This window comes from Somniosus microcephalus, chromosome 1 (genome assembly GCF_052327205.1).
Source record: "Somniosus microcephalus isolate GS21.2 chromosome 1, FLI_Smic_1.0, whole genome shotgun sequence".
NCBI lineage: Eukaryota > Metazoa > Chordata > Chondrichthyes > Squaliformes > Somniosidae > Somniosus > Somniosus microcephalus.
This window is the reverse complement of record NC_140987.1, coordinates 26,740,800-27,029,157: the sequence shown is the minus strand read 5'-3', so window position 1 is coordinate 27,029,157 and position 288,358 is coordinate 26,740,800. Positions and strand designations below refer to the sequence as shown.

Below are 288,358 nucleotides of genomic sequence, written 5' to 3'. Positions count from 1 at the left end.
CGACGACAGTCGGCCGAGCCTCTCAATCTGGCCAGCTGCAGGGGCAGGAAACGGTGAAAAAAGATTGAAAATGTCCTGCCGTTAAATTCAGCGGGACCTCCGCATTCCCCGTATCTCAGGATTTCCCGGCTTCTAAAAGTTTAAAAGTTGCCCCGTTTCCTCCCTGCCTCCCCGTAAATATCATGGCCACTGTCTTTGGTACAGATGAAAAAAACAAACTGCTCATGGGGATGATCTGAAAGAAATACTGGAAATTCCAACATTTTCAGTTTTTAGTCCTGGTTTCACTGTTGAGAAGCTCAGTTATGTCACTTACCCAGCATTGCCATTGAAATCCCAGTTTGTTCTCGGGGTCGCATGTCACTTCTAATTTGGGCAGGTGCAAAAAAATAATGGCCACAGTGTCGAGAGCAGGTGGCAGAGGATGCTGAGGAGAGAAATGGACAATGCAATCGAGTTTGTGAGAAACAACCCAGAACTCCCCTCCGTGAGAAAGAAGTGAAGGAGAGGGTGAAAAAAAAGACAGGAAAAAAAAAGTAGATAACAGTAAGCTTCCTTGACAACTCAGCGAGCTTATCCAGTGAACAGCTGAGCCATTAAGACCAGGAAGGTATCAGTTTCGATCCCTGGTCTGCTCTGTTAGTTAACTTCAGCAGAAGGGGAGGTAGAAGTGTTACAAATTGGTAGGTTAGAAAGAAAAAAAGAAAGTCTGGCATTTATATAGCGCCTTTCGTGACCACCGGACATCCCAAAGCACTTTGCAGCCAATGAAGTACGTTTTGAAGTGTAGTCACTGTTGTAATGTGGGAAACGTGGCAGCCAATTTGCGAACAGCAAGCTCCCACAAGCAGCAATGTGATAATGACCAGATGATCTGTTTTTAGTGATGTTGATTGAGGGATAAATCGGCCGGGACACCGGGGAGAACTCCCCTGCTCTTCCTCAATATAGTGCCACGGGATCTTTTACGTCCACCTGAGAGGGCAAACGGGGCCTCAGCTTAACGCCTCATCCGACAGTGCAGCACTCCCTCCGTACTGCACTGGAGTGACAGGCTAGATTTTTGTGCTCAAGTCTCTGGAGTGGGACTGTGAACCCACAACCTCCTGACTCAGAGGCGAGGGTAAAACGAACTGACCCACAGGGACGGGGGTGGGATGGCGGGGGGCGGCGGGGGATAAAAACACTCACAATCGCTATCCAGCACTCCCTGCTGAAAACTGTTGTGATCCTGAGGGGCTGGGCTATGGGAAGGTGAAGTTATGGATCCTCCCGACTCTGGAGAACGAGAGGGGCAAGATGATTACGGACGAGGCAGGCCACTCGGTCACCCCTCTCGGCGCACCCTACAGTCATTATTGCATCATCCAATTGTTTCGTCAATGATTCCAAAATTTTCACCTCCACTATCTCCTGGAGTCCATTCCACATGTTGATCGCCCTGTGCGAAGGTTTTCCTGATAGCAGTCCTAAATTTTCCCTTTACTTTTCTGAACCTGTGTTCCCTTATTCTACTCTCACAATTTAAAGTAATATTCTGAATTTGCCATTTCCATACCCTTAACTAGCTTAATCTGTTTAAGTGGTGACAGCCATCGAAAGAACAACATCAAGATGGCAGGAGGAGCAGCAGCCTCGAGCCTGTCAGCAGCTGGATGGGCCGCCCAAATATTCTGATCCTTCTGTGGAGGTACTGCTGGCAGAATTGGGGGCCTGGAGGGACTCTGATGGGCACTAAGGTCCCATAGGAAAGTGGTGCAGGCAGCCTGGAGCAAGGTGCAAACGCAACATTTGGCGACAAGGATGGCTGAAATCTCTCATCCACCACCTCCTCCCTTCCTTGCACTACCCGGTGAGCCCCCGATCCCATGGGTTCGCTGGTTACAGTCCTTTGAAACCTACCTCATTGCTCTTGGACTAGAAACTGTGAGTACGGCTCGGAAAAAGGCACTGTTATCCCATTGCTTGGGAGCGGAGGGCCAGCGTGTTCTTGGGACATTATGCACAGCAGACTCAATTCAAACGTATGATGTGGCTGTGGCTCTGTTAAGCACACACTTCTCTGCCCCACAAAGTGCCCTCCTGCAGCGATTCATTTTTAGACAGCGTCACCAACTTCCTGGCGAGTCGGTGCATCAATACGTGGCTAATTTGAGGGGGTTAGCTAGCTCGTGCAAGTTCGGTGTGCTACAAGACGAGATGGTGCATGATCAACTAATAGAGCACACCAACAATGTGAGAGTGCGTGAAAGACTGTTACTCGAGTCCGACGATCTGTCGTTGTCACAGGCAGTCAACATTGCCTTTCAAGTGGAGTCTGCAGCCGAATGTGCAGCGAAACTAGCACAAACACCCAGTGACGGCACCCTCGGCCCCGACAGCCCTGACACTGTAATGCTCGCGCAACGGCAGCAACGCGCGCTACCGCGGCAACAGTGTGGAAACTGCGGATCTCGTTCACATGCTACCAGAGCACAGAATTACCCCGCGCGCGGCCAAGCCTGTCGCAATTGTGGCAAACCAAATCACTTTGCCAAGGTCTGCCGCTCTGCCCCTGTTGCTACAGATGAACACTCTCAGTCCTCAAGCAGTTGGCCTATAATTCACAACGTGAGCTCTGGGCCAGTAGTGGCTTTCAAGTCATGCACAATTAACCTGAATGATGTGTGCATCCCTCTGTTATTGAATACCGGTGCCAGCGTCTCACTGCTGAATGTGGACACATTCAAACGCTTTTTCAGCTCCCTGCCACTCTCTGCGCCCTCCACTGCCCTTTGCGGGTATGGTAATTCGAAAATTGGACTAGTGGGCTCAGTCAACCTCACTGTACGCTATGGAACAAAAGTTTTGCCAGATTTTTGTTTTCATGTGGCACGCCAAGGAGCTAACCTGATGGGACTGGATCTTTTCACTGACCTGGGTTTTTCTCTCTTGGACACCGGCGGGTCTGCGATTCTGCACGTCGCCTCACCATGGCGCCAAACATGGCCAGCACTCTTCGAGGGTCTGGGCTGCCTGACTGCCTTCACCCACCAGCCCATGGTTGACTCCACCGTTACCCCTGTCATTCAGCCACTGCGCCGCATCCCGCTTGCTCTCCGTGACGGGGTCACAGCTGAACTAAAGCAGCTACTGGAAGCTGGCATCATCGAACCAGTTGATGCCTCCCCATGGGTCTCCAACCTGGTGGTCGCAATGAAAAAGTCAGGTGGTCTACGCGTCTGTGTCGATCTTCGAGCAGTGAATAAGGCCGTAATCCCTAACAAATATCCACTGCCCACGTCAGAGGAACTCACAGCGCAGTTCTATGGTTCCATCCTGTTCTCGAAATTGGACCTTCGACAGGGCTATCTACAGGTTCCCCTCCACCCCAGCAGCAGGGACCTCACTGCTTTTGTGACACATGCTGGCGTCTTTCGGTACACCAGGATGCCATTTGGACTTAGCTCTGCACCCAGCTGCTTCCAAAAGGTGATGTCCTCTGTGCTTGCGGGCATTCCTGGGGTGGCCATCTACCTGGATGACATCGTCGTGCATGGGCCCTCGACCTCCACTCACGACGAACGCCTTCACAGAGTTTTCACGGCTCTAGCAAAACACAAGCTCACACTGAATGGCGAAAAGTGTGTCTTTGCTGTTTCAAAGATCGAATTTGTGGGGTTTCGGTTGTCGGCTGACAGTATATCCCCACTCCCGTCAAATGTGGATGCCATTCACAGCATCCCAGAACCCAGCTCTGCAGCACAGGTTGCCTCCTTCCTTGGCATGACTGGGTACTACCTGAAGTTTTTGACCCAGTACTCAGCCACTGCAGCCCCACTGCGCCAGCTCCTGCGAAAGGATGAGCCCTGGGTGTGGTCACAAGCCTGTACGGAAGCTGCTCGCCTCCTCAAATTGCAGCTCACGTCGCCTCCAGTGTTGGCTCACTTTGACGTCGCCAGCCCCACCCTCGTCACCTGCGACGCGTCCGCTGCAGCTGTGGGGGCGGTGTTATCGCAGAATACAGAATGGAGTGGAGAAACCAATCGCCTTTGCCCCCTGAGCCCTTAGCCCCACCGAACAGAAGTACTCAGTAGGCGAGCGTGAGGCGCTGGCGATGGTCTGGGCATGTGAGCGGTGGCACCTGTACACGTATGGCCGTGCCTTCACCCTGCGAACCGATCACCAGGCTCTCACTGCCCTGCTGTCGACATCCGGCATGGGCCACAGACCACTGCATCTACACCACTGGTCTGACCGCCTCCGCCAATACAATTTCAGTCTCCAGTTCACACCAGGACATGACAATGTTGTTGCAGATCTGCTCTCCCGCACTGTCTCTGCCCCAGCCCCACTCGTCGGGTCTGACCATGTGGAACAGGATATCGTCCAGATGCTGCACACGCCTCTCCAAACCACAGTCTCTCTCCAGGAGCTCAAAGAGGCCTCTGAACAGGATCCGGCCCTCTCCCAGCTGTGCACCTTCATCAGAGATGGCTGGCCTCGCAAGGTGCCTGAGGAACTGTCTGCCTACTCCAGAGTTAAAGAGGAGCTCTCCTGCTGGAATGACTCCTGTGTTGCACGTGGGCTCTGCACTGTGGTCCCAAGTGCCCTTCGTGCGCGTGTTTTATCCATGGCGCACGAGGGCCACTTGGGCATAGTGAAGCTCAAACAACGATGCTGAGACCTAGTGTGGTGGCCGGGTATCGACAGGGAAATCGAGGCCCTGGTCAAGGACTGTGCAGCCTGCCTTGTAAGTGGCAAGACTGGCCACCAAGCTCCTCCACCCCTGCAACCCCTTGCCTGGCCCTCTCAGCCCTGGGAGCACCTGCAGCTGGACGTCTGCGGGGAGATCCATGGTGTCCCCCACCATCAACGGTTCCTAGTGGTGACCTATGACCTGCACTTAAAATGGCCAGAGGTCACTGCCGTGGGCTCCGTCACCTCTCGGGTCATCATTGATATCCTTGAGTCCCTCTTCTCCTGCTGGGGGCATCCAAAGGCCATCACCACAGACAATGGCCCCCAAATGGTCTCTTCAGAACTCTCCTCTTACCTTGAGAGCAAGGGCATCCGTCACATACTACCACCCCAAGTCAAATGGGGGGGTGGAGCGTTTTAACCAGACACTGAAAAATGGCCTCAGAGCACACCTATCCCAGGGGTGAGCGTTTGACAAGGCCCTCCTCCACACACTGCTGCACTACAGAGCCTCCCAGCATTCCACTACAGGGGTCTCACCCGCATCCCTCATGCTAGGCCGTGAGCTCATGCTGCCCCTTGGCAGGCTCCGCCCCTCGCTAGCTCAGAGCCCTGCTCCACCGGCTCAAGCCACAGTCACTAGACAGCAGGAGAAGATGAAACTCCGCTTCGACCAGTCGAAGAGGGCCAAGGCGCCCAACATTTCAGTCTCCGATTGGGTCAGAGTCCGCAGGCCTCACCGCAACAATAAGATGGCGTCATTCTGGTCCTCCCCTCTCCAAATCAGCTGCCAACTTGGACCAGCCACTTTCTGCCTCACTGACGGCTCTCGGTGGCATGCCAGCAGCCTTCGGAAGGTGCCAGCATCCCCTGATGCGGGATTATATGGACCTAATCCCCAAGCCTTACCCACAGAGTGGCGGGATGCACATGTGGCTCAGCCAGCCAACCCTCAAGCAGATATTGTGCCTCAGCCTGCTCCTCACCAGTCCCCACTTCGGCCTGCTCTTCACCAGTCCGCACCTCGGCCTGTTCGTACACATTCTCGTCCTGGCCACCTACAGGACTTTGTCACTACATTTCATGTTTGAAATTCTGTGAGGGGGGAGGAAATGTTATGTCTGACATTGGTGATAGGTACTTGATTGCCTTGGCCTGAGCACATGGAGTTTGATAGTGCTGTTATCATTGTATTGTGTATAGGTATTCGATTGCTTTTGCCTGGAAGTGTGTGTGTGTGGCAGCCATTATAAAAGCAACATGAACTGAACTCTGCTTACGGTCTCTGGATTATCTTTGCAAACGCAACAGTCACTACCCCACGAACTGCCATACAATGCAGGAAGAGGCTCAGTGATCTCACAAGGGTGGCCAAGGTTATGTCAATGCTCTGGTGCCAATACATATCCACCACCACTCAGACAGCTTTGCTCACCGCCTCATCTATCATACTCTTTCTCTCAGCACCCGAGTGCCTTTTTACGTTAACTCTGTTTCTCTCTCCACGGATGCTTCCCTGGCCTGCGGAGTTTTTCAAGCCTTTTTACCAGGCCGCATATTGTGACACCAGGATGGAGATAATTGGCTAATTCCCCCTGTCAATCACACCTGCTGTAAGTGACTGAGATTGAGTTTATGCACATAATTTGTATTATGTAACTCCTTCTTCTTAGGCAGTCCCTCGGAACCGAGGATGACTTGCTTCCACATTAAATATGAGTTCTCAGGTGACTGATGAGTGCAATGCAGGACCTACAGTCTCTGTCACAGGTGGGGCAGATGGTGGTTGAAGGGGCGGGTGGGTGGGGTGCTTGGGTTGACGTGTGCTCCTTGCGCTGCCTGCGCTTGGCTTCTGCTTGCTCCCGGCGAAGAGACTCGAGGTGTTCAGCACCTTCCCGGATGCTTCTCTTCCACTTTGTGCGGTCTTGGGACAGGGATTCCCAGGTGTCGATGGGGATGTTACACTTTTTCAAGGAGGCTTTGAGGGTATCCTTGAAGCGTTTCCTCTGCCCACCTGGGGCTCTCTTGCCGTGCCGGAGCTCCGAGTAGAGCACTTGTTTTGGGAGTCTCGTATTGGGCATGCGGACAATGTGACCCGTCCATTGAGCATGGTCAAAGCTTCGATGCTGGGGATGTTGGCCTGAGCAAGAACACTGACGTTGGCGTGTCTATCCTGCCAATGGATTTGCAGGATCTTGCAGAGGCAGCGTTGGTGGTACCTCTCCAGTGCTTTGAGGTGCCTGCTGTACATGGTCCATGTCTCTGAGGCATACAGCAGGGCGGGTATCACTGCTGCTCTGTAGACCATGAGCTTAGTGCCGGGTTTGAGGTCCTGGTCTTGAAACACTCTCTTCCTCAGGCGACCGAAGGCTGCACTGGCACACATTATGTAACTATCCTTCACTCAACTGCATTTTGCTGGGGAAATTACCCTGCTTTTATCAGGAGACTTTGCTGTAGTTTTGGTCATGAGTTCTGTTTGTGCTAGTTCCTAGACTCTTTAAATAGTGTTCTGGACCGATGGACATTATGTGACATTCTGGACATTTTACATGCAATAGCACCCTCTGGTGGTGGTTATTGTGTTAACAGTTTGTAAGCTGGAAAGGTCATCTGTTCCTTTCTTCCTGTGTGAGGTCATTTGACCTTTGTTCCTTTCTTCCTGTGTGAGGTCATTTGACCTTTGTTCCTTTCTTCCTGTGAGAGGTCATTTGACCTTCTTACCTTTCTTCCTGTTGACCCCAGGAAGCAGTTTTGCCAGGAAGAACCTGACTTGAGTAATGGAGAATTGCTATGAGAGGTTCCATTTACAATCCAGTGTAATCTGACTTCATATGTTAGGCCAAGCACAATATCTGTGAGTATCTTTAGTTCTTAGCATAATAGCAACGTTGTCAGAGTAATATTTTGATAATGCTATGTTTATATAAGGTTAATATTTAATAGTTACAGAAGTTAGTTCAAATGTTAGTTAGTTATACAATTAGTCTATTCTACTGTTGTAAATATGTTTATATCTTATGTAATATCGAATGTATAGTACTCAGTTTATGTACAAAACATACTTTGTCTTTGTTTACAGTTTCACAAATTTGTTCAAGTAAAAGCTTCAAAACAGCAAAAGGCTTCAGAAGAATTATTTTGAATGAGTGTTTAACTTGCTGGATAGCTAGATAGGAGCACGTCTAGCGCGGCCAGTACAGTGAAAAGATAGCAATACGGCTAGCTGCGAAGAGCGGAGCAGGAGGAACCCAGAGTAAGCCTTAACCTCGTAGAGCACATCTACCTCACATCAACATGTCAGAAGATAATAACGAAAATGCTTTGCAGCAAGTAGAAGACCTTAAACAGGCAGACGAAACTGTAGAACGTGACAATCAGTCTATAAGCACCGGTTACTACAGGTCGCAAGTTGGCTCACGGTCATCGGGTGGTTCTAGAGTAAGCATAGCCCTCGCCAAAGCACGGGCTAAACTAGTAGCAGCTCAAGCCAGAGCTGCGCATACGGACAGTGAAATAGAAATAAAAGTAAGTCAGGCCCGTCTCCAAGCTGAATCCCAAGCAGAACAGGCCCGACTCCAAGCTGAATTCCAAGCGGAACAGGCCCGACACCAAGTGAAACGCCAGGCTGAACAGGCCCGTCTCCAAGCCACATTAGAGGCTCTGCAGCAACAAAAAGAGATCGATGCTGCATTAGCCGAGACACAAGTATTCGAGGCAATTTTGGAGGGAGCTGATCCTGAGACAGCTTACAAACCTTTAATTCCCGTTCCGTGGCAGAGTCCATGACAGCGCACCATAGATTACGTGAGCGACCATGCCGACATACAGTTTACAGGAGAAAGGGATGGAGGCCCGCACATCTCTACAGACACAAACACTTCGTATAACATGCCACAAGTTGCCAACCAAGGTCAAAGCAGACGGCGTGCCTCAAGCCGCAGAGTCTCCGCCAGCAGAACGGAAGACACGGTGCAAAGGAATAGGACGCCAAATAGAGAAAGTTAGAGGCAAATCCCCTCTCGGTTCCTTGAGACCCCCAACAGAGCCCCCAGCCAAGGCAACCCTGGCCCAGGTCCCAGCACCCACGACCTCGCCAAATACCTTGCACGCACCCAGCTGGTGACTTCGGGGTTAATCAAGTTTGATGACAGGCCAGAGAATTATCGGGCTTGGAAGTCCTGCTTCCACGATGCCATATCGGGCTTAGACCTGTCGGCAGGAGAAGAGCTCGGCCTCCTAATCAAATGGCTCGGCCCAGAGTCCGCCGGACAGGCCTGCAGGATAAAAGCGGCCAATGTGGGGCAGCTGCCAGAGGGGTTGAAGAAGGCTTGGGTGAGGCTGGAAGAAAGCTACGGCTCGCCCGAAGCCATTGAAAGGGCTCTCTTTGACAGGTTGGCGAACTTTCCGAGGTTGACGAGTAAGGAACCCCAGAAGCTCCGCGACCTTGGAGATCTGCTGTCGGAACTCGAAGCCGCAAAGCAGGATGGCTACCTACCCGGTCTATCGTACTTAGACACTTCCAGAGGGGTAAGTCCCATCATTGAGAAGCTTCCATTTAACCTGCAGGAGAAGTGGATAACGTTTGGATCAAAGTTCAAGCTAAAGCACAACGTGGCATTCCCACCATTCTCGGCGTTCGTTAAATTCATCCGTAAAGAAGCCAAAGCCAGGAACGACCCCAGCTTCAACTTCTTCTCCTCCCAACCAGCACTTGCCAGAAGAGACAAGTTCGACAGACATGGAAAGACACCAATATCTGTCCACAGGATGCAAGTGTCCTCAACTGAGCACACAAAGATTCAGAAGAAACCTGAGGATATGAGCAAACAATGCCCTATCCACAACAAGCCCCATCCTTTAAAGAAGTGCAGAGGCTTCAGGGAGATGTCCCTGGAAGATCGGTAACAATATCTTAAAGAGAACTCTATATGTTTCAGGTGTTGCTCGTCCACGAGCCATCTCGCCAAGAACTGCAAGGTGGATGCAAAATGCACTGAATGTGAAAGTGATCGGCACGTTTCAGCACTACACCCAGGCCCAGCTCCTTGGAAGTCAGAAACGCCTCCTCCCGCATCAGAGCACGGTGGGGAGAGAGAGGGAGCTGCTGGTACGGAGATTACATCCAGGTGCACCGAGGTGTGTGGAGAAGGAGTGAGCGCAAGAGCATGCTCCAAGATATGCCTCGTTAATGTGTACCCTGCAGGATGTCGTCAGGAATCTGAAAAGATGTATGCCATACTAGATGAACAAAGCAATCGTTCTCTAGCAAGATCCGAGTTCTTCAACATCTTCAAGATCAAAGGAAGTCCGTCGCCTTACACGCTGAAGACGTGTGCTGGACTTTCAGAGACAGCCGGCAGGAGGGCCTGCGGTTACGTTGTTGAGTCAGTCGGCGGGAAGATTAGTCTCCCCCTTCCTACACTCATCGAATGTAATCAAGTCCCCGTCAACCATTCTGAGATTCCCACTCCGAATGCAGCTCGTCATCACCGTCATCTGAGACGCATTGCAGATGAGATCCCACCTCTTGACCCAGATGCAAGCATACTTCTGTTGTTGGGAAGAGACATCCTGAGGGTACATAAGATAAGGGAGCAGATCAACGGTCCACATGACGCCCCTTTCGCCCAAAGGCTAGACCTCGGCTGGGTCGTTGTTGGAGATGTGTGCCTCAAGGGTGCTCACAAGCCATCTCAGGTGAGCACACTCAAGACTTCCATCTTGGAGAATGGTCGTCCAAGCTACCTTACCCCATGCAGTAGACAGATCCACGTGGTGTTTGACTCCAGTGCACCATATCAGGGCGTCTCTCTCAACGACGTACTCCTCACAGGGCCTGATCTTAACAACAGCCTCTTGGGAGTGCTCATGAGATTCAGGAAAGAGCCCGTCGCCATCACTGCCGATATCCAGCACATGTTTCATTGCTTCGTGGTGAGAGAAGACCACAGAGACTTCCTCCGCTTCCTGTGGTATCGGGACAATGACCCTAATAGAGACATTGTGGACTACAGAATGCGTGTCCATGTCTTTGGGAATAGCCCATCCCCTGCTGTCGCCATATACGGACTAAGGAGGGCTGCCAAGGAAGAAGACGACGACTTTGGCAGTGATGTGAGAGGGTTCATTGAACGAGAGTTCTACGTCGACGACGCACTGAAGTCATTCCCAACCGAAGCAGAGGCCATCAGTACCTTCGGACGAGCCCAGGAACTACTTGCACTATCCAACCTCAGGCTGCATAAGATAGCCTCTAACAGACCAGCAGTGATGGAGGCATTCCCCCCTGAAGATCGTGCTAAGGACGTCAAGGACCTAGACCTCTTCACTGATGACCTCCCCCTACAGCGTAGCCTAGGGGTGTCGTGGAACATAGCAACAGACACATTCACGTTCCAAGTCCTAGACGCCAAGAAACCCTTCACACGTAGAGGAGTGCTCTCTACAGTCAACAGCCTATACGACCCTCTCGGCTTCTTAGCCCCTGTCACCATACAAGGCAGGCTGCTCCTCAGGGAACTCTCCACACGCGCTGAAGAGTGGGATTCACCTCTCCCTGAAGAGATGGAAGCAGAGTGGGACAGATGGAGAGACTCACTCCAAGACTTACAGGAGATCCGAATACCTCGCTGCTATTCGTCTTTCTCTCCCTTAAATGCCCAATTCAAAGAGCTTTGTGTCTTTGCAGACGCATCCGCTAAGGCCATTGCAAGTGTGGCTTATCTGAAGGTCACCACTCAAGATGGACAAAGCAAAATCGGCTTCGTCTTTGATAGAGGCAAGTTGGCACCCCAGCCAGACCTCACCATACCCAGGTTGGAACTGTGCGTAGCAGAACGCAACCTATGCCCTCACAGCAGTCTACGGAAGCTGCATCCTATCATCGACACCAACGGACCGTCTCCGAGGTGGTTCTTCTTTTGTCGCCAGAGGACTCCAGTGACAAGTAGAGTTCGGACTATGTGGAGTCGTTAATGACCCCAGACGGGGAGTATTCTGGACCAATGGACATTATGTGACATTCTGGACATTTTACATGCAATAGCACCCTCTGGTGGCGGTTATTGTGTTAACAGTTTGTAAGCTGGAAAGGTCATCTGTTCCTTTCTTCCTGTGTGAGGTCATTTGACCTTTGTTCCTTTCTTCCTGTGTGAGGTCATTTGACCTTTGTTCCTTTCTTCCTGTGAGAGGTCATTTGACCTTCTTACCTTTCTTCCTGTTGACCCCAGGAAGCAGTTTTGCCAGGAAGAACCTGACTTGAGTAATGGAGAATTGCTATGAGAGGTTCCATTTATAATCCAGTGTAATCTGACTTCATATGTTAGGCCAAGCACAATATCTGTGAGTATCTTTAGTTCTTAGCATAATAGCAACGTTGTCAGAGTAATATTTTGATAATACTATGTTTATAAAAGGTTAATATTTAATAGTTACAGAAGTTAGTTCAAATGTTAGTTAGTTATACAATTAGTCTATTCTACTGTTGTAAATATGTTTATATCTTATGTAATATCGAATGTATAGTACTCAGTTTATGTACAAAACATACTTTGTCTTTGTTTACAGTTTCACAAATTTGTTCAAGTAAAAGCTTCAAAACAGCAAAAGGCTTCAGAAGAATTATTTTGAATGAGTGTTTAACTTGCTGGATAGCTAGATAGGAGCACGTCTAGCGCGGCCAGTACAAATAGACTCTGTAGACTGTAGTGCATTCCTTAAATAGACTATGTTTGCTGAGTAAATACAATTTGTTTTCTGTAAAATAGACTGTTTCCTCTGAGTCCTGCCATTACTCTCGCTCTGCTTCCAACTCATTGGCTGACACAATGGAGTCAATAACTACTTTTACTCAGGGCAACCTCTCCAAACAGTCAGTCACCTTCTTTACTCAAAACCATTATGTAAACTCACCTTGCCTGCCACAAGGCCAGTCTTCAAGGGCACTTAATTTAAAGGAACAGGGCATTTTCATCTCTCATCAGCATACAATACATTACCTTACAAGGGGGAAGTCTCCAGGACACTCACAGGCCTGTGTTCTCTCCTTCCAAAGGAAAAAAATAGCGTACAATTAGTGCCACAGAAGGACACCGGGGGAGCACCACCATCACTGAAAACTCTGAGTTGGGAGGAAGAAGACGCATGATATCATAGGCAGAGGAAAGGAGAGCTGTTGGCGCTTGTAAGAATGAGGAACTGGGAGTGGAAGAGAGGGCCAATGCCATTGCTCCGTGGAGAAAGGAAGTCTTGCACTTATATCATGCCTATCACAACATCAGGATGTCCCAAAGTATTTTACAGCCAATTAAGTACTTTTGAAGTGTACTCATTATTGTAATGGAGGAAACATGGCAGCCAATTTGCACACAGTAAGCTCCCACAAACAGCAATGTGATAATGACCAGATAATCTGGTTTTTTTCAGTGATGTTGATTGACGGATAGATATTGGCCAGGAGACCAGGGAGAACTCCCCTGCTCTTCTTCGAAATAGTTACATGGGATCTTTTGCAACAAAAAATTAAGAGAGCAGACAGGGCTTCCGTTTAATGCCTCAGCTGAAAGACAGCACCTCCACTGGCTGGAGTCATACCTAGCACAAAGGAAGATGGTTGTGGTGATTGAAGGTCAATCATCACAGCCCCAGGACATCACTGCAGGAATTCCTCAGGGCAGTGTCCTAGGCCCAACCATCTTCAGCTGCTTCATCAATGACCTTCCCTCCAACATAAGGTCAGAAATGGGGATGTTCACTGATGACTGCACAGTGTTCAGTGCCATTCACAACTCCTCAGATAATGAAGCAGCCCATGCCTGCATGCAAAAAGACCTGGACGACGTTCAGGCTTGGGCTGATAAGTGGCAGATAATATTTGCGCCACAGAAGTGCCAAGCAATGACTATCTCCAACAAGTGAGAGTCTAACCACCTTCAACGGCATTGCCATCGCCGAATCCCCTACCATCAACATCCTGGGGGTCACCATTGACCAGAAACTTAACTGGAACAGCCACATAAATACTGTGGCAACAACAGCAGGTCAGAGGCTAGGCATTCTGCGGCGCGTGTCTCACCTCCTGACTCCCCAAAGCCTTTCCACCATCTACAAGGCACAAGTAAGGAGTGTGATGGAATACTCTTCATTTGCCTGGATGAGTGCAGCTCCAACAACACTCAAGAAACTCGACACCATCCAGGACAAAGCAGCCCACTTGATTGGCACCCCATCCACCACCTTAAACATTCACTCCCTCCACCACCGGTGCACCATGGCTGCAGTGTGTACCATCTACAAGATGCACTGCACCAAGGCTTCTTCGGCAGCACCTCCCAAACCTGCATATCGCCATTCCTTCATCGTCGCTGGGTCAAAATCCTGGAACTCCCTCCCTAACAGTGCGAGGGAGTACATTCACCGCATGGACTGCAGCGGTTTAAGAAGGCGACTCATCACCACTTTCTCAAGGGCAATTAAGGATGGGCAATAAATGTTGGCCTTGCCAGTGACGCCAACATCCCAGGAACGAATAAAATTACTAGCCACCCCTGTGCTGAACCTCATGCCACTCAGGGAACACCTCATCAGTTATAATTTAGGAACTAGAGTAAATAAGTTAGCTGGCACAAAGGGTATTAAGAAATAGTTGTAGAAAGGGAGAGTATATTTTGTTGGCAATGCCTGGTTGGATGATGGCGGGGGAAATGTAGACTTCTGTTTTATGAAGAATTTTGGTAGGAGTCTTAGAATGTAAGGGACTGGATGAGGGTGTGGCGGGGCAGAAAACAGACAGGTGTAAAGTGACTTTATTTGGTGAGTCAAGCTTTATTTATTAAAAGTTCTGAGCTTTGATTTGTACTCTCCTCGCTTTGCCAGCTGGAAGCTTGTGCACCATCCTCATGCTGTGGAGTTGCCCAAGTAAGACCTTCTAAGTGTGTAGACCCTGGTGAGTGAGTGTGTACGTGTAGGGATGCCTGACTGTGCCTCCAACCTCGCCTCTTGCATGTGTTCATCATCCTCCTCAATATCAAAATAAAGGTATTCCCACTGAGAAATGCATGTCTAGAGAGCAAAGCAGTCCTTCGAGCAGATCTGAGTAAAGGTAGCAACATAAGTCCTGACAAGTCTCCAAAATACTAAAAAAGATTGCTATGCAGTGTAAACAAACACCAACCTTCAAAAGCACCACACAAAATGGCCTCCACAATGTGGTATCTGCCTCAGGGATACCGTATTTGCAACAACTCTTACCACCACTGATATAGTGCCGGTCATTATTTAGGGTTGATCTGAGGCGGATATGGAGGGGAATAGGGGTGGAGGGTTGAGCCATGCCTCAATGACTCATTTCAATGTGGCGGAGAGCGGGCTTGTGGGAGGCCTTAAAGAGAAATGACGGTTCTTTGGGAGATCTTCAGGTGTTTCTTTTTTCTGATGGATTTGAGGCAATTTACTCCTGATAATCGACTGCATTATTTTGCATGAATGGAAGTAAAGTAAAACTAATGGGCCTGCAGTTGCCGATGTTTGTTTTGTCACCCTTTTGTTGAATACCACATTAGCCTGTTTTGCAATCTACTGGTTACCTCCCCACCACCACCCCACCCCACCCCACCCCCAGTGTCAAGGGACTCCCTCATAATGGTTGTCAGTGCCTCATAAATTTTCTCAACAGTCTCCTTCATCTATCCACTATCATTTATTTGCTTATATAAAGGCGAGGCCTGGGGGGTTCAGGGAGCGAGACGGACAGGCAGAGAAATGAACAGCTACGTCCAGTTGTGTCCCTGACATCGAATTAGACAGCAGAGAAGGCGGCCATTCGGCCACCGTGCCTATGCCATAGAAACATTGAAGATAGGAGCAGGAGTAGGCCACTCGGCCCCTCGAGCCTGTTCCGCCATTTATTGAGATCATGGCTGATCATCCAAATTCAGTACCCTGTCCCTGCTTTCTCCCCATATCCCTTGATCCCTTTAGCCTTAAGAAATATATCTAACTCCTTCTTGAATATATATGCCGTATCTCTAAAAGAGCTACCAATTAGTGCCTCGGACAGGGAAATTGCAATGGCTCTGACGACACTGACCACCAATTCTTCCAGCTTTTGTCTTGTCGACCTTATTCTCAATGGCCGCACTTATTTCTCCACCCGGCTCGGGGTGCTCAAGAACCTATGCAGTGATGTGCTTCTGGGACAGGATTTCCAGAAACAATACAAAAGACTCACTTTCGAGTTTGGAGGGCCAAAGCCGGAGCTTACTATTTCCAAAGTACCGTTTTGTGTGCTTTCGGCGGCTTCGCTCGACGAGCCCTCCTTGTTTGCCAATCTTTCCCCCCGATGTAAGCCCATAGTCACTGAATCACAACGTTTCAGCCAAGATGATCAATCCTTTATTGAGGCAGAAATCTCTCGCCTTCTAGCTGACTGTATCATTGAGCCATGTTCATCTTCCTGGCGGGCTCAAGTCGTCGTTGTTAAAAATCCTCTGAAGCAACACAAGAAATGCCTTTGCATCGATTATTCGCAAACTATTAACCAGTATACCGACCTGGATGCCTACCCACTACCATGCATTGATGACATGGTCAATAACTTTGCCAACTACAAGGTATTTTCAACTTTTGATTTAAAGAGCGCATATCATCAAGTACCGTTAAAGGACTCTGACAAAAAGTATACAGCCTTTGAGGCCAATGGTCGGCTTTATCAGTTTTGTCGCCTTCCATTTGGGGTCACCAATGGGGTGGCCGTCTTTCAAAGGGCAATGGATAGCCTAGTCAAACAGGAGAACTTAACGGACACTTTTCCATATCTGGATAATATCACCATTGCTGGTCATGACCAGAAGGAGCATGCCAACCTCCAGAAATTTTTTGACGTTCTCCGTCGTCGCAACTTAACCTTAAATGAGTCCAAATCTGTGAAATCAGTACCATCAGTCAACATCCTTGGCTACTGGGTGGGCAACGGTGTCATCAAACTGGATCCGGAGTGACTTCTCCGCTTCAGGAGCTCCCTCCCCCTACGAATCTCGGCTCCCTTCGTCGGGCACTCAGCATGTTCGCCTATTATGCGAAATGGATACCTCACTTCTCCGACAAGATCCAGCCCCTGCTTCACGCAAAGTCATTTCCACTGGAGGCAACGGCTATTTCAGCTTTCAACCTCCTCAAACGACAACTGGAAAAAGCCACGCTTCGTTCCATTGATAAAAATCTTCCTTTCATGGTCGAGTGCGATGCATCGGATGTGGCGATCTCTGCTACCTTGAATCAAGGTGGTCGACCCGTTGCATTTCTGTCCAGAACTTTGCAGGGTAGCGAGCTCCATTATCCTCCTGTCGAGAAGGAGGCTACGGCCATCATTGAAGCGTACGTAAATAGTCATTTTCTCGCTCGTCACCATTTCACACTTATAACCAATCAGCGTTCCGTGGCCTTTATGCTGGATAACCGGAAACGCACTAAGATTAAGAATAACAAAATACAACTCTGGAGGATGGAATTGGCCGCCTTTGGATACACCATAGATTATCGACCCGGCAAAGAGAATGTGGCCCCGGATACCCTCACGCGGGCATTCTGCTCTTCTATGTCAACTTCGACTCTGGCGGATTTTCATACTGACTTATGCCATCCTGGCGTTACCCGTATGTTGCACTTTGTGCGATCTAAAAATCTCCCATTTTCTACGGAAGATGTGAAAAGAACTTGCTCCTCCTGTAGAATTTGTGCGGAATTAAAACCGCAATTCTTCCGTCCATCGGATGGCTCGCTCTTACACGCTATGCAGCGACTCAGCATTGACTTTAAAGGGCCATTGCCTTCCTCAACGTGAAACACCTACTTACTGACTATGGCGGATGAATATTCACACTTTCCCTTTGCTTTCCCCTGTCCCAATATGCTTACTTCCACAGTGATCAAATACCTTGATCAAGTCTTTTCCCTTTGCGGTACAGCCAATTTCATCCACTCTGATCGGGGTCCCTCCTTCATGTCAAGCGAACTCAAAAGTTATCTCTCCCAACGGGGAATCGCCACAAGTAAAACGACACTGTACCATCCCATCGGTAACGGACAGGTTGAGAGATACAACGCTATCATTTGGAACGCTGTTCGTCTTGCACTGAGGTCATGCAACCTACCAGACCAGCAGTGGGAAACTATGCTCCCTGATGTGTTGCATTCCATCAGGTCTCTCCTTTCTACATCTACCAATGTCACACCTCACGAGCAATTCTTCAGCTTCCAGCATTGCTCCACCCATGGGACGTCCCTACCATCATAGTTGGCAGCTCCCGGCCCTGTGCTGCTCCGAAGATTCGTCCGATCTTCTAAAAACGATCCCCTCGTCGATGAGGTAGAACTCACGGACGTCAATCCCACGTACGCACACGTGCGGTATCCTGATGGCCGGGAGTCCACCGTTTCGCTCCGGGACCTGGCTCCCTGTCCAGCTGGTTCCACGGACCCAACTGATAGAGGGACCCACGGTGATGATGCCGACACTCTGCTCTCCCCCGAAGATGACGCCCTACCTAGGACATCGAGAGATCTGCCGGCTGCCCCACCAGATCCACTCGGGGAGCTGAGTGCTCCCCGTGGGATGGCCACCCGAGACCAGGACACCGGTCAATCCCCGGCTATCAAACAGGATGAAGCCAGCTCTGCACCTGTGGGGACCCGCACCTGGAGTCATGATCTCCCCAGCCTCCTTCGGGTCGATCAGGGCAACACGGGCCCTGTCGATCCACCAATACAGATCAAGCGGCCCAGGGACCAAGACACGGTCCGGGGAGACGTGCCTTCTAGCCATAAACAAAGATCTAAAAGACTGCGGCTATTCGTGGTCCGCCTAATCCGTTAAGAGGAAGTCGTCGGACTTCCAAATCTTTTAGGCAGGAAGAATGTCATCATCGTAAAGAAACTACTTGTGGTAAACCACTTTTGTCGTCCACTATCGTTACACTATAGTTATCACTGTTATATCGTTACTCTATGGTTATCACTGTTCACACTGTTGTATCACTATACGAGGTCGCCTCTTGTCACGCTGTTATACCTGGGCTGACCACTGCTGACTCCGCCCATGGCTCCACCTACCTGCCCAGGTATAAAGGTGGTCGACTGGCTGGTATTCCTCCTTGTTGGATCCGATCACCCACGAGGGTGGGCTCTGTTATTTAGCCAATAAAAACCTATAGTTACTTTCTTAACTCGTCGCTTTTCATTGGATGAATTGATAGGTATATCACTACTCATGAAATAACACTGGATGGCCAGCTGGTGGCGCCATCCAAGGAGTATAAATACTCGAGCGTGGGCCCAGCTGGCCCAGCTTGCCCAGGGACATTTTGTAAGGCAGGAACTAGTGAAGGACAACTAGACCTCCATGTTCTGAAACAAGTTGATTAAAGCTTTATACTCAAACCAAGTGGGTAGTGAGTTTTATTACGTCAGTCTTCACAAACTGCTCTTGCGCAGATGTTAAGGACAGGGTCGGGTCAACTGTTTGGGGATTTTTATAGACGGTGATGGGTTTCTGTGCGGGTCACACACCTGGCTCACCAAAAGGGAAATAAAAGAAACTTTTACAGAAACTGTTGAGAAAAGGAGATATAAGGAACAAAGAACAAAATTAAACAGAAAGAGGATAACAAAATGAAACTGTGTGTTTAGACTGGAAGAAAAGTCGTAAAGTGCAGAACTAAGCTGATTAAACTAGAAACCAAACCCTTGTGGCTCAGTGGGTGGCATTCGCGCCTCTGAGTCAGACAGTTGTGGGTTCAAGTCCCACTCCAGTGCTGCACTGTCGGAGGTGCCGTCTTTCGAATGATACGTTAAACCGAGGCCCTCTCTGCTCTCCCAACTGGATGTAAAAGATCCCATGGCACTATTCCAGTGTCCTGGCTAATATTTATCCCTCAATCAACATCACTTAAATAAAAGAGATTATCTGGTCATTATCGCATTGCTGTGCAGAAATTGGCTGCCGCATTTCCTACATTGCATCAGTGACTACACTTCAAAAAGTACTTCATTGGCTGTAAAGCGCTTTGGGGCGTCCGGTGGTCGTGAAAGGCGCTATAGAAATGCAAAACTTTTTTTTAAAGATTCAGAAGGAAACGAGCAGCAGTGAACTACTTGCTTTTTCATCAGTTTCATTTCCTGCTTTTTTCTCAGTTCTGACGAAGGGTCTTCGACCTGAAACGTTAACTCTGTTCCTCTCTCCATGGATGTTGCCTGGCCTGCTGAGTTTTTCCAGCGTTTTCTGTTGTTATTTCGGATTTCCAGCATCCGCAGTATTTTGCTATCGTACTTATATTTCCACTTTGACGCAATGCACTAGATTCTGTCTCTCACTGTTCTCTTTCCAACTTTCTGATCATTCACATATCCAAGCCATCTGATCACGGGTCAGTAGCAGCAGCCACACAAGGTCGAAGATCCCCTGCCGACAAGTCCTTGTTGCCCACCCCAGATATTTCAGACCGGTTTTGTTTTAAAGTTGTGTGATGACATTTTTTATGCATCAACAACTTGCATTTATATAGCGCCTTTAACGGAGTAAAACAAGGTGCTTCACAGGAGCAGTTTCAAACAAAATTTGACATTGCGCCACATATTAGGGCGGGTGGTCAAAAGGTTGGTCAAAGAGGTAGATTTTAAGGAGTGATTTACAAACGGACCAAATCACCGTGAATTAACCTTGAAATAAAAAAAAATACATAACTATAGACAAACTCGTGATCGACATACGTTTCACATGTTAACACGCTCATAGAAAGACCTAGGAAAAAAGGACATTTTTCTTTCTGTGTGAAGAACAAAAAATTATTTTGTATCACTGCAACACCCATAACTAGGTGAGGGAAGTCACGAGGGAAGTCCAACATAACAAGCTTGTTGGCAGGAAAACCATCTTGGGAACGATGTCTATGCTGATTATCTCTTTGGGCAGTCTAGACTATGTGGAGGGTGCTTTTATCAGAAGAATAGGGAAGGCTTTACAATGTAAGTACGTAAGAACACAAAGAATGAGAAAAAACTTTCGCTTCATGGCCGTTCTTTTTGAGACTGCCAAGTTAGTATCAAATTATGGGCAGTCTTATGCTGTGGGCCCTTAAAGGGGCTGCTGGGAGATTGTTCAAACGAATCCCATGTAGACAAAAATCAAAAATTGACCGGTAGCATTGAAAAGGTTGACACTGTAGGAATGGCTAGATTCCTAACTAAAGGACTGAGGTCAAGTCAGTCTATCAAACAAACAATGTTTAATATTAATCAACAGCGTTTAAAACGAAAACACAAGAGAACTACATTACAGGTCTGTACTCTTTGCTGGTTCCACGAGGACTGGCTAGGGTGGCTCCCCAGCCTGATGACATGACGTCATCACGTTTTCCCGCCGCTGGAGGATCACGTGATCAACGTGATGACGTCATCGCATTTGGTCTCATTCTTAAAGGGACCGCGCTATGTACATGCAATGATATGAACAAAAATATAGATTCATTCTGTAGCTAATAATTTGTTAAAGATACATTAGATCAGAGTCCCCCTGGTGGCTCCGCCACATGCGCCCCCCCAGAATTGTCTTTAACAGTAAAAGTCAATTGACTAGGAGGTCTGACAAGCCTGTCAGAGTGACTCCTGTATTCTTGGAGTGGACGTTGTTGAACAGCGGGCGGGCTGGCGGATGGAAGCCTTCGGTCTGGTGTGGATGCAGCGGGAGGTCGACCATGTCGTGGTGGCTGTGCAGTCTCTACTGGCTGGTCGATGTCCAGGTGTGCCGGTTTGAGACGGTCAATGGATATGTGGTCGGGTTTACCACCGATGTCTGCAGAGAAACTCTTGTCGCCTGTCTCCAGTATGCGAAAAGGGCCTGTGTAAGGGGCTTTGAGCGGATCCCTATGGGCATCATGATGAATGAATACAAATTCAGCATTCTTTAGCTCCGCTGGTACTTGTGAAGATGGAAGGCCGTGATGCGAAGTTGGGATAGGCGCAAAAGCCCTGGCTGTTTCCCGGTGGCTGCTGAGTTGTTCGGCTGCGGACCACGGTTCAGTTGGAAGCGGCAGGAAATCTCCCGGTACGCGGAGTGGCTGGCCGTACACGAGCTCCGTGGCAGACGATTGCAGGTCCTCTTTGGGTGCCGTGCGGAGACCCAACATGACCCACGGAAGCTTATCCACCCATCCGGCGCCTTGGAGGCTGGCCCTCAGCGATGCCTATAACGATCTGTGGAAACGTTCGCACAAACCGTTTGCTTGCGGGTGATAGGCCATGGTGCGGTGAAGCTTGGTGCCGAGACGCTGGGCCACAGCGTTCCAGAGCTCGGAGGAGAACTGTGGACCGCGGTCTGAAGGAATGTCCGCCGGAACGCCGAAACGTGCGACCCACGAGGAGAGGAATGCACTGGCGACATCAGCGGACGTAGTAGATGCCAGAGGAACTGCCTCTGGCCATCTAGCAGTACGATCGACCATGGTGAGGATGTGTGTGAACCCCTGCGACGGTGGAAGCGGCCCGACGAGGTCCACGTTGACATGGTCGAATCGACATTCTGGTACTGCGAACGTGGCCAATGGGGCCTTAACGTGACGTTGCACCTTAGACGTTTGACAGACGACGCAGGTGTTAGCCCAGTCGCGGATATCCTTACGCATTCCTCTCCAGACGAACTTAGCCGACATTAATTTTTGAGATGCCTTCACGCCAGGATGCGAAAGCCCATGTATGGCGTCGAAAACTTTGCGGCGCCAGGCGACTGGAACGATCGGGCAGGGATCTCCCATGGAGACATCGTAGAGTAATGAGGTGCCTGCAGTGTGGAATTGCACATCGGTTGGTTGTAGGCTAGAGGTGTCGGTGCGATACGCCTGTGTTTCAGGGTCGGATGCCTGATCGGTAGCCATGACGGCATAATCGATGCCCAGCTGGACCGCCCGTACGGTCGCGCGAGAAAGGCAATCAGCTACCAAGTTGTCCTTGCCAGCTACGTGTTGAACGTCTGTCGTGAATTCTGAAATGAAAGTTAGCTGTCGCTGCTGTCGAGCTGACCATGGTTCGGCGGTCTTGGCCATGGCGAAGGTCAGTGGTTTGTGATCTACAAACGCAGTAAAGGGATGTCCTTCTAACAAAAAACGGAAATGGCCAGCAACTCCCGGTCGAAAGTGCTGTATTTGCGTTCGTTGCGCCGGAGTTGGCGGCTGAAAAATGCCAGTGGTTGCCACGTCCCGTTGACCCACTGTTCCTGCACATAGTCGGAAGCGTCGGTGATAAGGGCGATGGTGGCACCTGGCAGAGGGTGCGCCAACATAGTTGCATTGGCTAGAGCGGTTTTTGTGTTGTCGAAAGCGTTGTCCATTTCGACCGTCCAGGCTATTGTATCCTTTCCGGCCTTGCCTTTGAGGGCCTCGTAGAGGGGCTGCATGAGTCGTGCTGCCTTGGGCACAAAGCGGTGGTAGAAATTCACCATACCCAGGAATTCTTGAAGAGCCTTGGTGGACTGCGGCCTTGGGAATGCCGTAATTGCTTCGGCCTTTGACTGCAGCGGAATTGCGCCCTCCGAAGTAATGCGGTGGCCCAAGAAGTCAATCTGTTGTAGGCCGAACTGACACTTGGCCGGGTTGATTATGAGGCCATGTTGGCTGAGGCGCCGAAAGAGGGTGCGGAGATGGCAGACGTGTTCCTCTTTGGTAGAGCTAGCTATCAGGATGTCGTCAAGGTAGACAAATAAAAAGGGAAGATCCCACAGGACCGAGTCCATTAGTCGTTGAAAAGTCTGTGCGGCGTTCTTGAGCCCAAATGGCATCCGTAGAAACTCGAACAGTCCAAAGGGAGTGATGACAGCCGTTTTCTGGATGTCCTGCGGGTGTACTGGAACTTGGTGGTAGCCACGGACGAGGTCAACCTTGGAGAAGATTGAGTTTCCCGACAAATGGGCGGAGAAATCCTGTATATGCGGGATCAGGTACTGATGGGGAGTAGTGGCGTCATTAAGGCGTCGGTAGTCCCCGCATGGCCGCCATCCACCGCCGGGCTTCGGGACGATGTGGAGAGGCGAGGACCAGGGACTATTCGACTGGTGAATAATCCCCAGCCGTTCCATCGTGGCAAACTCAGCCTTTGCAGCCGCGAGCTTGCCGGATTCCAGGCACCGAGCTCGTGCGTAAACCGGAGAGCCAGTCGTAGTAATGTGGTGTTCGACACCATGCTTAGTGGCCGAGGAGGAGAAAGTGGGCTTGGTCAGTTCCGGCAATTCACCTAATAGGCGAGTGAACTCATCCGGCGAGGACAACGCGCAGGAGACAGTGTGCGACGTTGCGGAACTGCGGAAGCAAGGGATGGAGTGGAAGGTGACTGCGTTGACCAATCGACGATTTCTTACATCCACCAAGAAGCTGTTGCCGCATAAGAAATCCACGCCGAGGATGGCTTACGAAACCTTGGCTGTAATAAATTCCCACTGAAACCGTTGCCCGCCGAAGCACACCTGGGCCCGCCGTTTGCCAAAGGAACGAATGGCCCCGCCATTAGCTGCCACGAGGGAGAGGCTGTGCATCCCAGACTGAATATCGAGTGCTGAGGCAGGAAGGATGCTGCACTGCGCCCCGGTGTCGCATAAAAAGCGCCGGCCTGAGAGGGAATCTGTAATGCAGAGGAGCTTCCCGGAATTTCCAATCGCCATCGCGGCTGCGGAACGTCCCTCAGACTCGGTCCTCCTTTTCTGGAGTTGCTGCTGGTGTTGATGTCGGTTTTCTTTTAGGCGCGAAACTGCAGGGAGGGCGGCAGCCTCTGGCTTTCGCGCCGAAACGGGCATTGTAAAAACACAAGCCGGGGGATGGAGGCGTCGGGGCGGCATTCGCGGAGGAGGGGTACCTCGTGGCGGCGCAGGATTGCTGCGTGACTGCATAAATCGTATCTGCTTCTGCAGCCAGTGCTGCACAATCTGTGGCTTCCGATCTGGCGAGGGCAGCCTGAACCTGCTCGGGTAGTTGACTCAGGAATAACTCCCGAAAGAGGAAATATTGTGGTTCGGAGCCAAGGAGCGTGAGCATCTGGCTCATTAACTCAGATGGCTTGGAATCGCCAAGCCCGGGCAAAGCGAGTAGCCGGCGGGCACGCTCCGCCTTCGTGAGCCCAAAGGCCTGTATTAACCGCGCTTTAAGAGTATTATACTTGCTGTCAACCGGGGGTTTTTCGAGCAGGCTGATGATCCGTGAGGCCGTGGAGCTGTCGAGTGCAGAGACCACGTAAAGGTAACAGGTCTGATCCGCAACTATGTTTCGGAGATCGAATTGTGCTTCTGCTTGGACGAACCAGGAGGCCGCCTGTTGTTCCCAAAACTGTGGGAGCTTCAAAGCCACGGAGTTCGCTTCCATGTTTCGTCGCGCTTCGCTTCTTCCGCGAAAATTGTTCACAAAAATTCGGGGTCACCACTGTAGGAATGGCTAGTTTCCTAACTAAAGGACTGAGGTCGAGTCAGTCTATCAAACAAACGATGTTTAATACTAATCAACAGAGTTTAAAACGAAAACACAGGAGAACTACATTACAGGTCTGTAGTCTTTGCTGGCTCCACGAGGACTGGCTAGGGTGGCTCCCCAGCCTGATGACATGACGTCATCACGTTTTCCCGCCGCTGGAGGATCACGTGATCAACGTGATGACGTCATCGCATTTGGTCTCATTCTTAAAGGGACCGCGCTATGTACATGCAATGATATGAACAAAAATATAGATTCATTCTGTAGCTAATAATTTGTTAAAGATACATTAGATCAGAGTCCCCCTGGTGGCTCCGCCACATGCGCCCCCCCAGAATTGTCTTTAACAGTAAAAGTCAATTGACTAGGAGGTCTGACAAGCCTGTCAGAGTGACTCCTGTATTCTTGGAGTGGACGTTGTTGAACAGCGGGCGGGCTGGCGGATGGAAGCCTTCGGTCTGGTGTGGATGCAGCGGGAGGTCGACCATGTCGTGGTGGCTGTGCAGTCTCTACTGGCTGGTCGATGTCCAGGTGTGCCGGTTTGAGACGGTCAATGGATATGTGGTCGGGTTTACCACCGATGTCTGCAGAGAAACTCTTGTCGCCTGTCTCCAGTATGCGAAAAGGGCCTGTGTAAGGGGCTTTGAGCGGATCCCTATGGGCATCATGATGAATGAATACAAATTCAGCATTCTTTAGCTCCGCTGGTACTTGTGAAGATGGAAGGCCGTGATGCGAAGTTGGGATAGGCGCAAAAGCCCTGGCTGTTTCCCGGTGGCTGCTGAGTTGTTCGGCTGCGGACCACGGTTCAGTTGGAAGCGGCAGGAAATCTCCCGGTACGCGGAGTGGCTGGCCGTACACGAGCTCCGTGGCAGACGATTGCAGGTCCTCTTTGGGTGCCGTGCGGAGACCCAACATGACCCACGGAAGCTTATCCACCCATCCGGCGCCTTGGAGGCTGGCCCTCAGCGATGCCTATAACGATCTGTGGAAACGTTCGCACAAACCGTTTGCTTGCGGGTGATAGGCCATGGTGCGGTGAAGCTTGGTGCCGAGACGCTGGGCCACAGCGTTCCAGAGCTCGGAGGAGAACTGTGGACCGCGGTCTGAAGGAATGTCCGCCGGAACGCCGAAACGTGCGACCCACGAGGAGAGGAATGCACTGGCGACATCAGCGGACGTAGTAGATGCCAGAGGAACTGCCTCTGGCCATCTAGCAGTACGATCGACCATGGTGAGGATGTGTGTGAACCCCTGCGACGGTGGAAGCGGCCCGACGAGGTCCACGTTGACATGGTCGAATCGACATTCTGGTACTGCGAACGTGGCCAATGGGGCCTTAACGTGACGTTGCACCTTAGACGTTTGACAGACGACGCAGGTGTTAGCCCAGTCGCGGATATCCTTACGCATTCCTCTCCAGACGAACTTAGCCGACATTAATTTTTGAGATGCCTTCACGCCAGGATGCGAAAGCCCATGTATGGCGTCGAAAACTTTGCGGCGCCAGGCGACTGGAACGATCGGGCAGGGATCTCCCATGGAGACATCGTAGAGTAATGAGGTGCCTGCAGTGTGGAATTGCACATCGGTTGGTTGTAGGCTAGAGGTGTCGGTGCGATACGCCTGTGTTTCAGGGTCGGATGCCTGATCGGTAGCCATGACGGCATAATCGATGCCCAGCTGGACCGCCCGTACGGTCGCGCGAGAAAGGCAATCAGCTACCAAGTTGTCCTTGCCAGCTACGTGTTGAACGTCTGTCGTGAATTCTGAAATGAAAGTTAGCTGTCGCTGCTGTCGAGCTGACCATGGTTCGGCGGTCTTGGCCATGGCGAAGGTCAGTGGTTTGTGATCTACAAACGCAGTAAAGGGATGTCCTTCTAACAAAAAACGGAAATGGCCAGCAACTCCCGGTCGAAAGTGCTGTATTTGCGTTCGTTGCGCCGGAGTTGGCGGCTGAAAAATGCCAGTGGTTGCCACGTCCCGTTGACCCACTGTTCCTGCACATAGTCGGAAGCGTCGGTGATAAGGGCGATGGTGGCACCTGGCAGAGGGTGCGCCAACATAGTTGCATTGGCTAGAGCGGTTTTTGTGTTGTCGAAAGCGTTGTCCATTTCGACCGTCCAGGCTATTGTATCCTTTCCGGCCTTGCCTTTGAGGGCCTCGTAGAGGGGCTGCATGAGTCGTGCTGCCTTGGGCACAAAGCGGTGGTAGAAATTCACCATACCCAGGAATTCTTGAAGAGCCTTGGTGGACTGCGGCCTTGGGAATGCCGTAATTGCTTCGGCCTTTGACTGCAGCGGAATTGCGCCCTCCGAAGTAATGCGGTGGCCCAAGAAGTCAATCTGTTGTAGGCCGAACTGACACTTGGCCGGGTTGATTATGAGGCCATGTTGGCTGAGGCGCCGAAAGAGGGTGCGGAGATGGCAGACGTGTTCCTCTTTGGTAGAGCTAGCTATCAGGATGTCGTCAAGGTAGACAAATAAAAAGGGAAGATCCCACAGGACCGAGTCCATTAGTCGTTGAAAAGTCTGTGCGGCGTTCTTGAGCCCAAATGGCATCCGTAGAAACTCGAACAGTCCAAAGGGAGTGATGACAGCCGTTTTCTGGATGTCCTGCGGGTGTACTGGAACTTGGTGGTAGCCACGGACGAGGTCAACCTTGGAGAAGATTGAGTTTCCCGACAAATGGGCGGAGAAATCCTGTATATGCGGGATCAGGTACTGATGGGGAGTAGTGGCGTCATTAAGGCGTCGGTAGTCCCCGCATGGCCGCCATCCACCGCCGGGCTTCGGGACGATGTGGAGAGGCGAGGACCAGGGACTATTCGACCGGTGAATAATCCCCAGCCGTTCCATCGTGGCAAACTCAGCCTTTGCAGCCGCGAGCTTGCCGGATTCCAGGCACCGAGCTCGTGCGTAAACCGGAGAGCCAGTCGTAGTAATGTGGTGTTCGACACCATGCTTAGTGGCCGAGGAGGAGAAAGTGGGCTTGGTCAGTTCCGGCAATTCACCTAATAGGCGAGTGAACTCATCCGGCGAGGACAACGCGCAGGAGACAGTGTGCGACGTTGCGGAACTGCGGAAGCAAGGGATGGAGTGGAAGGTGACTGCGTTGACCAATCGACGATTTCTTACATCCACCAAGAAGCTGTTGCCGCATAAGAAATCCACGCCGAGGATGGCTTACGAAACCTTGGCTGTAATAAATTCCCACTGAAACCGTTGCCCGCCGAAGCACACCTGGGCCCGCCGTTTGCCAAAGGAACGAATGGCCCCGCCATTAGCTGCCACGAGGGAGAGGCTGTGCATCCCAGACTGAATATCGAGTGCTGAGGCAGGAAGGATGCTGCACTGCGCCCCGGTGTCGCATAAAAAGCGCCGGCCTGAGAGGGAATCTGTAATGCAGAGGAGCTTCCCGGAATTTCCAATCGCCATCGCGGCTGCGGAACGTCCCTCAGACTCGGTCCTCCTTTTCTGGAGTTGCTGCTGGTGTTGATGTCGGTTTTCTTTTAGGCGCGAAACTGCAGGGAGGGCGGCAGCCTCTGGCTTTCGCGCCGAAACGGGCATTGTAAAAACACAAGCCGGGGGATGGAGGCGTCGGGGCGGCATTCGCGGAGGAGGGGTACCTCGTGGCGGCGCAGGATTGCTGCGTGACTGCATAAATCGTATCTGCTTCTGCAGCCAGTGCTGCACAATCTGTGGCTTCCGATCTGGCGAGGGCAGCCTGAACCTGCTCGGGTAGTTGACTCAGGAATAACTCCCGAAAGAGGAAATATTGTGGTTCGGAGCCAAGGAGCGTGAGCATCTGGCTCATTAACTCAGATGGCTTGGAATCGCCAAGCCCGGGCAAAGCGAGTAGCCGGCGGGCACGCTCCGCCTTCGTGAGCCCAAAGGCCTGTATTAACCGCGCTTTAAGAGTATTATACTTGCTGTCAACCGGGGGTTTTTCGAGCAGGCTGATGATCCGTGAGGCCGTGGAGCTGTCGAGTGCAGAGACCACGTAAAGGTAACAGGTCTGATCCGCAACTATGTTTCGGAGATCGAATTGTGCTTCTGCTTGGACGAACCAGGAGGCCGCCTGTTGTTCCCAAAACTGTGGGAGCTTCAAAGCCACGGAGTTCGCTTCCATGTTTCGTCGCGCTTCGCTTCTTCCGCGAAAATTGTTCACAAAAATTCGGGGTCACCACTGTAGGAATGGCTAGTTTCCTAACTAAAGGACTGAGGTCGAGTCAGTCTATCAAACAAACGATGTTTAATACTAATCAACAGAGTTTAAAACGAAAACACAGGAGAACTACATTACAGGTCTGTAGTCTTTGCTGGCTCCACGAGGACTGGCTAGGGTGGCTCCCCAGCCTGATGACATGACGTCATCACGTTTTCCCGCCGCTGGAGGATCACGTGATCAACGTGATGACGTCATCGCATTTGGTCTCATTCTTAAAGGGACCGCGCTATGTACATGCAATGATATGAACAAAAATATAGATTCATTCTGTAGCTAATAATTTGTTAAAGATACATTAGATCAGAGTCCCCCTGGTGGCTCCGCCACATGCGCCCCCCCAGAATTGTCTTTAACAGTAAAAGTCAATTGACTAGGAGGTCTGACAAGCCTGTCAGAGTGACTCCTGTATTCTTGGAGTGGACGTTGTTGAACAGCGGGCGGGCTGGCGGATGGAAGCCTTCGGTCTGGTGTGGATGCAGCGGGAGGTCGACCATGTCGTGGTGGCTGTGCAGTCTCTACTGGCTGGTCGATGTCCAGGTGTGCCGGTTTGAGACGGTCAATGGATATGTGGTCGGGTTTACCACCGATGTCTGCAGAGAAACTCTTGTCGCCTGTCTCCAGTATGCGAAAAGGGCCTGTGTAAGGGGCTTTGAGCGGATCCCTATGGGCATCATGATGAATGAATACAAATTCAGCATTCTTTAGCTCCGCTGGTACTTGTGAAGATGGAAGGCCGTGATGCGAAGTTGGGATAGGCGCAAAAGCCCTGGCTGTTTCCCGGTGGCTGCTGAGTTGTTCGGCTGCGGACCACGGTTCAGTTGGAAGCGGCAGGAAATCTCCCGGTACGCGGAGTGGCTGGCCGTACACGAGCTCCGTGGCAGACGATTGCAGGTCCTCTTTGGGTGCCGTGCGGAGACCCAACATGACCCACGGAAGCTTATCCACCCATCCGGCGCCTTGGAGGCTGGCCCTCAGCGATGCCTATAACGATCTGTGGAAACGTTCGCACAAACCGTTTGCTTGCGGGTGATAGGCCATGGTGCGGTGAAGCTTGGTGCCGAGACGCTGGGCCACAGCGTTCCAGAGCTCGGAGGAGAACTGTGGACCGCGGTCTGAAGGAATGTCCGCCGGAACGCCGAAACGTGCGACCCACGAGGAGAGGAATGCACTGGCGACATCAGCGGACGTAGTAGATGCCAGAGGAACTGCCTCTGGCCATCTAGCAGTACGATCGACCATGGTGAGGATGTGTGTGAACCCCTGCGACGGTGGAAGCGGCCCGACGAGGTCCACGTTGACATGGTCGAATCGACATTCTGGTACTGCGAACGTGGCCAATGGGGCCTTAACGTGACGTTGCACCTTAGACGTTTGACAGACGACGCAGGTGTTAGCCCAGTCGCGGATATCCTTACGCATTCCTCTCCAGACGAACTTAGCCGACATTAATTTTTGAGATGCCTTCACGCCAGGATGCGAAAGCCCATGTATGGCGTCGAAAACTTTGCGGCGCCAGGCGACTGGAACGATCGGGCAGGGATCTCCCATGGAGACATCGTAGAGTAATGAGGTGCCTGCAGTGTGGAATTGCACATCGGTTGGTTGTAGGCTAGAGGTGTCGGTGCGATACGCCTGTGTTTCAGGGTCGGATGCCTGATCGGTAGCCATGACGGCATAATCGATGCCCAGCTGGACCGCCCGTACGGTCGCGCGAGAAAGGCAATCAGCTACCAAGTTGTCCTTGCCAGCTACGTGTTGAACGTCTGTCGTGAATTCTGAAATGAAAGTTAGCTGTCGCTGCTGTCGAGCTGACCATGGTTCGGCGGTCTTGGCCATGGCGAAGGTCAGTGGTTTGTGATCTACAAACGCAGTAAAGGGATGTCCTTCTAACAAAAAACGGAAATGGCCAGCAACTCCCGGTCGAAAGTGCTGTATTTGCGTTCGTTGCGCCGGAGTTGGCGGCTGAAAAATGCCAGTGGTTGCCACGTCCCGTTGACCCACTGTTCCTGCACATAGTCGGAAGCGTCGGTGATAAGGGCGATGGTGGCACCTGGCAGAGGGTGCGCCAACATAGTTGCATTGGCTAGAGCGGTTTTTGTGTTGTCGAAAGCGTTGTCCATTTCGACCGTCCAGGCTATTGTATCCTTTCCGGCCTTGCCTTTGAGGGCCTCGTAGAGGGGCTGCATGAGTCGTGCTGCCTTGGGCACAAAGCGGTGGTAGAAATTCACCATACCCAGGAATTCTTGAAGAGCCTTGGTGGACTGCGGCCTTGGGAATGCCGTAATTGCTTCGGCCTTTGACTGCAGCGGAATTGCGCCCTCCGAAGTAATGCGGTGGCCCAAGAAGTCAATCTGTTGTAGGCCGAACTGACACTTGGCCGGGTTGATTATGAGGCCATGTTGGCTGAGGCGCCGAAAGAGGGTGCGGAGATGGCAGACGTGTTCCTCTTTGGTAGAGCTAGCTATCAGGATGTCGTCAAGGTAGACAAATAAAAAGGGAAGATCCCACAGGACCGAGTCCATTAGTCGTTGAAAAGTCTGTGCGGCGTTCTTGAGCCCAAATGGCATCCGTAGAAACTCGAACAGTCCAAAGGGAGTGATGACAGCCGTTTTCTGGATGTCCTGCGGGTGTACTGGAACTTGGTGGTAGCCACGGACGAGGTCAACCTTGGAGAAGATTGAGTTTCCCGACAAATGGGCGGAGAAATCCTGTATATGCGGGATCAGGTACTGATGGGGAGTAGTGGCGTCATTAAGGCGTCGGTAGTCCCCGCATGGCCGCCATCCACCGCCGGGCTTCGGGACGATGTGGAGAGGCGAGGACCAGGGACTATTCGACCGGTGAATAATCCCCAGCCGTTCCATCGTGGCAAACTCAGCCTTTGCAGCCGCGAGCTTGCCGGATTCCAGGCACCGAGCTCGTGCGTAAACCGGAGAGCCAGTCGTAGTAATGTGGTGTTCGACACCATGCTTAGTGGCCGAGGAGGAGAAAGTGGGCTTGGTCAGTTCCGGCAATTCACCTAATAGGCGAGTGAACTCATCCGGCGAGGACAACGCGCAGGAGACAGTGTGCGACGTTGCGGAACTGCGGAAGCAAGGGATGGAGTGGAAGGTGACTGCGTTGACCAATCGACGATTTCTTACATCCACCAAGAAGCTGTTGCCGCATAAGAAATCCACGCCGAGGATGGCTTACGAAACCTTGGCTGTAATAAATTCCCACTGAAACCGTTGCCCGCCGAAGCACACCTGGGCCCGCCGTTTGCCAAAGGAACGAATGGCCCCGCCATTAGCTGCCACGAGGGAGAGGCTGTGCATCCCAGACTGAATATCGAGTGCTGAGGCAGGAAGGATGCTGCACTGCGCCCCGGTGTCGCATAAAAAGCGCCGGCCTGAGAGGGAATCTGTAATGCAGAGGAGCTTCCCGGAATTTCCAATCGCCATCGCGGCTGCGGAACGTCCCTCAGACTCGGTCCTCCTTTTCTGGAGTTGCTGCTGGTGTTGATGTCGGTTTTCTTTTAGGCGCGAAACTGCAGGGAGGGCGGCAGCCTCTGGCTTTCGCGCCGAAACGGGCATTGTAAAAACACAAGCCGGGGGATGGAGGCGTCGGGGCGGCATTCGCGGAGGAGGGGTACCTCGTGGCGGCGCAGGATTGCTGCGTGACTGCATAAATCGTATCTGCTTCTGCAGCCAGTGCTGCACAATCTGTGGCTTCCGATCTGGCGAGGGCAGCCTGAACCTGCTCGGGTAGTTGACTCAGGAATAACTCCCGAAAGAGGAAATATTGTGGTTCGGAGCCAAGGAGCGTGAGCATCTGGCTCATTAACTCAGATGGCTTGGAATCGCCAAGCCCGGGCAAAGCGAGTAGCCGGCGGGCACGCTCCGCCTTCGTGAGCCCAAAGGCCTGTATTAACCGCGCTTTAAGAGTATTATACTTGCTGTCAACCGGGGGTTTTTCGAGCAGGCTGATGATCCGTGAGGCCGTGGAGCTGTCGAGTGCAGAGACCACGTAAAGGTAACAGGTCTGATCCGCAACTATGTTTCGGAGATCGAATTGTGCTTCTGCTTGGACGAACCAGGAGGCCGCCTGTTGTTCCCAAAACTGTGGGAGCTTCAAAGCCACGGAGTTCGCTTCCATGTTTCGTCGCGCTTCGCTTCTTCCGCGAAAATTGTTCACAAAAATTCGGGGTCACCACTGTAGGAATGGCTAGTTTCCTAACTAAAGGACTGAGGTCGAGTCAGTCTATCAAACAAACGATGTTTAATACTAATCAACAGAGTTTAAAACGAAAACACAGGAGAACTACATTACAGGTCTGTAGTCTTTGCTGGCTCCACGAGGACTGGCTAGGGCGGCTCCCCAGCCTGACGTCATGACGTCATGACGTTTTCCCGCCACTGGAGGATCACGTGATCAACGTGATGACGTCATCGCGTTTGGTCTCATTCTTAAAGGGACCACGCTATGTACATGCAATGATATGAACAAAGATACAGATTCATTCTGTAGCTAATAATTTGTTAAAGATAATTATGTACATTAGATCAGAGTCCCCCTGGTGGCTCTGCCACAACACGACCTCCTGTTGCAAGGAGGAAAAGTCTAAAACATACAAAAGGGCAGGCTGCAGCGATGGTCAGTTTGGAAATACTTTGAGCGCTGAAGACTGAAAAGTTGTTTTCTTTCATTGTCAAAAAAATATTGGTCCGTATTTTGCAACCCCTACGGGTGCCTACGAGGTGCATACACGCCCGTAGGGACCGCGCAAGTGCTGAAAACCAGCACTTGCGACCTGTCAAGAATTTTCTTGAACTTCCGCCCGCTGAATGACTGTCAAATTCTTATGTCTGGTAAAAGCAGGCATAAGGCCTGCTTTTACCAGCTTAAGAGTTTAAAAAAATAGAAAAATGAAATTTGATAACTCATTTATAAATTAAAAATACTCTTCAAAAAGGTACATTTATTTTTAGCCCCGTAAAAACATTTAATTCTTTTTTTCAAAAAATTAAATTTTTGTTTAAAATATTTAATTAAATGTCATTTTAATTAATTTTATATATGTAATGATTTTTAAAAATTTATTTATAATGTTTTAGTGTGTTTTTAAATGTGCGTACAGCACTGTCAAAAGTATGAAGGAGGATTCCCTTTCTCCCATTGTTTTGCCTGGCCCACGTGATGTCAGAGGCGCTTGTGAACCGCGTGCGTTCCTGGGACACGTGGGCCTCTGTGCATTTCGAAGAGGGGAGGCCCAGGATCGCAAGCCTCGGGATCTACGGAACCAGCAGGTAAGTTCGTACATTTATTCCGATCGGAGGCATCCGCCCGCAGAAAGTCTCCGATCGGAAATTCAGGGCCAATGTCAAACAGCTGCTGCAACCACGCTTGAAGAAAACACATCATTAAGGCAACAGCCTGACATATCCCAGAAAGTTTCTTTGAGGAAAATAGAGAAGATTTTTAAAGGTGCAATTTAGCAGCCTATTTATATTACTGGCCCGGAATTTGCGGTCAGCGGTGAAGCAAAGGTGTTCACCACTGGCCCCGAAGAAAGCTGCCCGCAAAGATCTCGCGATCTCTGTGGCGAGAAGTTTGCCTTTTTCGACGTGTAAGTGCAGTGGGGGGGGGGGGGCAATCCCGAGTGTAATGCTGCAGTGATGGCAACAAGCTGTCTGAGCAGCCAATCACAATGCGGCATTCTTACAGACTGGGAACCAGGAAATGAAGAAGCTGCTTCTATTCGGACTTTTAAAAGATGTTACAGAGAGCAAAACAAAGATTGGGGCTCTCACAGGGGAAAAAGGTAAACTTGAAATAAATATGAACAAACTTTTAAAATATGTAATTAAAAAAAAAAGTTTTTTGAAAATTGTAATTTTTATCATCATGGAGAAATTTGACACGCCACAAAATTAAAATTCGCTTTTCAGGGCCGTAACGCTGCCAGTATTGGAGCGGTGAATGTCTGACCGCAACTTCAGGATTTCCGCGTTTAGATGTGCCTGCGCAACATCCTGACGCTGCGGTCAGTTTCAAAGGGGTAATAACAGCGAATGCTGTTAGTTTGCCGTTATTACCCACTGCAAATTCCAGGCCAATATGTGCAGCTTTCTTTGGGGAACATAGAAACATAGAAGATAGGAGCAGGAGTAGGCCATTCGGCCCCTCGAGCCTGCTCCGCCATTCAATGAGATCATAGCTGATCATCCAAATTCAGTACCCTGTCCCTGCCTTCTCCCCATATCCCTTGATCCCTTTAACCTTAAGAAATATATCCAACTCCTTCTTGAATATATTTAATGAATTGGCCTCTACTGCCTTCTGTGGTAGAGAATTGCACAGGTTCACCACTCTCTGGGTGAAGAAATTCCTCCTCATCTCTGTCCTAAATGGCTTACCCCTTATCTTTAGACTGTGACCCCTGGTTCTGGACTCCCCGGCCAGCGGGAACATCCTTCCTGCATCTAGTCTGTCTAGTCCTGTTAGAATTTTATAAGCTTCAAACATTAAATAAACACAACTATAACTGTGACTGTCAGAAACTATCAGTTCATCTTAAATGTTTTCTGTCTCAAATTTGTCTGCAACCAACAATGATTGATTGGCTCTGAGAGCCTCTAATCCCACCCTCCAACTGATCTGATTGGTTGTTACTTTCTTCTGAACTACTGACGAGTTAAAAAAACATTTATTTATTTTTTATTCATTGATGGGATGTGGTGTCGCTGGCTGGCTAGGCCTGCATTTAGTGCCCATCCCTAATTGCCCTTGAGAAGATGGTGGTGAGCCGCCTTCTTGAACCACTGCAGTCCATATGGTGTAGGTACACCCACAATGCTGTTAGGAAGGGAGTTCCAGGATTTTGGCCTCTTAATGTCTCTTCACTTCTCTTTTGTTCTCTCCCAGCCTGGCCTCTTAACCTATTTCATTTCCTGTGCTTTTCCAGTCTTGACAAAGGGTTTGACCCGAAACGTTGACTCTATTTTCTCTCCACAGATGTTGCCTGGCCTGCTGAGTTTTTCCAGCATTTTCTGGAGTTAAAACATGGGTTTGAAACGCTGATGTCAGCTTAAAACACTGACTGTTGGCGTGTAAGCGGTAGGACCCTTACAGCTGGCAGACTTTCATTCATTCGTCTGGGCTCAACTCAAAATCCAGTCGAAAGCATGCCAGTAAACCTGCTCTGCCAGGAAAGCATTATCATAACATAAAATACAGCACTAATTTAAAACCACGCAGTTAAAATCGACATCATTTCAGCCAGCTTCCAAGCATTTATTTATTGACAACTCTGAGTGAGAGATTAACAGGTCCTTCCACAACCACTTCCCTTCTCCCAGACAGAACTGGTTGCACAATTTCACTGGGATCTGCTGAATACACAAGAGAAACGACCTAAAACGTGACATTCATCGTCCACCTTTTCTTTTTACTTGTGTTGCCAAGCTAGGCCTCTGTAAATGTTCATCCCCCTTGGCTTGGCTTTGGAGTTTGCCTAGCAGCGGGTCTTCCAACTTAAGGAAAAACTCTTTATGAGGGCACAGTACTGTGTGAGGCGTAGTCAAAATTAGCTGCAGGGTTCCAAGCCAACCTCAGAAGCTTTGGGTTGTCACAAATCCTTTCTCACAAACACTTGTATCCACAAAGGGTGGTAGAAGTTTGGAACTCTCTTCCGCAAATGGTGCAATTGATGCTAGATCGATTGTTAATTTTAAATCGAAAATTGATAGCTTTCCGTTAACTAAAGGTATTAAAGGATATGGGCCAAAGGTGGGTATATGGAGTTAGATCGCAGATCAGCCATGATCTCATTGAATGGCCTATTCCTGTTCCTATGAGCATAAAAATCTAGGCTGACACTCCAGTGCAGTACTGAGGCAATGTTGCACTGTCAGAGGTGCCGTCTTTCAGATGAGACGTTAAACTGAGGCCCCATCTGCCCTCCCAGGTGAATGTAAAAGATCCCATGGCACCATTTTGAAGAAGAGCAGGGGAGTTCTCCCCGGTGTCCTCACCAATATTTATCCCTCAATCAACATCACAAAAACAGATTATTTGGTCATTATCACATTGCTGTTTGTGGGAGCTTGCTGTGTGCAAATTGGCTGCCGTGGTTTCTACATTACAACAGTGAATTCAGATCAGAAACTACTTCATTGGCTGTAAAGCGCTTTGGGACGTCCTGAGGTTGTGAAAATGCTATATAAATGCAAGTCTGTCTTTTTTATCTTTGATACTCTTGCCTAACAAAAATCTCAATCTCAGTTTTTACTCTTTTAATTGCCCCAGTGTCACCAACCCATTAAAAAAAAATTAAAAAGGAACTGGGGTTGTTCTCCTTGAAGCAGAGAAGGCTACAAGGAGATTTGATGGAGGTGTTTAAAATCATGAAGGGTTTAGATAGAGTTAATAAAAGGAAACTGTTTCCAATGGCAGAAGGGTCGAGAACGAGAGGGCACAGATTTACGCCGATTGGCAAAAGAACCAGAGGCGACATGAGGAAATAGTTTTTTGCGCAACAAGTGGTTAGGATCTGGAATGCACTACCTGATAGGGTGGTTTCAATATGAGCCTTCAAAAAGGAATTGGATAATATAGTAATCTGGGATGTTATGATTAAGGTTATCCACCAGGTGGTGCTGTAGCCAATGCTGCTGCTAAGGTCAGAGGTTTGCTTCCTGTTAAGGTCAGAGGTTTGCCTCCTGTCAAGGTCAGCAAAGGTGCAATGCCTGGATGCAAGCCTGCCTGGTTGTTTCGCAGTCGTTTAATAAAGTACTCGTATTAATACTAATACCTTGCCTCTTCGAGTCCTTGTCTCACTACATGGATTTATCACATTTGGCGACGAAGATAACTAAAGGACCCTGAATAAAGAAGAAAAGTCTGCCAGGACATTTAAACAACAAAATTAAGAGCTACGGTTAGCTACCAGCTGGAAGAGAGCATGGCTGCCACGGTAGGAACGGTTTCCGCTTTTGATAGCCAAGCACAAACCTGGGAGGAATACTGTGAAGTGTTGGGTTATTTTTTCGAAGCAAATGAAATAAATGATGCCGGAAAAAGGAAAGCCATTCTGTTTAGTTCAGTGGGAAGCCAAACCTACAGTTTGTGAAGAATCTGCTCTGTCCTGAAAAGCCTGGAGACAAATCATTTGTTGAATTAGTGGCCTTGCTAAAAGACCATTTCAACCCTAAGCCTAGTAAGATTGTACAGCGGTTCAAGTTTAATTCAAGGAACAGGAAAGAGGAAGAGAGTGTAATGGACTATGTAGCGGTGTTGCGTAAATTAGCACAAGATTGCAATTATGGGAACAACCTGAAGGAAATGCTGAGAGATAGGTTAGTTTGCGGAATAATGGACGACCGAATGCAGCGCAGATTATTATCCGAGACTGGGCTTACTTATGAAAAAGCATTGGAACTTGCTCAAGCCATAGAGACAGCGAACCGAGATGTAAAAGAAATACAGGGTTCAGACAGGGCTAATGCTATGCAAGTTGCAGGTCAGGTTGTTGTGCACAAGTTGAACATGCATCAGAAACCACAACGTGAGCATGTGAAGGCATGTTATAGATGCAAGGGCGATCACCTGGCGAGTGAATGCCGGTTTCTGGAGGAAAAGTGCTACAAGTGTGGGAAACAAGGACACATAAAACGAGCTTGCAGGGCGAAATCACCTGTGGAGGAATCCAAACCAAAAGGGGGAGGACAGCAAAACCAAGGGAGAGAAGTGAAAAAACATGGAGCACACCACATCAGCGGGGAAGCTGAGGAAGAAGAGGATATGTTCATAATGTATAGCATGTTAGAGAACATTCCAAAAGTGGCTCCTATCACATTGCAACTGACAGTAAATTACTCTAAGGTGAACTTTGAAGTGGATACAGGGTGCGGCGTGACCATAATGAACAAGGCAGAGTACTCAAAATTGTGGAACCGTGCAAAAGTTCCAGAGTTAAAGCCTTGCTCCCTGCATCTTTAAACATATACAAGTGAACGAGTAGCGACATTAGGTACAGCTAATGTAACTGCAACACAGGGACACAGTGGAACAGCTACCTGTAGTTATAGGGTCGGGTATTCAATTAGAGGGTGAGAAGGTTGGATCTCAAACAAGCGTGCTAAGCTTGAATAAAGGAGACTATGAAGGTATGAGAGCGGAATTGAGTCGAGCGGATTGGGAAAATAGATTAAAGGGTAAGACGATAAATGATCAGTGGTGTACATTTAAGGAGTTATTTTACAACTTCCAAAAAATATATATTCCACTGAGAAGAAAAGGGTGTAAAAGAAAAGACAGCCATCCGTGGCTAAGTAAAGAAATTAAGGCTAGTATTCGACTAAAAACAAGGGCATATAAGGTAGCCAAATCTAGTGGGAGGATAGAGGATTGGGAAAACTTTAAAAGACAGCAAAAAATAACAAAAAGATTGATTAAGAAAGGGAAGATAGATTATGAAAGTAAATTAGCAAAAATATAAAAACAGATAGTAAGAGTTTTTATAGTTATATAAAAAGAAAAAGGGTGGCTAAAGTAAATGTTGGTCCCTTAGAGGATGAGACCGGGAAATTAATGGTGGGAAATATGGAGATGGCAAAAACACTGAATGAATATTTTACATCAGTCTTTACAGTAGAAGACACTAAGAATATCCCAACACTGGACAAGCAGGGGGCTAAAGGGGGGGAGGAGCTAAACACGATCAAAATCATTAAGGAAGTGGTACTCGGTAAAATAATGGGACTCAAGGCGGATAAATCACCTGGACCCGATGGCTTACACCCTAGGGTCTTGAGGGAAGTGGCGGTAGGGATTGTGGATGCATTGGTAATAATTTTCCAAAACTCCCTGGACTCGGCAAAGGTCCCGGCAGACTGGAAAACTGCTAATGTAACACCCTTATTTAAAAAGGGCAGTAGACAGAAGGCTGGAAACTATAGACCGGCTAGCCTAACATCTGTGGTAGGTAAAATTTTGGAGTCCATTATTAAGGAGACAGTAACAGGACATTTGGATAATCATAATTTAATAGGACAAAGTCAGCATGGTTTTATGAAGGGGAAGTCATGTTTGACAAATTTCCTGGAGTTCTTTGAGGAAGTAACATATAGGGTGGATAAAGGGGAACCAGTGGACATAGTGTATTTAGACTTCCAAAAGGCATTTGACAAGGTGCCACACAAAAGATTATTGCTTAAGATAAAAAATCACGGGATTGGGGGTCATATTCTGGCATGGATAGAGGATTGGTTATCTAACAGAAGGCAGAGAGTTGGGATAAACGGTTCATTCTCAGACTGGCAATCAGTAACTAGTGGTGTTCCGCAGGGGTCAGTGCTGGGTCCCCAACTCTTTACAATCTATATTAACGATTTGGAGGAGGGGACTGAGTGTAACATATCAAAGTTTGCAGATGATACTAAGATGGGAGGGAAAATAGTGAGTGAGGAGGACATAAAAAACCTGCAAGGGGACATCGACAGGCTAAGTAAGTGGGCAGAGATTTGGCAGATGGAATACAATACTGGAAAGTGTGAGGTTATGCACTTTGGCAGGAAAAATCGTAGAGCAAGTTATTATCTTAATGGCAAGAAACTGGAAAGTACTGAAGTACAAAGGGATCTGGGGGTCCTGGTGCACGAAACTCAAAAGGTTAGTATGCAGGTGCAGCAAGTGATTAAGAAGGCCAATGGAATGTTGGCTTTCATTGCTAGGGGGATAGAATATAAAAATAGGGAGGTATTGCTTCAGTTGTACAAGGTATTGGTGAGACCGCACCTGGAATACTGCGTACAGTTTTGGTGTCCATACTTAAGAAAGGACATACTTGCTCTCGAGTCAGTACAAAGAAGGTTCACTCGGTTAATCCCGGGGATGAGGGGATGGACATATGAGGAGAGGTTGAGTAGATTGGGACTCTACTCATTGGAGTTCAGAAGAATGAGAGGCGATCTTATTGAAACATATAAGATTGTGAAGGGGTTGGATCGGGTGGATGCGGGGAAGATGTTCCCGATGATGGGTGAAACTAGAACTAGGGGGCATAGTCTTAGAATAAGGGGCTGCTCTTTCAAAACTGAGATGAGGAGGAACTACTTCACTCAGAGGGTGGTAGGTCCATGGAATATGCTGCCCCAAAAAGCTGTAGAAGCTACATCATTACATAAATTTAAAACAGAAATAGACAGTTTCCTAGAAGTAAAGGGAATTAAGGGTTACGGGGAGCGGGCAGGAATTTGGACATGAGTCTAGGTTCGGATCGGTCATGGCCCTGTGGGTAGCGGAGCGGGCCCAGGGGCCGTGTAGCCTGATCCTGCTCCTATTTCGTGTGTCTAATTCTGTTAGATTCAGGAGATGGTTCTGTGATAGTGGATTGGCGGTTAGGATCAGATCAGCCATTATCTTATTGAATGGCGGAGCAGGCTCGAGGGGCCGATTGGCCTACTCCTGCTCCTATTTCTTATGTTCTTATGTACCGGACCAAACCTGTTAGGTCGGGGCTGGATAAAAGAACTTAAATTAGACTGGGGAGCAGTACATCAAATAGATGCGGGCAAACAGTTGACTTTGCAAGAAGTGTTGAGTGAACATGAGAATGTGTTCAAGGAGGAACTTGGCACATTTAATGGCCCCCCAGCTAAGATTTATGTAGATAAGGAGGCACCGCCAAGGTTTTTTAAACAACGACCTGTGCCTTATGCCATGAAGCCAAAGATAGAGGCTGAGCTTGACCGTCTACTGAGAGAGAACATACTGGAGCCAGTGAAATGTTCGGAATGGGCAGCTCCCATAGTACCTGTTTTAAAACCGGACAATTCGGTAAGACGCTGTGGAGACTATAAATTGACAGTCAATCGGGTGTCCAAACTAGAGCAGTATCCGATTCCCAAAACAGAGGATCTCTTTGCAAACCTGGCTGGAGGAAAGAAATTCACAAAGTTGGATAAAGAGTCATGCCTACTTGCAGATTACACTGGATGATGAATCAAAGAAGTATGTCACCATAAATACACACAAGGGCTTGTTTACATATAACCGCTTACCGTTTGGTGTCTCATCTAGTCCAGCTATCTTCCAGAGGACAATCGAAGGTGTACTGTAAGGGATTCCACATGTTTCCATCTATCTGGATGACATTCTGGTGACGGGAAGAACCGACCAGGAGCATCTGAGCACTCTGAGAGAGGTACTACAGAGATTGGAGAGGGCAGGGTTCCGACTCAAGAGGAGTAAGTGCACTTTCCTGGGGAATGAGGCAGTGTTCCTGGGACACAGAGTGGATGCCACCGGGCTCCATCCACTCAAGGAGAAGGTACAAGCACTGCAGGACGCCCCTACTCCTACAAATGTGGCTGAGTTAAAAGCTTACCTGGGACTGCTGAACTATTATAACAGGTTTTTACCAAACTTGTCAACTGTGTTAGCACCTCTTCACAAACTACTGCGCAAGGAGACACAGTGGCAGTGGGAAGAGGAGCAGGGGGTTTCATTTGAACAGTCCAAGAAACTGATGCTGTCGTCAGATGTGCTGGTTCACTACAATGCAGAGAAAGACATCATTCTCTCTTGTGATGCTTCACCTTACGGGGTGGGGGCAGTTCTTTCACACTGCATGGAAGATGGAACTGAAAGACCAATAGGGTTTATGTCCCGAACTCTAACACCAGCAGAAAAAAACTATTCCCAGTTAGACAAAGAGGGGTTAGCAGTAATGTTTGGGTTACAGAGGTTCCACAAGTACATATATGGCAGGAAGTTCACCATATGCACCGATCATAAACCTCTTCTCTCTCTTTTCAATGAAATGAAAGCAGTTCCACAGATGGTGTCACCCCGGATCCAGAGGTGGGCAGTGACGTTGAGGGCATATAAGTATGTCATCGTCTACAAGGCGGGCAAGTACCATGGGAACGCAGATGCCTTGAGCCGTCTTCCACTGCCAGGCACACCTATCCGTGCAGCTCCAGAGGACAGAGTTGATGTTGGAGGACACTGACACAGCACTTGTGACTGCAGAGCAAGTAAGAACATGGACAGGTAAAGATCCAGTACTGGCTAGAGTTCAAGAATATGTGGTGAGGGGATGGCCACAGCATCCGGAAGGGGCTGACTTCACACCCTACAGTGTCAGGAAAACAGAGCTGAGTGTGCAGGATGGTTGCATGTTGTGGGGAGCACGAGTGATTATTCCACAGCCAGCACGACAGTCTATCCTAGAGCAACTACATCAGTGTCATCCTGGGGTCTCGCGTATGAAAGCCTTGGCTAGGAGTTACTTGTGGTGGCCAAAGCTAGATGAGGAGATAGAAAATCTAGTCAAGACATGCAGCACTTGTCAGGAACACCGGAAGTCACCAGCAGCGGCTCCTCTCCACCCCTGGGAGTGGCCGGATAAACCATGGAGAAGATTCCACTTAGATTATGTGGTTCCATTCATGGGGAAGATGTTCCTCATAATCATTGATGCACATTCCAAATGGATGGATGTTTATCCTGTAAATTCTGCTTCCGCCACTACTACTATAAACTGCCTGCGTCGGAGCTTCAGTAATCAAGGGCTACCGGAGATCGTGGTGAGTGACAATGCCACTTGTTTTGTGAGTACAGAGACAAAAGAGTTCTTGAGAAAAAATGGCACAGTGCAGGTGACCTCGGCTCCACATCATCCGTCCTCGAATGGACTTGCGGAGAGAGCCGTACAAACATTTAAGGAGATGATGAAAAAAAAGTGCAGAAGGGTGTTTAGCAGCCAAAGTGTCACGAGTTCTGTTCAGCTACAGAATAACACCTCAATCCACCACAGGACTCTCTCCTGCTGAGATGTTATTAGGTCGTAGGCTACGCTCCACTCTTGACCTTGTCCACCCAGACCTAAAAAGGAAAATGGAAAACAGACAAAACAAACAAAAAGAGAACCATGACAAAAGAACAAAGAGCCGAAGTTTTGGAGAAGGAGATGCAGTCCTTACCAGGAATTTCAGTTATGGACCAAAGTGGATTCCTGTCTTCATCGACTCAATGACAGGTCCAGTATCATACAAGGTCATGTTGGGAGATGGTAGGGTAGTACGCAGACATGTAGATCAGATACTTCCCAGACAAGGGGAAATTGAAATGAAGGTTCCAGATGCAATAACTGAAGACAGGGTTGCCCCCAGTTATCCAAGTGCATCTGTGGTGCCACCACCAGGGACGGAGACAATTCCACAGGAACCTATTCGTCAAGAGGAAACCATCGTTGCAGAGTCATATACTCTGAGCACTGCTCAGGAGCAGCTGGTGGCTTCACCACAAACAATCAGGGACTTTACTGTTAGACGTTCACAAAGGACTCGCAAGCCACTAGAGAGATTGATACTGAACTGTTAGATTTGTCAAGTATGGAACATGATGAATGGAGACTCCTTATGTGACCCTCAGGAATGGTTGTTTGTTAAGAAATTCATACTGAAATCTTAAGGGAGGAGGGATATAGTAATCTGGGATGTTATGATTAAGGTTATCCACCAGGTGGTGCTGTAGCCAATGCTGCTGCTAAGGTCAGAGGTTTGCTTCCTGTTAAGATCAGAGGTTTGCTTCCTGTCAAGGTCAGCAAAGGTGCAATGCCTGGATGCAAGCCTGCCTGGTTGTTTCGCAGTCGTTTAATAAAGTACTCTTATTAATCCTAATACCTCGCCTCTTCGAGTCCTTGTCTCACTACATGGATTTATCACAGATAAATACTTGAAGGTGAAGAAATTGTAGGGATGTGGGGAAAGAGAAGGGAGTGGGACTAACTGGATTGCTCTTTGGCGCAGACTCGATGGGCCGAATGGCCTCCTTCTGTGCTATCCTATTCTATGATTCTATGAATTAAATCTAACAACAACTTGTATTTATATAGCGCCTATAACGTAGTAAAACGGTGACACCAAGCCACATAAGGAGAGATTAGGGCAGATGACCAAAAGCTTGATCAAAGAGGTAGGTTTTAAGGAGTGTCTTAACAGAGGAAAGCAAGGTAGTGAGGCGGAGAGGTTTAGGCAGGGAATTCCCGGGATTAGGGCCTAGGCAACAGAAGGCATGGTCACCAATGGTTGAGCGATTATAATCTGGGATGCTCAAGAGGGCAGAAGGGAACACAGATATCTCGGGGGGGGAGGGGGGGCGGTGCGGGTTGTGGGGCTGGAGGAGATTACAGAGATAGGGAGGGGCGTGGCCATGCAGGGATTTGAAAACAAGGATGAGAATTTTGAAATCGCGGCGTTGCTTAACCGGGAGCCAATGTAGGTCAGCAAGCACAGGGGGTGATGGGTGAACGAGACTTGGATGCGAGTCAGGACGCGGGCAGCCGAGTTTTGGGATGACCTCAAGTTTACGTCGGGTAGAACGTGGGAGGCCAGCCAGGAGGGCGTTGGAATAGTCAAGTCCAGAGGTAACAAAGGCCGAGGCAGGGGGGCGGGAGACGGAGACAATGGGCGATGTTACGGAGGTTGGAAATGGGCGATGCCGAGTGATGCCGCGGCTATGTGGGTGGGAAGCACATTTCGGGGTCAGATAGGACGCCAAGGTTGCCAACAGTGCAACAATAGAGGGGGGCAACAGCTAATAAACCAAATCAGAAACAAACAAAAAAGGTAAACTTAACAAACTAAAATAATAATACTGCAGCCAGTGTGCTGTGCAATGCAGTGCAGTGAGCAGGATCCTCCATGTTGGCCCTGGGCCCGCGCCCGTTACTAGCGGCGGTTACCAGGGAGAGAGGCACAACCAAACTCGCTGACAGGGTGGGTGGGCGGGAGCTGATTGACGGGCCCGCTGGCCAATCGCGACGCGGCTTCGGCGCGCCCCGGCCAATCGGAGGCCGCATCCGCTAGCAGGTTGGGTTGCGGTGGGTGAGCTTGCTGAGAGAGTTGAATTCTCATTAGCAGCAGTTGAATGGTGAGTGAATGTGTGTGATGATGGGGGAGAAGGTTTTCGCTGGTTGAGGCTGCTTGACAGCCCCTCAATTTGTTGTCAGTTGCTTTTACAGCCTTTTTTAATTTTTAAAAAATATTTAGCAAAACCCAGTGCTTTGGCTTGTTGCATTTGGTGATGCTGACAGATAGGCCGCACCTAGCAGCAGGGCACAGAAACAAACCATCACCATAGCTCGTATGTATCAATGTGTGTGTGTTATTTATTAATGCCTGTGCTTTGGGAGCTGATTTCAGCCGTTTGCATGCAATGTATTCGATCCTGCACCAATTGTCTTTTGTGCATTTAATGCAATTTATATGTCACAAGATATTTTGGTTGAAATAGCTTTAAAAAAAAATTGCTTTCTACAAGGCAGGGAATGTGGTAGGAGAAAGTCTCTTGGCAATACTTTATTGGGAGAGTGTATATATTTTTTTGGTTCGTGTCGAATTAAAAAGAATAGCAATCATCGTGGCTCCAAGAGCCTCCACAATCGAGCATATACAGGGCTTATTCCTTTATTCATACACTTGTTCATAGTTGAGGTGGGTGAGTCTCTTTATAGACTAAGATTAAACAAAGAACTGAAAGAATAAGATGTATCAGAAAAGCTGAAAAAAAACTTGTTTCATTATCCCAGGGTGTTTATTTGTATTAATGGTAATTGTATATCCCTTGAATGTGCTTGTTAAGAGTTGGAATTGACCAGAATACATGGAATCTTAGAATAGTATAGTGTAGAAGGAGGCCATTCGCCCCACCGAGTCTGCGCTGGCTCTTCCGAAGAGCTATCCAGTTAGTCCCACTCCCCCGCTCTTTCCCCATATCTCTGCAATTTTTTCTCCTTCCAGTATTTATCCAATTAATTCCCTTTTGAAGGCTGCTATTGAATCTGTATCCACCACCCTATCAGGCAGTGCATTCCAAATCCTAACCACTCGTTGTGTAAAAAAAAAGTTTTTCCTCATGTTGCCTCTGGTTCTCTTGCCAATCAGCTTAAATCTGTGCCTTTACAGCCATTGGAAACAGTTTCTCTTTATTTACTATTATCTAAATCCTTCATGATTTGAAACACCTCTCCTCAGCCTTCTCTGCTCTAAAGAGAACAATCCCAGCTTCTCCAGTCTATCCACATAACTGTAATCCCTCATCCCTGGAACCATTCTAGTAAATCTCTTCTGTACTCTCCAAACCCTTCATGTCCTTCCTAAAGTTTGGTGCCCAAAATTGGACACAACACTCCAGCTGGGGCTGAACTAGTGTTTTATTTAGGTTTAGCATAACTTCCTGGCTTTTGTACTCTCTGCCTCTATTTATAAAGCCCAGGATCCTGTATGCTTTATTAGCTGCTTTGTTAACATGAAAAAGCACACGCAGACAAACTTTGTTCAGTGTTATTAAGTAAGACTGCTTTAATTTGTGTTTGCTAGCTGGTGTGCATTTATTAAGGGTGGAATTAAAAAAAAACTTACAAGGAAATGAGTACATAGCGTCCTTTTATATATTTGAAAATGATTAACAGAATAATGTAGAACATGGATTTTCAAATCCACAAGGTCATCTGATTTCTGTCTGGCTACAGGCATACTGCAGGCTGCAATTGCATATTTTGAGAATTTTTAAAATTTTCTACAATGTTGACTTAGTATGCATCAACATAAATAACCCACTATGAACAGTTTCTGCACAGAGTATTGTATTCCTTTGGGTTGATGATACTGTCTTTTGGAAGGTAATACGGTGTGTCACTATTTTCTGAGGGCCCCCAGGAATGTCTCCGTATTTGCACGGGGGAGGGGGGTCTTTGCACAGAAAAGTGTGACATGCACTGGTGGAAAAGTATGGCGAAACACAGAAGATAGGAGCAGGAGCAGGCCATTCGGCCCCTTGAGCCTGCTCCGCCATTTAATGAGATCATGGCTGATCATCCAAGTTCAGTACCCTGTCCCTACCTTCTCCCCATATCCCTTGATCCCCTTAGCCTTAAGAAATATATCTAACTCCTTGAATATATTTAATTAATGAATTGGCCTCAACTGCCTTCTGTGGTAGAGAATTCCACAGGTTCACCACTCTCTGGGTGAAGAAATTCCTCCTCATCTCTGTCCTAAATGGCTTACCCCTTATCCTTAGACTGTGACCCCTGGTTCTGGACTCCCCCGACCATCGGGAACAGCCTTCCTGCATCTAGTCTGTCTAGGTACTTGATGAATTCTGAACTGATTTCAAACTTTCAAGTTCAAACTGTTTTTTTTGTCTTTTAATACTCCTATGAAGCGCCTTGGGACGTTTTGCTACGTTCAAGGTGCTATATGAATACAAGTTGTTTTATGTACACATCAGATGACAGGCATCATATTGCTGTGAGAAATGTAGGGATAGTGCTTGCCACTGTACAGCTGCAGATAGCCTCGTGGCAGAGCTTTTTAAATATGCATTATACTTTGTAGTCGGGACAGGTAATTAGCTCATTTTCAGATTGTAGTCGTCAGTTACCATATTTATTCATGTCCCTTGTGAGGATCAAGCTTCACTTCGAAGACGATACCAATTGGACCACTTCATTTTGGAATGAGATTTAATAATGTGTGTTTTGTCTTGTCAGTTCGCTGTTTGATTGCTAGATCGGAGACATAATCTTGGGTAGGAGAGGATCTCACTTTGCATCCGGTCACAAGGGATATTTACTGTTTTGTCAGCTTGCGTTACCATCTTGGTGGAAATCACAGAGGGGGCCTTTGCCCATCTGCCTGTCCTCTCGGCTGCAGGAATGGTCCTATTATTAATGCTTTTCTGGAGAGGAGAAATTAGATTAAATGGAGTAAATGTTGATGTAAAACAATTACGATGTGAACAGATGCTTCTTGTAGTAAAGACATAGATGCTCAGCTTTAGGTTGAGATTTAAATGTTGAGTTCTGGATCATTTTGGTAGTGAAGTGCATTTTCTGTCAGGTGAACATCAACAAGAAGGTTTCTCCCCCCTCCCCTCCTTGCCCCCCCCCCCCCATAAAGGTGTGGTATGGTGATTTTACTGTATCTTGGGGATTGTGCATCAGGAGTGAGCTGTGGATCGATTTTTAACTTGGCGACACATTTACTTAGCGCAGCAGCCTTAATTTTTCTGATTCAGTTATGTTTGCGAATGGATTGCTGGGGAATGTTTTGCGTTTTGTTTACACAGCGTGAGCATGAGGATCTTTTACATCGAGCACTATGGATAAATACATCAAGGTGAACAAAATTGGAGAAGGATCGTTTGGAAAAGCTATTCTCGTGAACTCAAAAGAAGATGGCAGACAGTATGTTATCAAAGAAATCAGCATCTCCAGGGTGAGTAAATCTTAATGTGGTCTGGATTATTACCTGAGCCACGAGCGAATTTGGCCAGGACAATTAAAATTAGAGAGTTAAATGCGTGGCTCAAAGACTGGTGTGGGAGAAATGGGTTTTGCTTCCTGGGACACTGGCACCAGTACTGGGGCAGGAGGGAGCTGTTCCGTTGGGACGGGCTTCACTTGGCCAGTGCTGGGGCTAGAGTCCTGGCGGATCATATAACTAGGGCTGTAGAGAGGGCTTTAAACTAACTAGTGGGGGGGAGGTTCCTAGAGAGCAAATAATAAAAATGACAACAGAGAAGGTCATAGACTTAGGTAGCAGTGGGGAAATTAAAAACCAGAGCGTGTCAGGAAGGGGCAGAAGGTATGGAGTAAAAGGTAAAGTAATAAAAAGGGCAAAAGCAGGAACTAAGTGTCACAAAACATATTTGAAAGTTCTCTATCTGAATGCACGTAGCATTCGTAACAAAATAGATGAGTTAATGGCACAAATAACTACATATGGGTATGATCTTGTGGCCATTACAGAAACATGGCTGCAGGGTGACAATGCCTGGGAATTAAACATACCAGGTTATTTAACGATCAGGAAGGACAGGCAGGAAGGAAGGGGAGGTGGGGTGGCTATGTTAATAAAGGAAGGAATCACTGTAATACAGAGAAATGATATTGGGTCAAGAGATCAGGATAATGAAACAGTTTGGGTGGAGGTAAGGAATAATAAGGGGGAAAAAACACTAGTGGGTGTAGTCTATAGGCCTCCGAACAGTTGCAACTCTGTTGGACGGAGTATCAATCAGGAAATAGTTGAGGCTTGTAACAAGGGAACATCTATAATTATGGGGGATTTTAACTATCATATTAATTGGACAAATCAAATTGGGCAGGGCTGCCTTGAGGATGAGTTCATTGAGTGTATTAGGGATGGGTTTCTTGAGCAGTATGTTACTGAACCGACCAGGGGGCAAGCAACCTTAGATCTGGTCCTGTGTAACGAGACAGGATTAATTAAAAATGTCCTAGTAAAGGATCCCCTTGGAATGAGTGACCATAACATGGTTGAATTCCATATTCAATTAGAGGGTGAGAAGGTTGGATCTCAAACAAGCGTGCTAAGCTTGAATAAAGGAGACTATGAAGGTATGAGAGCGGAATTGAGTAGAGTGGATTGGGAAAATAGATTAAAGGGTAAGACGATACATGATCAGTGGTGCACATTTAAGGAGTTATTTTACAACTTCCAAAAAAAAAATATTCCACTGAGAAGAAAAGGGTGTAAAAGAAAAGACAGCCATCCGTGGCTAAGTAAAGAAATTAAGGATAGTATTCGACTAAAAACAAGGGCATATAAGGTAGCCAAATCTAGTGGGAGGATAGAGGATTGGGAAAACTTTAAAAGACAGCAAAAAATAACAAAAAGATTGATTAAGAAAGGGAAGATAGATTATGAAAGTAAATTAGCAAAAAATATAAAAACAGATAGTAAGAGTTTTTATCATTATATAAAAAGAAAAAGGGTGGCTAAAGTAAATGTTGGTCCCTTAGAGGATGAGACTGGGAAATTAATGGTGGGAAATATGGAGATGGCAAAAGCACTGAATGAATATTTTGTATCAGTCTTTACAGCAGAGGACACTAAGAATATCCCAACACTGGACAAACGGGGCTATAGGGGGGGAGGAGCTAAACACGATCAAAATCACTAAGGAAGTGGTACTCGGTAAAATAATGGGACTCAAGGCGGATAAATCACCTGGACCTGATGGCTTACATCCTAGGGTCTTGAGGGAAGTGACGGTAGGGATTGTGGATGCATTGGTAATAATTTTCCAAAACTCCCTGGACTCAGCAAAGGTCCCGGCAGACTGGAAAACTGCTAATGTAACACCCTTATTTAAAAATAATAGCCTAACATCTGTGGTAGGTAAAATTTTGGAGTCCATTATTAAGGAGACAGTAACAGGACATTTGGATAATCATAATTTAATAGGCCAAAGTCAGCATGGTTTTGTGAAGGGGAAGTCATGTTTGACAAATTTGCTGGAGTTCTTTGAGGAAGTAACATATAGGGTGGATAAAGGGGAACCAGTGGACGTAGTGTATTTAGACTTCCAAAAGGCATTTGACAAGGTGCCACACAAAAGATTATTGCTTAAGATAAAAAATCACGGGATTGGGGGTAATATTCTGGCATGGATAGAGGATTGGCTATCTAACAGAAGGCAGAGAGTTGGGATAAATGGTTCATTCTCAGACTGGCAATCAGTAACTAGTGGTGTTCCGCAGGGGGCAGTGCTGGGTCCCCAACTCTTTACAATCTATATTAACGATTTGGAGGAGGGGACCGAGTGTAACATATCAAAGTTTGCAGATGATACTAAGATGGGAGGGAAAGTAGTGAGTGAGGAGGACATAAAAAACCTGCAAGGGGACATCGACAGGCTAAGTAGGTGGGCAGAGATTTGGCAGATGGAATACAATACTGGAAAGTGTGAGGCTATGCACTTTGGCAGGAAAAATCGTAGAGCAAGTTATTATCTTAATGGCAAGAAACTGGAAAGTACTGAAGTACAAAGGGATCTGGGGGTCCTGGTGCACGAAACTCAAAAGGTTAGTATGCAGGTGCAGCAAGTGATTAAGAAGGCCAATGGAATGTTGGCTTTCATTGCTAGGGGGATAGAATATAAAAATAGGGAGGTATTGCTTCAGTTGTACAAGGTATTGGTGAGACCGCACCTGGAATACTGCATACAGTTTTGGTGTCCATACTTAAGAAAAGACATACTTGCTCTCGAGTCAGTACAAAGAAGGTTCACTCGGTTAATCCCGGGGATGAGGGGATGGACATATGAGGAGAGGTTGAGTAGATTGGGACTCTACTCATTGGCGTTCAGAAGAATGAGAGGCGATCTTATTGAAACATATAAGATTGTGAAGGGGTTGGATCGGGTGGATGCGGGGAGGATGTTCCCGATGATGGGTGAAACTAGAACTAGGGGGCATAGTCTTAGAATAAGGGGCTGCTCTTTCAAAACTGAGATGAGGAGGAACTACTTCACTCAGAGGGTGGTAGGTCCATGGAATATGCTGCCCCAAAAAGCTGTAGAAGCTACATCATTACATAAATTTAAAACAGAAATAGACAGTTTCCTAGAAGTAAAGGGAATTAAGGGTTACGGGGAGCGGGCAGGAATTTGGACATGAGTCTAGGTTCGGATCGGACATGGCCCTGTGGGGAGCGGAGCGGGCCCAGGGGCCGTGTAGCCTGATCCTGCTCCTATTTCGTCTGTCTAATTCTGTTAGATTCAGGAGATGGTTCTGTGATAGTAGATTGGCGGTTAGGATCAGATCAGCCATGATCTTATTGAATGGCGGAGCAGGCTCGAGGGGCCGATTGGCCTACTCCTGCTCCTATTTCTTATGTTCGTATGTCTCCAGATGTAACTGAAGTAAGACGTGCCAGAATGATACTTCTTCAAAGACTTTTCCTGTTTCCTTTTTGTTTTGCTCTAAGATGTCTAATAAGGAGAGGGAAGAATCGAGGAGAGAAGTTGCTGTGTTGGGAAATATGAAACATCCAAACATTGTACAGTACAAGGAATCATTTGAAGGTGAGAAGTAAGCTTAAGCACATTGGGTGAACCTAAGGCTGAATTATGGACTCAGGACTGTGTGTGCGTTTTGGGTGGGAGGTGGGGGAGAGAGAGTGTGGAAGGATCGTGAGTCTGTATTTCAGATCCAGATTTCTGTACTGTAACTTCAAGTATTGGGAGCTGTGTACTTGCTCCAACTTGGAATTGTTGAAACAATAGGGGTAATTCTCCAGTGAGGAAGACTCTCGCTGTAGGACAACCTGATGCTGCTGATGGATGTTCAAAATGGGAAGCTGTTCTCTTTCATTGCGTTAACTTAACTGGACCAGCCACACAAATACTGTGGCAACAAGAGCAGGTCATCCACCACCTTAAACATTCACTCCCTCCACCACCGGCGCACCGTGGCTGCAGTGTGTACCATCTACAAGATGAACTGCAGCAACTCGCCAAGGCTTCTTCGGCAACACCTCCCAAACCCGCGACCTCTTACACCTAGAAGGACAAGGGCAGCAGGCACATGGGAACACCACCACCTCCAAGTTCCCCTCCACATCACACACCATCCTGACTTAGAAGTATATCGGCCGATCCTTCATCGTCACTGGGTCAAAATCCTGGAACTCCCTCCCTAACAGCACTGTGGGAGCACCTTCACCACAGGGACTGCAGCGGTTCAAGAAGACAGCTCACCACCACCTTCTCAAAGGCAATTAGGAACGGGCAATAAATGCTGGTCTTGCCAGCGACGCCCACATCCCACAAACGAATAAAAAAAAATTCTTACTTTGAGGAGCACAGAAAGTGAAATACTGTATATGTTAAAATAATAGCATATTAAGCAGCAGTTTTATCGAAGCATCATAGAAATTTACGGCTCAGAAGCCCATCGTGTCTGTGTCGGCCAGAAAAGAGCTCTCCGGCCTAATCCCACTTTCCAGCTCTTGGTCTGTAGCCCTGCAGGTTACAGCACTTCAAGTGCATATCCAAGTACTTTTTAAATGCGATGAGGGTTCCTGCCTCTACCGCCCTTTCAGGCAGTGAGTCCCAGACCCCCTCCACCCTCTGGGTGAAAAAAGTTCCCCTCAATTCCCCTCCAATCCTTCCACCAATTACTTTAAATCTATGCCTCCTGGTTATTGACCTCTCTGCTAAGGGAAATAGGTCCTTCCCATTCAATCTACCTGGGCCCCTCATAATTTTATACCGCTGAATTAAATCTCCCCTCGGCCTCCTCTGTTCCAAAGGACAAGTTTGTAGTTACAATAAAATCATGTACGTGTCACATCTGTATATAAATGACAGCCCTATTTTTATGATGCCCTTTTTCAGTTAAATAAAATTATTTGTGACACTTGCATGAAATAGACACCCAACCTGCGTGAAGGCTTGGCTTTTACACCAGGTCCCAGAGTGCTGCAAAATTCTGATGCTTGTGGCGTAATTGTGTCTGCATTTTGATTGGTGAATGTTTCCCATGCTGAAGAAAATCAGGCCAATAGACACTATACTTGATTAAATATACATTTGCTTTTGAAGTTGAAGGTATGGAGCATGTTGAATTTTGCTTTATGCTCCAGAGGCCCATTATGTGTGGGAATGGGCAGCACTGAATGCTAATTTCAGGCACCAATAAATGGAACAATGTAGTCCTTTTGCTCTGTTCTGAAAATGTGGATGCTGATTGGGATGGGGAATTACTTCTTCCTGCCTTAACTTTTAAAGCATCTCTTTCCCGATTTGGACAGCTTTGCTTGATAATACCATTGTGGGAGCAGCATCACCCCAAGGGCTGCAGCAGTTCAAGGAGAGAAGGCCCACCGCCACCTTATAGAAACATAGAACAATAGGAGCAGGAGCAGGCCATTTGGCCCTTCGAGCCTGCTCCGCCATTCAATGTAATCATGGCTGATCCTCTATCTCAATACCATACTCCCGCTCTCTCCCCATACCCCTTGATGCCATTTATGTCTAGAAATCGATCTACCTGTATCTCCTTCTTCCATATATTCAGTGACTTGGTCTCCACAGCCTCTGTGGTGGAGAATTCCACAGGTTCACCACCCTCTGAGTGAAGAAATTTCTCCTCATATCAGTCCTAAATGTCCTACCCTGTATCCTGAGACTGTGACCCCTCGTTCTAGACCCCCCAGGCAGGGGAATCATCCTCCCTGCATCCAGTCTGTCGAGCCCTGTCAGAATTTTATACGTTTCAATGAGATCCCCCCCCTCATTCTTCTAAACTCAGAGCAACTAAGCATGGGCATTTAATGTGGCCTTGCCAGCATTGCCCACATCCCCAGAACAAATACAACAAAAAAGAGCGTCGCTCGTGGTTCTATGGACATGGCTGCATAGCTGTAGTGTATGTACTTTGCAGAAGGAACTATATTCTGCAGCCCCTGTATACTGCAGTACCAGTAGTGACCATCCCTGTATATAAGCCTGTGTAGTAACATTTGCATAGTAGTTCCAGGTTGCCTCCATTCAGTAAAGACCTGTTATAACCAACTCCTGCAGTCCGTGTCTCAATTATACACGGACATAATACTGGCGACGAGCAGATACGAACTTACCTACAGTCTGCACCACCTCATGGGGATCCATCCCTGAAGCGAAGTTATCAGAGGTCGAGGCCAGAAGGAAGAAAGAAACAGAAGAAATGGGCGTCGACCGTGGGCATCCGCCTCTGAGTCAGCGGAGTTGAAGATTTGCAGGAGATGCTGTCGAGAGCGGGGCTTGGTTATCATGTCGATGGTGCTTCAGCTAATCGGGCTGGTGGCAGGTAGTACACTGATCCTTCCTGGGCTGCGGCGGTCTAGAGCTCGAGCGGGTGGCTTTGCAACGGGGCCGAGCAGCGTTGTCGGGAAGAGGAGAGAGAGAGGGTGGAGCACCTAGGGCGCGGCCGGTGCTACGAAGCCGGGCAGCGTACAGACCCGAGAAGAGGGAGGCAAGTGTCCCGCAGGGTTGTTCCGACGACGGGGAAATAATAAAAATTAAACGCGCAGAAAGCCTTGAGGAGCTGCAGTTGCCACGGGAACCGCGGAGAGCGGCGTTGGCAGCAGCGCAGGGGGAAGTGCGCGAAGACCATAGGGCGTCGCCATCAAGGCATAAAACGCCAGCAACAGCGCTAGCAACAGCGGAGAAGACAGAAAGCGCAGGAGGCGCCATCTTAATCCAGCGGGGAAGAAGGCAAAGCGCGGGAGGCGCCATTTTGTTAAATCGGGGAAGAAGGCAAAGCGCGGGAGGCGCCATCTTAGATTTCCAAGATGCCGAAGACTGGCAATATCACTGCCTTCGATAATGCAATAGAAGACTGGACCACGTATGTGGAAAGAGTCGAGGTATATTGCGAGGCAAACGAAGTAGCCGATGAGAAAAAGGCATCGGTACTGCTAAACATAATGGGCGCAAGAACGTACGGCCTATTGCGGGACCTGATTACTCCAACCAAACCGAAGGCGAAGAGTTTTAACGAAATTGTTGCTATCCAACAGGAACACCTAAATCCTACATAGCAGAAAGATTTAAATTCCACGGGAGAAATCAGCATAAAGATGAGAGCAATGCTGATTACCTTACGGAACTACGCAAGCTATCAAAGCACTGCCAGTTCGGAGCAGGACTGGCAGATACCTTACGGGACAAATTTGTCTGTGGACTCCTGAGTGAAGGAACCCAGAAGAGGTTACTCTCAGAAAGAGCTGACGCTAGATAAGACTTTCAGCGTGGCAGTATCGTACGAAGCAGCAGCAAGGGGAGCTGCGGAAATACAGCAAAAGCCACAGGAATACGGCACCCACGAAATGACACGGGGATTTGCAAAATGTTATCGCTGCGGCAGAACAACCCATGACCAGAAGGACTGCTGGTCCAAGGACAAAATATGCAGGCAATGCAGAAAGATGGGACACATTGCACAAGTTTGCAGGTCTGGGAAGAAGACCAACGACAACAAAAAGGCTACTAAGGAACCGTACAGGAAAGTACAAAAGATGACGGACAGTAGTTCCGAAGACCAGATGAGCGATAGTGAATCCGGGAACAAGAGACTAAGCTGTCTCAAACTTCAACGTAATCGCAAAAGAGGATCACCGAACCATTTGGGTCACCCTCACGATAGCAGGGTCCCAAGTCAAAATGGAATTGGATACAGGATCAGCTCTAACCGTCATGAATCGACGAGACTACGAGCGGCTATTCTCACACATACCCTTGAAAGAGACATCCATTGTCTTGAAGACGTATACGGGGCAAAAAGTATACCCCAGAGGAAAAATAAGGGTGCCTGTCGAATACAACGGCAAGGAAATACAGAAATTGTATCTGTACATACTGCAAGATGGTGGACCACCGTTATTGGGACGTGAATGGATCAGAAAGATAAGTTTAGACTGGCACTCCATTCAGGCACTGACGGTGGCTGGTAAAAAGGATGACGACGTCACTCCTGGGCGATTGTCAACAATCTTAGCTAACGCCAAAGAGGTATTTCAACAAGAACTGGGAACTCTTAAAGGCGTAACCGCCTCGATCAAAATAGAAGAGAATGCAATTCCCAAGTTTTTCAAAGCAAGACCGGTACCATATGCAATTCGCCCAGCTGTCGAGGCAGAGCTGGAGAATCTGGAGAATGCAGGTGTGTTATCTAAGGTAGACTGGAGCGAGTGGGCAACACCCATCGTTCCTGTCGTGAAGAAAACGTTAAACAATAAGTCTGAGGAGCCAAGGAAGGTTCGCATCTGTGGGGACTTCAAGATGACGGTGAACCCAGTCCTTCACACAGTACAATATCCTCTTCCAAGGATAGAAGATATCTTCGCCTCACTATCTGGAGGGAAGTGTTTTACAAAAATTGACCTAGCACAAGCATATTTGCAGATGGAGGTTGAAGAATCTTCTAGGAAGTATCTCACGATAAACACTCACAAAGGTCTTTACCAGTATCATCGACTGGTATTCGGAGTAGCATCAGCTCCGGCGATATGGCAAAGAGCGATGGAACAAGTCCTGCAAGGGATTCCGGGGACTCGGTGTTATGACATCCTAGTGACAGGTGAAGATGACAGTGAACACCTTGCCAACCTAGAGCAGGTGCTCACTAGACTACGTGAACATGGGCTACGGGCCAATCGCCCCAAGTGCGAGTTTTTGAAGAAACAGATATCGTATTGTGGCCATGTGATTGATGAAGAGGGGTTGCATAAGTCCCCTGACAAAATTGAAGCGGTAGTTAAGGCTCCAGCGCCTGAAAATGTGTCGCAACTGAGGTCATTCCTCGGATTGGTGAATTGCTACCATAAGTTTTTGCCGAATTTGTCCACAATTCTGCACCCACTGAACGCCCTACTACAAACGGGCGTAGCATGGAAATGGAGCGATGAATGTAAACGGGCCTTTCAGAAGAGTAAGGACCTAATCACTTCAAGAGAAGTATTGGCTCACTACAACCCATCACTACCGATAAGACTGGCGTGTGATGCGTCTTCCTACGGCATTGGGGCGGTACTGTCACATAAATTCCTTGATGGTTCAGAGAGGCCGATAGCTTTTGCGTCACGCTTGTTAACTTCAGCCGAGCGTAACTACGCCCAGATTGACAGAGGCCCTCAGCCTGGTGTGGGGGGTGAAGAAGTTCAATCAGTACCTGCACGGTCAGAAATTTACTCTACTTACTGATCATCAACCTCTTGTCTCCATTTTCAACCCTCAGAAGGGCGTACCGATAATGACAGCACAACGGCTACGGAGGCGGTCCCTTTTCCTAGGGGCACACCAATATGACATCGAGTACAAAGGAACTAAACAGCATGGGAATGCTGATGGATTGTCGCGCCTACCGTTGCCGACGGTGGAAGAAGAACTTGCAGTGGATCCAGTGGAGATATTCCACTCGACCATAGTCGAATGTCTCCCTGTGATGAATGCAGACATAGAAAAGGAAACACGAAATGACCCGACACACTCCTGGGTCTATGATTTAACGGTGAAGGGGTGGCCAGCACATGGCGAACCATTGCTGCCAGCATTCTCGCCGAGAAGAGAACAGCTGTCAGTGTGCAGAGGAACCTTGATGTGTGGATCCAGAGTAGTAATTCCACCCAAATTGAAGGATAGAGTGCTCAATTAACTTCATGAGGGTCATCTGGGAGGGGTAAAAATGAAGAACTTAGCCAGAGCGTTTGTGTGGTGGCCGGGAATCGATAGAGAAATCGAAGAGATGACCAAGAGCTGTACAGGATGCCAGAAGGTCCAAAACGCCCCACCACAAGCCCCTCTACATCCATGGGAGTGGCCCTCATCTCCATGGCAAAGGGTGCACATTGATTTTGCTGGTCCCTTTATGGACTCGATGTTTTTAATTGCGGTGGATGCACATTCAAAGTGGCCAGAGGTAATAAAAATGTCCTCAACCACCACAGAAAAAACGATCACAGTCTTACGAACCATATTCGCCAGGAATGGGCTGCCACAGTTTGTGTCTGAAGAGTTCCGGAGGTTCTTAAAGAACAATGGTGTTAAGCATTGCACATCCGCCCCATATCATCCAGCCACTAATGGATTGGCTGAGAGGTTCGTTCAAACATTCAAGAAGGCTATCAAGGCAATGTGTAATGAAGACATACCCCTACAACACAAGGTGGATAACTTCTTGTTTGCCTACCGGAATGCGACACATGCGGTTACCAACCAAACTCCAGCCATGATGTTCTTCAATCGAAGACTACGATGCCGCTTGGATTTGGTTAAGCCAAACATCAGAAGAGATGTGGAGAACAGGCAGTTTCAGAATATGAATGAAAGGTCAACCAGTTTTGGCCCGGGACTACCGCACAGAGAAATGGCAGCCAGGAACGATCTGCACACGGCAAGGACCTCTAATGTATACCGTGGACGTTGGAGAGAGCATTGTAAGACGCCATGCTGACCAGATTCTAGAGTCACTGGAAAACGTCAAATCTACACCACGATCCTATACACCTGGTAATGAAACCGAAGTACCAATTGCATCTACCTCAGAATCGGTGATATTGGAAGCAGACAAACCAAACAGCGACATTGATCCCGACTCAACTTTGCCAGAAGAACCTGATACCCCAAAGAGGCGTTATCCAGACAGAATCAGGAAGCCTCCTCAAAGACTGAACTTATAATTGCTTAACTTCAACTAATGTATCTAGCAACTGCAATTGTAAATATGTTATTTCATTGTTAATCGAATGTTGTGTACTGTTTAGCTAAAAGGGGAGGAATTGTAGTGTATGTACTTTGCAGAAGGAACTATATTCTGCAGCCCCTGTATACTGCAGTACCAGTAGCGACCACCCCTGTATATAAGCCTGTGTAGTAACATTTGCATAGTAGTTCCAGGTTGCCTCCATTCGGTAAAGACCTGTTATAACCAACTCCTGCAGTCCGTGTCTCAATTATACACGGACATAATAATAGCAAACTTTTTTCGGTGTGTGTGTGTATAAGTCGTCATTAAAGGTCGTCATTAGTTATAGTATATTCGTGCAGGTTAAAATCAGGAAGTAGAGTAGCCTAGATTAAATAAGAAAAAAAAGAAAGACTTGTATTTCTATCACGCCTTTCACAACCACCGGCCGTCCCAAAGCGCTTTACAGCCAATGAAGTACTTTTTGAAGTGTAGTCACTGTTGTAATGTGGGAAATGCGGCACAGTAAACTCCCACAAACAGCAATGTGATAATGAGCAGATAATTTGTTTCCAGTGATGTTGATTGAGAGATCAATCAAGATGGTGGCCGTGACGGTCCGGTGCTGAGATCGCTCTCCCTGTTTCGGGCGGCCAGCTCTCGCCGCTCGCTCCCGCAACCGGAGCGAGGTGCTCGGCGAGTCGGGCAGAGGCAGCGCAGCGCGGTGAGCAGCAGCAGCAGCCAAGCTGACCCGCTGGAGCACATCGGCCGGCAGCTCCTCGGTGGGAAGGAATTCCGACTGGGAGGAGGGGAGCCGAGCATGGCGGCCAGAGGCCGACCCGTGAAGAGAGAGAAGTAGGCCCCGGGCCGTGGAGCCGGCGACGGTGAAGAGGAGGCCGCATTGGAGCATTCACATCCCGACGATGTGTTCAGCGAGTCGGGCAGACGAGCGCAGCAGCAGACTCACGACACGCTGCAGCACGTCGGCTGGCAGCTCCATTTCAGGTAACTCGCAGTCCGGATGGGAGGAGGGGAGCCGGGCATGGTGGCCAGAGCGGGAGAAGCAGGCCACCACACGTGGAGCCGGCGACGGTGAGCAGGCGGCCGCGGTGAAGAGGAGGACGGAGCGGCTGAGGGACATCGTGCTCCCACTGCCACGGGAAGCCATTGTATTGACTCTGAACGCGGCGCTGTATGTATAGCTGACGCGTCCCTACGGGGAACAAGCATTCCATTGTACTTGTTACATATGGCAAATAAATCTAATCTGAATCTAAATCTAATCTGAATCTGGATAAGTATCGGCCAGGATACCGGGGAGAACTCCCCTGCTCTTCTTCGAAATAGTGCCATGGGATCGTTTATGTCCACCTGCGAGAGCCTCAGTTTAACCGAAAGATAGTATGATTTCTTGCCATTGCTCGTGGGCTTTTTTATGATACAGTAAAGCAAATATTGGCCCAGAAGTTCAGGTCTCCACGGGTGAGTACGCACGGCGTACTCACCCGTAGGCCTGATGGAAGTGCCGGTTTCCTGCAGGCACTGCGCATGCGCGGGAAACCGGCACTTCCGTTCCTCTGAACGAAGAGGTTCAGAGGTCGAACGCGTGCACGGGGGAGGCTGCGCGTGCGCATCAAACTTGCGTTTTTTTTACAGGTTTCTCCGGGAACGTCAGCCTGCAGAAGTTAGAAATGTAAAAAGCAGGCGTAAGGCCTGCTTTTTACAAGGTAAGTGGTGAATTAATTAAAATTAAAACATTTTTTCCACAGGTTTATTATTTTTAGTACTTTAAAGCAAGGTAAGTTTATTTTTAGCCCCATTAGAATATAAAATTATTTTTTTCAAAAATTTAAATTATTGTTTAAAATAGTTATTTCATGTAATTTATAGTTTATTTAAAAAATGTGATTAAAAAAAAAATGTATTTGAATGTTTAGTGCTATTTTGGGGCCGTAGTATTTATAAGTCTTGACAGCACTTCCTGTCAGACTTACGAATGGAGCATTCCCTGCTCCGATTGGCTCCCCACAGCCCACATGATCCCAGGGGACGCATCGAACTAACTGCGCCCCGGGATACGCAAGCACTGCGCGCCGGCAGCTGGACCAGGCCCCGGATCGGAATTCCACGGGGACCTACAGCTCAACGGCCGGCGCGCAAGATAAGTGCAGATCGGGGGCTTGCACCCGCGGGAAGCCCCCGACCCGAATTTCTGGGCCATTGTAAATCAATGTCTTAAGTATTGGCTCATTTAAAATTTAAGTCTTGATAAGTTGCATATGTATTTATTTAACAGAAAGCGGCTGCCTTTACATAGTCATGGATTACTGTGAAGGTGGAGATCTTTTCAAACGAATTAATGCGCAGAAAGGAATCTTATTCCACGAGGACCAGGTAAAAACTATAAGTTTTTCAAATAATATTTAGTTGTGTTGCTGGGCAGTTTAGCTGGGCAGCACGGTGGCATAGTGGTTAGCACTGTTGCCTCACAGCGCCAGGGACCCGGGTTCGAATCCGGCCTCGGGTGACTGTCTGTGTGGAGTTTGCACATTCTCCCCGTGTTTGCGTGGGTTTCCTCCGGGTGCTCCGGTTTCCTCCCACAGTCCAAAGATGTGCGGGTTAGGTTGATTGGCTATGGTAAATTGACCCTTAGTGTTAGGGGGATTAAATACGTGGGGTTACGGGGATAGGGTAGGATATGTGTTGGTGTAGGGGTTACGGGGATCGGGTGGGATATGAGTCGGTGCAGGCTCGATGGGCCGAAATGGCCTCTATCTGCACTGTGGGGTTTCTGTGATCTGTGTTGACATGGCAATTGTGAAATGCTTCTTAATCCAACTGTGCTGTTGCGAAGCTGTTCTGAGGCTGTCTTTTCATCTGTGCGTCACTGTTTTCACGAGGCATACTTAGCCTATTGCTCCCAATACATTTTAAGAAGAAAACTACACTTCAGCTAATAGGTTTAAATGTTCTGCAATAATCTTATTCATCATCTCAATTTGCACCACTGCTATAGCCTCTCTAGTGACAGACATGGATCCACCAGTACCTCACCCTAGTGTTTTGTACTCTGTCCTCTCCAGACTCGACCCACGTTTGGCAGGAGAAAAAATATATATAATTGTAGTGCTGGTGTTTCTTACAGTTGAAGTGGAGATAGTATGAAAGTTCCACATTCCCATCATAATGCTTGGGCGAAATTCTAGTAATAACACTGCTAAACCAGCAGTAATTTGTTACACTACGTCCAGATGGTAACAAAGCTTCATAATTGGCTTCTTCTCGTTTGTGCACTTCCTTTCAGAAATGTTGATTTTCACATTCGTTTTTCTATACTACGATTACTCCCAGCTGACTTTGCCTTAAAAGCCATCTTCAATCCTTTACCTTCAAATGTAAAAGGATCAGATCTGGATTTGTGACTTCCTCTGATGACTCCCAAATGAAATGGCGGTAGAAAAGACAGCAGCGGAGGTGGAGACTTGAAAACTAATAATGGACTGCAAGTTAACAATAGGAATACCAAATGAGAAGAAATATTGCTCTTTAGTTGCCATAATGAGCAAACCTAATAGATAGTAGGCTGTCTTCCATCAGAATAGATCTATTCACCGAGTACAGGACAGTACTGGAATCATAAAGACATTAGTCTGGGTTCCCCACTGAAGATGACACAGACTAGGTGAAATATGTGTTCCCGCACACCCCTCCCTCCACCCCATCCCTGCGATTAGATAACAAAGGGTCATGTTCAATCCATGTGTAGGGTTTGAATCCCAAGGCTGTTTGGCTCGTAACTTGGCAGAAAGAGCAGTGGAGGGGACTAATTCGATAGCTCTTTCAAAGTGCTAGCACGGTCATGATGGATCGAATGGCCTCCTTCTGTGGTATGATTCTATGAAAGCTGTCATGTGATGAGTCTAACTAGACTGCTATTAAACATTTTGGCTGGTTGCCATGAGAAGTCCCTTGTGTGAATTTGTTTATTTTAGTTTCTTGTCTACCTTCTCTCTCTCTCTCTCTCTCTCCCCCTCTCAAAGGTGTTGACTTTTTGTTGGGATTCCGTTCCCTGAGCATCAGGTGGCTTCTGGTATCTTGCACAAATAGCCATTATTTAAGCATGAGCCTTGACGGTCAATGTCGACCGGCTAATCCAACACTGGGGGCATCAGCAACGAGCCAGATCGTGTCCTCTTCCAATGCAAGTGCACTTCCAGCAGGGATCCCTGGATAGTGATAAGGAGCTGGAATCTGGGCAGCTGTCCGCCTATAGCCCCAGGGTACTGAGGCCAATTATAGTGCCTCAGTCGTCTATAATTCTGACCTTGGTGCGTTATCTTCCTTGATCTCTCAGCAGCATTCAACGTGGCTCACTACAATCCTCTCCTCTGCTGTCCAGCCCAATGGGACGATCCGTTGTTCCACTGCTATCGATTTGAATACAACGAGATCATCTCCGGCAATGGCTTCCGTCACCTTCAACTTCTCACCAGGATCTGACTGGAGCCCTCTTCTCATCGACATGATGCCCCTTCATGACATCACCTGCAGACATAGGGTTAACTTCCCCATCTATGCTCATGGCACCCTCGACCCCATCACTTCAACCTAACTTTTGGTCACCCTTTCCTAATCTCTCCTTTCCAGACCTACCTCTGTTGTCCATATGCCTACCTGCGAAGCACTTGTGTTCAAAGCACAATATAAATGGAAGTTGTTGCCTTTGCTGCTACCTCTGCTCAGCACAGACTGACAATCGAATCTGGGTCCTTATGGTTTTATGGCTCCGCTGTGCACTAGATAAACTGTCTGAGCTACCAGGGGGAATGTCAACATGGTGAGTCTGCTGATTCTGAAGCTAAAAACATGGGCCTAGAAATTCAGTTTTGCCAGTTTTGGGGCGCTAACGTTAGCGCCCGCCCGACTTTAGCGCCCGCCCCAAAGTTGCGCCCCCTTTGCCGAAATTCAGTTGCTTCGCCCTAAGAGGTTGCTGGAGCGCTAAAAGAGGCGCTACACGACTATCTTTAGGCGCTAAGCCGGCGGTGCAGAGGGATAGCGCCGAGGCGGGGCGCAGCGCGGGTGCGGACATTTTTTGATTGACAGCAGACCCCGTGGCGCCGGCCAGCTCTTAAAGGGGGAAGGGACGATTTGGTCTGCTGCCACGCCCTGCACACTGCAGCTTTCAAACTAGGCCTCAACACTGCTGCTGAGCCCAAGGAGCCATGGCAACGCATGAGAAGGCCCGTGAGCGTGCCCTGCGCTTCTCAGAGCGTGATCTGGATATCATGCTGACCGCATTGGAGAAGAGGCGCAGGATCTTGTTCCCAGACACTGGCAGGAATCCCACCCACCGCGTCTACACCAAAGCCTGGAGGGAGATCGCCACCAGGGTGTCGTCCTACGGCGATGCCCCCAGGGACAAGGTGCAATGTCGGAAGAAATACAATGACCTGACCAGGATTGTCAGGGTGAGTACCCTTTCCACTCTCCTCCTCATTCTTGCATGTACACCTGACATGATGGGCAAAGGGACCTGAAAGGCCTAATGGGCAGCCCTCAGCCAGCAGCTTTGGGACAGTCATGAGCATCAATTGCACATTCTGCACTTTACACACTGGCCAAGCTATTCCACCATGAGAGGCAGTGCACACTAGATCAGGGCTACACTCTGGCCAAGCTATTCCACCATGGGAGGCAGTGCACACTACGTCACGGCTACACACCGTACTTAGAGCCCGTCCTTTCTCTTGCAGGCTAAACTTGCAAATAATCGCAAGTGCCGCGACATCACCGGGGGAGGCCGCGCCAAGTTCCAGACGCTCACTCCCCTGGAGGAGCGCGTGAGTGGCCTCATGGGAGGCTACGTGATTGTGCCCAGAGCGTGCGGAGAAGCCGACCCTCCGCTGCCCGGCAATGGTAAGGACCTCGCCTTTTGGCCCTCTCTCGTCGCACTTGCGCATCCGAGCTACCTCCTTTGCCACTGTGCCACCAATGCGCTGAATGCCACCAGTCATGACTCCCTCGCTGACGCCCTCTCCTCACTCTGAAGCTACTCTTGTGCCTTCCTGCTTTCAGCTGGTGACGAAGAGCTCCCTGAAGCTGCCAGTGCCAGCCCCTCCGAACAGGAGGAGGAGGAGGAAGAGCAACCCGGACCATCAGGGGAGGACTCTGGTCCTGCAGCAGAGGGCGAAGTGTTGGACACGTCTTCCCTGGACGAGAGCCTGGAGCAACTTTCGGAGGGGAGTGCAGCTGCTGGGACCAGTGGCGTCCAGCCACCCAGGAGGGCTGCGGGTGGGCCGCGGCCTTCCCCCAAGGGGGGAAGGATCGGAGGGGAGTGCAGTTGCTGCGGACATTCGGCGCCAGCAACGTGCCAAGGGTCGCCTAGCTCGGACCCCTGCTCCCCAGCGGGAGAGTCCCGCCTCCAGTCCGGCCACCTTCACCTCGGAGGAGGTGCGCCAGCTGGACCAAATGGCCGAGGATTCGGACCGCCGCCACACAGAGCTCATGCAGGTGGTGGGACGGATGCCTGAGGCCATCGAGTCGCTGGCGACCAGTGTGCGGGAGTTTGGGGCATCAAATGCCGAGAGTGGCCGGATGATGATGGAGGTAGTGGAACGGATGCCTCCGGCGATGGAGTCGCTGGCTGATGCCGTCAAGTCAGTGGCGGATGTGATGTGGGCGCAGACCAGGGCAACAGGGGCACTCACTGCTGCCACACGCGCTGCCTCAGCCAGGCATCGCCAGGACACCCGCTGCGCTGCAGCAGCACAGCGATCCGCCCTTCGGCTGATTGGTGCGGATCGTGCAGTGCGTGCCCGGGCGAGTGCCAGCGTGCGACATCACCAGCCAGCGCCTCCAATACGCCAGCTTGCCCACATTGCGCCATCCGTCGCCGCCACTCCCCCAGTGGAGCGTCAACGGCAAGCGGCTGGAGCTGATGGTGGGCATGCACGTGCGCCAATCAACAGCCGGCCCCTCGAGGCCCAAAGCCCGTGTAGGCCGCCCCCCAAGGCCATCTGGCGGAAGGACATCTGACCCTCGGGCGCCTTCCCCCAGCCTCGCAGCAGCCACTGGGCAGAGCTTGCGGAGGAGCAGCAGGCCGGGCAGGGGCGCCAAAAGGCTGGACAAGGTCTCGCCCTCGCGGGCCACTAAGTAGAGGGTGTGGCCAGCTTTCATTTTATATGGCGGTGGACATCTTTATTTTGCCCATGGTTGTTTTGTTTATGGGTATGTTTTTTGCGTTGAGGCCTGGTTTGTTCAAATGTGGAGTTACTCCTCCCCAGGTTGTGGGAGTGAGTCGTTTGTTGCACTTTTTGTGGGGGCCGTTGATTGTTTTTGGGATTCATGTGGGAAGGGGTTTCATTTTTGTCAAATATAAATTTATCTTTATTCAGACAGTGTCCATGGTTGTTCTTGTTAGTCTTTGTTGCCTTCGCCGGCTGAGGGCTTGCGGAGCGGCTGCATTCATCTTGCTTCATGGCCACAAGGCATTCCCTGACAGGGGGCTTAGAAGTTACGTTCAATAAGCTGGCGACGGACGGCCCTTGGACCTTGTCGCTCCCTCCTGGGAACGTACTCCTCCTCCGCCTCCTCCTCCTCCTGCTCCTCCTCCTGAGGTGGTGGTCCAACGTCAGGTGGCAGTGCCTGAATCCTGCGGAGAGCCAGGTTGTGTAGCATGCAGCAAACTACGACAAATTGGGAGACCCGGTGCGGCGAATACTGCAGAGATCCGCCGGAACGATCAAGGCAGCGGAACTGCTGCTTGAGGACCCCAATAGTTTGCTCGATGATGTTTCTGCTCCTTTGATGGCTCTCGTTGTATGCCTCTTCAGCAGCGGTCCTGGGCGCGCGGAGCGGGGTCATGAGCCAGGTACACAAAGGATAGCCTTTGTCCCCGAGTAGCCATCCTCTTGGGGGAGGCTGTGCCTCAAACATGTCATGCACAGTACGCTGCCGCAGGATAAAGGCATCGTGGCAGCTGCCTGGAAAGCAGGCATTGACAGCCAGGATGCGCTGCTTGTGGTCACACACCAGCTGCACATTGAGAGAATGGTAGCCCTTCCGGTTGCGATACTGCTCGCCATGCTCCAGAGGTGCCCGCAAAGCCACATGCGTACAGTCAATGGCGCCCTGCACCAAGGGGAAGGCCGCGAGTCTAACAAATCCCACTGCACGCTGATGCTGGCTCTCCAGGGCCATGGGGAAGGAGATGAATTGGCGTCTCCTTCTGAAAAGGGCATCGGTCACCTGGCGGATGCAGCGATGCACGCCGAACTGGGATATGTTAGCTATGTCCCCAACAGCGGATTGGAAGGAGCCGGTGGCATAGAAGTTCAATGCCACCGTCACCTTCACTTCCACCGACAGAGACGTCCTGCACCTGAGCTTTGGACGCAGATCTCTGCGAAGCAGGTGGCAGATCTCTGCAACCACCTCCTTTCGGAATCTCAGCCTTCTTACACATCGCGCGCCACTCATGGTGAGGTAGGAGCGCTGCTGGCGGTATACCCTGACTGGGTAAGGCCTATGTTGCCGACGCCTGTTGCCCCCTCTGCCTCTAGCCAGGGCTGCCCCTCTGACCCCGCGTCTGCGAGCCCTACGCACATGGCGCTGAAACTCCGCGTTGGCACCCCATGCAACCCCCATCAAATGCTGGCAAACAGTCAAATTTCCAACAGGGCACTTGCAGCGCTTTGGCCTGAGTCCAAAAATACCTGAGCTATTGCTGCACGAAACCAGTTAGCTCTCCTCCTCCTTGTTGTGTGTCCAGAAATCCGTTGCACAAGAGTGTTTGCTGCAAAATGGCTGCCCTTTATACTGCAGGGTACGTGCCCTTTAATTTGCGCTCCCCGGGGCCCGCGCCGGCTGTGTTGCGTTCCATTTTACAAACGCTCTGGCCGCCAGCCGCACAATGGGGCGGTCCGACTGAAGTTTGGAATCGGGGCGCGCAAAGGGCGTTGCACGAGGATGTGACGTCATTTTCTGCGCGCGCAGCCGGGCGGGCGCTAAACTTTGCGCCGGCGCTAAGGGTCAACTTAATTTGGGGCGAGGCGCAAACTGCGCTGCGCCCGGGCGCTACACGCATAGCGCCCGAAATTCACTTCTCTTGAGGCGCTAACTGCTGGCGCAACCAACTGAATTTCTAGGCCATTGTCTCTTCCCTGCTGGAAGAGACTCTGGAGCAATATCTGGGGGGGGAAAAAAATATTCTGTAACCATTCCAGATCACTTTTTGGGGCGGGGTGGGCGATTAGTGAAGTTTCAGAAAGCGGGTGGGGACTAAACTTGGGGATCCTCCAGACTGTAATCTGGTCAAATTTAAACACAAATTGTTTGTTCTGGAGGACCCTAGTAAATTGTGCATGCTTTCTGCTTAAAATAAACTGCGTGTGTTCAGTGACTCTCACTGTTGGCGCTGTATTGCAAGATTTAGTTAAAACGGTCTTATGAATAAGAACTAATCATGTTGTCACTCTTAAGTGGTAAGCTCTGCAACAATGTATAAATAAACAATAGGTCTGCTTATTGCTATAATCTGGGTGAGAATAAGTGACCTTGGTGTTGTCTGGCATAGCTTTTACTTGTATAACAATATTGCTTTATAATCCTTTGTGTTGGTAGATCCTGGATTGGTTTGTGCAGATCTGCTTGGCCCTGAAACATGTACATGATAGGAAGATTCTCCACAGGGATATAAAGTCACAGGTAAGCTTGTTTATCAGTTGAGTTAAGGAAGTATTTTCCGAAACATGACAGAAGACTCGCTATATCATAACTCTAAATGAATTGTGCATTTTTGTTAGTGTATTGGGAGGAAGAAATTCCAGCAGCATCTGCTGTTGAATAAATCTAGGAAGCTGTCGCAAGTGTGTCAAGGTCTTATAATGTCAATGGATTGAACAACGCTGCAACGGCTCGATTTAAAAATTCTCATCCTTGTTTTCAAATCCCTCCATGGCTTCCCCCCCCCCCCCCCCCCCCTCCCTATCTCTGTAACCTCCTCCAGCCCTACAACCCTCCAAGACATCAGCGCTCCTCCAATTCTGGCCTCTTGAGCATCCCCGATTTTAATCACCCCACCATTGGCGGCCGTGCCTTCAGCTGCCTCGGCCCTAAGCTCTGGAATTCCCTCTCTGTCTCTCCTCCTTTAAGACTCTCCTTAAAACCTACCTCTTTGACCTCTCCTAATATCTCCTTATGTGGCTCGGGGTCAAATTTGGTTTGATAATCGCCCCTGTGAGGCGCCTTGGGACGTTTTACCACGTTAAGGGTGCTATATAAATGCAAGTTGTTGTTGTAAAGCCATTTAACTGTTCAATTTAGAATGTTTTTTAAACATACATTGATGCTAAAAGAGGCCCTTTTGAACTCTTGCAATGAACGTATTTATGTATACATATATACTTGTGCACAGTGCAACTGCACGTTCTTTGTCATATCCATGGGGATTACTTAATTTGGGCTCCAATTGAGAAGAGGTGTCTTTGAACTCCAGTATTTTTGGCCTCTGCTAGTTTCTCGATTTGGCCTTCCTTTTAAATGTGAGCCTCCTTGCTAATTTCTCTCTCTCTCTTAACATAAAATTGAAGAAAACGGTTCAAGATGATGCACTGGAAGGCAGGGGGAAAGAAAGAACTTGCATTTATATACAGGAAACTTTCTGATATCCGGCACTGACGGGACCGAGCTGGTGCCGTACCATCAAAAGTGCCGGACATACCAGCGTTAATGTTGAGAGATACGGAACTGAAAAGCTCCGTGTGAATCAACAAACCCTCAGCTTCAAAACAGTCGGCTGCAGCTGCAAGCGTCTCTAGCTGAAGCTGTTGCTATAGCTACAGACCTTGCAGTGCCTGACTGGGGGAAAAAAAAAGCAACAAGAACTAAAAAAACATATTGAAAACGGCTCCTGATTTTTGCCGTTAGATCGAGTATTCCGGACATATAACCTCCGGATAAACCAAAGTTTCCCGTAGTGCCTTTCATGTTCTCAGGATGTCCCAAAGTACTCCACAGCCAATAAATTACTTTCTAAGCATAATTACCGATTTTTATACAGAAGAGAGAATCGCATTTGTCCAGCGCCTTTCACGACTTCAGGATATCTTCGAGCGCTTTACAGCCAATGAGGTACTTTTGAAGAGTAGTCACTGTTGTAATGTAGGGAACCATAACCGCTAATTTTCACAAAGCAAGGCCCCACAAAGAACAATGAAATCAATGACCAAGTAATTTGTTTTGGTCGTGTTGGTTGAGGGATAAAGGTTAGCCAGGAACTCTGGGAGTGCCACGGGATCTTTTATGTCCGCCAAAGCTGGCAGGAACTCGGTTTAACATCTCATCCGAGAGATGTCTCCTCCGACTGCATTTCCTCAGTACTGCACTCAAGTTTCAGCATAGAGCCCTGGTGTCAGACTTGAACCCAGGACCGAGGCAAGAGTGCTGCTACATTAAAGAAAGAAAAGCACTGAATGAATACAGATTTGAGTTTGCTCAACAAGAGCCTCGTCAGTGCTGGGAATGGAACTCTCACGCATGGGGTATCCAGTGTTGCATCAAGCATTCCGAGGCCAGGTATGGTGCTAAATATACAGCTATAAGCTGAAGCAGTCTATAATGTTTTTTTTCCCCCAACTTCAGAAGGATAGCCCACTCTGCCTCCGGTTGGGAAGAGTTAAATTCTAGTTATTGCCAAAACCATTTTGTAAAATATTTACAAATAATATTTTGTTTCTCCAAGTCTCTGTGATGGATGCTGTGCCCTACAATGTTTATTTGACACAGCTGGAGTATGTGGTTTTCACCCATTTTTGTAATTGTCTGCTAAAATCACTAGTTTTGGACAATTTTCTCTTGTCCTGGTGGTTTCTCTCCTGAAACCATGGGGGTAGTTTTCAACTCTTGTCCCTCGGGCGGTAAGCCGGTGTAGAGGATTACGCCTGTTGTAGAACCCACCCGATTTCCATTCCATTGAAATCGCTGGAATGAAAATTGGGCAGGTTCTTTAAAGGGCGGGTGATTCGTTCAGCCAGGCTTACCGGCCAGACTGCAGAGTTGAAAAAGAAACCCCAGTATTGCAAGAATCTGATATCTAAGCGCAATAGTGAAGGCAGCTTTAAAGTAGGCGAGTGCGTGGTGAGTGTTGATCGGGAATGTTGGGAGGAGCGAGTCCTTGGCATATTTGGAGTTTAGAAACAGAAGATGGAAGTTCACTAACAATAAAACTGCACTGGTTTCTAATGAAAACCATTCTAATTTCATGCACCTTCATGACCCCAGATGTTTGCTTGAAAATATAAATGGAAGCATATTTTGAGTAACAACTACCTCTCTAACCCATGTTCCTTTTCTAACCCAGAATATCTTTCTAACCAAAGATGGGACAGTTCAGCTGGGAGATTTTGGAATAGCTAGAGTACTTAACAGGTAGAGTTAAAACTTCTTGAACAGAAATTTAATTCACATGTATTGCCTCTTTTGATCTTTGCAGTTTTTGTGACGGTGTTAAATTGCCTTTTCCTACATCCAAAAAAAAGCAAAGTCTTTTTCTGTTTAATTTACATGGGCATTACTTGAAATGTGCGACATTTACAGGAAACTCTCTTTTATCCAGCATCGACGGGCCCGGCGTGGTGCCGGTTGATCTAAAAGTCCGGATTACAGAGAGGTATACTTACCAAGGTACGAGAGCCCCGTACACGGTCATAGGTGCAGGAGACCCGGTTACACGGCACTTGTGCAGGAGTCCCGGTTACACGGCCACAGATCCAGGAACCCCAGTTACACGGCCACTAATATACTGAACCTACTCCTGAATTTTGCCGGTTAAGAGAGATTTTTTTAGGTGCCGGTTAGAAGAGAGTTTCCTGTACTTGTATGTTTAAATTGATAATGAGCTACTTTCAACAAGTGCCTTATTACATGTTTCAGAATCGGTTCAAAGTGCTTCACTTAACGATGAGTTAACTATTAGAGCACAGTGACTTGTCATAACACAAGAAATAGGAGCTGGAGTCGGCCATTTGGCCCTTCGAGGCTGCTCTGCCATTCAACAAGATCATGGCTGATCTTCTACCTCAACTCCACCTTCCCGCACTATCCCCATATCCCTTAATTCCCTTCGTTCCCAAAAATCTATCGATCTCTGTCTTGAATATACTCAACGACTGAGCCTCCATAGCTCTCCGGGGTAGAGAATTCCAAAGATTCACAACCCTTTGAGTAAAGAAATTTCTCCTCATCTCAGTCCTAAATGGCCTACCCCCTATTCTGTGACTGTGACTCTGTGTTCTAGATTCCTCAGCCAGGGGAAACATTTTCCCAGCATTAACTCTGTCAAGCCCCTTAAGAATGTTATGTTTCAATTCGATCACCTCTCATATTTCTAAACTCTAGTGAATATAGGCCGAGTCTACTCAATCTCTCCTCATAGGGCAATCCCCTCATCCCAGAAACCAGTCTAGTGAACCTTCGCTGCACTCCCTCTAAGGCAAGTATGTCTTTCCTTGGGTAAGGAGACCAGAACTGTACACAGTACTCCAGGTGTGGCCTCACAAATGCCCTGTATAATTGTGGTAAGACTTCTTTACTCTTATACTCTAATCCCTTTGTAACAAAAACTAACATGCCATTTGCTTTCCTAATTGCTTGCTGTACATGCATGTTAACTTTCTGTGATTCAAGTACAAGGACACCCTGGTCCCTCTGAGTGCAAATATTTCCCAGTCTCTCGCCATTCAAAAAATATTCTTTTTTTGCTACCAAAGTGGATAACTTCACACTTCCCCACATTGTATTCCATTTGCCATGTTCTTGCCCACTCTGTCAACCTGCCTAAGAGAAGATCTCTCTGCAGCCTCTTTGCATCTTCCTCACAGCTTACTTTCCCACCTAACTTTGTATCATCAGCAAACTTGGCTACGTTACACTCAGTCCCATCATTGAAGTCATTAATATAGATTGTAAATAGCTGAGGCCCAAGCACTGATCCTTGTGGTACCCTGCTAGTTACAGCCTGCCAACCTGAAAAAGTCCCATTTATTCCTACTCTGTTTTCTGTCCATTAACCAATCCATGCTTAATGTATTACCCCCAATACCATGAGTCCTAATTTTGTGTAATAACCTCTTGTTTGGCACCTTATCGAAATGCTTTTTGAAAATGCAAATACACTACATCCACTGGTTCCATTTTATCATCTTACTAGTTACAGCTTCAAAAAACTCGAACAGATTGTCAAACACAGTTTACCTTTCATAAAACCATGTTGACTCTGCCTAATCATATTATGATTTTCTAAGTGCCCTGTTACCACGTCCCTAAAAATAGATTCTAGTATTTTGCTTATTACTGATGTCAGGCTAACTGGCCTATAGTTCCCCGTTTTTTCTCTTCCTCCTTTCTTAAATAGTGGGGTTATGTTTGCTACCGTCCTATCCTTGGGGACTGCTCTAGAATCTAGGGGATTGTGGAAGATTAATGCCAGTACACCCACTATCTCTGCAGCTCCCTCTTTTAAAACCCTAGAATGCAGGCCATCAGGTCCAGGGGATTTGTCACCACTTAGTCCCATTAATTTCTCCAGTACTATGTCTTTACTGAAACTGATTTCTTTGAGTTCCTCATTCACGCTAGACCCTTGATTTCCCATTATTTCAGGAATAAATGTGTCTTCTACCATGAAGACAGTTACAAAGTATTTGTTAATCTCTCTCTATTTCCTTATTGCCCATTATAATTTCTCCTGTCTCTGCCTCTAATGGGTCCACGTTTACTTTCACTAATCTCTTCCTATTTACATACAGACAGGATAGGAACAGAGCTTCTTGGAATAGTGCTATAGAATCTGTCAAGTTCATCTGAACCATTGGAACTCCTTCCCTAACAGCACTGTGGGAGTTGTAGTGTCCGTGTGTAGATAGACACTGAAGACAGGAGTTGGTTCATAGGTATTTACTAAGCAAGTCTGGGGGGGGGGGTTCTAAAGGATATACACAATACACAGGCTTATATAGCCCAAGTGGCAATTACCGGCATTACGCACACCTGGGGCTCTTAAAGGCACATACACCACAATTGCTCTTAAAGGCACATACACCACACTTCCTCCCCTTCTAGCTAACTAGTACATCATATTTTAAGTAATTATTAATTACATGTTATATGCAAAATAATATACATTGCTGTATTAATTAATTATAAGTTAGTCTCTCAGGAGGCTTTCTGAATCGGTCCGGATAACGCCTCGGGGGTGTAGTAGTTTCTGGTGGTGTAGTAGGTTCTTCTGGCAAGGCTGATTTGGCTTGAAGGCCAGTGTCGGGTTCATCGGGTTCCAGTATCACCGGATCGGAGGTAGATATGGGTATCTCTACTTCATCGTTAGATGTATAGCGTGGTGGTGTAGGTTGTCCCTTTTCGGATGACTTGATGATTTGGTCAGCATGGCGCCTTATTATGCTTTCTCCGATGTCCACGGTATACATCAGTGGTCCTAGTCGTGTGCAGATAGTTCCAGGCTGCCATTTCTCGGTACGGTAGTCCCGGGCCAAAACCGGTTGGCCTATCTGGAAGGCCCTAGTTGGCCTTTCATTCATGCCCTGAAACTGCCGGTTCTCCACGTCCCTTCGGATGTTGGGCTTGACCAAATCCAGCCGGCATCTTAGGTTTCTATTGTAGAACATCATGGCGGGAGTTTGGTTTGTAACCATATGTGTTGCATTCCTATATGCAAATAAGAAGTTATCCACCTTGTGCTGAAGTTTTATGTCTTCATTACCCATGGCCTTGATGGCCTTCTTAAAGGTCTGGACAACCTTTCAGCCAATCCATTGGTGGCGGGATGGTATGGGGCGGACGTGTAGTGCTTTACCCCATTGTTCTTTAAGAACTTTCTGAATTCTTCGGACACAAATTGCGGTCCATTATCAGAACATATCTGTTCCGGCAGCCCATTCCTGGCAAATATGGTCCTTAATACTGTGATGGTTTTTTCCGTGGTGGTGGAGGACATCTTTATTACCTCCGGCCACTTGGAGTGTGCATCAACTGCGATTAAGAACATTGAGTCCATAAATGGACCAGCAAAGTCGATGTGCACCCTTTGCCAGGGAGATGAGGGCCACTCCCATGGTTGTAGAGGGGCCTGTGGCGGAGCATTTTGGACCTTCTGGCATCCTAGGCAGCTCTTGGTCATGTCTTCGATGTCTCCATCGATACCTGGCCACCATACAAACGCCCTAGCTAGGTTCTTCATTTTCACTCCACCCAGATGCCCCTCGTGAAGCTCCTTTAGCACTTTATCCTGGAGTTTGGGTGGAATCACCACTCTGGATCCACACATCAAGGTTCCTCGGCACACTGACAGCTGTTCTCTTCTTTGCGAGAATGCTGGCAACAGTGGTTCGCCATGTGCTGGCCATCCCTTCATTGTTAAATCGTAGACCCGTGAGAGAGTAGGGTCATTTCTGGTCTCCCTTTCAATGGCAGAATTTGTCACCGGTAGACATTCCACTATGGTAGAGTGGAATATCTCTACTGGGTCTACTGTAGGTGCCTCTTCTATCGTTGGCAACGGCAGGCGCGATAAACCGTCAGCATTCCCATGCTGTTTTGACCCTTTGTATTCAATGTTGTATTGGTGTGCCCCTAGAAAAAGGGACCACCTCTGTAGTCTTTGTGCCGTCATAATGGGGACACCTTTCTTAGGGTTGAATATGGAGATGAGGGGTTGATGGTCAGTCAGCAAGGTAAATTTTTGTCCGTGTAGGTAATGGTTGAATTTCTTCACTCCCCATACCAGGCTGAGTGCTTCCCTGTCTATCTGGGAATAGTTACGCTCAGCTGAGTTCAATGAGCGTGACGCAAAAGCTATCGGCCGTTCCGAGCCATCAGGGAATCTATGGGACAATACCGCTCCTATGCCGTAAGGGGATGCATCGCACGCCAGTCTGATTGGTAGTGATGGGTTGTAATGAGCCAAAACTTTCTCGGATGTGATTAAGTCTTTACATTTATGGAAGGCACGTTTACAGTCTTCGTTCCATTTCCAAATCACTCCTGTCTGTAGAAGATCATTAAGAGGGTGTAGAATAGTTGATAAGTTCGGTAAAAATTTATGATAGTAATTTATTAATCCCAGGAATGACCTCAATTGTGAAACATTTTCAGGTGCTGGGGCTTTTATAACTGCTTCAATTTTTTCAGGTGACTTATGCAACCCTTCCTTATTAATTATGCGGCCACAATATGATATCTGATTTTGGAAAAAATCGCACTTGGGGCGATTTGCTCGTAGGCCCCGTTCTTTCAGCCTAGTGAGCACCTGCTCCAAATTGGCAAGGTGCTCGTTGTCGTTTTCTCCTGTTATAAGGATGTCGTCTAGGTAACACTGAGTCCCCGGAATCCCTTGCAGGACTTGCTCCATAGCTCTTTGCCAGATAGCCGGAGCTGATGCTACTCCAAAAACCAGTCGATTGTACTGGTACAGGCCTTTGTGTGTGTTTATTGTGAGATACCTTTTAGAGGTCTCCTCAACCTCCATCTGTAGATATGCCTGTGCCAAGTCAATTTTTGTGAAACGTTTTCCTCCGGATAGTGAGGCGAAAATATCTTCTATCCTCGGAAGAGGATACTGTACCGTGTGAAGGACCGGGTTTACAGTCACCTTAAAGTCCCCACAGATGCGAATTTTTCTCTGTTCCTCAGAGTTATTTTTCAATGCTTTTTTCATGACTGGAACGATGGGTGTTGCCCATTCGCTCCAATCTATTTTGGATAATACACCTGCCTTTTCCAAATTCTCCAGCTCTGCCTCGACTGCCGGACGTATTGCGTATGGCACCGGTCTTGCCTTAAAAATTTTTGGAATTGCTGCATCTTCCACTTTTACTGAGGCGGTGATGCCTTTCAAGGTTCCTAGTTTCTCTTGAAACACTTCTTTGGCGTTGGCCAAGATGTCTTTTAATCGTTCAGGTATGATGTCATCATTGTTTTTTTCCTTACTGGTCACCGTCAGTGCCTGAATGGAGTGCCAGTCTAAACGTATCTTCCTTATCCATTCACGTCCCAACAACGGTGGACCACCATCTTGTAGAATGTATAAATACAACTTTTGTATTTCTTTGCCGTTGTATACCACAGGCACCTTTATTTTTCCTTTGGGGTATACTTTCTGCCCCGTATATGTTTTTAAGATAATGGATGTGTCTTTTAGAGGTATATGCGAAAATAGCCTCTCGTAATCTCGTCGATTTATTACGGTTAGAGCTGATCCTGTATCTAGCTCCATTTTAACTGGGGACCCTGCTATTATGAGGGTAACCCAAATGGTCTGGTAATCTTCATTGGCAATTACATTATGTAATTTGAGAGAGCTTAGTCTCTTGTTCCCGGAGTCGCTATCGCTCTTCTGGTCTTTGGAGCTACTGTCCGTCATCATTTGTACCTTTCTGTGCTTTTCCTTATTGATTCTTTTCCCATTAGTGGATTTTTTATTTTCAGATCGGCATACACGTGGAATGTGTCCCATCTTTCCGCATCGCCTGCATGGTTTTTCTTTGAACCAGCAATCCCTCTGGTCATGGTTGGATCTGCCGCAGCGATAACATCTCTCGAAACCCCGTGTCATTTCATGGGTGCCGCAGTCCTGTGGCCTTTGCTGTATCTTTGCCGCTCCTATTGCACTGAAAGCCTTGTCCAGTGTTAAATCATTTCCAGAAGATACCTTTTTTTGTGTTTCTACACTTAGGGGATCGCAGATGAATTTGTCTTGCAGCGAATCTGCCAGTCCTGCCTCGAATTGGCAGTGTAGGGTATCAACAATCTCCTCAAAATTCTTGTCCATCGGTTCGGCTGGAGTGATTAAGTTGCGTAACAGCTTGTATGTTTCTGCGCCCATTAGATCCAGAAGCACTGAAGCTTTTTTTTCATCTTCTATTCCATTTGCGGTGCAAAACACCTCCACTCTTTCTACATATGTGGTCCAATCCTCTATCTTGTTATCAAAAACATCAATATTGCCAAAGTTAGGCTCTGTTTTGTTATCAAAAGCATCAATATTGCCAGACTTAGGCATTTCAAAAAAGATATGGCGCTTCCTGCGCTTTTTTTTTTCTCTCTGTAGCAACGATATGGCGCTTCCTGCGCTTTCCCGCCGCTGCTACCGATAACAACACTGTTTTACTGTGGTTTCCGTTTATTCACTGTTGGAGACTCGTTCCCGACGGAGGTCTAACCGCTGACCTGCTTGCCGCGCCGGCCGTCTCCCGAGTGCACCCTCCCAGTCCGTTATTGCTTGCCTCCGATTTCGCTGCCTGTCTCAGCTGTAGAGCCCGCCCAGGAAGGATTAGCGCAGTACCTGCCACCAGCTTGGCCAGCTGGTGAAACCACAGTTTCTATTACTTCCTTGAGTCTTCTGGACGCTGGAGGAATCGATGTCCTTGAGGTGCTGCCGAACTGCAGGTAAGTCCGTTTCCACTTCGTCCCCACTGTAGTGTCCGTGTGTCGATAAAGACACTGAAGACAGGAGTTGGTTCATAGGTATTTACTAAGCAAGTCTGGGGGGGGGGGGGGGTTCTAAAGGATATACACAATACACAGGCTTATATAGCCCAAGTGGCAATTACTGGCATTACGCACACCTGGGGCTCTTAAAGGCACATACACCACAGGAGTACCTTCACCACACGGACTGCAGCTCACCACCACCTTCTCAAGGGCAATTGGGGATGGGCAATAAATGCTGGCCTTGCCAGTGACGCCCACATCCCATAAACGAATTTAAAAAAAATACCTACAGAAACATTTACAATCTTTTTATGTCGCTTGCTAATTTACTCTCTTTTTCTCTTTCCTTATCAATTTCTTGGTCCTCCTTTGCTGAATTCTAAAATCCTCCCAATCCTCAGGCTTACTATTTTTGGTGTGGAGATGCCGGTGTTGGACTGGGGTGGACAAATGTAAGAAGTCACACAACACCAGGTTATAGTCCAACAGTTTTATTTGAAATCACAAGCTTTCGGAGCGCTGCTCCTTCGTCAGGTGAAGTGGAGAGATGCATAAAGACACAGCTTATTTAGTCAGAGAATAATGCCAGATGATTACAGGTAATCTTTTTAACTGCCATTTATCACACCTCGGCAGAGAGATAATCACAGCAGTCAAAGATGTGAATGGTGTCCAAACAGGTTAGTCAGGAAAACATTACATCAAAGAACAATGAGGTGGGGTCACAAGGGGTGAAATGTTGCAGATGCTGGGGTCTGTATGAAAAACAAAAAACAGACAAAAAAACATTTTTTTTGCTGGAAATCACAGCAGGTCCGGCCGCATCTGTGTAGAGAGAACAAGCCAACGACGACTCGAGTCTGGGTGACCCTACGTCGGGTGGGGTTACATGTAGCATGACATGAACCCAGGATCCCGGTTGAGGCCGTCCTCATGAGTGCGGAACTTGGCTATCAGTTTCTGCTCGACGATTTTGCGTTGTCGTGTGTCTCGAAGGCCGCCTTGGAGAATGCTTACCCGAAGATCGGAGGCTGAATGTCCTTGACTGATGAAGTGTTCCCCGACTGGGAATACTAATACTATCTTTAACTTCTCTTGCGAGCCACGGTTGGACCACTTTTCCTGTGGGGTTTTTGTCCCTTAAAGGAATGTATATTTGTTGTAAATTATGTATTAATTTTCTTAATGCTAGCCATTGCTTGTCTACTGTCATGTAGGCAGACAGGGCACCCATTTGTTGTGTCGGCAAATGTGGCAGCCATTTTGTGCGTCGCAAGATCCCAAAAGTTACAATGAGTGAATGGCCAGTTAATGTGATTTTGGTTGAAGGAGGAATGTTAGACAGGAACAGAGCTCCTTCTTGTTCTTGGAATAGTGCTGTAGAATCTGTCAAGTCCATCTGAACCATTGGACAGGCAAACGACCTAGGTTTAATGTCCAAAGAATGGTATATTCAACAATGCAGCATTGCAGAGTCCGCCTACGTGCTGTGGTACTTTTGCTAATTGAATGCCAAATTGGAAAAAGCTAATTTTCCAAAGAGATTTGCTTTACATTTTTAAATATGAACAATTTTAATAACACAAGACCGCCAGGATGCGGAAAGGTCGATTGGCCCGTCCAACGTTCCGAACCTACCATCCAACTGAGTTTCGAACGCCCCTATTGTCTTTGACTCTACCTAGTAGCTGTTCTAAAAGTTTATTACCCTTTCAGGGAAGATATCTGTTTCAAATTTACTTACTAATGAAATTTATATCCGGTCCTAATGCCCTATCTTGTTTCTAAGCAACGTTCGAGCTTCATCTCAACAATGCAATTTAGTTTTGGTGGCAGAAGCAGTTGAAGGAATGCTTTGTGTAGCTTATGAGGTTTTGCGAGGTAAGATGAGACATTGTAGGGCCAGAGTTTGTGTGTGTTCTGGAAAAAATGTTGGGTGAGAACACCCAAATAAGTGGCAGAAGTCAGAAAAATGATCGAATAATGTCTGTGTTTAGCATCAGTTGCTACCTATTTTTTGGTGGTTAATGAAAGCCTGTAGAACGTTGTGTGGTGAAATTGTGCTGTGTTAAATTAGCATGTTAGTACATGCTATGAAAATGCTTTGCCTGCAATGGTAATGTTATGTTTATTTTTAAATGGGATAATGCTGCTCCTAAAATAGCAGAGAAGGGAACTTCATACAGACATATATTAAATTTCTGACAGTGTTAATTTTCTTTTTTTCTCCTTACTAGTACTGTAGAGCTGGCACGGACCTGCATAGGTACACCATACTACCTGTCCCCAGAAATATGCGAAAATAAGCCATACAACAACAAAAGGTACGCCTGAATATTTAACCTGCTTTGCCATTTGCTAGGAAATAGGATAACGTAACAATAAGTCAACCATTCTCTTGTGCATTTGTTTGACTGGAGAGGAATAATTATTGACTAACTCCTTGTAATTCATGTGTCTAGTGATATTTGGGCTTTGGGCTGTGTCCTGTATGAGATGTGCACCCTCAAACACGCAGTAAGTACTTTTCTACATATTCTTTTTAGTCTTTCTGTCTGTGGTACTGAGATTTGAATCCAACCCAAGGATGAAGGATGAAACTCTGTTCTCATTCTCTGATGGATTTTAGGTTTGTAAGTGGAATAGGTTGGCTGCTTTTCAACTTTGATGTGAGTGAGTGCAAGTCAGCAGCATTGACCTGCTCATTATTTTAATTAAACTGCCAGAGAGACTGCAGAGTTGATTGATGTGAGAAGTAGGCAACTTGAAAAGACTGATCCCCAACTGTTGAGGCATGTTATCGTGCAAGAGTAGAAGGTGCTTTTTTTTATTCCTTTGAGATCAGGGCGTCGCTGGCAATGCCAACATTTATTGCCCATCGCTAGTTGCCCTTGAGAATGTGGTGGTGAACTGCCTTCTTGGACCGCTGCAGTCCATGTGGTGATGGTACTCTCACAGTGCTGTTAGGTATGGAGTTCCAGGATTTTGACCCAGCGACGATGAAGGATCGGCGATATACTTCTAAGTCAGGATGGTGTGTGACTTGGAGGGGAACTTGGAGGTGCTGGTGTTCCTATGCGCTTGCTGCCCTTATCCTTCTAGGTGGAAGAGGTTGCGGGTTTGGGAGGTGCTGCCGAAGAAGCCTTGGCGAGTTGCTGCAGTGCATCTTGTAGATGGTACACACTGCAGCCACGGTATGCCGGTGGTGGAGGGAGTGAATGTTTAAGGTGGTGGATGGGGTGCCAATCAAGCGGGCTGCTTTGTCCTGGATGGTGTCGAGCTTCTTGAGTGTTGTTGGAGCTGCACTCATCCAGGCAAGTGGAGAGTATTCCATCACATGCCTTACTTGTGCTTTGTAGATGGTGGAAAGGCTTTGGGGAGTCAGGAGGTGAGAGACTCGCCGCAGAATACCTAGTCTCTGACCTGCCCTTGTTGCCACAGTATTTATGTGGCTGATCCAGTAAAGTTTCTGGTTAATTGTGACTCCCAGGATGCTGATAGTGGGGGATTCGGTGATAGTAATGCCATTGAATGTGGTTAGACTCTTGCTTGTTGGAGATAGTCATTGCCTGGCACTTCTGTGGTGCGAATGTTACCTGCCACTTATCAGCCCAAGCCTGAACGTCGTCCAGGTCTTGTTGCATGCGGGCATGGACTGCTTTATTATCTGTGGAGTTGCGAATGGCGCTGAACACTATGCAGTCATCAGCGAACATCCTCATTTCTGACCTTATGTTGGAGGGAAGGTCATTGATGAAGCAGCTGAAGATAGTTGGGCCTAGGACACTGCCCTGAGGAACTCCTGCAGTGATGTCCTGGGGCTGTGATGATTGACCTTCAATCACCACAACCATCTTCCTTTGTGCTAGGTATGACTCCAGCCAGTGGAGTGTTTTCCCCCTGATTCCCATTGACTTCAGTTTTACTCGGACTCCTTGATGCCAGACTCGGTCAAATGCTGTCTTGATGTCAAGGGCAGTCACTCTCACTTCCCCTGTGGAATTCAGCTCCTTTGTCCATGTTTGGACCAAGGCTGTAATGAGGTCGGGAGCCGAGTGGTCTTGGCGGAACCCAAACTGGGCATCAGTGCGCAGGTGATTGGTGAGTAAGTGCCGCTTGATAGCACTGTCGATGACACCTTCCATCACTTTGCTGATGATTGAGAGTAGACTGATGGGGTGGTAATTGGCCGGGTTGGATTTGTCCTGCTTTTTGTGGACAAGACATACCTGGGCAGTTTTCCACATTGTCGGATAGATGCCAGTGTTGTAGCTGTACTGGAACAGCTTGGCTAGAGGCGCGGCTAGTTCTGGAGCACAAGTCTGCAGCACAATAGCCGGGATGTTGTCGGGGCCCATAGCCTTGGCTGTACCCAGTGCACTCTGCCGTTTCTTGATATCACGTGGAGTGAATCGAATTGGCTGAAGAATGGCTTCTGTGATGGTGGAGTAGGCCGATATGGATCATCCACTTGGCACTTCTGGCTGAAGTTGGTTGCAAACGCTTCAGCCTTGTCTTTTGCAGTCACGTGCTGGGCTCCACCATCCCTGAGGATGGGGATATTCTTGGAGCCTCCTCCTCCCGTTAGTTGTTTAATGGTCCACCACCATTCACGACTGGTTGTGGCAGGACTGCAGAGCTTTGATCTGATCTGTTGATTGTGGGATCGCTTAGCCCTGTTTATAGCATGCTGCTTCTGCTTTTTAGCAATCATGTAGTCCTCTGTTGCAGCTTCCCCAGGTTGGCACCTCATTTTTAGGTATGCCTGGTGCTGCTCCTGGCATGCTCTTCTACACTCGTTGCTGAACCAGGGTTGGTCCCCTGGCTTGGTGGTAATGGCAGAGTGAGGGATATGCCAGGCCATGAGATTACAGATTGTGGTGGAATACAGTTCTGCTGTTGCTGATGGCCCACAGCGCCTAATGGATGCCCAGTTTTGAGCTGCTAGATCTGTTCTGAATCTATCTCATTTGGCACGGCGGTAGTGCCTGTGGTAAACCACTGTTTGTATTCCACTGTGTACATGCCTGGACATGCCTCGGCTGACTCCTCCCACAAGTCCTAGTATAAAGGTGACTGCTCCCCAGCCCTTTGTATTCTGGACCGGTCGACCACTCGAGGCAGACCTTCATTCTTTTGTTAATAAAAGCCTTTAGTTACTCTCTTAACTCTCAGTCTTTTATGAGTAATTGATAGCGCATCAATTTTATTAACAAAATTTTTATAATGGAGAAGATCCTCACACCAGCATGCCTGGACTTAGATCATCGGGAGGCGGACTCATCCACCAAGTTTACTCACTGGCTTAAGTGTTTCGAAAAATTCCTGACTGCCTCCGCAGCAATCAAATCGGACGAGGACAAACTGGATGTCCTGACCTCCAAAGTGAACCACCGAGTGTACTCGGTCATCCAAGACGCGACCTCGTACGCGGACGCTATCAAGCTCCTCAAGGACCAGTACACGCGCCCAGTGAACGAAGTGTACGCCAGGCACCTTCTGGGGAGTCGTAAACAACAACCTGGGGAATCGACCGTGGAATACCTTCAGGCACTGTCTGTGCTTGGCCGGGCCTGTGGTTGTAAGGATGTAAAGGCCGCCGTGTACACAGAGGAACTTATCCGGGACGCTTTTGTAGCGGGCCACAGATCCAATTACACCCGACAGCGACTGTTGGAGCAGAGTGACCTCGATCTCAACAAGGCCTCTGAACTCGCACTATCATTGGATGCAGCCTACCGGGGCATGGATGCCTACTCCTCTGCACCGTGGACGCCGCGGGGAATGACAGCCTGGGACACGGTAGGACCGCCTCATAGCGCCGTGCCACCCCAGCCACACCCCAGCAACGGCCCAACTACCGCAGCAGTGCCCCAAGGCCAGAAATGCTACTTCTGTGGCCAGGCAAAACACCCCAGAGCGCGCTGCCCGGCGAAAAACGCGATCTGCTCGGGCTGCGGGAAGAAGGAACACTACGCTAGCGTCTGCAGGGCCAAAGCCACCCCGAACCCCAGCAGCGCCGCGTGCGGGCCGCCATCTTGGGCCTCCCCGGCCATGTGCGAACCACCAGTACAGCAGCCATTTTGGACGCCTCCAGCCACATGGGGATCATGGACGCCGCCATCTTGGACGACAGCCGGAACGCAGCAGGCCCCCAACACCGCCTCATCTGATACCCGCAGCGACACACCGACCCCTACGCTGGCATCCGTTACACTGGACCAAGCGAGACCGCACCAGCTGGCCAGTTCCACAATGGACATTAAGGTAAATGGCCATGATACAATCTGCCTTTTTGACTCTGGGAGCACGGAGAGCTTCATCCACCCCGACACGGTGCGGCGTTGCTCTTTCCCAGTCCTGCCTGCGCACCAGCGGATTTCTATGGCCTCCGAGTCCCAGTCGGCGGACATCGGCGGCTACTGCGTGGTGACACTCGTAGTAGACGGGACTGTGTACGATCATTTTAAACTTCTGGTCCTGCCTGACCTCTGCGCTGCCGTCCTGCTGGGGTTAGATTTTCAGTGCCACCTTAAAAGTGTTACGATGGTGTACGGTGGACCCCTACCCCCACTCACAGTCCGCAGCCAGCAGCTTCCAAATTGCCCGCCGCGCACCAGGTGCAACCTCTCCACACTCAGAGTCACCCCCCCACCACTGTTTGCTAACCTCACCCCCGACTGTAAGCCCATCGCCACAAAGAGCAGGCGATACAGTGCCGGGGACAGGGTTTTCATTAAAACCGAAGTGGAGCGGCTCCTGAAGGAAGGGATTATTGAGGGCAGCACCAGCCCCTGGCGAGCCCAGGTCGTGGTCGTTAAGACCGGCGAGAAGCAGCGCCTGGTCATCGACTACAGCCAGACAATAAATCGCTACACCCTGCTGGACGCCTACCCACTCCCCCGCATAGCTGATATGGTCAACCAGATCGCGCAGTACCGCGTCTTCTCGACCATTGACCTGAAATCAGCGTACCACCAGCTCCCTATCCGCCCTGAGGACCGCCAGTATACTGCCTTTGAGGCAAACGGTCGCCTCTATCACTTCCTTAGGGTTCCCTTTGGCGTCACCAACGGGGTCTCCATCTTCCAAAGGGAGATGGACCGGATGGTAGATCAAAATGCGTTGCAGGCCACTTTCCCATATCTGGACAATGTGACCATCTGCGGCCGTGACTTGCAGGACCATGATGCAAACCTCGAAAAATTCCTCCGCACCGCCCAACTCCTGAACCTGACATATAACAAGGAGAAGTGCATATTCCGCACAAACCGCCTCGCCATCCTTGGCTGTGTTGTGGAACACGGAGTCATCGGCCCCGACCCCGACCAGATGCGTCCCCTTATGGAACTCCCACTGCCTCAAGGCCCTGAAGAGGTGCCTAGGGTTTTTCTCCTATTACGCCCAGTGGGTCCCCTACTATGCGGACAAGGCCCGTCCGCTGATCAAGTCCACCTCTTTTCCCTTGACGGCAGAGGCCCGCTTAGCTTTCCACCGTATCAAGGAGGACATTGCCAAAGCCACCATGCACGCAGTGGACGAATCCATCCCCTTCCAGGTGGAAAGCGACGCGTCCGACTTTGCCCTGGCCGCTACCCTCAATCAGGCGGGGAGACCCGTGGCCTTCTTTTCACGAACCCTCCAAGGCCCGGAGACCAGACACTCCGCTGTTGAGAAGGAGGCCCAGGCGATTGTGGAGGCTGTGCGTCATTGGAGGCACTACCTGGCCGGAAAACGATTTACCCTGCTCACTGACCAGCGTTCAGTTGCTTTCATGTTTAACAACAAGCAGAGGGGCAAAATCAAAAATGACAAGATCTTGAGGTGGAGAATCGAACTTTCCACCTACAATTACGAGATCTTGTACCGGCCCGGGAAGCTCAATGAACCCCCGGATGCGCTATCGCGTGGCACCTGCGCCAGCGCGCAGATCGATAGACTGCGGGCCCTCCACAATGACCTCTGCCACCCAGGGGTCACCAGGTTCTTCCACTTCATCAAGGCCCGCAACCTGCCTTACTCTATTGAGGAGGTCAGGACCATGACCAGGAACTGCCAAGTCTGCGCTGAGTGCAAACCGCACTTTTATAGACCAGACAGGGCCCACCTGATAAAAGCCACTTGCCCCTTCGAGCGCCTGAGCGTTGATTTTAAAGGGCCTCTCCCCTCCTCTGACCGCAATGTGTACTTCCTCAATATTATTGATGAGTACTCCCGTTTCCCGTTCGCCATCCCCTGCCCGGACATGACCAGTGCCACGGTCATTAAATGTCTGAACGACCTCTTCACCCTGTTCGGTTTCCCCAGCTATATCCATAGCGACCGGGGCTCATCGTTTATGAGCGACGAACTCCGTCAGTACCTGCTAACTAGGGGTATTGCCACAAGCAGGACCACCAGTTACAATCCCCGGGGGAACGGACAGGTGGAAAGAGAAAATGCGACAGTTTGGAAGGCCGCCCTGCTAGCCTTAAAGTCTAGGGGCCTTCCAACCTCCCGCTGGCAGGATGTGCTCCCCGATGCGCTCCACTCTATTTGGTCACTGCTCTGCACTGCCACTAACGCCACCCCTCATGAGAAAATGTTTGTCTTCCCAAGGAAGTCCACATCGGGGACATCGCTACCGCCATGGCTGACGTCCCCAGGGCCGGTCCTACTGAGAAGACACGTGAGGACCCATAAAACGGACCCCCTGGTCGAGAGGGTCGACCTCCTCCACGCCAACCCCCAGTATGCTTACATTGCATACCCGGACGGGCGGGAGGACACAGTCTCCATAAGAGACCTTGCACCCTCGGGGGCCGCAGTAACCCACTACTCACTACCACCACCCCCCCCACGATCCGATATCCAGCCCCAGCAGACGGCAGGCCTGGGCCCCGCGACCCGCTCGACATCTACGAGGACGACACGCTGGTGCCACAGCCTACGCAGGACTCGACGCCGGAAGCTCCACTACCCCTGCCGTCGCCACGCCGATCACAGCGGCAGACAAGACCTCCGGAGAGACTCCAATACACTAACTTTTAATACACTTCACCCCGCCGGACTCAATTTTAAACAAGGGGTGAATGTGGTAAACCACTGTTTGTATTCCACTGTGTACATGCCTGGACATGCCTCAGCTGACTCCTCCCACAAGTCCTAGTATAAAGGTGACTGCTCCCCAGCCCTTTGTATTCTGGACCGGTCGACCACTCGAGGCAGACCTTCATTCTTTTGTTAATAAAAGCCTTTAGTTACTCTCTTAACTCTCAGTCTTTTATGAGTAATTGATAGCGCATCAGTGCCACACAACCCGATGGAGGGTGTTCTCAGTGTGTAGACAAGACTTTGCAGGGTTGACTGGACTGGGTGTGCCGTTGCCGTGTCCGTAGCCAATGCCGGGTGGTCCGTCCGGTTTCATTCTTATTATTTTGTTTCGTAGCGGTTAGTTACAACTAAGTGACTTGCTAGGCCATTTCAGAGGGCAGTTAAGAGTCAACCACATTGCTGTGGGTCTGGAGTCACATGTAGGCCAGACCAGGTAAGGACGGCAGATTTCCGTCCCTAAAGGACATTATTTACTGTGTATCTGACTAGGAATGCTTGCTATTGATACTATTCAAAAGAGAGAGCTTGAGAATTTTTCACCCAGGGGGTGATGGGGCTCTGGAGCTCACTGCCTGAAAGGGTGATGGAGGTAGAAACCCTCATCACATTTAAAAAGTACTTGGATATTGCATTTGAAGTGCCACAACCTACAGGGCTATGGACCAAGAGCTGGGAAGTGGGATTAGGCTGAATAGCTCTTTTTTGACTGGCACAGACACAATGGGCGAAATGGCCTCCTTGTGTTGTAATTTTCTATGATTCCCAGGAGCATTGACATCCCGCACCTCGATGAGACATAATTTTATCAAAATAAAACTTCTGTGACCGTATTTGTTAAAAACTTCAATCTTAATTGGGCTGCACATGTCACAGCGGACAACTCGCTGGAGTATCTATATTATATCTTGGGAGATGTCTCCACGTTGTGTCCAAGACTGTTTTCCAGATCCGTATGTTGTTGGTGCAACAAGGAAGAAGGCAGTGCTGAATTTAGTTGTCGGAAGTAAAATAGGACCATGGGATAATGTAGGGGTAGGGAAATGTCGAGGATTAGGTTAAATATAAAAACTAAAAAGAGGGAACAGTCAAAGATAAAGTTACTTAACTGGAAAATAGCAAATTGCAAAGAGATAACAAGGGGACTAACCCAGATAAATCAGTTAGAAAAATCAGCAGACAAGACAGTGGATAAGTAATGGGCAACTTTCAGACGCTGTGATTAGGGTACAAACTACGCATAGTTCGGCCCATCATGTCTGTGTTGGCTCTTCGTTAGATCAAGCCAAAACTAATCCCACTGCCCTGCTTTTTCTTCTTAGCTCTGTATCTTTTACTGCAAATATTGATCCACTTTGACCTTAAAAGGTGCAATGGTTACTTCGTCAGCTACTCCTGTGGCAAAGCATTTCATGCGCCAACAACCCCCAGTAAAGAAATTTCTCCCCTTCACTCTTGATGACAATTTTAAATTGATGATGCTTCATTACGGACTCCGCAACCAGAGGAAATAGTCTTTCCTTATTGACTCTTATCAAAAAAAACCTCTATCAAATCTTTTCTTGGCCTCTTCTGCTCTAGTGGAAATAGTGCCAGTATCTCAAGTCTCCCCTCATAGCTATAGTTTCCCATCCCCCAACTGGACTGGTAGCATAGTGGTTATGTTACTGGACTAGTAATCCAGAAGCTTGGATTAATGATCCAGAGACACCGTTCAAATCCCACCACAGCAGCATCAAATTAAATAAAAAGCTAGTATCCTTTAGGGAAGGAAATCGGCCATCCTTACTTGGTCTGGCCTATGTGTGACTCCAGACCCACAACAATGTGGGTGACTCTTACAACTGAGTGGCTTGCATCAAACCGCTATGAGAAACAATAATAATAAGAGTAAAACTGGACGTACGCACCGGCACACCCAGCCCAGTCGACCCTGCAAAGTCCTCCTCGCTAACATCTAGGGACTTGTGCCAAAATTGGGAGAACTGTCCCACAGACTAGTCAAACAACCTGACAGACTCATAGCTTTCAGCCAATCAATCACCATCCCAGGGTATGTCCTGTCCCACCGGCAGGACAGACCCACCAGAGGTGGCGGCACAGTGATATACAGTCGGGAGGGAGTGACCCTGGAAATCCTCAACATGGACTCCGGACCCCACGAACTATCATGCTTCAGGTCAAGGAAACCTCCTGCTGATTGCCACCAGCCTGCCGCCCTTGTGCATCAGTAACCTTAAACATTCACTCCCTCCAGCACCGGCGTACTCTGGCTGCAGTGTGTACCATCTGCGAGATGCACTGCAGCCACTTGCCAAGCACCTCCCAAACCCGCGATCTCTACCAGCTAGAAGGACAAGGGCAGCAGGCGCATGGAAACACCATCACTTGCAAGTTCCCCTCCAATCACACACAATCCTGACTTAGAAATGTATCGCCGTTCCTTCATCGTCGCTGGGTCAAAATCCTGGAACTCCCTCCCTCACAGCACTGTGGGAGCGCCTTCACCACACGGACTGCAGCGGTTCAGGAAGGCGGCTCACCACCACCTTCTCAAGGGCAATTAGGGATGGGCAATAAATGCTGGCCTTGCCAGCGATGCCAACATCCCGTGAATGAAAATAAAAGTACAATCCTTGTGAGCCTGTGCTGTATAGTCTCGATGGTTGGGGGGTTCTGCTCCTCCAAATCACTTGCCTCAGCTATTGCTCACTTCTATATTCTTATGTATAATATTTTAGCATCTCTAGCCTAAAAACTGCAGTCGAGAAAGGTGTTCTGTTTACTTGGCATTTGTATGCAAGTTAGCTTCATGTTGGCCTATTTTAACTGCAATGAGTGTGTTTTGACATGCCACTTTCTTATCTTTTTGTGTGTTGAGGTTTTTCTCTCCTTTACTTAATGCAGATGAAATTAGGCTTTTGATATAAATTGAATACTTGCTTGCTATGTAGTTATTCACCATCCTTTTTTTGATGCAGTTTGAAGCTGGCAACATGAAAAACTTGGTGCTAAAGATCATCCGTGGATCTTATCCACCCGTATCTGTTAATTATACCTACGATCTGCGCAACTTAATGTCGCAGTTGTTTAAAAGAAATCCAAGGGATAGACCATCAGTAAGCACTCTGCTGCAGAAGCCTTTTCTAGCCAGAAGAATTGACAAGTTGCTTTCATCTGATGTAAGTACCAGGATCTTTTTACCAATTATTTGTGGCTGTAAAGTCTTAAACAGTTTTCATTGATAGTTGCATTGTGCCACATTACTTTGCACATGACGCGTCTTTCATTTTGGTAACTGTTGTGTGGAAAAGATAAACATGTAGCTCATGATCATGTCTTGGGGGCAGTTTGAGAGCATTTGCCTTGAGAGTAGAGGATGGTAGTTTGGAAGAGCATTTGTGCTCAAAATACATGACCTTTTTTGCATTGTTTTTGCTTCTTTGACGGCTGGATGGCTTGACACGCACTTTTGTGCCTTAGTGTTTGTACTTTATTGGAGCTGGACTGGTTATGGCGGAACCAATTTTAATTTCTGAAATTGTCCAAGCTTCCAGGTTGGAAGTTCAGCATCCGTAAATGTAAATTTTTGATCCCATGCTCAAATTACATTTAGAAAGGCCATCCCCTTGCCGCAAGAACAACAACTTGCATTTATATAACGCCTTTAACGTAGTAAAACATCCCAAGGTGCTTCACAGGAACGCTTTCATTCAAAATATGACACCGAGCCACATAAGGCGATTCACTAGCCAAGCTCTTCAGTACAGCCATGATGCTGCCATCTACCTGACTACGTGGAAGATTGACCAGCTTTATCCGAGCCACAAAAAAACAGGATAAATCTAACCTGGCCAATTAATGCCCCATCAGCCTCTTCCCAATCATCAGAAAAGTGAATAATATGTGCAAAGCGCCAAACAACGCGAGAAGGAACCCTTTCACTATTGAGATTGAGCATGCAGGGACTGGAGCGACTGATGTTGCAACAACACTTAGTTTGGATACTCACACAGCAGGGACGGTTCGGTTCCTGACGCACTGAATTTATACGCGCCAGATCAGATGCATATATCGAGAGAGTACTTGGGTCACCCCTCTCGGGCTGCAGGACAACAACCACCTCTATTGAGGCGTTAAGTCTTGGCATCGTCCAAATCTCCTGAAGTAAGTATAAATAGATGTAAATGGATATGATATGATTGGGATTACGGAAACATGGCTCCAGGGTGACCAAGGCTGGGAACTCGACATTCACAGAAATCACAGAAACCCACACAGTGCAGATAGAGGCCATTTCAGCCCATCGAGCCTGCACCGACACATATCCCACCCAATCCCCGTAACCCCTACACCAACACATATCCCACCCTATCCCCGTAACCCCACATATTTAATCCCCTTAACACTAAGGGTCAATTTATCATAGCCAATCAACCTAACCCGCACATCTTTGGACTGTGGGAGGAAACCGGAGCACCCGGAGGAAACCCACGCAAACACGGGGAGAATGTGCAAACTCCACACAGTCAGTCAGTCACCCGAGGCCGGATTCGAACCCGGGTCCCTGGCACTGTGAGGCAACAGTGCTAACCACTATGCCACCCCGACATTCGGGGTATTCAATATTCAGGAAAGACAGGCAAAAAGGAAAAGGAGGTGGGGTAGCATTGCTGGTTAAAGAGGAGATTAACACAATAGTAAGTAAGGATATTAGCTCTGATGATGTAGAATCTGTATGGGTAGAGCTGAGAAATACCAAGGGGCAGAAAACGTTAGTGGGAGTTGTATACAGACCCCCAAACGGTAATGCCGAGGTTGGGGATGGCATTAAACGGGAAATTAGAGACGCGTGCAATAAGGGCACAGCAGTTATCATGGGTGACTTTAATCTACATATAGATTGGGCTAACCAAATTAATAACAATACTGTGGAGGAGGAATTCCTGGAGTGTATATGAGATGGTTTCCTGGACCAATATGTCGAGGAACCAACTAGAGATCAGGCCATCTTAGACTGGGTATTATGTAATGAGAAAGGATTAATTAGCAATCTTGTGTGCGAGGCCCCTTGGGGTGGAGCGATCATAATATGATAGAATTCTTCATTAAGATGGAGAGTGAAGTATTTGACTGAGACTCGGGTCCTTAATAATTTAAATAAAGGAAACTATGATGGTATGAGGCGCGAGTTGGGTAGGATGGATTGGGGAATGTTACTTAAAGAGTTGACGGTGGATAGGCAATGGCAAACATTTAAAGATCGCATGGATGAACTACAGAATTTGTTCATCCCTGTTTGGCATAAAAATAAAACAAAAAAGGTGACTCAACCGTGGCTAACAAGGGAAATTAGGGATAGCATAAGATCCAAGGAGAGGACATATAAATTGGCCAGAAAAAGCAGCAAACCTGAGGATTGGGAGCAGTTTAGGATTCAACAAAGGAGGACAAAGGGATTAATTAAGAGGGGGGAAATAGAGTATGAGAGTAAGCTTGCAGGAAACATAAAAACTGACTATAAAAGCTTCTATAGATATGTGAAGAGAAAAAGATTGGTGAAGTCAAGCGTAGGTCCCATGCAGTCAGAATCAGGGGAATTTATAATGGGGAACAAAGAAATGGCAGACAATTAAATACATACTTTGGTTCTGTCTTAACAAAGGAGGACACATAACCTCCCAGAGATGTCGGGGAACATAAGGCCTAATGAGAGGGAGGAACTGAATGAAATCAGTATTTGTAAGGAAATTGACAGGATTGAAGGCTGATAAATCCCCAGGGCCTGATGATCCACATCCTAGGGTACTTAAGGAAGTGGCCCTAGAAATAGTAGATGCATTGCTGGTCATCTTCCAAAATTCTATAGATTCTGGAACAGTTCCCATGGATTGGAGGGTAGCTAATGTTACCCCACTATTCAAAAAAGGTGGTCGAGAGAAAACGGGGAATTATAGACCTGTAAGCCTGACATCTGTAGTGGGGAAAATGCAAGAGTCCATTATAAAAGATGTAATAGAGCACTTTTAAAGCAGTGACTGGATCGGACAAAGTCAACGTGGATTTACAGAAGGTAAATTGTGCTTGACTAATCTACTGGAATTTTTTGAGGATGTAACTGGTAGAATAGATAAGGGAGAACCAGTGGATGTGGTGTATTTGGACTTTCAGAAGGCTTTCAATAAGTTCCCGCATAAGAGATTAGCGTGTAAAGTTAAAGCACATGGGATTGGGGGCAAGGTACTGACTTGGATAGAAAACTGGTTGGCAGACAGGAAGCAAAGAGTTGGAATAAACGGGTCTTTTTCCGAGTGGCAGGCAGTGACTAGTGGGGTACCGCAGGGATCGGTACTAGGACCCCAGCTGTTCACAATATATATTAATGATCTAGACGAGGGAACTAGATGTAATATCTCCAAGTTTGCAGACGACACAAAGCTGGGTGGGCGTGTGTGCTGTGAGGAGGATGCCGAGAAATTCCAGTATGATTTGGACAGGTTGGGTGATTGGGCAGATGTATGGCAGATGCAATATAACGTGGATAAATGTGAGGTTATCCACTTTGGTGGCAAAAACAGGAAGGCAGATTATCATCTGAACGGCAATAGATTGGGAGAAGGGGAAGTGCAACGAGACCTGGGTGTCCTTGTGCACCAGTCGCTGAAGGTAAGCATGCAGGTGCAGCAGGTGGTTAAGAAGGCAAATGGTATGTTGGCCTTCGTAGCGAGAGGATTCGAGTACAGGAACAAGGATATCTTGCTGCAGTTGTACAGGGCCTTGGTGAGACCACACCTTGAGTATTGTGTGCAGTTTTGGTCGCCTCATTTGAGGAAGGATGTTCTTGCCATGGAGGGAGTGCAGCGAAGATTCACCAGACTGATACCTGGGATGGCAGGAATGACGTATGAGGAGAGATTGGGTCGATTGGGCTTATACTCGCTGGAGTTTAGAAGAATGAGATGGGATCTCATTGAAACTTATAAAATTCTGACAGGACCAGACAGACTAGATGTAGGAAGGATGCTCCCGATGGTGGGGGAGTCCAGAACCAGGGGTCACAGTCTAAAGATAAGGGGTAAGCCATTTAGGGCAGAGATGAGGAGGAATTTCTTCACCCAGAGAGTGGTGAACCTGTGGAATTCTCTACCACAGAAGGCAGTTGAGGCCACTTCATTAAATATATTCAAGAAGGAGTTGGATATATTTCTTAAGGCTAAAGGGATCAAGGGATATGGGGAGAAGGCAGGGACAGGGTACTGAATTTGGATGATCAGGCATGATCTCATTGAATGGCGGAGCAGGCTCGAGGGTCCGAATGGCCTGCTCCTGCTCCTATCTTCTATGTTTCTGTGTAAGTATCATAGAAGAGTGGAGACATCATTGACGAGGGCAGTTGGATAACGAGAACAACCCAATAATCTTTTGATGTTTGATACTCGTGTTCAAAATATGACTTTGGGAGAGATGGTTCACCAACAGAGACCCGTAATCTTTGTGTGCAGCACTCCTCTGTTTACTTCTTGCTGTCACACTCCTGGTGAAACTCGGAGACCCATGATTTATACAACTAAAAAGAAGAGAATCCAGCTTTGCACTTTTTTTTTAGTTTTAACTGGACACCTGATGGCAACTCCCAAGATGCACATAAATACGAGCTTCCAATGGTGTTGTGCTATCTGGAGGTTGCGTGATTTATATTAGACTGCTTTCGACTTCAGGAGATTACATGCTTGCAACAGGCACTCCATTCATTTTCTCTCTCCACGGATGCTGCCTGGCCTGCTGAGCATTTCCAGCATTTTCTGTTGTTTCAGATTTCCAGCATCTGCAGTATTTTGCTACTCCATTCATTTAACCTGTCTCTAGATATTGAGTGCTGACTGAAGGTAATTAGTTGACAACCTGACATGTAATGGCAATGCAGAACGCTGTGTGGATCAGAGGCACAGTGGGCTATGCATTAGAATGTCATATACAGTATGGAGTTTAAGAAGTGGTCTCCAGAGATGAATTTTTCTGTTAGGAAAAATATATTGTAGAATCCTGTTTGGGAAAGTTTCCAGATGTATTCTTATCTTTTTTTCTTTTAATCCCCTGCGTCAACTAAGAGCTGAATGAACTAGCTAGTATTACTTATTCCAATTGGCACATAAGCAGGAATGGTACTCTCAACACATGTTGTATTACTGCTTATGGTGATGTTGAAACCCTATCTGGATGAGGATTTCTGTCATGCCAAGGGTCGTTGCTGCTGCATCAACTGAATAAAAGCACCTGATTTGATTTGTGTCCTATGGAAGTTACAACATAATTTATCCAGTCAATCATTTTTAAAAAGCTGACAAGGAGACATGAGGTGGGCTACTGTCAAGTACGTTGTGTGAAAGAACATCGGCAAGACAGGAGTGTGGAATAATCCTTGTCTGTTTTCCAGGCATTTGAATACAGAAACCGAATGCTGTCCCAACCCAGCACTGAATGGAACTCCTCACTTTTCTCTCTCCCCATACCCCCCACCCCAGTTCCACTGACGTGACATGAACCTGCTGACTAGGAAAGATTCTGACCCTGCCAGCTAATGACCCTGCTCACTGGTGACCCCACCCCCTGAAAGAAAGGCTTGCATTTATATAGTGCCGTTCACGACCACTGAACGTCTCAAAGCGCTTTACAGCCAATGAAGTGCTTTTACTGTTGTAATGTGGGAAACGCGGCAGCCAATTTGTGCACAGCAAGCTCCCACAAACAGTTATGTGATAATGACCAGATAATCTGTTTTTGTTATGTTGATTGAGGGATAAATATTGGCCAGGACACCAGGGGTAACTCCCCTGCTTTTCTCAAATAGTGGCATGGAATCTTTTACGTCCACTTGAGAGAACAGACGGGGCCTCGGTTTAACGTCTCATTTGAAAGACGGCACCTCCGACAGTGCAGCACTCCCCTCAGTACTGCACTGGAGTGCCAGCCTAGCTTTATGTGCTCGAGTCCCTGGGGTGGGACTTGAACCCACAACCTTCTGACTCAGAGGCGAGGGTGCTGCCCACTGAGCCACAGCTGACACCTAAGCTGGAAGAATTGCACAGCTGTATAGGATGCTCAGTGTAAGTATCTGCAAGTGCTGTGTCGCTGGAGAAAGAAAGGCTTGCATTTATATAGCGCCTTTCACGACCACCGGACGTCCCAAAGCGCTTTACAGCTAATGAAGCACTTTTTGAAGTGTAGTCACTGTTTTAATGTGGGAAACGCGGCAGCCAATTTGTGCACAGCAAGCTCCCACAAACAGCAACATGACAGACCAGATAATCAGTTTTTTTTTTTTAAGTGATGTTGATTGAGGGATAAATGCTGGCTAGGACACCAGGACAGAATGTATTCCCTAATGATCTGTGAAAAGTGTGTACATCGCTAATGCAACTTGATGATAAATTCAAATTTAGGGGAAAAAAAATAAATGAGTGGGAAGGAATGTTGAAGTGATACAAGATTAAAATTTCTTAACGGTCATGGGATACGTTGCCTGAAGTACCCACAGTATATGAAGAATAACAATTTGAAGAACGGTAATTCATCATCTGCCCTTTTTTGCTACCTCCATTTCTAGCTCATTGTTGAAGAATTTGGTCCTACAGTTCTACATCATGCTTCAAAGCCAGTTATTCCCAATGCAGCAGGTAAGAAACCTTTGTCTACAATTTTTTTTTCATTCTTTAGTCTGTTTTATCTGTTTAAAAAACATTTTTTTTAAATTGGAAAACCTAATATGTAATTTTTTGATCCTCTAATATCCTGCTAGCTGTTAAATTTTTGACTATTCTTTGCAGTTTTCAATATATGTATAGTTACTTCCCCAGGGGTCAATGGACAAGCACACTAAAAAAGAAAGACTTGCATTTATATTATTCCTTTCATGACCACTGGACGTCCCAAAGTACTTTACAGCCAATGAAGTACTTTTTGAAATGTAGTTACTGTTGTAATGAAGGAAACGTGGCAGCCAATTTGCGCACAGCACACCACTTGGAAGAAGCACTGAGAGTAGCGAGGGCACAGAATGTACTCTGGGTGGGGGACTTCAATGTTCATCACCAAGAGTGGCTCGGTAGCACCACTACTGTCCGAGCTGGCGGAGTCCTGAAGGACATAGCTGCCAGACTATGACTACGGCAGATGGTGAGAAAACCAACACGAGGGGGAAAAACTTACTTGACCTCATCCTCCCCAATCTACCTGTCGCAAATGCATCTGTCCATGACAGCATTGATAGCAGTGACCACCGCACAGTTATTGTGGAGGCGAAGTCCCGTCTTCACACCGAGAACAGCCTCCATCGTGTTGTGTGGCACTACCACTGTACTAAATGGGATAGATTCAGAACAGATTTAGCAGCTCAAAACTGGGCATCCATGAGGCACTGTGGACCATCAGTAGCAGCAGAATTGTATTCCAACACAATCTGTAACCTCATGGCCCGGCATATCCCTCACTCTACCATTACCATCAAGCCATGGGACCAACCCTGGTTCAACGACGAGTGTAGAAGAGCATGCCAGGAGCAGCACCAGGTGTATCTGAAGTGAGGAGCCAACCTGGGGAAGCTGCAACACAGGACTACATGCATGCTAAAAAGCGGAAGCAGCATGCTATAGACAGGGTTAAGCGATCCCACAATCAACGGATCGGATCAAAGCTCTGCAGTCCTGCCACATCCAGTCGTGAATAGTGGTGGACAATTAAATAACTAATGGAGGAGGAGGCTCCATGAATATCCCCATCCTCAATGATGGTGGAGCCCAGCACGTGAGTACAAAAGACAAGGCTGAAGCGTTTGCAGCCATCTTCAGCCAGAAGTGCAGAGTGGATGATCCATATCGGCCTCCTCCTGAGGTTCCCCTGTCACAGAAGCCAGTCTTCAGCCAATTCGATTCACTCCACGTGATATCAAGAAACGGCTGAGCGCACTGGATACAGCAAAGGCTGTGGGCCCCAACAACATCCCGGCTGTCGTTCTGAAGACTTGTGATCCAGAACTAGCCGCACCTCTAGCCAAGCTGCTCCAGTACAGCTACAACACTGGCATCTAGCCTACAATGTGGAAAACTGCCCAGGTATGTCCTGTCCACAAAAAGTAGGACCATTCCAATCCGGCCAATTACCGCACCATCAGTCTACTCTCCATCATTAGCTAAGTGATGGAAGGTGTCGTTGACAGTCCTATCAAGCGGCACTTGCTCACCAATAACCTGTTCACCGATGCTCAGTTTGTGTTCCGCCAGGACCACTCGGCTCCCGACCTCATAACCGCCTTGGTCCAAGCATGGACAAAAGAGGTGAGGTGAGAGTGACTGCCCTTGACATCAAGGCAGCATTTGACCAAGTGTGGCATCGAGGAGCCTAGTAAAACTGAAGTCCCTGGGAATCGGGGAAAACTCTCCACTGGCTGGAGTCATACCTAGCACAAACTAAGATGGTTGTGGTTGTTGGAGGTCAACTATCACAGCCCCAGGACATTGCTCCTGGAGTTCCTCAGGGCAGTGTCCTAGGCCCAACCATCTTCAGCTGCTTCATCAATGACCTTCCCTCCATCATAAGGTCAGAAGTGGGAATGTTCGCTGATGACTGCAGAGTGTTCAGTGCCATTCGCAACTCCTCAGATAATGAAGCAGCCAATGCCCGCATGCAGCAAGACCTGGATGACATTCAGGCTTGGGCTGATAAGTGGCAGGTAACATTCGCGCCACGCAAGTGTCAGGCAATGACTATCTCTAACAAGCGAGAGTCTAACCACCGCCCCTTGACATTCAATGGCATTACCATCGCCAAATCCCCCGCCATCAACATCCTGGGGGTCACCATTGACCAGAAACATAACTGGACCAGCCACACACATACTGTGGCAACAAGAACAGGTCAGAGGCTGGGTATTCTGTGCGAGTGTCTCACCTCCTGACTCCCCAAAGCCTTTCCACCATCTGCAAGGCACAAGTCAGGAGTGTGATGGAATACTCTCCACTTGCCTGGATGAGTGCAGCTCCCAACAACACTCAAGAAGCTGGACACCATCCAGGACAAAGGAGCCCGCTTGATTGGCACCCCATCCACCACCTTAAACATTCACTCCCTCCAGCATCGGCGCACCGTGGCTGCAGTGTGTACCATCTACAAGATGCACTGCAGCAACTTGCCAAGGGTTCTTCGGCAGCACTTCCCAAATCCACGACCTCTTCCACCTAGAAGGACAAAGACAGCAGGCGCATGGGAACACCATCACCTGCATGATCCCGTCCAAGTTACACACCATCCTGACTTGGAAGTATATCGCCGTTCCTTCATAGTCGCTGGGTCAAAATCCTGGAACTTCCTCCGTAACAGCACTGTTGGGAGTATCTTCACCAGACGGACTGCAGCGGCTCACCACCACCTTCTCGAGGGCAGTTAGGGATGGGCAATAAATGCTGGCCTTGCCAGCGACGCCCACATCCCATGAACGAATAAAAAAAAAGCAAGCTCCCACAAACAGCAATGTGCTAATGACCAAATTATCTGTTTTAATGTTGTTGATCGAAGGATAAATATTGGCCAGGACACCGGGAATAAACCCCTACTCCTCTTCAAAATCGTGCCATGGGATCTTTTACATCTACCTGAGAGAGCAGACAAGGCCTCGGTTTAATGTCTCATCCGAAAGACTTGAGTTTGGTATCATCTGGCTGTGATGCTTGTGGAACTGTACCCACCTATATGGGAGTCTCGGCGCCTCCTAGGAGAAGGGTGTTACAAAAAGAGGAAAATTTGTATATGCTGCATTTTAAAATTGACCACTTTGTCATGGCTGAGACATAAAGTACCTTTTTGTCACAGACTGCAGCCATTTTCAAAACTATCTGGAGGGAAAGCTTCCTCTTTCATCAGGGTCACCTGGCCCAGCTGGTTTCCCTCCAATGATGTTGCCTGTATTTATTAAATAATTCCTTTTTTCAATGGTAATGTGAATTCGCAGTCCAAGGAAAGTTTTTTTTATTCGTTCCTGGGATGTGGCTGTCGCTGGCAAGGTTTGCCTTTATTAAGAAGCCGCCACCTTCAACCGCTGCAGTCCGTGTGGTAGAAGGTACTCCCACAGTGCTGTTGGGAAGGGATGATGAAGGCCTAGGTCAATGCCGGATGATCCGTCTGTTTTTGTTGAAGCAGTTTGCTGGGTTATTTCAGAGGACAGTTAAGAGTCAACCACATTGCTGTGGGTCTGGAGTCATATATAGGCCAGACCAGGTAAGGACGGCAGCTTTCCCTCCCTAAAGGACATCAGTGAATTTAGTGATGACAATCCGGTAGTTTCATGGTCACCATTCCTGACAATTATTCCAGATTTATTTAATTTGATTTATTTAAATGAATTTAAATTCCCCAGCTGCTGTGGGATTTGAACTCGTATCTCCAGATCATTAGTCCAGGCCTCTGGATTATTTGTCCAGTAACATAACCGCTATGCTACTGTACTGCATGGGCAAATCTAGTATCTCTATTCTAATCCATATGGGGAAATTTCAGATGGAAGAAAGTAGGCATTTCAGTCTGTAGCATTCTTAATTGCCTGATCATTGCGAAGAATCCTTTTGATCATAGAATGATACAGCACAGAAGGAGGCCATTTGGCCCATCATGCTCATGCCGGCTCTTTGAAAGAGCGATCCAATTAGTCCCACTCCCCTATTCATTCCCTATAGCCCTGCAAATTTTTCTTTTTCAAGTATTTACCCAATTCCTTTTTGAAAGTTATTATTGAATAATTGAAGGGCAGCACGGTGGCATAGTGGTTAGCACTGTTGCCTCACAGCGCCAGGGACCCGGGTTCAAATCCGGCCTCGGGTGACTGTCTGTGTGGAGTTTGCACATTCTCCCCGTGTTTGCGTGGGTTTTCTCCGGTTTCCTCCCACAGTCCAAAGATGTGCGGGTTAGGTTGATTGACCATGATAAAAATTGACCCTTAGTGTTAGGGGGGATTAAATACATGGGGTTACGGGGATAGGGCTTGGGTGGGATGGCTGTCTGTGTAGGGACCGGGTGCTAGGGTTTGGATGATCAGCCATGATCTTGTTGAATGGCGGAGCAGGCTCGAAGGGCCGAATGGCCTACTCCTGCTCCTATCTTCTATGTTTCTATGAATCTGCTTCCATCACTCTTTCAGGCAGTGGATTCCAGATCATCACGACTCGCTGCATACATTTTTTAAAAATCTTGTGATGGAAGTTGTCTTCACTTGCTGGACAGCACTGTGGAACCCAGCGGGTTGCCAATTGCAGACAGGCCCTTTGATCTGCAGGTTAGCACGGATTGCTGGACCTTTGTCCCAAGGGTTATTCAGATTAAACATGGTCAAAGCATTCATCGGTTTTGCAAGACATGAGTGAGCGGTTACTCATTTAGTAATTCTACACACTGAATGCACCGTTGAGTCTTTGAACTGGTTTGACTGAGGCCCAGTGATTTGGGAATATGTGCAGCAGTCTTCCCTGTCATTTTTTTAGTTCAGTTTCAAGTGACTAAATTAGACAGCTGGACTGTGCAGTAGTAACCAAGATTATTCCATCATCAACATACAGACATTGCATCAAGAAATCTTTGAAAGTCTGTGTCTTCCAAAAGTATTACAGCTTCATAAAATCATAGAATGGTTACAGCACGGAAGAAGGCCATTTGGCCCGTCGAGCCTGTGCCGGCTCTCTGCCCATTCCACTTATTGGACCAGTCAAAGTATGTTCTGAATACGATATTTAAACTGATTCGGTCCTTGTTGTTTTATAAATATGGACATTCCGTGGTTTTTTTTGTGCTTCTATTATTCAGCTTTTAGTTTTAGCCTTAACGTGATGGTCTGTTAGTTTGCTGTTTGCTGCCTTTCAAGTAGAAAGGAGTGTGTGCTGGAAAGTCCACATTGGCTCTATTGCATAATCCTGTGGTAAAAGAGTACTTGTTAGTCCTGCAGCGCAGTATCCCATTCATATCATGCATAAGCATGCATAATTTCCATTCATAGGAGACTCAGGTCTGCTTATGGATCTATTTTTATTTAAGTTGTTGGCAATGCTGGTAAGGCCACATTTTATTGCTAGTTCCAGTTGCCTTGAGAAGGTGGTGGTGGGCCTTCTCTATGAACTGCTGATGGCGTTGTGCTGATGATGCTCCTGTCATAATGATAGGTCGGGAATTCCAGGATATTGACTGGTGATTGTATGCCCAAGTCAGGATGGTCTGTCATTTGCTGCTCTGGTCTTCCTGGTGGTGTGGGGCAGGAAGATGCTGTCAAATGTAAGCTTGCTGTTGTGAATTTGTTAGTTCGCTAATACTGCAAGCAGGGTACGCTTGTGATTGAAGGGGTGGATATTGAATGCAGTGACGGGGCTGCCAGTCAAATCTGCTCTGTCCTGGAGTATGAGTTAACGGTTTTAGTGGACAGCCTGAATTGCAACACAGCGGTTCCTTAACAGCGATGATGGCTGACTTTTGTTTTGACCACAATGCTAGCTAGGGAAACGAGGCCAATCATATTGCTCTGACCGCTGCCCTGGTTAAGATCAGCCCACCAACACTTTCTGAAGGGCAGCTAGAGATGGGCAATAAATGGTGGCCTTGCCAGTGACGCCCACATCCCGAGAATTAATTTTTTAAGAGCTTGACACAGACCAGGGAATGAAGCCGAGACCTCCGTGAGGGGCCTGCTGCATCACCAGAGAAGACCAATTGAGGGCTTATATAAAATTGAAAACATTCGCTTTTGCTGAAAAATCAACAAAAAAATTTCCTTACCTTGGCAGTAAAAAGACCAGGTGCAGTCTCAGGATCCGCAGGACCTGCGCAGAAAATCACCAAACCGGCGGCCAAATACAGAGTGCCATTGACAGTAAAATCCGCAGAGGCAGCTAAAAAGCTTTCTGATAAGAAACCACTACTGAAGCACAAACAGGTGAGGGGCAGTATTGTAGCTGTAATAGATGTGGATCTGTTCTGTAACCAAGTAAACCCTTCTGTTAACTGTTGGATTGGTGGAGCTTCACCTTGGTGTCTTTGTTAGCAATTTCATTTTGTTTGCATCTTCCACTTGGTATTGAGTTTTATTGATTTTAGAAAATACTAGTCTGACCATAGATGCAATTTGTGTCACTGTTGGTGACCTCTGCTCTGTGTGTAGCTTTTTTGGAGGTGCTGCTATTGTTTATTCTGAAAATCTTGTTCCTTGTGATGCATTCCTTTGGACTGGATGACACAGCCAACTTTTCTTTGTGGATTTAAACTTTGTCGCAGAGTTTTAACATGTCTGTCGAAGTGGTCTGTTGTGTTCTCTTTCCTGCTCCTTTTTCCAAAAGTTTTTCTTCATGTTCTCTGAAAGCTTTGACTCCTTGTTTGGATCTTCTATGGAGCAGGGATCACAGGCGATTGTGATTACATCCTGTAGAATAGATGAATGCTAAACCCTGCACAATATGTAAGAATATTGTATCGTAACATATATTGTACTGGAAATTGCACTGTATCCACAGCATAACAAAGGCTGCCTACTTCCACCTCCGTAACATCGCCCGTCTCCACCCTTGCCTCAGCTCATCTGCTGCTGAAACCCTCATCCATGCCTTTGTTACCTCTAGACTTGCCTATTCCAACGCACTCCTGGCTGGCCTCTCGCATTCCACCCTGCGTAAACTTGAGCTCATCCAAAACTCGGCTGCCCGTGTCCTAACTCGCACCAAGTCCTGTTCACCCATCACCCCTGTGCTCGCTGACCTACATCAGCTCCCGGTTAAGCAATGCCTCGATTTCAAAATTCGCATCCTTGTTTTCAAATCCCTCCATGGCCTCGCCCCCTCCCTATCTCTGTAATCTCCTCCAGACCCACAACCCCCCCCCCGAGATACCTGTGCTCCTCTGATTTTGCCCTCTTGAGCATCCCTGATTATAATCGCTCAACCTCTGGCGGCCGTGCCTTCTGTTGTCTCGGCCCTAAGCTTAGAATTCACTGCCTAAACCTTTCCGCCTCGCTTACCTCTCTTTCCTCCTTTAAGATGCTTCTTAAAACCTACCTCTTTGACCAGGCTTTCGGTCACCTGCCCTAATTTATCCTTATGTGGATCGGTGTCAAGGTTTTGTCTTAAAACACTCCTGTGAAGCGCCTTGGGACGTTTTACTACGTTAAAGGTGCTATATAAATACAGGTTGTTGTTGTTGTATAACGTATACTAGAAATAGTGTTATCTTAAATTCCAGTCTGTAACCACTGCTAGTTCAAGGGTAGCAAACAAATTGCCCCATGCGCCCTAAATACATGAGAAATTGAATTGGGATTTACTATTCATGTCTAAGTTTGATATAAGCTGCCTAAGTTGGCTCCCCTTACTTGCACTGTTGTTGTTGTTGGCTAGTATAACCAGCAACAACCTGTATTTATCAAGCGTCTTTACTGTAGTAGAACATCCCAAGGTGCTTCACAGGAGCGTTATCAGACAAAATTTGACACCGAACCATGTAAGGAGATATTGGGCAGATCATGGTTAAAGAGGTAGGTTTTAAGGAGCGTCTTAAAGGAGGGAAGAGAGAGGTGGAGGTTTAGGGAGGGAACTCCAGAGCTTCGGGGCCAGATCAATTAACAGAAGGATCACAGAGCAACACTGAGTGAAATATAACTTCACTCCTACTTGCCAGAGGCAAGGACAGAGTTGGACACAGATGCCTCAACGAACCACAGTAAACTCTTTCATATCCGGCACCTACGGGACCAGGATGGTGCCGGTTGATGAAAAATTCTGGATAAGAGAGGTAGGCAATTATTAACACAAAAAAAATTAAAAACCACTGACTAACTTGGCCACCGCGGGAAACTCGGACTCGGAAAAACGAGTGCTGGATGGATTCGGCAAGATTACCGGCTGTTAAAGAATTCCGGATGATTAAGTGCCGTTTAAACAAGTTTACTGTACTGTGTAACAAAATCAATGATATTGTCCTAATTTCATCACCAGTTTAAGTATTGTGATTACAGCAAAAGTAAACTGTCCCTTAATACCAATCAATAATCTAAATCTGCGCCTCTTCCGTGAGTTGGTTGTACTCCATAGCAATTACAGCACTCATCCTCTTCAAAGAAATGATCATACAGGAAAAAAATTTGGAACTTGTTCAGTGAATGGCATAAATTTCTAAAAAGATCCAAATTAATTTTTTTATTCGTTCACTGGATGTGGACGTCGCCGGCAAGGCCAGCATTTATTGCCCTCGAGAAGGTGATGGTAAGTCACCTTAAATACAACTGAGTGGCTTGTTCAGCCATTTCAGGAGGCAGTTAAGAGACAATCACATTGCTGTGGGTCTGGAGTCACATGTAGTTCAGACCAGGTAAGGACAGCAGATTTCCTTCCCTAAAGGACATTAGTGAACCAGATGGGTTTTTAATGACAATCCAGTAGTTTCATGGTCACCATTACTGATACTAGCTTTTAATTCCATTAACTGAATTTAAATTCCCCAGCTGCTGTGGTGGGATTTGAATCCACATCTCGTGATCATTCGTCCAGTAACATGACTACTATACTACCGTACCCGACTATGGGTGAAGCTTGGATCTGGTGAATAAGGAAAGTCTGTTTCTCTGGTTGGGGATCAATGACGAGCAGTCGTCAATTTTAAATTGTAACTGAGGGGTTGAGAGAGTGTTGTTGGAGCATGGAATGCTTTGCCATAGGAATTAGTTGAGGCAGGGACCAGTACTGAGGGGAAAGAGCAGCTGAAGATACAGAGCTATGGAGAGAGAGAGAGCAGGGAAGTAGAATTAGTTTGGGATTGCTCTCTCTAAGGGCTGGCACAACATGCACAATGGGCTGAATAGCCTTCTGTTGCAATATTAACTTAACATGGTTTGAAGTGCAGAGAAACAAATCCATTATTTTGATATATTAGCAGAAATCCCATAGCCTTGCTCTCAGTGAGTCAGGTATTGGGGTGTTGCAAGTTGCGGAGGGGGTTTGCAGATTTCCAGTTCAAGATGTTTTACAAACTTCTTCCCAACGGCAGTCAAGAGAGTGCTCTTTGATTAGATGCCTATAATATAAATGAAGCTTTCCCTTACCCACTGCATGTAGGTAGATAAACAAATCTCTACATCTATTGAAACATACCAAATTCGTGCAGGGCTTGATAGGGTAGATGCAGGGAGGATGTTTCCCCTGGCTGGGGAGTCTAGAACCAGGGGTCACAGACTAAGGGGTCGGCCATTTAGGACTGAGAGAAGAAATTCCTTCACTCAGAGGCGGTGAATCTTTGGAATTCTCTGCCCCAGAGGGCTGTGGATGCTCAGTCGTTGAGTATATTCAAGATAGAGATCAATAGATTGTTGAATATTAAGGGAATCCAGGGATACGGTGATAGTGCAGGAAAGTGGAGTTGATGTAGAAGATCTAATGATCTAATTGAATGGTGGAGCAGGCTCGAAGGGCCAAATGGCCGACTCCTGCTCCTATTTCTTATGTTCTGATACTATGGGGCTACACAACTTCACTTTTACTGTCCACCCGTTTAGAGTGTTAGTTTGTATAACAAACATAACGAACTATAAGGCAGCTACTATAACTATTCAGAATGCATTACAGGATGTAATAACCTGCTCCAAATCATTGCCAGATACTTTCCCGCTTGTGGGTTTTTTCTCCTCGTATCTGTGTTTGGTGTGCTCTCTGTATTTTCCGACTATTTGCAAGAGGTCAGCAAGTGTACTGTTAGTCACTGTTTCAGGTTTATATTTTATGTCAGTACAAGGTCACTGTTTTTTGCTTTCAAAGTTATGTTAGAATAAATTGTTCATGTTTTATCTTGTTTATGTTTTTACAAAAAAAATCAAATTATCTTAACTGCTAAGAATAGCTTCCTGAAGGGTGGGGGGAGAGAGTTCATCAGCAGAATTTTCCATGAGAGCCAGAGGAGGGGCCAGGGGTTGCAAACAGCAAGGCTTGGCATCCTTTGTGAACAGCCAGTCTTTTAGTTAATCGTAAAGACAAAGAGCTCTGATGGAAAACATCACTGCAGACATTGGACCGTATTTTGCGACCGCTACGGGTGCATACAAGATGTGTACGCGCTCTTAGGGGCCGCACAAGTGCTGGGTTTAGGCATGCAAAGCGCGCACGCTGAAACCCGGCACTTGCGATCTGTCAAGAATTCTCTTGACAGATCCTCCACATGCCCAAGTAAAGTGCCTCTGCGGGTGGAGAGTTGGCGCTATTTGCACAACTTCCTCCTGCTGAAAGCCTGTCAAATTCTTAGGCCTGGTAAAAGCAGGCATAAGGCCTGCTTTTACCAGCATAAGAGCTTTAAAAAATTAAAAAATAAAATTTTATCACTCATTTATAAATTAAAAATATTCTTCAAAAAGGTAAGTTTATTTTTAGCTCTGTAAAAACATTTAATTTTTGTTTAAAATATTCAATTAAATGGTATTTTAATTAATTTTAAATATGTAATTAAAAAAAAAATTATTTCATGTGTTGGTGCATTTTTTAAGTGATCCCCATTCATACTTTTGACAGTTCCGTATGTACGGACCTGTCCAAAGTATGAATGGGGATTCTCTTATTGGTTGGGCCGGCCCACGTGACCGCAGGCGCCCCTGGGACACGTGGGGCTCTGCCCGCGCGGACCTGGAGAGGCCCAGGAGCACAAGCCGCCATTCTTCCCGGGCTACCAAATACTTTCGTAGAAGTTTTGCAAGTCGGAGGCGTCCGCCCGCGGGAAGCCTCTGATCGCAAATGTTGGCCCATTACACACACAGCAAATGTATAAGTAAGTTTAATAATTGTCTTGTAAATCTTGTATGTCGTCATCATGTTACAAACCTCATTTCCAGAAGTAAGTCCTCGGCTCAGTGAGAACCCCAGCTGGTGACTGAGGGGATTTTCTTAAACTATCTTTGTGATTGGATTGGTTCCCCTTTTATTTATCGTTTAGCTAACAGTTGCTGAATGCTGAGTTTTGATTTGTGTACGATAGATATATTTAGCAGAACAAAGTCAAGAAGATTAAACTAATTCAAGAAGAGAGCAGTTAAAGAAATAAGAAAAATTGCCTGAGTAAAAGTTTTCAACCTATTCAACGGTGGTAGCTGGGCTGCTGGATGGAGTGCCTTGTGGTAGCAAACGTCATAAAGGAAAGGAGAATAAAGGTTGAAGTAAATGTTTTCCCCAAATGTTGTCTCTTTCCCCCCACCGCCTCCACCAAGAGGCTGTAAATTTCAAAACTGAGATTGATAGAGTTTTGTTCCGTTAGGATATTGATGGATATGGAACCTGGGTGGGTGGAGTGAAGATACAGATCAGCTATGATCTAATTGAATGTTGGAACAAGCTCGAGGGACTGAATGGCCTCTTCCTGTTCCTACGTTATCCAATTAATTTTTTTAAATCAGTTCTGTAGTTTGAAGCTTGCCTATACTGAAACCACACTTAATTTTAAAAAAATGAAGTGTGATTTACGTTGACTTGATAATTTCTCCCTGGCTCCTCCCCCCTGCCAGCACCCCTTTTCACATTTAGCGACAGTTACAGAAACAGTAGTACACTGCTAACCATTCATCTTTGCAATTAAACCATCTAATTTGCAGTTTCACTTTTTATCTAGGCTCAACCTGCTCCAGTGAAGAAAATGAATGCAGTGGAAGAAAGGAGGAAAATGTTTGAGGTATATTTAGTGTAAAAAAAAAATGCAGTCAGTTGAGAATTTCCATGGAAGATGGAGGGAGTCAGAGACTTGCTCTGGTAACTACAGCTGCCCTAGTTGTTTTGGAAATCCTATAATTTCAAGCAAGTCCTGTTCAGGGGGAATTTCCTCGCTATGCTTTTTCATCACATTTTTACGATTTAGTTACAGGTAGAGAACAGAAGAAATCCTCTCCCCCTTAAATGCCGTACCACCCTTAATGTTTAGGAATATTTGTATAAATTAAACTTGCACAAGTCAGTTGTTTCGAAGAGAGATTTTCCCCTCTCCCCTTCGTGCTGTGAAACAAAACTGAAACCTTCAAACCTTTCCTCCTTTATTTCTTTCTGATATTTCCCTCTCTCTCTCTCTCTCTCTCTCTCTTTCCAGCTCAAAGGCATAACTATCACAGGGAGCACTCTTTCAACCTGTCCCTCTGATTCTATTCACAACCTGTCCTCATTGCGTTCCACATCAAGCTGACAGGCGTCTTTTACATTTTCTTTTAGGAAGCATGCAAGAAGAAAAAGCAGGAACTGATTGAACGAGAAAGAAAGCAAAGGGAACAGGTATCTCCTCCAGCATGGTTTGCTAAGTGTGTCTGGTTTTCCCCTTGTGCCTGCAATGAAAAGTGACCGTTACATTTGGACAGATGTTTGTCGTCAGTTTGGCATCCTCTACAAGGATAAGTAGGATAACTAGCATTTGCACTCTGTTTCGGGATGGTGTAACTGAAATAGCAGAGTGGGCGGTCCAGTTCCTTAAAATGGTGGACTGAACCTTAGTTTTTCGTTCCCCACCCCAACTGTGGCACAGTTCCTGGAGAATGGAAAGGCAGCGAGACGACTTATTGCCTGACCACCCTCAATATCTTTGTCCTGATATAGTTCCAAGGACATATGCGAATGAGTCAGTGATTCAACCACAAATTCCTTCCCTGCCACTTGCCCAATCTGCAGTGGAAACTCTCAACATTGCTTTCTGCTTCTCCCTCAGGAGCACAGTAGATGTTGGGAATTCACTATGTTGAGATTAGTAGGTTCGAACCTGTGCTGCGCTCTCCTTGGTACAATATGCCGATGCAACAAATGCACTGCACTGTGTTAGCAGTTTCATCATTTTGAACAATGAGACAGTGAGGCCATGCTGCAACTGTGTGCTAATAAGAATTGTTTCAGCCACCCTATTAGCAAAAAATAGTTGCAACAAGTTGAAAAGGGATAAACAAACTATTTTCAAAATAGTAGGAATGCACATTTTCCTGGAATTAATTGTCTGTTCCCAATTTTGGTGTACATGAGTGAGAGTTCATTCTTGTTATGGAGTTTAAACATTTATATTTGCTCTTTAGCTTTTGCGGGCCAATTTGCACTTAGATGCCACATGACTTTATATCAGTTTTTGAATATCTGACAGAGATATACACAAATAATTTTATTTGAAACTCTAACAGGATATATTTTAAAAGAACAAATAATTATTGATATTGAAGGCCAGTTTTTTTTTTCTCTACCATGTGTTAGCAGTCAACCTCCTTTCTCCTGTGGTTCACAACAACACATTTTGAATAAGCACGAGACTTCACAGTGGAGTGTACGGAACAGACTATTGATGCACAGTAAAAGGTGATCGGCCTTAACTGTATACAGAGAGTGGCTTTTTGGTTTCTGTATCTATCGAGCCCTCTGCGAAACTGTTGAAAACCCTGCTCCTTTTTACATCATAGTTTCCTTTGATGTAGTCAAATATCATCGATAAGACTGTATGACGTATGTTATAAATCTCATCATTCATCAAGAAACTACTCGTGAAATAACGCTGGACGGCCAGCTGGTGGCGCCGTTCAAGGAGTATAAATACTCGGGCGTCGGCCTCAGCTTACCAGGGACATTTTGTAAGACAAGGAACTAGTGAAGTACAACTAGACCTCCTTCTGAAACAAGTTGATTAAAGCCTTGCTTTATGCTCAAACCAAGTGTGTAGTGAGTTTTATTACGTCAATTTAATCAACTTGATATCGACTCCACGCTTTGGGTGATTCTGGAACAGCCAGCTACGACTTGAACCGTAGAAGGGAACTCAGACAAGTAATGGATCCATCGTGGAGAAACTACTCGGACCCGCCCGTCTCGACCTGGACCCGAATTCACTTACAGCCGCTAAGGTATGGAAACACTGGTATCGTACCTTTAGCAACTTCCTTGAGGAGTGTGGTGAGAATGTTCCTAACAAGTTACGAATGCTTGCTAATTATGTATCCCCTCATGTGTTTGATTATATCGAAGACTGTGTAGACTATGACACCGCTATCCAAATACTACAGCTATATGTCAAGTCCCCAAATGAAATTTTTGCTCGGCATCTACTGGCCACAACTCGACAACAACCCGGGGAATCACTTGACGAATTCCTTCAGAAACTTCGCAGGCTCAGCAAGGATTGTAATCTTAAAGCTGTTACAGCTGAGCAGTACCAGGAGGAGTTAATTTGTGATTCCTTTATTAATGGGATTGCGTCTCCCTTCATACGTCAGCGTCTGTTGGAGAATAAAACCCTCATGTTACAGGCTGCCTATGACCAGGCATGTTCTCTGGACTTAGCAAAGAGGAATGCAGACACCTATCTTTCACCACGTGCACGGGCTGCTGCTATCACTTTTAGTGACTCGATAGGCCTCGGGCGGAAGCCCTCACGGATGACGACTCCAACCCAGCTGATGACAACCCTACCCTAGAACCCTACACTGATGATGACCCCGTCCTAGCGGCACCTTGGCAATCGGGAAGGAAGTGTTTCTTCTGTGGAGGTGCGTTACATTATAGGAAATTTTGTCCTGCTCGTAACGTGACCTGCAATCATTGCAGCAAGAAAGATCACTTTTCTAAGGTATGCCAGTCAAGAGTTGCTGTTAGTAAGAGAGGCCACTTTTCTAAGGTATACCGGTCGAGAGCTCCTGTTAGTTTTGCAGTTACTATCGATAAAACTGCTCCTCCCCCAAGAGCCACTACTAAGGTTACAGCTGCAATCTATAAAACTGCTCCTCCCCCAAGAACCACTACAAAGGTTACAGCTGTCAAGGGTAAAACTGCCCCTCCTCCCATTAAAGCTGTTTTTCCCCAAAGTCTATCCCATGCAGCCACGACGGTTTCGGTAAATGGACACATTTTGAGTGCACTAATCGACTCATGCAGCTCTGACAGCTTCATTAGTGAGTGCGCTGTCAGTAAGTTAAAACTGCGTATCGGACAGGGAAATTGCAATGGCTCTGACGACACTGACCACCAATTCTTCCAGCTTTTGTCTTGTCGACCTTATTCTCAATGGCCGCACTTATTTCTCCACCCGGCTCGGGGTGCTCAAGAACCTATGCAGTGATGTGCTTCTGGGACAGGATTTCCAGAAACAACACAAAAGACTCACTTTCGAGTTTGGAGGGTCAAAGCCGGAGCTTACTATTTCCAAAGTACCGTTTTGTGCGCTTTCGGCGGCGTCGCTCGACGAGCCCTCCTTGTTTGCCAATCTTTCCCCCCGATGTAAGCCCATAGTCACTAAATCACGACGTTTCAGCCAAGATGATCGATCCTTTATCGAGACAGAAATCTCTCGCCTTCCACCTGACTGTATCATTGAGCCATGTTCATCTTCCTGGCGGGCTCAAGTCGTCGTTGTTAAAAATCCTCTGAAGCAACACAAGAGACGCCTTTGCATCGATTACTCGCAGACTATTCACCAGTATACTGACCTGGATGCCTACCCACTACCATGCATCGATGACATGGTCAATAACCTTGCCAACTACAAGGTATTTTCAACTTTTGATTTAAAGAGCGCAGATCATCAAGTGCCGTTAAAGGACTCTGACAAGAAGTATACGGCCTTTGAGGCCAATGGTCGGCTTTACCAGTTTTGTCGCCTTCCATTTGGGGCCACCAATGGGGTGGCCGTCTTTCAACGGGCAATGGATAGCCTAGTCAAACAGGAGAACTTAACGGACACTTTTCCATATCTGGATAATATCACCATTGCTGGTCATGACCAGAAGGAGCATGATGCCAACCTCCAGAAATTTTTTGACGTTCTCCGTCGTCGCAACTTAACCTTAAATGAGTCCAAATCTGTGAAATCCGTACCATCAGTCAACATCCTTGGCTACTGGGTGGGCAACGGTGTCATCAAACCGGATCCGGAGCGACTTTGTCCGCTTCAGGAGCTCCCTCCCCCTACGAATCTCGGCTCTCTTCGTCGGGCACTCGGCATGTTCGCCTATTATGCGAAATGGATACCCCACTTCTCCGACAAGATCCAGCCCCTGCTTCACGCAAAGTCATTTCCATTGGAGGCAATGGCTATTTCAGCTTTCAATCTCCTCAAGCGACAACTGGCAAAAGCCACACTTCATTCCATTGATGAAAATCTTCCTTTCGTGGTCGAGTACGATGCATCGGATGTGGCGATCTCTGCTACCTTGAGTCAAGGTGGTCGACCCGTTGCATTTCTGTCCAGAACTTTGCAGGGTAGCGAGCTCCATTATCCTCCTGTCGAGAAGGAGGCTACGGCCATCATCGAAGTCATTTTCTCGCTCGTCACCATTTCACACTTCTAACTGATCAGCGCTCCGTGGCCTTTATGCTGGATAACCGGAAATGCACTAAGATCAAGAATAACAAAGTACAACTCTGGAGGATGGAATTGGCCGCCTTTGGATACACCATACATTATCGACCTGGCAAAGAGAATGTGGCCCCGGATACCCTCACGCGGGCATTCTGCTCTTCTATGTCAACTTCGACTCTGGCGGATCTTCATACTGACTTATGCCATCCTGGCGTTACCCGTATGTTGCACTTTGTGCGATCTAAAAATCTCCCATTTTCTACCGAAGATGTGAAAAGAACGTGCTCCTCCTGTAGAATTTGTGCGGAATTAAAACTGCAATTCTTCCGTCCATCGGATGGCTCGCTCATACATGCTATGCAGCCTATGCAGTGACTCAGCATTGACTTTGAAGGGCCATTGCCCTCCTCAACGCGAAACACCTACTTACAGACTATGGTGGACAAATATTCACGCTTTCCCCTGTCCCAATATGCTTACTTCCACAGTGATCAAATGCCTTGATCAAGCCTTTTCCCTTTGCGGTACGGCCAATTTCATCCACTCTAATCGGGGCCCCTCCTTCATGTCAAGCGAACTCAAAAGTCTCTCCCAACGGGGAATCGCCACAAGTAAAACGACACCGTACTATCCCATCGGTAATGGACAGGTTGAGAGATGCAACGCTATCATTTGGAACGCTGTTCGTCTTGCGCTGAGGTCACGCAACTTACCAGACCAGCAGTGGGAAACTGTGCTCCCTGACTTGTTGCATTCCATCAGGTCTCTCCTTTCTGCGTCTACCAATTTCACACCTCACGAGCGATTCTTCAGCTTCCAGCGTCGTTCCACCCATGGGATGTCGCTACCGTCATGGTTGGCAGCTCCTGGCCCCGTGCTGCTCCGAAGATTCGTCCGATCATCTAAAACCGATCCTCTCGTCGACGCGGTAGAACTAACGGACGTCAACCCCACGTACGCGCACGTGCGGTACCCTGATGGCTGGGAGTCCACCGTTTCGCTCCGGGACCTGGCTCCCTGTCCAGCCGGTTCCACGGACTCAACCGATAGAGGGACCCACGGGGATGATGCCGACACTCTGCGCTCCCCCGAAGATGACGCCCTACCTGGGGCATCGAGAGATCTGCCAACTGCCCCACCGGATCCATTCGGGGAGCCGAGCGCTCCCCATGGGATGGCCACCCGAGGCCAGGACGCCGGTCAATCCCCGGCTATCTGACAGGATGAAGCCAGTTCTGCGCCTGTGGGGACCCGCACCCGGAGTCACGATCTCCCCAGCCTCCCTCTGGTCGATCAGAGCAACACGGGCCCTGTTGATCCACCGGTACGGATCAAGCGGCCCAGGGACCAAGACACGGTCTGGGGAGACGTGCCTTCTGGCCATAAAAAAAAACCTAAAAGACTGCGGCTATTTGTGGTCCGCCTGATCCGCTAAGAGGAAGTCGTCGGACTTCCAAATCTTTTACGCAGGAAGAATGTTATAAATCTCATCATTCATCAAGAAACTACTCGTGAAATAATGCTGGACGGCCAGCTGGTGGCGCCGTCCAAGGAGTATAAATACTCGGGCGTTGGCCCCAGCTTGCCAGGGACATTTTGTAAGACAAGGAACTAGTGAAGTACAACTAGACCTCCATGTTCTGAAACAAGTTGATTAAAGCCTTGCTTTATGCTCAAACCAAGTGTGTAGTGAGTTTTATTACGTATCTATTCCCAAATCCTGTAAACACTTGTAGCTGTTTATCCCAAAACTACTTCCCTTAAACAAGACGTGTATGCACCTGAAATGCCGTAACCTACAAGGCTACAGACCAAGAGCTGGAAAGTGGAATTAGGCTGGATAGCTCTTTTTCGGCCGGCATGATGGGTCAAATGACCTCCTTCTGTGCCGTACATTACTATGATTCTATGACTTCCTGACATAACAGTCCCTAAACCCGTTGAAGAAAAAGCCTTACCAGCTGTTATCTGTAGCAAATGAATTCGCTACCCCTGTTTTATTACCCTAAAACTAAAGTTAAATTTTATTAGCTACACTTATTTCCTTACACAAGCACTTTATATATCAGAAGACACACCATGCTTTCTCCTCACGGCACTTCAAAGTCCTCCTTGGAAGGCCTGGAAAGCCTGTTGCTTCAAGACACAAAGAAGTTCAACTGTTAACCCTTAACTCCCCAAGATGTCCAACATGCATCTCTCCAGGATGTCCAACGCCATATTATTAATAAGTTTATAAGTTGGTGGGGGAAATTTTTTATTCTGTTGTTTGAATTATTGCAAAAGTTCAGATATGCATAAAACTGCTCAATAAACAGAATGGCTTACAAAGAGGTTTGGAAGATACTGGGAGTCCCACCAAACTAAAGCAATATATGGGAAGAATCTGGTGTAGTTTATTTAGTTAAAAGGCTGCCTTGTTGATCATTTGTAGGTCAAAATAACCAACTATCAATGATGCAAAGCGTTCTCTTTTATTTTATAGGTTAATTTGCTGAAAGCGGAGCAGATGCGACGGATGGAGAAAGAGCGGGTGTGTTCATTATGTTGCTCATAGTGTTGTAATCTGAATGTTTACATAAGATGCAGTTAGTTTTTATTGCCAGAGTGTTGGTCTCAACTATTACAATGGAAATGCAGTTTCATTATTTCCAAGACCATAGCATTCATAAAACTTTGCAACACCAAAGGAGGCCCATTGGACCTCGTGCACCTGTGCCAGCTATCTGAAAGAGCTAACCACTTATCCCATTCCCCTGCCCTTTCCCCATATCATTTGTGAAATTTTCCGTTTTAAAATATTTTTCCACTTCCCTTTCAAAAAGCAACTATGGATTCTGCTTCCACCACAGTTTCTAGTTGGGCCTTCCATGTCCTAGCAAACTGCATTTAAAAAATATTCCTAATGTCTCCCTCTGTTCTTTTGGTGATAAATTTATGCCCTCTAGTTATCAACCATTACCCAAGAATCTCTGTAGTGTAACCAGGTATCTGCATTGTGGCGCTTTAATTTCAAGCCGCTCATTATATGGGCCTGTAACGGGTGGCCGATCTGCATGGATTCTGTGATCTGATTGGCCCGTGCTAACGACGTGTCACTGTTTGCATGGCCAGCACAGACCAACCAGCAACAAAAAGAGATGCTGCACTGATTTATCTGTAGGGGGTCATAAATATAAGATAGTCACTAACAAGGAATTGAGGAGAAACTTCTTTACCCAAAGAGTGGTAAGAATGTTGAGTAGTTGAGGTGATTAGCATTGATTCACTTAAGGGGAAGCTAGATAAACACATGCGGGAGGATATACTGATAGGGTTAGATGAAGTAGGGTTGGGAGGAGGCTCGTGTGGAGCATAAACACCGGCATGGGCCAGTTGGGCTGAATGGCCTGTTTCTGTGCATGTAAATTCTGTAATATTTATGTAATATAATGGTTTATGTCTAAGGAGGAGCAGATATTGGAGTTTCATTTGCTACTGCCAATAAAGATGTCAGTTGTAAGTTGTTTTGCAAAATGTATTTTTAGGGTAGGAGGTCAGTCTGTCTGAACTGATTTGAGTTTGTTCTCGTGAATAAAGACATCTGAACAAAATACAGGTAGACTACCCTTTATCCGGACTTCCGAAAACCGAAACCCTCTAAAAACCGAAGGTTTTTTCGTTCAGCGTAAGTCGTGCGTACGACTTACGCTGAACGAAAAAACCTTCGGTTTTTAGAGGGTTCCGGTTGCGGAAGTTCGGATAAAGGGTAAGTCGTGCGCCCCCGCCGACCCCGCCAGCCCCGACAACCGCCGACCACCCCCGCCGGCCCCGACAACCGCCGACCCCCCCGCCAGCCCCGACAACCGCCGACAACCGCCGGCCCCCCCGCGGACCCCGACAACCGCCGACCCGGCCAGCCGCCGACCCCCCCCCCGCGGACCCCGCCGGCCCCGACAACCGCCGACCCCGCCAGCCCCGACAACCGCCGACCCCGCCAGCCCCGACAACCGCCGGCCCCCCCGCGGACCCCGCCGGCCCCGACAACCGCCGACCCCGCCAGCCCCGACAACCGCCGACCCCCCGACAACCGCCGACCCCCCCCGCGGACCCCGCCAGCCCCGACAACCGCCGACCCCCCCGCGTACCCCGCCGGCCCCGACCCCCGCCGACCCCGACTGACTTACGCTGAGCGTCAGCGTAAGTCGTGCGCACGACCCCCCCGCGGACCCCCGCCGACCCACCTTCCGAAATCCGAAATTCTCCTTTATCCGAAACTCGGCTGGTCCCGAGGTTTTCGGATAAAGGATAGTCTACCTGTAGTACCTTTTTGATTGTTATTAGGTTTAGAGCAGCTAAGGAAAAGGACAAGGAGCAATCAAATGCGAAAATACTCAACTGGAAGAGGGCTAATTTCAGTGAGTTGAAAGGGGAACAATTGGATTGGAATCAGAGGTTGGCAGGTAAGATAGTAAATGAGCAATGGGAGGCCTTCAAGGAGGAGATAGTTCAGGTACAGACTAGACACATTCCTATGAGGGGGAAAGGAAGGGCATCCAAAGCTAGAGCTCCCTGGATGACTAAAGAAATTGGGATTGAAATGAAACAGAAAAAGGCGGCTTACGATGAATGTCAGGCTCATAATGCGGTGGAGAACCAACCTGAATACGGAATGTAAAGGGGAGAACTGAAAAAGGAAATAAGAGGGGCAAAGAAAGTGTATGAGAATAGATTAGCAGGTAACAAAAGTGAACCCAAAAGTCTTTTATTATAAACATAAATAGTCAAAGGAATGGTGGGGCTGACTAGGGATCCAAAAGGAAATCATCTTGTGGAGGCAGAGGGTATGGCTGAGGTACTAAATGAGTATTTTGCATCTGTCTTTACTAAAGAGGAGGATGCGGCCAATGTCACAGTAAAGGAAGGGGGTAGAGAAATTCGATAGGACAGAAATAGATAAAGAGGAGATACTTAAACCTTGTCATGTCTGTAGAGAATCATAGTGGCAGATCAATAAATTTATGGAGAATACAGCCTTTGTTTAGGTTTGTAGCTACAACATAGTCTTGCTAGCCGATCTTTTGAATCTAGTTTCTTGTGAGCTAAGATGTGGGAATGAAGCACGTGTCAGGTAACAGATTGGTTCTGGATTAACCCTGCTTTTCTTGTTCTCGGATTAAACTGGGGCCATTTGTTAATCAGGAAAGATTCAGTTGCCAGTAAGATACTAGTATGTTCCTGGGGTGACCTAGGAGATTGCTAAGCAGTCTCGACCCGTTCCTGAACAGCTGCACTCTTGCAGAGGCTGATATGGAGAGTTTTTTCAAGGGGCAGACGCAGAAGGAAATGGGCTTCAAAGGGGGACATGAGTGATGAGGGATACGAGGAAATGATCAGAGATGGCCTTGTCTGTGATTGAGATGGTAAGGTCGAGGGGCAGCAGTGAATATGGGTAGGAGGGTTTGTATGGAGGGAAACTTTTAGTGTATTGGCTGGCGGGTGGGGAGCCAGTGATGGTTATTCGGGAGGGGTGAAAGGTGAAGCTGGACTTTGTGTGGTACATGATGTGGGCAGCAGAGTTCGGGATGAGTGAGTGCATGTAGGGCGGAATTTGGGGTTTCTATGGAGTGACTGTTGAGGCTGCGGGTGACATGAAACAGGATTTCACTGATCCCTTCCCGCCAGGTGCTAATATATACACTCGGCAATTTATCTTTCAAATCCTTTCTTGGTAGTGTTAGTTTTATAATTGTGGCACCATACTTCTAGTTGTACTCTGCAGTTGCATGGACTGGATGTTCCATTGTTCTCCCCTGTGTCTCCACTATAATTGTATTCATTAACAGAATTTTTTTTGAAAATATAGTTGGAAAGAATCAACCGAGCCAGAGAACAAGGATGGAGACATGTGCTCGGTGTAGGTGGTTCTTGGGGAAGTGGAGAACATAAGGTAGATTTACATAATGTATTTTAATCTGCTCAACTGTATTCTTTACTGCCTTTCATTTCTGTTTTTTTTTGCACTGTATATTTTTGTCAGATTAAATGCAACAGTTTCACACAGTATTCCAGTGTGGGTGGGTTTTTAATTCCTTTGTGAGCTGATGCACCCAAGTTAACTTTTTGCAAATGTGACGGCTTGTCTTATCGTTTTGCTGTTATGTACTTGGGAAAAATGGAGGCGGTACTGAAAGAAGCCACTGATTTTACCGTTTTCCACCTTTGGACAGGTGGGTTTGTTGCACGTATATTTAATTTTTATTCGTTGATTGGCGTGACGGTATTTTAACTGCACAACCTGCCAGCAGTTGGGTTGCTTTAAAAGGAATGGTCTTGTTCTTCCACCAGAGGATGCCAATTTACAGGGGCAGGAACAGCTCCAGATAAACCCATTCCTTTTGTCATAGATCAACTCCTCTTACCTGCCATATCGTCACCATCTGTCGATTCTTTTTCTTCAGAACTGTGTACAGTTCTGGTCACCACATTACAGCAAGGATGTGATTGCTAGAGAGGGTGCAGAGGAGATTTACGAGGATGCTGCCAGGACTGGAGAATTTTAGCTATGAGGAAAGATTGGATAGGCTGGATTTGTTTTCTTTAGAACTTAAGAGGCTGAGGGGAGACTTAATTGAGGTGTATTAAAATTATGAGGGGCTTAGATAGAGTGGATAGGAAGGACCTATTTCCCTTAGCAGAGAGGTCGATTACCAGGGGGCATAGATTTAAAGTAATTGGTCGAAGAATTAGAGAGGAATTGAACATAGGAACAGGAGTAGGCCATTCAGCCCCCTTGAGCCTGTTCCACCATTCAGTGAGATCATGGCTGATCTGCGACCTAACTCCAAATGCCCACTTTTGCCCCATATTCTTCAATCAGCAACAGAAATCTATCAGTCTAAGATTTAAAATTAACAATTGATCTAGCATCAGTTGCCATTTGAGGAGAACTTTGTTAACCCAGAGGGTGGTGGGGGTCTGGAACTCACTGCCTGAAAGGGTGGTAGAGGCAGAAACCCTCATTGCACTTGAAAAGTACTTAGACGGCTCTTCAAGTGCATATCCATGGACCAAGAGCTGGAAAGTGGGATTTTTTCGGCAGGCACAGGCACAATGGGCTAAATGGCTTCCTTCTGTGCTGTAAATTTCTATGATTCAATTGTCTCTTGAACCATTTATACTGTCTGCTTCAGTGGCCTTCCCTGATAATGTATTCCAGTACTCTGTTACCCTTAGTTGAAAAAGTTCTGCCTGACTTCCCTTACTGCTATCTTAATTTTTAACTTGGATGATTTGGGTCAGTTTAGTACATGCCAACTGTCAACATTTTGTGCGTTCGCTGATTAAAAAATCAACATTCACAGAAATCACAGAAACCCCACAATGCAGATAGAGGCCATTTCGGCCCATCGAGCCTGCACCGACACATATCCCACCCGATCCCCGTAACCCCTACACCAACACATATCCCACCCTATCCCTGTAACCCCACGTAATTAATCCCCCTAACACTAAGGGTCAATTTATCATAGCCAATCATCCTAACCTGCACATCTTTGGACTGTGGGAGGAAACCGGAGCACCCGGAGGAAACCCACGCAAACACGGGGAGAATGTGCAAACTCCACACAGACAGTCACCCGAGGCCGGATTCGAACCCGGGTCCCTGGCGCTGTGAGGCAACAGTGCTAACCACTATTGCCCATGTCCGTCTCTCCTTAACACCACCCCTAACACTAATGAAAGTGATTCTGGGCACTGTATTCTGCAGTTAGGAATTCCTGCCCACAGTATGCAGCGATCAGGATCATTTCCATTACTGCTAGGGATGGTGTTGAGGGGAGAGGGGCCTGCAGCATCCACTAGCAGAAAACCTGGGGAGGAGCAGGGGGGATTGGAGAGAAGGGAGGAAATAATGGCGAGAGGGAATGGGGTAGAAGCTGTGAATAGAACAGGGCATTGGGAGGGGTGGAGGAGGGAGGTTGGAAGTAGAGCTTTGAAATTGGGGAGAAAAGTGAGTGCCAGTATCAACTCTGGGAGAGGAAAGAGTGCAAACATAACCCACCTGTGGGGAGGCGAAGGAAAAGTGTCGGTTTGAATCGTTCAATTCTTGCAAACTTCTATTCGGTTAGCTTGATGTTTTGAACAAGTAGGCTTTTGTTCAGATTTGCTGCCCTCGAGTTAACTTGAGTACATTATGTTTGCAGGTTCCATTCTCTAGCGGTGGAGGGGCTGGAGGTATCTTGCCTGCTCCGGCAGCTATCAAGGGGCAACACTACGAACATTACCACGCTATCCTTGACCAAATGCAGCAGCAGAAAGAAAATATTAAAGGTTTTGAGGAGAAAGACATTAGGTGGAAGATGGAGACACAGCCTAGAGAACCTGTTTTCAGGTACTTTCCCACGTCATTGATTGAGATGCCTCTACTGGAAGAAGCATAGGGGTCTAAATGCTCCCTATCTCTGGTGAGGGACGAAACTACATAAAATGCAATTATAACCAAAGATGAATTTTTTTTTTTTTTAAGAGGAAATGGAAGCTAAACTTTTAAGGGAAGTTTTAAATGTATGGAACTTTTTTAAACGAATGACTGACTTCCATTTGCATCATGCCTTATCGCATCCCAGAATCATCTCAAAGTGCTAGACATGCAGTGAATACCTTTTGAAGGTAGCGTCTGCTGTTAGGTAGGCAAACGTGGCAGCTGTCTTGCGCACAGCAAGATCCTTCAAACAGCGATGCAATGAAGGGGGACTGTTGGCCAGGACAACGGGAATGCTCCCTGCCTTCCCAGAGCGCAATGGAACCTTGAACATCTCCCTGAAAACATAGTAACAGGCAGTTTGGGCTTCAGTTTAACATGTCATCTGAAGGGTGGCAACTGCTGCAGTTTGACATCCCCTCACTACTGCATTGAGGTGTATTTGTTGAAGTATTGCTCCAGGGCATGAATGCAGTACAATCTAACAACGCGACCAATTGAGCCAAGCTGACATGTTTTACACATTTCACGATAAAACTAAGATATTAAAAAGTTGCTCTGTTTGCAGCTCGTCGGTGAGTAAGGTGATTTTTTTTGACCACCTGTTTCTATTTTAAAAAGTAAATCTGAATCCCCACCTAATGAGCAACTGGTGGTGGAAAAAGGAGCCACAGAGATACATACCTTGCATTTAGAGTCATAGAATTCACAGGAGGAGGCCCGGCGTGCCTGTGCCGGCTCTTTGAAAAAGCTGTCCAATTTAGTCCAACACCCCAGCTTTTTCCCATAATCCTGCAAATTAGCCCTCTTCAAGTACATGTCCAATTGGCTTTTGAAAGATCCCATGGAATCTGATTCCATCATCCTTTCAGAGATACAGGAAACTTTGTGTTATCCGGAGGCTAAGTGTCCGGCAAGCTCGAGCCACTGGCAAAAATCAGGAGCTGTTTTAGGTTTTTTTTCTTCTCGTGGCTTTTTTTTTCCAACAGTCAGGCTCTGGAAAGTCTCTCTGAAGCTGTTGCTAAGCTACAGAGACGCTTCCAAGGTACGGGCCGACTGTTTAGAAGCTGTTGCTGAGCAACAGTGTTTGTTGTCAGATACAGAGATGGAAAGGTCCGTATGCTTCAACATTAACGCTGGTGTGTCCGGCAGTTTTGAGGGAACGGCAACAGCTCGGTCCCGTCGGTGCCAGATAGCACAAAGTTTCCTGTAGTGCGTTCCAGATCTCGGCAACGCTCTCCGAGAAGGAATTTCTCCTCATTTCCCCTTTTACTTCTGCCAATTATTTTAACTCTGTGACTTCTGGTTACCGGCCCACTTGCCAGAGGAAACCGTTTCTCCCCACTTGCTCTATCAAAAACCCCGTATAATTTTGAAGACCTCGATCAAGTCTCCCCTGAACCTGCTCTGCTCTAAGGAGAACAATTTGTCTGGCTTTTACAGGGGGGTGGCAGCAGCTGCAGGCCCTGTGTTTCCGAATGGGCCAGGAGGCCTTCACCAGCTGCCTGATGCTGAGGCAGTCAGAAGAGAAGTGAGAAGACTTGAAAACGTGGCCAAACAAGCAAATTGCTACAGGTTGGTTGGTGAATGAGGTTTGGCGTTGTTTATTATTCTCAACAGTAAGAGCTACTCCCCAGTATAAAAACCATTTTCCAAAATGTTAACCGGGAACCCTGTAGACATCCATTCCTTTTTAACCCAAATAACGTATGTCCCCATTTTGGCTATCTTTTATTACATTTTCATTGGTGTTAAAATGGTGGCTTGATCTGCGAGGAATTCCACCTTTCTATTTGTACTCCTCAAGGGGAAGGATGTTGGTGCCAAGGAGTAGGACACTTTCCACTTTTGTTACTTACATGGGCCAGCAGGTCCTATGCAATGCAGATGAAATGCAGACGCTTCTGTCTGAACAATGTCGGGGGACAGACTGTGAAGGCATGTGATGGATAATGTTTAAAGTTTTAAGGGGGTCAGAGAAATTTCTTCACTCAAAGGGTTGTGAATCTTTGGAATTCTCTACCCCAGAGGGTTGTGGATGCTCAGTTGTTGAGTGCATTCAAGACTGAGATTGATAGATTTTTGGACATTAAGGGAATCAAGGCGGGTGGGGATAGTGGGGGAAGGTGGAGTTGACATAGAAGATCAGCCATGGTTTTATTGAATGATGGAGCAGGCTCGAAGGGCTGAATGGCCTACTCCTCCTATTTCTTTTCTTAAGTTCTTAAGAGTTGTATTTTGTATAGCTCCTCATCGTGTCTCAGAAATATCACAAATGTGCTTTGCGTGCAATGAGTTACTTTGAGTTGCAGTGACAGTTATTGGGCAGGAGTTTAACTCGGGAGTCGGGTTGGAGGCGGGACTACAACTTTCGGGGTTGTAGTCCCACCTCCATCGAGATGCGGCCAATCCACGCGATTTTAACTTGATTGACCTTGTTGAGCCCGCCCAGCGGGTTCAGCAGGCCAATTAAGGGCCACCCGGCAACAGGTGACGTCACAGACTAATTTCATCTGTCAAGAGCTTTTGAAGCTGTCAAACACTGAGTCTTGCTTCTAACCTGAGTCCTTCTCCACAGACTCCGTTAGAAATCTCTCCTGCACAGTAAGCTGAAGGCTGTCACTTGACAGTTCGCAGCCATTCTGCTTTCTGTGCCGGTGAGATGAGGGACTCCTGGAACCTAAAGGAAGGAAGGCTGAAAAGGTATGTAAAACTTATTTAATCACTTTAGACACACCGAACACACTTACCTTTGCACTCATGCACACATCACTCACCTGAACACCGACATCTCGACCCCTCCAAGTCCTTCAACCCGACGGCCCGCCTCCTCTAACTTGGCGTGGTTTGGAGCCGTCGGGAATCCCACACTTCAACATAGGATTAGGCTAAAAACTGCCTGTTAACTACCTGTTAACAGGCAGTTAATTGGCACTAATCCCTTCCCGCCTCGGGTAGGTGGGTCCCAGTTCGGGGCGGGTACCCGCCTCCTTTGAAACTGGCATGGAGGCGGGTTTGGGCGCGGGAAGGGGTCGGGACCCCTGATTTCGGGATTTTAACCCCCCGCACGCCTCCAATCCCAACTCCACGGCACAATGAAAATCCTGCCCATTATGTCAACAAATGCAGAACCCATTTTGTACACTGCAAGATTCCACAAACAGCCATGTGATGAGTGACCAGTTAACCTGTTATTCGTGCTCTTAGTTGAGGGAGAAACCTTGTTCAGTATACTGGAGCACTCCCTATTTTACTGGAATAGTAACGCACAATAGGCAGACGTGATTTCAGTTCCATGCCTAACTTTAAGGATGGCACCTCCCACAATGCAGAACTCCTTCAACACTGTGCAGGAGTGTCAGCCGAGATTATGTGCTCAGGCCCTGGACTGAGGCTTCAACCCACAATCTTATTCAAAGCTAAGAGTGCAGCTGAGTCATGCTGACAACCGGTTGATGGAATTGAGTTAGTTAATAGAGACTGTCATCGATCACAGAAATTGCGGATGGAAAGATAAAATTGTCAAGTCCTAAGTAAGATTAAAGTTTAGAATGTTTTCTCAAGAGTAGTCAATAATTGTAATGTTCTCGCTTTAAAAATACTGATGCTGTGTTGACAAATTCCTTTAAAATGAGCCACTTTTAAGAGCATGATCGGGATACATAGAAACATAGAAAATAGGAGCAGGAGTAGGCCATTCGGCCCCTCGAGCCTGCTCCGCCATTCAATGAGATCATGGCTGATCATCCAAACTCAGTACCCTGTCCCTGCCTTCTCGCCATATCCCTTGATCCCTTTAGCCTTAAGAAATATATAAGAACACAACATAAGAAATAGGAGCAGGAGTAGGCCAATCGGCCCCTCGAGCCTGCTCCACCATTCAATAAGATCATGGCTGATCTGATCCTAACCTCAAATCTTCTATCACTCTGCATCCACCCGAACCCATGTGATCTCCCGGGAGAGGCGAAAAACCAGATAAAGACCCAATGGCCAATTTGGGAGAAAAAAATCTGGGAAATTCCTCTCCGACCCATCTAGGCGATCGAAATTCTTCCAGGAGATCACTCTGTCCCTATATTTTCTACAGTACTTACCTTCTGTAAAGGCGATCTCCACCCCAGCCAGGAACAGGAATAAAACCATCTCCTGAAATCTAACACAGAATTAGAACACAGTAGGAGCAGAACAAGGCTACACGGCCCCTGGGCCCACTCCACTACCCACAGGGCCATGACCATTCCGAACCTAGACTCATGTCCAATTTCCTGCCCGCTCCCCGTAACCCTTAATTCCCTTTACTTCTAGGAAACTATCTATTTCTGTTTTAAATTTATTTAATGATGTCGCTTCCACAGCTTTCTGGGGCAGCAAATTCCACAAACCTACCACCCTCTGAGTGAAGAAGTTTCTCCTCATCTCAGTTTTGAATGAGCAGCCCCTTATTTTAAGATTATGCCGCCTAGTTCTAGTTTCACCCATCATTGGGAACATCCTCACCGCATCCACCCGATCAAGCCCCTTCACAATCTTATATGTTTCAATAAGATCGCCTCTCATTCTTCTGAACTCCAATGAGTAGAGTCCCAATCTACTCAACCTCTCCTCATATGACCACCCCCTCATCCCCGGGATTAACCGAGTGAACCTTCTTTGTACTGACTCGAGAGCAAGTATGTCTTTTCTTAAGTATGGACACCAAAACTGTATGCAGTATTCCAGGTGCGGTCTCACCAATACCTTGTACAACTGCAGCAATACCTCCCTGTTTTTATATTCCATCCCCCTAGCAATAAAAGCCAACATTCCATTGGCCTTCTTAATCGCTTGCTGCACCTGCATACTAACTTTTTGAGTTTCGTGCACCAGGACCCCCAGATCCCTTTGTACTACAGTACTTTCCAGTTTCTTGCCATTAAGATAATAACTTGCTCTATGATTTTTCCTGCCAAAGTGCATAACCTCACACTTTCCAGTATTGTATTCCATCTGCCAAATCTCTGCCCACTTACTTAGCCTGTCTATGTCCCTTTGCAGGTTTTTTATGTCCTCCTCACTCACTACTTTCTGTCCCATCTTTGTATCATCTGCAAACTTTGATATGTTACACTCGGTCCCCTCCTCCAAATCGTTAATATAGATTGTAAAGAGTTGGGGACCCAGCACTGACCCCTGCGGAACACCACTAGTTACTGGTTGCCAATCTGAGAACGAACCATTTATCCCAACTCTCTGCTTTCTGTTAGAGAGCCAATCCTCCACCCACGCCAGAATATTACCCCCAATCCCGTGATTTTTTATCTTAAGCAATAATCTTTTGTGTGGCACCTTGTCAAATGCCTTTTGGAAGTCTAAATACACTACGTCCACTGGTTCCCCTTTATCCACCCTGTATGTTACTTCCTCAAAAAACTCAAGCAAATTTGTCAAACATGACTTTCCCTTCATGAAACCATGCTGAGTTTGTCCTATTAAATTATGTTTATCCAAATGTCCCGTTACTGTCTCCTTAATAATGGACTCTAACATTTTACCTACCACAGATGTTAGGCTAACAGGCCTATAGTTTCCAGCCTTCTGCCTACTACCCTTTTTAAATAAGGGTGTTACATTAGCAGTTTTCCAATCTGCTGGGACCTTTGCGGAGTCCAGTGAGTTTTGGAAAATTATTACCAATGCATCCTCAAGACCCTAGGATGCAAGCCATCAGGTCCAGGGGATTTATCCGCCTCGAGTCCCATTATTTTACCAAGTACCACTTCCTTAGTGATTTTAATCGTATTTAGTTCCTCCCCCCCCCTAGAGCCCCCTGTTTGTCCAGTGTTGGGATATTCTTAGTGTCCTCTACTGTAAAGACTGATACAAAATAATTGTTCAGTGTTTTTGCCATCTCCATGTTTCCCACCATTAATTTCCCGGTCTCATCCTCTAAGGGACCAACATTTACTTTAGCCACCCTTTTTCTTTTTATATAACTATAGAAACTTTTACTGTCTGTTTTTATATTTTTTGCTAATTTACTTTCATAATCTATCTTCCCTTTCTTAATCAATCTTTTAGTTATTTTTTGCTGTCTTTTAAAGACTTCCCAATCTTCCATCCTCCCACTAGATTTGGCTACCTTATATGCCCTTGTTTTTAGTCGGATACTATCCTTAATTACTTTACTTAGCCACGGATGGCTATCTTTTCTTTTACACCCTTTTTTCCTCAGTGGAATATATTTTTTTTGGAAGTTGTAAAATAACTCCTTAAATGTACACCACTGGTCATGTACCGTCTTTCCCTTTAATCTATTTTCCCAGTCCACTCTAATTAATTCTGCTCTAATACCTTCATAGTCTCCTTTATTCAAGCTCAGCATGCTTGTTTGAGATCCAACCTTCTCACCCTCTAATTGAATATGGAACTCAACCATGTTATGGTCACTCATTCCAAGGGGATCCTTTACTAGGACATTTTTAATTAATCCTGTCTCATTACACAGGACCAAATCTAAGGTTGCTTGCCCCCTGGTCGGTTCAGTTACATACTGCTCAAGAAACCCATCCCTAATACACTCAATGAACTCATCCTCAAGGCTGCTCTGCCCAATTTGATTTGTCCAGTTAATTTGATAATTAAAATCCCCCATAATTATAGCTGTTCCCTTATTACAAGCCTCAACTATTTCCTGATTAATACTCCGTCCAACAGAGTTGCAACTGTTCGGAGGCCTATAGATTACACCCACTAGTGTTTTTTTCCCCTTATTATTCCTTACCTCCACCCAAACTGTTTCACTATCCTGCTCCTTTGACCCAATATCATTTCTCTATTATAGTGATTCCTTCCTTTATTAACATAGCCACCCCACCTCCTCTCCCTTCCTGCCTGTCCTTCCTGATTGTTAAATAACCTGGTATGTTTAATTCCCAGTCATGGTCACCCTGCAGCCATGTTTCTGTAATGGCCACAAGATCATACCCATATGTCATTATTTGTGCCGTTAACTCATTCATTTTGTTACGAATGCTACGTGCATTCAGACAAAGAACTTTCAAATATGTTTTGTAACACTTAGTTCCTGTTTTTTCCCTTTTTAGTACTTTACTTTTTACTCCATACCTTCTGTCCCTTCCTGACACATTCTGTTTTTTAATTCCCCCACTGCTACCTATCTAACTCCTTCTTGAATATATTTAATGAATTGGCCTCAACTGCCTTCTGTGGTAGAGAATTCCACAGGTTCACCATTCTCTGGGTGAAGAAATTCCTCCTCATCTCTGTCCTAAATGGTGACCTCTTATCCTTCGACTGTGACCCCTGCTTCTGGACTCCCCGGCCATCGGGAACATCCTTCCTGCATCTAGTCTGTCTAGTCCTGTTAGAATTTTATAAGTTTCAATGAGATCCCCTCTCATTCTTCTAAACTCCAGCGAGTATAAGCCCAATCGACCCAATCTCTCCTCGTACGTCATTCCTGCCATCCCAGGTATCTGTCTGGTGAATCTTCGCTGCACTCCTTCCATGGCAATAACATCCTTCCTCAGATAAGGCGACCAAAACTGCACACAATACTCAAGGTGCAGTCTCACCAAGGCCCTGTACAACTGCAGCAAGACATCCTTGTTCCGGTACTCGAACCCTCTCGCTACGAAGACCAACCATTTGCCGCCTTATGAATTGGTTGGTAAATGTTTTGCTTCGTGTGGAACTGAACCACATAAAGCAGGATGGGCCGAGTTTTGCTTCAGTGCCTGTGTTGAGTTTGCTGATCTCAGCTGCAGCAGTGGTTCGCAGGCTGGGAAGGAGAGCAATCGGCCAGGGGTGGTTCTTATCGTTATATTGTAATCTCGTCTGGAAAGTGAACGTTAGAAAGGATGATCTTGATGATGCTGTGCGGGCTTGCACAAGGACAGGCAGTGGGCAAGGTATCAGAGGAACCTGCTCCACTGTCCCAGCATGAGGAGAAGAGGGAAAGAAAGTGAGGGGAGGCAGAAGGAACAGGATAAAAATGTTTGAAGTAAACCTAAACGTATACAATCAAATTCAGTGGAAGTTAAATTATTTGCCATAATGGAGGGGCCATTAGTGGTGGCTGATGTAAATTGATGAGGAATTGAGAGCCTTCAAATGTTTTTATGCAGTAGAGTTATACCCTCGTCACAGAAATGAAGCCAAGCACAATGTGAATAATGTAAATTGAAGTGAGTCTTTCTTGCTACCCGAGTGACTATTGGCAGGGAGCAGGTGACTGATGGTAGCGGGGCATGCAGTGAGGCAGTCACTGGTGCAAGGCTTTGCCCAGTGAAAGTTCTGATGGAACATCAGAGAGCAGTTAAAGAGTTTCCACTGTATTCGATTAACAAGTGCAGCAGGCAAACAAATTCTATTGATGTGGACTTCACAGTAAGTTGATTCGGAGACTCTGAAACATGGTTTTTGCATATGTCTGATACCCGATTCTGGTGAATCCCCCTCCAACGCCAATATATCTTTCCTGAGGGGCGGTTGATGCAGTTACAATTGACGCTGCCAGCAAGCGAATGTTAATGCCAATGCTGACCTTTTGTTTCTGTGGTAACTGTGCCTGGAGGGATAAACGGGACAGCCGTTCATGATGGCTAAATGCCCATATACAAACCAGTCACTTATAAGCTGCACCTTTGAACTTTGCACACCCTTTATATTTGAGAAAACCTTGTTTAGTATTTAAAATCTTCACCGTTAAAGATAGATAGAGCAACCCCTGCGCATCTAAGTGAGGCTGTTCTTCCCACCCCCATGACCTCTCTAATCTTGTAGTATGTTAATAGAATAAATGTGCACAGCTATGCCATCAAGCTACCCACCTATAAGGGCCATGCTAAGAAAATATTTTGCAATGGAGCCAATAGTAAATCAGTGTAGGGTTTTCTTTTGGGAAAAATGTTTCGTTTTCTGGATTGTCGTAAAAACTCAACTGATTGAGTATTGTCCTTCAGGGAGTCTGCCACCCCTATCCGGTCTGGCCTACAGGCGAGTCCAGTGCCACAGTACTTGGTTGTCTCTTAAAGCTCTCTGAAGTCCCTGAGCAACCTACCGAATTGTACGACAGTCTCTGTGGGGTTCAGTTTTTTTTTGAAACAAGCGTTTATAAAAAGAAAGACTTGCATTTATATAGCGCCCTTCACAACTGCCTTACAGCCAATGAAGCATTTTTTGAAGTGTAGTCATGTAGGAAATGCGACAGCCAAATTGCGCACAACAAGCTCCCACAAACCGCAACGCGATAATGACCAAATAATCTGTTTTCGTGATGTTGATTGAGGGATAAATATTGGCTGGGACACCGGGGATAACTCCCCCTGCTCTTGGAAATAGTGCCATGGGATCTTTTATGTCCACCTGAGAGAGTAGACGTCTCAGTTTAACGTCTCATCCGAAAGGCGGCACCTCCGACAGTGCAGCACCCCCTCAGCACTGCACTGGAGTGTCGGCCTAGATTTTTGTGCTGAAGTCTCTGGAGTGGGAATTGAACCCACGACCTTCTGACCCAGAGGCGAGGGTGCTGCCCACTGAGCCACGGCTGACACCTCCACTTTTAAAAGTGTGAACGTTTTTCTATTTGTGTTGACATTTATAATTAATTATTTTTAATAACTAGCTTCTTGTAAGCTTATTTATTTGAAACCTTGTTCTCTGTTTGTTCAGGCAGCGAGGATATGCAGCTGCAGAAAGGGCAAAGCAAGTGGAAGAATTTTGGCAGCGAAAGCGGGAAGCATTACAGAATAAAGCCCGTGGTGAAGGACACTTGGTATGACATTTTTGGTTCCTTTTCTTTTTTCTGAACTGTTGAAGTGAGGCGGAATGGGTTAATCATATGATGTTGGTGCATGCCACTGTTTTCACAGCCTCTTTGCACCTGCACTTTTAATTCCTCGACCAGGAAGTTAAGTACGTGGAATTTTAGTCTCCTCCATGTGACACTGCAGCATCTTTTGATTTGTTGATAACTGACACAGGTTAATAAAAATAATTGGAACTTGCTACCAAATGGAGTAGTTGAGGCAAACAGCGCAGATGTATTTAAGGAGAAGCTGGATGAGGGGGAAAGGAATAGAAGGCTATGGTCATAGAGGTAGATGAAGTAGGGTGGGAGGGGGCTCATGAGGAGCAATGACCAGTTGGACTGACTGGCCTGTTTCTGTGCTGTTAATTCTATGTAATAAGAGTGTGAGGGGCGCTGGAGGCAGTCTAACTCCATTGCAGTGCCAAAACTAGGTTTACAAAGTGTGCAGAAGGTCCACTGAACCTCCAGCATGATTTCCATACTTACTCGGAGCTTCTTCAAATGTTTTGAGAAGACATTCCTACTTTAAATCTCGTGGCCAGTACTTGTGTGCAAGTACACGCATCTCTCCTGGGCCCAAGAGTCCGAATTGCAGCCAAGTATTGTCAGCTACAGGTGGATACTGTACCTACCGTTCTGAGATTAGTAGCTTCAGTATAACTGCAGCTGAAAAGTCAAGTGAGGGTGTGCAATACTGCCCTGACTGTTGCTTCAGCTTTTATTTTGAACCAAGAGGTTTGACCATGATGTCTTTGGGACTGACAAACAAAATACATCTGAAGAATAGCTGACAAGTTGGAATTCAAAATGCCAAAACCACAAAGGTTTAAGATGGGGTCTCCTTGCCACACCACCAGACTATTTTTTTGAGAAAACAAAATCTTAACTCTTTCACTTTAACTTTGGAAAGATTGCTAGTCCCTTTACCAGAATATTGTGCTTTGTCCCTTGCAAAACAGTTTGGGATTGATGCTAGTACATGCAATTTTGGTGGGTATACTCAGGGCTGTTGGTATGTAATTTGCAGGGAGCTGGTTGCATGAAGAATTGCGGAAAGCTCACGGTTGTCCAAGAGACATTGAGCAATAACAGTTTAGAATAACATCTGGGCTTCAGATTTTTTCAGATTTATTTTCTTCCCTGTACCTCAGCAAGTCTGGTATCCTCTAAAATGTGAGGGTCACTAGGCTAGAAATCACTGCTCGTGACATTTGGTATGAGCATTCAATGTGTTCTGTAACATTCCTTTGTCTAGTTTTTAAGTGGCGTTAACCCATTTATTTCGAACAGATGAATGCTCTGTTAAAATAGCGGATGAAGGCGAGTCATATGAATGTGTCCTATCGCAAACCGAAATTTAGAATTTTCTGTTTTATATCTTGTAAACATGATTAGTTTATTTAATATCTATTTTACACATTAGCATGTATATATTAAAAATTTGATCCTGAGAAAATTGATTTTTGCATGAAATATACATGAAGATTTTGTTTTTGATCATTTAATACTTCTAAATAAATAATTGCGTTAGTAAGTTTTTCAGTAAGTTACTGTTTAAATTCCCCCCCATCCCAAGGATTGACTTTACCAGTTTTATTTTGTTACAGAAAGATGATTAAGCCAATAGATTACTGAAGAAAACACTATCTGTGTAAATGTTGGAAATTAGGTTCGACCTCAGAAAGCTTCACAGTCTCCTCTCTGCTGGAGGTGTTGTAACTCTGTTGTTAATAAGTTGTATCAAATATTCATTCCACTAGATTTGTTGCTAATATTGACAGTATTTTAGGCAGATTATTTTCATTCTGTGTTGTAAATTACAAAAATAATAGTACATAGTAGAATGCTTGAGACAGATTATAGAGGTTTTGCCATATATTCAGGGTCCCTTCCATAAACCAGTGTCTTATTCCAACGCAGCCAGGAAACTAGCTCCAATCTGTATTGTTAGGAAAGAAAAGAATGTATATGTCAAAACTCTATACTTAAACACAGCATATAAATTTTATTGTTGTAAATCTCAAACATCATACAAACCACTTCCTTTCTATACTGTCTGAGTTTTTACTCTTCATTTTATTATATGCGTTGGTTGTATTCTATTTTTGACCACTGTTTAGTCAGTATATGAGTCGGATGTTGTGTACTGTGATGCTCAAGGTCACGGCTGCAGCCGTGTACACTTAAATACTATTTAGACAGCGGTTGTACTCCGTGTTCCCCCTAAGGGGCCGCGTGGCCCGTTCACAGCTCCGCGCCTGCACGAAGTTTTAACAATGGGAAAGCCGGGCCCGGGCTGCGTGAGACCAGCTGAGAGCTGAGCGGCCACGCAGCATAGAGGAGGGAGCGTTGGTTGTACTGTAGTTACCAGTCTCCGTTTGGTACAGTATCCATTCACAGTCGATGCCTCGTTGTTTACACTGCCTGGCCGTGAACCTATAGAAACACAGAAGATAGGAGCAGCAGTCGGCCATTCAGCCCCTCGAGCCTGCTCCACCATTCAATGAGATCATGGCTGATCATCCAAATTCAGTACCCTGTTCCTGCCTTCTCCCCATATCCCTTGATCCCTTTAGCCTTAAGAAATATATCCAACTCCTTCTTGAATACATTTAATGAATTGGCCTCTACTGCCTTCTTTGGCAGAGAATTCCACAGGTTCACCACTCTCTGGGTGAAGAAATTCCTCCTCATCTCTGTCCTAAATGGCTTACCCCTTATCCTTAGACTGTGACCCCTGGTTCTGGACTCCCCGACCATCGGGAACATCCTTCCAGCATCTAGTCTGTCTAGTCCTGTTAGAATTTTATAAGTTTCGATGAGATCCCCTCTCATTCTTCTAAACTCCAGTGAGTATAAGCCCAATCGACCCAATCTCTCCTCATACGTCATTCCTGCCATCCCAGGTATCAGCCTGGTGAATCTTCGCTGCACTCCTTCCATGGCAAGAACATCCTTCCTCGGATAAGGCGACCAAAACTGCACACAATACTCAAGGTGTGGTCTCACCAAGGCCCTGTACAACTGCAGCAAGACATCCTTGTTCCTATACTCAAACCCTCTCGCTACGAAGGCCAACATACCATTTGCCTTCTTAACCGCCTGCGGCACCTGCATGCTTACTTTCAGCAACTGGTACACAAGGACGCCCAGGTCTCGTTGCACTTCCCCCTCTCCCAATCTATTGCCATTTAGATAATCTGCCTTCCTGTTTTTGCCACCAAAGTGGATAACCTCGCATTTATCCACGTTATATTGCATCTGCCATGCTTCTGCCCAGCTTCTGCCCAATCACCCAACCTGTCCAAATCATACTGGAGTTTCTCGGCATCCTCCTCACAGCACACACGCCCACCCAGCTTTGTGTCGTCTGCAAACTTGGAGATATTCCATCTAGTTCCCTCGTCCAGATCATTAATATATATTGTGAATAGCTGGGGTCCAAGGACCGATCCCTGCGGTACCCCACTAGTCACTGCCTGCCACTCGGAAAAAGAGCCGTTTATTCCAACTCTTTGCTTTCTGTCTGCCAACCAGTTCTCTGTCCAAGTCAATACCTTGCCCCCAATCCCATGTGCCTTAATTTTACACGCTAATCTCTTATGCGGGACCTTATCGAAAGCCTTTTGAAAATCCAAATACACCACATCCACTGGTTCTCCCTTATCTATTTTACCAGTTACATCCTCAAAAAATTCCAGTAGCTTAGTCAAGCACGATTTACCTTTTGTAAAGCCATGGTGACTTTGTCCGATCCGGTCACTTTTTTCCAAGTGCTCTGCTATTACATCCTTTATAATGGACTCCAGCACTTTCCCCACTACAGATGTCAGGCTTACCAGTCTGTAATTCCCCGTTTTCTCTCTACCACCCTTTTTGAACAGTGGGGTAACATTAGCTACCCGCCAATCCATGGGGACTGTTCCAGAGTCTATCGAATTTTGGAAGATGACCAACAATGCACCTACTATTTCTAGGGCCACTTCCTTAAGTACTCTAGGATGTAGATTATCAGGCCCTGGGGATTTATCGGCCCTCAATCCCATCAATTTCCCTAACACCGTTTCCCAACAAATACTGATTTCTATCAGTTCCTCCCTTTCATTAGACCCTATGTTCCCTGACATCTCTGGGAGGTTATTTGTGTCCTCCTTTGTGAAGACAGAACCAAAGTATGTATTTAATTGGTCTGCCATTTCTTTGTTCCCCATTATAAATTCCCCTGATTCTGACTGCAAGGGACCTACGCTTGACTTCACCAATCTTTTTCTCTTCACATATCTAAAAAACTGACTGTAAAAGCTTTTAATGTTCCCTGAAAGCTTACTCTCATACTCTATTTTCCCCCTCTTAATTAATCCCTTTGTCCTCCTTTGTTGGATCCTAAACTGCTCCCAATCCTCAGGTTTACTGCTTTTTCTGGCCAATTTATATGTCCTCTCCTTGGGTCTTATGCTATCCCTAATTTCCCTTGTTAGCCACAGTTGAGTCACCTTTTTTGTTTTATTTTTATGCCAAACTGGGATGAACAAATTCTGTAGTTCATCCATGCGATCTTTGAATGTTTGCCATTGCCCATCCACCGTCAACCCTTTGAGTGACATTCCCCAATCAATCCTACCCAACTCGCACCTCATACCATCGTAGTCTCCTTTTATTTAAATTCAGGACCCTAGTCTCTGAGTCAACTATTTCACACTCCATCTTAATGAAGAATTCGATCATATTATGATCGCTCCGACCCAAGGGGCCTCGCACAACAAGATTGCTAATTAATCCTTTCTCATTACATAATACCCAGTCTAAGATGGCCTGATCTCTAGTTGGTTCCTCGACATATTAGTCCAGGAAACCATCCCGTATACACTCCAGGAATTCCTCCTCCACAGTATTGTTACTAATTTGGTTAGCCCAATCTACATGTAGATTAAAGTCACCCATGATGACTGCTGTGCCCTTATTGCACGCTTCTCTAATTTCCCTTTTAATGCCATCCCCGACCTCCGCATTGCTGTTTGGAGGTCGATATACCACTCCCTCTAACGTTTTCTGCCCCTTGGTATTTTTCAGTTCTACCCATACAGATTCCACATCATCAGAGCTAATATCTTTCCTTTCAATTGTGTAATCCCCTCTTTAACCAGCAATGCTACCCCACCTCTTTTTCCTTTCTGCCTATCTTTCCTGAATATTGAATACCCCTGGATGTTGAGTTCCCAGCCTTGGCCACCCTGGAGCCATGTTTCTGTAATCCCAATCATATCATATTCATTTACCTCTATTTGCGCAGCTAATTCATCCACCTTATTACGAATGCTCCTCGCATTAAGACACAAAGCCTTCAGGCTTGTTTTTTTAATGCTCTTGGATCTTTTAGAATTATTATTTACTGTGGCCATGTTTGATTAAACCCTTGATTTCTCTGCCTGTCACTTTTGTTTTTCTCCTTCCTGTCTTTTGCTTTTATCCTTGTTTCCCTTTCCTCCGTTTCCCCGCGCAGGTTCCCAACCCCCTGCCATTTTAGCACTAGCAAACACTCCCCCTAGGACATCGGTCCCGGCCCTGCCCAGGTGCAAACCGTCCGGTTTGAACTGGTTCCACCTCCCCCAGATCCGGTTCCAATATCCCAGGAATTTGAATCCCTCCCCCTGGCACCATTCCTTTAGCCACGTATTCATCTGAAATATCCTTCTATTTCTACTCTGACTAGCACGTGGCACTGGTAGCAATCCTGAGATTACTACCTTTTGAGGTCCTGTTTCTTTAATTTACCTCCTAACTCCCTATAGCACCGGGAGTAATCTCTGGATTACTCCCGGTGCCACGTGCTAGTAAGTATAGGAATAGGAAGATAGAACAGATGAATGCGTGGCTAAAGGGATGGTGCAAGGGGGAGGGCTTTAGTTTCCTGGATCACTGGGTCTGCTTCTGGGAAAGGTGGGACTTGTACAAGTCGGACGGTTTACACCTGAACCAGGGGGGAACCAATATCCTTGCGGGGAGGTTTGCTAGCACTGCTGGGGAGGGTTTAAACTAACTTGGCAGGGGGTTGGGGTACAGAGTGGAGCTATAGTAGGGGGTGATTTACGGCCAAATACAGAGGGAAAAACAAGTCAGCTGGGAAGGCAGAGCAAATATGTGAAGGCAAAAGAGAATATGGCAGGGCTGGAAGGCATTTATTTTAATGCAAGGAGTCTTGCAAATAAGGTGGATGAACTGAAGTTGTTGTTGAACACATGGGAGTACGATATTGTTGCTATCACGGAGACATGGTTGAGGGAGGGTCAGGACTGGCAGCTCAATATTCCGGGGTATAGAATCTTCAGGCGAGACAGAGGGGGGTGTAAAAGGGGAGGGGGTGTTGCAATATTAATTAAGGAGTCAATTACTGCTGTAAGGAGGGATGATATATTAGCGGGTTCCTCTAATGAGGCCATATGGGTAGAACTTAAAAACAAAAAGGGGGCAAGCACTTTGCTGGGAGTGTACTATAGGCCCCCAAACAGTCAGGGGGAGATAGAGGAACAGATATGTAGGCAAATCTCAGAGAAGTGCGAAAATAATAGGGTAATAATAGTGGGGGATTTCAACTTCCCCAATATAAATTGGGACAGTCAGAGTGTGAAAGGCTTAGAGGGTGCAGAATTCTTAAAGTGCATCCAGGAGAGCTTTTTGAGCCAACATGTAGAAAGTCCTACAAGAGAGGGGGCGGTACTGGACCTAATTCTGGGGAATGTAGCCGGGCAAGTGGTGGAAGTGTCAGTAGGAGAGCATTTTGGCGACAGTGACCATAATTCGGTGAGATTTAAGGTGGTCATGGAAAAAGACAAAGACGGCCCGGAAATAAGGGTTCTAAATTGGGGGAAGGCCGATTTTAATATGATAAGGCAGGATCTGGCCAAAGTGGACTGGGAGCAGCTGCTTATAGGAAAATCCACATCAAAACAGTGGGAGACTTTCAGAAGGGAAATAGAGAGAGTACAACGCCAACATGTTCCTGTAAAGGTCAAGGGTGGGACCAACAAGCAAAGGGAACCTTGGATGACAAGGGATATACAAAAATGCATTAGAAATAAGAGGGGGGCTTTTGGCAGTTACAAAAGACTAAAGACAGAAGAAGCCCTAGAGGAGTATAAAAAGTGCAGGGGCATACTTAAAAAAGAAATTAGGAGGGCGAGGAGGGGCCATGAAATAACACTGGCGAGCAAAATAAAGGAAAATCCTAAGATGTTTTATAAGTATATTAAGGGCAAGAGGATAACCGGGGAAAGGGTAGGGCCCATTAGGGACCAAAGTGGCAATCTGTGTGTAGAGCCAGAGGATGTAGGCGGGGTTTTAAATGAATTTTTTGCATCTGTGTTCACTATGGAGAAAGACGATGCAGACATAGAAATCGGGCAAGGGGACTGTGACATACTTGAACATATTAGCATCGAGAGGGAGGAGGTGCTAGCGGTTTTAGCGGGCCAAAAAGTGGATAAATCCCCAGGCCCGGACGAGATGTATCCCAGGCTGCTGTGGGAGGCAAGGGAGGAGATTGCAGGGGCTCTGACACTAATTTTCAGAACCTCTCTGGCCACAGGGGATGTACCAGAGGACTGGAGAACAGCTAACGTAGTACCATTATTCAAGAAGGGTAGCAGGGATAAACCAGGGAATTACAGGCCAGTGAGTCTAACATCTGTGGTGGGGAAATTACTGGAAAAAATTCTGAGGGACAAAATTAATCTCCACTTGGAGAGGCAAGGATTAATCGGGGATAGTCAGCATGGCTTTGTCAAGGGTAAATCATGTCTAACAAATCTGATCGAATTTTTCGAGGGTGTGACTAGTGGGGTGGATGAGGGAAATGCTGTGGATGTGGTGTACATGGACTTCAGTAAAGCTTTTGACAAAGTCCCGCATAGGAGACTGGTCAAGAAGGTAAGAGCCCATGGGATCCAGGGTGCCTTGGCGCGTTGGATCCTAAACTGGCTGAGTGGCAGGAGGCAGAGGGTGATGGTCGAAGGTTGCTTTTGTGACTGGAAGCCTGTGTCCAGTGGGGTACCTCAGGGATCGGTGCTGGGTCCCTTATTGTTTGTGATCTACATAAATGATTTGGATGAAAATGTAAAAGGTATGATCAGTAAGTTCGCAGATGACACGAAAATTGGTGGGGTGGTAAATTGCGAGGAGGAAAGCCTCCGGCTACAGGACGATATAAACGGGTTGGTCAGATGGGCGGAAAAGTGGCAAATGGAATTTAACCCTGAAAAGTGCGAGGTGATGCATTTTGGACGGACAAATAAGGCAAGGGAATACACAATGAGTGGTAGGACCCTAGGAAGTACAGAGGGTCAGAGGGACCTTGGTGTACATGTACATAGATCCCTGAAGGCAGCGGAGCAGGTAGATAAGGTGGTTAAAAAGGCATATGGGATACTTGCCTTCATTAGCCGAGGCATAGAATATAAGAGCAGGGAGGTTATGATGGAGCTGTACAAAACGCTGGTGAGGCCACAGCTGGAGTACTGTGTGCAGTTCTGGTCGCCTCACTATAGGAAGGATGTGATTGCTTTGGAGAGGGTGCAGAGAAGATTCACCAGGATGTTACCTGGGATGGAGCGCCTCAGCTATGAAGAGAGGCTGGACAGGCTGGAGTTGTTTTCCTTGGAGCAGAGAAGGCTGAGGGGGGACCTGATTGAGGTGTACAAAATAATGAGGGGCATAGATAGGGTAGATAAAGAGGAACTTTTCCCCTTAGTGGGGGGGTCAATAACAAGGGGGCATAGATTCAGGGTAAGGGGCAGGAGATTTAGAGGGGATTTGAGGAGGAACTTTTTCACCCAGAGGGTGGTTGGAATGTGGAACTCAATGCCTGAAAGGGTGGTGGAGGCAGGAACCCTCACAACATTCAAGAAACATTTGGATGAGCACTTGAAATGCCATTGCATACAAGGCTATGGACCAAATGCTGGAAAATGGGATTAGACTGGACAGGGATGGATGGGTGGCGCAGACACGATGGGCCGAAGGGCCTCTTTCTGTGCTGTAAAACTTTATGACTCTCTGTGATTCAGCTTTTAGGACCTCATCCCGTTTTTTACCTATATCGTTGGTACCTACATGCACCACGTCAACTAGCTGTTCACCCTCCCCCCTCCAGAAATCTTCGGAAACTGTTTCACAGTGACGCAGAAGTGACAGGCTAACTGCATCCACAGATCACTAACCTGGGTCATGCGTGCTACATGTCAGTTTGATGAAGAGGTGGCGGTTTTGCCATATTTCAAAACAGTATGGTCGGGCAAGCCTTTTGCCCTGGGGAATAAATCAAGAAAGGTTAAGTTTGTCTTACATGATGTAAGGCTCAAATAGCAGAGGTGTTATTGTGAAATTTAGAGAGGGGAGGACTTAATCTCACTCCCACCAAATTAAGGAGAGGGAATATTCCAGGGCTCCCTCTGATTTGGGTTTTCCTCTGGCATCTGCTCTGTCTGCTGCCTGGTGAAATGGCAGAGTCCTGTAAGTTAGATTATGCGCATGATTTTCTTGAAAATGCTATGACCAAAGGAGTAAATGTTTGTTTTACAAACCAGTTGTTTTTATGTTCTCATTTACTGTGACTTTTGCGGGGAGCGGGTATATTCTTAGACTATTTCAAAAAAATGCTTTTTTTCCCCTCGTTGATTTGGTGTTTGAGTTGCAATTTATCTTAAATTGCATGAAGAAAGTCTTGGTGAATTATGTTTCAGATTAGATTTTACTTAGATGTTGACTGCATAATTTTGTGGTAGACATGCTATTTTATCTTTCTTCTCTGAAATAACTTTGGTTCAACTGCTTTTGAAATCATGCATGAAATCATCAAATTCCCTTGTGTAAGTAGGACACGACTATCACATTGTATTAGGTCCAACAGGTTACCCCTGCAGTTAGTCATTTCTGTGTGCTTGATGAACTGTAACACAACACTGAAGGAAATCAGATGATTGCTGTCAATAGTATGCACGTTACAGTATGTGAACACTCCCAACCATTTTTACATGGTAATTTAGAGTCAGAATCAGGGGAATTTATAATGGGGAACAAAGAAATGGCTGACCAATTAAATACATACTTTGGTTCTGTCTTCACAAAGGAGGACACAAATAACCTCCCAGAGATGTCGGGGAACATAGGGTTTAATGAGAGGGAGGAACTGAATGAAATCAGTATTTGTAGGGAAATGGTGTTAGGGAAATTGATGGGATTGAAGGCCGATTAAACCCCCAGGGCCTGATAATCTACATCCTAGGGTACTTAAGGAAGTGGCCCTAGAAATATTAGATGCATTGCTGGTCATCTTCTAAAATTCTATAGACTCTGGAACAGTTCCCATGGATTGGAGGGTAGCTAATGTAACCCCACTATTTAAAAAAGGTGGTAGAGAGAAAACGGGGAATTATAGACCGGTAAGCCTGACATCGGTAGTGGGGAAAATGCTAGAGTCCATTATAAAAGATGTAATAGCAGAGCACTTGGAAAACAGCGACAGGATCGGACAAAGTCAACATGGATTTACAAAAGGTAAATCATGCTTGACTAATCTACTGGAATTTTTTGAGGATGTGATTGGTAGAATAGATAAGGGAGAACCAGTGGATGTGGTGTATTTGGACTTTCAGAAGGCTTTCGATAAGGTCCCGCATAAGAGATTAGCATGCAAAGTTAAAGCACATGGGATTGGGGGTAAGGTGCTGACTTGGATAGAGAACTGGTTGGCAGACGGGAAGCAAAGAGTTGGAATAAACGGGTCTTTTTCCGAGTGGCAGGCAGTGACTAGTGGGGTACCGCAGGGATCGGTGCTAGGACCCCAGCTATTCACGATATATATTAATGATCTAGACGAGGGAACTAGATGTAATACCTCCAAGTTTGCAGACGACACAAAGCTGGGCGGGCATGTGTGCTGTGAGGAGGATGCAGAGAAACTCCAGTATGATTTGGACAGGTTGTGTGATTGGGCAGATGCATGGCAGATGCAGTATAATGTGAATAAATGCGAGGTTATCCACTTTGCTGGCAAAAACAGGAAGGCAGATTATTATCTGAATGGCAATCGATTGGGAAAAGGGGAAGTGCAACGAGACCTGGGTGTCCTTGTGTACCAGTTGCTGAAGGTAAGCATGCAGGTGCAGCAGGAGGTTAAGAAGGCAAATGGTATGTTGGCCTTTATAGCGAGAGGATTCGAGCACAGGAGCAAGGATGTCTTGCTGCAGTTGTACAGGGCCTTGGTGAGGCCACACCTTGAGTATTGTGTGCAGTTTTGGTCGCCTTATCTGAGGAAGGATGTTCTTGCCATGGAGGGAGTGCAGCGAAGATTCACCAGACTAGTACCTGGGATGGCAGGAATGACGTATGAGGAGAGATTGGGCCAATTGTGCTTATATTCGCTAGAGTTTAGAAGAATGAGAGGGGATCTCATTGAAACTTATAAAATTCTAACAGGACTAGACCGACTAGATGCAGGAAGGATGTTCCCGATGGTGCGGGAGTCCAGAACCAGGGGTCACAGTCTAAGGATAAGGGGTAAGACATTTAGGACAGAGATGAGGAGGAATTTCTTCATCCAGAGAGTGGTGAACCAGTGGAATTCTCTGCCACAGAGGGCGGTGGAGGCCAGTTCATTAAATATATTCAAGAAGGAGTTGGATATATTTCTTAAGGCTAAAGGGATCAAGGGATATGGGGAGAAGGCAGGGACAGGGTACTGAGTTTGGATGATCAGCCATGATCTCATAAAACATAGAAACATAAAAGATAGGAGCAGGAGTAGGCCATTCGGCCCCTCGAGCCTGTTCTGCCATTCAATGCGATCATGGCTGATCATCCCAATTCAGTACCCTGTCCCTGCCTTCTCCCCATATCCCTTGATCCCTTTAGCCTTAAGAAATATATCTAACTCCTTGAATATATTTAATGAATACATTTAATGAATTAAATGGCGGAGCAGGCTCGAGAGGCCGAATAGCCTACTCCTGCTCCTAATCTTCTATGTAATTCTCTCCTCCATATCTCTCCTCTCTCTCATTATCTTTTCTCTCTTTTCTCCCTTCTCTCCCCTCCTCTCTTCTCTCCCCTCCTCTCTTCTCTCCCCTCCTCTCTTCTCTCCCCTCCTCTGCTCCCCTCCTCTGCTCCCCTCCCCTCCTCTGCTCCCCTCCTCGCTCCCCTCCTCTGCTCTGCTCCCCACCCCTTCTCATTATTTACTTATCCCATGTGCGCCAGTTTACAATGTTTGCAGCTGATCGCTATGGTCACATACAATCTTCTCACCTGTCGCCATTTTTGGTCCCTTTGTCTGTTCATTTCCTAATGCATAACTTCCCATCGGTGCTCCACAAACCTCTCCACTGCTTGTATTCTGTTCACTCTTTCATTTCTTGCTCTCCCCATCCTCTCACCTCTTCCCCTTCCTCTGATTTCCCCCCCCCCTCTCTTTGTTTCCCTCCTCTCGGCTCCATGCCTCTCTCCAGTGTAAACCTTTCTCCTTTTCCTCCCCTCCCCTCACCATTTTCCCATACATGCCTCACCATTTCCTTCTTCCGCTCCACTTGCTGTTACCCCTTACCCCTGCTTGCTGTTATCACTTTACTCACTATTTCCCCTTTCTTCACTCCCTTCCTATTAAGCTTCCCCTTTCGTGCCTTTTTGCCGCAGTACTCTGGCTGGTTGGCTGCTCTTTGCTGGTGGGAAAATGGCTTTTCCCTTTTATTTTTGCTTGAAATACATCTCAGTAAGTTACTTCGAGCGCTTTGCGAAGTAAAATGCCAGTTCCCCACCGGCGAAGGCAACCCGGGATCGGCAGAGAACAGGGGCAGTCGGAAAACACTTTTCGCCCAAAGCGGGTAAACTATCAACGATCAGCCCAAGCACCAGTGCAACAGTAGTTGAAGATTGGTGGGGCCAAGGCAGACGGCACATGGGGAGAACAGACGGTTTTCCTTCTATCGTTGATGCTCTGTGGATCAGCTCCTCTTCATGGTGTGGCTCAGTTGGCAGCACTCTCGTCTCGGAGTCAGAATGTTGTCAGTTCAAGCCCCACTCCAGAGAGTTGAGCGCATAATCCAGGCTGGCACTCTCCAGTGGAGTACTGAAGAATTGCTGCACTATTAGAGGTGCTGTCTTTCCGATGAAACGTTAAACTGAGGCCCCGTCTGCTTTCTCGGGTGGATACGAAAGATCCCATGGCACTATTCGAAGAAGAGCAGGGGAGTTCTCCCCTGTGTCCTGGCTAGTATTTATCCCTCAATCAAACATCACTAAAAATAGATTATCTGGTCATTATCGCATTGTAGCTTCTGGGACCTTGCTGTACGCAAATTGACTGCCGTCTTTTCAACATTACAACAGTACTTCATTGGCTGTATAGTGCTTTGGGACATCCTGAGCTCGTGAAAGGCATTATATAAATGCAAGATCTTTGTTTCTTTCTTTTAGCCACCCCTGCTTCTGCCATGCACCATGGCACCCTGTCTTTTTGCCTGTGTACTTTGATTACTATGGTGAGGGGGGGCGGTGGCTGGCCAAAGAAATTATGCTAATTGTGCATGTGTGAGCACTGTGTAAACTTGTATCCATATCAAGCATATTCCGTAGTGCTGGGAAGTAGAACATTTAATCATTTCAATCATCAAGTATTCCTAGATTGGATATGGCAAGAGGAAAACACCCTCTCCAGAGTCCCAACCTCAGATGAGCTAGTAACATAACATAAGAAATAGGAGCAGGAGCAGGCCATTCGGCCCCTTGAGCCTGCTCCGCCATTTAATGAGATCATGGCTGATCCGATTTTGGCCTCAATTCCACTTTCCTGCCTGCTCCCCATAGCCCTCGAGTATTCTGAGACTATGCCCCCTCGTTCTAGATTCCCCCATGAGGGGAAACATCCTCTCTGCACCTACCCTGTCCAACCCCCTCAGAATCTTACATGTTTCAATAAAATCACCTCTCATTCTTCTGAACTGCAATGAGTATAGGCCCAACTTGCTCAACCTTTCCTCATAAGACAACCCTTTCATCTCAGGAATTCACCTAGTGAACCTACTCTGAACTGCCTCCAATGCAAGTATATCCCTCCTTACATTTGTAGCAAGACTTCCCTACTTTTATACTCTATCCCCCTTGAAATAAAGGCCAGCATTCCATTTGCCTTCCTGATTACTTGCTGCACCTGCATGTTAACTTTTTGTGTTTCATGTACGAGGACACCCAAATCCCTCTGTACTGCCGCATTCTGTAGTCTTTCTCTATTTAAATAATGTTTTTCTTTTCTATTCTCCCTACCAAAGTGGATAACTTCACATTTTCCCGCATTATACTCCATCTGCCAAATTCTCGCCCACTCACTTAACCTATCTATATCCCATAACAATTGATGAGAGCCATCCTCCACTGTGTGTCTGCTTCAGGAATTGAGATCTCTATTCACAAATCCTAGTTAAACTGAGATCACCATTGGGTGGAGCTGACTTGCTGAAGGGATCCCCGACCTGAAATCGCTGAGGAATTGGATTTTGACTATTCCATGGAGAAGTACTGTAAAGTGGGAAATATTCAAAACATGACCGAGAGCAAGTATCTGTTCATAATTGTACTTGCCTGCACTTCATTCACTTTTAAAGAGATGTGTACATATCTAGTGTCTTCTGTGTTATCACCATATTGTGCTTGAGAATATTGTTCTCTTGAGTGAGTTGCGAGGCAATGGAGTGAAGAGGAGTGGAATCTTAGATTGAGATTCTAAATATGGTTGGTCAAATAGTCATCATGTGTACTATTACCTACACCATCACAAAGCGTCGGCTAAGCTCTTCACAAAACAAATTAAAACACTTCCCGTTTTGGAATAAATGTACATTGACTGCAGTATTTGAGCTGTGTGGTAAAGTATTTGCTCCACCTGTCATAGTGGCTGTGAGTGTTAACCGCTTCAAACATTATTCCATGCTCAAGGCCACTTCTGCAACCTGAAGAGCAATCATCTACTGCTCTTGGGTTTCAGCTGCCATCAGTATTTAACTACTATTTCACACACGTATTTCAGTCAAGACTGTGGGTATATCATGAAATTAAATCTGTTTGATTGGAGGAATGATTCATGTCGGAGGTTTTCTTTTTGTCAGAGAGTCATCACTTTTTGGCATCAGAGTGACCGTGATTTACTTTGTCAGTAATATTACAGAGCATTTGTTATAGTTGCATACAATATACAGATCTGCCAACTATTACGAACTGGGAGTGAAAATCACTAATTTAGGTCTAAAAGTGTTAACTTTTTTCATGCATACCATTCTTGTAAAGGAAGATAGCTCCCGACACTTAAATGGATTTGCAAACTACATCACTGTTACCCAGGGGTGTCCAAACAATAAGTGGCAATCTGGCCCACGAAGTCCAGGCAAGTCAGTTCTTCCTCACTGGCTTGTTGGTTTTATACGTGGCCCGTGAGGCTTCATTGTATCCACTTAAGTGGCCCACAAAGATGAAAAGCTTGGATGCTCCTGCTCGTACCAATCATCATTGGTCACTCCTAATATTTTTCCAATATCGGCAGCTCTGAATATAGCAGGGCAATGGTGAGTTCTGGAGTTCAACATTTATTCCTTTAAAAATGAATTTTGCATGTTTCGTGTAGAGTCTGCTCCCACACTCACATGGCCACCTCAGGCATGTTCCAATCTTCTATGTTTGACCGCCTACTATTTCTCATCTGCTTGTTACCTTGAATGACATTTATCTGCAAGCATGAAACTAGCTTCCGACTCCCGGCTTTACCTCTTCTCCATCGCCTTAGCTTCATGATTGTTGCTGTGCTTTCCTCTTGCTTAGCCATCATCAAGCCATGCATATTCCACCGTTTTTTCTAGCTTGACATTGGCAAGTTTGAAGCCCGCATGTTTGCACCAGAAATTCCATACCCTGGGCCCTGCCCTGATTGTGGCCATTTCATAGAGTGTGAGTTACCTTGGTGTTTTGTTTGACCTTGAGCTGGGCTTCAAACTCTTATTTTATGCACAACCAAAGCCACCTGTTTTTACCTCAATGACGTTGCCCATCTCTGTCACAGCCTAATTTCCAATGCTACTGAGACTCTGCCTTTGTCAGCTCTGGGCTCAACTTCTTCAATGTTCTGCCTACTAGCCTCCTTAGTTCTAGCCTGCACAAACTTATACCTCAACCAAAGCCTTCACCACTTGTATCCTATCCCATAAGAAGTCCCATTCACCTATCATCCCTGTTCTTGATGTCTTAAACTGTTTCCCCCTTCCACAATGCATAATGCAGATCCTTATCCTCCTTTGAAAATCCTTTCATGACCACCTTCCATCTGACCTCTGCAACCTCCAATTTGTGTGTTGGAAAGCTTTGTTCTTCTGACACTCGTTTGCTGTGTGTTTCTCTTCTTTGCATTCCACCGTCACTCCCATCATCATAATATAGCCTTCATCCATCATGGCCCTTGTGTCTGGAATTCTCTTTCTAAATCTCCTGCTGCATCCCTCCTCATCTTCAAAGGTTTCACCAAAATCTATTTTGACCAAACCTTACCCTTAACCCTTTCTCAACCTCCTGCTTGGTGTCCATTTTTGGGAAGTTACTTTTAAAGGTGTTACATACAATTATAAGTGATTTTTCTTGTTCTAGAAGAGTATAACTGGTATCCAAAACCAATTCATTGGCAAAATAGTTTTTTTTTAAATTCTGGGTGATCCCATTGGATTAACTACTCTGGGTGAGGATAAGATGAAAATACAATGATTGGGGATGCAAGATATGAGGGAAGGAAAATAACTGCAGAGTAGGTCACTTTTCCTGTAGAGTTTTTATTTCTCAATGGAATGTATGTTTGTTGAGAATTATGGAATATTTCTTTAAATGTTTGCCATTTCTTATCTACCGTCATAATTTTTAATCTAATTTCCCCAATCTACCTGAGTTAACTTGTCCCTCATACCTATGTAATTGACTTTATTTAAGTCCAGACTGAATATAGAAAGTTCAGAGGGGAAGTGAAAAAGGAAATAAGAGGGGCAAAGAGAGAGTATGAGAATAGATTGGCAGCTAACATAAAAGGGAATCCAAAAGTCTTCCATAGACATATAAATAGTATATGGGTAGTAAGAGGAGGGTTGGGGCCGATTAGGGACCAAAATGGAGACCTACGCATGGAGGCAGAGGGCGTGGCTGAGGTACTATATGAGTACTTTGCATCTGTCTTTACCAAGGAAGAAGATGCTGCCAAAGTCATAGTGAAAGAGGAGATAGTTGAGATAGTGAAAGAGGAGGTAGTTGAGATACTGGATGGGCTAAAAATTGATATAGAGGAGGTACTAGAAAGGCTGTTTGTACTTAAAGTAGATAGTCACCAGGATCAGAGGGGATGCATCCTAGAATGCTGAGTGAGGTTAAGGAGGAAATTGCGGCGGTACTGGCCATAATCTTCCAATCTTCCTTCAATACGGGGGTGGTGCCAGAGGACTGGAGAATTGCAAATGTTATACCATCATTCAAAAAAGGGTGCAAGGATAAACCCAGCAACTACAAGCCAGTCAGTTTAACCTCTGTAGTGGGGAACTTTTAGAAACGATAATCCGGGACAAAATTTACAGTCACTCGGACAAGTGTGGACTAATTAAGGAAAGTCAGCACGGATTTGTTAAAGGCAAACCATGTTTAACTAACTTGATTGAGTTTTTTGATGAGGTAACAGAGAGGGTTGATGAGGGCGTGGTGTACATGGATTTCCAAAAGGTGTTTGATAAAGTGCCACATAATAGGCTTGCCAGCAAAGTTAAAGCCCTTGGAATAAAAGGGACAATTGGCTAAGTGACAGGAGACCGAGTAGTGGTGAACGGTTGTTTATCGGACTAGAGGAAGGTACACAGTGAGGTTCCCCAGGCGTCTGTACTAGGACCACTGCTTTTCTTGACATATATATATGTTAATGACTTGAACTTGGGTGTACAGGGCACAATTTCAAAATTTGCAGATGACACAAAACTTGGAAGTATAGTGAACAGGATAGTGATAGACTTCAAGAGGACATAGACAAGGCTGGTGGAATGGGCGGACTCATGGCAGATGAAATTTAACACAGAAAAGTGTGAAGTGATACATTTTGGTAGGAAGAACGAGGAGAGGCGATATAAACTAAAGGGTACAATCCTAAAGAGGGTGCATGAACAGAGAGAGCTGGGGGTATATGTGCACAAATCGTTGAAGGTGGCAGGGCAGGTTGAGAAAGCGGTTAAAAAAGCATACGGGATCCTGGGCTTCATAAATAGAGGCATAGAGTATATAGCAAGGAAGTTATGATGAACCTTTATAAAACACTGGTTTGGCCACAACTGGAGTTCCCATTGGCTGAAGGGTCGAGAACCAGAGGACACAGATTTAAGGTGATTGGCAGAAGAACCAAAGACAACATGAGGAAAAGCTTTTTTACGCAGCGAGTGTTTAGGATCTGGAGTGCACTGTCTGAAAGGGTGGTGGAGGCAGATTCAATCATGGCTTTCAAAAGGGAATTGGATAAGTACCTGAAGGAAATGTTTTTGCAGGGTTATGGGGAAAGAGCGGGGGAGTGGGACTAGCTAAAGTGCTCTTGCAGAGAGCCGGCATGGGCCAAATGGCGGCCTCCTGTGCTGTAACCATTCTATGATTTCAAACTTATGTACATCACTCTCAAACTCAATGTGAAATTCTAGCATAATATGATCACTCTTCCCTAACGGATCCTTTACTCTGAGATTACTAATTAACCCTGTTATTACACAAGACAAGTTTTAAAATAGCCTGTTCCCTGGTTGGCTCCACGACGTATTGTTCTAGGAAACTATTTCTAATGTATTCCATGAACTTGTCCTCCAAACTACTTTTGCCAATTTGGTTTATCTAGTCTATATGAAGATTAAAGTCCCCCACGATTATTGCATTATCTTTGTTACAAGCTCCTCTTCTTGATTAGTACTCTGTCCAACAGTGTAGCTACTGTTAGGGGACCTATAAACTACTCCTACCAGTGTTTTCTGCCCCTTGTTATTTCTTTCTGTGGAATTCTCTGCCCCAGAGAGCTGTGGCGGCTGGGTCATTAAATACATTTAAGGTGGAGATAGACAGATTTTTGCAAGATAAGGGAGTGAAGGGTTATGGGAAGCAGGCAGGGAAGTGGCTTTGAGCCCAAGATCAGCCATGATCTTATTGAATGGCGGAGCAGGCTCGAGGGGCCAAGTGGCCAATTCCTGCTCCTATTTCTTATGTTCTTTCAGAGACTGGAATGTAGCCAACATAACCCCAATATTTAAAAATGAACATATGGTTGACACGGGGAGCTACAAATCAATGAGTCTCGCATTTGTCCTTGTGGGTAAAGTATTAGATGGCATCCCAGACAGGACAGTGCAGCACCTAGATCGGTATGGTAAGAAGTCAAGTCTGCATGGATTAATGGGAGGGAGATCTTGTCCAAAAATTTTACTAAAGCTCTTCAAAAGAAACTCTTGCCGTGTGATCTATTTAGATTTCAGCAAGGCTGATGATACCGTGCCACACAAGCAATAAGTTAACATCATGGGGAGGCATGCAATAGGATGTAAGCTTCTGGAGTTGGTTTGAAAATTGGCTACGCCAATGTGAATGAAGATGTGTTGACATGGCAAGGGGTACCACAGGGATCAGTGCTGGGACATTGCTGTTTCCAGTGCATTTAAATGTGCTGGACCTGATGGCAGAAACTAAGGGGTCTAATTTTGCAGTGGGCATCAAATCAGGGAGTGGCTGTTCATACCAAAAATGAAGCCACCTGGATAGGTTGAGGATTGTTGATGCATGGCAAATGACATTTCATGTGGACAAATGCAAGTTAATGAATAGGAATGGGAAATTAACAGTGGGAATATAAACTCTCGCTGGAGGCGACAGGATGCAACACAAGAGAGCAATATGGCGTTATTGGTCAATCGCGCACTGAAAGCAATTGCACTGTTGTGTGACAGCAGTAAGGAAAGCTAGTCGGGTCTTTGGATGTCCAGCCAGAGGGGTACCGCACCAATCCCAGAGCTGATACTGAATCTGTAGAAGGCACTGTTATGGCCACACCTGGGGAACTGTGTACAATTGTGGCCATCATAGTACAGCAACGATATCAAGCAGTGGAGGCAGTACAGAAAAGGACAAACTTGACTGTTACTTAGCCTAAGGCATGTTTGAGCAATGACGAGAGGTTCAAGTGCTGGGATTGTCTACTCTGGAGAGGAACAGGCTTAGGGGTGATGCTGCTCAAGAGTCTTGTAATAGATAAATGAAGTCCTCAATACGTTCAAGACTACCACAAACTCTATAATCAGGGGACATTGGCTCAGAGGAGGAAATGTGCACAGATAGTTTAATTTTAATTACTTTTCCACAGGTCAGTGGCTGCTCAGGGAGGCATGTGATGTGAAAAAATTTAAGCCACAATTGGATAGATATTTGAGAGGAATTGATTCTTGGGACTGGCTGCGTGCACAAGACTCTTTCTGCTGCGAACCTTTCCTCTGTAACATCTTTGAACTATCCGCACTGCTTAAGAAATTAGATCCTTTAAAAACGAGACTTGTTCAGTGTATTGGGTCCCTAGATTCAAAGTCTTCTGATTAATTTATAGCCCAGATGTATGAAAGCCTAACTTAGGATCAGGATTTGGAGATCGTGAGCCAATGTAAGATGTAATTTTGCTGAAGATTATTTCTTCAACGTACAGTTAAGTCCTTGTTTACGGTCCTCTTATTTACGTGCCCTGTATGAAGTTGTGTTTACTTGTGTGCAGCCATTACCTGGGAACTGGCAGCCCTCCTAAATAGCCATTCTTAAAGCATGAACCCAGTTAATGATTGGCTGGATATCTGATCATGGTGGGGTGGGAGGGGAAGGCTTTGGATCCAAACCCAATCCCTTTTGTGCTTTGTGTCCTGATTGTGCATGTTTCCAGGATGAGTCACCGGATGGAATTCAGAAGTTTACATCTTGGCTAATTTTCTTCTCTTTGCCCCCCCCCCCCCCCCCCCACACATTCCGCCTCCCACCCACCACCCCCCAACATCAACCTTAACCTGTGGGCACTCTCTAACCTCTTTAGAAACTTTGACCACTACTCTATACGCAGACGTTAATCCATGACATAAGCTGCCAGACGTTAAATTTGTCTACTGGTGCATTGCAAACTAAGGGATCAGATTATTGCTGCATGTTATAACCTACAGTGGCCGACTGCCCCAGTTCCGATCAGTACAAACTGGGGATTGAATTGGGGAACTCCTTTTCATATGGTGCCCCCTGAAGGGGCATCAGGGCAGTTACAATTGTATCTTGTGCTGTGTGTGAGGGTGGGCAGGTGCACTATTGCCAGTCCTGTTCCAACTTTGCTTTTGATCTGGTCACAGGTTCCCTTTTTATAATTCGGTGTTTACACTCTGTATACAGTGCAATTGCGATGATATAACACACCAAATCTAAGATTTGTATTTCATTCACCTGAGATCCACTCTAAGAGCAAGGAAGTAACTTGTCAGCTCCAGTGTGACACTGAGCCCAGAACGTTGCACATCGGAGCCTCTGTTTATACCAACCCAGTGAGAGTCTGACCCCTTGCGTTACTGGTGCACAGTGCATTGGGAGGCAAGTTCAGAGCTTGGCAGATTATAACTTGGATTTATGCCTGCATTTGCAAAGCGGTGCTCGATAGACTGCCCAGGTGATTACGGACTGTCGTTGATTGCTTCAAACGGGCCAGTAACAATTCACTGGGCTTAACTTGACAATTAGTCAAATTGTGAACTAATTTGATCTGTTAGCAAATCAGATATAATAAGGCAGTCGGCGGGTACATGCTTGTATTCCTTCAGGGAAATGACTTGCTTAACTCTCTGTTCAGCATTGCTGAGATTGGGCACTCTTCATGTGCTGACTCATTGGGGAGAAAGATGTTCCGTCACTTCAGATTTTATATATCTCAAGCTGAGTCAGTTTTGTTTTAAAAGCTCATTACTCTGAAAAATAATCATTGTGCTGTTTAACTATAGCATAGTCTTAAATATGAATAAAGTGCCTCTTGAAAGGCAATCGCAATCATTGAAGTAAATATTAATTTGATGGTGCTATTGGTTTTAAGGTAAATTCTAACCAAGATTGATGTCATTCTTAAAGGAGCAATGATATTGTTGTCTTTATTCCTTGCTGAAGGGATTAAACTGCATTTGAGTATTTAATGACCACATAATCGTGACTGTGTGTTTGGTGGGCACTTTTTTGTATAAGCCCCATTTTCTTAAATTTAACCCATTGAATGGTAAACAGGGGATCCTGCAAAACCTGGCAGCTATCTATGGAGGCAGGCCCATTTCAACAGGAAGAGGAAAATCCAGAAGCAAGGAGGAAGAGGTAGGAGGCCTGCATGTTTCTCGTCTTCATAAAGCCAGTGGCATCACTTTTTGGGGTCATTTTGTCAACGTGTGTTCTGAAGTTTGCACATACAGTCCAAGCGATAGGAGGAACTCCCTGCTTCCCTTGTATGTCTGTATTCTGCGAATTAAATTGGGTATATTTTCTGCAATGTGGCTGATCTATCAAACCTTTCAGATGTACAGGAAACTGGCAGGATCTCCCTATCTGTACCCCTTTTTGCACTTTAAAAAGTAATAGGAATACTTTCTGTTAGCTGATCTCAGTCAGCAGCGGCAGTGCGAGAGCTGGAGTCGGCCCCGGTACCATTGGTTTAGAGAGGAGAAATTTGGGCAGGGCTTCTGCCCCTCGTTGGTATTAAATGATCCAGATTGTGTGTGTGTGTGGATGTGGATGTTGTGTGAGGACAGGATCAGGCTTGGCTTTAATGCCTTTGCGGTTGACTAGCCTGCCACCACTCGCGCATGACAAACAGCCACTTGTGTGAGCTACTAGATGGTGCCTGGCACCCAGGAATTGTATCCCAGCAATGAGTCAATGAGCTGACACTCCCAGTGCAGTGCTGAGGGAGTGCTGCACTGTCGGAGGTGCCGTCTTTCAGATGAGACGTTAAACCGAGGTCCCGTCTGCCCCCTCAGGTGGATGTAAAATATCCCATGGCACTATTTTGAAGAAGAGCAGGGGAGTTCTCCCCGGTGTCCTGGCCAATATTCATCCCTCAACCAAAATCACTAAAACAGATTATCCGGTCATCGTCACATTACTGTTTGTGGGAGCTTGCTGTGCGCAAATTGTCTGCCGCGTTTCCTACATTGCAACAGTGACTACACTCCAAAAAAAAAGTACTTCATTGGCTGTAAAGCGCTTTGGGACGTCCGGTGGTCGTGAAAGGTGCTATAGAAATACAAGTCTTTTCTTCTTCTTGGGGAAAATTACAAAAAAGTGGAAATGATTGTTAATTGTTGGTAACTTTGATTTTGAAAAGTGACATTAGCGAGAATGTTTTCTTTGGATTATCTCTGATTATTCTGTTTTTCCATTTGGGATACGTAAAATGATTTAAACTCCGAGGTGTATTTGTGTCTGAAACCAGAACCAGCCTATGTGTGTGAGTTTTTTTTTATTCATTGATGGGATTTGGGCGTCGTTGGCTAGGCCTGCATTTAGTGCCCATCCCTAATTGCCCTTGAGAAGATGGTGGTGAGCCGTCTTCTTGAACCGCTGCAGTCCATATGGTGTAGGTACACCCACAATGCTGTTAGGAAGGGAGTTCCAGGATTTTGGCCCAGCGACAGTGAAGGAACGGCGATACAGGTCCAAGTCAGGATGGTGTGTGGCTTGGAGGTGATGTTCCCATGCGTCTGCTGCCCTTGTCCTTCTAAGTGGTAGAGGTCGCGGGTTTGGAAGGTGCTGTTGGAGCTTTGGCGAGTTGCTGCAGTGCATCTTGTAGATGGTACACACTGCAGCCACAGTGCGCCGGTGGTGGAGGGAGTGAATGTTGAAGGTGGTGGATGGAGCGCCAATCAAGCGGGCTGCTTTATCCTGAATGGTGTCGAGCTTCTTGAGTGTTGTTGGAGCTGCACTCATCCAGGCAAGTGGAGAGTATTCCATCACACTCCTGACTTGTGTCTTGTAGATGGTGGAAAGGCTTTGGGGAGTCAGGAGGTGAGACACTCGCTGCAGAATTCCCAGCCTCTGGCCTGCTCTTGTAGCCACAGTATTTATATGGCTGGTCCAGTTCAGTTTCTGATCAATGGTAACCCCCAGGATGTTGATAGTGGGGGATTCAGCGATGGTAATGCCATTGAATGTCAAGGGGAGATGGTTAGAGTCTCGCTTGTTGGAGATGGTCATTGCCTGGCACTTGTGTGGTGCGTATTAAGATATGTTAGCCGTGGCTCAGTGGTCGCACTCGTGCCAGAATGTTGTGGGTTAATCCACATAGAGGAATGAGATTTGAGCACATAATCTAGGCTGACACTCCAGTGCAGCACTGAGGGAGTGCTGCACTGTCAGAGGTGTGCCGTCTTTTGGAGGCGACGTTCAACCGAGTTCGCTTCTGCCCTCTGGTGGATGTAAAAAATCCCATGACACTATTTCGAAGATGATTCACCCAGTGTCCTGGCCAGCAACTGCCCCTCTATGGACACCACTAAAAGATTTTAATCAGTCATTTATCTCATTGCTGTTTGTGGGACCTCGCTGTGCATAAACTGGATTCTGCCGTTCCCTACATTACAATAGTAACTGCACTTCAAAACTCACTTCATCAGCTGTAAAGTGCTTGGGACACGCTGCGATTGTGAAAAGTGCGATATAAATGCAAGTTCTTTCGACTTTCTTTCGAAAAAGCTTGAGGCGATAGGCGGAGCAGTATGCTGGAGAAACAGTGTATGCCAGCAGAGAGATCTGGCACCACCAGTTTGATTCTAAGAGGTGACTGCAGAGATAGTGGATGCATTGGTTTTGATCTTCCAAAATTCCCTAGATTCTGGAATGGTCCCCGCGGATTGGAAGGTAGCAAATGTAATACCACTAATCAAGAAAGGAGGGAGAGAGAAAGCCAGTTAGCCTGACATCAGTCATTGGGGAAAATGCTGGAATCCATTATTAAGGAAGTGATAACGGGGTACGTAGAAAATCATATGATTAGGCAGAGTCAACATGGTTTTATGAAAGGGAAATCATGTTTAACAAATTTATTAGAGTTTTTTGAGGATGTAACTAGCAGGGTAGATAAAGGGATGTAGTTTATTTGGATTTCCAAAAGGCATTCGATAAGGTGCCACATAACAGGTTGTTAGGCAAGATAAGGGCACATGGGGTTGGGGGTAATGTATTACTGTGGATAGAGGATTGGTTAACAGACAGAAAACAGAGTGAGGATAAACGGGTCATTTTCAGGTTGGCAGGCTGTAACTAGTGGAGGGTGCCGCAAGGATCAGTGCTTGGGCCTCAGCCATTTGCAATCTACATTAATGACCTAGATGAAGGGACAGAGTAATGTATCCAAGTTTGCTGACGATGCAAAGCTAGGTGGGAAAGTAAGCTGTGAGGATGACACAAAGAGCCTGCAGAGGGATATAGATAGACTAAGTGAGTGGGCAGTAAGGTGGCAGATGGAGTATAATGTAGGGAAATGTGAGGTTATTCACTTTGGTAGGAAGAATAGGAAAACAGAATATTTTTTAAGTAGTGAGAAACTTTCAAATGTTGGTGTTCAGAGCGATTTGGGTGTCCTCGTGAAGAAACACAGAAAGCTAGCATGCAGGTACAGCAAGCAATAAGGAAGGCAAATGGCATGTTGGCCTTTATTGCAAGGGGGTTGGAGTATAAGAGTAAGGAAGTCTTGCTACAATTGTACAGGGCTTTGGTGAGACCACACCTGGAGTACTGTGCACAGTTTTGGCTTCCTTATCTAAGGAAGGATATACTTGCCTTGGAGGCGGTACAACAAAGATTCACTAGATTGATTCCTGGGCTGAGAGGGTTGTCCTATGAGGAGAGATTGAGTAGATTGGGCCTATACACTCTGGAGTTTAGAAGAATGCGAGGTGATCTCATTGAAACATAAAATATTCTGAGGGGGATTGACAGGGTAGATGCTGAGTGGCTGTTTCCCCCGGCTGGAGAGTCTAGAACTAGGGGGGATAGTCTCAGAATAAGGGATCGGCCATTTTAGACTGAGCTGAGGAGGAATTTCTTCACAGGGTTGTGAATATTTGGAATTTTCTACCACAAAGGGCTGTGGATGCTGAATTGTTGAATATATGCAAAGTTGTGATAGATAGATTTTTGGACTCTAGGGGAATCAAGGGATATGGAGATCGGGTGGGAAAATGGAATTGATGTAGAAGTTCAGCCATGATCTTATTAAATGGCGGAGCAGGCCCAAGGGGCTGTATGGCCTTCTCCTGCTCCTAATTCTTATGTTCTTATTCTGTCCCTCTATACTTAGTAATCTCATTTCGGTGTTACAGAAAGATGCCGAACAGAACCTTAGTGTTCTTTCAGTCGATGAAGGTAGAATCCAATGAGGGAGTCCCAACTGAGCCACTCTAACACACTTCATGGCAACTAAATAAGGAGTTGTATTGACATTGACTCGGTAGAAGCCCACCGCAACCCTTTTTGTGTGCAGGAGGGGAAAGACCAGTGAGTGGTGAAAATCAGTTGGGGGAGGAGGGGGATGGGAAGACAGTGGCTGCCTCATAGGAACTTAATCAAAAAATACTGTAAAGATGTTCAGTTTACAATATTAGCTCATTACTGTAAGTTTGAATCGAAATGATTCCAATTCCACGTCACAAAGCTGCGCGCGCGGACAAAATATTGGAATGCACTTTCATCGTGCAGCAGCTGAAGTTGATGCATTAGCAGCTGCAATTGTGAGCAAAATGGATCGTAAGCTTCACAGACGTGAAAATCTAGTTAATTATTCCCAGTGTTAAAATCATTGCTAAAGTTACAATTGCTTTTCGCAATGTACGTTGAAGTAGCGGTCAGTGGAAGCATTTCACGTACTGCATGTTGCGTACTGCGTGTCACAAAAACAAATTTCTGTCTCGCTCTCTTTTTAAAATGAAGAAATCTAGTCATTTCTAATATTCAGAGCCCCCCCCCCCCCGACAACAGACAATAACTTCTAACTGACTTTTTTTTTAAAAAGCCGGTATGATCTCTAATTGACCTGTGGGTCTGCCTGAGAGCAAGTTACTTCTTATTGACACAAGAAGGCACAGCGATTACACTTTGTTGCCTTAAGGGGACAGACTTAGTTCCACACAGTTCCACAGAATCTTCCCCCATCTCTGCTGACTCATGGAACTCGATTTTAACCCAACCCCCAAAACGGGTGGGAGAGGGTCCAGGGGTGGGGGTGGCGGGGGGGATTTAAAATATCAAGCAACTCAACCCCATTCCCACCCCTTTAAATTTTAAAAAGCATAATTCAGGGCATGGATGAGGCTCCTGCGAAAGGCAGGCGGGGGCCTAATTACCATACCGAAATGGCCCCCGACCATTCCCCCCTCGCCCCGATTGCCAGCTGGAGCTTCCTTACCATGCCAACATCCCACCAACTCTCCTGGTTGCCGATATTCTTTCTCCCACCTCCCCCCAATTGCTGGAGAGCGCCCCCAAGGGTCCCTGGCTGCGGCCTCCTGCCACTGGTGTTCACTCTCGCCCGCTGGCCAGGCTGTCCATTTGAAAGGCTGCCGGGTGGGAGGTGGAGTGCAATATGTTAACGAGGCTCTGCCGTTAAATTCGGCAGGGCCTCCACATCCCCAACCTTGCCGGGTTTTTTGACCTTTTTCAGCTTCCCGCACCTCCCTATTAAAAGGCTATGGTCTCATGCTTAGGGCAACTAGGGTTGGGCATTAAATACTGTCGTGCCAGTGTCACCCATGTCCCAAGAACAAACACAGAATATTCAGCTGAAGCTGAAATGTACTTATTCAGAATTTTGTTCGGAAGTTCAACAATTTATTGTATAAGTCATTTAAGTATTATCTTCTGTTTCCAATCAAATCCCATCAGTTAGATTTTAATAGCTTGTGAAAATGTGACATTTCAGTCATTTAATTGCGGCTGAATAAAAATTATTACAGGAGGCCTATGTGTAGATTTTCAGAAGGTATTTGATAAGATTCCACACGAGGTTACAATCAAGAGTTGTGGTGCATGGAATTAGAGAGAACCTTGATAGCAGGGATTGGAAATTGGTCAGGAGGTAAAGAGCAGCGAGCTGGGAATCGAAGAGACATTCTCAGATTGATGGGCAGTGAGAACTAATATCGGCCAGTAACCATTGCTGAGTGCCCACTTTTCACTTTACTTGGGAGTAGAGGAGTTTATATCGAGTTTGATGCGAAGCTCAGAGGTAAAGTGAATCATGACAAAGCGAGCATAAAGTTGCAATAGGACATTGGTAGGATTAAGTGAGTGGACAGAATGACGGTGACGACAGTTCAACACGAGTGTGAGCTGGTATATTTTGGATACAAGATTGGCAGCTAGGAATACAGACTAAATGGGAAGTACTGGGCGGGTGTCGGAGTAAATGAACAAAAGTCCAGGGACCTAAATCGTTGCAAACTAGCTTGCAGATGCAAAAAGTTATCAAAAGGCTATTTGGGGTGCTAGGTTTGATCATGAGACACAGAATATATAAAAATAAAGGAAGTACTGCAGTTACGCACAGCGCTGGTCGGATCTTGTTTGGAAACTTGGGTTATATTTCCCATATATATGAGGGAGCGAAGAGGTTATCTGATGAAGGTTTTTAAAATATTGAAAGGCATTGAAAACAGAGCAGATGGGGAATGACTCTTCTGTCTATTGGGGGGGGTGGGGGGCGGCGGAGGCCAGAACAAAGGGACATAATCTTAGAATTCAAACTAAGCTTCTGTCAAGTGAATTTGGGAAAACTTCTTCAAATGCAGGTTTGCAAGAAATGCAGGACACTATGGCATAGGATGCCATTGAGACACAATCAATTGAGGTGTTCAAAAGGAATGTAGATATTTACTTGGGGAGTGAGTATTGAGAGAAAATGGCGAGCAGTGGGATTAGAAAGACGGGGCTGGTAAAATGCTTTATTGGCCAGATGGCCTAGTCCTTTTGCTACGGAATCTTATCAATACATGATCATGAGATTTGGCTGACGAGTGAAAATAAGATTTATGTTTAAGATCTTTTTGCTTTTATTTTCAATTTTGTGGTCTACCCTGTTTATTTTTTTTAAATTGGCTTTCGCCTTCTTGCCTTGGTGCTCCTGCTAAGCAGATAACTTGTTTTCCTAATTAAATTGTCGAGCGTCTCTGTGGCTTTGCATTGGTGTATTGTGATGAGGTGCTGCCTGGCTGATTACTGTTTTTTTTAAGTGCGAGTGTCAGATAACGATAGTAGAAGTGGCTCCCATTTTGAATTATCTTCTTTCTGCCTCATAAGTAGATCAAATCAAAATTATTTCAAACCCTTTGAGTCTATGCAACTGTAAAAACATATGTACAATGACATGTATGCAGAATTCCATCATACACTTGAATTTAGAAAGGTGGATTCCGAGAAATAAATTTACAGTATTGCATGAATGCATAAATGAAAGCATTGCTGTCACCGAAGTTACTTTGCAGAAAATGCTACTGGAGACCTTTTTTTAAGGGTTTTTAAGCGGCAGTGTTGCTCTGCCGCTTAAAAACTTATTAAAGTTTAAACTTTAATATGCATGTTTACCTACATTTCTTCAGTCGATATACCAGATAGCATGCACGTACGACCAAGGAAGGTCTGTTATCTTGGCCGAGAAGAGGCATACCTCCCAACTGTTTAATGCATGAATCGTTTGGCCAGTTGCTTCGGTGGGCTTGTGCTGGTTCTCAGTTGGACTGTAAACTGTGGCTCCTTTAACTGATGAACTTATGGAGATGTATCCCTTTGTATCATTGGCAGGGGTGGGGTGGACTTTTTTTGCCACTTGTTCTGACAGCAGGTGACTTGTATAGTGGCTGAGTGAGGACCACAATGGCAATTGGGAATTGCAGAGGGACTTGGCTGTGACCCATTCACTTGCTTCAAAGTTGCAGGAGAATGTGGTGAACCCATGTGGGCCTTGTTGGCTAGGGGAATTGAAAACACTAAAGCAGCCCAAGTATCGGCGAAGTAATAACAAAGAATGTACTTTTGTGGTGCCTAACAGAAACTTTGCAATGACCCCGTTCTGCCTATATATTGCCAGTTATAGAGAAAAGGGCTTTTTAAAAAAAAAAAAAAAAAAATATGAAACCTGTCTTAAGCAGTCAGGATATTGAGTAGCTTGTTTTTAAAGAGGCAGAAACTTCAGCTCTGCTGTAATACTGTACATATTTATTTCATTAGGAGTATTTGGCGAGACTCCGACAAATACGACTTCAGAACTTCAATGAAAGACAAGAAATTAAAGCGAAACTTAGAGGAGACAAGGTATGCTTTGTCCCTATTGGAGGGTTCTACTTCTGTTGCTGTCTCGAGGCTTCAGTTGGTCCTTTTCTTCCCTTCGTGATTTTTGACAAATAAATAGTCATTTTGGTATTGGAAACTTAATAATGAATTCCCCTTCCAGATTTATAAGCAGGGTGATAACTCGTCAGACAGCCAAATGAACAGCATAAGAAGCTCTTCTTGCGAATCGTTGGCAAGGCTTGACTGTATATATTTATAATTTTTTTGTGAGGGTTGAACCACTTGTTCCTGAACCACCTGAAGATCGAAGGGGTTCCCTCCTTCCAAGCCCTTACCAAATGATGTGAGTTGGTTGTCAACCATTATCTGGAAGAGTTGGCCCTTTTTCCCCCCCCCCCCCCCCCCCCCTTTCCCACTTTGCCACACTCCTGTGCCCTGGCGTCTGCTTGGTGAAGCAGAGATTGGCAACTTAGCAGCATGTGGGAATGGAATCTGTGTGCGACGACTCTGGTGAGTCATTTAGATGCTCCAGTATTCTCCAGATTTTAACCAAACCATGTGTCTCCTCTCTATGATTGGGTTCCTTGCGGCTGTAGTCACACTTGGTGTCGTTCGCTTGTAGTGGTTGCACACCACTTAAGAGATGCTTCAATAACTTTAAAACACTTTGACCCAATTCTAAACCACCTTTGATGTGGCCAGGCTTGATGGTTCACTGTACTCTTTTTTTTTTTTCTTTTGCAAAATCATAGAGCTGTGTCCACAGCTGTATCCAGAAATATTGAAGTGATGCTCGCCCTGCCCTCTTCCAAAGCCGCACTTTTATTGCAAGCTGCACCAGTCCACTCCAGCAGCACTCTGAAAGCAGTAGTTTTATCATGCAGTTTCGGAACCCAAATAAGTTTTGAATGTTAAACTTCTTTACCACAGGGCCAAATATCTACTTTTCTGTCAGCACTGAACAAAGCCGCTGAGCGCCTCATCCTCGAGTGGCTTGAGGGAAATAGTTGTAACAATGTTATTTGGGCTGTCACCATTGGTGGCCGCGCCTTCAGCTGCCTGGGCCCTAAGCTCTGGAATTCCCTCCCTAAACCTCTCCGCCTCTCGACTTCTCTCTCCTCCTTTAAGTCGCTCTTTAAAACCTACCTCTTTGACCAAACTTTTGGTCGCCTGCCCTAATGTCTCCTTTTGTGGCTTGGTGTCAGTTTTTGTCTGGTTACGCTCCTGTGAAGCGCTTTTGGATGCTTTATGACATTGAAGGGTGCTATATAAATGCAAGTTGTTGCTTACCATTAAACCAAAAAGTGCATGTGTTGCAGTTATTTATGCTGGTAGACCATGTCCACGACTAGCAGTTTACATCTACAAGGCACAAGTCAGGAGTGTGATGGAATACTCTCCACTTGCCTGGATGAGTGCAGCTCCAGCAACACTCAAGAAGCTCGACACCATCCAGGACAAAGCAGCCCGCTTGATTGGCACCCCATCCCCCACCTTAAACATTCACTCCCTCCACCACCGGCGCACCGTGGCTGCAGTGTGTACCATCTACAAGATGCACTGCAGCAACTCGCCTAGGCTTCTTCGGCAGTACCTCCCAAAGCTGCGATCTCTTCCACCTAGAAGGACGGGGGCAGCAGGCACATTGAAACACCACCACCTCCAAGTTCCCCTCCAAGTCACACACCACCCTGACTAAGAGGCATATCGCCGATCCTTCATCGTTGCTGGGTCAAAATTCTGGAACTCCCTGTGGGAGTACCATCACCACACGGACTGCAGCGATTCAAGAAGGCGGCTCACCACCACCTTAAGGGCAACTAGGGATGGGCAATAAATGCTGGCATTGCCAGCGACGCCCTGATCCCATAAACGAATATTAAAAAAAAAAAAATAGGGTATGCAATAGCAGTCACTGTGCTGTCAGTACTATGAATAAGATCAATCAGTGTTTCAAAGTCTGTGATACAATAGTGTGCTCATTTTATCCACATCATTCTTTAGTGCGACAGTGATGGTTCAGATGGACAGGAATCCAGTGATGAGGCTGAACTGAAGCGCAAGAAAATTGAAGCACTTAAGGTAAGATTTGACAGCTCCTTTGCAGCCAGTGCCTGTAAAAATTGAACCTCTACTGACAACCATTAAAAACATTTCAGCTGACCCAGTAGTAAGTCCGATTTTCCTTTTGCTGCACATTACAGAAGTACTCCCAAAACCAACAAGCCTCGTGCAGAAGTTGTATTTTAAGTCACCTAACACTGAATCATCCTGTCTTGTAACTTCCCTTTCCAACATTCTTGTAAAGATTTTGAAACTTTGGTTCTTTGTCTCCTGTCAATGAAATTTCACATTGTTTTCTTTTAAGGATCTGTCACAGTTTTAGGAAGCCATTCCCAGTCCACCGCAACTACATCTAATGACTCTTGTCTACCCGTTGAACGCTGGTGCATTAAATCATCAGGAGCTCCCAGGGCTTCTTTTGCCTTTGCCTCTTTGGCATGACTCAAAGTCCAAACTAAAGCAGCCAATTAAATTTCAAGCCAGCTTTATATTTGCAGGGCGCCTCAGAATCAACTCAAAGCTCTTTTCTTTTAGTGGACTTGTTGGTTTCCTGAATGGTTCAGATACAAATTACTTGGAAACCATTTGATGTGCCCAGGAGCCCAAACATCGATGTTTCTGCACGAAAGTAGTGCTGGGAGTGCTGTTCTCATCAGGTTTAACGGTTGCTGGGGAGCCAATATTCTCTGCATGCTCCTTACTTGCAGACCTTGCTTTCCTTATTGGTGAGTTGTGCAGAAGTCGAGATTTGAACCTCACTTAGGCTTATTGATGCTTTAGATTTTGGTACCTTGTGAAAATGTATGAAGATCAAGGTTGATCGGGATTTACACAACACTAATCTGCAAGTATGGGAAGCCTAGTAGTTAGTGCCTAACTCTCCCAAAATTAGACAGCTGTTATTAAGAGAGGCTTAAAATAATAATTAGGATGTATTCAAAAAAAGATAATTAACATTTTTGTGTGTATAGTAATTTAAGTAAAAGCGAGTTGGGCTGGGTGTTTGGGGTGAAGTTTCATACTTTTTCTATATATAGAAACATGAGAAAGCAGAGGTCTGGCTGCTCCCACGGTATTTGAATAATATGTCCTCAGAGCCTTCTCTTCCCCAGAGTAAATAGTCTCAGGCTGTTTACCCTCTCCTTAGAACACAGATAACTGAAGCTGGGTCTCAATTTGGTTGCCTTTTTCTATATAGCCTCCAATGACCGGATATCCTTGCTGTTGTGCATCGACCAGAATTGTACATAGAAGATAGGAGCAGGAGTAGGCCATTCGGCCCCTCGAGCCTGCTCCGCCATTCAATGAGATCATGGCTGATCATCCAAATTCAGTACCCTGTCCCTGCCTTCTCCCCATATCCCTTGATCCCTTTAGCTTTAAGAAATATATCCAACTCCTTCTTGAATATATTTAATGAATTGGCCTCTACTGCCTTCTGTGGTAGAGAATTCCACAGGTTCACCACTCTCTGGGTGAAGAAATTCCTCCTCATCTCAGTCCTAAATGGCTTACCCCTTATCCTTAGACTGTGACCCCTGGTTCTGGACTCCCCGACCATCGGGAACATCCTTCCTGCATCTAGTCTGTCTAGTCCTGTTAGAATTTTATAAGTTTCAATGAGATCCCCTCTCATTTTTCTAAACTCCAGCAAGTATAAGCCCAATCGACCCAATCTCTCCTCATACGTCATTCCTGACACCCCCAGGTATCAGCCTGGTGAATCTTCGCTGCACTCCCTCCATGGCAAGAACATCCTTCCTCAGATAAGCTGACCAAAACTGCACACAATACTCAAGATGTGGTCTCACCAAGGCCCTGTACAACTGCAGCAAGACATCCTTGTTCTTGTACTCAAACCCTCTCGCTATGAAGGCCAACATACCATTTGCCTTCTTAACCGCCTGCTGCACCTGCATGCTTTCCTTCAGCGACTGGTGCACAAGGACACCCAGGTCTCGTTGCACTTCCCCTTCTCCCAATCTATTGCCATTCAGATAATAATCTGCCTTCCTGTTTTTGACACCAAAGTGGATAACCTCGCATTTATCCACGTTATATTGCATCTGCCATGCTTCTGCCCAATCACCCAACCTGTCCAAATCATCCTGGAGTTTCTCGGCATCCTCCTCACAGCACAGACGCCCACCCAGCTTTGTGTCGTCTGCAAACTTGGAGATATTACATCTAGTTCCCTTGTCTAGATCATTAATATATATTGTGAATAGCTGGGGTCCAAGGACCGATCCCTGCGGTACCCCACTGGTCACTGCCTGCCACTCGGAAAAGACCCTTTTATTCCAACTCTTTGCTTTCTGTCTGCCAACCAGTTCTCTATCCAAGTCAATACCTTGCCCCCAACCCCATGTGCCTTAACTTTACACGCTAATCTCTTATGCAGGACCTTATCGAAAGCCTTTTGAAAGTCCAAATACACCACATCTACTGGTTCTCCCTTATCTATTTTACCAGTTACATCCTCAAAAAAATTCCAGTAGATTAGTCAAGCATGATTTACCTTTTGTAAACCCATGTTGACTTTGTCCGATCCTGTCACTGTTTTCCAAGTGCTCTGCTATTACATCTTTTATAATGGACTCTAGCATTTTCCCCACTACCGATGTCAGGCTCACCGGTCTGTAATTCCCCGTCTTCTCTCTACCACCTTTTTTGAACAGTGGGGTAACATTAGCTACCCTCCAATCCATGGGTACTGTTCCATGGTACACCAGGTTTAATGGTAACAGTGTCTTATACATTATTATCTCTCGGCATTTGCGCTATATCTCGTGCCAAGATCCAGTTACCTTCCTTACTACTACTGCACGTTGTGCTGTTGGTTTGTGAGCTAGCTGTCAATGCCACCAGATTCCTCTGTCGCCGAGAGGCTTTTAGTTTATATTACTACTGTTTATTTCTCTTCTCTAGTCTCATTACTTTGCACTTGTCAATATGAAATGCCATTTTGCACTTATCAACACATCATCTCAACCTATCCAGATTGCTTTGTGTTTGATTTGCCCCTTTCCCTATTGTTTGAAAAATCCCATCCCAGTTTACTGCCATCTGTAAACTTAGACAGCTTTGTTTCGGTCCCCAGCTCTAGAATAGTTATATACACCTTGAACAGGACTGATCCCTGTGGCACCCCACTAATCACCCTTTGCCATGTCACAACCACCCTTTGCTTTCTCTGGTTTGGCCAATTTTCAATCCATGCCAGAACTTGCCTCTGATTCCACGCCTTTCGCCCTTATGGACTAATTGGTTGCCTTACTGAAATCTTGATATATGGGAGATGCTGGCAAGGTCACATTTATTGCCAATCTCTTGTTGCCCTGAGCAGGTGGTAATGGGACTTCCTCAAACGCTGCAGTCCTTATGGTGATGGCGCTCCCATAATGGTGTTGGGTAAGAAATTCCAGGATGCTGGCCCAAGGGTGATGAAGGACAAGTCCAAGTCAGTGCGACTTGGATTTTATTGTTCTTGTCCTTTTCAGTGGTGGAAGTCATGGAGAGGGAGGGCTATCGAAGTAAGCTTGGTGAGGTGCTGCAGTGCATCCTGTAGGGAGTACATACTCCAGCCACACTGTACAGGTGATGGTGGATATTGAGTTCAGTGACCGGGAAGCTGATGAAACAATCACATTTGTTTTCGTTGATGTCAAGCTTCTTGAGAGTTGTTGCAGCTGCACCCATCCAAGTGAATTGTGAGTATTCTGCCACGCTCCTGATGAATCTTACAGATGGTGGAGCGGCTTAGAGACAAGCTTCTCGTCGAGAACACTCCGTGTCTGTTCTGTTGTAGCCATGACGTTGATATTGCAGGTCCAGTTAAGCTAATGGCCATTGGTGACCTTCAAGATGTTGATGGTGGGGGACTTGGCGATGGTGTACCGTTGAAGGTCGAGGGAAAATGGTTGGCCTTGTTCTTGTTGGAGATTGTCATTGTTGTCATTTATGTGGCACAAATGTTACTGACCACTTGTCAGACCAAACTTGGATGTTATCCATCATCTATTGTAGGCTGGCATGGCTTGCTTAATTCTCTGATGAGTTCTGAACGATACTGAACACTCTGGGATTGTCAGTGAACTGCCTCACTTTTGACTTTATGACCGAGGGAAAGTCGTTGATGAAGCAGTTGAAGATGGTTAGATTGCGGACACCGCCCTCAGGTACTCCTTCAACGATGTCCTGGGGCTGTGATGATTGACCTTTGACAACCACGACCATCTTCCTGGTGTCAGTTATGACTCCACTCACTGGAGGGTTTTTCATTGGGTCTCCATTGGCCTCTATTTTGCTACGGCTCTTTGGTGCCATACTTGATTCACTGCTGCCGTGATATTGAGCTGCTGTGGGGTCCACAGATTTTCTGTAGTCAGCCAGGTCCACTGTTTCTTTGAAGAGCTGCAGTAAAAATCTACCATTTTCCCTTTTGCAGCTTTAGTTTGAGACTTTAAACTGTGGTCCCATCTGCCTATTTAGGTAAACGTAAATAGATCCCATGTCACTATTTGAAGAAGAGCAGGGAGTTCCACGGACCAACATTACTCCCTCAACCAATATCGGCCAAAAGCAGATTATCCAGTCGTTTATTCATTTGCTGTTTGACTTTCTCCCATCGTTAACATTGTTGGAGAGGAGGCAGGCAGCCTATTCTCATGCCTTTGTAAATGCAGCTCAGCGGTGTGCAAGTATTGTATGCCCATTTTCATTACCTCCCTGTAGGAAGGTACCTTGACAGGTCAGCTAAGATTGAGAAATAGTTCCTTTTTATTGTTTGCAAATTCAAAGAAAGCTAAACTGCTTTGCGGATGTGAGTATCCTTTGTCACTTGAAGGTGATTAAGTACCTTTTTATTCAGCTAACACTTGGAGATTTTACAGAGCCGCCTAGGCCTTACACTCGGGAATTCTCTCCCACTCTAACCGTGGTGCATTGTAGGATGTGACAGTTGGATAATAGTCCCAGCGCTGTAGGAATGTTTGTGTATTGTAGTTAACAAAAGAAAAAGTTACGGCAATCTTAAAAAAAAAAAAAAAATCTTCAATCTGAAGTAAAACCTATTCAAATATCCTGTGTAAGTATCTTCACTGAAATATAACTCCTCTGTAGAAGGTACTTTATTAAATAAAAAAAAGTCTGAATCTAGAAGCTGTGGCACAAGTAAGACTGCTTTAGAATAAGCTTTGATGAGCACAGAAAATACTGGAAACGCGACACGGGATTGGTCAGCATCTGATAAGAGATCAACATATTGGGTATTAACATATTGGGCGAACCCTTTCATTAAGAACATAACATACGAAATAGGAGCAGGAGTCGGCCATACAGCCCCTTGAGCATGCTCTGCCATTCAGTAAGATCATGGCTGATCTTTGACCTTGTGGTAAACCACTGCTAACTCTGTACATGTCTGTGTGGTAAACCACTGTTAACTCTGTACAGGTCCGGGCATGTCTCCGCCCCTGGCTCCACCCCTAAGCCCGGGTATAAAGGTGACTCACCACCCTTCCCCCTGGGAGCTCTTAGGATGGATCCACTAGCAGAGGCATGCTCCAGTTCTTAGTCAATAAAAGCCTACTTCGTATAAGTTCAACTCGTAGTCTTTGGTGTTGTTGATAGTGCATCAGACCTGAACTCCACTTTCCTGCCCGATCCTCATATCCCTTCATTCCCCTAGAGTCCAAAAATCTCAGCCTTGAATATACTCATCAGCTGAGCCTACACAGCCCTCTGGGATAGAGAATTCCAGAGATTCACCACCCTCTGAGTGAAGAAATTTCTCCTCATCTCCGTCCTAAATGGCCGACCCCTTATTCTGAGACTGTGAACCCTAGTTCTAGACTCCCCAGCCAGGGGAAACAATCTCTCAGCATCTACCCTATCAAGCCCTCTCAGAATCTTATATGTTTCAATGAGATCACCACTCACTCTTCTATGAGTCTCGTTCAAAATGTGAATCTTACTTTTCTCTGTCAGATGCTGTCTTGCATGCTGTGTATTTCCAAAATGTTGTCTTATTTTAAATTTCAGATTCGAGCAGTCTGACTTTTTCTTTCTATTTATCCATATTGGAAGAGGCTTTAATTTTGCAGAGATTTTGCTACGGTGCAGTTGAGTGTTTTTAAGGTAACCAGCTGAACTTATTCTGGAAAATTCAAAGCCCGGAGACAAATGCATCATAACATTTGCCGATGAATACAGAATATGCTGGAAAGACACTGTCGGCCTTTTTGCAGCATGGCAAAGAGACACAACAGGTTAATCATAGAATCTTACAGCACAGAAGGAGGCCATTCGGCCCGTCGTGCCTGTGCCGGCTCTTTGAAAGAGCGGTCCAATTTAGCCCCACACCCCAGCTTTTTCCCTATAACCCTGCACATTCGTCCCTTTCAGGTGGTGCATTCCAGATCTTAACAATCCTATGAGTGAAAAAAATTCTCCCAATTTCTGTTCCAGTTCTTTTGCCAATTATTTTAAATCTCTGTTTACTGACCCAGAGGAAACAGTTTCTCCTTACTTGCTCCATCAAAATACCTGATAACTTTGAATACCTCTATTAGGTCTTCCCTTAACCTTCTCTTTAAGGAGAACAATACTAGCTTCTTCAATCTCTCCACATAACTGAAGTCCCTCATTCTTGGTGTCATCCTGGTAAACCTCCTCTGTACCCTCTCCAAAGCCTTTTGAACTCTATTTATGAAGCCCAGGATCCCATATGTTATTTTTAACTGCTTTCTCAACCTGCCCTGCCACCTTCAACGATTTGTACACATATACCCCCAGGTCCTTCTGTTCATGCACCCCACTTCAGAATTGTACCCTTCAGTTTATATTGCCTTTCCTCGTTCTTGCTACCAAAATGTATCACTTCGCACTTTTCTGCGTTAAATTTCACCTGCTACGTGTCCACCCATTCCACCAGCTTTGTCTATGTCCTCCTGAAGTCTATCACTATCCTCCTCACCGTTCACTGTACTTAAAAATGTTGTGTCACCTGCAAATTTTGAAATTGTGCCCTGTAGACTCAAGTCCAAGTCATTAATATATATCAAGAAAAGCAGTGGTCCTAGTACCGATCCCTGGGGAACACTACTGTATACCTTCCTCCAGTCCGAGAAACAACTGTTCACCACTACTCTCTGTTCCCTGTCACTTAGCCAATTTCGCCACATGCTGCCACTGTCCCTGTTTATTCCATGAACTTCAACTTTGCTGGCAAGCCTATTATGAGGCACTTTATCAAACGCCTTTTGGAAGTCCATGTACACCACATCAACCGCATTGCCCTCATCACCTCTCTGTTACCTCATCAAAAAGCTCGATCAAGTTAAACACAATGGCCTAGAAATTCAGTATAGCCACGTTTGGGGCGCTACAGCCGGGCGGCCGCTAAAGTTTGCGCCCGGCGCAACTTCGCGCCACCTTCGCTGATATTCAGTGGCATCGCCCCAAGAGGTTGCTGCTGCACTAAAACAGGCGATGCACGACTATCATTAGGCGCTAAGCCGGCGGCCCGGGGCGATACCCCCGAGGGCGGGCGCAGCGCAGGTGCGGCGAGTTGCTGATTGACGGCAGACACTCTGGCGCCGGTGAGCTCTTAAAGGGGGAGGGTGGATTTGTTTGACTGCCACTCTCTCACGGCGTCTCTGAGCCCTTTGAATGCAATGGAGAAGGCCAACGTTTGCACCCATTGCAGCCCCCATTATATGTTTCCAATCAATGATATGGCTCTGAAGTTAAAGACAATTGCAAAGCTGTGGCCTGAAGCCACAAGTACCTGTGCGAGTGTTGAGCCAAACCAGAAAGCTCTCTACATTTGTCTGTCTGCAAAGATCCGTCTCTCACAAAGAAGGAGTTTTGCAAAATGGCTGCCTTTTCTTCTGCAGGAGGAGTGCCCTTTAATTTGCGCCCCCCGCGCCCCGCAGCGACTGGGAACCGTTCCCCTCTACCAGTCGCTAGGGGCGCCAGGCGCACAATAGGCCGGCGCCACTGAATTTCCGGTTTGGGGCACACAAAGGGCGTTGCACGATGAAATGACGTCAGCAGCTGAGCGCGCGCAAAGTCTTCGCGCCGCCGCTAAATCTTTACTGAAGTTGGGGAGAGGCGCAGATCGCGCTGTGCCCGGCCGCTAGCCGCCTAGCGTCCCACATCTCCTCCTAAGGCGCTAGCGGCTGGCGCAAACAACTGAATTTCTAGGCCAATTTGTCTTTAACAAATCCATGCTGGCTTTCCTTAATTAATCCACACTTGTCCAAGTGACTGTTAAATTTGTCCCGGATTATCGTTTCTAAAAGCTTCCCCACTACCGAGGTTAAACTGACTGGTCTGTAGTTGCTGGGTTTATCCTTACACCCCTTTTTGAACAAGGGTGTAACATTTGCGGATTGGAAAATTATGGCCAGTACTTCCGCAATTTCCGCCCTTAGCTCCCTCGGCATCCTAGGATGCATCCATTCCGGTCCTGTTGACATCTACTTTAAGTACAGCCAGCCTTTCTAGTACCTCCTCTTTATCAATTTTTATCCCTTCCAGTATCTCAATTACCTCCTCTTTCACTATTAGTTTCGGGTAGGGACCTAGATCCGACGTAACGCTTACACCCGGAACAATTTTTGCCAGATTTTCCTATAAGATTGCTATGCAGGTCATCACTGCTAGGAATATGATTTTTTTTTCTCTCTGTGGCCACTCGAGTGATTTCTACAGAAGTGCTGAGTTTCCTTAAATAAGGATGTTTCGTGTGCTGATTGGGACCTTGTGCCTTAGAAAGAATTACATAGACTTTACAGCACAGAAACAGGCCATTCGGCCCCACTGGTTTAAGAATATAAGAAATAAGAGCAGGAGTAGGCCATTCGGCCCCTCGAGCCTGCTCCGCCATTCAATAAGATCATGGCTGATCATCGACCTCAGCTCCACTTTCCTGCCTGATCTCCATATCTCTTGGTTCCCCTAGGGTCCAAAAATCTATCGATCTCAGCCTTGAGTATGCTCAAAGACTCAGCATTCACAGCCCACTGGGGCAGAGAATTCCAAAGATTCACAACCCTCTGAGTGAAGAAATTCCTCCACATCTCAGTCTTAAATGGCCTACCTCTTAATCCTGAGACTGTGACCCCTAGTTCGAGACACTCCAGCCAGGGGAAACAACCTCTCAGCATCTACCCTGTCAATCCCCTTCAGAATCTTGTATGTTTCAATGAGATCACCTCTCATTCTTCTAAACTCCAGAGAGTATAGGCCCATTCTACACAATGGGCTAGATTTTCGTGGAGCTGTCAGGCGGGGTTTCAGGGGGGGGGTGGGGGAATCCCGAATTTGGGGGTCCCGACACCATCCTGCCCAAAACCCCGCCCCACGTAAGTTTCAGGGGCGGCGGGTACCCGCCCCGCACTGGGACCCGCCGAAAGCAGGCGGGAAGGGATTAGTGCCAATTAACTGCCAGGCAGTTTTTAGCCTAATCCCTATTTTGAGGAGTTTCGTGTGGGTTTCCCGACGGCTCCAAACCACGCCAGGTTAGAGCAGGCGAGCAGTCGGGTTGAAGGAGTTGGAGGGGTTGCGATGTCGGTGCTCAAGTGAGTGATGGGTGCATGAGTGTAAACACTGTTGCCTCACAGCGCCAGGGACCCGGGTTCGAATCCGGCCTCGGGCGACTGTCTGTGTGGAGTTTGCACATTCTCCCCGTGTTTGCGTGGGTTTTCTCCGGGTGCTCCGGTTTCCTCCCACAGTCCAAAGATGTGCGGGTTAGGTTGATTGGCTATGATAAATTGACCCTTAGTGTTAGGGGGATTAAATACGTGGGGTTACAGGGATAGGGTGGGATATGTGTTGGTGTCGGGGTTACGGGGATCGGGTGGGATATGTGTCGGTGCAGGCTCGATGGGCCAAAATGGCCTCTATCTGCACTGTGGGGTTTCTGTGTGATTTCTGTGTGTTTCTGTGTAAGTGTGTTTGGTGTGTCTAAAGTGTGTAATGAACTTTTACTTACCTGTACTTACCTTAACAGTCTTTCTTCCTGTAGCCGTCGGGAGCTCATCACTCACCCGGAACTCAAAGCTGAATGGCTGCGATCTGTCAAAAGTGACAGCCTTCAGCTTTGAGTGCCGATGTGAGTTCTAACTGAGTCTGTGCAGAATGACTCATGGTAGAACTCAGACTGTCAGTGTTTCACAGCTTCAAACAGCTGTGAAACACTGATATTTCATCTGTCAAAAACTCTTGACAGATGAAATTGCAGCCTGTGACGTCACCTGTTGCCGGGTGGCCCTTAATTGGCCTGCTGAGCCCGCTGGGCGGGCTCAACAAGGTCAATCAAGGGAAAATTGCGCGGATTGGTCGGACGTCGAAGTAGGCGGGTCAAAAACCCGAAAGGGGAAGTCCCGCCGCCTTCCCGACAGGTTCGGGAAAATCTACCCCAATCTCTCATCATAGGACAGCCCTCTCATCGCAGGAATCAATCTAGTGAACCTTTGTTGCACCGCCTCCAGGGCAAGTATATCCTTCCTTAGATAAGGAGACCAAAACTGTGCACAGTACTCCAGGTGTGGTCTCACCAAGGCCCTGTACAATTGTAGCAAGACTTCCTTACTCTTATACTCCAACCCCCTTGCAATAAAAGCCAACATGCCATATGACTTCCTTATTGCTTGCTGTACCTGCATGCTAGCTTTCTGTGTTTCTTCACGAGGACACCCAAATCTCTCTCAACACCAACATTTGAAAGTTTCTCACCATTTAAAAAATATTCTGTTTTTCTATTCTTCCTACCAAAGTGAATAACCTCACATTTCCCTAGATTATACTCCATCTGCCACCTTACTGCCCACTCACTTGTGTCCTCCTCACAGCTTACTGTCCCACCTAACTTTGTATCATCAGCAAACTTGGGTACATTACACTCGGTCCCTTTATCTAGGTCATTAATATAGATTGTAAATAGCTGAGGCTCCAGCACTGATTCTTGCGGCATCCCACTAGTTACAGCCTGCCAACCTGAAAAAGATCCGTTTATCCCTACTCTCTGTTTTCTGTCCATTAACCAATCTTCTATCCATGCTACCATATTACCCCTAACCCCATGAGCCCTAATCTTCTGTAATAACCTTTTCTGTGGCACCTTATCAAATGCCTTTTGGAAATCCAAAGATAATACATCCACTGGTTCCCCTTTATCTACCCTGCTAGTTACATCCTCAAAAACTCTTAATACATTTGTTAAACACAATTTCCCTTTCATAATACCGTGTTGACTCTCCCTAATCATGTTATGAATTTTCTAAGTGCCCTGACACCACTTCCTTAATGGTTTATGCTTCACATGAGCCTCCTCCCACCCCTTTCATCTAACCTTATCAGTATATCCTAAAAGGTGGAGAACAAGGTGAAGAGGCTGTGGGCCTAGATGGCTGACAGAATGGCCTCCGAGGTGAAGGGAGGCTGGGGTACACAATAGGCCACCATCGGACAAGCAGAGTTTGGAGGGAGGGTGTGGGGCTGAAGGAGGTTCCAGAGTTGGGGAGGGGTGAGGCCAATAATCGCAAGGGTTTAACAAGTGCAAGACAATTTTAAATTGGTGGCATTGGGGGATGTGTTGGATGGTGATCATTAATTCTGCTGTATGGACATCATCACGGAGCAACAACATGGGAGTGCACTGGCAATTGATGTCTGCCATGTTGGGTACTGTCAAAAGGAAAGGGCTGAAAAATGCACAGAACCATTAAGTTCACTGACATGAATCAACTGAGCGGCCTGTGGGTGGCGCTGTCCAGGGAGAGTATAAATACGTGGGCACGGGCCCAGCTTGTGCAGGACATTCTTAACAGGAACTAGTGAAGGACACAACTAGACCTCCATGTTGTAAAACAGTTGATTAAAGCTTTGTTTAACGCTTAGACCAAGTGCCTAATAGTTTTCTTACGTCATTCACTGTTGTAAGTAATAAGATGCTGTAGTGATTTCAAGGCTGTAACTTCATTTGTCTGTTGCACTGCCTTGTTTCCACTGGAGAACGGTACCTGAATTGGTTTTAGCTCGGACGCTGCTTCGTTTCCTATGGTTGTTCGAAACAATCTATGTATCTATCTATCTATCTATATATATAAATCGGTACATCTGTCTGTCTGTCATTCTGCCTGTCTGTCATTCTGCCTGTCTGTCATTCTGCCTGTCTGTCATTCTGCCTGTCTGTCATTCTGCCTGTCTGTCATTCTGCCTGTCTGTCATTCTGCCTGTCTGTCATTCTGCCTGTCTGTCATTCTGCCTGTCTGTCATTCTGCCTGTCTGTCATTCTGCCTGTCTGTCATTCTGCCTGTCTGTCATTCTGCCTGTCTGTCATTCTGCCTGTCTGTCATTCTGCCTGTCTGTCATTCTGCCTGTCTGTCATCGCGTGTGCGTCTGTCGGGCTATGCGCTCGAAAGTTACAGGGCGTACCTACGCGCGCGTTACCTCCAAAGAAAGCTTACGCTTCCGAGACGGTTTTAATCGTATTTACGTTTCGGCCGGGCTAAAATCGCGCCCGCGGTATCCCAAAAACCTTCAACGTTCCGCTCATTAGCATCTCATTATCCGCTCATTAGCGACAGAGTGACCTCGAGCTCGACCAATCGTACGGCGGCTTGCTGCCGCGTGCGGCCGGGCCAATCGGTGCGTGTGGGGGCGGGCCTTATCATTCTGAACCGAGGTGAGCCGCCGCCATCTTGATTCCAAACTTTTCCTTTTTCCCGCTTTCTGCGTCTTTAAAAAAAACGTTGCTTTTAAAACACATTGTTTTTTAAAAAAATGATTTCGAAACGAATTAACTTATCTAATCTCATTAATTTTCCGACCTTTCCCCGTTTTTCCAGGTAGGCCTCGAAGCCTCGGCTTCTCCTCCGCACCCACGTCCGAGCTAGGCACCTCCCGGCCCCACTCGAAGGCTGGAGGGGTGGGCCTCAGTCCAGCGCCGCTACCTTACTAAAGGTGCGCGCGCAGCAGGAGCTGAGACGCGGCGTCTCTCTCTGGCTCGGCCGGGGGGCGGGGCTTGCTGAGCGTCAAGCGTTACCCTGGCAACCGGGCTAACTTACTAAAGGTGCGCGCGCAGCAGGAGCTGAGACGCGGCGTCTCTCTCTGGCTCGGCCGGGGGGCGGGGCTTGCTGAGCGTCAAGCGTTACCCTGGCAACCGGGCTAACTTACTAAAGGTGCGCGCGCAGCAGGAGCTGAGACGCGGCGTCTCTCTCTGGCTCGGCCGGGGGGCGGGGCTTGCTGAGCGTCAAGCGTTAGCCTGGCAACCGGGCCCGCCGGCCGTCTCGCACAGCCGCAATCGGCGGTCTTCACCTCGGAGGGGGGGGGGGGGCCTGCCCTCCCTCCCTCCCTCCCCCCCTGCCCCCTCCTCCCCTCTCCCCCTCCTCCCCTCCCCCCCCTTCCCTTCCCCTCCCCCCCTTCCCCCTCGCCCCCCCCCCTCTCTCCCCCCCCACTCTCTCTCCCCCTCCCCCCTCTCTCTCCCCGCCCGCCCTTCCCCCTCCCCCGCCCTCTCTCTCTACCCCCCAGTCGCTCTCTCTCTCTCTTCCAACAACAACATGCCCTCGAAAAAGCCTCGGCACCGCCGGGCACTTCATATCTATATATATAAAGCGGGTCTTCTGCCTGTCATTCCGTCTGTCTGTCCAGCTATACACTCTCAAGTTATAGAGCGTACCTACACGTGTGTTACATCAAAAGAAAGCTTACGATTCCAGAACGGTCGTAAGCGTATTTACGTTTCGGTGAGACAAAAATTGTGCCCGCGGTATCCAAAAAACATTCAAAATTCTGCTCATTAGCATTGAGTGACGTCGAGGTCGACCAATCGTACGGTCGCGCGACCAGACGGTCGACCAATCGCTGCGTGGCGGGGGCGGGATCCTCGTGCCTGCGGGCCCTCCTAGAGTCGAGTGACGGGACGATTGACCAATCCTACGCTTCGGTGACCTGACGGTCGACCAATCGGCGCCTGTGTGGGCGAGCCTTATTGTTCTGAACCGAGGTGAGTCGCCGCCATCTTGATTCCAAACTTTTCATTTCTTTTTCCCGCTTTCTGCGTCTTTAAAAAAAAAGTTGCTTTTAAAACACACATTGTTTTTAAAAAAAAGTTAATTACTTTCTAAATCTTTTATCTAATCTCATTAATTTTCCTACCTTTCCCCGTTTTTGCAGGTAGACCTCGAAGCCTGGGCGTCTGTTCCCAGCCATGTTGGACCCTAGGCAATTGTTTTGTGGCAAGCTCCTCCCACCCCTCACCCCCTACCTCCCCCCTTCGGTCTCCCCCCCACCCCCCCCCCCCCTCTCTCCTCGGTCCCCCCCGTCTCGTCGCTCCCGCATCCACTGACTCAGGCGGGAGCACGGGGTCTCCTGGGCGGTTGCGCCTGTCTCTCTCTTTCTTCCCCGCTCGGCGGTCTTCAAGCCGGCTCGCTTGAAGCCAACTCGGGAGGGCGGGGCCATGTCAGTGCGTGGGGCGTCACGGAGCTCCGCGGAGCCATGGGCGGGGGGGCGGGGGCTCTCGGGAAAGCGGGGCGCGGGCTCGGAAGGGGGGGGAAGGGTTAACCCGGCAACCGGCTCTGGAGATCGGGAGGGGAGGCGGGTTACCCCGGCAACTGGGCCCGGCCATCTTTCATCCTGGCAGCAGCTCAATGCAGCGAAACAACAGCGCCATTTTTTTTTATTTTTTTTTCACAGAAACCCCACAGTGCAGATAGAGGCCATTTCGGCCCATCGAGTCTGCACCAACACATATCCCACCCGATTCCCGTAACCCCTACACCAACACATATCCCACCCTATCCCTGTAACCCCATGTATTTAATCCCCCTAACACTAAGGGTCAATTTATCATAGCCAATCAACCTAACCCGCACATCTTTGGACTGTGGGAGGAAACCGGAGCACCCGGCGAAAACCCACGCAAACACGGGGAGAATGTGCAAACTCCACACAGACAGTCACCCGAGGCTGGATCCTGGTGGCACGACAATTTCCTCGTGACGCCATCTTTGTTCATGGCGGAACTTCAATGTGGGCCCGAACAGCGCCATCTTTAGTCTGGGCTGCCCGGTTTCTTCCTCCTTCCCTCACTGTCTCCTTTCCTGTCTCCTTCCCTCTCTCCTTCCCCCTCCTCCTTCCCTCCCTCTCCCCCCCCCCCCCCCCCACCAGTCGCGCTCTTCCCCCCCAGTCGCTCTCTCTCTCTCTCTTCCAACAACAACATGCCCTCGAAAAAGCCTCGGCACCGCCGGGCACTCCAGCTAGTTCACAATAAAGGAGTACCGAGTGGAGCCCATGAGCAGACAAACTGCACACCTCCCAGTACTGACAGCTATTTTTTTTTTTGATCAAACTCATTCAAAATAGATGTTGCTCACTTGTGTGTCCTATTTAATTTAGGTTTTAGTTTCGAGAAGTATCTGTTCTGAGTGCAGTTTTAAGTTACAGTCACAATTTATCAAGCCATTTTATGGGTCAGAACTAAAGGTTTCCTTTGGAAAAAGAAGCATTTTTTGCAGAATTACCTTATTCCGAACATGTTTTACAGGCTCAAGCAAATGCACGAGCTGCAGTGCTTAAAGAGCAACTTGAGAAGAAGAGAAGAGAAGCCTATGAAAGAGAAAGGAATGCCTGGGAAGAACACGTAAGAACTTTATTGCCCCAGCTGAAGTACTAATCCATGTAACTTTAATCTTTGCTACTAGATTTATGCTTTCAATCATAAAATGGTTACAGCACGGAGGAAGGCCATTCGGCCCGTCGAGCCTGTGCCAGCTCTCTGCAAGAGCACTTCAGCTCGTTCCTCTCCTCCGCCCTTTCCCCATAGCCCTGCAAATTCTTTTCCTTCAGGTACTTATCCAACTCCCTTTTGAAAGCCACGATTGAGTCTGCCTCCACCACCCTTTCAGGCAGTGCATTCCAGATCATAACTACTCGCTGAGTAAAAAAGTTTCTCCTCATGTCGCCTCTGGTTCTTCTGCCAATCACCTTCAATCTGTATCCTCTGGTTCTCGACCCTTCTGCCAATGGGAACGGTTTCCCTCTATCTACTCTGTCCATACCCCACATGATTTTGAACACCTCCATCAAATCTCCCCTCAATCTTTTCTGATCGAAGGAGAACAACCCCAGCTTCTCCAGTCTATCCATGTAACCGAAGTCCCTCATTCCTGGAATCATTCTCATAAATCTTTTCTGCACCCTCTCTAAGGCCTTCACATCCTTCCTAAAGTGCGGTGCCCAGAATTGGACACAATACTGCAGTTGGGGCCGAACCAGTGTTTTATACAGATTCTTCATAATTTCCATGCTTTTGTACTCTATACCTCTATTTATGAAGCTCAGGATCCTGTAAGCTTTTTTAACTGCTTTCTCAACCTGCCCTGCCACCTTCAACGATTTGTGCACTAGGTCTCTCTGTTCATGTAACCCCTTTAGGATTGTACGATTTAGTTTATATTTCCTCTCTTCATTCTTTCTACCAAAATTTATCACTTTGCAGTTTCCTGCGTTAAATTTCATCAGTCTTGGATTCAGGAGGTAGTGATGGAGGAGCCTCAGCCCTTGGCCTTGCCTAACGGGTACGAGATTCTTGCTCCCTGTGTGGACAAGGGCAGGGACTGCAAGGAGGATGAGCAATCTGACCACAGCACCGTGGTACAAGGAGCCATTCAAGTGGGGGGGGGAGTAAAAAGAAATGTAGTGATAGGGGACAGTATGGTTCGGGGGATAGATACTGTTCTCGAGCCGAGAGCGTGAGTCCCGACGGCTGTGTTGCCTGCCCGGTGCCAGGGTTAAGGACATCTCCTCTCGGCTGGAGAGGAACTTGGAGTGGGAGGGGGAAGATCCAGTTGTCATGGTCTGCTGATCATGGTCATGTCATGGTCATGTCAGAGGTTCTGCTGAGGGGAGTATGAGCAGCTAGGGGCTAAATTAAAAAGCAAAACCACAATGGTAATGATCTCTGGATTACTACCTGAGCCACAAGCAAATTTGCATAGTGTAAATAAGATCAGAGAAATGAACGAGTTGCTCAAAGACTGGTGTGGGGAAAATAGGTTTTGATTTGTGGGGCACTGGCACCAGTACTGGGATAAGAGGGAGCTGTTCCGTTTGGACGGGCTTCACTTGAACCATGCTGGGGCTAGAGTCCTGGTGAATCGAATAACTAGGGCTGTAGAGAGGGCTTTAAACTAAATAGTGGGGGGGAGGGTCCAGGTGAGCAGGAATTTTAAAAGGAAATGAGGAAACAATAGAGCAGGATAGAGATGAGGGAAATAATAACCAGAGTGTGACTGGAAGGGACAGAATGTTTAAAAATAAGAGTGCAACAGAATATGGGACCAAAACAAGGAGAAATGGTAAAAAGACAAAGTTAAAAGCTCTATATCTGAATGCACGCAGCATTCGTAACAAGATAGATGAGTTGACGGCACAAATGGATACAAATGGGTATGATCTGATCGCCATTACAGAGACATGGTTGCAAGGTGACCAGGGCTGGGAACTGAATATTTGACAATTTGGAAGATAGACAGAAAGGAAAGGGAGGTGGGGTGGCTTTGTTGGTAAAGGATGGGATCAGTGCAGTGGTGAGAAGTGATATTGGCTCAGAAGATCAAGATGTAGAATCGGTTTGGGTGGAGATAAAAAATAATATGGGGGAAAAAGTCTCTGGTGGGCGTAGTCTCCAGGCCCCCGAACAGTAGCAATACTGTTGGACAGAGTATAAATCAACAAATAATGGAAGCCTGTAAAAAAAAAAAAAGGTACAGTAATAATCATGGGTGATTTTAATCTCCATATTGATTGGACAAATCAAATTGGCCATGGTAGTCTTAAGGAAGAGTTCATAGCGTGTATCCGGGATGGTTTCCTAGAACAGTATGTAATGGAACCAACCAGGAGCAGGCTATCTTGGATCTGGTACTGTTTAATGAGACCGAATTAATAAATGAGCTCATAGTAAAGGATCCTCTAGGAAAGAGTGATCACAACATGGTTGAATTTCAAATTCAGTTGGAGGGTGAGAAAGTTGTACCTCAAACCAGTGTCCTGATCTTAAACAAAGGCAATTACAATCGCATGAGGGCAGAACTGGCTAAAGTGGACTGGAAAAATAAATTAAAGGTTAAGATAGTTGAAATGCAGTGGCAGACATTTAAGGAGATATTTCATAACTCAACAAAAGTATATTCCAGTGAGAAAGAAAGATTTTAAGAGAAGGGAGCACCATCCGTGGCTAACTAAGGAAGTAAAGGATGGTATCAAATTGAAATCGAAGGCATACAATGTTACCTAGATTGGTGGGAGGCCAGAGGATTGGGAAATGTTTAAAAACCAGCAACGGATGACTAAAAAAATGAGAGAAGATGAATTGAGAGTAAACTGGCAAGAAATATTAAAATAGAAAGTAAGAGTTTCTACAGGTATATAAAAAGGAAGAGAGTAGCTAAAGTAAACGTTGGTCCCTTAGAGGATGAGAATGGGGAATTAATAATGGGGAACGGGGAAATGGCGGAGACTCTGAACAAATATTTTGTATCTGTCTTTAGGGTAGAAGACACTAACAACATCCCAATAATGGATAATCAAGGGGCCACAGGGAGGGGGAAACAAAAGACAATCACTATCACGAAGGGGTCACAGTCTAAGGATAAAGGGTATGCCATTTAGGACAGAAATGAGGAGGAATTTCTTCACCCAGAGAGTGGTGAACCTGTGGAATTCTCTACCACAGAAGGCAGTAGAGGTCAATTCATTAAATATATTCAAGAAGGAGTTGGATATATTTCTTAAGGCTAAAGGGATCAAGGGGCATGGGGAGAAAGCAGGGACCGGGTACTGAATTTGGATGATCAGCCATGATCACATTGAATGGCGGAGCAGGCTCGAGGGGCCGAATGGCCTACTCCTGCTCCTATCTTCTATGTTTCTATGAAAAAGTACTTGGCAAAATAATGGGACTAAAAGACGACAAGTCCCCTGGACCAGATGGCTTGCATCCCAGGGTCTTAAAAGAAGTGGCTGCAGAGATAGTGGATGCATTGGTTGCAATATACCAAAATTCCTTGGACTCTGGGGAGGTCCCAAAGGATTGGAACACCGCAAATGTAACACCCCTATTTAAAAAAGGAGGGAGACGGAAAGTAGAAATCTATAGACCGGTTAGCCTAACATCTGTTGTTGGGAAAATGCTGGAGTCCTTCATTAAGGAAGCAGAAACAGGGCATTTGGAAAATCATAATGCAGTCAAGCAGAGTCAGCATGGTTTTATGAAAGGGAAATCATGTTTAACAAATTTGCTGGAGTTCTTTGAGGATGTAATGAGCATGGTGGATAAGGGTGAGCCAGTGGATGTGGTGTATTTGGATTTCCAGAAGGCATTCGATAAGGTGCCACATAAAAGGTTACTGCATAAGGTAAGAGCTCACGGAGTTGGGGGCAATATTAGCATGGATAGAGAATTGGCTAACTAACAGAAAGCAGAGAGTCGGGATAAATGGGTCATTTTCCGGTTGACAAATGGTAATTAGTGGGGTGCCACAGGGATCGGTGCTGGGGCCTCAACTATTTACAATCTACATTAATGACTTGGATGAAGGGACTGAGTGTAATGTAGCCAAGTTTGCGGATGATGCAAAGATGGGTGGGAAAGCAAGTTGTGCAGAGGACTCAAAGAATCTGCAAAGGGATATAGACAGGCTAAGTGAGTGGGCAAACATTTGGCAGATGGAGTATAATCTGGGAAAGTGCGAGGTTATCCACTTTGGCAGGAAAAATAAAAAAGCAAATTATTATTTAAATGGAGAGAGATTACAAAATGCTACAGTTCAGAGGGACCTGGGGGTCCTTGTGCATGAAACACAAGAAGTTAGCATGCAGGTACAGCAAGTAATCAAAAAGACAAATGGAATGTTGGCCTTTATTGCAAGGGGTTTGGAGTATAAAAGCAGGGAAGTCCTGCTACAACTGTACAGGGTATTGGTAAGACCACACCTGGAGTACTGCGTACAGTTTTGGTCTCCTTATTTAAGGAAGGATATACTTGCATTGGAGGCAGTTCAGAGATGATTCACTCGTTTGATTCCTGAGATGAGGGGGTTGACTTATGAAGAAAGGTTGAGCAGGTTGGGCCTATACTCATTGGAATTTAGAAGAATGAGAGGTGATCTTATTGAAACATATAAGACACATCACGGAAGACCTCTCCTGGTCCCTCAATACCTCCTCTCTGGTGAAGGAGGCTGAAGGGATGTAACCTGTCACCCCTGATCCTCTCTAACTTTTACCGCTGCACAATAGAGAGCATCCTGACGAACTGTATCACAGTATGGTATGGCAGCTGTAGCTACTATGACCGGAAAGCCCTGCAGCGGGTAGTCAAAACTGCCCAACGCATTACCGGCACCCGGCTACCGACCATAGAGCACATATACCAGAAACGCTGTTTACGGAGGTCACGGACCATCATCAAAGACCCTACCCACCCCAGCCACAGTCTGTTCGCCCTCCTGCCATCTGGGAGACGCTACAGATGCATTCGCACCCGAACGACCAGATTTAGGAACAGCTTCTTTCCTAGGGCTGTCATCCTACTGAACTCCACCACTAAACTCTAAAGCCTGCACATCTGCCAATGCACTTTATTATGGTTATGTTTATGTTAATGTATTACAAGCCAAATGAATGTTGAATGTTTAAATGTCTTAATCTAAATGTACACTCTCGGGAGCCGCAAGCCTACATTTCGTTGTACTGCACTTGTGCACTAACAATGACAATAAAGTTGATTATTATTATTATTATTACTACTGAGGGGGCTCGACACGGTAGATGCAGAGAGGATGTTTCCCCTCGTGGGGAAATCTAGAACTCGGGGCATAGTTTCAGAATAAAGGGTCGCCCTTTTAGAACTGAGCTGAGGAGGAATTTTTTCCCTGAGGGTCGTAAATCTGTGGAATTCTCTGCCCCAGAGAGCCGTGGAGGCTGGGTCATTAAATACATTTAAGGTGGAGATAGACAGATTTTTGCAAGATAAGGGAGTGAAGGGTTATGGCGAGCCCAAGATCAGCCATGACCTTATTGAATGGCAGAGCAGGCTCGAGGGGCCGAGTGGCCTATTCCTGCTCCTATTTCTTATGTCACATATCCGCCCAATCCACCAGCATGTCTATTTCTTTTTGAAGTCTATCACTGTCCTCCTCCCTATTCACTATTTCCAAGTTTTATGTGATATACAAATTTTGAAATTGTGCCCTGTACACCCACAGCCAAGTTATTAATATATATCAAGAAAGGCAGTGGTCCTAGAACTGACCCCTGGGGAACACCACTGTACACCTTCCTCCAGTCCAAAAAACAACCGTTCACCACAACTCTCTGTTTCCTGTCACTTAGCCTATTTCATATCCATGCTGCCACTGTCCTTTTTATTCCATGGGCTTCAACTTTCTGGCAAGCCTATTATGTGGCACTTTGTCGAACGCCTTTTGGAAATCCATGTACACCACATCAACCGCATTGCCCTTATCAATCCTCTCTGTTACCTCATCAAAAAACTCGATCAAGTTAGTTAAACACGATTTGCCTTTAACAAATCCGTGCTGGCTTTCCTTAATTAATCCACACCTGTCCAAATGACCTGTTAATTTTGTCCCTGATTATTGTTTCTAAAAGTTTCCCCACTACCGAGGTTAAACTGATTGGCCTGTAGTTCTGCTGGGTTTATCTTTACACCCTTTTTTGAACAAGGGTGTAACATTTGCAATTTTCCAGTCCTCTGGCACCAGCCCCGTTTCTAAGGAGGATTGGAAAATTAAGGCCAGTACCTCTGCGATTTCTTCCTTCACTTCCCTCTGCGTCCTAGGATGCATCCCATCTGGTTCTGGTGGCTTATCTACTTTAAGTACAGCCAGCCTTTCTAGTACCTCCTCTATCAATTTTTATCCCATCCCATATCTCCTCTACCTCCTCTTTCACCATGACTTTGGCAGCATCCTCTTCCTTGGTGAAGACCGATGCAGAGTACTCATTTAGCACCTCAGCCATACCCTCTGCCTCCATGCGAAGGTCTCCTTTTTTGTCCCTACTCGGCCCCACCCCTCTTACTGCACTTTTACTATTTATATGCTGATCGCAGACTTTTGGATTACCTTTTATGTTAGCTGCCATTCTTTTCTAATACCCTCTCTTTGCCCCTCTCATTTTCTTTGGCCCTTCTCCTCTGAACTTTCTATATTTAGCCTGATTGTCAGATGTATTCTCGACCTGACATCTGTCATACGCGCTCTTTTTCTGCTTCATCTTACTCTCTATCTCTTTCATCATCTAGGGAGCTCTGACTTTAGTTGCCTGACTTTTCCCCCTTGTGGGAATGTACTTCGACTGTACCCAAACTGTTTCCTTTTGAAAGGCAGTCCATTGTTCCATTACAGTTTTGCCTGCCAATCTTTGATTCCACTTTATCCGGGCCAAATCCATTCTCATCCCACTGAAATTCCCTTCCTCCAATTAAGTATTTTTACTCTAGATTGCTCCCTGTTCTTTTCCATAGCTAATCTAAACCTTATGATACTATGATCACTGTTCCCTAAATGTTCACATACTGACACTTGCTCCACTTGACCTACCTCATTCCCCAGAACCAGATCCAGCAATGCCTCCTCCCTCATCGGGTCGGAAACATACTGATCAAGAAAGTTCTCCTGAACCCACATCAGAAATTCTTCCCCCTCTCTGCCCTTTACACTATTGCTATCCCAGTCTATATTAGGATAGTGGAAGTCCCCCATTATCACTACTCTATAGTTCTTGCATCTTTCTGTAATTTCTCTGCAAATTTGCTCCTCCATATTTTTCCCACTAGTTGATGGCCTATAGAATATGCCTAGTAGTGTAATGGCACCTCTATTGTTTCTTGACTCTAGCCATTTAGATTCTATCCTTGACCCCTCCAGGATATACTCTCTCTCCAGCACTGTCACATTCTCCTGAACCAATACTGCCACACCACCTCCTATCTTTCCTGAACACCACCTATCCAGGAATATTTAATACCCAATCCTGTCCTTTTTTGAGCCAGGTCTCCGTCATTGCCACGACAACATATTCCCATGTGGCTATTTGCGCCTGCAGCTCACCAACCTTGTTTACTATGCTTTGTGTGTTCACATACATACACTAAACCTATCTTAGACCATCCTGTGTTCTCTCTTAGTCTGACTCCACCTAATACCTTACTATTTATTACTTTAGTGCTATCTGTCTCTCCCAATCCTTTGTGCCCTTTGTTTCTCCTTTCGAATGCTACATCCTGGTGCCCATCCCCCTGCCAATTTAGTTTAAACCCTCTCCAACAGCACAAACAAACCTCCCCTGCGAAGACATTGGTCCCAGCTCTGTTGAGGTGCAACCTGTCTGGCCTGTACTGGTCCCACCTCCCCAGAACCAGCCCCAGTGTCCCAGGAATTTGAAGCCCTTCCTCCTGCACCCCATCTCCAGCCACGCATTCATCTGCTCTACATTCCTATTTCTATACTCACTCGCGCATGGCGCTGGGATTAATCCAGAGATTACTACCTTTGAGGTCCTGCTTTTTAATCTCTTTCCTAGCTCCCTGAAATCTGCCTGCAGGACCTCATCCTTCTTTCTACCTATGTCGTTGGTACCGATATGGACCACGACCTCTGGCTGTTCACCCTCCCCCCTCAGAATGCTTTGTAGCCAGACTCTTAATGTTAAACAATAGAACATGAATATGTGTTGTACGCTTCCAGTAATTAATTGTCCCATGATAGTGTAGTGAATACTTGGTAATTGGTGCATTTGTCTAGCGCTTGTTACGTAAAAAAGGGATGTTTGAGTGCTTTCAAAAGGCTTTCGATAAGGTCCCGCATAAGAGGTTAGCGTGTAAAGTTAAGGCACATGGGATTGGGGGCAAGGTATTGACTTGGATAGAGAACTGGTTGGCAGACAGAAAGCAAAGAGTTGGAATAAACGGCTTTTTCTCTGAGTGGCAGGCAGTGACTTGTGGGGTACCGTAGGGATCAGTCCTTGGACCCCAGCTTTTCACAATATATATTAATGATCTGGACGAGGGAACTAGATGTAATATCTCCAAGTTTGCAGACGACACAAAGCTGGGTGGGCGTGTGCTGTGAGGAGGATGCCGAGAAACTTCAGTATGATTTGGACAGGTTGGGTGATTGGGCAGAAGCATGGCAGATGCAGTATAATGTGGATAAATGTGAGGTTATCCACTTTGGTGTCAAAAACAAGAAGGCAGATTATTATCTGAATGGCAATAGATCGGGAAAAGGGGGAAGTGCAACGAGACCTGGGCGTCCTTGTGCACCAGTCACTGAAGGTAAGCATGCAGGTGCAGCAGGCGGTTAAGAAGGCAAATGGTATGTTGGCCTTCGTAGCGAGAGGGTTCGCGTACAGGAACAAAGATGTCTTGCAGCAGTTGTACAGTGCTTTGGTGAGACCACATCTTGAGTATTGTGTGCAGTTTTCGTCGCCTTATCTGAGGAAGGATGTTCTTGCCATGGAAGGAGTGCAGCGAAGATTCACCAGGCTGATACCTGGGATGGCAGGAATGACGTATGAGGAGAGATTGTGTCGATTGGGCTTGTACTCGCTGGAGTTTAGAAGAATGAGAGGGAATCTCATTGAAACTTATAAAATTCTGACAGGACTAGACAGACTAGATGCAGGAAGGATGTTTCCAATGGTCGGGGAATCCAGAACCAGGGGTCACAGTCTAAGGATAAGGAGTAAGCCATTTAGGATAGAGATGCGGAGGAATTTCTTCACCCAGAGAGTGGTGAACCTGTGGAATTCTCTGCCACAGGAGGCAGTAGAGGCCAATTCATTAAATATATTCAAGAAGGAGTTGGATATATTTCTTAAGGCTAAAGGGATCAAGGGATATGGGGAGAAAGCAGGGACAGGGTACTGAATTTGGACGATTAGCCATGATCTCATTGAATGGCGGAGCAGGCTCGAGGGGCCGAATGGCCTACTCCTGCTCCTATCTTCTATGTTTCCGGGATGGTTGATAGCGAGCAAGTACTAAGCGTTGGGGACCAGAAAGAATGGAAGGGGTGGGGAGGAGGGAAAACACATGGTTGAAAAGTAGGCCAGTGTTGGAGGACCAGAGAATGTACTCGGGGACAAGACTGAACGGTACACACAAGGGGCAGAGGTTATGCAGTGATTTGAAAGCAAGGGCGAGAATCTTCTCTGATTCTCTGGGACCCGGGAAGCCAGTAATGAGAATTGGAGTGACGGGGAGAGGGCCTTAGTGTGGGTGAGGATGTGGGCAGCGACATTCTGGATGATTTGTAGTTGATGAGCGGTCGGAAGGAAAGGAGAATATTGGAGAAGTCCCGTTGGGAGGCGATGCAAGCTGTGTATTAGGGTTTGAGTGGCAGAGGGGGAAAGATAATGATCGAGGCGGGCGCTGTTACTAAGCTGAAAGAAAGCTGTCTTGATGGATTGAATGTGGGGAACAAAGATGAGCTTGGGGCCTAATAGGCTGCATCCCAGGTTAAACCGAAAAGGGAGATGGAGTTGAGGCCAAAGGAGTTTTGTGGGAGTTGAAGATGATCACTTCAGTTTTGCTGATGTTAAGTGGAAGGAAATTTTGGCTCATCCAGGACATGGTTCCATTTAGGCAATGGGAGACCATAGTAAAACATGAGGCTGATGAAGGAAGTAGCAAGGTAGAGCTGGGTGTCGTCAGTAGGCATGTTGAAGCTGATCCCATGCATCTGGATACAACTAATATCTGTACCTATTTTAATCAACATCCTGGGGGTCACCATTGACCAGAAATTTAACTGAAACAGCCACACAAATACAGTGGCTGCAACAGCAGGTCAGAGGCTGGGTATTCTGTGGTGAGTGTCTCGCCTCCTGTCTCCCCAAAGCCTTTCTACCATCTAGAAGGCACAAGTCAGGAGTGTGATGGAATACTCTCCACTTGCCTGGATGAGTGCAGCGCCAACAACAATCAAGAAGCTCGACAACCATCCAGGACAAAGCAGCCCGCTTGATTGGCACCCCATCCACCACCTTAAACATTCACTCCCTCCACCACAGGGGCAACATGGCTGCCGTGTGTACCATCTACAAGATGCACTGCAGCAACTCACCAAGGCTTCCTCGACAGCACCTCACAAACCCGCGACCACTGCCACCTAGAAGGACAAGGGCAGCAGGCGCATGGGAACACCACCAACTGCAAGTTCCCCTCCAAGTCACACACCGTCCTGACATGGACTGCAATGGTTCAAGAAGGCGGCTCACCACCACCTCCTCGAGGGCAACTAGGGATGGGCAATAAATGCTGGCCTTGCCAGTGACTTCCACATCCCATGAACAAATTTTTTTTTTTAAATCATGAGATTCTTATGTGAAGTGTTATGGGTATATGTAACGTATTGAGCTGTTGATTTGCAGTAACTAAGCTAGGTTATATATTTTTAAGGTTGCTAACATTTAAACTTGAGATTAATGCGCTTTTATACCTTGGAAGCAATAACTTAAAAATGTGGGTTTAGAAGAAAAATTCAGTTGTTTGGCTTAATTATTTGGTTTGAATGTTTAATTACGATCTAACTAACAGTTATCTGTAAATGGTTGGTTTGCCATTTTCAAGTTAATTGTGATAGGGTCTGGAATGCACTGCCTGAAAGGGTGGCGGAAGCAGATTCAGTAGTAACTTTCAAAAGGAAATTGGATAAATACTTGAAGGGGAAAAATTTGCAGGGCTGTGGGGAAAGAGGAAGGGAGCGCGACTAATTGGATAGCTCTTTCAAAAAGCCGGCGCAGGCATGATGGACTGAATGGCCTCCTATAGTGATTCTATGTGAAAATAACATTTGCACTCTCAAATTCTGCTCAGCTTGCAGCTAAAGGATTTAAGCAGCTATTTGCAGCTACTCCTATGGCATCAGCTGCATCTTCATCCTCTTTCCAAGGACGGCAAGCATCGGCCCCATCTTCCAAACCCCAGTCACCAGCAAAATCCAGCACGCCTGCTATTTCGATGACCGCTGCACTGAAAGACGTCGGCATTGTAAGTGCGTCTTAACTTCTTTGCATTCCCTTCAAAAGAACTCAGCTACACCTCTCGAATGTGACCTGCACGTGCAGTGGGGTTGCAGAAGACCACTACTCCACTAAAGGGACATTGCGCCAGTTTTTTTTTCCACTTCTTTCTTGAAGGCGTTTAGCTCCTTGCTTGTGGAAGAGAGTATGTTCCGCGTGAGGCACTCCGGTGCCTCGACCAGGCAGTCGTAGAAGACATTTGATTAACGTTTTCAGGATATTAAGGGGAACAGATAGGGTAGATAGAGAGAAACTATTTCCGCTGGTTGGGGAGTCTAGGACTAGGGGGCATAGTCTAAAAATTAGAGCCAGACCTTTCAGGAGTGAAGTTAGGAAACACTTCTACACACAAAGGGTGGTAGAAGTTTGGAACTCTCTTCCACAAACGACCGTTGATGCTAGATCAATTGTTAATTTTAAATCGGAGATTGATAGATTTTTGTTAACCAAAGGTATTAAGGGATATGGGGCAAAGGCGGGTATATGGAGTTAGGTCGCAGATCAGCCATGATCTCATTGAATGGTGGAACAGACTCGAGGGGCTAAATAGCCCATTCCTGCTCCTACACAGTCATTGCTCTAGTGAGCAGTGAGGGGCCATCGGCCTTTTAACCCTGGGAGCAGTCACAGCCGAGCTTAATTCTCTCCTTACCCAATGTCTATACTATACGTATGTTCTAGCAGGGATAGAAATCTGGAGCAGAAACACTGGTTAATTCTTCTGATATGAACACAGAAAATACTGAGCATACACGCCAGGTGTGTCAGCATCTGAAAACAGAAAAGGCAGGTCATGCTTTGGCTCTAGAGCTGGGCAGAACCAAGGTCTCTCCCCGAAACCACCCACCTGCTCTCTCTCTTTCTCCAGTTACTGGCAGGCTTTCCAAGTGTCAGATCTTGGCCTCCTGCAATTTATAATTAACATAAAACTCAACTGGTTCACTTATGTCCTTTTTAGGGAAGGAAACCTGCTGTTTTCACCTGGTTTGGCCTATATGTCCCCCACATCACCCTGGTTGACTAAGTGTCAGCCATGGCTCAGTAGTTAGTACTCTCGTCTTTGAGTCGGAAGATTGTGAGTTCAAGCCCCACTCCAGAAACTTGAGCACAAAAAAACTAGACTCGGTGCAGTGCTGAGGGAGCGCTGCACTGCCGGAGGTGGCGTCTTTCAGATAAGACGTTAAACCAAGGCCCCGCCTGCGCTCTCAGGTGGACGTAAAAGACTGCTTGGCACTATTTCAAAGAAGACCAGGGGAGTTCTCCCCGGTGTCCTGGTTAATATTTATCCCTCAATCAACATCAACAAAAACAGATTAGCTGGTCATTATCACATTGCTTGTGGGAGTTTGCTGTGTGCAAATTGGCTGCCACGTTTCCTACATTACAACAGTAGTCACAAAAGGATGTCCTGAGGTCGAGAAAGGCGCTGTATAAATGCAAGTCTTTTGTTTTGAAGTGTCCCAGCAAACAACTCGGTTGTACAAGGGCAACTTGGGATGGGCAATAATTGCTGGCCTTGCCAGCGACGCCCATGTCTCAAGATTGAATAAAGAAACAAGAAAAAGGTCACAAGAATAATAATTCTTCATTCTTTTTTCTGATGTCAGGAAGGAGAAACACCAACAGTCAAGGAAATCTCAGAGGAAATTAAAAGGCCTGGCTCTTCCATTATTCAGGTGAGAGTTGGACTGATGCATAAATTCCAACTTAAATGAAGTCGAAGTTTTGATTGAAGACTGATACCTGGGATGGCAGGAATGACGTATGGAGAGAGATTGGGTCGATTAGCCTTATATTTGCTAGAGTTTAGAAGAATGAGAGGGGATCTCATTGAAACTTATAAAATTCTAGACAGACTAGATGCAGGAAGGCTGTTACTGATGGCGGGGGAGTCCAGAACCAGGGGTCACAGGCTAAGGATAAGGGGTAAGCCATTTAGGACTGAGATGAGGAGGAATTTCTTCACCCAGAGAGTGGTGAACCTGTGGAATTCTCTACCACAGAAGACATCCAAAAATGTGCAGGTTAGGTTGATTGGCTATGATAAATTGACCCTTAGTGTTAGGGGGATTAAATACGTGGGGTTACAGGGATAGGGTGGGATATGTGTTGGTGTAGGGGTTACGGGGATCGGGTGGGATATGTGTCGGTGCAGGCTCGATGGGCCGAAATGGCCTCTGTCTGCACTGTGGGGTTTCTGTGATTCTGTGAAGACAGTTGAGGCCAATTCATTAAATATATTCAAGAAGGAGTTAGATATGTTTCTTAAGGCTAAGGGGATCAAGGGATATGGGGAGAAAGCAGGGACAGGGTACTGAATTTGGATGATCAGCCATGATCGCATTGAATGGCGGAGCAGGCTCGAGGGGCCGAATGGCCTACTCCTGCTCCTATCTTCTATGTTTCTATGACTAATTTACTGTTCCGCCAGTGTTTCATGTTGGATTGCATATTTTGTTATTGCTCACATTTGCTCCGAGAACACCATTTTCATTGCCTCCTGTTTTTCTTTAAAAAGGAAAGTTATATAAATATTTGGCACCATATTGTGAAAGAGCAGCGGGGAGTGGGACTAATTGGATAGCTCTTTCAAAGAGCCGGCACAGGCACGATGGGCCGAATTGCCTCCTTGTGTGCTGTATGATTTTATGAAAGGAAGATGCAGTGCTTTGTGGAGAGACCACGGAAGTGGGATTAACTTTTGGTTGCTCTCGCATAGAAGGGGCACAGAATTGACCGGTTGAATAGCCTACTTTTTGTGCTTTACACTTCAATGGTTCTAAATCACCTGCTTTACTCATTATTTGTATACAACTAAGTATAAATTAAGAAATGTAGCGCACTCATTAAATTCATATTGTCTGTCTCCCTCTTCAGCAGAGTGGGTCAAAAAAATTGCAAATTGTTTTTATTTTTAAGGTGTCTGTTCATCTTTGTGTGAACTGTACCATCTCCTTTACTCATTGGAGTTTAGAAGAATAAGAGGTGATCTTATTGAAACATATAAGAAGATACTGAGGGGGCTCGACAAGGTAGATGCAGAGAGGATCTTTCCCCTCATGGGGGAATCTAGAACTAGGGAGCATAGTTTCAGAATAAGGGGTCGCCCATTTAAAACGGAGATGAGGAGGAATTTCTTCTCTGGGGGTCGTGAATCTGTGGAATTCTCTGCCCCAGAGAGCTGTGGAGGCTGGGTCATTGAATATATTTAAGATGGAGATGGACAGATTTTTGAACGATAAGGAGTCAAGGGTTATGGGGAGCGGGCAGGGAAATGGAGCTGAGCCCAAGATCAGATCAGCCATGATCTCATTAAATGGTGAAGCAGGCTCGAGGGGCCGAATGGCCGACTCCTGCTTCTATTTCTTATGTTATGTTTAGTCGTGTCAGCTGTGGCTCAGTGGGTAGCACACTCTCCTCTTGAGTTAGAAGGTTGTGGGTTCAAGTCCCACTCTAGGGACTTGAGCACATAAATCTAGCCTGACACTCCAGTGCAGTGCTGAGGGAGAGCTGCACTGCTGGAGGTGCAGTCTTTCGGATGAGACGTTAACCTGAGGCCCCGTCTGCTCTCTCACGTGGAAGTAAAAATCCCATGGCACTATTTCGAAGAAGAGCAGGGGAGTTATCCCCAGTGTCCTGGCAAATATTTATCCCTCAATCAACGTTAAAAAAAACAATTACCTGGTCATTAGCACATGGATGTCTGTGGGAGTTTGCTGTGCGCAAATTGGCTGCCGCATTTCCCACATTGCAACAGTGACTACACTCCAAAAAAAAAAAATACTTCATTGGCTGTAAAGCACTTTGACGCCCAGTGGTCGTGAAAGGCGCTAGATAAATGCAAGTCTTTCTTTTTTTAGTCATTGCCAACTGAATAAAGTGTATAATTCATCCTGTGGCAATGTGCACTCCTACATTGTCCAGCCATGAAAGTTGCATCCTTAGAAGTCTCCGAGAATTATGTTGTTGTTGTGGTATGAATGATAACAATGTGGGTAGGGTACGGAGTGGGGAGAAAGAAAGGAAAAGTACTGAACCAAGATTTCTATCAATTTGAGACAATAATGGAGTGCTTTAACCATTCCAAGCATTTACCACTTATCATGTGATTCCACTTTTAATGCAATAGCCCTTATCCAAATTTAAAATGGCAGCAGCATAGACAAATTTAATGTTTTAGTCCATCAAACTGAGGGAAGTGAAGGAAGAAATCGCGGAGGTACTGGCCATAATCTTCCAATCCTCCTTAGAAACCGGGGTGGTGCCAGAGGACCGGAGAATTGCAAACGTTACACCATTGTTCAAAAAGGGTGTAAAGATCAACCCAGCAACTGCAGGCCAGTCAGTTTAACCTCGGTAGTGGGGAAGCTTTTAGAAACAATAATCGGGGACAAAATTAACAGTCACTTGGACAAGTGTGGATTAATTAAGGAAAGCCAGCACGGATTTGTTAAAGGCAAATCGTGTTTAACCAACTTGATTGAGTTTTTTGATGAGGTAACTGAGAGGGTTGGTGAGGGCAATGCGGTTGACGTGGTGTACGTGGATTTTCAAAAGGCGTTCGACAAAGTGCCACATAATGGGCTTGCCAGCAAAGTTGAAGCCCATGGAATAAAAGGGACAGTGGCAGCATGGATACGAAATTGTCTGAGTGACAGGAAACAGAGTAGTGGTGAACGGTTGTTTTTCGGACTGGAAAAAGGTTTCCTGTGGTGTTCCCCAGGGGTTGGTTCTAGGACCACTGCTTTTCTTGATATATATCAATGACTTGGATGTGGGTGCACAGGGCACAATTTCAAAATTTGCAGATGACACAAAACTTGGAAGTATAGTGAACAGTGAGGATAGTGATAGACGACAGGCTGGTGGAATGAGCGGGCATGTGGCAGATGAAATTTAAAGCAGAAAAGTGCGAAATGATACATGTTCATGGAAAGAATGAAAATTGGCTTAGTGGCAGGAGGCAGAGGGTGATGGTCGAAGGTTGTTTTTGTGACTGGAAGCCTGTGTCCAGTGGTGTACCGCAGGGATCGGTGCTGGATCCATTGCTGTTTGCAGTGTACATTAATGATTTAGATATGAATGTAGGAGGTATGATCAGTAAGTTCGCAGATGACACGAAAATTGGTGGAGTGGTAAACAGCGAGGAGGGAAGCCTCAGGCTACAGGACGATATAGACGGATTGGTTAGATGGGCAGAACAGTGGCAAATGGAATTTAACCCTGAAAAGTGTGAGGTGATGCATTTTGGGAGGATTAACAAGGCAAGGGAATACACAATGAATGGTAGGACCCTAGGAAGGACAGAGGATCAGAGGGACCTTGGTGTGCATGTACATAGATCCCTGAAGGCAGCAGGACAAGTAGATAAGGTGGTTAAAAAGGCATATGGGATACTTGCCTTCATTAGCCGAGGCATAGAATATAAGAGCAGGGAGGTTATGATGGAGCTGTACAAAACGCTAGTTAGGCCACAGCTGGAATACTGTGTGCAGTTCTGGTCGCCACACTATAGGAGGGATGTGAATGCATTGGAGAGGGTGCAGAGGAGATTCACCAGGATGTTATCTGGGCTGAAGCGCTTCAGCTATGAAGAGAGACTGGACAGGCTGGGGTTGCTTTCCTTAGAGCAGAGAAGGCTGAGGGGGGACCTGATTGAGGTGTACAAAATTATGAGGGGCATAGATAGGGTAGATAGAAAGGAACTTTTCCCCTTAGTAGAGGGGTCAATAACCAGGGGGCATAGTTTCAAGGTAAGGGGCAAGAGGTTTAGAGGGAATTTGAGGAAAAACTTTTTCACCCAGAGGGTGGTTGGAATCTGGAACTCACTGCCTGAAAGGGTGGTAGAGGAAGGAACCCTCACAACATTCAAGAAGCATTTAGATGAGGACTTGAAACGCCATAGCATACAAGGCTATGGACCAAATGCTGGAAAATGGGATTAGAATAGACGGGCTTGATGGCCAGCGCGGACACGATGGGCTGAAGGGCCTCTTTCTGTGCTGTATAACTCTATGACTATGAGGAAATATAAACTAAAGGGTACAATCCTAAAGGGGGTGCATGAATAGAGAGACCTGGGGTATATGTGCACAAATCGTTGATGGAGCAGGGCAGGTTGAGAAAACAGTTAAAAAAGCTAACGGGAACCTGGGCTTCATGAATAGAGGCATAGAGTACAAAATTATGATGAACCTGTATTGAACACTGGTTCAGCCTCAGCTGGAGTATTGTGTCCAATTCTGGACACCGTACTTTAGGAAGGATGTGAAGGCCTTAGAGATGGTGCAGAAAAGATTTACGAGAATGATTCCAGGGATGAAGGACTTCAGTTACGTGGATAGACTGGAGAAGCTGGGGTTGTTCTCCTTGGAGCAGAGAAGATTGAGAGGAGATTCGATAGAGGTGTTCAAAATCATGAGGGGTCTAGACAGAATAGATAGAGAGAAACTGTTCCCATTGGCAGAAGGGTCGAGAACCAGAGGATACAGATTTAAGGTGATTGGCAGAAGAACCAAAGGCGACATGAGGAAAAACTTTTTTACGCAGCGAGTGGTGAGGATCTGGAATGCACTGCCTGAAAGGGTGGTGGAGGCAGACTCAATCACGGCTTTCAAAAGGGAGTTGGATAAGTACCCAAAGAAAAACAATTTGCAGGGCTATGGGGAAAGGACAGGGGAGTGGGACTAGCTGAAGTGCTCTTGCAGAGAGCCGGCACGGGCTCGACGGGCCGAATGGCCGCCTTTCATGCTGTAACCATTCTATGATTCTAAACCCAACTAATTTTAAGTGAAACTTGCTTTTTTTTTAAAGCCAGTAATCATCACCTTGGATATATGCACATCACAGGGCTGCCTCCTCACAATACTGCAGTTCGTGCACAGACTGAGAATATGTACCCCATAGAAGGCTGGTGTACCACATAGAAGGCTGGTTAACAAAATTGAGGCTCATGGAATAGGTGGGTCAGTGGCAGCTTGGATAAGGAATTGGCTTAAGGACAGAAAACAGCGAGTTGTGGTAAATGGCTGTTTTTCAGACTGGAGGATGGTAGACAGTGGTGTTTGTTAAATCCGTGTATCTTGATGTATGGTGTCCTTCAATAAATAGACAGAGACTGCAGATAACAAACAACAGGTGTTTACTGGATGAGGGTTACTCTAAAACTAACAGTACAGATCCCTACTCAGGGTTTATATACAGGTGTGGTCACTGCCGGTACTACAGTATACAGGAGCTGTAAAAAGTAGTTCTCCCCTTAAAGGTACATACACTACAATTCCTCCCCTTTTAGATTAACAGCACCATAACATTCATTTAACAATTAACACTTTTAACATGCAACATTAACTGAAAATAGTCCATTTATAAATTCAGTCTTTGGGGCAGCTTCCTGATCCTTTCTGGATAGCGCCTTTCCTGAGTGTCTTGCTCTTGGTGCGGAGGCAATTCTGGCCCCCTGTCGTCGGTTGGTTCATCAGCTTCCGATGCTACTGTTTCTGGGGTAGATGCTACCTGTATGTCGGGTTCATCACGAGGTACGCGAGACCTGGGCTTGACTCGTTCCTGTGACTCTAGGATCTGGTCGACATGGCGTCTCTCAATGTTCTCCCCAACATCCACTGTGTACATTAGTGGCCCCTGCCGTGTGCATATCGTTCCTGGTTGCCATTTCTCTGTTCGGTAGTCGCGGGCCAAGACTGCTTGCCCTACATTGAAGCTGCTTGTCGGCTTCTCATTGATGTGCTGGAATTGCTTATTCTCAACATCTCTTCGTACATTTGGTCTGAGCAAATCCAGACGAGATCTCAACCTTCGGTTAAAGAACATCATGGCCGGGGTCTGGTTGGTGACTGCATGTGTCGCATTTCTGTAGGCTAACAGGAAATTGTCCACCTTATGCTGCAGTGGAATGTCGTCATCGCACATGGCCCTTACTGCTTTTTTAAAGGTTTGTACGAACCTCTCAGCCAATCCATTTGTGGCTGGATGATACGGGGCGGATGTGTAATGCCGTACCCCATTCCTTTTCATAAATCTTCTAAACTCTTCGGACACAAACTGTGGTCCGTTATCAGAGCAAATCTGCTCTGGCAAGCCGTTCCTGGCAAATATGGTCCGTAGGACTGCAATAGTTTTCTCTGTGGTGGTGAAGGACATTTTGATCACCTCAGGCCATTTCGAGTGCGCATCCACGGCTATTAAAAACATTGAGTCCATGAATGGACCAGCAAAATCAATATGCACCCGTTGCCATGTAGATGAGGGCCACTCCCATGGGTGTAGAGGGGCATGTGGTGGTGCATTTTGGACCTTCTGGCATCCTGAGCAGCTCTTTGTCAGGTCCTCGATTTGCTGATCGATCCCCGGCCACCACACATAAGCCGTAGCAAGGCTTTTCATTTTCACCCCTCCCAGATGGCCTTTGTGAAGCTCATTGAGCACTCTCTCCCTTAACTTTGGTGGAGTTACCACTCGGGATCCACACATCAAGGTCCCCTGGCATACTGACAGCTGTTCTCTTCTAGATGAGAATCCTGGCATCAGTGAGTCGCCATGTGTTGGCCATCCCTTCACCGTCAAGTCATATACCCGAGACAGCGTCGGGTCATTTCGGGTCTCCTCTATATCCGCGTTACTTACTGGCAAGCGTTCAATTATAGTCGAATAAAATATTTCGACAGGGTCCACTGCTGGTGCTTCCTCCGCAGTAGGCAGTGGCAGGCGTGATAGCCCATCAGCGTTTCCATGCTGTTTCGTGCCCTTATACTCGATTTCATATTGGTTCGCCCCTAGAAAAAGGGACCATCTTTGTAGCCGTTGCGCAGTCATCACCGGAACGCCCTTCTTTGGATTAAAGATGGAGACAAGTGGTTGGTGGTCAGTCAGCAAGGTGAACTTCTGCCCGTGCAGATAGTGGTTGAACTTTTTCACTCCCTACACTAGGCTGAGGGCCTCCCTGTCAATCTGGGTGTAGTTACGCTCGGCTGAGGTTAGTGACCGAGACGTAAAGGCTACTGGCCTCTCCGAGCCCTCTGGGAATTTGCGCGACAGCACCGCTCCAATGCCATAGGGTGATGCATCACACGCCAACGGAATTGGTAGTGCTGGGTTGAAATGAGCCAACACCTCTTTTGATGTGATCAATTCTTTGCACTTCTGGAAAGCTCGTTTACATTCGTCATTCCACTTCCATGGTACCCCCGTTTGCAGTACGGTGTTCAGTGGGTGTAGTACTGTAGACAAATTCGGCAAGAACTTATGGTAGTAGTTCACCAACCCGAGGAACGACCTCAGTTGTGACACATTTTCCGGTGCTGGAGCCTTGACTACTGCCTCAATCTTTTCAGGGGACTTATGTAACCCCTCTTCATCAATAACGTGGCCACAATACGAGATCTGCTTCTGGAAAAACTCGCATTTGTGGCGATTAGCTCGGAGCCCATAATCCTTCAATCTAGTGAGCACCTCTGCTCCAGGTTGGCGAGGTGATCACTCATTTTCGCCCGTGACCAGGATGTCGTCCAAATAACACTGGGTCCCTGGAATCCCTTGCAGGACTTGATCCATTGCCCTTTGCCAAATAGCCGGAGCTGATGCTACCCCGAACACCAGCCGGTTCTATTGGTAGAGACCTTTATGAGTGTTGATCGTGAGGTATTGTTTCGAGGCTTCTTCTACCTCCATTTGCAGGTACGCCTGGGCCAGATCAATCTTAGTGAAGCGTTTCCCTCCAGATAGCGAGGCGAAAATATCTTCAATCCGTGGAAACGGATATTGTACAGTGTGAAGGACTGGGTTCACTGTCACCTTAAAGTCCCCACAGATGCGAACCTTCTTTGGTCCCCCAGGCGTATTACTCAATGACCTCTTCATTACAGGAACGATGGGTGTAGCCCACTCGCTCCAGTCCACTTTGGATAGTACTCCTGAATGTTCCAAACCTTCCAGCTCTGCTTCGACGGCTGGGCGGATCGCATAAGGTCTGGCCTTAAAAAACTTTGGGCTTGCATTTTCCTCTATTTTGATCGTCGCTGTTATGCCTTTTAGTGTTCCGAGTCCCTCCTGGAACACTTCTTGTGCGTCAGTTAGCATTTTTGACAGTCGTCCAGGTGTGACGTCGTCATCCTTTTTGGCATCTACAGTCAGTGCTTGTATGGAATGCCAATCTAGCTGTATCTTCCGGATCCATTCACGTCCTAGTAGTGGTGGTCCTCCATCTGGCAATACATATAAGTCCATTTTTGGTGATTCCTTGCCATTGTATATCACGTTCACCCTTATTTTTCCTTTGGGGTAGACTTTTTGCCCCGTGTACGTCTTCAAGACAATCTCTGTATCTCTCAAGGGTATATGTGAGAATAGCCGCTTGTAGTCCCTTTGGTTTATGACTGTTAGGGCTGATCCTGTGTCCAATTCCATTTTCACTTGGACTCCGGCTATCTTGAGCGTGACCCAAGTAGTTTGGTGATCCTCCGTTTTGATCACAATATGTAGTTTCAGACAACCCAGCTCCTTGCTTCCGGAGTCTGTATCACTCTTCAGTTCGTCTGAACTACTCTCCGTCACCTTATGTACCTTCTTGTACTTCTCCTGTGGGGATTTCTTGCTGCTGGTTTTCTTTTACGACCTGCAGACTCTTGCTATGTGTCCTACTTTTCCACACTGCCTGCACACTTGGTCCTTGAACCAGCAATCCTTATGGTCGTGTGTTGTTCTGCCGCAGCAATAGCACTTTACTGTTCCGTATGACATTTCATTTGTGCCATATTCTTGCGGTCTCCGTTGTATCTCTGCCGCGCCCTGTGCTGCTGCTTCGTGTGATACTGCCATGCTGAAAGCCTTGTCCAGTGTAAGATCCTTTTCTGATAGAAGCCGTTTCTGGGTTCCTTCACTTTGAAGACCACACACAAACTTGTCCCTTAAAGTATCTGCTAGTCCCGTTCCAAACTGGCAGTGTTTCGATAGCTTGCGCAGTTCCGTTAAATACTCAGCATTACTTTCATTTTTATGCTGGTTCCTTTTGTGAAACTTAAATCTTTCCGCTATCAGCAGCGGTGTGGGGTCTAAGTGGTCCTGTAGTATTGACACTGTTTTCAAAATCCTTTTCCGCTGGCTTCTCTGGGGTTTCTAGGTTTCGCAGCAAGCCATACGTTTTTGCACCCATTGAATTCAACAATACCAGCGCTTTCCTATCATCTGGCACTTCATTCGCCTTGCAGTGCACTTCTATGCGTTCGACATATGTCGTCCAATCTTCGACTTCACTGTTGAACGCTGTGACACTGCCACTCTTCGGCATCCCTGGGTGTGGTTAGACTGGCTCAAGATGGCGTCTCCCGTGCTCTCCCTTCTTCTCCGCTGCGGCTCAAACAAAATGGTGTCTCCCGCGCTCTCCCTTCTTCTCCGCTGCGGCTAAAAAAAAATGGCGTCTCCCGCGCTCTCCCTTCTTCTCCGCTGCGGCTCAGATGGCGTCTCCCGCGCTTCCCTTTCTTCTCCGCGGACGCTGCTCGGCCCTTGAACACTGACTGAGCTCTGCGCGTTTTCCTGCGCGCCTCTCTTGTTGACGCCGCTCGGTCCTGAACCCCGGCTGCGCCCTGTGCGCTTTACCCTCTCTCTTACCCCATCGACGCTGCTCGGCCTTTATCTGTGCCGTCGGTCGGCTCCAGCCGCCACTGTCCGGGAAGGGTCTGCGCCGTACCTGTTGCCAGCCCGTTGCGCTGGATCGTCGTGACTGGAGAACCAAGCCCAGCTCTCCACAGCCGCCTCCTGCGATGCTCAAGTCTTCTCTGGATGGTCGACGCCCGTATTTCTGGACTCGGCCTTGTTCTTTCACTGTTCTCCAGGAGCAAATCCCTGGGAGGTGATGCAGAGTTGCAGGTAGGTTTGAATCCACTCGTCGCCACTGTTAAATCCGTGTATCTTGATGTATGGTGTCCTTCAATAAATAGACAGAGACTGCAGATAACAAACAACAGGTGTTTACTGGATGAAGGTTACTCTAAAACTAACAGTACAGATCCCTACTCAGGGTTTATATACAGGTGTGGTCACTGCCGGTACTATACAGTATACAGGAGCTGTAAAAAGTAGCTCTCCCCTTAAAGGTACATACACTACAGTGTTCCTCAAGGGTCAGTGCTGGGGCCGCTACTTTATTGATATATATATATATAAATGACCTGGATATTGGAATAGAGAGTAGAATTTCTAAATTTGCCGATGACACCAAACTTGGGGGTGTGGTAGACAGTAAGGATGATACCAATCGACTGCAACGCGACATAGAAAGGGTAGCAGAATGGGCAGACAAGTGGCAGATGGAATTTAATAGAGAAGTGTGAGGTGATGCATTTTGGCAGAAGGAACAGGGAGAGTCAATATACTTAATGGCACAGTTTTAAAGAGTGTGCAGGGACAGAGGGACCTGGGAGTTAATGTGCATAGGTCCCTGAAGGTGGCAGGACATATTAAGAGAGTGGTGAACAAAGCATATGGGATCTTGGGCTTCATAAATGGAGGTATTGAGTACAAAAGTAGAGAAGTTATGCTGAATCTTTATAAACCGCTGGTTAGGCCACAACTGGAGTATTGCGTCCAGTTCTGGTCACCACACTTTAGGAAGGATGTGAAGGCCCTTGAGAGGGTGCAGAGGAGATTTACCAGAATGGTTCTGGGGATGGGGGATCTTAGCTACAAGGACAGGTTGGAGAAACTGGATTTATTTTCATTAGAGCAAAGGAGGTTGAGGGTGATTTGATAGAGGTGTACAAGATTATGACGGGTTTGGATAGGCTAGATGGGGAAAGGCTGTTCCCACTAGTTGATGGTACAAGGACTAGAGGACACAGATTTAAGGTTTTGGGCAAGAGATATAGGGGGGATGTGAGGAAAAACTTTTTAACGCAGCGAGTGGTGAGGACCTGGAACTCCCTGCCAATGGAAGTGGTGGGAGCGGAGACACTCAATGTTTTCAAGGGTAGACTGGATAGGCATTTGAGGGAAATAAATATGCAGGGCTATGGGGATAGAGCGGGGGAATGAGACTGACTGGATTGCTCAACAGAGAGCCGGCACGGACTCGATGGGCCGCATGGCCTCCTTCTGTGCCGTTATGACTCTGTAGAATGTGAGCTGTTCCTTCTTCTGAGAAGCGCTTCATTTATCTGCAATGTCTGTTTCCTCTTGTGAGTACACAGACCGAAATGAAGGCTGCGAGTTGTAAAACCAAATATTGATGCGATACGAAAGACTAGGACTTAGTTTAAACATCTGGGCCTGGAGCTTCTGCATGATTTTGCTCGGATATCAGCTTAATTGGGACGGAATCAAATGAAATGGTGCTAAAGATTGCTGAATTTATAAGCGTATGAGTTGCACTCGACCACTTTACGTTGGAGTGTCTGCGATCCTTTCCGCTGGTTCAAAAGTCCATTGGCCCGAATCGGTCCCCCCACCTATAAAACCCACCACGCCCCCCCAGTCCGGGACAACATGTTTCTGCCGATTGTGCCCATTCGGGGAGGTGTTCGTCACATTGCGCCCAGATTCTCGGGCGCACGGGCACCCGCGGTCACATGACTCCAGTGATAATCGCTTGACCTGTGACCAGCAGTCCATTGAATCCACTGACCCAGGCCTGCTCCTCCTGCTGCTGCGGCAAGTGCTTTAAATTCAGTCAACTGATCCGTCCTTGGTGCACGAGACCTGTGACCAGCGGTCAATTCAAGCCACACGGGTGTGTCCCGCTCTGCTGCAGGAATTAGTTAGTTGAAGACCGCAGCAACCAGCAGCCAGTTGCAGTCGCAGGCCCTGCTGCGGCAGAAATCAAAATTGAAGAATGGTTCTTTTCCTGGCAATCCCACTCTTTGTGAGGCTGGAGGAGGGAAGGGTTCCAATACATTACGCTGCTTGATTGCGGATTCATGGGAGATTTTACATTCGGGCTTACGCTAATGAGTTTGCGCAGAAACTTAAGCATAACTTCACCTATGTTACCTCGGCGGGGGGAAACGGTGCATTTTCCTGATAGCGCCCCTGACGAAAACTCGTCCTGAATTGTAATGTAAGACACTATTGGCCAATATCTTCTGACCTATTATTTAATTAAAAGGTTGAATTTTATTCTCTATCTCCACATACATTGTTCTTTTAAAAAAGTAAGACCCATTGTGAGGTTTCCGCTTCCTCTATACTTCAGAATATACGCCTCTCTAAGTTGTGACTCAGGTTGGAATGTAGTTAGCTAGAATTTCTTCCAAAACCACTTCAGTTTTTGTACACGTTTTTTGTCTTTTTTCCAGAAGGAGAAGCAAGAAATTTTGCGCAGGTTAAATCAACATTTTAAAGCTCAGGAAAACCATGATTCAGATACGACGTCACACGAGGAAAGTGCTGAAACTTCTAAAGACAATCACGCACAGCCTGAAGAACAGCTCGAGGGTGGTCCTCACTCGGCAGGAGAAAGGAAAAAGTGGGAAGCGGAGCCCCCACCTGTGATTCCTCTCGCACAGCTCACGCTTGAAGAAACCTGCTCTGGGATAAAGGGTGAGAATAAAGAAGTGTTTACAACTTTACTCGAAAAGCCATTGTGAAGAGATACTGAATTCTACCCATAACTTTATTAAGAAGAAAGACTTGCATTTATATAGCGCCTTGCATGACTGCTGGCCATTTCAAAGGGTTTTACAACCAATGAAGTATTTTTTGAAGTGTAGTCACTGTTGTAATGTAGAAAATGCGGCAGCCAATTTGCGCCCAGCAAGCTCCCACAAACAGCAATGTGATGATGACCAGATCATCTGTTTTTGTGGTGTTGTTTGAGGGATAAATATTGACCATGTCCACCTGAGAGAGCAGACAGGGCCTCCGTTTTAACGTCTCAGCTGAGCGACGGCACCTCCAACAGTGCAGCACTCCCTCAGTACTGCACTGGAGTGGCAGCCTTGATTTTTGTGCACAAGTCTCTGGAGTGGGACTTAAACCCTCAACCTTCCGACTCAGAGGCGAGAGTGCTGCCCACTGAGCCACGGCTGACGCACTTTATTTTAAAAAATGCACAGGGAGTGCAATGTACACCAATGGGATATTAACCAGTTAAACAAAGCTACATCACTGATACGATAACAAAATACTGCAGATGCTGGAAATCCGAAATAACAACAGAAAATACTGGAAAAACTCAGCAGGCCAGGCAACGCAACATCCGTGGAGAGAAAATAGTCAACGTTTCGGGTGAACCCTTTGTCAAGACTAAAGAAGAACAGGAAATGAAATAGATTAAGAGGCCAGGCGGGGAGAGAACAAAAGAGAAGAGACATTAAGAGGTATTCAAAACGAGACGAGATGGTGATAGGACTAGTGGAGACAAAAGACGGCTCTAGATTAGGTGTGAAATCTGCTGGCAGAATGGGAGACAGCTGCCATGTGGGAGAGAGAAAAAAAAGGGGGGGGGGGGGGAAGGCCAAAACAAAGGTGTGGATAAAAAATATAAGTAAAAATGTAATAGGAGCCGAGGTTATGATCTGAAATTGTTGAACTCGATATTGAGTCCGGAAGGCTATAAAGTGCCTAATCGGAAGATGAGGTGCTGTTCCTTTACATCACTGATAACTTGGCTCAATATGGGACCTGGAAGTGGAGATGTGGAGGCTGGGTTTTCCCTATTCAGCGAATGTCCTGATGGTTCAGGTGACCCTAGCCGGACAAGCGACTAGAAGCTTACCAGCATTGTATACTCATAAAGTTGTGCACTCGGAGCCTGTTAAACTCCAGCAGTACCTCTGCACACACTTTGGGGTCCCCAAGACTTGGCTCTTGGCAACCTGTGCCCAAGTTCTATCCCTGTGGGGAGAGTGGGTGGTTTCCTGTTAGGGCAAACAAAATGGTCTTGTGATTTGAAAGATTCCAAACAAGGTAATCAATTTCCATGCGTGTCAGACAAAAAGTACATAAGAAAGTAAGAATTAGGAGCAGGAGTAGGCCATACGGCCTCTTGAGCCTGCTCCGCCATTCAATAAGATCATGGCTGATCTTCGACCTCAGCTCGCAATTTCCCGCCCGATCTCCATATCCCTTGATTCCCCTAGAGTCCAAAAATCTATCTGTCTCAGCCTTGAATGTACTCAACGACTCAGCATTCACAGCCATCTGGGACAGACAATTCCAAAGATTCACTACCCTCTGAGTGAAGAAATTCCTCCTCATCTCAGTCTTAAATGGCCGACCCCTTATCCTGAGACTATGCCCCCTAGTTCTAGGCTCTCCAGCCAGGAGAAACAACCTCTCAGCGTCTACCCTAGGAATTCCCCTCAGAATCTTATGTTTCAATGAGATCACCTCTCATTTTTCTAAACTCCAGAGAATATCGGCCCAATCTACTCAATCTCTCCTCATAGGACAACCCTCTCATCCCAGGGATCAATCTAGTGAACCTTCGTTGCACCGCCTCTAAGGCAAGTTTGTCCTTCCTCAGATAAGGAGACCAAAACTGTACTAAATGGTGTGATCTCATCAAAGCAATTGTAGCAAGACTTCCTCACTCTTGTACTCTAACCCCCTTGCAATAAAGGCCAAAATGCCATTTGTCTTCCTAATTGCTTGCTGTACCCTGCATGCTAACTCTGTGTTTCCTGTACGAGGACACCTAAATCTCTCTTAATACCAACATTTAATAGTTTCTCACCACTTAAAAAATATTCTGTTTTTAATCTTCCTACCAAAGTGAATAACATTTTTGGTTCTCAGCTCCTATAAATTGTACACGCTGGAATTGGCTATTATTGGGTAATACCTAACTGGATGACTAACTTCTTAAATGCAACTTTTTAAGTCATGCCTTTTTTTTTTAGAAGGCAAAACTGCTGAACAAAGTTACTTCATTTAATGTATTATTAGTGCTGTAGAAAATTACTGTTGTAAAAATTGAGGAAGGGGTTTTGAAATTTCAAAAACGTACTAGAAAAGATTTATGAAAGATAACTTTACATGTCAGATTTTATTCGTGATGGAATGTGTTAAGTACAGCTTTGAGGTGACAAGTTGAAAGGAAATAAGACACATTTTTATATCGCTTCGTTCAGTCTCTCAAACTTAGGTTGGCAGTGTGAAATAACAACAGAAGATGCTGGAAAAACTGAGCAGGCCAGGCAGCATCTGTGAAGAGAGAAACAGAGTTAACGTTTCAGGCCGAAGACCTTTCGTCAGAACTGGAAAAAAGCAGGAAATGGAACAGATTTTAAAACAAGTTTAGGGGCTGGGAAAGTGGGGAGGGGATGAAAGAACAAAAGGGAAGGTCTGTGATAGGATGGAAGGCAGGAGAAGTAAAGAGGCATTAAGAGATATTCAAGGCAAAAGGAGATGGTAATAGGACAGGTTAAGAAACAAAGGATGGCTCCAGATGGAGTGTGAATTGGGCTGGCAGAATGAAGGACAGCTGCCGTGTGGGAGGGGAAAAAAAGCACAAACAAAAAGTGTGGATAATAAAAATATATATATGATGGGGGCCGAGGTTATGATCTGAAATTGTTGAACTCTGTTGAGTCCAGAAGGCTGTAAAGTGCCTAATCGAAAGATGAGGTGCTGTTCCTCGAGCCTACGCTGAGCTTCCGTGGAACAATGCAAGAGCCCGCAGATGGTGAGGTCTGAGTGGGAATGTCCTCGGCCTCTTGCTGACCTACATTGGCTCCTGGTCTAGCAACACCTCAGTTTCAAAATTCTCATCCTTCTGTTCAAATAAAGTTCCTCCCTATCTCTGTAACTTCCTATGGCCCTCAGATCTCTGCGCTCCTCCAATTCTGGCCTCTTGCACCTCCCCGATTTTCATTGCTCCACCATTGGTGGCCGTGCCTTCAGCTGCCTAGGTCTTAAGCTCTGGAAATCCTTCCCTAAACCACTCCTACTTTCCACTTCTCTCTCCTCCTTAAAGCCTACCTCTTTGACCAAACCTTTGGTCGCCTGTCCTAATATATCTCTGTGGCTCGGTGTCAAATTTTGTCTGGTAACGCTCCAGTAAAGCGCCGTGGGAAGTTTTTCCTACGTTGGAGGAGCTATATAACTGCAAGTTGTTGTTGGCGTTGAATGATTATCTGGTAACGACTGATGTAGAATTCTGTAAGGACAAGTGAAGCAGCCGATGAAATAGTCTTTGGTTCCAGTTCTGTAGGGACAACGGAAGTGTCATCTGTGGAACTGATGAAAGGTCGTCGACCTGAAGCGATAACTTTGTTTCTCTCTCAGCAGATGCTGCTGAGTATTTTCAGCATTTTCTGTTTCTATTATAGTTCTTTGGAGATTCCACCATTCCCTCGACAACTTTCTTTCCTGTCTTCTGTTGAAATCACTTGAGTGCTTGCTTGGGGCATGGTTCTACAGAGCTCTTTTGGCCACGTGCAGCCTTGGCCGTGATGTTGACGGGCTATACTACTGTGGAGGCATTGTGGTGTTGACCGTAACTCTTTTTTCATGCCTTAAACGGCTTATTTGCTTTTCTTGCGTTTAACTTGCATTATCAACACCCTTGCCTGTTCTATGCAGTGCCCAATATTCGCACCATTTTCACTTATTAACAGCATCGCTGTGTCTTTTCTGTTTCTCACTGGTCATTTCTTGGAGTGTGCCTCCCTTCTGTCAATAGAATTTTTTTTTGCCTCCCTTACGTTTTTGAAAACTGAGATTTACACCCTTTCTTTGGGTGTATTCCATATTTCATAGAAACATAGAAGATAGGAGCAGGAGTAGGCCATTCGGCCCTTCGAGCCTGCTCCGCCATTCAACGAGATCATGGCTGATCATCCAAACCCTAGCACCCGGTCCCTACACCGACAGCCATCCCACCCAAGCCCTATCCCCGTAACCCCACGTATTTAATCCCCCCTAACACTAAGGGCCAATTTTTATCATGGCCAATCAACCTAACCCGCACATCTTTGGACTCCAGGTTACATACAGTGAAGGTCTCCTAATTCACTACATTTGGTTAACCCTGTATTGAGCGTTGTTGGGACTATTGTTCTTCTCTTGATAGAGGTGGCTTGGGATAGTCGAGAAGGGAGGGTCTGGGCAGTGTGCAACCTTTCTGGGCGCTGGTGTGAGTAGAGAGAGGCTGGGGTCTTCTCGGTCACGGGGTCCCTTTGGTTCTTTTTGTCGGTGGGGGCGGGAGTTGGAGGGTCTGTGGTGAAGATGCTCCTTTACTCTTCATGATCTTTCATTTCATACCATCCACAAAGTGGACGGGTCACCGACCAGCAACCTTTACCTATGCTACTACAATGAATTGCTGCAGGGAAGTGCACACGAGCCCATGGTTAAGGTCTCTGGACTGTTGTCATGTAAATTATGCAGTCCGGGGGCTCTTTTCTCTAGAACAGAGAAGGCTGAGGGGGTGACCTGATAGAGGTCTTTAAAATTATGAAGAGGTTTGATAGGATAGATGTAGAGAAAATGTTTCCACTTGTGGGGGAGTCCAAAACTAAGGGTCATAAATATAAGATGGTCACTAATAAATCCAATAAGGAATTCAGGAGAAGTTTTGTTACCCAGAGAGTGGTTGGAATGTTGTACTTGTTACCACATGGGAGTAGCTGAGGTGAATAAGATGCCTTTTCAGGAGAAACTAGATAAGTACGTGAGGGAGAAAGGAATAGAAGGGTATGCTGATTGGGTGAGATGAAGTAGGATGGATGAGACTTGTGTGGAGCATAAACACCGGCGTGGACCAGTTGGGCCGAATGACATGTTTCTGTGCTTTAAATTCTATGTACAGGAAACTTTGTGCTATCCGGCACCGACGGGACCGAGCTGTTGCCGTTCCCTCAAAACTGCCGGACACACCAGCGTTAATGTTGAAGCATATGGAGCTTTTCATCTCCGTATCTGACAACAAACACTGTTGCTTAGCAACAGCTTCTAAACAGTCGGCCTGTACCTTGGAAGCGTCTCGCTGAAGGTGTTGCTAAGCTACAGAGACTTTGCAGAGCCTAACTGTTTTTAAAAAAAAAAAAAGCCACAAGAAAAAAAATCTAACAAAACAGCTCCTGATTTTTGCCGGTGGCTCGAGCTTGCCGGACATTTAGCCTCCAGATAACAAAGTTTCCTGTAATTCCACGTAACTTACCCTTTTTTTCTCTACACCCCCTCTGCAACCTGGTTTCTCCCCATAACTATCGATCGCCACGAGACATCTGTTCACAATAGGATTAATAATGCTTCATGTTAGGAGCGGCGTCAGAAACTCCCCAGCCCAGTACATGCAGCCCATCATACCATCCGGTGCATATATTGTATGCGATGTGATCTACTGATTGTCCAGCTTTCTGTCTGTCTGCCCATTGAAATTTTCTGCTACTCTTATTTTACTTTAAATTTTTTAGCCCTCGTGCCGCCTTTTCAATTTGCGATTCAGCTCCTCCTGTGCCATTGAATTCCTTGCACTTGAAGAGTAGCTTCAGATAGAATTGTGTGACAGCGGAGTTGCTCCGTACTTGCAGACGCATGCTTTGAGATTACTGGTCAGCAGGGTCGGCCTGTTTCTTCATCGGGCACCTGAGAAGCGAGGGATGACGTTGGGTTGTGGTGATGCTCGATGACTGGTGAGGGTTACAGCGCAAAGGGCTTGGGTACAGGGATCTGTTTTGAAAGGTGAGATTTAAGGTACGTGGGTTTGATTTTGTGATGTCCCGCCATCTTGATTGAACAATGGTCTAACCGGCTCATGTTGTGTGTTTGCTTTTTATTTATTTTTAAAAACAGCTCAGACTTCAGGAGAAGTTATTCAACTGTTCCTTAAAGATGAACCTCGTAAGGTGTGGGAGAAAGATCCTTCTGACACCGTTTTGAAAGTGTTGGGGGAAGCAGATCTGCAACTTCAGACGGGAATGCTGTTGGATGCAATATCCATTGAAAATAATGGTGAGTAACTGAAAGTTTAACGTGCTTTCTTTGGATGATGCAGATGTGTTTTACCTGAAATTGTCTGACATTTCTGGAATAAACCAATTTGTCTTTGTAAACATTTAACCTTGACGTATACAAAATGCACTGCAGCAACTCGCCAAGGCTTCTTCGGCAGCATCTACCACCTAGAGGGACATGGACAAGGGCAGCAGGCGCATGGGAACACCACCACCTCCAAGTTCCCCTCCAAGTCACACACCATCCTGACTTGGAAATATATCGCCGTTCCTTCATCGTCGCTGGGTCAAAATCCTGGAACTCCCTCCCTAACAGCACTGTGGGAGTACCTTCACCACAAGGACTGCAGCGGTTCAAGAAGGCGGCTCACCACCACCTTCTCAAGGGCAATTAGGGATGGGCAATAAATGCTGGCCTTGCCAGCGACGCCCACGTCCCGTGAATTAATTTTAAAAAACTGTTGGTTTGTGCAGAATAAAACCACTCTGTCTGCTGACACGGGTTTCAGCTCAAGATGGAAACCTTAGATGTTCAGTTTAGTTTTTACTCTTTCTACCCAACAGAAGGCCCGTTGGCCGAAGCTGACCAGACCCTCACGATGGTCATCGATACTACAAACGGCACCATTTGTCAAAGAGCACTTGATGAAACCATTCAAACTTCTGTCATTGTTGCTGGCCAGACAGCTGCAGCAAGAGACACAGCAGAAATTAAAACAGCAGACCACTTGACAAAGGAGGCTGTTCAGTCAAGTGAATCTATTCCTGTGTTAAAACCGGCAGTGTTTGAGGACAAGATAGAAGGTATTTTCTTTTTGCTGACGCTGTACATTCTTTGTTAGATGAATGCGCTACCATAAAGAGTAGTTGAGGCGACTAACACAGATGCATTTGCTCGATAAACACGCGAGGGGGAAATGAATAGAAGCCTATGTTGATGGGTTGAGATGAAGGTGGTTGGGAGGAGGCTCGTGTGGAGCATAAACTGGCATGTCACTGTTGGGCCTGTTTCTCTGTTATAAATGCTCTGTTACAGCATTGTAGGTTATTTAACTTGAATAAAACAGCTGATTCATTTGGAGGGATTAGAAGTGTTCTGGGATTTGGATGTTCATTTATGAATGCAGTATATAGATTCTACTTGGCAGCGTGGTATTAAGTAGCTTCTCATAATTAATTGTAATTGATTAGATGGTAGGCGTTCTTCAGTTGGAGCTGGTTTAGGAAGAAATTGTTGGCCTTCATGTAGTCAATGATTCATTCTAATGTGAACATAACATAAGAAATAGGAGCAGGAGTCGGCCATTCGGCCCCTTGAGCCTGCTCCGCCATTCAATAAGATCATGGCTGATCTGATCTTGGCCTCAACTCCACTTTCCCGCCCGGTCCCCATAACCCTTGACTCCCCTGTGGTACCTTCTGTGTTGTCATAAACTAAGAACTTGCATTTATGTAGTGCCTTTCATGACTTCAGGACATCCCAAAGCGCTTTACAGGCAATGAAGTACTTTTGAACTGTTGTAATGTAGGAAACACGGCAGCCAATTTGCATCCAGCAAGCCCCCACAAACAGCAATGAGATAATGACCAGATAATCTCTTTTTTTTTTTTAGCATTGGTTGAGGGATTAAATATTGGCCAGGACCACCGGGGAGAACTCCCCTGTTCTTCGAAATAGTGCCATGAGATCTTTTACCTGAGAGGGCAAACGGGGTCTTGGTTTAACATCTCATTTGAAAGACTGTGCCTCCGACAGTGCAGCACTCACTCAGTCATGGTCTACACACTGTAGGAGGAAGCCCATTTGACAGTGGGGAAGAATTTTATCCTTCCTAATTGATGCGCTATCAACAACACCAAAGACTACGAGATGGACTTATATGAAGTAGGCTTTTATTGATTAAGAACTGGAGCATGCCTCTGCTAGTGAATCCATCCTAAGAGCTCCCGGGGGAAGGGTGGTGAGTCACCTTTATACCCGGGCTTAGGGGTGGAGACATGCCCGGACTTGTACAGAGTTAACAGTGGTTTACCACACAGACATGTACAGGGTTAACAGTGGTTTACCACACTAATAAAGTGTGCATGCTAGTGACAACATAGGAACAGGAGTCAACCATTCAGCCCCTCGAGCTTGTTCCGACATTCAGTGAGATCATGGCTGATCTGCGACCTAACTCCATATACAGGAAACTCTTTATCCGGGACCGGCGTGGTGCCGGTTGATCAAAAAGTCCGGATTACAGAGAGGTATACTTACTAAGGTATGAGAGCCCCGTACACGGCCACAGATCCAGGCGTCCCTGTTGCATGGCAACAGGTGCAGGAACCCCGGTTACAGGGCCACAGATACAGGCAACCCTGTTGCATGGCAACAGGTGCAGGAACCCCGGTTATACAGCCACAGATCCAGGCAACCCTGTTGCATGGCCACTAATATGCAGTAAAACTTACCTGAACCACCTACTGAATTTTGCCGGTTAAGAGAGATTTCCGGTTATTTAGGTGCCGGTAAAAAGAGAGTTTCCTATACCCGCCTTTGACCCAAATGCCTTAATACCTATGGTTAACAAAAAGCTATCAATCTCCGATTTAAAATTAACAATTGATCTAGCATCAATTGCCGTTTGCGGAAGAGAGTTCCAAACTTCTACCACCCTGTGTGTAGAAGTGTTTCCTAATTTCACTCCTGAAAGGTTTGGCTCTAATTTTTAGACAATGCCCCCTAGTCCTAGACTCCCCAACTAGCGGAAATAGTTTCTCTCTATCTACCCTATCTGTGCCCCTTAATATCTTGAAAACTTCAATCACCTCACCCCTTAACCTTCTAAATTCTAGGGAATACAACCCTAATTTGTGTAATCTCTCCTCGTAACTTAACCCTTGAAGTCCGGGTATCATTCTGGTAAACCTACGCTGCACTCCCTCCACGGCCAGTATATCCTTCCTAAGGTGTGGTGCCCAGAACTGCTCACAGTGCTCCAGGTGTGGTCTAACCTGGGTTTTGTATAGCTGCAGCATAACGTCTACTCCCTTGTACTCTAGTCCTCTGGATATGATGTCATTAATGTGATTTTCAGTAAATTAGCCACGTCGAGGCAGCTTCCTGGGCTGACGTTTATCCCTGTTATTGGCAGCTCGGTATTCTGTACTACCGCTCCTGTACATCAAAGATTCTCAGCAATCTGACTTAAAAGTCATAGTTGTAGTTCCCAAGCTAATTGTAATCTTGCTTGCGGCAAAAGACGTCCCGGTTTAAGTTCAGTGAACGTTGGATTCAGGCGCTATGTCGAGTGCTGCAAAGCATTCATCGATGCTGATGAAACTTCCGGACGTGGTCTCGGTTGGTTTTAACTTTGGCAGGCGCACCAAGAAAATATTTATGCAACTTGGGTAAGCTTCTGAGTGATCAAAAAATAAAATGTTGCCTGCCTTTCCTCAGTTTAAAAAAATTGCTCTTCCAACCCAAACTATTCCTGATACTTTCCAAGATCTTGTATATTGCACTTGAAATAGAAACATAGAAACATAGAAGATAGGAGCAGGAGTAGGCCATTCGGCCCTTCGAGCCTGCTCCGTCATTTAATGAGATCATGGCTGATCATCCAAATTCAGTACCCTGTCCCTGCCTTCTCCCCATATCCCTTGATCCCTTTAGCCTTAAGAAATATATCCAACTCTTTCTTGAATATATTTAATGAACTGGCCTCCACCGCCCTCTGTGGCAGAGAATTCCACAGGTTCACCACTCTCTGGGTGAAGAAATTCCTCCTCATTTCAGTCCTAAATGGCTTACCCCTTATCCTTAGACTATGACCCCTGGTTCTGGACTCCCCGACCATCGGGAACATCCTTCCTGCCTCTAGTCTGTCCAGGCCTGACAGAATTTTATAGGTTTCGATGAGATCCCCTCTCAATCTTCTAAACTCCAGTGAGTATAAGCCCAATCGACACAATCTCTCCTCATACGTCATTCCTGCCATCCCAGGTATCAGCCTGGTGAATCTTCGCTGCACTCCTTCCATGGCAAGAACGTCCTTCCTCAGGTAAGGCGACCAAAACTGCACACAATACTCAAGGTGCGGTCTCACCAAGGCCCTGTACAACTGTAGCAAGACATCCTTGTTCCTGTACTCGAACCCTCTTGCTACGAAGGCCAACATACCATTTGCCTTCTTAACCGCCTGCTGCACCTGCATGTTTACCTTCAGCGACTGGTGCACAAGAACACCCAGGTCTCTCTGCACTTCCCCTTCTCCCAATCTATTGCCATTCAAATAATAATCTGCCTTCCTGTTTTTGCCACCAACGTGGATAACCTCACATTTATCCACATTATAGTGCATTTGCCATGTTTCTGCCCAATCACCCAACCTGTCCAAATCGTACTAGAGTTTCACGACATCCTCCTCACAGCTTACCCTCCCACCCAGCTTTGTGTCGTTTGCAAATTTGGAGATATTACATCCAATTCCCTCGTCCAGATCATTAATATATATTGTGAACAGCTGGGGTCCGAGGAGAAAATCCAAATTTTCGAACATCACTGTCTCCTGACGCTCTATAAATGAGTGCACAGCTCTTCCAAGCGTGTTGTAAACTATTTCCTATAGTTAATAGTTTATTTTACAATCAATACCTGTTAAGATTCTGAGGGCGATTGAAAGGTTGTTTCCCCTGCTGGAGAGTCTAGAACTCGGGGGCATAGTCTCGGGATAAGGGGTCGGCCATTTAAGACTGAGATGAGGGGGAATTTCTTCACTCAGAGGGTTGTGAATCTTTGGAATTCTGTACTCCAAAGGGGCTGTGAATACTGAGTTGTTGAGCATATTCAAGGCTGAGACGGATAGATTTTTAGAATCTTGAGGAATCGAGGGAAATGGAGATGGGGCGGGAAAGTAGAGTTGAGGTCGAAGATCCACCGTGATCTTCTTGAATGGCGGAGCAGGCTCGAGGGGCCGTGTGGCCTATTCCTGCTCCTAATTCTTATATTCTTGCGATCTTATGTTCTTATCTATTGAAGTATAGGGAATAAATGGTGGTGGATAGGTGTACCTTGGACGTGTATAGTATGTGTCTGAAAAGAACAGTGTGATGTTTGAACCTTTCTGCACCTCTGTCTTTCCTGTATTATCGGTGCACATTGTAACTGCAGTTTAACTTGTGTGAAAATTTCCACACGGCTTCGTCCAAGTAGGGGAAAATGCAAATTAGTTGGTCACACTTAAGTTTATGACTGAATTGTGATGCTGTACAGTCCCTAGTTTGAAGATAAGACTAAGGCATTTTTGTGTGTCTTTTTTTTGCAGTATGTTATCAGGAAATTTGACATGCTTTACCCAAATGTATTTAATGTTACGACTATTCAGCCAATGCCAGATATATTAGGGAGCTCGAAAGGCTTGTGCGCCTGCATTGTATGTTTGGATATTGCAATCTGGAAATAGCTCTTTTTTTTGGTGGGGGGGGGGTGGTGGAGAGGCGGGTGCTAAGAACAAGTAAACTTTTTTTTCCCCTCGAGCAGTTAACAAAAACCATTCTAACTTCTGCAATTTACCTCACATTAAGTTTCTGTATTTCCTCCAGAACCAGAGGACTTGGAAACCGAGGCACTAGATGAAGGAGAGCAGATGAGTAGAGATAAAGTCCCAGTGGCCCCAATTACTATTGATGCCTGGGAAGAAGTGAGCGACGCAGAAAGGTGAATGGAAGTGAACGGCTTTCCCTCGGATGTTGTTCTGAATGTACAGTTGGGTTCCAATGAGCCGCACTCCCATTATCCACCAAATTTTGCGCGCGAGATGTCCCTTTTCTATTTGTACTGTTGTCGTCTTCATTCTCGTGCTCCGGGTACTGCTGTAAAAAAAAAACAAAGCAATATTTGCATTTATGAAGTGCCTTTCACAACCTCAGGATGTCCCAAGGTGCTTGCAGCCAATTAAATACTTCTGAAGTGTTGTAATATAGGTGTGTCACATAGAAACATAGAAGATAGGAGCAGGAGTAGGCCATTCGGCCCTTCGAGCCTGCTCCGCCATTCAATGAGATCATGGCTGATCATCCAAATTCAGTACCCTGTCCCTGCCTTCTCCCCATATCCCTTGATCCCTTTAGCCTTAAGAAATATATCCAACTCTTTCTTGAATATACTTAATGAACTGGCCTCCACCGCCCTCTGTGGCAGAGAATTCCACAGGTTCACCACTCTCTGGGTGAAGAAATTCCTCCTCATTTCAGTCCTAAATGGCTTACCCCTTATCCTTAGACTATGACCCCTGGTTCTGGCCTCCCCAGCCATCAGAAACATCCTTCCTGCATCTAGTCTGTCCAGGCCTGACAGAATTTTATAGGTTTCGATGAGATCCCCTCTCAATCTTCTAAACTCCAGTGAGTATAAGCCCAATCGACACAATCTCTCCTCATACGTCATTCCTGCCATCCCAGGTATCAGCCTGGTGAATCTTCGCTGCACTCCTTCCATGGCAAGAACGTCCTTCCTCAGGTAAGGTGACCAAAACTGCACACAATACTCAAGGTGCGGTCTCACCAAGGCCCTGTACAACTGTAGCAAGACATCCTTGTTCCTGTACTCGAACCCTCTTGCTACGAAGGCCAACATGCCATTTGCCTTCTTAACCGCCTGCTGCACCTGCATGCTTACCTTCAGCGACTGGTGCACAAGAACACCCAGGTCTCTTTGCACTTCCCCTTCTCCCAATCTATTGCCATTCAAATAATAATCTGCTTTCGTGTTTTTGCCACCAAAGTGGATAACCTCACATTTATCCACATTATAGTGCATTTGCCATGTTTCTGCCCAATCACCCAACCTGTTCAAATCGTGCTGGAGTTTCACGACATCCTCCTCACAGCATACCCTCCCACCCAGCTTTGTGTCGGACTAAAACTTGGGTACTCTGGATTACCCGCGGATTTCCGTTATCCATTGGGGAAGGGGTCTGCTCTATTCACAGATTCTGCTGCACTGAAATCTTGTTCCACCAGTTGAGTTAAACTTGCCAATTAAAAAGCAAAATAAGATCTGCAGTAACACGCAGGTTCTTGTTGGTTTGAATTCGACCACCCGCTGGAAATCCATTCGCCAAGGGAAGGCCAAATAACTTGAGGAGAATTGACATATTGGATAGTGGGGGTGCAGTTGCCAGTGCCCCTGTCGGGCAATGTAACCTGTACATACAAGTCTGCAACTGAAGAAAGGATGTTTTGTGAGGAAGATCATGTTTCTGTAACCACGATGGCGTCGACAAAATAAAAACTTGCGTCGGCAAAAAGAAGAAATTAGTAAGTTACGCGTGCAGCCCATTCATGAGTCAGTAATTATTTTGGAAGTGAGGGCTCAAGTTCGGGGGGTTTGTCAATATGGTACATAAGTGTGTACTGCCATTGCACGTACAGTATCTTGTTTTACTCTGTTTTTACCCAGACCACTAGATGGTGCTGTCGCTCAACCAGAAAAGACAAAGGAGGATATGCTCGAGACAGAAGAAAAGTACACTGAACTGGCAGAGAGCAAAGTGGACACTGGTCAGTTCCAAATATTTTCGCTTTAGGCTTGACCGATCTTTTTCTCTAAAAATGGAGCAACTTCCATTTTGAAGGAATCTGTTAGCTGATGCTGCTGATTTTCTATCTTAAATTCCAAAGCGCCCTTATGAAATTCAAATGGTGGGGCGGAAATTAGATTGGAAGTAACTTTGCTCAATTCTGACTTAACTAGATGGCCTGGGTGGCCTTTTGTCATTCTTGTGTTTTGTTGCATTATTTGTGCACCACTTTGACAAGTCAGCTCTGGCACTTTGTACTTTCATTCAGTATCTGATTCTCTCGGGACTAGTTCTTGATTTTAAAATTCTCATTCTTGTTTTTAAATCTCTCCTCTCCCTGGCCTCGCCCCTCCCTATCTCTAATCTCCTCCAGCCCCAAAACCTCCCCGAGATATCTGCGCTCCTCTAATTCTGGCCTCTTGAGCATCCTCGAATCTTAATCGCTCCACCATTGGCGGCTGTGCCTTCAGCTGCCAAGGACGCAAGCTCTGGAATTCCCTCCCTAAACCTCTCCGCCTCTCTACCTCCCTCTCTCCTCCTGTAAGACGCTCCTTAAAACCTACCTCTTTGAGCAAGCTTTTGGTCACCTGACCTAATTTCTCATTGTGTAGCTCGGTGTCAAATTTTGTTTCAGAACACTCCTGTGAAGTGCTTTGGGACATTTTACTATGTTAAAGGCGCTGTATTGTTGCCGTTGAATGGCTAGAGCTGTAAATAATATGCAGCCTTGCCGTAAATCTAGAAAGTCAGTGTTTCCACATCTGAATCTTTGATTTTTTTTTTAACCTGTTTTTATAAAATGCATTTTGGCACATTTTGCATTTGCCGTAGCTAAACCTTCTTTCCCATCAAACAGAAGGTTGCACCAGTGAAACCCCACAAAGCGAACCTTTTTTCCAGAAGGTGACCCACCCACAGGACAGAGCAACAGCCATGTTGTCGAGGGAATCCTCGCAGGAAGAGCCATCGGGATCCAGGCCATTGTTCTGGTCACTATCACCAGCAAATTTCAAAGGCAAACATTCTCTGTTGATTGGGCTGTCGACTGGCTTGTTTGATTCCACCAACCCTAAGGTATGGAAGCACTGTGTACTGCAGTGCCCAATGCAGAGACAATGTTCGCGGCCTTCAGGGAATCATTCGACACGGGAATAGTGCCTGAGGATTGAAAAGTAGCTAACGTAACAACGCTCTTCAATTAAGGGCAAAGGCAACTACTGGCCAGTGAGCCAAACATGTGTTAAGTGTATAGTATTTAGAAGATATACTGAAAAGGGGTGCTGGGAGGGAGACAGTGTTGCACCTAGATAGGCACAGTAACAAATGTTTGGTTCACTGGCCAGTCATTCCCTATGCCCCAACTACCCCAATATTAACTGGGATAAAATTAGTGTGAAAGGTATAGAGGGTGTGGAATTCCTAAAATGCATCCAGGAGAACTTTTTTAGCCAGTATGTAGCAAGCCCAATAAGGGAGGGGGGCGGTACTGGACTTGATTTTAGGGAATGAAGCTGGGCAGGTAGAAGGCGTGTAGTGCTAGTGACCATAATTCTGTTAGATTTAAGGTAGTTATGGAAAAGGACAAGGATCGATCAGGAATAAAAATTCTAAATTGGGGAAAAGCAAATTTTGCTAAGCTCAGAGGGGATTTAGCTATAGTGGACTGGAAACAGCTACTTGAAGGTAAATCAGTGTCAGAGCAGTGGGAGGCATTCAAGGAGGAGATCCGGAGGGTTCAGACCAAATATGTGCCCTTAAAGAAAAAAGGTGGGACTAACAAATCTAGAGCCCCCTGGATGTCTAGGGACATGCAGGGTAGGATAAAAGAAAAAAAGGGAGGCGTATGACATACCGAGGGCTAAATACTCCAGAATCTTTAGAGGAGTACAGAAAGTGCAGGGGTGCAATTAAAAAGGATATTAGGAAAGCAAAGAGAGAGCATGAAAAATTCTTGACAAGTGTAGTGTATGTACCTTTAAGAGGAACTATGTTTTTGAGGCCCCTGTATGCTGTGGTACCGGTAGTGACCACTCGGGTATATAAGCCTGTGTAGCGTCTTGTGTTGTTAGTTCACCTCCAGACTTTGTTCAGTAAACACTTGTTAAATCAACTCCTGCATTCCGTGTCTCCATTAACACACGGATCTAACAGTGGCGACGAGTTAGAAACGAACTTACCTGCAATTCGGCAGCACCTCAAGGGGATCGATTCCTCAGACGAAGGTCGAAGCTAGAAGCAAGAAAAAAAAAAATAACTCGAAGAAACTCAAAAACGAGGGCCAGGCTTGGTCTCCAGTCTGTGGTTTCCCCAGCTAAACGGGCTGGTGGCAGGTAGTGCACTGATCCTTCCTGGGCTGCGGCGGGCTAGAGCTCGATCGGGTGGCTCTGCAACGGGGCCGGGCAGCGAGTCGGGAAGCAGAAGCAAAGAGAGAGAGAGGGTGGAGCACTCGGGGCGCGGCCGGTGCTGCAAAGCAGGTCGGCGTTCGGACCGAGCAGAGGGAGGGGAAAGTCCCAGAGGGTCCGCTCCACGACAGGAACGGTTCTCCAAGTAACGGATGATAGAAAGGCATCGGTACTTCTAAATCTGATGGGCGCAAGGACATACGGGCTGTTACGAAACTTGATCACTCCAGCCAAACCGATGGACAAGAATTTTAAGGAGATTGTTGATACCTTACAGGAGCACTTAAACCCAACACCGCTGCTGATAGCGGAACGATTCAAATTCTTCAGGAGGAATCGGCACAAGAATGAAAGTAACGCTGATTACCTCACCGAATTACGAAAGCTGTCAAAGCACTGCCAATTCGGGGCAGGACTGGCAGATTCTCTACGAGACAAATTCGTCTGCGGTCTCCTAAGCGAAAGAACACAGAAAAGACTACTTTCTGAGGAAAAATTTGACACTGGACAAGGCTTTCAGTGTGGCTGTATCATACGAAGCAGCAGCAAGAGGAGCTGCAGAGATGCAGCAAAAGCCACAGGACTTCGGCGCCCATGAAATGACACGGGGTTTCGAGAGATGTTATCGCTGCGGTAGATCCACCCATGACCAGAAGGACTGCTGGTTCAAGGACAAAGCATGCAGGCAATGCGGAAAGATGGGACACATTGCACGTGTATGCAGATCTGGAAAAAAATCCGCTGACAGTAAAAAGGTCAATAAGGAAAAGTACAGAAAGGTACAAATGATGACGGACAGTAGCTCCGAAGACCAGAAGAGCGATAGCGACTCCGGAAACAAGAGACTAAGCTGTCTCAAATTACATAATGTAATTGCCAAAGAAGATTACCAGACCATTTGGGTTACCCTCACGATAGCGGGGTCCCCAGTCAAAATGGAGCTAGATACAGGATCAGCTCTGACCGTCATGAGTCGACGGGATTACGAGCAGCTATTTCCGCATATACCTTTGAAAGACACATCCATTGTCTTGAAGACATATACGGGGCAGAAAGTATACCCCAGTGGGTAAATAAGGGTGCCTGTTGTATACAACAGCAAGGAAATACAGAAGTTGTATTTATACGTTCTGCAAGATGGTGGTCCACCGTTGTTGGGACGTGAATGGATCAGAAAGATACGTTTAGACTGGCACTCCATTCAGGCACTGACGGTGGCCAGTAAGAAAAAAACCGATGATGACGTCATACCTGGACGATTAAAAGAAATCTTGGCTAACGCCAAAGAAGTGTTTCAACATAGATACATAGAAGATAGGAGCAGGAGTAGGCCATTCGGCCCTTCGAGCCTGCTCCGCCATTCAATGGGATCATGGCTGATCATCCAAATTCAGTACCCGGTCCCTGCCTTCTCCCCATATCCCTTGATCCCTTTAGCCTTAAGAAATACATCCAACTCTTTCTTGAATATACTTAATGAACTGGCCTCCACCGCCCTCTGTGGCAGAGAATTCCACAGGTTCACCACTCTCTGGGTGAAGAAATTCCTCCTCATTTCAGTCCTAAATGGCTTACCCCTTATCCTTAGACTATGACCCCTGGTTCTGGACTCCCCGGCCATCAGAAACATCCTTCCTGCATCTAGTCTGTCCAGGCCTGACAGAATTTTATAGGTTTCGATGAGATCCCCTCTCAATCTTCTAAACTCCAGTGAGTATAATCCCAATCGACACAATCTCTCCTGCCATCCCAGGTATCAGCCTGGTGAATCTTCGCTGCACTCCTTCCATGGCAAGAACGTCCTTCCTCAGGTAAGGCGACCAAAACTGCACACAATACTCAAGGTGTGGTCTCACCAAGGCCCTGTACAACTGCAGCAAGACATCCTTGTTCTTGTACTCGAACCCTCTTGCTACGAAGGCCAACATACCATTTGCCGCCTTAACCGCCTGCTGCACCTGCATGCTTACCTTCAGCGACTGGTGTACAAGAACACCCAGGTCTCTTTGCACTTCCCCTTCTCCCAATCTATTACCATTCAAATAATAATCTGCCTTCCTGTTTTTGCCACCAAAGTGGATAACCTCACATTTATCCACATTATAGTGCATTTGCCAGTTTCTGCCCAATCACCCAACCTGTCCAAATCGTGCTGGAGTTTCACGACATCCTCCTCACAGCATACCCTCCCCCCCAGCTTTGTGTCGTCTGCAAATTTGGAGATATTACATCCAATTCCCTCGTCCAGATCATTAATATATATTGTGAACAGCTGGGGTCCTCGGACCGATCCTTGCGGTACCCCACTAGTCACTGCCTGCCACTCAGAAAACGACCCGTTTATTCCAACTCTTTGCTTTCTGTCCGCCAACCAGTTCTCCATCCAAGTCAATACCTTGCCCCCAATCTCATGTGCCTTAATTTTGCACGCTAATCTCTTATGCGGGACCTTATCGAAAGCCTTCTGAAAGTCCAAATACACCACATCCACTGGTTCTCCCTTATCTATTTTACCAGTTACATCCTCAAAAAATTCCAGTAGATTAGTCAAGCATGACTTACCTTTTGTAAATCCATGTTGACTTTGTCCGATCCAGTCACTGCTTTCCAAGTGCTCTGCTATTACATCTTTTATAATGGACTCTAGCATTTTCCCCACTACCGATGTCAAGCTTACCGGTCTATAATTCCCCACCTTTTCTCTACCACCTTTTCTGAATAGTGGGGTAACATTAGCTACCCTCCAATCCATGGGTACTGTTCCAGAGTCTATCGCATTCTGGAAGATGACTAGCAATGCATCTACTATTTCTAGGGCCACTTCCTTAAGTACCCTGGGATGTAGATTATCAGGCCCTGGGGATTTATCGGCCTTCAGTCCCATCAATTTTCCTAACACCATTTCCCTACAAATACTGATTTCTTCCAGTTCCACCCTTTCATCAGACCCTATGTTCCTCGGCATCTCTGGGAGGTTATTTGTGTCCTCCTTTGTGAAGACAGAACCAAAGTATGTATTTAGTTGGTCTGCCATTTCTTTGTTTCCCATTATAAATTCCCCTGATTCTGACTGCAAGGGACCTACGCTTGACTTCACCAATCTTTTTCTCTTCACATATCTATAAAAGCTTTTACAGTCAGTTTTTATGTTCTCTGCAAACTTACTCTCATATTCTATTTTCCCTTTCTTAATTAATCCCTTTGTCCTCCTTTGTTGAATCCTAAACTGCTCCCAATCCTCAGGATTATTGCTTTTTCTGGCCAATTTATAGGCCCTCTCCTTGGACCTTATGCTATCCCTAATTTCCCTTGTTAGCCACGGTTGGGTCACCTTTTTTGTTTTATTTTTATGCCAAACTGGGATGAACAAATTCTGTAGTTCATCCATTCGGTCTTTGAATGTTTGCCATTGCCTAGCCACCGTCATCCCTTTGAGTGCCATTCCCCAGTCAATCCTACCCAACTCGCTCCTCAGACCATCATAGTTTCCTTTATTTAAATTGAGGACCCTAGTCTCCGAGTCAACTACTTCATTCTCCATCTTAATGAAGAATTCGATCATGTTATGATCGCTCCGACGCAAGGGGCCTCTTACAACAAAATTGCTAATTAATCCTTTCTCGTTACATAATACCCAGTCTAAGATGGCCTGATCTCTGGTTGGTTCCTCGACATATTGGTCCAGGAAACCATCCCGTAAACACTCCAGGAATTCCTCCTCCACAGTATTGTTACTCATTTGGTTGGCCCAATCTATATGTAGATTAAAGTCACCCATGATGACTGCTGTGCCCTTATTGCACGCTTCTTTAATTTCTCTCTTAATGCCATCCCCAACCTCCGCCTTACTGTTTGGAGGTCTATAAACCACTCCCACTAATGTTTTTTTCCCCTTAGTATTTCTCAATTCTACCCATACAGATTTCACCTCATCAGAGCTAATATCCTTCATTACAATTGTGTTAATCCCTTCTTTAACCAGTAATGCTACCCCACCTCCCTTTCCTTTTTGCCTATCTTTCCTGAATATCGAATACCCCTGGATGTTGTGTTCCCAGTCCTGGCCTTCCTTGAGCCACGTTTCCGTAATCCCAACCAAATCGTATTCGTTTACTTCTATTTGCGCAGCCAATTCATCCACCTTATTACCTCGCATTAAGACACAAAGCCTTCAGGCTTGTTTTTTTAACGCTCTTAGACCTATTAGAATTATTACTTACTGTGGCCATATTTGATTTAAACCGTTGATTTCTCTGACTGCCACTTTTGTTTTTCTCCTTCCTATCTTTTGCTTTTATCCTTGTTTCCCTTTCCTCTGTCTCCCTGCTCAGGTTCCCAACCCCCTGCTATTTTAGTTTAAACCCTCCCCCACAGCACTAGCCAACACTCCCCCTGGGACATTGGTTCCAGCCCTGCCCAGGTGCAAACTGTCCGGTTTGAACTGGTCCCACCTCCCCCAGAACCGGTTCCAATGTCCCAGGAACTTGAATCCCTCCCCCTGGCACCATTCCTCTAGCCACGTATTCATCTGAAATATCCTTCTATTTCTACTCTGACTAGCACGTGGCACTGGTAGCAATCCTGAGATTACTACCTTTTTGAGGTCCTGTTTTTTAATTTATCTCCTAACTCCCTATACACTGCTTTTAGGACCTCATCCCGCTTTTTACCTATATCGTTGGTGCCTATATGCACCACGACAACTGGCTGTTCACCCTCCCCTTCCAAGATGTTCTGGAGTCGCTCGGAGACATCCTTGACCCTTGCACCAGGGAGGCAACACACCATCCTGGAGTCTCGTTTGCGGCCGCAGAAACGCCTATCTATTCCCCTTACAATTGAATCCCCTATTACTATAGCTCTACCCCTCTTTTTCCTCCCATTCTGTGCAGCAGAGCCACCCCTGGTGCCAGGAAGTTGGCTGCTGCTGCCTTCCTCTGATAAGCCATCCCCCCCCCCCCCCCCCCCAACAGTACTCAGTGGTGTATCTGTTGGAGAGGGGGATGGAGACAGGAACTAGGAACCCTGAAAGGCGCCACCGCCTCAATAAAAGTGGAAGATGCGGCAATTCCCAAGTTTTTTAAGGCAAGGCCGGTGCCATACGCAATTCGTCCAGCCATCGAGGCAGAGCTGGAGAATTTGGAAAAAGCAGGCGTGTTATCCAAGGTAGATTGGAGCGAGTGGGCAACACCCATCGTCCTGGTCATGAAGAAAACGTTGAATAATGATAAATCTGAAGAACAGAGAAAAGTTCGCATCTGTGGGGACTTCAAGGTGACTGTAAACCCGGTTCTTCACACAGTACAGTATCCTCTTCCGAGGGTAGAAGATATTTTCGCCTCACTATCCGGAGAGAAACGTTTCACCAAAATTGACTTAGCACAGGCATATCTGCAGATGGAGGTTGAGGAGGCCCCTAAAAAGTATCTCGCGATAAACACACACAAAGGCCTGTACCAGTACAATCGACTGGTTTTCGGAGTGGCATCAGCTCCGGCTATCTGGCAAAGAGCTATGGAGCAAGTCCTGCAAGGGATTCCGGGGACTCAATGCTACCTAGACAACATCCTTGTAACAGGAGAAAACGACAATGAGCACCTTGCCAACTTGGAGCAGGTGCTCACGAGGCTGAGAGAACGGGGCCTACGAGCAAATCGCCCCAAATGCGAATTTTTCTAGAAACAAATATCATATTGTGGCCATGTCATTAACGAAGAAGGGTTGCATAAGTCACCTGAAAAAATTGAAGTGGTCGTAAAGGCCCCAGCGCCTGAAAATGACTCACAATTAAGGTCGTTCCTGGGATTAGTAAATTACTATCAAAAATTTTTACCAAACTTGTCGACGGTTCTGCACCCGCTTAACGCACTGCTACAAACGGGAGTAGTTTGGAAATGGAGCGAAGACTGTAAATGTGCCTTCCATAAATGCAAAGGCTTGATCACGTCCAGGGAAGTGTTGGCTCATTACAACCCATCACTGCCAATCAGACTGGCGTGCGATGCATCCCCTTACGGCGTGGGAGTGGTATTATCGCATAGATTCCCTGATGGCTCGGAGCGGCCGATAGCTTTTGCATCACGCTCATTGAACTCAGCTGAGCGTAACTATGCCCAGATCGACAGGGAGGCACTCAGCCTGGTGTGGGGGGTGAAGAAATTCAACCATTACCTACACGGACAAAAGTTTACCTTGTTGACTGACCATCAACCCCTCGTCTCCATATTCAACCCTAAAAAGGGCGTTCCCATTATGACAGCGCAAAGGCCACAGAGGTGGTCCCTTTTCCTAGGGGCACACCAATATGACATAGAATACAAAGGAACAAAACAGCATGGGAATGCTGACGGGTTATCGCGCCTACCGTTGCCAACGGTGGAAGAGGCACCTACAGTGGACCCAGTGGAGATATTCCACTCGACCATAGTGGAATGTCTACCGGTGACAAATTCTACCATTGAAAAGGAAACGCGAAATGACCCGACTCTCTCACGAGTCTACGATTTAACGGTGAAGGGATGGCCAGCACCGAACCACTGTTGCCAGCATTCTCGCAAAGAAGAGAACAGCTGTCAGTGTGCCGAGGAACCTTGATGTGTGGATCCAGAGTGCTGATTCCACCTAAACTCCAGGATAAAGTGCTAAAGGAGCTTCACGAGGGGCATCTGGGTGGAGTGAAAATGAAGAACTTAGCCAGAGCGTTTGTGTGGTGGCCAGGTATCGATGGAGACATCGAAGAAATGACGAAGAGCTGTCTTGGATGCCAGAAGGTCCAAAACGCCCCACCACAAGCCCCTCTACATCCATGGGAGTGGCCCTCATCTCCATGGCAAAGGGTACATATCGACTTTGCTGGTCCATTTATGGACTCAATGTTCTTAATCGCGGTGGATGCACACTCCAAGTGGCCGGAAGTAATAAAGATGTCCTCCACCACCACGGAAAAAACCATCACAGTATTGAGGACCATATTCGCCAGGAATGGGCTGCCTGAACAGATCTGTTCTGATAATGGACCGCAATTTGTATCCGAAGAATTCAGGAAGTTCTTAAAAAAACAATGGGGTTAAGCACTACACGTCCGCCCCATACCATCCCGCCACCAATGGATTGGCTGAAAGGTTTGTCCAGACCTTCAAGAAGGCCATGGGTAATGAAGACATAAATCTACAACATAAGGTAGATAACTTCTTGTTTGTGTACAGGAATGCAACACGTGGTTACAAACCAAACCCCCGCCATGATGTTTTTCAATAGAAGACTAAGATGCCGGCTGGATTTGGTCAAGCCAAACGTCAGAAGGGACGTAGAGAACCGGCAATTTCAAAGCATGAATGAAAGGCCAACTAGAACCTTCCAGATAGGTCAACCAGTTTTGGCCCCCGACTACCGTACCGAGAAATGGCAGCCTGGAACTATTTGCACATGACTAGGACCGCTGATGTATACCGTGGACATTGGAGAAAGCATAATAAGGCACCATGCTGACCAGATCATCGAGTCATCCGAAAAAGGACAACCTACACCACAACTCTATACGCCTAGTGATGAAGCAGAGATACCCATAGTATCTACCTCCGATCCGGTGATACTGGAACCAGATAAACCCGACACTAGCATTGAAGCCGAATCAACCTTGCCAAAAGAACCTACTACACCACCGAGGCGTTATCCGGACCGAGTCAGGAAGCCTCCAGAGAGACTGAATTTGTAATTGATTAACTTCAGCAAATGTGTATATTATTGTTCTTGTAAAAATGTTATTTAATGATTACTTAAAATGTTATGTACTATTTATCTAAAAGGGGAGGAATTGTAGTGTATGTACCTTTAAGAGGAACTATGTTTTTGAAGCCCCTGTATACTGTAGTACCAGTAGTGACCACTCGGGTATATAAGCCTGTGTGGTGTCTTGTGTAGTTTGTTCAGTAAACACTTGTTAAATCAACTCCTGCATTCCGTGTCTCCATTAACACACGGATCTAACAACAAGTAAAATCAAGGAAAACCCAAAGATGTTTTATAAATATATTAAGAGTAAGAGGATAACTAAAGAAAGGGTAAGGCCTATTAGAGATCATGAGGGTAATCTGTGTGTGGAGGCGGGAGACGTCGGTAGGGTTCTTAATGAATACTTTGCGTCTGTTTTCACAAAGGAGAGGGGCGATTGCTATTGGGGGAGGAGTGTGAAATATTAGATGAAATAAACATAGTGAGAGAGGAAGTATTAAGGGGTTTAGCAGCTTTAAAAGTGGATAAATCCCCAGGCCCAGATGAAATGTATCCCAGGCTGTTAAGCGAAGCAAAAGAGGAAATAGCGGAAGCCCTGACCATCATTTTCAATCCTCTCTGACTTTAGGTGTGGTGCCGGAGGACTGCTAATGTGGTACCCTTGTTTAAAAAGCGAGAAAAGGATAGACCGAGTAATTACAGGCCAGTCAGCCTAACCTCAGTGGTGGGAAAATTATTGGAAAGAATTCTGAAGGACAGGATAAATCTTCATTTAGAAAGACATGGATTAATCAAGGATAGTCAGCACGGATTTGTTAAGGGAAGATCGTGTCTGACAAACGTGTTTGAATTTTTTTTAGGCGGTAACGAGGGTAGATGAGGGTAGTGCATTTGATGTAGTGTATATGGACTTTAGCAAGGCTTTTGATAAGATTCCACATGGTGGAATGGTCACGAAGTTAAAAGCCCATGGGATCCAGGGCAAAGTGTCAAGTTGGATTCAAAACTGGCTCAGAAATGGTTGATGGGTGTTTTTGTGACTGGAAGGCTGTTTCCAGTGGGGTTCCGCAGGGCTCAGTACTAGGCCCCTTGCTTTTTGTGGTATCTACCAATGATCTGGACTTGAATATAGGGGGTCTGATTAAGAAGTTTGCAGATGATACTAAAATCGGCTGTGTGGTTGATACTGAAGAAGGAAGTTGTAGACTGCAGGAAGATATCAATAAATTGGTCAGGTGGGCAGAGCAGTGGCAAATGGAATTCAATCCGGAGAAGTGTGAGGTAATGCATTTGGGGAGGGCTAACAAGGAAAGGGAATACACATTAAATGGTAGGACACTGAGTAGTGTAGAGGAACAAAGGGACCTTGGAGTGCATGTCCACAGATCCCTGAAGCTAGCAGGCCAGGTAGATAAGGTGGTTAAGAAGGCATACCTTTATGCATACCCAAGAATGCTTGCCTTTATTAGCCGTGGCATAGAATACAAGAGCAAGGGTGTTATGCTTCAGCTGTACAAAACACTAGTTAGGCCTCGGCTAGAGTACTGCCTCCAGTTCTGGTCACCACATTACAGGAAAGATGTGATTGCACTAGAGAGGGTACAGAGGAGATTTACAAGGATGTTGCCGGGAGTAGAGAATTTTAGCTATGAGGAAAGACTGGATAGGCTGGGTCTGTTTTCCTTGGAACAGAGGAGGCTGAGGGGAGACCTTATTGAGGTGTATAAAATTATGAGGGACATAGATAAAGTGGATAGAAAGGACCTATTTCCCTTAGCAGAGGGGTTAAAAACCAGAGGGCACAGATTTAAAGTAATTGGGGGAAGGTTTAGAGGGGATTTGAGGGGAAATGTCTTCACCTAGAGGGTTGTGGGGGTCTGGAACTCACTGCCTGAAAGGGTGGTAGAGGCAGGAACCATAACCACATTTAAAAAGTACCTGGATGTACACTTGGGATGCTGTAACCTGCAGGGCTACGGACCAAGAGGTGGGAAGTGGGATTAGGCTGGACAGCGCTTTGTTGGCCGGCGCGGACACAATGGGCCGAAATGGCCTCCTTCCGTGCTGTAACTTTCTATGATTCTATGTTATGCTAGCTACTTCCAATCCATGGGCACCATTCCTGTGTCCAATGATTCCTTGAGAGAGGGTGAGAGGGAGCCGGCATGGTTTTATGGGAAGGAGGTCCTGCCGAACAAATTATGGACCTTGTTGACGAGGGAAATTCTGTGGATATATTTTTTTTAGATTTCAGTGCCGCTTTTGATAATCGTGCCGCACAAGTGATCAGTCCACAAGGTGGGAAAGTATGGGAAAGGAGTCGGGCCTCCCGTGGTGGATTGACAATTGTCTAACCAGGGAAAGCAAGGGATCGTTTCTGAAAGGATCTGTCTCTAGACGCTCATCTGGTCAGTTACCGCAGAGATCAGTGCTGGCGCTATTCCCATTTATAGTGTGTATATAAATGCTTTCGACACGGGGCCGGGGGGGAGGCGCTGGGGGTCAGAAACAAAGCTGTCTCAATTGGCAAAAGACACCAAATTGGAAAGGGTTTCGAACAATAAGGAAAAAGCAAATCAAATACTGAGAAGTTAGGAAGGTTGGCTGATCTGTAAGTTTGCTCTTGTGTTTTTTAGTGACACAATTGCCTTTCCTGAAGTTGGAGTTTGGTTGGAATTAGGGGCAGGGAGTTCACAGCAAAAGAAAGCTCACTGAAAAGATGCCGACGCATGTAGCGCTGAACGACTGCTGCCTTTTTTCAACCCCTTTGCTCTCCCCCTCTGTCTTCCAGCTGTGTGTGTACTTTTTTTCCCTTTCTGAGGTGGAACGCATCATGTACTTTTTCTTCCCCACCCCCCCCCCCCTCCCCCACAGATGCTAAGGACCTGCTCACTCCCCGACCTGAATAAAATGTTCAAGACCTATGCCGATGACCTTGGTGCACCAGATGCCCCTGAGGATAATCTCGAACTGGATGATATAGACGATGAGCCCAACAAGGATGAGTACCACTCCGATTCAGACACGTGCGTTTGCAATTATTTTGATTGTTATTTTCATTGCATTGTCTTGATGCTCTTCCTTTATTTTTGAATTTAGCATTTAATGGAATATTTGAGGGAAGGTTCTCGCACGTTTTAATGCTTAGCTTAGGCCTATCAAAAAAAAAAGTTTAAAAGTGTCTATTTGTTTTAATCTAATAATGAATGCAGCCGTTGGATCCTAAGACGGGGATGAGGAGGAATTTCTTCTCAGGGTCGTGAATCTTTGGAATTTTCCACCCCAGAGAGTTGTGGAGGCGGAGTCATTGAATATATTCAAGGCGGAGATTGACAGACAGTTGAAATACAAGGGAGTCAAGGGGTATGGGGAGAGAGCGGGAAAGTGGTGTTGAGGCCAAGATTGGATCAGCCCTGATCTTATTGAATGGCGGAGCAGGCTCGAGGGGCCGATTGGCCTACTCCTGCTCCTATTTCTTATGTTCTTGTGTTATAAGCTCATTTTTGAATTTGATTTTCGCTGCATTATAGATTTTGAGAAATCTTCCCTTTATTAATCGTTTAAAATGCATCCAAAGTCATTGTTGGATGATACCAAACCGAAGAGGCTACATGCAGCAGGTTTGTTATGATTTGTTGCTCCCTCTGAATGCTATTGCCACATGTGCTTTAAAGTGCAGCATCTGCTGTCATGTGGCATCCATGTTGCATCGAGTCTACAGCACAGAGACCGGTCATTTGGCCCAACTGCTAGCATTTATAAGAACATAAGAAATAAGAGCTGGAGTCGGCCATTTGGCCCTTCAAGCCTGCTCCACCATTCATCAAGATCATGGCTGATCTTCTGCCTCAACTCCACTTTCCCGCACTACCCCCATATCTCTCGATTCCCTTCGTTCTCAAAAATTTATCGTCCTCTGTCTTGAATATACTCAACGACTGAGCATCCACAGCTTTCTGGGGTAGAGAATTCCAAAGATTCACCACCCTTTGAGTGAAGAAATTTCTCCTCATCTCAGTCCTAAATGGCCGACCCCTTATTCTGAGACGGTGACCTCGTGTTCTATATTCCCCAGCCAGGGGAAACATCTTCCCAGCATTAACCCTGTCAAGCCCCTTAAGAATTTTATATGTTTCAACGAGATCACCTCTCATTCTTCTAAACTCCTAAGGAATATAGGCCTAGTCTGCTTAATCTCTCCTCATAGAGCAATCCCCCCCATCCCAGGAACCAGTCTAGTGAACCTTCGCTGCACTCCCTCTAAGGCAAGTATGTCTTTCCTTAGGTAAGGAGACCAAAACTGTACACAGTACTCCAGGTGTGGTCTCACCAGGGCCCTATATAATTGCAGTAAGATGTCTTTACTCTTATACTCTAATCCCTTTGTGACAAAAGCTAACATACCATTTGCTTTCCTAATTGCCTGCTGTACCTGCATGTTAACTTTCTGTGATTCATGTACAAGGACACCAAGGTCCCTCTGAGTACAAACATTTCCCAATCTCTCACCATTCAAAAAATATTTTGTTTTTCCTACCAAAGTGGATAACTTTGCACTTCCCCACATTGTATTCCATTTGCCATGTTCTTGCCCACTCAGTCAACCTGTCTATATCTCTGCAGCCTCCTTACAGCTTACTTTCCCACCTAACTTTGTATCATCAGCAAACTTGGATGCATTATACTCAGTCCCTTTATCCAAGTCATTAATATAGATTGTAAATAGCTGAGGCCCAAGCACTGATCCTTGCGGTACCCCGCTTGTTACACCCTGCCAACCTGAAAATGTCCCGTTTATTCCTACTCTCTGTTTTCATTAACTAATCTTCAATCCATGCTAATTTATTACCCCCAATACCATGAGTCCTAATTTTGTGTAATAACCTCTTTTGTGTGGCACCTTATCGAATGCTTTTTGAAAATCTAAATACACTACATCCACTGGCTCCCCCTTATCCATCCTACTAGTTACATCTTCAAAAAACTCTAACAGATTTGTTAAACACGATTTCCCTTTCATAAAACCATGTTGACTCTGCCTAATCATATTATGATTTTCTAAGTACCCAGTTACCACTTCCTTAATAATAGATTCCAGCATTTTGCCTACTACTGATGTCAGGCTAATTGGTCTATAGTTCCCTCGACTTGTTCTCCCTTTTAAAATATGGGAATCACATTAACTGTCCACTAGTCCTCTGGCACTATTGCCTTTTCGAATGAATTTTTCTATATATGTAATAGTTTCTCTTCTATCTCTACCGTAACTTATTTTAAGATGCGTGGATGCAAGCCATCTGGACCAGGGGATTTATCCTCTCCAAGTTTGATTAGTTCATCAATTAGCTTCTCCCCCCCCCCCCCCCCCCTTTGTATCTTTGTATAGATGTACAAAAATAAGATAGCTAAGTCCGTCCTATGCATTTGAGGGTGAAACTTTCTCTCCCTAACCGTTACTCCTGCTAGTGATTTTGTGCATGGTGAGATCCCACAAATAGCAAGAAGATAAGTGACCAGTTTATCTTTCTGGGCAGCAAAAGAGGAAGTTTTCAGCCAGGCCACCAGAAGAGCTCCTTTTGCTTCTTTGAAAATTTAGTGAGATTTTTAGCGCCCACCTGAATTACTGGAGTTGGCTGACTGCCCTGAATTTGATGTCTCCAAAGGAGAGCCCCTCCAACAGTTGTACCCACCCTGCCCACCCCCCCCTCACCCAATACTGCACTGATGTGTCAGCTAGATTGTGTGGGACTTAAACCCACAACCCTCTTCCCAAGAGTATTACTAATCAAGTGTTCAGTTAACTACCAGGAATGGGACAAAAAAAAATATAGAAGCAGAAAATGCTGCAGGTCAGGCAGCATCTGCGGATAGAGAAACAGAATTAACGTTTCAGGTCGATGACCTTTCGTGAGAACTGGAAGAAGTTAGAGATTGAACAGTTTTTTAGCAAGTGCAGAGCCAGGGAAAAGAGAGGCAGGGAAAGAAGACAAGGGCAAGGTCTGTGATAGGGTGGAAGTCAGGAGTGATTAACTGACAAAAGGGATGATGGTGCAAGGCAAACGGGGGTGGTGATGGGACAAGTAAAGAATTAAAAGATGGGTTTAGAGGAGGTGTAAATGGTTAAAGAACCACCCTTACCAGCACCTGCTGACCGAGAACATAGGAGCTATGATCTAAAGTTGTTGAACTCAGTGTTGAGGCCGGAGGACTGTGAAGTGCCTAATCGAAAGATGGGGTGCCATTCCTCGAGCTTGCGTTGAGCTTCATTGGAACCGAGGTCAGAGTGGGAGTGGGGTGGAGAATTAAAGTTAGCTGTTGGATTAAAAAGTGGTCATTTAATGATTTGTGTGTTGCAGTATATTTGGAGAGGGCGATGCAGATGACTTACAGGAGCTTCAGGCATCGATGGAGCGTCTGTTGCAGGAGCAGCCCAGTGAAGAGTTCAGTGAAGAAGAAGAGGAGGAGGAGGAGGAGGCTTCCAATTCAAGCCCTCCTGAGGAAAGTGTTTATAATGCAGAATCTTCAATGAATGGAGCAGAGGGGGACGATGATGAAAACCCAGCAAGCAGCAGTGACCAAAGTGCAATCCACGAAGAGTGGCATTCAGGTTGGCTTTGTTTTTGTAGATTACACCACTATATACAGGTGGTGAGCACTAGTTTAGATATATTTAGGTTGGTGCTTATAATTTATTTAACTGAATGTTGTGATTTTATTATGTTCTATACAATACTGTCAAGATTATTCAGTTATAATTGGGGCAAGTGATTTGTCATATGTATAGAAAGTGGCATTTCCATTATCTTTAGGAAGTTTTGTAACTAATTGTAGTGTTTGGACAGAAAATTGTGCTGCGTGTAAAGAGTTGCAGGGTCTGCCGCACTATGCTGCATTGCACCACATCCCTTGCTGTAATTATCATCATGTACATTAAACTCATTACAGGTACACTATCCCTTAGCCGAAAGCCTTGGGACCAGCTGAGTTTCGGTTTTTGGAATTTTTCGGATTTCAGAAGGTATTATTATAAGACTGGGAAATTTGTATTTAATATAAATTTTTGAAGTTCAGGCTACCTCTTGCGACTGTTCCGTGTCTCATTCCCCTTCCTGCTTCTCTGGAAAGCCGGATATTGGCTGACTCCTACTAAGCTGGCCCGCAAATCAGGTCGGGTGGGGGGGGGGAGAAAAGAATATCGGACGGGTCGGGGGTCGGGTCGGGTGCGGGGGGGAGAAAAGAATATCGGACGGGCCGCGGTTCGGTTTGAGTCGGGGGGCGGGGTGGGGGGAGAAAAGAATATCAGACGGGGCGTTGTATTGTTGAGTTCACTCTCCCGGTACCTCCTTCACACTGCCCGGCTCGGCCTGCAATCTCCTACCCAGGAGGGAACTCTGTGACCCTCTGCCCTGCTCAGCGTAAGTCGTGCGCCACTCTGGTCATGTTGTGCGCACGACTTATGCTGAACGAAAAAACTTTCGGTTTTTAGAGGTTTTCGGAAGTTCGGCTAAAGGATAGTCTACCTGTACTAGAAACCAGATCACAAAATATGGCAGAATGCAATGTTTGTCACAAAGCAATAGTGGTCCTTTTGTGGCTTATTATTCAGCACTGACCTTTTACTGTTGTAACTTGGGGCTTTTTACTTTAAGCATTTTCACTGAAAACATTTCTGTGCTGTATTAAGGTGACCTTTTGTATATTGAAGACATCAATGTAAGATAGTCACCAAGAAATCCAATAGGGAATTCAGAAGAAACTTCTTTACCCAAAGAGTGGTGAGAATGTGGAACTCGCTACCACAGGGAGTGGTTGAAGTGAATGGTATAGATGCATTTAAGGGGAGGCTAGACAAGCATATGAGGGAAAAGGGAATAGAGGGTTATGCTGATAGAGTTAGATGAGGAAAGACGGGAGGAGGCTCGTGTGGAGCATAAACGCCGGCATGGACTGGTTGGGCCGAATGGCCTGTTTCTGTGTCGTATATCCTATGTAATACTATGTAGAATAAGCTTAATGAGCATTAGTGGTGGTTCATTGAACAAATGCACTATGCGGCCTGGCACTGAACCCAGAAGGTTCCAAATTTAATTCTTAATCTTTGCAGAGTTAGCAGACCTGAGCTGTGATGGTGGTGATGACCAGCGAGATGTAAAATGAACCAGGTTCTCCTGGACCATATACCTCTTGAATGCCAGTGACCCCCCGTTGGCAGTGTAGACGATTAAGGGTGGGGATCTGGCTTGGCAACGCTGGTCTCCCTTGGTCAAAAGAGACCACGGGCACTTGCTAGCCACCCTAACAGGTGAAGAACTGCCAGTTATTAGACAACCATCACCACCGAGCAAGAAAGAAGCGGTAATGCGAGAAATTCAGAGGGAAAATTGGGTAACCAGCATTGACCATGGTAAATGGCACAGCAGAAAATAATTACCTTCTTTTGAAAAGTACATTGTTTTCTGGTCTCACTCAAGGTTTCAGATCAAGAGTTTGTGGTTCGTGCTGTGATTCAAATCTCAGTAAAATTGTGGGTGAGCTAGAGTTTTGATTTCATTGCGATCAATTAAGTTTTGGTCATTCTGCACCACAAATTAGGGTCCTTTTTGTAAAATTCTTCATGTGACTGGTATTGAGGGTATTTATAAAATGGAAGGTTTCTTTTGGTGAAGTAAACTGGATCCCTTAGCATCGACAGTACCTTAAGTCATGAGAAACTGTTGGATTCACTTCTCATCGAGTCATAGGGGGAGAAATTGAGTGTAGCCCCGTTTGGGGCGCCAGCCTCGCCAGGGCGCTAAAAGTAGCGCCCCGGAAACATTCGCGCCCCCGCACCGGAAATTGAGTGGTTGCGCCCCAAAGGGAAGCACGGCGCTACTGGAGGCGCCCCGCATCCCTCTTGGGGCGCTGTGAGTGAATATCGTGGCGCTGCGGCACGTCGCGCTGCAGTATTGCAGGCCTTCCTCCCCTTCTTAAAGGGGAGGGGCCTTGAGTAGTGCGATCTGTGGCCCAGCTGGGCCCCCGAGGATCGGGAGTGCAGGCAAAAGAGCCCGGCACCGAGGAGAAGTGCCGGGCTCTTGGAGCGCATCCGGCACGCCGCAGGGGGGGTTCAGGAGGCCGGGGACGGGAGCGCAGGCAAGTGCTGGCAGGCGGCCAACAACAAAAATGGCCGCCCCGCACCTCGCCTTTAATTTGCGCCTCCCCTGCCGCAGGTACGCCACCCTGATCCTGTCGGACATAGCGTCCGGCAGTAAATCGGGGGGCGCTGCTGAATATCGCGGCCAGGGTGTCAGCAGGGCGCTGCGCACACCGATGACGGCAGCGGCGCAGCGCTAACGGTTAGCGCCACCACTAACGTCCCGCAGAATTTAGCGGGAGACGTGGGCAGTGCCGCGCCTGGGTGCGAGTTGGCTTGGGACCCACTTAGCGCCCTCTTAAGGCGCTAACGGATGGCGCAACCAACTGAATTTCTCCCCCATAGAGTTATACAGCACAGAAAGAGGCCCTTCGGCCCATCGTGTCCGCGCCGGCCATCAAGCCTTGTCTATTCTAATCCCATTTTCCAGCACTTGGTCCGTAGCCTTGCATGCTATGGTGTTTCAAGTGCTCATCTAAATGCTTCTTGAATGTTGAGGGTTCCTGCCTCTACCACCCTTTCAGGCAGTGAATTCCAGATTCCAACCACCCTCTGGGTGAAAAAGTTTTTCCCCAAATCTCCTCTAAACCTCCTGCCCCTTACCTTGAAACTATGCCCCCTGGTTATTGACCCCTCTACTAAGAGGAAAAGTTCCTTTCTATCTACCCTATCTATGCCCCTCATAATTTTGTACACCTCAACCAGGTCGCCCCTCAGCCTTCTCTGCTCTAAGGAAAACAACCCCAGCCTGTCCAGTCTCTCTTCATAGCTGAAGTGTTCCAGCCCAGATAACATCCTGGTGAATCTCCTTTGCACCCTCTCTAATGCAATCACATCCTTCCTATACTGTGGCGACCAGAACTGCACACAGTATTCCAACTGTGGCCTAACTAGCGTTTTGTACAGCTCCATCATAACCTCCCTGCTCTTATATTCTATGCCTCGGTTAATGAAGGCAAGTATCCCATATGCCTTTTTAACCACCTTACCTACCTGTCCTGCTGCCTTCAGGGTTCTATGTACATGCACACCAAGGTCCCTCTTATCCTCTGTCCTTCCTAGGGTCCTACCATTCATTGTGTATTCCCTTGCCTTGTTAGTCCTCCCAAAATGCATCACCTCACACTTTTCAGGGTTAAATTCCATTTGCCACTGTCCTGCCCATCTGACCAACCCGTCAATATCGTCCTGTAGCCTGAGGCTTCCCCCCTCGCTATTTACCACTCCACCAATTTTCGTGTCATCTGCGAACTTACTGATCATACCTCCTACATTCATATCTAAATCATTAATGTACACTACAAACAGCAAAGGACCCAGCACCAATCCCTGCGGTACACCACTGGACACAGGCTTCCAGTCACAAAAACAACCTTCGACCATCACCCTCTGCCTCCTGCCACTAAGCCAATTTTGGATCCAATGTACCAAATTGCCTTGGATCCCATGGGCTCTTACCTGCTTGACCAGTCTCCCATGTGGGACTTTGTCAAAAGCCTTACTGTAGTCCATGTAGACTACATCAATTGCACTACCCTCATCCACACACCTAATCACCCCCTCGCAAAATTCAATCAAATTGGTGCTGATGATCCTGGATTAATCCTTGCCTCTCCAAGTGGAGACTAATTCTGTCCCTCAGAATTTTTTCCAATAATTTCCCTACCACTGATGTTAGGCTCACTGGCCTGTAATTTACTGGTTTATCCCTACTACCTTTCTTGAATAATGGTACTACGTTGGCTGTCCTCTGGCACCTCCCCGTGGCCAGAGAGGTTCTGAAAATGTGTGTCAGAGCCCCTGCAATCTCCTCCCTTGCCGCACAGAGCAGCCTGGGATACATCTCGTCTGGGCCTGGGGATTTATCCACTTTTAAGTCTGCTAAAACCGCTAGTACCTCCTTTCCCTCAATACTAATTTGTTCAAGTATATCACAATCCCCCTGCCTGATTTCTATGCCTACATCGTCCTTCTCCATAGTGAACACGCATGCAAAATATTCATTTAAAACCTCACCTACATCTTCCGGCTCAACACACAGATTGCCACTTTGGCCCCTAATGGGCCCTACTCTTTCCCTGGTTATCCTCCTGCCCATAATATACTTATAAAACACCTTGGCGTTTTCCTTTATTTTGCCCGCCAGTGTTTTTTCATGCCCCCTCTTCGCTCTCCTAATTTCTTTTTTAAGTACCCCCTGCACTTTCTCTACTCCTCTAGGGCTTCCACTGTTTTTAGTCCTTTGTATCTGCCAAAAGCCTCCCTTTTTTTCCTAATCCATTCTTGTATATCCCTTGACATCCAGGGTTCCCTAGGCTTGTTGTTCCCACCCTTGACCTTTACGGGCACATGTTGGCACTGTACTCTCTCTATTTCCTTTCTGAATGACTCCCACTGCTCTGATGTGGATTTTCCTACAAGTAGCTGATCCCAGTCTACTTTGGCCAGATCCTGCCTTATATTAAAATCTGCCTTCCCCCAATTTAGAACCTTTATTCCAGTCCATCTTTGTCCTTTTTCATGACTACTTTAAATCTCACCGAATTATGGTCACTGTCAATAAAATGCTCTCCTACTGACACTTCTACCACTTGCCCGGCTACATTCCCTAGAATTAGGTCCAGTACTGCCCCCTCTCTCGTAGGACTTTCTACATGCTGGCTCAAAAAGCTCTCCTGGATGCACTTTAAGAATTCCGCACCCTCTAAACCGTTCACACTCTGACAATCCCAGTTAATATTGGGGAAGTTGAAATCGCCTACTATTATTACCCTATTATTTCTAGACTTCTCTGAAATTTGCTTACATATCTGTTCCTCTATCTCCCCCTGACAGTTTGGGGGCCTATAGTACACTCCCAGCAAAGTGCTTGCCCCCTTTTTGTTTTTAAGTTCAACCCATATGGCCTCATTAGAGGAACCTGCTAAGATATCATCCTTCCTTACAGCAGTAATTGACTCCTTGATTAATATTGCGACACCCCCTCCTCTTTTTACTCCCCCCTCTGTCTCGCCTGAAGATTCTATACCCGGAATATTGAGCTGCCAGTCCTGCCCCTCCCTCAACCATGTCTCTGTGATAACAACAATGTCATACTCCCATGTGTTCATCAACACCTTCAATTCATCTGCCTTACTCGCCAGACTCCTTGCATTAAAATAAATGCCATTCAGCCTTGCCATACTCCCTTGTGCCATTACATATTTGCCCTGCCTTCCAGGCTGACTTGTTTTTTCCTCTATATTTGGCTGTGCATCACCCTCTACTATAGCTCCACTCTGCATCCCATCCCCCTGCTTCTGTTTCCTCCGTGGCTCTCCCTGTAACAGTGCATGTTCATCCCTGAATTGGCCCAAGGAGTCGATTTTTTTTCTTCACATGGAGTGATCAATCTTTTGGAGCTACAAAATAAATTACAACAATCAGCTTCTGAATTCAAAGTGTCCCATAGTTAAGGGGACTGGCACCAGAGGAGACAGACATGCCACCGAATCAGAGTGAGGTTTACTTTTTTCGCAAGAGAAAGAGTTCATTGAAATAATCGTCACGACTTTGGAGAACTTTGTATCAGTCTTTACAGTAGAGGACACTAAGAATATCCCAACACTGGACAAACAGGGGGCTCTAGGGGGGGAGGAACTAAATACGATTAAAATCACTAAGGAAGTGGTACTTGGTAAAATAATGGGACTCGAGGCGGATAAATCCCCTGGACCTGATGGCTTGCATCCTAGGGTCTTGAGGGAAGTAGCGGTAGGGATTGTGGATGCATTGGTAATAATTTTCCAAAACTCACTGGACTCCGCAAAGGTCCCGGCAGATTGGAAAACTGCTAATGTAACACCCTTCTTTAAAAAGGGTAGTAGGCAGAAGGCTGGAAACTATAGACCCGTTAGCCTAACATCTGTGGTTGGTAAAATGTTAGAGTCCATTATTAAGGAGACAGTAACGGGACATTTGGATAAACATAATTTAATAGGACAAACTCAGCATGGTTTCATGAAGGGGAAGTCATGTTTGACAAATTTGCTGGAGTTTTTTGAGGAAGTAACATACAGGGTGGATAAAGGGGAACCAGTGGACGTAGTGTATTTAGACTTCCAAAAGGCATTTGACAAGGTGCCACACAAAAGATTATTGCTCAAGATAAAAAATCACGGGATTGGGGGTAATATTCTGGCGTGGGTGGAGGATTGGCTCTCTTACAGAAAGCAGAGAGTCGGGATAAATGGTTCGTTCTCAGATTGGCAACCAGTAACTAGTGGTGTTCCGCAGGGGTCAGTGCTGGGTCCCCAACTCTTTACAATCTATATTAACGATTTGGAGGAGGGGACCGAGTGTAACATATCAAAGTTTGTAGATGATACAAAGATGGGACGGAAAGTAGTGAGTGAGGAGGACATAAAAAACCTGCAAAGGGACATAGACAGGCTAAGTAAGTGGGCAGAGATTTGGCAGATGGAATACAATACTGGAAAGTGTGAGGTTATGCACTTTGGCAGGAAAAATCATAGAGCAAGTTATTATCTTAATGGCAAGAAACTGGAAAGTACTGTAGTACAAAGGGATCTGGGGGTCCTGGTGCACGAAACTCAAAAAGTTAGTATGCAGGTGCAGCAAGTGATTAAGAAGGCCAATGGAATGTTGGCTTTTATTGCTAGGGGGTTGGAATATAAAAACAGGGAGGTATTGCTGCAGTTGTACAAGGTATTGGTGAGGCCGCACCTGGAATACTGCATACAGTTTTGGTGTCCATACTTAAGAAAAGACATACTTGCTCTCGAGTCAGTACAAAGAAGGTTCACTCGGTTAATCCCGGGGATGAGGGGGTGGTCATATGAGGAGAGGTTGAGTAGATTGGGACTCTACTCATTGGAGTTCAGAAGAATGAGAGGCGATCTTATTGAAACATATAAGATTGTGAAGGGGCTTGATCGGGTGGATGCGGTGAGGATGTTCCCAATGATGGGTGAAACTAGAACTAGGCGGCATAATCTTAAAATAAGGGGCTGCTCATTCAAAACTGAGATGAGGAGAAACTTCTTCACTCAGAGGGTGGTAGGTTTGTGGAATTTGCTGCCCCAGAAAGCTGTGGAAGCTACATCATTAAATAAATTTAAAACAGAAATAGATAGTTTCCTAGAAGTAAAGGGAATTAAGGGTTACGGGGAGCGGGCAGGAAATTGGACATGAGTCTAGGTTCGGAATGGTCATGGCCCTGTGGGTAGTGGAGTGGGCCCAGGGGCCGTGTAGCCTTGTTCTGCTCCTACTGTGTTCTAATTCTGTTAGATTTCAGGAGATGGTTTTATTCCTGTTCCTGGCTGGGGTGGAGATCGCCTTTACAGAAGGTAAGTACTGTAGAAAATATAGGGACAGGGTGATCTCCTGGAAGAATTTCGATCGCCTAGATGGGTCGGAGAGGAATTTCCCAGATTTTTTTCTCCCAAATTGGCCATTGGGTCTTTATCTGGTTTTTCGCCTCTCCCGGGAGATCACATGGGTTCGGGTGGATGCAGAGTGATAGAAGATTTGAGGTTAGGATCAGATCAGCCATGATCTTATTGAATGGTGGAGCAGGCTCGAGGGGCCGATTGGCCTACTCCTGCTCCTATTTCTTATGTCCTTAGAACGAAGAGTGATTCTCCACTGAGAAGGTTTAAAGGTTGGTTCCTGAGTCTGTGTTGGGTTAGTTGCTCTTGGGTGGGGTGATGATAGATGAACCCACAGTTGGTCTCGGCACCCCCGAGATAAAGGGTGCCATCGCCATGCAGCCACTCGTGCCTGAATAGTGAGCGTGGAGGTCAATAAGTCAGGACAGTACAACAACTGTGTGGAGAGAAGTGCAGCTAATCGAATGTTGGCCATTATCTCAAAGGGGGGGGTCAGTTGAAATTTTCACGGCTGAGGTCGATGGATTTTGTTAGATAAGGGTATCCAGGGATGTGCAACATAGGCGGGTAAATGGAGTTGAGGAACAGACCTGCCATGATCTAATTGAATAGCAGAAATATCTTACTCCTGTTTCTGTGTGGCAAATGAAGAAATGACATTCTATGGGGGAGGGGAATGGGTTGATGGTACAGGTGTTGGAAGAGAAGAATGTAACTCGGTGAACAATCATTAAAGACTCAGAAGTAAGATAAGTAGAGAGTGATAAGATTGTTGTGTATTCTTTTCCCAGTGCAAGGGGTAATGGTTATAGAATGTTTATTTTGGTCAGCTGGGTGTCTTGACACCTCAGGCTACTGAGAAATCTACAAAGTAGAGTTTCTGTTTGCCTAATGTGGAATGCATACTGTTATAAACCTCATCATCGTAAAGAACTACTCATGAAATAACGCTGGATGGCCAGCTGGTGGCGCCGTCCAAGGAGGGCCCAGCTTGCCCAGGGACATTTTGTAAGACAGGAACTAGTGAAGTACAACTAGACCTCCATGTTCTGAAACAAGTTGATTAAAGCCTTGTTTTATACTCAAACCAAGTGCGTAGTGAGTTTTATTACGTCACATACCCTCCATGTGGGTGCGAAGACACCACTTAACTAATCCCAGAGAAATTAGTGCAGTCTGCCAGAGTGGAGGCTTTGGGAATGCTGAGTTTGGTCAGTTGAACTGCTGGCATTTCACCATCTAAAACCGTGCAGTCTACCTTCCTGCTGTCGACCCAGGATCACCCCACCAACAAGGGCATTGCCCTGTACGATTATGTGGAAAAGCACTCGAGCCCCAGGGACACAAGCACAGGTCCTGACAAAGGGTTTCGACCTGAAACGTTGACTCTATTTCTCTCTCCACAGATGTTGCCTGGCCTGCTGAGTTTTTCCAGCATTTTCTGTTGTTACCCCAGGGACACATCTCTTCCAGGTGCCGTTTGTGGGCCAGGCTGGCTGGTCAATTGTCGGCAGGGCCCTGAAGTACAGTGGGCCTATCGGGCTCGGATATCAGATTGTGGTTACAGAAACTTGGCTTGGTGGGTAACTTTACTTGCAGTTTGGTGCTGAGCCGTATGAGCTAGGAAGACCTTCAATCCCCACAGTCTTGAGCTAGTTGACCTCATCTACAACTATGGTGCTACATTTGGATTTGGTGCCCCTGGGCTAGGGAGTGGGAAAAACAATATCAGCCAGAGTTCCCACTTGTAACTGATATTCAGTGACCCCCCTGCTGGAAATATCAGTTGAGGGCAGGACTTGGCTCGATGTGATGCCACCCTCTTCCCCACCTCCACACACCCCAAAATTATTGTCAAATTTCTGACTAACAGTCGCTGTGATCAGTTGAGTGGGCTAACTAAGGGCTGCCAGCCCAGTAAGAGTCGGCGTCTTCAGAAGAAGAGGAGAGACAGAAGAATAATGAATTAATGGAGAGGTAAAGGACTGAATTAGCTGTGGTGTTGCAGAGGCAAGATTTGAGGTTCCATCAAAGTGAAATAAAAGCAGGGCGGGTAAACTCAAAGCAAAGGGTGCAGAGTATCCTGGCATCAACCACCATTCCTGTCCGCTGTTCTACTCTCTCTCTCTCTGTTAAGAAATACTTCCTGACGTCTGTCCCAGGCGCGCTGTTCACAATCCTGAACTGGTGTGGTTTGGCGGCAGATGTAGTATGAGTGGGTAACTGAACAGGAAGGGTGATGGGCTGACCATAACAAAGTGGGGAGGCAGCCTATTGGTGTAAAACATAATCGTGAGGCTTTCTCCAATGGGTTCGAAGGTGATAATACTTTGCAAAAATTGCTGGTCAATAAAGAGGACGTAATGTTAGGTATGAAGGGGAGGGGTCACTAAATATAAAAAGAATTAATTCAAAATTTAACGGCGGAGCAGGCTCGAGGGGCTGAATGGCCTACTCCTGTTCCTAATATTCCTAACTAGAAAGGCGTTGAAGGGTAGGGTGGGATATTCATACTAACGCATTTAGAGTAAACTGTTAGACTTAGAAGCATCTGTAGCTAGTGAAAATATTGGCGTTATTGACATTACAGAGGCATGGCTGCAAGGAGAAGATGGGCAAGCGATGAAGCTAAGATGGTATAGCATGTTTCGAAAAGATAGAGCAGGTAAGTTAGCTAGAGAATTAGCATTATTGATCAGAGAGGACACGGCGGCTATCAAAACAAAGGTGAGCACAGCTGCAGAAAAGGAGATATAGATTATAGAATAGTAATAAGGGTAACACAATAACATATTGGCAGCTGCTTTCAGCCACCAGCTCCAGATGAACAGTTAGAAAGAAATTTGCTGGAAATGACTGTGGAAGTCCCAGTAACACAGAGGTGAGGAAGGGACAACTGGAAGGGAATGGTGTAAGTGCAATGGAGGGAATCGGTGACTGCTTCTGAACAGGTGAGGTGGAGAACTGGGGTAGATGCTACATCATATGTATTATTTATCAGTCCACCAGAACTGTTTGGTAATAAAGAGAGAATTTAAATTTAATTAGCTCCTCATCGTGTCCTTTGGACATCCAAAAATGTTTGTTTTGTTTTTACAACCAACAGATTAACTTTTTGGTGTGTAGGCAAATGTGGCAGCCAGTTTGCACATAGTGAGGTCCCGCAGACAGCAAAGAAATGACTAGTTCATCACTTTTTTTTTATGGTAATGGCTCTGGGAGGACTACTGGCTGGAGTGCAGGGAAAACTCCCTGCTGTTCATAGAATAGTGCCATCCGAACAGAAAGATAGAGCCTCTGTTTAACGTCTCATCTGAAAGTACTTTGGACGACTTGGGTTCCACTGATCATTGTACAGTTCTGTTTTATATAACAGCCAAGGCCAACATAACTACAATTGCATAAGACTCTAGAGAATACTTTGGAGGCGTAGAAGATCACGTGGGAATCAGGGGTATGGTGGGGCACTGGTTAAGGCACTGGACTAGCCCAAAGTACTTCGCACCAGGGCAAGTTGTGAAATTGAATGAAATAAATTTAGCGCCAGAAAAAATGGCCATGAACGCTGTTGGATTGTTACAAAAGCCCAGCTGATTTACTGATGTCCTTCCTTACTCTGCCTGGCCTGCACATGACTCCAGTCCCACTCTTGCTGTCCTGCGAAGGAAGCCAGCCAAACACATTGCCCAATTCTGGATTTAATTATTTTTGCACTGGAATCTATAATGTATGTGAAACCAGTGAAGTGTGTGTCATGGTGGTGGCATTTTTTTTTAGGATCCTAAAGGAAGTGAGTGAGTCTACGATTAATCATTTTGGAATTGCATAAATACAGGAGCTGTGCCTGTTCCTGCTATGAATGTAGAAATGCACAGGTTACATAAGAACATAAGGAGTAGGAGCAGGAGTAGGCCTGCTCCGCCATTCAATAGGATCATGGCTGATCTGAATCTAGACTCACGTCCACTTCCCTGCCCTCTCCCCGTAACCCCTAATTCCCTTATCTGCTAGGAAACTGTCTATCTCCGTTTTAAATTTATTTAATGTCGCAGCTTCCACAGCTCTCTGGGGTAGCAAATTCCATAGATTTACTACCCTCTGAGTGAAGAAGTTTCTCCTCATCTCAGTTTTGAAAGGGCAGCCCCTTATTCTAAGATTATGCCCCCTAGTTCTAGTCTCGCCCATCAGTGGAAACATCCTCACCGCAGCCACCCGATCAAGCCCCCTCACAATCTTATATGTTTTGAAAAGACTCCACTGCAATCCATCTGACTGGTCCCACTGTTAGAAAAGGACCATGAGTTGCAGTAATCGCATAACTTTTCAATTGCTCTTTCTGCCAAATATCTATCCCGATCCCCACTGTAATACAGTGACCAAAATTCACCAGCTAGAGATTGTTGGTGCAATATTCGAAAGTGGAGTGCATCCTGAGCCCAGAATTTATAGACCAGTTGACCTAATATTGATAGTGAGGAAAATGGTCAAGAGCAAGGCGAGTTCCAGCACTGAAAGGGATCCCGATCGATTTAAGTGGGTAAGCTAAGAAATGGCAGATGAATTTTAATACAGCGAAAATAAATCTTTTGCACATTGAAACAGGAAATGTGAAACGTGTAGCCAGTGAGAGGCATCCACAAGCCAAGCTGGCAAAGGAAATGATGTGGTTGAAGAAGATTCACCCCCAAGTAGTGTTGAATTGTTGCCAACAAAGCTGATCATGTACTGGAATGCACCTTGAGAGCATTTGACTATGTCAAAACAAACTACTTTACCATTGCATTGAATCATAGAATCTTATAGCACGGCAGGAGGCCATTCGGCCCATCGTGCCTGTGCTGGCTCTTGGAAAGAGCAATCCAATTAGTCCCACTCCCCTGCTCTTTCCCCATAGCCCTGCAATTTTCTCCCTTTCGAGTATTTATCCAATTCCCTTTTAAAAGTTACTATTGAATCAGCTTCCACCACCCTTTCAGGCAGCGTGTTCCAGATCATCATAACTCGCTGCGTAAAACAAACGTTCTCTATCTCACCTCTGCTTCTTCTACCAATTACCTTAAAAATTGATCTTGGTTTCAAATTTTTTGTATGCAACTTTAGTCACCCTACCTGTTCAGAGGAAAAAAATAAGAATCCTAAATAATAGCAAGAGACTGACATATTTTAGTGGGAGAAATGACTAAGAGGGGATATGATCCAGGTGTACAACATGCTGCCAGCAATAGTAATGTTGCTGCGTGCAGAGTAGTCAAACTGGTTGTGAACACAGAACTAAACATACGATTACTCAATCCATAAACTGCAAGCAAGATTAGAAGGAGGTTTTCCCTCTCCACAGATTAGTGAATCTGTAGAATAGACTCTCAGCTAAAACAGTTTTAACACTATGTTGATGAACACCTGTTTTGAGATTTGAGAGAGGTGTTTAAAATCATGAAGGGTTTTGATCAGAGTAACTAAGGAGTAACTGTTTCCAGTGGCTGAAGGGTCGATAACCAGAGGGCACAGATTGAAGGTGATGGGTAAAAGAACCAGGGGCGACGTGAGGAAAAACTCTTTTGTGCAACGATGATTGGGATTTGGAATGCACTGCCTGATAGGGGGGTGGCTACAGATTGAATAGTAGCCTTCAAAAGGGGATTGGATAAATACTTGAAGGAGAAAAAATTGCAGGGATATGGGGAAAGAGCGGGGGAGTGGGACTAACTAGATTGCTCTTGGAAATAGCTGGTGCAGACTCGATGGGCCATATGGCCTCCTGTGCTGTACTGTTCTATGATTTTATATACTAAATGAGTATCTGGTTTGGAACAGGACTGAAGGTTACAAGGATGATGGAGATAGTAATGAATGAATGCTGTGTGCAACATGATGGCTCATGAATTGCTGGGGTCAGAGTTGTTTGACTTAACTTTAGGCAGCAGGAAGTAACTAGGGGAACCCTTCTACAGGAGATTAAAAGGATAGGATAGAGGCTTTCATAGAGTGGAGATTGTAGTGAGAGGAGTCGGTTTCACAGGCTGTGGCTTTTCCTTGTGTGGTTTCTGTGAAGCAGTACTTATCGGCAATCTTTCCTTTCCGGCTGACGTCGCTCTCATTCTGAGGCTGTGCCCGCGCTCTGTTGTTATTCCAGACGAGCGTTGATGGTTCACATGCGGATTTGAACTTGCACTCGTCTGAGTTGTGAATTGAATATCGTGTTCCTGGACTTACTTCACTCCGCCCACAGAAAGGAGCAGAAATGACCTGTTTAAACTCTTGTTCCACAACTACAGTCCACTCAACTTGCTTCATTCAAATGATCTATTATTTTGAATTGAAAATGTACAAAAAAAGCCTCCCAATCTATTTTTATTGTAGCTGTTTAATTCTTGCTATCGGATAATCCGATTCTTTCATTTCCCAGCAAAAGCAATTGCTGGGAACTTGGACTTGTAACAGCACACCCCAGCAGTGCCTCCACCAGGTACTGTGAAGTTCACAGCTGTATGCATATGGACCGTACTAAATTGCCACAATAATAATGGATGAAATTTACAACGGTTTGTAATATAATCCCCATGAAATTAAACCATCTGCAGTAATTGGGCTACTTTTAACGGCGCAGGATCAAAAAGCTGATCTGAAAGTTTTTATATAGGTAGGTTCACTTTGACTGGCTGGGTTTTGTAATGGTTGTTTCTGAGGAGCTTTCTGTTTTTTGCGGTCTGTGCAGACGACAGCGAGGAAGACATTGCAGGAGAAAGTGCGGAGTTTGACAGCGTCTTCAGCAGATTGGAGGAGCTGCGAATGACATTGGAGCAAGAAATGGGCTTTGAAAACTTCATTGAAGCTTACAACAAAATTAAGGTTGTTCAGTTTCTTTATATATACAATTTTTTTTTTGATGCAGTATTGCATGACTTTGCTGAAGTTAAGACGGGTTTCAGAACATTTCAGTAACTCCAAGGGCTTCTGAATTCTTGCGTTGAATTGAAGACCCAACTCTCACAACCGAGTCCTTTACTGCAAAGCTGTACAAAACTCACTTATACAAAGTCTGTGTACTGGCTGTCCTCGGTGTAGAACTCCTGATGATGTTCCTGGCTGTCAGAAACTGGTGGTATATTTTACTAACCCAAGGGGCAAGAAATCGTTATCTTTCCGTCGTTAGAGCTCAGGTTTCATCCTGACCAGCTAGGGAAGCCAAAGCACTGGGGTGAAATCCTATTTGGCTGTTGTTCCGGTGAACTGGGAATGCAGAATCCATGTTAAAATTCGCCATGAATTGGTACGGAGAAGCCACAAGACAGAAAGAAAAGTAGCACTTCTTTCCCGAGCAAGGGATCTTTAGTTCTCACATGGTAAGAGTAAGAATACCGGTTGTGCATCCCTGGGTGTCTTGGATGCTGTCACCACTTGACCAGATCTACCTTTCAGGATAAGGCCATCTGATAGGAGTTGAAGGAGTTGGGTCTATGGAGAAGAAGCTGGACCAGCAGCACATCCTCCAAATGCAAATGGCCTCTTGCCAGTCTCTCGAGTAAAACCTGTACATAAACACCTGATGTTGATGTTTCATGTTGAGGAACCTCTGTTCTTTCCCGCCAGCATGGTTCTCGTACTGACGACCTGCGCCAGATATTTACATTGACAGGGGAAAAAGCAAGGGAGTGGGGGACTAATTGCACAGCTCTTTCAAAGAGCCGGCACAGGCACGATGGGCCGAATGGCTTCCTTCTGTGCTGTATGGTTCTATGTCATGGGTTTGTTCACAATGTCTTCAGATCGATATCCATCGTCACTAGTCCTTTGACCACTGGACATCCCATCTAAACAACTTTGGATATGTAACACATGGCCCTCATTTAAATGTGTGCCTTTGTAAACGGCCTGCTATGCACAAAATGTTATTTCTTACTGCACGTTGAATATATCCAATGTTTTTTTAATAAAAATAGGACATCCTTTTTTGAGTTCTTAATGAAGTGGGTAGAATTTGGCACGGTGGCACAGTGGTTAGCACTGTTGCCTCACAGCACCAGGGACCCGGGTTCGAATCCGGCCTCGGGTGACTATCTGTGTGGAGTTTGCACATTCTCCCCGTGTTTGCGTGGGTTTTCTCCGGGTGCTCCGGTTTCCTCCCACAGTCCAAAGATGTGCGGGTTAGGTTGATTGGCTATGATAAATTGACCCTTAGTGTTAGGGGGATTAAATACGTGGGGTTACGGGGGTAGGGTGGGATATGTGTTGGTGTAGGGGTTAGGGGGATCGGGTGGGATATGTGTCGGTGCAGGCTCGATGGGCCGAAATGGCCTCTATCTGCACTGTGGGGTTTCTGTGATTTCTGTGAATTTTATATCCGGGTCTCCTGCCTTCCACACAGTGTTTTATACAGTATAGGTCGGCATGTGGTTTTCTTATTGGTTCATGTTTAATTCTTTGATGGTAATTTTAACTTCAATGAGAAAATTCCCTGTTTCAAAGTTTTAGTTTTTTGAGGATTTTATTTTGTTAATTGGCATGGCAACTTAATTCCATTTAAAGTGTTACAATTCATTACAATAATCATGTTTATGCATTTTTAAAAAAAGGAATATTTTGCTTAGCACCGTAAGCCAACGGTGTTTTCCATTTTGACCAACGCCGGTCAGTAAATTCACGGCGACAACTGTTCATTCCTTACAAAGTGAGGGATATTATAGCACGTGAAGTGAAGTTCCCAATCTTTCTTGTAGTCACAGGGACACACCTGTGAGGTGTTTTTTTTAAATATATTCATTCTTGGGTTGTGGGCATCGCTGGCAAAGCCAGCATTTATTGCCCATCCTTAGTTGCCCTTGAGAAGGTGGTGATGGTGGTGGGCCACCCCACTTTCTTGAACCGCTGCAGTCCGTGTAGGGAGGGTAATCCCACAGTGCCGTCAGCTAAAGAGTGCCAGGATTTTGACCCAGCGATGATGAATGTACGTATATTGACTGGAAAATGTTGAACCATAATCTTAGCTTTTAAAAGAAAAATACGTTTAACATAGTGTTAATTAGCAGCCTTGGGTCTTTGCAACTCTTGCTCAGATTAAAGGTTTGTACACTAATACACTCTGTGGACGTTGAAATATGAAACTGTAATGACTGGAAAAGGTTAGCCAACTGTGTCAATAAATGGTGAGAGGAAATGTGTGATTAGAATCCGTCTTTTTTTTAAAACAAGTATCATATTTGTTTTGACAAGGGTTCTGACAAAGGCCTTTGTAGTTTTGAAATTTTCATTCAAATAAATTTCTTTGTGTATGCTGAAGTACCACCAAGTTTTAGTTCGCTGCACGTACCTCTGAACAAAATTCATTTTACCCACCAGTTTTGACACGGACGGGTTGCGTGAAATGTTCTTGCGTTACTGTTTTCTGATTTGCTGTGTATTTCTGAGGAAACGTTATTTACAAGCTGAGTTGAGTTTACCAACCGCCCAAGATAAAAGCGATATGTCTGGGACCAGGAGAGATGGATCGTGCTTTTCCCCGTTCATTTTGGAAACATTCAATTTCCCCCCCCACCCCCCCCCCCTGCTCTTTAGGTCCTTGTTTCCATGCACTTGTTCTCCATTTTAAATAACCTTTGTTGCGTTCTGCCAATAAAGCACCTGGCATTTTGCCCAGTAACTTCTATTAGTTCCATGGTTGCAGAAAATTGCAGACTGAAATTCAGATCCCGTCACTCCGCGGATTAGAAGGTAAAAAAGGGGTCAGCGAGTCACCCCTTCGGCATAAGTATCTGGCGTAAAGTGGCCATTATCGTGAGTCAGTCTCAGAAAATGATTGTCTGGAGGCTTTCTGACAGGGATTGCATTACAGCTGAGCCTCATCCTGCCTTCACTGGACATCCGCATGCACACCGAGCAGGGCTCGTTGGAACTCGTTTGATTTTATTTCCCCTTCCACACCCAAGGGTGCTGAAAGCTATTGTGATGCCTTGACCACCACCTCTGCTGAGATCAGGTAACTCAGTGTAGATTGGGTACCGAGCATGGGATCTTCCTGGTCCATATGGCGTACCAGCGAAGCCATTGGGGAACAGTGCTCCTGTTGTATTCTGTGAATATACGGTGCTAGTGTGCATTTGCCCTGCCGCCTGTTAACGAGTATTTTAATTCCTTTCATTAAAAAACCTACATTAAACCCCATGACGCTCGAATGAACTAACCTTTTTTTCTCTTGTGAATCAGGCAATACACGAGGATGAAGATGAAAACATTGACATCGGTACTACAATAGTGCAAGTCATTCTGGGTCCTCAGTTTGAGCACTTGTATTCCAAAATTCTCCATCTAGTCATGGCAGATGGAGCATATCAAGAAGGCAAGTTTCTTTTTGTTCACATTTTACCCGAGAAGGTTTTGTTCTTTTTATTTTTGTAGAGTTGAATTTTGAGAACAATTTATAAAACATACTAGTATCCTGTGACCATTTTAACACAAGTTACTCTGGCCTGGCAATTATATTGTGCCACAATAGTGTTCAAGCACTTAATGAAATTCTTTTATCTGCTACTGAGGCAGCGGCCTGCTTATTTTAACAGAGAGTAGAGTAATTACAAGGCTAAGCAGTCGTAATCAGCCTTTACATTGGTTCCCCCGCCCCCTGTTTCCCTCTTTCAATGAACAATAAAATAAAGCAAATTCACTGCAGACAATGGCTCTGGGCCTGTATATTCCAAAGCTTTGAATTTGAGTTCTGTACTCTACCTTTCATCCAACAAGATGCCCTTTTGTTTTTTATTATTGCGTACCACACTTCAGCTTACTGTTTTAAATCTTCATTTAGCTCTAATGTCGTGTAGCAATACTTTCCATGCACGTTGTATCCGTAAATACTAGTACAGTTGTTGGATGTTTGACGGCACCTCGCTGCCTGAACTAGACAACAGACTGACGAGCAAAATGCTTTCCAACTTCACCTGAATTTATATTTATATCAGGTCATGCACCGAGGATCGAGTACCAGCTAAATGCAGCAATAAATTTTATTTATTTATTTATATAATATATCTACTATAATATATATATATCTTGACCGCAACCATTCCAAAACCGGACTACCTACATCACGTTCTTTTATCCCAGGTTTCCACACCACACTGTCGAGCTGCTTCCATCAAATCTATTTTAAGTAGTTTGGCATATAATGCATGCCCTAGCTTAATTATGTTAATTTTGATCATGCATACATAAGAACTAGCATTTGTGCTAGTATTATGTACAGGGAGTGGTTGAGGCGAATAGTATGGATGTATTTAACGGGAGGCTGGATAAGCATATGAGGGAGAAGGGAATAGAGGGTTATGCTGATCGAGTTAGATGAGGAAAGACTGGAGGAGGCTCATGTGGAGGATAAACCCTGGCATGGACTGGCTGGACCGAATGCCCTGTTTCTGTACCGTATATCCTATGTGTGTGTGTATGCGTTGTTCCACATTCTCTCCATTTGATCTCCCTTGTTCGTCCTTCTCTGATTTCTTTACTAACTCAATGGAAATCTTTTTCTCCTTTTTCATCCCCCCTCCCCGACCAAAAAAAGCATTCATTATGGTTGTCTCTGCCCCTGCCATCCTGTTTGTTTTTCACTTATACTGTACGCTAATTGTGTAGGGCCTCTTTCTCCTCCACCAAAAAAAGAAACGCCTAACCTCTGCCTTATGCAGCTATTGATGAAATCGGTCTCTAGGCAACCGAGACTTCTCTTTGAAATGCTCAAAATAAGCAAAGCAACCTCCCATTGTTAGATCGCCAGCAACTTTCAGTCCCTTCACTTCCCATACTTTATCTTGTAAGTATTTGTGAACTACCTTCAAATCCTGGCCATTCCTCAGTGGAGTCCATAGTGATTAAAGGGAGCCCCTCCAAGATTGTTTTCTGTGCACAGTCCAACCGTCATTGATTAATGGATTCTTCAGTCCGTCTGCTATTGTACAAAAAAAAACACAATCCTAACTGCAGTTTTTACAATCAATGCCCTTCTGTAAAGGCTTCTCACCCACCCCATCACATTGCTAAATTGGCATACTAAGTAATTTCTCCCCAGATCTGACAGCCTGAAACCTCATCCCTTTTTTAATTTTTTCATTCCTCCTGTTTTGCCTCCTTCCCTTCCCAGAAAGATTTTTTAATATCGTGTTTTGTAAATAAACCCTTGTCCCATTCAGTCTGGGAATCCGTGTATCTGCTGTACCCAAGAGGCAGAGTGGGAGATGATCCTAGCTATCCAAATCTTAGCCGATTTTTCTTTATTTTTAGTCCAATAGATGTTATCTGTCCGTGTTTGTAGAAAGTCAGGGTTAATTTTTTCTTCTTCTTCTTGTCAAAACTAAAAACGTACTTGGGTGACATACCCTGACGCTCCTTCCCCCTTTCAAGCTTCTGTTTGCTCCATTACAAGTGAAGGAATGTTGGATATATCCACAGCTTAACTTAAAGCCTGTGTCCATTGCACCTTCAATGTGATTAATCTTCTTGCACGTTCATATTCAGGGCTGTCTGGGAGGTGTTCTCAGCTTTTCAGAGGCTCTCCACTTTTAGTAGTTTGCTAGGTTTGCATCTTTTTATCAAAATTGTGACAGTGTTTAGGGATCTCGTAACATTTCGTAGTATTTTCCCTCCCATTACAATTTTGTTGCAGTTTCTGTTGTTCAGAAATCTTGAGAACAATCCCTTTGTCTTAATGATGCTGTTGAAATGGAGTAAACTTCTACATCCAAAGGTAGATTTGAGATTAAAAACAAATAGCCTCGTTTGCACTTAACCCGGTTAACCTTATAAGCCCCGGTCTGGGAAGATCATCATCTAGTTAACACTTGAGATAGTAGTGTGTAATCAATATACAGTTTGTAGTCAGCTCACTCTTGAGCTTCACCACTTCGATCACAGAAAACCTTCAGGTTGCTTGAATTAAAAGATCTCAGGACATCCTTGCCTCATACTTTCAATGAGTGAGAAGAAATCTTGCGAACAATCCCTTTGTTTTAGTTGCTGTTGAAAACCTGAACAAAGCAAACTACGTAGGTATGAGAGGTGAGTTGGCTGAGGTAGGTTGGGAAACTAGGTTAAAAGTTATGACAGTAGAAAAGCAATGACAAACATTTAAATAAATAATTCATAATCCGCAACGAATATACATTCCCTTAAGGAATAAAAACATCCCCGGAAAAATGGTCCAACCATGGCTAACGAGAAATTAAAGATAGTATTAGATTAAAGGAAGAGGCTTATAATGTTGCCAAAAAGCCTGAGGATTGGGAGGATTTTAGAATTCAGCAAAGGAGGACCAAGAAATTGAAAAAGAAAGGGAAAATAGAATAAGAAATAAGAGCAGGAGTAGGCCATTCGGCCCCTCAAGCCTGCTCCGCCATTCAGTAAGATCATGGCTGATCATCGATCTCAACTCCACTTTCCCGCCTGATCTCCATATTCCTTGATTCCCCGAGAGTCCAAAAACCTATCGATCTCTGTCTTGAATATACTCAAAGACTCAGCATCCACAGCCCACTGGGGCAGAGAATTCCAAATATTCACAATTCTCTGAGTGAAGAAAATCTTCCTCATCTCAGTCTTAAACAGCCCACCCCTTATCCTGAGACTATGCTCCCTAGTTCTAGACTCTCTAGCCAGGGGAAACAACCTCTCAGCATCTACCCTGTCAATCCCCCCCTCAGAGTCTTGTATGTTTCAATGAGATCACCTCTCATTCTTCTAAACTCCAGAGAGTATCGGCCCATTCTACACAATCTCTCATCATAGGACAGCCCTCTCATCCTAGGGATCAATCTAGTGAACCTTTGTTGCACCGCCTCCAAGGCAAGTATATCCTTCCTTAGATAAGGAGACCAAAACTGTGCACAGTACTCCAGGTGTAGTCTCACCAAGGCCCTGTACAATTGTAGCAAGACTTCCTTACTCTTATACTCCAACCCCCTTGCAATAAAGGCCAACATGCCTTTCCTAATTGCTTGCTGTACCTGCATGCTAGCTTTCTGTGTTTCTTGCACAAGGACACCCAAATCTCTCTGAACACCAACATTTGAAAGTTTCTTACCATTTAAAAAATATTCTGTTTTTCTATTCTTCCTACCAAAGTGAATAACCTCACATTTCCCTACATTATATTCCATATGCCACCTTACTGCCCACTCACTCAGTCTATCTATATCCCTTTGCAGACTCTGTGTTCTCCTCATAGCTTACTGTCTCACCTAACTTTGTATCATCAGCAAACTTGGATACATTACACTCGGTCCCTACACCTAGGTCATTAATATAGACTGTAAATAGCTGAGGCCTCAACACTGATCCTTGCAGTACCCCACTAGTTACAAACCCGAAAATGACCCATTTATTCCTACTCTGTTTTCTGTCCGTTAACGAATCCTCAATCCCTCCTAATATATTACCCCCAATCCCATGAGCCCTAATTTTGTTTAGAATTATAGAATCAGAATAGTTACAGCACGGAAGAAGGCCATTTGGCCTGTCGAGCCCATGCCGACTCTCGGCTAGTCTCACTCCCCCGCCCTTTCCCCGTAGCCCTGCAATTTTTTTTCCTTCAGATACTTATCCAACTCCCTTTTGAAAAATAAGATTGAATCTGCCTCCACCATCCTTTCAGGCAGTGCATTCCAGATCCTAACCACTCACTGCGTAAAAAAGGTTTTTCTTGCGTCGCATTTGGGTCTTTTGCCAATCACCTTAAATCTGTGTCCTCTGGTTCTCGACCCTTCTGCCAATGGGAACAGTTTCCCTCTCTACTCTGTTTTTTAAATGGTGAGAGATTGGGAAATGTTGGTGTTCAGAGGGACCTGGGTGTCCTTGTACACAAATCACTGAAAGTTAACATGCAGGTACAGCAAGCAATTGGGAAAGCAAATGGTATGTTTGCCTTTATTACAAGAGGATTTGCGTTTAAGAGTAAAGATGTCTTACTGCAATTATATAGGGCCCTGGTGAGACCACACCTGGAGTATTGTGTACAGTTTTGGTCTCCTTACCTAAGGAAGGATATACTTGCCATAGAGGGAGTGCAACGAAGGTTCACTAGACTGGTTCCTGGGATGGGGGGATTGTCCTATGAGGAGAGATTGAGTAGACTAGGCCTATATTCTCTAGAGTTCAGAAAAATGAGAGGTGATATCATTGAAACATTTAAATTCTTACAGGGCTTGACAGGGCAGATGCAGGGAGGATGTCTCCCCTGACTGGGGTGTCTCGAACCAGGGGTCACAGTCTCAGAATAAGGAGTCGGCCATTTAGGACTGAGATGAGGAGAAATTTCTTCACTCAGAGGGTGGTGAATCTTTGGAATTCTCTACCCCAGAGGGCTGTGGAGGCTCAGTCGTTCAGTATATTTAAGAACGAGATTGATAGATTTTTGGATATTAAGGGAATCAAGGAATATGGGGATAGTGCAGGAAAGTGGAGTTGAGGAAGAAGATCAGCCATAATCTTATTGAATGGCGGAGCAGGCTCGAGGGGCTGAATGGCCTACTCCTGCTCCTATTTCTTATGTTCCTAAGTGAAGTAGACCTTTCCACCCACCCAAAGAACTGGCCAAAGGCAGATTTAGGATTAAAAAAAAATACTTAGTGTGTGTATATACAGAAACAGGCCATTTGGTCCAACCAGTCTGTGCCGGTGTTTAGCTCCACACGAGCCTCCTCCCGCTATTTACTTCATCTCACCCTACAAACATAACCTATTCTTTTGTACTCGTATAGCTTCCCCTTAAATGCATCTATGTCATTCGCCTCAACTACTCCATGTTTGTAGCGAGTTCCACATTCTAACCACTCTCTGGGTAAAGAAGTTTCTCCTGAATTCCTTATTGGATTTATTAGTGACTATCTTATATTTGTGAGCCCTAGTTTTGGACCCCCCCCCCCCACACACATCGAATAATCTCTCTAAACCCCTCTGCCTTGCTACCTCACTTCCTCCTTCAAGCATCACCTCAAACTTCCTACATCCTTCCTCCCTCTCCCCTTATTTGCCACATTATTGCACAGTTCTAGCGAGTAGAGGGCAACTGCGTTAACAAAATTAGTCATTACGAAGCATATTTCTTAATGAGGCATTTTAGTGTCTGTTGAAGATCAGCATTTTTAATGGGTGACATTGTATGATCGTTGGTTTTATATAGCTGAATTTATTCAGTCAAAATAGTTCAAAGAACACTGTAAAAAAAAGTGACCACAAAAATCTATTACGACATTGCCATATTTAATTAGTGACCCAAAAGCAATATTGTTGGAGTCAAAGTAAGCATCTGCTAAAGATTGAGCCTCAGCAATGGAAATTTATTGGAAGTATAATCACTTTAAAAAATTGTTTTGCCAGTTGGTGCTGCTCTGCTTTGTCCCATTCCAGAGCAACAGAAGTGCCTTCAGTAGATGGCCTGCAATATGAGAGGGAAGCTGGTTACAGCAAAGGCGAGCTATACAATTTAGGATTATATTTTTTTTAAATCAAATTTACACTTCACTCAATGTAAACATTCTAGGATAGTTAAAATGAAGTAAGTTACATCCTTTCCATTGTTTTAGTAATATCTAGACACAAAAGGCAACAAGGGGTATGGGGAGAGAGCGGGAATATGGTGTTGAGATAGAGGATCAGCCATGATCATACTGAATGGCGGAGCAGGCTCGAAGGACCGAATGGCCTACTCCTGCTCCTATTTTTCTATGTTTCTATGTGACAACAACAGAAAGAAAGAACTTGCATTTCTATAGCGTCTTTCACAACCTTAAGATGTCCCAAAGCACTTTACAGCCAATGGAGTGCTTTTGAAGTGTAGTTAACCATTGTAATGTAGGAAAACGCAGCAGCCAGTAAGGGCCCACAAACCGCAATGTAATAATGACCAGATAATCAGTTTTATTGATGGTTGGTTAAGGGATAAATAGTGCACAGTACCAATAAGTTACATTTCCAGAGCGCTCATTGGCCCAGAATTTGCGGTTGTAGTAATGACTGAACTGTCGGTGTTCGCCGTCATTACCCTCTGAAACTGACAGCAACTTCTGGCGTCCGCACATGCGCAATTAAACGCGGAAATCCGGAAGTTGCTGTCAGTGATACTCTGCTCCTCCACAGGGTGCGCTGTTGCAATCTTCGCAGATGCAATCAACGCAGAATCGGTGATTTGACGTGAACTTAAACTTTTTACACACAACTCTCGCTGTAAAAACCCTTGAAAATGTTAAGCCTTGTTAAATGAGGTGTATCTTGAGATTTTAACAGCGTACTAAGTCATAGGCTTAGATTTTCAGTGTGCCGTGAGGCGGGCTTTTAGGCGTACGGGGGGCTAAAATCCCGAATTCAGGGGTCCCGACACCATCCCGCCCAAAACCCGCCTCCACGTAAGTTTCAAAGGAGGCGGGTACCTGCCCCGCACTGGGACCTGCCGACCCGAGGCGGGAAGGGATTAGTGCCAATTAACTGCCTGTTAACAGGCAGTTTTTAGCCTAATCCCTATTTTGAGGGGTGTCGTGTGGGATTCCCGACGGCTCCAAACCACGCCAGGTTAGAGCAGGCGAACCGTCGGATTGATGGACTTGGAGGGGTCGCGATGTCGGTGTTCAGGTGAGTGATGGGTGCATGAGTGCAAAGGTAAGTGTGTTTGGTGTGTCTAAAGTATGTAAAGAAGTTTAAATTACCTGTACTTACCTTAACAGTCTTTCTTCCTCTAGGCGTCGGGAGTCCATCACTCAGCCGGCACTGAAAGCAGAATGGCTGCGATCTGTCAAAAGTGACAGCCTGCAGCTTTCAGTACCGGTGTGAGTTCTAATTGAGTCTGCATAGAAGGACTCAGGTTAGAAGTCAGACTGTCAGTGTTTGACAGCTTCAAACTGCTGTGAAGCACTGATATTTCATCTGTCAACACCTCTTGACAGATGAAATTTTAGTCTGTGACGTCACCTGTTGCTGGGTGGCCCTTAATTGGCCTGTTGAGCCCGCTGGGCGGGCTCAACAAGGTCAATCAAGGGAAAATCGCGTGGATTGGCCAGACGTTGATGGAGGCGGGACTAAAACCCGAAAGTTGTAGTCCCGCCTCCTTCACGACTGCTGAATGAAAATCCAGCCCATAATTACTGCTGTACAACCTCTCTGGCCCTGAAAAACTAATTTTATAAGTGTAGTGTGTCATTCCCTCCATTCCATGATAATTCCATAGATTTTTAAAATAAAAAATAATTAGGTTTGTTCATGATATTTCAGCTTCTACCGTAATCCCGCATGTATATCCCAATCTTTATTTCGTTCTCTGTAAAACAATTAAAAATTGGCAAGTGTTGGGAGGACTGGGGGGGTTCATCAAGGGACATGGGGTTGGAGAAGATCACGGAGGCTGGGAGGAGTGAGAATCTAAGTCAATTTTCTGAAACATGGGAAGTCAGGATGGCTTGATGAGGAGGTGTGTCTGTGTGTGTGTCATCAGCATAGCTTGACCCCACGTTTCTCAACATTACTGAGGAGGTAGTAACCACTTGAGGCACACCAGAAGCGACTGCGGGCAACACGTCTACCTGCACGCTCTAGAAATTTCAATTTGAATCACTGTGCGAGGAGCTCTGGGGAAGAAACGACCATGCAGCCAGGCGGTGTTAAAAGGTTGGAGCAATAGGCCAACTCCTGATCCGAAACCAGTAGCTGCAGCATCAATGATGAGGTGTAATTTGATTCGTGTTTACCTGGCTGATTTTGATTATTGGTTGGGAAGCAAGGGCATGAATGCCTCTTTGTAAGTAAAACTATCAGTGCTTTAATGTCTGTTACGATCTGGATCAGGTACTCGGGTTAAGCTGAATTACTTTAATTATTGCCTAAAATGAAAGATGTAGTTACAGTTCTTACCCCTGGTATTATGGACTACATTTTCGCATCAGCTTCATTTTTACAGCACAGAAAGAGGCCATTCGGCCCAACCAGTCCATGCCGGTGTTTATGCTCCACCTGAGCCTCCTCCTGTCTTTCCTCATCTAACTCTATCAGCATAACCCTCTATCCCCTTCTCCCTCATATGCTTGTCTAGCCTCCCCTTAAATGCATCTGTACTATTCGCCTCAACCACTCCCTGTGGGAGCGAGTTCCACATTCTCACCACTCTCTGGATAACGAAGTTTCTTCTGAATTCCCAATTGGATTTCTTGGTGACTATCTTCTATTGCTGGCCTTTAGTTTTGCTCTTCCCCAAATAAAAAAAAAATATAAGGTGCAATGGCACTACATATGCGATAACTTATAATTGATTGGAGAATGACATGCTTATGAAAAGAATGAAGATCCCGTTTTTTTTTCAACGAAACATTTTTCAGCTAAGATCTGGATGACAACAAAAGTTTCAATGACTAACTAACTACTATATCTACGTTATTTTCCGTCAAAAGTCATTTTCATCACTTTTTTTATTTTCCAGACAATGATGAATAAAATCAGACACTCAGGAAATGTCTCGATTATGGAATTTTTTTTACATTCGAGCGTACGCCATCTTTTGAGCCACCCAAAGTCCCGAGGGAACTCTTGAACACCGGTCGTATGGATACAAGTTCAGCTGCTCAAAAGCTACAGTGCAGCACATGTGGGTCTGCGTGGTATGCGGTACAAAGACGTGGTTTTATTTTGCCCTTCCCCAGGATATATTCTGTATTGCCGCCTTTTTTTTGAGAAAGTTTCTGCGGTGTATTGCCTTTTGTATTTATGGCTATAGCTGCTGAAGAATAGCATGCATATATAGCAGAATTCTTTGACCAAAGTACTCCCCTTGGATGTCACACAGTTAAGAGTTAGTGTTGAACTGGAATGGATTACGGAATTTAGTATATTTCTAACTCTGGAAATTTTCACTTGCATTATATGCGAGGGGTGACCTGTTGTGCAGGAATCCTTTCCACTGACCCCAAGTTTCATGCTGCAGAACACGAATCTGAAAGTATACTTTTAAGTTGTAATATAAGTACAGTTTCTTGTACAGTACTTCAAAGTACAAAGTTCATACAAATGTATTATATCTTTCTAATTATTAGGAATAAAGATTCTTTTATACATTAAACATTTTGCACGTTGATTTTTTTCAAAACCAGAATCCCTATGGATTCCATTATCAATAGTCAGGCATGTATCGCATTGCTTTTGTTTCCCCGTCCATAATGAAAGAAGTATGCATTTTGCATTATAACCAGGGAAACCGTTAGATAACCGCTGTAAGAATCACTTCCAGAGCTCCCCTACTGACTTGAGTGTGTGGATGATGATGATCTACTGAGCTGGTACAGGTCGGGTATGTACCGGGTTTAATTTGTGTTTGGTTAGCTGATCTCCGTGCGGATGGCACTGTTGACCTCAATGACCTTGGATTAAGGAGGGGGGGATAAACACGGCGAGAGACTCCACTTCTGAGTATTATTCCAGAAGACTTGTTGGAGAATGTGTGTGGCTGTCGAGGCCTGCTGGCTTCCATCAAGCCATACCTCAGCTGAGTGGTTCCATTTAGGAGGGAAGGGAAGAAAAATGTGTTAAGCTAGTGTCTGAAGTGGCAAACGCTTACAATTATCTCTTGAAATTCATTATTGCTGAGTACAAGCAGAGTGCAATACAACCAGTGGAGCAGATAACTCCCGAGATCGTCCTCGAGGGCTGTTCAGTCATAAAAAAGATTTGCATTTATATAGCTCCTTTCACAACCTCCGGTGGTCCCAAAGCAACTTACCAGCCAATAAAGTACTTCTGGTCTAGTCACTGTTGTTATGTAGGAAACGCAGCAGCCAATTTATGCACAGCAAGGTCCCACAAACAGCAATGAAATAAATGATCAGATCATTTGTTTTTATAGGTGTTAGTTGATCGATAAATATTGGCCAGGACACCGGGGGTAACTCCCCTGCTCCTCTTCGAATAGTGCCATAGGATCTTTTACGTCCACCTGAGGGGGCAGCAGGGGCCTCGGTTTAATGTCTCATCCAAAAGACAGCACCTCCGACAGAGCAGCACTCCCTCAGCACTGCACTGAAGTATCGGCCTAGATTTCTGTGCTCAAGTCTCTGGAGTGGGACTTGAACTCACAACCTCTGACTCAAAGGCAAGAGTGCTGCCCACTGAGTCACCGCTAACGCCCTGTTTTCCCCCTTGTCAGCCTTGCCGGAGTTGCGTGTGTGTTTGGCTATTAGTTGAGTGCGGGATCTGGACGCGGCTGTAATGTTTCATGGTCAAACAATCTGTGCACAGTTACCATTCACATACAAATAATGGCCACTTGGGTGAGGTATTGGAGGCCACTGGCAGCTGTGGGATCGTAGCCCAGCAAGGGAGTTGACCACTTTAGAAGAGAACAGGAAGGAAAATTGTCACGGTGGGGTGGGAAAGCAGGGTGAACTCCCAAGGACAGGAGTGGAGTTGAGTTATGGTTCCTGCGGCCAATTGGGCTTTCACGTAGATAATATGGGGTCGATTTTAGTTCTGGTGTGGGGAATTGGCGGTTTCCCCGAATTTAGTGATTCCGACACGATTGTAAATGGGTCTGTGAGATTGATGCAAATTTAACACAATTGGCCAATTGATTTCCAGCGTGTGGGAAGCCTTGGCAATTGAGTATTTCCAGTCAGAAAGTCGCAGAATATGACGTCACCATTGCTGCTGCTTTTAAGGTCCACAGCAAGCCTTGCTTCCTCTGCAGGCTTCCAACCTTCAACATTAAGATGGCACAGGAGCCTGCAGGCGGAACGGCCAGCGGGAGGGCCAGATCTGCGCCCAAATTTATGAGGCTTCACTACAGGCATTATTGGATGGTGCTAGGGCCCACAGGGAGGTCCTCTTCCCTTCTTCAGGGAGGAAGAGGCTGCCCAGCCAGACCAAGGCTGTGTGGCTAGAGGTGGCAGGTCAAGTCAACTCCTTGGGGCTAACACACAGAACATGGTTGCAGTGCAGGAAAAGATTCCATGACCACCTTCGCACTGGAAAAGTAAGTACTGTATAATGTTTCCATCACCCTCAATCTGATCCCCATTGCCTTTCCTCACCAGCACTCAGCTTTAGCAATCTTTTCCTGCACATCCCACTAGACACTCACATCCATGCACCCTTACCCATTCCCTCTCTCTGTGCTCACATTCACAGAACGATACCACCATGCAGCCCTCTCACTCTGATGCTTTGAACACAACTGACTACAGGGAGGGCCCTTGGTATTGCAACCTCACTCCATCTTTGTCTCCTTCTAAGTATCTATGCTATGCAATCTCTGCACTCCTTCATTCTCACTCAACCTCCACTTGTCTCCCTCATTGCAGGAAAAGAGAGCTCACAGCAGGAGAGAGCGAGCCAGGACAGGAGGAGGGCCGCCCTCATTAGCCCAGCTCACCACCTGGGAGGAAGGCGTCCTGGAGATTGCCGGGGCTGACTGAGATGTGGACGTTGGGGAAGGACAGGCAGGAGCATCCCCGCAAGCTGGTGACAGAATAGTTTCCCATCTCATTGGCATTGCATGAGTCGCTGATAATGATTCTGAAGCTACATCATACGGACTTATGATCATCTGCAAAATGCAATGTGCATGTAACCTTGCCATCACATCTCTAACTTTTTCCTTGACTACCCCACAGGACCATCGAGAGCCCCCGTCCCCACGGTGCAGGAGGAAGAGCCTGAGCAGCAGGATTCCTCAGAGGAATCTGCAATCTCTGAGGGCGCAGCGTCATCAGAAATAAGCGCACCCAGCACCAGCGCAGACATTCACACCTTGGTGGGACCTTAAGGACATAGAGTAGAGTTGTCACCTGGCGTATCACAAGTGAGCATCAGCAGATTGTGGAGACAGGGACAGCAGTGGAGAGTCCTCGTCGGAGGGCGCAGGACTCTGCCAGCTCGGCTCAGCTGCATGTCGACCCTCTGCCTCTGGGTCTATCCGTAAGATCAGAGGTGATGGAACTCCAGGCACAGATGCAGGAGTCTCTGGCAGGTTTTGTCTCTAGGGTCGCTGCGAGTGTGGAGCGAATGGAGGAGTCCATTGCGAACATGAGCAGAGCCTTTGTGGAGTCATTGGCGCATCAACACGGAAAGGATGGCTACCTACGTGGGAATGATTGCTGCCTCCGTGGTAAGGCTGGTTACGGTAGAGGAGAGGAGGGCTACAGCCATGGAGGTGGTTAGTCGCCAGGGTATGGAAAACATGGTGAGTGTTCAGAATAGAATGACATCTCTTGAGGAGCGATGGGCATCTATTGAACAGAGAAACCAGACCTTCATGGAAGTCCTTCTGAGTAGGACTGCCATTGCAGATACGGGTCCCCATGGCCCTCCTGATGTGCAGCAAGGTGCTCTCAAGCCACTTGAAGGCACTGAGGGGGACCTGACCCATGAGAGGGAGGTTGGTGGCAGCCCTCAAGGAAGTGGGGGCTCCTCTTCAAGCGCACACACTTCCATGCCACTGCAGAGCCCTCAGTCAGAGCCCCGCCGGAGTACACACCCAACAGAGATAGAGGTCTCAACCCCTGCACAGCCGCAGGAGCAGCAGACTGCTGGCAAGCCCTCACAGGCTCGCCATCCCAGAGGACGCCCGCCAAAGGTGTCGAGACAGGAGCAGCAGGAAAGTGAGCAAGGGGCCTCCACATCTGCTGAAGCCACAGGGGAACCACTACGTAGGAGCACGCTAAGAGGAAAATAAAGCACTTGGGTGAAATGTGTTTATTTTAAAAATGCCATCAGTTAGTTATTGTAAATAACATTTCTGATGGCAACTTCTGCAGTTGTGGCGTGTGTCATTTCGCGAATGGGGCTGGAGGTCCTCTAATGCCAAGAGGGGAAGGAAAAAAAGGCCTCGCATGCTTCTGGTATATGCCTCAGTTGAGGAAGCGCTGAGTGAGGGTGGCAAGAGGGGTCTTGCAGGAGGTCACACTGGAGATGGGTGTCGGGCTCCAAACTTCCACAGCTGTGGTTGTGCCTTCTAAAAGTTCCTCCAGACCTGAGACAACAAAGTCCTGCCACCTGCAAATGATGACTGATCAAATATCCTCTTTAATGTTGGACCTGCAGCTGATAGTCAACAAGCCAACGGATCATCCTCCGCCATTTCCGCTACCTCCAACGTGATCCCACCACCAAACACATCTTCCCCTCACCTCCCCTTTCAGCATTCCAAAGGGACCGCTCCCTCCGTGACACCCTGGTCCACTCCTCAATCACCCCAACAGCCCATCTCCTTCACCTGGCACCTTCCCGTGCAAGCGCAGGAGCTGCAACACATGCCCTTTTACCTCCTCCCTTCCCACTGTCCAGGGCCCCAAACACCCCTTCCACGTGAAACAGCGATTTACTTGTACTTCTTGCAATTTAATATACTGTATTCGCTGTTCACGATGCGGTCTCCTCTACATTAGGGAGACCAAACGCAGATTGGGCGACCGCTTTGCGGAACACCTCCGTTGAGTCCGTAAGGGTGACCCTGAGCTTCCGGTCGCCTGTCACTTTAATTCACCGCTTCACTCCCACTCTGATCTCTCTGTCCTCGGGCTATTGCATTGTTCCAATGAAGCTCAACATAAGCTCGAGGAACAGCACCTCATCTTTTGATTGGGCACTTTGCAGCCTGCCGGACTCAACATTGAGTTCAACAATTTCAGATAATTATCCCTGCCCCCATTTTTCATGCAGTATGATTTTTGCCATTCCCATTTGCAACATTTTGGCACAGAAATTCGGGTCGGAGGCTTGCCGCGGGTGTAAGCCCCCAACCTGCACTTAGCTTGCGCGCCGGCCGTTGAGCTGTAGGGCCCCGTGGAATTCCGATCCGGGGCCTGGTCCAGCTGCTGGCGCGCAGTGCTTGCGTATCCCAGGGGCGCAGTTAGTTCAATGCGTCCCCTGGGATCACATGGGCCATGGACAGCCAATCGGAGCAGGGAATGCTCCATAAGTCTGACAGGAAGACCTGTCAAAACTTATAAATACTACGGCCCCAAAATAGCACTAAATCTTCAAATAAATTTTTTAAAAACATCACATTTTTTAAATAAACTATAAATTACATGAAATAACTATTTTAAACAATAATTTAAATTTTTGGAAAAAATAATTTTATATTCTAACGGGGCTAAAAATAAACTTACCTTGCTTTAAAGTATTTAAAAATAATAAACCTGTGGAAAAAAGTTTTAATTTTAATTAATTCACCACTTACCTTGTAAAAAGCAGGCCTTACGCCTGCTTTTTATATTTCTAAATTCTGCAGGCTTACCCTCACGGAAAAACCTGTATATAAAAAAAAAACTAAGTTTGATGTGCATGCGCAGCCTTCCCCGCGCACGCGTTCGACCTCTGAACCCCTTCGTTCAGAGGAACGGAAGTGCCGGTTTCCCGCGCATGCGTAGTGCATGCAGGAAACCGGCACTTCCATCGGGCCTACGGGTGAGTACTCACCCGTGGAGACCTGAATTTCTGGGCCATTGTTCTTTCTATTCCTTCCTCCCCTCCTAACCCCCTCCGCCCCCCCCCTGTCTCTGCACCTGCTTAACATCTGTTTCATCTCCAGCTTTTTCCAGTTCTGGTGAAGGGTCCCAGACCTGAAACGTTAACTCTGTTTCTCTCTCCACGGATGCTGCCTGGCCTGCTGAGTATTTCCAGCATTTTCTATTGTTATTTCAGATTTCCAGCATCCGCAGTATTTTGCTATTAAACAGGCAAGGGCCTGTTAAAATGGGATTATAAAGGCCAATCAGTGCTCTTTAAGGGCTATAAAGACCAGTCCCGCCTGTTGCAGGCAGGACTGATTCAGGTCAATCAGACACACCTAGGTTAAAATGGCGTGGAGGCGGGAACCAGACGGGGGAGGGGGTGGAGGTCGTGACCCCTAGGTTTTGCGATTTTTAACCCCCGCACGCCTAAAAGCCCGCCTCACGGCCCAATGAAAATCGAGGCCTATATCTCCAGAATTTAAAAATAATTGAAGACTCAAAACTTTTTAAACGAGCATTTCGAAATTTAGCCCTAGTGTCTTTGTTCCCCCGATTCTAAATATTAATCTTTTAAACTCTTGACGTGTAATGTGGCATCCTTTCTTTCAAAAACAACAACTTGCATTTATATAGCGCCTTTAATGTAGTAAAATGTCCCAAAGTGCTTCACAGGAGAGTTATCGAACAAAATTTGACACCGAGACACCTAAGGAGATATTGGGACAAGTGACCAAAAGCTTGATCAAGGAGGTAGGTTTTAAGGAGTGTCTTGCAGGAGGAGAGGGGGATTTAGGGATACACCTCCTCCTTTGCTGGTGTACTGATGCAATTCGACATGATAAACATGTCTGGTGAAACTTTCCGTATCTTAAAATATGGGCTGCACCGCACTGCTGGGTTCCCCAGGAGATGTGGCACTCGAGACAGCAGAGATTCTGCGGGGGCTTGACCGGGTAGATGCAGGGAGGATGTTTCCCCTCGTGGGGGAATCTAGAACTCGGGGGGCATAGTTTCACAATAAGGGGTCGCCCATTTAAGACCGAGAGGAGGAGGAATTTCTTCTCTGAGGGTCATGAATCTTTGGAATTCTCTACCCCAGAGAGCTGTGGAGGCGGAGTCATTGAATATATTCACGGCAGAGATAGACGGACATTTGAGCTACAGGGGAGTCGAGGGTTATGGGGAGCAGGCGGGAAAGTGGAGTTGAGGTCAAGATCAACCTGTCATCCCGGATCCTCTCTAACTTTTACCGCTGCACAATAGAGAGCATCCTGACGAACTGTATCACAGTATGGTATAGCAGCTGTACCTCTTATGACCGGAAAGCCCTGCAGCGGGTCGTCAAAACTGCCCAACGCATTACCGGCACCCGGCTACCGACCATTGAGAACATCTACCAGAAACGCTGTCTACGGAGGTTATTGACCATCATCAAAGACCCTACCCACCCCAGCCACAGTTTGTTCGCCCCCCTGCGATCTGGGAGACGCTACAGATGCATTCGCACCCGCACGACCAGATTTAGGAACAGCTGCTTTCCCAGGGCTGTCATCCTACTGAACTCTGCTAATAAACTCTAAAGCCTGCACATCTGCCAATGCACTTTATTATGTTTATGTTTATGTTACAAGCCAAATGTATGTTAAATGTCTTAATCAAAATGTACACTCTCGGGAGCCGCAAGCTTACATTTCGTTGTACTGCACTTGTGCACTAACAATGACAATAAAGTTGATTATTATCAGAACAGCCATGATCTTATTGAATGGCGGAGCAGGCTCAAGGGGTCAAATGGCCTACTCCTGCTCCTATTTCTTACGTTCTTAGTGCAGATCCTTGTTCTGCTTGACCTAAATTTTGGTCAGTCCCAGAATAAATGTGGCATTGTCCTTTTTTAGACCCATCGCTGTGAAGCAAAGAATCTCGCTCTCCCTAACTTGATGCAGAATCTCCTCATTATTTTAAGGTGTATCATCTGGGGATGGGTGTTAACACACAACTCTTAAACCTGAGCAAATATCCATCCAACAAATGACACTAATCTCCACCCCCAGGTATGTAGCTCATACCGTTTGCTTTCTGTGGCATAGGGCATTCTAGTCACGTGATTTCTGACCTCATTTTATGCGGTGTCTGTGATTTACAATTTGGGGAAAAAAATCACGCCCTGCCATACCTAAATTATCAGGTGTCGAGCAAAATCAAGAGTACATGGCTAGAGGTCTTGGAGCACTGCTTACGCCATGGAGCCGAGGTTGTGCCAATAAAAGGAATCATGCTCCGAGTCTGATACAGCAACAGAACAGCAGGAAGAAAATTGCTGTTTGTAAAAGAACAAGGAGACGTGATCACCTGAGGCTACTGAGAAGTGACTGTAACATATGCAGACTGGCCCACACAGTCTGTCTTTCGAATTCTGCTTTTTATAATTGGGCTGAGAGATTTAGGGTGGCCAGACATCCCGTGACAGATTCTGCACTTGCTGCATTTCGTGTTCTCTGATTGCTTCAAAATAGTCCCGCAGCCAGTGAAAATGTGGTCGTGACAGGCGCCGGATAAATGTTGCTGAAGAAGCCTTGGCGCGTCGCTGCAGTGTAGGTGGTATATCTGGGAGTCTGCTCAACAGCTGTCGAGCTTGTACTGAGTTAAAGTGTTCCAATCAAAAGTGCTCGAGGCTCAACACAGTTTGACTTCATTGGCAGAGTATTCACACGGTACTTGACTTCCTTTCCCTGCCTTTACTTAGGGAACTGGCTCATTGAATTACATCTCAAAATCAACTTTCATTCCCAACGTGCTCTTCATGTACAGTAGGACATCTCAAAAGTGTTTTACAGAAGAGTAGGGAAAAAAGTAGACATACAAACATAGGAACAGGGGCCTTTCAGCCCCTCGAGCCTGTTCCACCGTTCAATGAGATCACGGCTGAGCTGCGACCTAACTCCATTTACCCGCCTTTACCCCATATCCCTTAATACATTTGGTAAACAAAAAGCTTATCAATCTCGGACTTAAAATTAACAATTGATCTTGCACAGCGGACCTGAGTGGGAGCAGGAGCAGGGGCAGCAACATAAAGAGCGGGAGAGGAGAAGGCCCAAGACACCGTGGACCTGAGCAGGAGCAGCAACATAAAGAGCGGGAGAGGAGAAGGCCCAAGACACCGTGGACCTGAGCAGGAGCAGCAACATAAAGAGCGGGAGAGGAGAAGGCCCAAGACACAGCAGACCTGAGCGGGAGCAGCGGCAGCAACATAAAGAGCGGGAGAGGAGAAGGCCCAGGACACTGCGGACCTGAGCGGGAGCAGGAGCAGGGGCAGCAACATAAAGAGCGGGAGAGGAGAAGGCCACGGACCGGAGCGGGAGCGGTGGCAGCATAAAGAGCGGGAGGGGAGAAGGCCACCGCGGACCTGAGCGTTGATTTAAAAAACAAAAAAAGAGTGATGTCACAGGACAGCAGGAACTATAACTATTACATTATTAAATATTAACTTAACTAGATAAACTAATTAATTAATAATCGTTTGATTAAAAACGAACTAATTAAATAAACAAATAAATAAAAAAGTCTAGAGCTGGCAGGGCAGGCTATGTGTCGGGACTGCAGTATGTGGGAGTTTGTGGACAGAGAGGCTGTCCCGAATTCCCACATCTGCAGGATTTCGGAATCCGGGGCAGTCACTTCGGCTCAGAGTCATTGAGCTGACGTGCGAGTTCGAGACACTCCGAAACATAAGGGACGGGGAGGAATTTCTGGACAGTTTTATCCAGAATACAGTCACACCCCAGAGGAAAGCACAGGTTCAAGAAAGGGAGGGTGTGACTGTTAGGGCACCGGTGGTAGCAGGGACTTGGGAGAGGTTGAGCAGGAGGTCTCGCAGACACTGGTCCTGTCCAACATGTATGATGTATTCGCTCCCTACAAGGAGAAAGACTGCGGGGAGGACAGCCACAATGTAGACCAAGGCACCATGGCTCAAAAGGCTATCCAAGATGGGGGAAGAGCAGAATAGAAATGTGGTAGTGACAGGGGACTCGGTAATTAGGGGGATAGATAGCATCCTCTGCAGCCAAAACGAGAATCCCCAAGGGTATGTTGCCTACCCGGTGCCAGGGTAAGGGATATCTCATGCCGGGTGGAGAGGAACTTGGAAAGGGAGGGGGCAAATCCAGTTGTCGTTGTCCATGTTGGAACAAACGACGTAGATAGGGACAGGGAGGAGGTCCTGCTGAGGGAGTATCAGGAGTTAGGAGCTAAATTAAAAAGCAGGACCTCGAGGGTAATAAGCTCTGGATTATTGCCTGAGCCACATGCAAATTGGCATAGAAACTGTCAGATCAGGAGAATTAACACGTGGCTAAAGGGATGGTGTCGGAAAGAGGGGTTCCTTTTCATGGGACACTGGCCACCAGTACTGGGATAGAAAGGAGCTGTACCGATGGGTTGGGCTCCGTCTGAACTGGAATGGGACCCGTGTCCTAGTGGAAAGGGTAAATAGGGAGGTGACAAAGGCTTTAAACTAGTAAGACGGGGGGAGGGATCTACAAGAAATGAAACCAGTGTAAATATAAACAAAACAGGAAAGAAGAGATTAGGAAAGAGTAAAGTAAGGGAAGACACTGATGGTCAGGGAATAAATAGAGGTAAAGAACAGGAGTTTAAAAAGATGGTTAAAAATAAAGTGAGAAGAACTGCTATTCAAAATGAGTTAAACTTTCTGTACAGCAATGCACACAGTGTCCGCAATAAAACGGGAGCTGGAGGCAATCATGCGTTGCGAGGAACCAGACATAGTAGGGATTACTGAGACATGGCTACAGAAAAATCAGGACTGGGAATTAAACATTGCAGGGTATAACATATTTAGAGAAGATAGAGAGGGAAAAAGGCGAGGTGGAGCAGCTGTACTTATTACGGATAACATAATTGCAGTAGAAAAAAGTAAAGCAGCTATCGGCAAAATAGAAATAGAATCCATGTGGACAGAGGTAAAAGATAATAAAGGATCAATAACACTAATAGGGGTAGTCTACAGACCACCTAATAGTGGAAGGGAGGTGGAGGAAGAAATATGCAAACAAATTAGGGAAATAAATTAAAAAAATAGAATAATAATCATGGGGGATTTCAACTACCCAGATATTAATTGGACAGAAGAGGTAGGTAAAGGGGATAAGGGAATGGGGTTCCTACAATGTGTACAGGACTCTTTTCTAACCCAATATGTAAAAAGCCCAACAAGGGAGGATTCGCTGTTGGATCTAGTAATGGGGAATGAACCAGAGCAGATAAGAGAAGTAAAAATAGGGAAACATCCAGGCAATAGTGATCATAATATAATACGCTTTATGATAACTGAGAAAGATATAAGCATGACAAAGACCATGGTAACAGATTGGAGAAAATCTGATTTTAAGGCGCTGAGAATAGAACATGGGAAAATAAAATGGGCAACAATATTGGCAAACAGTGATGTAGAACAGCAATGGGAAACATTTAAATTGGTGTTCAACAGAGTCCAGGAAAAATATATTCCAATAAAAAAGAACAAGCTAAACACTAATGAGACACAATGGATGAATAAAGCCATAAGGGAACAATTGAGGTTAAGGAAAGAGGCATACATTAAGTACATAGACAGCAGGGGAGAGCATGATAAGGGAGAATACAAAGAGATTAGGAGAGAAGTAAAAAAAACAATTAGGAAGGCAAAGAGGATAAAACCCCTGGTCCGGATGGATTACATCCACGCATTTTAGAAGAATCTAGGGAAGAGATAGCAGAGGCATTACTACACATATTTAGTAATTCGTTAGAAAAAGGTGTAGTGCCAGAGGACTGGCGGATAGCTAACGTAGTACCTCTATTTAAGAAGGGAGATTGAACACTTCCAAGGAACTATAGGCCAGTCAGCTTAACACCGGTGCTAGGAAAAATAATGGAATCCTTACAAAAGGAGAGAATAGAAGAACATCTAGAAACCAAAAATATGATAACAGTTACCATGGATTTCAAAAGGGAAATTCTTGCTTGACCAACCTAATTGTATTATTGAAGAGATAACAGAGTAGACAAGGGTAATGCAGTAGATGTAATTTATCTGGATTTTCAAAAGGCCTTCGATAAGGTACCCCATAATAGGCTAATGAATAAGGTCAGTGAATGCGGGGTCAGGGGACAAGTAGCAGAATGGATAGCCAGCTGGCTTCAAGACAGAAAGCAGAGAGTAGGGGTAAAGGGTAGCTATTCACAGTGGCAGAAGGTGGGTAGTGGTGTTCCACAAGGATCAGTGCTGGGACCACTGCTGTTCACAATTTATATTAACGATTTAGACTTTGGAATTCAAAACACAATTTCTAAATTTTTGGATGACATCCAATTGTGGGGGATAGTCAATACTGAGGAGGACTGCAACAAATTGCAAGACATTAATAAACTTGCAAAATGGGAATATAATTGGCAAATGAAATTCAACACAGATAAATGTGAGGTATTACATTGTGGTAAGAAAAATAGGGAGGTCACGTATTACTTAGAAAATAAGAATCTAAATGGGGTAGAGGAACAAAGGGATCTCGGAGTACAAATACACAAATCACTAAAAGTATCGACACAGGTTAACAAGGCCATGAAAAAAAGCAAACCAAGCACTAGGGTTTATTTCTAGAGGGATAGAATTGAAAAGTAGTGAAGTTATGTTAAATTTGTATCAAACCTTGGTTAGACCACGCTTGGAGTACTGCGTACAATTCTGGTTGCCATATTATAAAAAGGATATAGAAGTACTGGAGAGGCTGCAGAGAAGATTTACAAGGATGATACCAGAAATGCGAGGGTACACCTATCAGGAAAGGAGGAATAGGCTGGGTCTCCTTTCTCTTGAAAAAAGAAGGCTGAGGGGTAACCTAATGGAGGTCTTTAAAATTATGAAAGGTTTTGATGATAGGTACAGAGAGAGTGCGTCCACTTGTGGGGAAGAGCATAACTAGAGGCCATCAATATTAGATAGTCACCAAGAAATCCAATAGGGAATTCAGAAGAAACTTCTTTACCCAAAAAGTGGTGAGAATGTGGAACTCGCTACCACAGGGAGTGGTTGAAGCGAATAGTATAAATGCATTTAAGGGGCAGTTAGATAAGCATAGAAACATAGAAGATAGGAGCAGGAGTAGGCCATTCGGGCCCCTCAAGCCTGCTCCGCCATTCAATGCGATCATGGCTGATCATCCAAATTCAGTACTCTGTCCCTGCCTTCTCCCCACATCCCTTGATCCCCTTAGCCTTAAGAAATATATCTAACTCCTTCTTGAATATATTTAATGAATTGGCCTCAACTGCCTTCTGTGGTAGAGAATTCCACAGGTTCACTACTCTTTGGGTGAAGAAATTCCTCCTCATCTCAGTCCTAAATGGCTTACCCCTTATCCTTAGACTGTGACCCCTGGTTCTGGACTCCCCCGCCATCGGGAACAGCCTTCCTGCATCTAGTCTGTCTAGTCCTGTTAGAATTTTATAAGTTTCAATGAGATCCCCTCTCATTCTTCTAACCTCTAGCGAATATAAGCCTAATTGACCCAATCTCTCTTCATACGTCATTCCTGCCATCCCAGGTATCAGTCTGGTGAATCTTCACTGCACTCCCTCCATGGTAAGAACATCCTTCCTCAGATAAGGCGACCAAAATTGCAACAATACTCAAGGTGTGGTCTCATCAAGGCCCTGTACAACTGCAGCAAGACATCCTTGCTCCTGTACTCGAATCCGTTCGCTATGAAGGCCAGCATACCATTTGCCTTCTTAACCACCTGCTCCACCTGAATGCTTACCTTCAGCGACTGGTGCACAAGGACACCCAGGTCTCGTTGCACTTCCCCTTTTCCCAATCTATTGCCGTTCAGATAATAATCTGCATTCCTGTTTTTGCCACCAAAGTGGATAACTGCATTTATCCACATTATACTGCATCTGCCATGCATCTGCCCAATCACCCAACTTGTCCAAATCGTACTGGAGTTTCTCTGCGTCCTCCTCACAGCACACACGCCCACCCAGCTTTGTGTCGTGGGGGAGAAGGGAATAGAGTTATGCTGATAGAGTTAGATGAGGAAAGACGGGAGGAGGCTCGAGTGGAGCATAAACACCGGCATGGACTGGTTGGGCTGAATGGCCTGTTTCTGTGTCATATATCCGATGGAATCCTATACAATTGCCGTTTGCGGAAGAGAGTTCCAAACTTCTACCACCCTTTGTGTGTAGAAGTGTTTCCTAATTTCACTCCTGAAAGGTCTGGCTCTAATTTTTAGATTATGCCCCTAGTCCTAGAATCCCCAACCAGCGGAAATAGTTTCTCACAGACTCCCACAGCTACCTGGACTACACTTCCTCCCACCCCACTTTCTGTAAGGACTCTATTCCATTCTCCCAGTTTCTCCGTCTCCGCTACGTCTGTTCTGACGATGCCATCTTGCACACCAGTGCTTCCAACATGTCTTCCTTTTTCCTCAACCGAGGATTCCCCTCTACTGTGGTTGACACGGCCCTTGACCATGTCCGTTCCATTTCCCGCACTTCTGCCTTCACCCCTGCCCCTCCCTCCCGGAACCACGATAGGGTTCCCATTTTCCTCATCTTTCACCCCACCAGCCTTCACATTCAACGGATCATCCTCCGCCATTTCCGCCACCTCCAACGTGATCCCACCACCAAACACATCTTCCCCTCACCTCCCCTTTCATCATTCCGAAGGGACCATTTCCTCCGCGACACCCTGGTCCACTCCTCAATCACCCCCAACAGCCCTGCTCCTTCACCTGGCACCTTCCCGTGCAAGCGCAGGAGATGCAACACATGCCCTTTTACCACCTCCATTCCCACTGTCCAGGGCCCCAAACACCCCTTCCAGGTGAAACAGCGATTTACTTGTACTTCTTGCAATTTAGTATACTGTATTCGCTGCTCACGATGCGGTCTCCTCTACATTGGGGAGACCAAACGCAGATTGGGTGACCGCTTTGCGGAACACCTCCGTTCAGTCCGTAAGGGTGACCCTGAGCTTCCGGTCGCCTGTCACTTTAATTCTCTGCTTCACTCCCACTCTGATCTCTCTCTCCTCGGCCTATTACATTGTTCCAACGAAGCTCAACGTAAGCTCGAGGAACAGCACCTCATCTTTCGATTGGGCACTTTACAGCCTTCCGGACTCAATATCGAGTTCAACAATTTCAGATAATAATCCCTGCCCCCATTTTTCATGCTGTATGATTTTGCCATTCCCATTTGCAACATTTTCACAGTATGTTCTTTCAATTCCTTCCTCCCTTCCTAACCCCCCCCCCCCCACCCCTGTCTCTGCACCTGCTTAATATCTGTTACATCTCCAGCTTTTTCCAGTTCTGATGAAGGTCCCAGACCTGAAACGTTAACTCAGTTTCTCTCTCCACGGATGCTGCCTGGCCTGCTGAGTATTTCCAGCATTTTCTGTTGTTATTTCAGATTTCCAGCATCCGCAGTATTTTGCTATTGAAATAGTTTCTCTCTATCTACCCTGTCTGTTCCCCTTAATATCTTGAAAACTTTGATCAGATCACCCCTTAATCTTTTAAATTCTAGGGAATAAAACCCTAATTTTTCTAATCACTCCTTATAAATTAACCCTTGAAGTCCAGGTATCATTCTGGTTAACGTACGCTGCACTCCCTCCAAGGGCAATATATCTTTCGTAAGACACTGAGCAGAAGAGAAAGGGAAAGAAGTTAGTGGGTAGAGCTGAAAGCATGGTGAAAGAGGAGGGTTCAGACACCATGTCAGGCACCATCTACAAGATGCACTGCAGCAACTCGCCAAGGCTTCTTCAACAGCACCTCCCAAACCCACGACCTCTACAGCACAATGACTGCCAGGACAGCTGCTGATGGTGGAACAGAGGGTTTGAGCGTGAGTGGAAGGGCAAGTGTGCATGCAGGAAAAACATGAATGGACCAGATCACTGCGTGAGGACACTGAGGGATGTGAACCCCAAAGTAAATTCACTGGGCATAGGGAGCCAGTGAAGGTTGGCAGGGAAAGAATGTTGGGGGTTACTAGCCTTTGTGCAGGTGAGGACACAGACGCAAGAATTATAATCTATGGACAGTGGAGGTGGGGAGACCAACTCAGAGAGCATTGAGAAGATTCAAACTATTGATCTGTCAAACCCTCTGATGTGTGGTATGGCATCCTTTCTTCCAGAAACAACAACTACTTGCGTTTATATGGTGCCTTTAACGTAGTAAAACGTCCCAAAGCGCTGCACAAGAGCGTTCGCAAACAAAATTTGACACCGAGCCACGTAAGGAAATATTAGGACAGGTGTCCTAAAACTTAGTCGAAGAGGTAGGTTTTAAGGAACATCTTTAAGGAGGAGAGAGACGGAATGGTTTAGGGAGGGAATTCCAGAGCTTTGGGCTGTATGATTCTGGCACTAGATAACTTCACAGAATCACAGAAACCCCACAGTGCAGATAGAGGCCATTTCAGCCCATCGAGCCTGCACCGACACATATCCCACCCGATCCCCGTAACCCCTACACCAACACATATCCCACCCTATCCCCGTAACCCCACGTATTTAATCCCCCTAACACTAAGCAACTTAGACCATGAGAAGCTGTTTCACCATGTCCACGACAGCAGATGCAGAGACCACGACCTGCGTTTGAAGTTGGGAGTGAGTAATCTGTGGAAGCAATATTTCATCGAGCAAGTTGTAAGTCTATGGAACAGTCACCCTCGGGCAGTGTTCTTCAATACGTTAGCCACTCGGCACATGTGGCTAATTGGGAATTCACATATGGCTAATGGTATTTCTGATTAAATAAAGAATGAGCAATAGACACTGTCATTGGGCATGTGATCTCAAAACTCATTCGCATGAACTTCTACCTTTTTGGCTGTTTGTTGGTAAAAAAATTTTTTATTCGTTCATGGGATGTGGGCGTCGCTGGCAAGGCCAGCATTTATTGCCCATCCCTAGATGCCCTTGATCAGATGAAAAGCAGAGTGCGCGCGTGTTTGTTGATCATCAGTTCTTTACTTTCTTGGTTACTGAAAGGTGGTAGATGCTAAGTCGAGTACATTTACTTGCATCCTGTGAATGTACCTAAGGCGTTTTCTACTAAAATGAGTGTACGTGGTTAAAACGTTGTCGCCATAGCCACGCCTGTGGCTAGTCAGCAATTTCTATTGGACAACCAGGGAGACCCTTAGGCAGACGGTCGAAGCAAATGGTGTTGAATCATTCAAATGCAAATAGACCAGGAATGTAAAAAATAAATGTCACAATTGCCTGGTTCTCTGGTTAGTAAAGAGAAACCCAGACCCTCATTTTGCAGTTTCATATTTAGCTTCTTACAGAATCATATATTGTACGTTTATTTATTTTTCCACAGTGATTAGTTGCCTTTAATCGGAGCTGTCGACAACAGGCAAATGTTAGCAACGCACAAAGAGCAAAGACAGAGATTCCCCTGAATCACTTCAGCAAATGCGTGCCGATATATTAGATATACGACGCCGCTAATCCGAGCACTGGTAGTAATACACTGTTCAGTCGCTTTGAAATGAGCATTTTCCCAAGGCTGTGTACAATGGATTGGTCAGACCACATTTAGAATATTGATTTCAGTCTTGGGCAACTTGCCACGCACACACAAATAAAACCTCGTTACTTGCATTGGAGAAGAGCAGCGAGACTGATCTCCAGTGTAAAGGGATGAGCTGTGAGGCAAAGTTGAAAGAAACTGCCCAGCCCAGAAAGAAGGAGACCTCGTCAAAGCACACAAATCATTGGATGCGGTAAATCCAGATTAATACTACAAAATAGGCCCAAACGATATAAATGGAAATAGGTAGGAAGTAAATTTAGAATAGATATCAGTAAAACAAAGGGATAAATGTTCGGAGTAATCGCGGCAAAACGTTGGAGCTATTCAGAACACAATTGGATAACGTGCTGAGTATGTTAAGCTATCAGAGGGGGTGGGTTTTGATGGGCTGAAGGGCTTCTTTTCGTTCCTGATTAACATGTTCTTGCTAATTTGGGCATTAAAAAAAAATTAAAGCCAACAACAACTTCCTGTTGAGTAAAGAAAGGTGCATCCGAACACACGACAAGCCAGCTGAAAAAAAGTAGTGCATTTGCTTCTGCTGCTACCTCCCCTTCCTTTCTTACATGGTGACAACCCCCCACCCCAAACCCCCACCCCCAGACCCCACTCCCAGACCCCACCCCCAGACCCCACCCCAAACCCCCACCCCCACTCCCCGTCCCCACTCCCAGACCCCACCCCAAACTCCCAGACCCCCACTCCCCGTCCCCACTCCCAGACCCCACCCCAAACTCCCAGACCCCCACTCCCCGTCCCCACTCCCAGACCCCACCCCAAACCCCCAGACCCCCACTCCCAGACCCCACCCCAAACCCCCACCCCCACCCCAAACTCCCACCCCATCCCAAACCCCACCCAAACCCCCCCACCCCCAGACCCCACCCCAAACACCCCCACCCACTCCACCACCCCAAACTCCCACCCCCATCCCAAACCCCACCACCCCCCAACTCTACCCCAAACCCCCCCACCCCAAACCCCCACCCCACCCCCAGACCCCACCCCAAACCCCCACTCCCAGACCCCACCCCAAACCCCCACCCCACCCCAAACTCCCACCCCATCCCAAACCCCACCACCCCCCAACCCCACCCCACCCCCAGACCCCACCCCAAACCCCCAGACCCCCACCCCAAAGCCCCACCCCCAGACCCCCACCCCCAGACCCCCACTCCCCGTCCCCACTCCCAGACCCCACCCCAAACCCCACCCCCACTCCCAGACCCCACCCCAAACCCCACCCCCACTCCCCCACCCCAAACTCCCACCCCACCATCCCAAACCCCCCCACCCCAAACCCTACCCCAAACCCCCACCCCAAACCCCCCCACCCCCAGCCCAAACTCCTACCCCATCCCAAACCCCACCACCCCCCCACCCCCAGACCCCACCCAAAACCCCCACTCCCCCACCCCAAACTCCCACACCCCCACTCCCAGACCCCACCCCCACTCCCAGACCCCATCCCCCATAAAAATACACAAGAAGCTGAGTAAGAAGCAGCAAAATGAGTCTATTTCTCTTTAATTGGTATAGGTTGAGCGTCCAAAATCCGAAGTTCCGGAATCCGGACTCCGGGACGATTGGTGGCAGGGTCGTCCGGAATCCGTAAAATAGTCCGGAATCCGGACACCCTGAGAGAGGCTTACCAAAAACCGGAAATATCGCAACCTGGGCCCAGGCATTTCCGGACTTCCGCACGTGTTTCTGATGTCCGAAGTCCGGAAATATCGCAACCTGGGCTCGGGCGTTTCCCAACTTCGGACATCAGAAACACGTTCCAGAGTCCGAAAAAACACGAAAACCGGCTCGTTCTCGGTCCCGAGGTTGCCGGATTCGGGACGCTCAACCTGTATCACACTGCAGTTCCTTTCTCATCTCCTTCCCTCCCCACTCCCCATCCTCAATAAGCTCAATTCCACCATACCTACCATCTGCTCCTTTGACCCTCTCCCACCTCAACTCCTGACCACTCAATTTCCCCTCCTGGCTTCCAGACCAGCTGACACCACCAGTGGGTCCCTTTCCTAAAGCACCGCCTTGCTTCCTTTGAAAACTGCCATCATTCGCAGACCAGCCCTACTGAAAAAAAACATCTTTGAGCCATCCTTTCTCTCTTCATTCGAGGCCCCGTCTGCTCAGGTGGATGTAAATGAGCCCACGACACTATTTGAAGAAGATTGAGGAGTTTGCCTGGTGTCCTGATCAACATAGAATCATAGAACGGTTACAGCACAGAAGGAGGCCATTCGGCCCGTCGAGCCCGTGCCAGCTCTCTGCAAGAGCACTTCAGCTAGTCTCACTCCCTCGCCCTTTCCCCGTAGCCCTGCAATTTTTTTTCCTTCAGGTACTTATCCAATTCCCACATATGTCCCTCAACTAATATCAATTTAAAATAAACCATTATATCATCTAACAGTTTGTGGAATAAGTTGGCTGCTGTGATTACCTCCATTACAACAGTGACTAAATTTCAAAAGGACTTAATTGTCTGTGAAGCGCTCTGGAATGTCCTGAAGACATTCAAGGTGGTATATTAATGCTTTTTCCTATGTCACTTTCTTTTCCCCTTTAAGGTTCTTGAACATATTCTTGCCTTTCACCATCCTTTTCGCCTCTTGTCAAAACTCCCTGTTTGAATCCCTTCAGTTTTGCTTCCACCCTCCTCACAGCACTGTGACAGCAAGTCACGAATGACATCCTCTGTGACTGACCATGGTGGGCTAACCCTCCTTGCCCACCTCAATCCCTCCACAGCATTTGTTGTATTGTCTACAACATCCCCCTACATCACCGCTCCTCTGTTGTAAGAACGTAAGAATTCGGAGCAGGAGTAAACATAGAAACATAGAAGATAGGAGCAGGAGTAGGCCATTCGGCCCCTCGAGCCTGCTCCGCCATTCAATGAGATCATGGCTGATCATCCAAATTCAGTACCCTGTCCCTGCTTTCTCCCCATATCCCTTGATCCCTTTAGCCTCAAGAAATATATCTAACTCCTTCTTGAATATATTTAATGAATTGGCCTCAACTGCCTTCTGTGGTAGAGAATTCCACAGGTTCACCATTCTCTGGGTGAAGAAATTCCTCCTCATCTCTGTCCTAAATGGCTTACCCCTTATCCTTAGACTGTGACCCCTGGTTCTGGACTCCCTCGTCATCGGGAACATCCTTCCTGCATCTAGTCTGTCTAGTCATGTTAGAATTTTATAAGTTTCAATGAGATCCCCTCTCATTCTTCTAAACTCCAGCGAGTATAAGCCCAATCGACCCAATCTCTCCTCATACGTCATTCCTGCCATCCCAGGTATCAGTCTGGTGAATCTTCGCTGCACTCCCTCCATGGCAAGAACATCCTTCCTCAGATAAGGCGACCAAAACTGCACACAATACTCAAGGTGCGGTCTCACCAAGGCCCTGTACAACTGCAGCAAGACATCCTTGTTCCTGTACTCGAACCCTCTTGCTACGAAGGCCAACATACCATTTGCCTTCTTAACCGCCTGCTGCACCTGCATGCTTACCTTCAGCGACTGGTGCACAAGGACACCCAGGTCTCATTGCACTTCCCCTTCTCCCAATCTATTGCCGTTCAGATAATAATCTGCCTTCCTGTTTTTGCCACCAAAGTGGATAACCTCGCATTTATCCACGTTATATTGCATCTGCCATGCATCTGCCCAATCACCCAACCTGTCCAAATCATACTGGAGTTTCTCGGCATTCTCCTCACAGCACACACGCCCACCCAGCTTAGGCCATTCAATAAGATCATGGCTGATCTTCAACCTCAACTCCACTTTCCTGCCCTATAACCATATCCCTCGATTCCTCCTAGAGTCCAAAAATCTATCGATCTCAGCTTTGACTACACTCAACGATTCAGCATCCACAGCCCTTTGTGTTAGATCATTTGAAATATTCACAACCCTTTGAGTGAAGAAATTCCTCCTCATCTCAACCGTAAATGTCCAACCTCTTATAAGAACATAAGAAATAAGAGCAGGAGTCGGCCATACGGCCCCTCGAGCCTGCTCTGCCATTCCATAAGGTCATGGCTGATCATCAACCTCAACTCCACTTTCCTGCCCGATCTCCACATCCCTTGATTCCCCTAGAGTCCAAAAATCTATCTGTCTCAGCCTTGAATATACTCAAAAACAACATTCACAGCCCTCTGGGGCAGAGAATTCCAAAGATTCACAAACCTCTGAGTGAAGAAATTCCTCCTGATCTCGGTCTTAAATGGCCGACCCCTTATCCTGAGACTGTGTCCCCTAGTTCTAGACACTCCAGCCAGGGGAAACAACCTCTCAGCATCTACCCTGTCACCCCCCCCACCCCCTCAGAATCGTATCAGTTTCAATGAGATCACCTCTGATTCTCCTAAACTCCAGAGAGTATAGGCTCAATCTCTTAGGGCAACTCTTTCATCCCAGGAATTAATCAAATCCATCGGACAGCACTTGTATAATTCATCCCCCATTGCTCTCTTACTTCTGAATCCATTCCCTTGCCGGTCACTTGCTCAACATGAACCAGACCTCAGGCCCTGTCCCACTCTCTGCAAAACCTTGACGCCCAGTTTAATCAAGAACAGAGCTTCAAATCCCTTACCTTCTCCATCGCCAAGATTGCTTATTACACTTCTGCAATATGGCCTGCCTCGATCCACTGCCACTAAAACCCTTTGTCACCTCTAGGCGATTTCTCCAATCTTCTCGCTGGCCTTCCATCTGTGCCCTCCCTCAAATTTAGCCACCCATACACTGTCCGGCACTAAATCTCAATCATCTACCCTGTCCTCGCTGACTTATATCAGCTCCCCTTCCCCAGTAAATTTTAAAATTCTCATGCTCCTCTTCAAATCCCTCCGCGACCTCACCCCATTCTG

General features: G+C 46.4%; 1 protein-coding gene across 6 annotated transcripts; it reads left to right on the top strand.

Annotated features, from left to right (window-relative positions):
- Positions 1 to 46,258: 46,258 nt before the first annotated feature.
- nek1 (NIMA-related kinase 1) lies at positions 46,259 to 266,430 on the top strand. 6 transcript variants are annotated; one of them, XM_085975769.1, is made up of 36 exons: positions 46,259 to 46,328; positions 49,530 to 49,678; positions 53,198 to 53,294; positions 62,732 to 62,829; positions 70,057 to 70,140; positions 72,794 to 72,861; positions 82,176 to 82,262; positions 82,401 to 82,455; positions 92,010 to 92,210; positions 98,633 to 98,702; positions 104,838 to 104,986; positions 110,677 to 110,736; positions 111,264 to 111,323; positions 117,854 to 117,901; positions 121,214 to 121,297; positions 123,555 to 123,742; positions 125,276 to 125,407; positions 133,508 to 133,610; positions 155,997 to 156,080; positions 163,980 to 164,063; positions 166,047 to 166,124; positions 181,660 to 181,755; positions 193,024 to 193,197; positions 194,837 to 194,905; positions 207,536 to 207,776; positions 213,978 to 214,136; positions 214,703 to 214,942; positions 219,725 to 219,839; positions 221,583 to 221,683; positions 222,560 to 222,777; positions 234,711 to 234,862; positions 238,193 to 238,443; positions 248,947 to 249,021; positions 253,072 to 253,205; positions 256,557 to 256,689; positions 265,795 to 266,430. In XM_085975769.1, the coding sequence occupies exons 2-36, from the start codon at positions 49,562 to 49,564 to the stop codon at positions 265,806 to 265,808; spliced, it is 4,119 nt and encodes a 1,372-aa protein (XP_085831895.1). In that variant the 5' UTR covers positions 46,259 to 46,328; positions 49,530 to 49,561; the 3' UTR covers positions 265,809 to 266,430. The 6 variants fall into 6 exon arrangements, with proteins under 6 accessions (XP_085831895.1, XP_085831973.1, XP_085831847.1 ...); XM_085975847.1 differs by having other exon boundaries at positions 207,533 to 207,776; positions 222,563 to 222,777; XM_085975721.1 differs by having other exon boundaries at positions 207,533 to 207,776.
- Positions 266,431 to 288,358: the final 21,928 nt, after the last annotated feature.

What these genes read in the sequence shown, in the direction of transcription:
- nek1 (XM_085975721.1), top strand. Translation starts at nt 49,562, where the DNA reads ATGGATAAATACATCAAGGTGAACAAAATTGGAGAAGGATCGTTTGGA. An exon ending in GACGGATGGAGAAAGAGCGG is followed by an intron (nt 117,902 to 121,213) that starts GTGTGTTCATTA and finishes TTGAAAATATAG; the next exon opens with TTGGAAAGAATCAACCGAGC. An exon ending in GGAATGCCTGGGAAGAACAC is followed by an intron (nt 181,756 to 193,023) that starts GTAAGAACTTTA and finishes AATTCTGCTCAG; the next exon opens with CTTGCAGCTAAAGGATTTAA.